Below are 239,977 nucleotides of genomic sequence, written 5' to 3' on the forward strand. Positions count from 1 at the left end.
TCCATTGTGGACGTGACCTTGCACGGCTCTGCGTCTCGAGGTGCTGCTGGATCCAGAGAAGCCCCTTCCCTTGGCAGTGGGCTTCTTTTCCTCCAGGCCTCCTCCCAGATCTCCCACTCTTTCTCTGTTCTTTTCACGCTCCGTCTCATGAACATGTGGAGCTCGTGGATTGTGTCCTGGAACAGCCCAGTGTTCAAGAAGAACCGTCTCTCTCCCACCTACTCACCTATAGATAACAGAACCTTGCGGAGGACCCCGTCAAACGACCACACTCTCGGATACTGCTGAAGTAGAGATATGTACCTTGTATATTTAATGTATGTTGTATACTGTACGACAGCATGGCACACAACTCTCTGCTTCTGATGAGTTTCTGTTTGTTTCCTTTTTTAATCCTGGTCTACAGTTTCCCTTTCATAGCAGCTTCAGTTTAATTATAACGTAATCAGGATCCCTTTTCAGGGGGATCGAAGAACTCTAAAAAGAATATTTTGCCTGCAATATGCCTCAAAACTTTGGCTGTATTATAAATGACTTGCTACTCTGCAGCTGTGGAATGCTGCATTGCGGTATGATTTTACCCGGCTGAAAATCTCAGATGTAAATAGTTAAAGAGAAAGCCGTTTATTTTCCCTCACAGAGTGACAGGAAGATAAGTCTTTACTCAAATGAAACAAGGCAGCCATGTGCAGTCTAAAGCATAAAAGCAAGCAGCATTCATTTTATGTTAATTAAGCAAGCTGATAAACGATTGCTGATTAGTTTGTCCGCTGCTTTGAGAGGTAAACAGAGGTTTTGTAAATGTTCTTTGAGCCTACCACATGAATGTTAGAGAGAGAATGTGAAAGCCCTCCCTCCCCTGTGGTATGTCTCATGGTAGCTGCACCAGGTGTTGGAAGCAGTCCATACCGTGATGACTTTGATGGGAGGGTATCATATAGGGGGGGGGGTTCCCTTTTCATAGCAAGGAACAGATACAAATAAGTAAAAAAAATAACAAGTGCTTGCATCACTGTCACCTTTCGGCCTCTGACTTCTGCTTCATATTTCTCCATGAAAGTGCGATGTGTATTCAATGCGAAGTATAACGTTTTGTGTCTGTGAAGCGAACGTAAAACAAAACAGCAGAAAAACAAAACTGTGCCACTGAACAGTTATTCGGAGCTGTGTGTTTCAGGGTGTGTTTTTTTCCCGGTGGAGGAGCGAGGTACAGTGAAGTTCATATTCTAGAGAGAGCATGACGAGTTTGCCACAGAAACAGCACTCATACTGTCTGTCTGTGATTGTCTGACTACCTTGGAAAACAAAAAAAATGTTTTACTGCTATTTTTTGTCTTTTAATGAATGTCTTTTCAATATTTTTATCAACAACCTCCTTATGAGGTGTTTTGATTTTCTCCAAAGACCAGAGGCATTACTCATGTTCTTTTTTTTTAAGTTATGATTCTCCTTATACGATGATGATGATGATGATGATTATTATTGTCGTTGTTGTATTAGTACAGCGCTTTACTGTGGAAATGTAAGTCTAAAATGGTGTTATCTTTATGGGGGGTCTGGAGCAGTGCAATGTATGAAGCAGGAGTGCGTCATGTCTTTGAGTATTTCAGTGTGTTTTGATAAAGAAAAGGCACTAAGTGTCTCTAAGTGTGGGCCAGAGATGCGACTGTTGAACAGGTGACCTGATGACCTTGAGATTTTTCTGCCTTGCGTGTCCTCCTTGGGCCAAACCTGTGTTTGTCAAATGACTGAATGAAGCACTTTATCTGGGGAGAGATACTGTCTCGAGGTGTCATTGGAGTCCAAGTGTAAATGACGGCCAGACTAAAGTCGTTTTTTTGAAGTAGTTAGCGCGGTAGACATCATTAAGATACAACTTTGCAGCCCCCTCTTAAAAGAGCAGTCTTCAATTCAGGTTGTTCTCCTCCAAACGTATGTATGTACAGTCCACTTAAGTTCCAAGCTCAACCCTTTGATTGTGTGCCTAACTAAGGCCATAATGCGCAGTGGTTTTAAGTAGTTTTGAGACTAAATGCTGTAATCAAAGCATTCAATCAAGCTGTACGTGCTTGTGTGTGAAACTCATCAAACATTGGCTCTTAAGGTAACGTTTCCCTGGCTTTCACTAAAAGTGATGTCAAAATACCAATGATCATTTGCTTGCAACTCTGGCATGTTATGTGACAGTTATTGGTGTCCACAGACATCTAAATGTTCAGTAGGCCATACACTTACAGTAGACCAGACCAGAGACAAGAAACCAATGCCGTATGAAGACCTAAAGTTTTCTCACTCTACAGTATTTTGTTGGATGGAGGAAGTCAAAATATGACCCAGATCTTGTAAGCAGCCAGTTATTTTTTGTTTCTGTTTAGTCCAATATAGTTCTGTTGTGTTCTTAGTTCATCAGAGTGCCGAAAACGACTGACTATAGCTCTAAATGAAATGCAATCAAACTGAAGCCAGTATGAATGTAGGAAGTATATAGCAAACATAAGAGGCTTCAGTCTAATACTATTCAATGTATTTACACTATTCATTCATTAACTCTTGGCTTTAAAAGCTATCAGGAGACCTTGGCTGCGGCACCGTTCGTTGTGAAATATGCACAGCATGTAGAAAATGTTCTCTGTTGACTTTGAGGAGGCAGATGTGTATTTATTAAGGAAAGAAGGTGTGATCAGTCATGGAATGCAGTATTTCGCTCCGGTGCGAGCATTTGTTGTGAACAAGACGTGAAAAAGACATGAAAAATGAGTCATCATCTTTTCCTTTGTACTCAGTGTATTTGTTTAATGTGTTTTAATAAACTCTCTCAGTAAGAAATGAGAAACCAAATGGATGGGTTGTAATTGCTAACTCTGATGGTTTAATGCCTTATGTTCATGTTCCATTAATTAACAATTAGTTAATTAGGAGTGAACTTTCAGACTTTTTCTGCTACCCTACAGATAATATTACTGAACAGTAGCCAAGTCAGATTGTATGTTGGCTTGTTTTTGTTAATTAATTGATTCATTAATGAATTCATTACTTAATGAATTATGTGAGAAACCCTTTGTGAAAGATAATTCATTCATTTACTAAACTTCAGATTGTTTTTTGGAATACCTCAGTATTCTGGTTTGTCCATGTTTTAACTAACAATACCAACTTTAATGCAAACCATTTGGTTTTGAGATCTGCTTTTAATGTTTGCAATGTGTCTTTTGAGCATTTGTGCCTTTACCTATAAAACACTTTAGTGTACCTGTGTAGTCTGGGACCTCAAACCATTGGCTCCACCTACAGGCTAAACTTGAAACTACACCACCAGCTCTAAGCACACCCATTATCAAAAACAGAACCATAATTTAAAAAGTTTCAAAGAGAAATGATTATAGATGCCATAGCCCATAATACATTAGTCTTTCACACCAAAACTGTTACCACTCAAACTCCAATGTATCTCCTGTCATTAAACAGTTTGTATGTTTTAGCACAGAGTTGAAATACAGCACATTGCAATAAAATAACAATGAAAATAGTGGATGTCCAGTGAGGAATGATGTAGTACTCATGTTTGGGGCTAAGATAAGTTATTAGATCTACTGGGAACTATAAGTGATTAGCAGAACTCTCCCTCTGCTCTCAATGACGTCTTGTCCACTAAATAGGGTTGCAAGAGTTTCTGTAGGATCTGAGGCAAATGGCTTGTTTCTCTCCCGCATAGTTCTATTTCTGCCCCTGCAGGGAGGCTTTGAGATGGCGTAATCTCTCAAGCTGGGCCAAACACTCTCCCTCTACTTTGCACTTTCTCTCTTTCTCACTCCCTTTCTCTGGGTCCCGGTCATTCTCCCTTCCCTCCATCTCTCCTTTCAGTGCCTTTAGTCCCGCCCTCTAGCCTGCAGCCCCAGCTGTGATTGAACAATGAGCCGCCACTCTTCTGATTGGCTGTAGCCCGGGAGAGCCGTTTTGGCCCTGCCCTGTGTGGGCCGTGTCCGTTTAAAAGCAGGGGGATGGGAGGGAGGGAGGGAGGGGCCGAACTAAAGAAGGGAGAGAGGGAGACAGGGGCCTCTGTCAGCAAAAGGGAGTGTGTGTGTGTGTGTGTGTGTGAGAGAGAGAGAATGCAGGAGAGAACCAGAGTGAGACGGCCAGTGCTGTGCAGAGAACGGGGAACTTGTGTGTGAGTGAGCGAGCAAGTGTGTGTGTAGGAAAGTTAACCGCTCAGGATATTCTCTGCTGTCCAATTCCAAGTGACCTGCCTGCCCGGTTACAGAGAAGGTGCCCCTGAACAGGAGGTGGAGGAGGAGGAGGAGGAGGATGAGGCAGGGCTGCAAACGCTGGTCAGTCTCGTAGCGTGAAGTTGTAAGGGGAGGTGGTTTGGGATTAAAGCCTGACCACAGAGGCACGGCACTCGAGACCAGCTGGTTAGGAAGCACTGCAGCACACAAGGAGGTGAGTCTGCTCATATACTTTATCATCCTGTGCTCTGTGTACATTTATTTTTCTCTCGTTCCCCCTCTCTCTCCCCCTTTTCTATCTAACACACACACACACAGGCTGTCTCTGCATGGCCTCCTTGCAACAAAGACGAGGGGGCAGTGTGAAAGGACATTGGATGGGGGTGGGAGAGGAGGCTGCTCTGTTTTGTGTGCTCTGCCCTGCTGTCCTCTAGCCCGTGGCTGTGGAGGGGAGAGAGGAGAGGAGAGGAGAGGAGAGGAGGGGAGGGGAGAAGGGGGATACGAGACACAAAGCCCAGGGGCTTAGTCTCAACGACAGTTTGGTCTGGACAATTAAACAGGCACTGACCTCCCAGGCTCCTCTGTCAGCACTGCTCCTCTTAATGCGACAGAAACAAGGATGGAGGAAGCCTCGTGCTCCTCCAGTGTGTGAGGAGGAGGATGGGGGGGACTGTGGACTAGGCCTACCCTCCTAAACTTTAGTGCTTCCTAACAAAACAATTAAGAAAAAGATAACAATAAGTTCATTAATTACTGTTAAGTGCTTGTAATTTAGCACGTTGAACAGTATGACCACACACACAGGGGAGGAGGAGAGCTCCTCATGATGGGATGTCCATCTCCCTGGCTGTGTCTCACAGGCCCTCAGTGCATTGGCATGCAGGAAGGCAACCTTATCATCCAGCCTCCCCCCCTAATCTGGCTCTTGGATGGAGCTCTCTTTGCTTCTCCTTTCCCTTCCCTTCCCTTTTCACCCATTTTTCCGTACCAGAATTCCAAGGGAATGACATTTCTTTTTTCTTTCTGTCTGCCAGGAGTTTCTCTCCCCTTTCTTTTTGTCCACCCCCCACCCCTCTTTCAAACACACACACTCTCTCTTGCCCTTTAAAAAGTTGCTGTCATTAACAGTCCGTGCATGTCCCAGGGGAAACTCGGGCACAAACGCACCCTGTCAGGGGTCCCCTCTCTCCCCAGCGTGGGGGCCAACGGTGCACAGCTGTGGCCCCTGGCTCTCCAGGGAGACAGCAGGGAGCTGGGAGCAGCGTGGGTGTTAGCCTCCCCGGGGGCCAGACACTGGATATCGCGTGGAGGGTGTGCCGCTCTCACGCCATGCTTGTTTTAAAAGATGTGCGGGTGCACTCCCTGCAAAGTTTGCACACTTTCTCCAAACTCATCTATTTGGCTGCCATAGAGAGCTATTCTGACTGACTACTTTTATGGACCCAGAACTGCTTTACTTAAGTGAAATATCGGTACACTTTATAGTGTCCTATTATGCTCTCAAATGGTAAGAGATATGATCAGTGTTGTGAGTGGGAACACGGCACATCTCTGTGTCATCAGCAGCAGGTCACTGTTGTTACCTCAAAGGCATTCCCAAGGGGTTCACCTGGCCTGGACCAGCTGTGATAGGCTTTATTTATGTATGACCTTGTGTGCCGTACTTTGTATTGTGAAAATAACGTCTATGATGTATGGAAAATAACGTCTTTGGTGATTTGGCGGTGACCAGCCCATGCGCTTTAGGAGAGTTAGCCCAGACTTCCAAAGAGACCGTATCATTACCAAGATCTGCTGCTTCGACCGTCTGGGAACTAATCACTGACTGTCACAGCATTGTTTGTTGTGGAGACAAACAAAATTCCAAGTCAACATATATTACATTGTTCGCCACAACTAATTATCTACACTTCAGTGGCACCAGTCTACATGGAACATGGCCAGTAAGCGCCTTGTTTGGGGCAGTGGCTGCTTGAGCGGAGGCTGAGATGTGGGCATCAGCAGACTCCTCTGACAGAGGTCATCCTTCAGCGCCTCCCTGCACCAGCTGTGGGGGAGAACAGTAGAACAGTAGGCCTGTGCTGGACCATCAGCAGCAGCAGCAGCCCACATGTGTGTGAATTATGCATCCATGCATGTCTGAGCAGGGCATCGGAGCAGCTGGCCCTGAGACACAGAGCGTCAACAGTGAGACCAAGAGGGCCAGACCCCAGGCAAAGTGCCCATGTGTTTTTGTGTTTGTTTGTTGTTTTTGTTTTATTGTTCCACCATTTAGGGAAATGTATGTGTAACCTAGTGGTAGTTAGGTCTTGGCTCTGCTATGCGACTACGCCACTTGGTGCCTTTCTCACCAAGATATGTTGTTGTGTAATTGTACCTTCTGAGAGAGACAAGCGGGCTCACGCCCAGGTACGTTCTAGTGACGACAGAGACGTGGTATTTCAAAGAGAAAAATAATATTTATTAATACATGGCTAACTGACATTAAAATGAGGCAAGAGAGGGAGTAATGACTGCCTCCATGGTAGGGGGCATAGGGAGCAGCTGCTGCAGGGGGGGGTTACCTGTCCTGGGGAAAGGAGTGAGACCGACACGCCACCCGTGCTCTTGATTCGTTTACCTACTCACACTTTCACACACACACACACACACACACACACAACACACATAGGGACAAGCACTGCAAACAAGGATAACAGAAAATGGTGAGGTACAAGTTACCACTCAGAAAAGGACATGCAGTGCGCGAAGAAGAAGGACTCGGATCCAGTGACCTGCCCCGCAGACAGCTACCACCCTCTGGGGAGGAAAGGGAAGGAGGGGTTGGAGTTAAGCCTAACTGGCTAAAACCAGGCAGAGTTCTAGCTATGGAAAAGCCTACTCAAACTAGGGAAACAATGCTAGGGCAGCCACTACAGCACAAATCACTCTAGCACCGCAGGGAGGAGAGGGGACAATAATAAAAGTGATAAAAATCAGCACGCTAAACCTAGCTCACACCTAGGTTTAGTCAACCAAACCAAGATAAAAGCAAACAAGATAAAACGATGTCAAAAGCTGAAAGCACACAAATTTTACTACAGGCAAAGCAGCAGTGGCAAATCTTCCTAGATAAAGGAACCAACAATCTGTCATGAACAATGATTCAAAATGAGCACTCACATTATGATGAATATGACAGCACGTATTGTCGCAGGTTACCTTTATGTGCATGCGTCACTGACGGAACACCCACTGAACATAAAGCTCCAGGCGTTTCCCAACCAACACTTCAACCAGTCTTCCGTCCGTTACATCGGGTGTGCTTGCTCGGTGTCTAACCCAGACCTTCGGTAGCGTACAGGCATACCCGGAAGCGTTTGGGTGAACGGTAAACACCTGTTGCCAAATAGTCACTTTATGCATGAAAGATCATTTAGCTGAATTGCTAACAAGCTGTATTCATAGTTGAAATAAAACAGGGGCACATACCTTATGCAACAATAGCACCCAGAGCAAGAATGTGGAAACCCAGACACCTGTATTTCCCTACCTGGTGAGATGGTTATATAGGCGCAGCACTTTAGCTAAGTAATGAACAGCCACGGAGTGCTACTCGGGGGCGTGGCAGAGCCGGACCGGAGCTACGGTGGCTGCTTTAGAACAGGACAGCAGTTCTGCCGGTTACATTCTACCCCCCCATTTGTTATCGGCGTCCCGCAGATAAAACAAAAAAAACACCCTATATAATAAATACAATCCTAAAATGAGCTCTTAAAACCAGGGTCGGAAACCTGCTGTAGTCCTATTAATAGAGCCAGGCACCTGGGAGTTCATAGTCCCATCCACGGTGGTCCTAGTCACCGACACTGGGAGGTGATTGGGGTTTCCATGCCTTCCTGCAGTGCCCCGGGATGTCCTCCGTGGAGGTAGTATACGTACACGACCACCAGGGCCCGGATCTGTGGGGACAGGTAGAGCAAGGCTAGGAAAAGGCAGTTCAATCTGCTCATAGGGATTTACAGACCCAGAGGCTGCTGCAGGAGAAAGAGCCGGGTTGGGTGGTGCATGTTGCATTGAAGCATCAGGAGGACTAACAATGCCCAACTGTCCCGCCTCATCCTCTTCAGTACTTTCGGGCTCCGCTACTGGGGGTTCTGGAGGTGCAGCAGGGGGGGGTGGCCAGTGACTCCATGGGACCGGCTGCAGCATGGTCTGCTGTACTTGACGGGGAACCCGCTGGTCATGCTGTTCTGGGGGTTCTGGAGGTGCAGCAGGGAGGTCTGGCCAGTGACTCCGTAGGGCTGGCTTCAGCATGGTCCGCTGTACTTGACTCTGTAACCTCTGGTCATGCCGCTCATTCCTTCGTGGCGCCACAGTCTGCTGCACAGGAACCGCTCGATCACCATCACACTCTCTAGCATAATGCCCAGGCCTCTGGCATCGCCTGCAAACAACAGAGGGAGAACGTCCAGGCCTAGCCTGGCCTACTGGTACCTGCAACATAGCCAAGCTGCTAATGAGCTGGTGAATCTGTTCTTGCTGTGCAAGCAACATTGTTCTTAATTCGGTCATCTCCAACTTTAATGGGTTTTCCTGGGGTAGGTAGCTGTTCTGCTGGACTGTAGAGGACTGCATGGTACAGAGGGATGGGACAGAACAACTTCCACCTCTAGCGAAACCACTGGGCCTACCTTCACGCTCCCACTGGACGGCTTCAGCTCGTACTTCCAACATAGAAAGCCCTGGGGTCTGGCGGACCAACCGCTTCAGCTCCCTGCGGAGATCGAGGTCAAGGAGATGCTCTACAAATGTATCCCGCAAAAGGACATCAGGGTTAGGCACTGCAACAGGGGAACTCTGGGTCACTTTATTCATGAGAGAATAAAGGGCATGCGAATATGCTAGAAAGGACTCTCCATGAAGTTGTCTTCTAGAGAAAAAGCTCTCTTGTAAGGCAATGTAAGATTTTGGACAACCATAGAGTTCTTTCAGTATAGATAAGACCTTTTCTGGATCCTCCCTCTCGGCCTTAGTCCTATACTTGATCTCATCCTTAGCCTCCCCATCCAAGTGGTCAAAAATAAAATAGGCTTGATCAAGTGCGTCCAAGTGTCTTGCCCTTATGCTAGCATACACTTCTTCCACCCATTCCACAATACCCATCCCCGCTCTGCCCCTGAACATTGGGCACTTTTTTTCGCTAGGGAGGTACAACACTCGTCCCTGCTGTAAGTGTTCTTTCTTTGCCTGAAGTTGCCGCACCTGCTCCCTCAGTTCCCGTAGCTCGTTATCCATGACTACAAACGAAGAACAGTGCAGTTAGTCAGGCAAAAAAACTAAAACACAAATAAACAAAACAGGGTATCTGCCGTCAGCCAGTCGGGGCGCTGTTGTTGTCCAGTGTAGATGTCCCACGACGTGCCAACTGCTGCTTTGCCTAAAAGTTCTATTACACAGCTTTTAACAAAAACACAAAGAAAAACAAAACAAACCAGAAATACACGTCTCTGTGTACCAGATCCTGCCGAACTACGCCAATTGTAACCTAGTGGTAGTTAGGTCTTGGCTCTGCTATGCGACTACGCCACTTGGTGCCTTTCTCACCAAGATATGTTGTTGTGTAATTGTACCTTCTGAGAGAGACAAGCGGGCTCACGCCCAGGTACGTTCTAGTGACGACAGAGACGTGGTATTTCAAAGAGAAAAATAATATTTATTAATACATGGCTAACTGACATTAAAATGAGGCAAGAGAGGGAGTAATGACTGCCTCCATGGTAGGGGGCATAGGGAGCAGCTGCTGCAGGGGGGGGTTACCTGTCCTGGGGAAAGGAGTGAGACCGACACGCCACCCGTGCTCTTGATTCGTTTACCTACTCACACTTTCACACACACACACACACACACAACACACATAGGGACAAGCACTGCAAACAAGGATAACAGAAAATGGTGAGGTACAAGTTACCACTCAGAAAAGGACATGCAGTGCGCGAAGAAGAAGGACTCGGATCCAGTGACCTGCCCCGCAGACAGCTACCACCCTCTGGGGAGGAAAGGGAAGGAGGGGTTGGAGTTAAGCCTAACTGGCTAAAACCAGGCAGAGTTCTAGCTATGGAAAAGCCTACTCAAACTAGGGAAACAATGCTAGGGCAGCCACTACAGCACAAATCACTCTAGCACCGCAGGGAGGAGAGGGGACAATAATAAAAGTGATAAAAATCAGCACGCTAAACCTAGCTCACACCTAGGTTTAGTCAACCAAACCAAGATAAAAGCAAACAAGATAAAACGATGTCAAAAGCTGAAAGCACACAAATTTTACTACAGGCAAAGCAGCAGTGGCAAATCTTCCTAGATAAAGGAACCAACAATCTGTCATGAACAATGATTCAAAATGAGCACTCACATTATGATGAATATGACAGCACGTATTGTCGCAGGTTACCTTTATGTGCATGCGTCACTGACGGAACACCCACGGAACATAAAGCTCCAGGCGTTTCCCAACCAACACTTCAACCAGTCTTCCGTCCGTTACATCGGGTGTGCTTGCTCGGTGTCTAACCCAGACCTTCGGTAGCGTACAGGCATACCCGGAAGCGTTTGGGTGAACGGTAAACACCTGTTGCCAAATAGTCACTTTATGCATGAAAGATCATTTAGCTGAATTGCTAACAAGCTGTATTCATAGTTGAAATAAAACAGGGGCACATACCTTATGCAACAATAGCACCCAGAGCAAGAATGTGGAAACCCAGACACCTGTATTTCCCTACCTGGTGAGATGGTTATATAGGCGCAGCACTTTAGCTAAGTAATGAACAGCCACGGAGTGCTACTCGGGGGCGTGGCAGAGCCGGACCGGAGCTACGGTGGCTGCTTTAGAACAGGACCGCAGTTCTGCCGGTTACATTCGGGTACAATAATATTCGTTATGCTCTCCGCGTTGTGTACAGTACAATACACAGCATCCATATTGAAGGTTTAAGGTTTTTGGGCTATTTTGAATGTGTGCGTACGTACTGTTTGTATTTGTTCAGCTATTCCCTTTGATGCGTCTAACACTGCTCTCCATCTCGTTAAAGGTTGAGACAAATTGCCAACTACATGCACTTAAAGCACCGCAGAGGTTAGGATGTCATTCTGTTCAAGGAGTGCGTATCCTAAAATACTGGGATTTATTTAGTTGCACGTTATGTAACAGTATGTGACAACATGGGGCAAAATCACTCGGAAATGTTGCAAGCATTTCTCTCTGCTCTGGTTTGCTTTGGCAGCAGGGGATGACATGATCTGTCTGTGTGTGCAGTTCACACAGGGCCGTATCTCCTTAAATGGCTTACCGAAGCTCTTACGCTGACGGTGTGAATGCCTGACCTTCCCTCTCCTCTGCACAGGAGCTTCTTTGATCAGGCACACAATGACACCCCCCCTCCCCCCCATCCCAACAATCACTTGTCCTTTACAGCAAGACTTCTTTTAAAGCCCAGACCTGATGGTGGGGGATCAAACTAAGCTTTGTCAGCCATCACCCACGCACCCTTAAAGGAATCCCTTCCAAGTAGTGTGCGTCTCCTAGCCCACCACTCCACCGCTGAGTAAATTCCATGTGTGTTTACACTGTGCCAACAGCATCTGTGGCCGTGTGGCTATTGTCCATTGATCTGGACACACACTTGCGGTCACTGTGTCTGGCCCCGTGGCTAGCCTGTGCATTATGCATACGGTTGAGGAGAGACTCCGGCGGGGGCCTGGTGCTGAGTGCATCCCTCTTGTCACCAGCCACTGTAAACGCCTGCTACTGTACAAAAGTGCTTCACTGTCACGCCTCTGTGTTTATGGACACATCACCTTAGACACTGCCACCCAGGCCTGACAACAAACACTGCTGTCATAGGCTGGCATGTTTGTGTCCAGCTTACATGCTAACGTATGTTAAATTGTAATGGGTAACGTGGTAGATGGTGGCATTTGGTTTTGACAGTCTACATTACACCCTGTTGGCCCAGCGATTTTGAGCGTATACGACACATTCCAGAAATGTGTTTTTCTCTGATCCGCTTAATGTGTATTCGAAGCCCTTGTTTATGTAATGATTCACTGTAATCACTTCATCTGCTGTGTCACCAGACTCACAGGCTCAAGCACACCACTGCACACTTGCTCCTCTCACTGACTCGATAGACTTTTTCAAACATTTCTCTGGCAGAATCCATGACTACTATGAGTCCATTGATCATTGTAACTTGAAGTTAGCAAGTCATTGTTTGCTAGGCAACACCTGAACTACACTGTGTCGTGAGAAGACTTGAGAGCTGTACAAAACTACATGTTTTCTATTTACAATTACCATTTATTTTCAATGCCATAAATGCCATATAATAAACAACTTACTAACCTCGACCGTTCGGTAATGCATGGAAATATCAGACTTCGGCTTTTCTCGCAATCGCTCGGTAGATAAAATTGATATTTCTGATATTTCCCTGCATGACCTCACGCTCGGTTAGTAAGTAGTTAATAATGCCTTAACTTTAAACACTTGAAGTATTTTTCGACTGGTATGACTAAAACATTTTATTGTTGAGGTCACTGGAAAGAGCAAGCAACTTCTAAATCTTCGGCTCTTATTCCTTTGGGAAAGCTGAATCAATAATCCATAAAAACACATCTAATAAGTGTCCTTTGATGACAGTGCCTTATGAATGACCAAGCCTGTCCATTGTAAATAGCTGGATGGCTTTGAACTCCTATCGTCTAGATGTTTTTTAGCCGTAGCAATGCAGCCTTACATCAGGATCCTCTGTTCTGTCTGCATCCAGCTAAACCTCTAACATATTTCATGGAGCTGACCCCTTGACCTGTGAGGTAATGAACTTTGTCAGTGACAAAATGCTGGAACAATGCTTTGAGAGTTTGTGCCGAGGGGTTTCCCCACAAAAGCCTCTTTGTGCATCCGAGGACTGAGTGGGCCTGTAACAGAAACTGGGTTTGTTGTGCTCTCTTATGCCAGGACTAGACTATATGAATTCAGCCCGATTTAAACACTTTTGTGTCGTTACCAACAAATTATTAACATTGGGAATGACAAGCTTGCCTTATAGTGTAACATCATCGAAGAACAGCGATATGACATCTGGGGCGCCCCACTTTCCCTCTGGCGAAAAGTCTAGCATGTCAGAACTCCTACGATGTGATCCTTCACACTGACGACAGAGTGCTCTCTTGCGTTCATATAGTGAACCTGGTAGCTAGCTCCATTTATGTAATGTTCTTGACATAACACATTTGTTACCTCAAGTTCTCTTTTAAGACATGAGTATATTACTTTTTATGCTCTTAATTGTTCTGATGTTAAAAAGGGACCTCTTAAAAATTACAATTCTTATGAATACAGAGAAACATTTGCACAAAGCCTTTTCTGATGACACTTGTTACAGAAACCGGTCCTCAACAGTCCTTTCTTTCTTTGCTTTATCTTAGCTGAACCCAAGACCACCAGCATCACACATAGCCCTTCTGTAGCCATCGCACATGTTGTTTCTGTAGCCATGATTGATCATATCTTGATTCCTCCTCTGTGACGACCTGGACGTGGACACACAAGGACGTAAACAATGAACTGTCTGGCTCAGACTTGTAGTATATGGCCAGTCTCCCAACCAAGACATGCCAAGACTTGATGGCACCACGATTGCCTGATCTGACATGGTGAATATCGTGAAAGACTAAAATATTGTGTAGTCTGATCCTGGCATTAGTGACCAGCTCAATGGGATCAGAACCACATGAACACAAGCTACGAAGATACTGTCCCAGGATAGCTATTGTTAGAACATGAACACATCAGATATTTTCATGACCCTTGGAAGGCATTACTGAATACATTTCCTCATGGACATCCCGATTCCAATTACTGCTGGACCTAGTAGAACCCTATGGAAAGCCAAAAATGACATAATTAAAAATAAATACATATGTAAAAATGTGAGTCATAAATAAATAAAATGACTAAAAATGCACCAAAGAAAAGCATTAGAAAAAATATATCATGCAGTTATGTGAATGGAAATGGAAAATGAGTCCTTTTTATTTACTGTTACATTTATTTACGCTTACATTTATTCCCAAATACATTTCTTCCTCCTTTTATTTTTCTATTTATTTACACATTTTTTACCGTACTATTTCCCGTACCGTATTTATTTCTTCTCGCGCCTTTTTACATTTCTTTCTCCTACATTTACATTTCTGGCTGCATTTATTTCTGGCTGCATTTATTTCCGTATTCATTCTTGTCTCAGTATGCAAATGAGGTGGGCTATCATTGGCCAGCGCACCGTGTCGCTCATTGGTCTCGCTAGGCCTCTGGCCTAAGTGTTGGTGAGAACTGAGAAGCTGTATGGAGAGATAGGAAGAGATTGAAAGCTATTTTGATGCAATTTGAATCACAATTTTTTTTTAATGAATCCACCGATCACTTGGAGTATGGTGGCGAGGGAGCTTCGAGGCTTCGCAGAGATGGCTGAGCGTAATAGGATGTCTATGTGGCTGAGACCTTGACTCCAGATTTCTAACCCTGCTCGCTCGCTACAATACGCCATACTCAAACGAAGATGCCCGCTACCTGTTGTGCAGTGGGATGTAGCAACAAAATAGGGGACGCAAACGTCTCATTTTATAGCTTTGGTGTATAGTACTTTCATTGTAGATGCACGACAGTTCATTTCCACGAGGGATCAATAAAGAGACTATCTATCAACTTTTTGAGAAAGTTAAAGAGCTGCACACATTGCCTTAGAGTCATTACAATCCTCACGTTATGTGTGGCCTGATTTCATGGGTTTGGGTGACAAATCCAGCGATTTTTTTCTCACTTGTCATTAGGGGGAATATTGTGTTGACAAAGCTCTGCAAAAGCTATCACGTCCTGCAGTTCACGTTACAACCGAGCTGACGAGAGCGGACAAGGATCTCAACTGCTGATGTGCACTGGTTGTGGTTAACTTGCTTAGCTTCTGTTAGCTAAACTAACGGTGCACTGTTTAACTTGGTTAGCTTCCGTTAGCTAAACTAACTGTTCACTGCTTAGCTTCCGTTAGCTAAACAAACTGAACCATGGCAAGCAAAACGATAAACCTCATACGTTAAGGTTGACAGCTTGGGTATGATCAGTGTGTGTGAAGGTGATATGTGTGTGTGAAGGTGACTAACGTGAGTTAGCTGGTTAGCTTGCATAGCTTTGGTTATAAGAATACAGAGCTAGGGGAGAGTGGGGTAAGCAGCTCGACCAATGAGAGAGACGGTGCGCTGGCCAATGATAGCCCACCTCATTTGCATACTGAGACAAGAATGAATACGGAATAAATGCAGCCAGAAATAAATGCAGCCAGAAATGTAAATGTAGGAGAAAGAAATGTAAAAAGGCGCGAGAAGAAATAAATACGGTGCGGGAAATAGTACGGTAAAAAATGTGTAAATAAATAGAAAAATAAAAGGAGGAAGAAATGTATTTGGGAATAAATGTAAGCGTAAAAAAATTTAACAGTAAATAAAAAAAGACTCATTTTCCATTTCCATTCACATAACTGCATGATATATTTTTTCTAATGCTTTTCTTTGGTGCATTTTTAGTCATTTTATTTATTTATGACTCACATTTTTACATATGTATTTATTTTTAATTATGTCATTTTTGGCTTTCCATAGAACCCAAGGAAAAGATGGAATCCCTAATCACTGAAGTGTTAAAGAGAATCTCACAATCAACTGTAAAAAGTATCAGGCCCTTTCTTGCAATGATGTAAGTCCTTTGTCACCAAGTCACTATGTTCCTGAGTTACTGAGAGCCCCATGCTGTGAAACACACTGGCTGTGTCACCATCTAGATTCATCTTTGCACACAGATGAGATTTCTCTTGGCCTGCATTGCCATGGAACAGCCCAGGAATGTCTCCATAGTGCCTTTTTGGGAGGGGGGCTGAATGAGTCTCCTTTCAGTGAAGCAGATGTGGAAACAATGATGGTGGTCACTCATGCTGTTTAATTATATCTGTGTGCTTACAACCTGCATCAGTGCCAATGTCCTTGTGGTTGAAGGTCTTTTATGGGACCCCAAGAGAGCGTCAGTCCTGTGAGTCCTTAAGGGCTCGATGAACTGAAGCACTTCTAGTACTGTGCTGTAAGTCCTTAATTAAGGGCTCGATGAACTGAAGCACATCTAGTAGTCAGTACTGTAAGTCCTTAAGGGCTCGATGAACTGAAGCACTTCTAGAACCAGAGGTGTCAAAAGTATTCACATTCATTACTTAAGTAGAAGTATAAATACAAGGGTTTAAAAATACTTTTGTAAAAGTAGAAGTATCAACTCAAGCTTTTTACTTAAGTAAAAGTATAAAAGTACTGGTTTCAAAACTACTTCAAAGTAGAAAAGTAAAAGTAATGTAAGAATTTTTTTCCCTTTAAGGACAGGGGCCTATGCACTACCCCACCTCCCTCAAAAAATATTATTTTTCTAAAGGCCAAAATGACTATAATGTTGTATTAAAATGTAATGTTGAAAAATGTCCGATGCACTAGGCTACCCGTTTCAGCTGCATATATGCCCATTGAAAATTATTACATTTTATGAATGCAAATACATTAAGGTACCATATGTGTACTAATAAGCATTAACATGCGTTTCATGGAGCGGAAGACAAGATAACTAGTTTCCTATAAGCATTGTAATAGTGCAAAAAGTCAAACTTCAGTGGAATGTTATCAATAACCTTTATTGGACGAGACCTTCCTGTATGTACATCACACTACCAATACGGTTTGTTCAGCCGCAAAAGCAGCAGGTTCACCTCAATATGCTTTTTCAAATTCGACGGCGAGTTTTTGAAAGCCATTAGCTCGTGGTACTTGGGTGCGCAGAGCTTGCATCTCAAAAAAATTCAAGGTACGGCCAGGGATGTACAAGGGTTGGCTGGTGTTGTTGGCCATCAACCTCCTCGCTGACACTTGGTTGGGAGTTTGATATTTCGCTGGTGAAGGAGTTCTCTGACACGAACATTTTTGTAATGGGCTTTTCAGCTGTCCTTGCTGGAGAGTTACGTGATTTGTAGCCTAACAGTTGATTTGTGTCATCTGCAGGTGCATCGCGTAGAAAAACAATAGGGTGTCGGAATGGTAGGCTATATCTGTTCATACTTCTCATCCAACCACAATCAAATTCACTCTATCCGGATGGCGCGATTTATCCGGCTAGGTTTTTTGTGTGTGACGTGTGTTTTTGAACGATGACAAGCCTGAATGAAAACAGACCAAAAATATATTTTTGTGACAATTTGTCACTGTATAGAAAGATCCATGCTGCAGACTTGCCAATGGGATATTACATTTCAAATGCATTACTTTGAAGATCCTCAAGGGCCATGGCTTCAAGCTAAGAGTGAGAAGGGGTGTGGTCATCCCTACATTTCCTTAAATGTTGTGTGTGTGTGCTTGCGCGTGTCAAAGGAGCCTGTGTGTGTGTGTGTGTGTGTGTGTGTGTGTGTGTGTGTGTGTGTGTGTGTGTGTGTGTGTGTGTGTGTGTGTGTGTGTGTGTGTGTGTGTGTGTGTGTGTGTGTGTGTGTGTGTGTGTGTGTGTGTGTGTGTGTGTGTGTGTGTGTGTGTGTGTGTGTGTGTGTGTGTGTGTGTGTGTGTGTGTGTGTGTGAGTGAGTGAGTGAGAGAGAGAGAGAGAGAGAGAAAAAAAAAAAAATCTGGAGCGCACACACGCGCGGAGGAGCAAAGGAGCAGAGAGAGAGACCTTCTACTGAAAATCACCCTAGAAATGAGCCGAGCATGCATGTTTCAAATATTCACCAAAAATCCACTTTTCACCTTCAACTTTTTTTCAGATTTGTGTACTTAACATTCTCAAGTGTCTTCACATGAACTTGTGATTGAATCAGAGTATCACTTTTTGACCTGTTGATGTGTAAAGCATTATTTTAGCTTTAACAATGTATCCAATTTGCTTTATATCAATCATTTTTTAAGATATGAAGTTGCCTTTGCACATGGGAACATGTTGTAGTGTCTTTCAGTGACATATCAAGTTTGGTGTTGATTTCACAAAGATTTGCCAAGATATGACTTCACTTCCTGTTTGGCGACTTTTCAGCTGAATTTGAGTGGCTGTACCGGACAAACGGTTGTAAGGATCAAAATTCTTTCCATAAATTTTGTGAGGCTAGGTCTGAAGATCATCTCTGGTGATTTTGAAGAAGATTTGCCAAAAATTGAAGGAGGAGTAGGCTTTCAAAGTTTTTTTGATAAAACCGGAAATAGCGGAAAATCTATAACTGGAAATTGACGCCATGTGGTGGGTTTAATTCGCCTTGATCCAGGGAATCCAATGGTACCTCATTTTTGAAAATCGGTCATACGGTTCAAAAGTTGCGTGTGTTACAAAAGTCCAACTTTGACCTGTTGGTGGCGCTAGAGTGGTGTAATGAGAGCCATGAAACTTGGTGTGAATGAAGAAGGGAATGTCCTTAATGAGGACACACAAAAAGTTACCATATGGTTCTAGGGGCTGCCATTGACTCCCATTACGGAAGAATAATAATAATACTAACAGATACAATAGGTTACCTCCTACCGGAGGAAACCTAATGATAAGGAGTAACGAGGTTATTTTTAAAATGTAGGGAGTAGAAAGTACAGATATTTGCGTGAAAATGTAACGAGTAAAAGTAGAAAGTCGTCTGAAAAAAAGAATTCTCCAGTAAAGTATAGATACCCAAAATCTCTACTTAAGTAAAGTAACGAAGTATTTGTACTTCGTTACTTGACACCTCTGTCTAGAACTGTACTGTAAGTCCTTAATTAAGGGCTCGATGAACTGAAGCACATCTAGTGGGCGAGCTGTACTACTCTGTCATGTCATTGCATCTTCAGCCTGACATTCGTGTTCACAATGTCCCATTGGGAAAAAAAATGAGGTCATATATTTCTGATAGCATAAAGAGACAGTCGTTTTGGCAGCGAACTGTTAAGTGATAATGGACGTTGGGGGACAGTTTGTGTATCCTGGCATTTGCTCTGCTTGAGGCCTCGAACTGTCAACATCTTGTGATGTAATTTTCGTTGGACACGGAGGAAAGACCCCTGTGGGAGCCAGGAATGTTGGGCCAGGGAGGAAGCAGTGTGGAGTTCATCGAAATGCAAAGCAGATGCTGGGGAGAAAGCCTCTCGTAAAGCTGGCAAAGGGCTGTCTGAGAGGTGAAAGTGAAGCTAATAGCTGTAGCATTTCCTTCAGTGCTGTGTGAGTGTGACAGGGCAGAGAGAGAAAGGAGGACATTGACATGTTCTGCATGTTAAAGGCTAGGAATGATTATGAGCTAGCAGTTAGCCAATAGCTATTTATTCTGTTTGTCCTCTGGGATAATATTTGTTCCATGTCTTTATGAAGTGTTTTTTATTTTTTTTTATCCCAGATCAGTGTTGTTTTATGGCTAATTCAATGTCAAATGTCTCTTGGCTTTTGGAGCACCTCAAACAAACCTCCTCTAGGCTCTTATGGGCCTCTTGAACTGTAAGTTATCATATCAGGAGTGGTGACTGCCAGACTAGAAGTAACAAATCCCACAGGTCTAAAACTCACTCATGCAATCACCCAAACACGAAAGCTCCTACAAAGATAACAAGCCTGTTTGCTTGGTCACACTAGCAAGTCTTACGCTGGCACTGAGGTGCACTTCAGCTTTTTGGTGGATTCTGAAGTGAAGCCTATTATTACTATGGTATTTAGTACCATAATGAGAGAAATACTTTAATGGGTGGAATTAATCTCTACGTAAAACCTTTTAGGCAGTTTAATTATGTTAAGAGCCCCTTCAGCAACCATATGCCCACCTTTACCATCAGCTTAATCTCCTCTCTGTTAGATACTGCCTCTCTCAGACACAAGAGTCTCATATATCCCCACGGAAAAAAACTGCTGAAACTGACTGGACCCACCATCTTGCTCTTCGGGAAAGATGTCACGAACTAAACCAGTGACATGTGAACAAAGAAACATTTGTGATGTTGAGTAGTTTGAAAAGTTAAAAGTTTCTTTCTCTACACTGCAACAGTAACATTCCAGGGTTGTGTTTGTTCTTTCTGCTGAAGTTCTGGTTAGGACTTTATGTTTATTTGTGTCCGAAGTTTGTGGGCTATTTATAAAAAAAGATAATTAAACAATACTGCAATCTCACACACTGTATTATACAACCTTCCCAGCAGAGGAATGTTCACCTCCCCATAAAAGGAAACACTGGACAGTTTTATAAATGTTATTGCTTACACCACTGAATGTAAATATAAACAGTGTTAGTTTTCTTTTGACACACGGCTGTTTTTAGTGACACACACACACACACACACACACACACACACACACACACACACACACACACACACACACAAAGACATTGTAGAAGCTGTCTGATTATGTCCAGTACCTCATGTTAACACTTAGCAACATTAGCTTCTTGAATAGGGACTCAACATTATTTAAATTAACACTATGGAGTTTCTGGAGGTAGGGGGCTACTTTCTACTGGACTATTCAGTAACACATTTGCTGTCTTGCTTTGTCTTTTGTTGCACTTGCTTTATGTTTGACTGTGTTAGGAAAGCCAACATAGCTACCCTAATACCATTACAAAGAAGCTGACGCAAGAGCACTTATTACTAGCATCAATCGCTGATGTCGAAGATGTCTTGCTAGAGGCCAAACTTAGCAAAACCTGTTGAAATTAGCTCACTTTGTTTATGACAGCGAGTCAACTTTTCTAAAACAGTCAAACATCAAGCAAGTGCAACACAAGACATAGCAAGACAGCAAATAAGTTACTGAATGATGCTGACGCAGTCAACCTTTTGGGAGTGATGTAGTGGTCATGAAATGAAGGCACACTTCCCTCAGCCCCTGTCTCATTTGCTGATCATTCATTTCATGGCTGATCGAGGCTAACCATTCACAGAAGCCACCCCCCAGCCCCTGGTCACTTGTTAGCATTTTTCTAAATTATGCAGTGGGTGGAGTTAGGCTCAGAACACTTTAACTGCAGTTTGTCTGTATATATGTATAGGCAAGGCAAGGCAAGGCAAATGTATTTATATAGCACATTTCGTACATTAAATGCAATTCAATGTGCTTTACAGAAACAAACATAGAATTTAAATTGAAACACAGTCAAAGAAACTTAAAATAAAAAAATTTAAAAAACACAATGAAAATTGAAAGAAAATAAATAAAAGTAGCACTAAGAAGACATATGCACGCTTTTAGGCTAAAGGCCCCCACATACTTATCCGACCCTGCTCTCCGATCTCACGAGGCACGCCCTAAAACGCCCTCCTTGAAGTGGGACCACACCTTTGAGCACCTCGGACAGCCATCCAAGGGTCTCGGAGGGCCTCTGGAACACCGCTTGAATTTCTCACTATCCGATCCGAGCTGTCCGACACCCCTGGCTAAAATCAAGTTTCGTTCCCTATATGACGGCACCGCCGTTTTTAAAAAATCGCTGAGAGATCGCTGGGAACCTGGGGCTGGAGGTCCAGGAGTGCATTAGGAGTTGGAGGAAGATCAGGGACAAGTTTGTAAAAATGAAAAAAACTATGAAGGGCACCAGCGGCGATGCAGGAGGAAAACCGACATCTCCCTTCTTCCTTGCTCTATCGTGGCTCTCGCCGCATATAAAGCATAGGGAGACGTCGTCTAATTACAGCAATAATAAAAACATTTCTTGGTTTTCGGACAGCCTCTTTGTGTTTGAGCTAACAGAGCATGCAGTGTAAATGATTAAATTGTAAAAGAACCTGAATTGTAGACGTAAAAAAGCAGAACTGTTTGTGTGGTATAATAATAGAAAATATTCGGCAATAACCGCCAGCTTGGTCATTGTCGTTAGTAATTCATTTCATAACAACAGCCTCTGATCATTAACGGAAAATACAAGGGATAAAAACAAACGATTTCTTATTTTATAGTTCTACTGTTGATGATGATGTAATGGCCTTGTAACATCATAATAAACCGATGGTAATCTCCACAGCCCCTCGTAGAACCATGCAGTAGGTATGATGACAAAATTTTCAAACACCCCTAAACTCAAAATGGATCACATGACTAGACAGAGCCAGACATTCCCTTTACAATGACACCTGGATTGTGAAAAGCAGTTGAGGATTGAGAGAGTTATGGTATTTGTAATATCACCGATTATATCAAAATATTATAGCCTACATTACTTACAATGGAAGTCATGTGACCGAAAACGCTTATTATTCACATGTTTTTGCTTGTAACTTCCTCATTTTATCAGATATTTGCATGACATTTGAACAGAAGGTAGACTTTTGTTAGTTCTTTCAAGTGAAACCATGAACATTTAGTTGGAATGGGCATCAGACCCATGGTACCTCACTGAAAACAACTATAATTAATAAGCGGCCATTCATATTCACGAACGACGCCTGCTGCAGTGCATCTGACAGGACGTTTGCTAATCTACTCATCACAATTGACTAACAATGACTAACAATTTTCCGCGATTTAGTTTAATACTTTCTCGACCATGGATTTCGATGGCCCTAGAATGTCTTTGTGGCCTACTACCCCCTGAGGTGATCTTGCCACACCATGACCCAATGGAGATCACAGAATCACCATCCCCTTATCATATGAATAGCTGTCATTTGCTAATGGGTGGGTCCTTAGCAGCAGAAACCCCACTCAGATGCCAAAAAGTGCAACACATCAGTACTATTCCCCTGACAAAGTGCTTATTTATTTTACATTTTTGAACTGTATATATTATAAAAGAAAAGGGTTCAATGTTTCCGTGGTTGTTCTTTTTATGTCTCTAAGACGAAAACTCCTGGAGCTTTTCATTGTTTTTGACAAAAAAATAAAAAATCCCGGGCGAGGGATATAGACTGATTAGTGTTAAAGGCTAAGGCAGCTTCTGCCTGAAGCAACGGCAGGTGGTCTTTTCAACAATGTTGTCACCACGTTTAAGCCCATATTTGAGTAAACAGTCCTTGTTTACTTCTACAGGAGATCATTTTGAAATCGGATTTCATCTTAATACCCATATGCACAACAGTTTGCACTTGATTATTTGTAATCCACATAATAATACTTGATAATGCTGAATGTCTCCTTCTGCAGCACAGATAAAGCATACAGTATGTACTCTTATTGTTTATATTTCAGAACATATGTCCTCTACAGCCTCACAGCCACAGGCCAGGTCAGCTGAGGAGGAGGAGGACGAGGAAGAGGAGGAGGAACAAGGCGAGAAGTTTGAGTTTGAGGATAGCGATGAAGAAGAACAGGGAAGTTCTGTAGTATTGGTTACAGTGAGTGACGCACCTCCTAGCACAATGAGAGGGAACGCAGGCACTCTCAAGGACAACGTATCTGCTGCAGCAGTGGTGGAAACTCAGCAGCCAGAGGCTGAGCCTGAAAAATGTTCAGCAGTGAAGTCCATCCAGGAAATAACCGCAGCAGCCTCTATGGCCCAGGAGAGCACCAGTTCTCAGGGTGAAACCAGCACCCCTCATACAGGTGAGATAAACTTCTTCACATGTTACACCTGCTATCACATCCCACAGCTGCACCATATGCCCCAGGAGTTCCTGCTGCTAAACTGGTAGAGCAAGCCACTAGCAACACTGAATCATGCAAAAAAAATGTAGCATAAACCTCGCATTTAATGTAAGTCACTTTGGATAAAAAGCCTCTGGTAAATGAATCACTTTAAATGCATATACATTCTGCTTGTAGCCATTAATAAGGAGTACTGTAGTACAGTAACTGTCATTTGACCAGTGTTTGTGTCAGATTCAGCTCGCTCATTAAACTGTTTATGCTCTGTGCTTAGTGAGCAAAGCCATTCCCGCCCCGGGCTGTGATCTCACGTCGGATAATCACTGCTCCGGTGAAAAAAACAAAACAAACCCTCTGACTGTCCCTCGACAGCCAGCCTCTTGACATGTACTACTTAGACTGCAACAAAGCGCGTTTCCTCCTCTGCGAGGAACTGCACGCTAATCAGCATTTACTGTAGCAGTTGGCGCTCTTGTTCATTCAGTCCCACCCCACCTCCAGTACAGTAGGCAGAGCAGCGCTAATCCCCAGCGCTGCTCCTGCTAGTGAGAGGTGATTAGCGGGATGATTAGGGGCTTTGTAAGCAGGGCCTGTGAGGAGTAATCGTTCAGCACCGCGTTGGGCGCAGGCTGGCGCCACTCACAGGCTCGCTGCATCATTGAAAGGCCCAGGGAGTGAATGGGGGGGTGGGGGGTGTGGGGTGCTGTTATGTAACAGCGTGCATAAACGGCTGGGGCCACGATGATCCCCTCAACTCAGGGAGCTTTTTTTGGGTCGTCTTTTTATTATTATTCAGCACTGCAGAATGTCTCAGAAGACTCCTTTTGGTTGCTGTGTGTTGTACATTTCAAAGCAATCCCGCCTGCGATTTTCACAGCTCTCCAAGTGCTGGCTACACCTAGTGTGTGGTGGCGGAATGCATTTTGATTGTGTGGTTGTCTGGGTTGTTTGTTTGTTTTCTTTGTTGCTTTGTTGTTGTTTTTTTTATATTGGGCCTCAAAGCAGATCACAAGGCTGCTGTTCCTAAGCTGCCCTGTATGTGTTTGGAATCAAGATTAGCCAAAGTGCAGGAAAAGTAAGTACTACAGCAGAAGTGATAATATATCTCACAATATGTTACAATAAGTCAATATTTTAAATACATGTACAGAGAACAGATAGGGCAAATGAGAGGTTTTATGCACAGTATAAACAGCATATGTACATTGGGTTTGTATTTATTTGTACTGTGTAGGTGGTTCGGTCTGTGAATAGTGCAGATACCATGTTCATTAAAATACTGTAAACAGTGCAATGGTATGGTATACGACTGGAGGTGTGGAGTCCAGCAGGGTCATAGCCTCAGGGAAGAAGCTCTTCCTGAGCCTGCTGTTGTTGGGATCGGAGGCTCCTGTAATGCCTGACGGATAAGAGGAATGTGAAAACTCCATGGTTAGGGTGGGAGGCATCCTAAATGCTGTTTCTCTCCCTTCCCAGGTATTGTTCTCAATGATGCGTAACTGGGTGCCGGTGATCCGCTGGGTAATTTCTGCCACCCGCTGGAATGCTTTACGGTGGTTGCCATAGCGCACTAAGATGCAGTTTGTGAGGATGCTCTCAATGACACAGCAGTAGAAGACCACCAATATCCTGGTGACGGAAGGCTCTTTAAAAAAGCAGAAGCACTGTAGCGCCTTTCTGACCAGGATGGAGGCGTTTAGGGACCAGGTGAGATCACTGGAGATCATGTGGATGCCAAGGAACTTGAATCTTGACACCCGCTTTGCTCCAACTCCATTGATGTAGATGAGGGCTCCTAGCTCACCTCGAGTCCACAATGATCTCCTTGGTCTTCTGGGTGTTAAGCACCTGGTTGTTGTCAGCACACCATGCAGGCAGGTGCAGAGCCTCATCCCTGTTGGCCGTTTCATCATCACCTCTGCTCAGACCTACCACTGTGGTGTCATCTGCAGGCTTGATTATGGGGTGTTGGGGCCACGAACAGGAATGCAATCATTGGTGAACAGGGAGTACAGAACAGGGCTCAGCACGCTGCTCTGACGCACCCCGGTGTTCAGGGTGAGAGTGGAGGAGGAGAGGCTGTCTAACCTAAAGACTGGGGTAGGTTGGTCAGAACATCCAGAGTCCAGTTTCGGAAGGATGTGCTGATACCAAGCTGGCTAAGCTTAAAGATCAGCTTGGAGAGGATCACAGGTGTTAAATGCTGACCAAGTCAAAGAACAGCATTCTGACGCATTTGGGTTTACCTGTATGTAAGGCTAATTATATTCTCTCTATAACCCTTTCCACAGATGGGATTGCTGTAGAGAGACAAACACGGTAAGTTATGCCAGATACTTCCCACAAATCTTTCTCACTACTTGGCTTTGGCTTTGAAAATGAAATGTCTTGGGTTTCAGAGGGTAATTCCTGGATTAGCATCTCAAAGAAAAGCTTTCTGTGTGCAATGCCCCCTTTCTTCATCACCACTTTCCCATCCTACAAACACCTGACATAATGGAAATGATGTATTCGTATCATGCCACCAGCACCTTGATCCTCAGTGTGTGAATCAAGAGGTCAGCGGTATTTAGTTGAGGCTGATTAACTGATGCCAAATTTCACTCAAACTGATTTACAATGCAGGAAAAATCAGAGGAATCACGACAACAACTGTGCCGAACAGATGTCCTCACTGGTAATAGTCTTTACCATGTGAGGTACTGATAATGCCAGCTGTGTTGCCACCTGCAATGTGTGAAAACATGAACCTTAGTTTAGAGCTAGACACACGCACACGCACACACACACACACACACACACACACACACACACACACACACACACACACACACACAGCTTTCAGGTGAAAGGGCCTGGTAAAGTGCAATTTGTGGTGTGAAACTGTGGCCTAGTTCTGTGGGTAGGTGTGTTGGGAAACGTGTGCCCCTAGGAGAGACTGGTGGCCCTTCGCTGTTCCTGTGGGCTTTCCCCTCGCAGACCAGAGGAGAGGAGACCCCGTGTTGCCTTTTCCACCTTTCTCTCTGATTCTCCTTACCTCTCTCTCTCCCTTTCTCTCTCTCTCTCACTCTCCCTTTCTCTCTCTCTCTCACTCTCCCCCTCCCCTTCTCAACATCTTTCTCTCACTTATACACATTTCTGCTGAGTTCACATTTTCACCCAGAGCCTGTCGATACATTGCGGTTGCTGGGCAGAGTAGAGTGCTACTACCAATTGGCTTTTCCACTGATTACATATGTTTGTGTCAGCAGACAGGGACTATTTTAGAGGCCCTTCGGAAGTGAGGTTCCTCTCTGGAGGCCACAAAGCATCCTGCCCCCTTTTTTGCTCAGGTAGGGGTTTGGTGGAAAGGACTGAGGTCATTCTGCTGTCTATTTTAGCTATTAACCCTGCAGGCAGCAGTGGCTGTTGGCACATAGACTAGGCAGAAGAATAACCTCCTATACATACTAGCCAGTGTCTAGGTAATATCATTATTAACACTCCTGGATCTGCTCTGGTGTCACAGTCAGGTGACAGTCAGGTCATTTCCGGTCACTATCCATTTGTATTTGCCACAGCTGACAGACAATTTTAGAGGAAGCCTGTAACAATCAACCTCCCTGTCCACAAGAATCAGCAGTGAGAGGGTTAACCAGAAATCATAACTGCCATTTTAGCCCCACCCAGTCCAGAAGTTGGCACATCCCCTATGTGCTGCTCTGCCCACCAATCTGGTTGGAAGCAATAGCAGAGAGGCTGGTTGTCACTGGAGACGGGAGAAGAAAAAACAAAACAGAGAAAGAGGCTGTATGGGGGGAGCTGAGAGGCAGGTGCAGCTGACAGTGACGGAGCCTTAGTGCAGCGTGTGTGTGTGTGTGTGTGTGTGTGTGTGTGTGTGTGGGTGTGGGTGGGTGTTTGTGTGTACAGTGAACAGTGGGTACAGTGAGGTGCCGAAGGATTAACACAAACGGATCTGTGAATCCCTTCCAACGGCGTGTCGGCATAATGTTGCATAGTCGCCCCACCGGTGGGAGACACAGGTAAACAAAAGCATCCCTGCTCATCCTGTTTCGTCTCGAGGGCATTAGTGTGTGTATGTGTGTGCTTGAATGGGTGGGTGTGTGGAGGGGAAGGAGTATGTTTTGATCCAAGGTGCGTGAGGGTGGGGGATCACACAAACACATACACACACATACACACACACACACACACACACACTGAGTGTAGTTGGGTGTGTTTTGTAGCAGTCAGGTGTGCAGTGCTTCTGGCAGTCTCATTTGCATTCAGGATCAACACCACCTGCTTGTCTCCCGCTGGGCTGCTGGTAACTCTTGGGATTCAGTATACCGATGGGATAAAAAATAAATAAATAAATAAAAAAGCTCCATGCAGCTCCACACTGCTATCTCTACACAGCTGTCTGTAGCCTGCAGTATGGCAGGCCTAGTTCAAGTAAATGTTCTCATCAAAATTAAGAAAAAAATGTATTGGTTGATTGATGGTTCTGTGTTTTTATTTAAAGAGATTTTAATTTAAAGTCATAGTTTTATTTAAAGACATATTCATGTGTAAGTCCCCTGACTCTTCACTAATCAGTAGGACATCTCTCTTTGGCATGGGAAATGCTCTCCAGTCCTAATTATTCAAGGAGATAACTGTTATCAGTCTTAGTGTGGAGACTCTCCAGTGATGAACTCAACTGCCTCCAGCTGGAACATAGCTGTAGTTCACCAGAGATCAAGTAGGTCCGGATATCCAAAAAAGAAGACGAGCTTAAGTTATGTTGAAGTACAGTCATTCTAAATGTGTGTAGGTATGAGTAAAATCTAAGTTAGAATATCGCATCTCAGCTCTCACAGCAAGAAAGCATGTTCCACAACTTTTTTCTCGATGCTCTCACACATCATTAGCCGAGCCACACCAGGGCCTGCATGTCCAGATGCAGTTTGACACGAACACAAACCCCAATGCAGACTGATTATCCTGACTGAGAGGCTGGAACTGGTGGTAGGGTTGGCTGACGACCGTATGCTTCACTCTTTTCCTTGCTTGTGGCTTGATGAGTGGACAGGGTGAGGGTTGGAGTCAACATGCTTCACGAAGCATCAGTGTGTACATTTAGAAGGGTGTGTGGGAGAGAAGTTGCAGTCTGTGGTTGGGGGTGAAATGGGGCACTCACCAGATGTAAGACTTCATGAAACCCACACAAAAAGGCAGAGGAGGAAATAGAAAAAACAAAACAGAGAGGCACAGTGTACAAGTGTACAAGTCATGCATATTTCTGTGCTAATTTACTCAGTCAGGGAGTAGCTGCATTCTGGAGACGGAAGGAAAAAGAACAAGGGAGGGAGGGAAGGAGAAGGGCTTGATAGTGGAAGTCAGCAGAAATGTTCGTCCTCTCCTCCTTTCCCTCTCTCCCTCTTTGTCTGTCACAAGGCTCTTTTAATGGCGTGAGAAACTCCCCCAGGAGCTGTAATAACGTGGCATCTATTTTTGGGTAATGTTCCAGAGATCCGTCTCACACGGGCCCCAGTGCTGCAGGGCTCTCGGTGGGAGAGGAGCTCCACGTTGCCACTGGTGAAGAGGCTGGATCCTCACAGACGCTGCCTGGAGTGGGGGGCCTCGGTCGGGACACCACTGTGCAGGGGAGGCACACAGAGCAAGAGGCAGCTGAAGGTATGGACTGAGGAAACTTCTATTGCATGCACTCATACGGTAAATTACTTTATCAAAGGAGCGCAAAAGTCAAGAGAGAGTGGACAGTATTGAAGACATTGTTGTGTGAAGGTTATTAGGCTAAAACAAAAGCTACAAACTAATGAATCAGTGATTCTTGAGACAAGGGACAAAACAGGTTTTGATTTTCCAAAAAAATATTTGGATAACTTCCAAAATATATGATGACATTTATGTCAAATGAAGTTTTGTCTATCCAAACATGTTTTGGTTCAACCTCCCAGTTGTAGATTTGTTTATGTTAATTGAATGTTTGCTGGGTCAGCTCTTGATTTTTGTCAACACCATCATAAACATAAATATACTTATGGAAATTATTTTAAATGATCTTATCAGAAATATTTTCACTCATTAGTTTTCCCAGTTCCCCTTATAATGTACACAGGTCTTTAAATCATTAAAAACAAAAGTTTAGAGCCAAAGAAGTCAATGTTTAATGAGTAGAATTGAAATCATATCACGAATTACATTTGTCTTTAACCTTCAGATTTAACAGAGACATTTTTAAGCATTAAAAATACACATCTACATTGGAAATGTGTTAATCTTTGAACAAATATCCTTCAAGGAATGAAACAGATACCATTTAATAAAAAAAACTATAAAAAATATATCTGAAGGAGTTGACACTCTGGGCCTGATTTACTAATATGCGAGCGCTTCTTAATCTGCGTTCACAAATTAACGCACGGTGTTTTTGCGCATTTTACTTGGTATTTATCAAACCAGATCGCGCTGGGCAATCTGTGTTTACTCCGCCCTATATAGGGCCTGATTTACTAACATTGCGACCGCTGCTTAAACTGCGTTCGCACATTAACGCACAGTGTTTTTCCGCATTTTCCGTGGTAGAGAAGAGAAAATGAAGCTTCAGCAAGTGGAGATAGATATATTGGTTCACGTTCGCTCAATCACTGAACCTGATTCAATGTGTGCGCTGCTATAATGTTGTTCTGCCCGCCATCACCTACAGCAAGATGTTTAAAAGAACACGATTATAAAGAATATGCTATTGGTGGCATTAATGCATAAACTGTCTATTATAACAATATAGATGTGTACATGGCGAGATTAATAATTTCTACAAGGGACATGGGTTCACTACAATATATATGGACGTGGGTGCAATCAATGGTTCATATTACGTTCGGAAAGTTTGCGATTTCAAAAAAAGTCCTGTTTGATGTCTATAATTTCAGCTGTGGCAGTGGGGAAATGTATTGACCAGTGCGCCATAGCAATGCTTCGAGTACCTGTGTGAATATTTGTGAAGGCTGATATCAACTGCTGATACTATAACTGTTTGAAATGATCCGGTGCCAATATTTGCAATGTTTACCAACTGATTGAATGGAATGTGATCTCCGGTTGGAGGGTTAGATGTCATCTCATCTGGTTCAGTAATTGAAGTATTGCGTGGCTGGTTAACCTGTACCGTCTAATGATTTGTGGTTCATTTAACTGAAAATGTGTTATGCGAGTTGAAAAAATTATTTCTGTGCGCTGTCTCTGTCTTCTTTCTTCGCCTTTCTCTTATCACTGCTGCCATATCAACGTTTTCAGACTCAATGAAATTGCGCTTCCTGGCTAAGACGTGCTTTTATGAGGCGGAGAATTATCCTGCAAATTGGAAACGTGCGCTCCACAGGCAGTTTAGTAAATACCACGCATGACATCATTAGGCGCACTTACCTTGTCTCCACCCATGTAAATTGCGCCTCACGCCTACGTTACCACCCACCTCCAAGTTACCTCCCCTGTTCACACCCACAGGCGTTAATATGCGCTGCGGCCCATTAGTAAATACCGTTTTATGTTTACGACCGCTATTTTACGCCAGAAATGGGCGCAATCCTGTTAGTAAATCAGGCCCTCTATATCTAAACTAGATTTAATTCGACACATGAAACTGAAATAGCAATAAAAATGCATAGGAAGTGATATTTTTGTTATAACCAGCATTAAAATGATTAGATTGGACACTAAGATGGCCTTAGTCAACACCATCAGAGAAAGTCAACTCCATCAGACACAAATTTTGATGGTGTTTTGATGGTGTTGACGTCTGATGGTGTTGACAAAAAAAGTACATTTCTCCTTATATCACACAAGATTCTCACAGGAGTCATCTTGTTTATCATCTGTTGATCATGGTCCAGCCAATCTATATAAATAAACACTAGATTGCAGAACATTTTACTCTAATGTTGACTCTTTAGCCATTTTGGAGTTGATACGCTATGGTTGTGACATGTGCATATTAGTAAATAGATATGAAAAACAAAGTATTATAAAAAACTTACCAGAGCTCAAATTTTCTCATGTCACCAGGAAGACCAAGGAGGAAGGAAAGGGGTCCTTTGAGTTAAAGCTGCCCTAAATTATTCCTGATTTTTTTCCCAATTTAAAAAAGTCTGATGGTGTTGACGAAAACTCTGGACACATGTTCAACTGACCAGAAATTACATTCAAAATGTTTCAAAATATTATTTTTTTAATGTTTGTGGAATAAATACTATGTTATTTACATATGATATAGATAAAGTTCAATTTTATATCACTTTTCAGACTTTTTAAAGCATTGGAGTGTGATGTGACCTGCTTTCGGACATGGGTTTTTGTAGGTACTGGTCACATATCATATCATTAAGAATAAAAACTAAATGTTAGACAACAACAAAACACACTTTGTTGTGCTACCCTTGTCCTGTTGATGAGTTGTGTGAGGCTTTTAAAATATATTACGTACATTTTAAGATAAAAAAAACTGTGATTTATGTCACGGACATGTTTTGTCCCAGGTCTCAACTGTTAATGTGTTGTTATGTGTTTACGACTGGATCATTCAACTTAAAACATACTATAGAATGAAACCATATAGGCCATAGGCATGGACGGATTAAGAAACCACGGGCCCCTGGGCCTGGACATGTTAAAAAAAATGCGCTCAAAAAAAACACGCACCCAAATACAAAACACCGCCGTATTCGTATAGGCTATATATATTTTACCAACAATGTGTTGGATTTAACGGTCGAATAAGATACGTTGGCTATTGTATTGGGAAAGTAAACAGGTCAACGTTTCGTCCGTAACATCCACCTTCGGTGCACTGCCCTGCTATTGTTTCTGACATTAGCCTACTGTACATGTTACAGGGCAACAGCCGAGTGATTCTTTTCCAAATTAAAACTGATTAAGACCTACCTGTAGATAACCCTCTTTATTTAGTGTGGGATTTAATATTTTTAAGTATAAGTGTGGTACTAAGAATTTTGTTTTGTTGGATTTAAGACTTTTATTTTGTATATAGGCTACGTGACCAGGATGTTTTGAGGTGAAAGGGTTGCCCGCGGAAAAGGTCACTGGAAGTTGAATTCCTTGTGGAAGGTTTAAGGATGCTGCTCTACTGATGAGATATTAAGCTCTTACGGTGTTAAAGGTAGACTAAGTTGTGTCATACAGTTAAATAAATGCAAAGTTTCTTTTAGCATCAGTCGTCAAGCCATTATTTAGTAGAGACAGCTACACTACCTGAACAGCCTGGGGCTATCCTGCCCATTGAAAAAGCTATCATGCATCACCACTTTAATGTTTGAAAGGCGTCGTTCGGCAAGTGTACTGTGCCTCTGACTGTGCTCAGTTCTTGACGTTCAGATTGTGCACCTAAACCAGCTAAATCGTATCGTCACATGATCAAATAGACACTTGACGTTGGCAAACAAGATAGGCTACATATTACCCAGAAACCATTGCATATCTGTATATGACAAAAAAAAAAAAATTAGATAAGAAATTATTAATTTATTGAATCGTCTTTTTAATAGTTTATATAGCCTAGTGTATGCACGATAAGCATATAATTGTGTTATTGATTGCTTAATTGCTACTGATGATCTCTCCCTAAAAATTTGAAAACCATGATAGAGACAGGTTTGCCATTTTGAGGGAATAAATAATACAAGGTGCCATTAGAATTGTCCTCCGCGATCGCTGTTGCCGCTCTACCCTCCACATAATCGGAAAACCATAATAATAGCGTCTTGTCTCCGTACGAACCTTCCGTGTTGACTTCATTATCAGTACTTACGCTCCTGGCGCACATTCAAAGTTTGCAAATAAGCATAGGTACATTTAATTAAGGCCATTAGCAAATTAACCAAATACACCTTTTAAAACCACAAATGAGAGATGCATATCAGCAACTTCACGCAGAGGCTCTGGCTTAGGGGCCCCCTGAGCTCATGGGCCCCTGGTGCCGGTAGGCCCGTTCGGTAATCAATCCCTGAGTAGGACTATTGGGGCCCCTGTTACTGACATGAATGACTTAAGCCTAGCATATACTGCCAACGGCGCATCGGGTCAAATCATCATATCAATACAAAGTTAATAACAGCGACGTCACGCGGAGGCTCTGGCTCAGGGACCCCCTGAGGTCATGGGCCCCTGGGCCTGGGCCCGGTAGGCCCGTTCGTTAATCAATCCCTGGCCATAGGAACATCATTTGAAATATGACATAGGATATCACACTCATAATTTACATCTGTGGAATGTGGAATGTTTTCCTTAGTGTCTCGCAATGCCACTTGTGTGCCAGTTTAAATTGGTTGTCTGGGTGTGATTGATCATGTGTTCAGATCATCATGTGTTTACTGAAAGTCAGTAGAAAAGGTGAAAAACCACCATTTTTTGATTTCATGACCATATTTACTTCTTATAACCTCATTAAACAGGTGTGTGCAGTGCTCCTCCTGGAGATTCCTATTATCGGTGTCTCTTTGCGTTTTACGAAAACGTATGTAACCGTGCAGGTTGATTGTTTGACCCTTTGATACACAACAATACCAAATATATTCGTAGAAATACGTTTTGACTTTTATTAGTCAAGTCTAAAACAGGAAGCAGTCATCCTATAAAATCTAATCAGGGGAAATCAATACAGAAAGAACAATTCATCAACGTATCACTAAAACAAGGTGATTGGGCTAGGCGCCGACAGTGAAATTTAATATCTTATGCAGATCTGCCAAGTATGCTGAAGTCGATCTAAACGAACATGTGGTAATATTAAAGTCTGGTGATGGGAATCACACTGTGCAACGACAAGCAGTGGTTTACACTGGGATCCTTTTGTGCAAAATACAGATTATCAAACACGGCAATCTTTTGTGCAAAATACAACGTTTCACTCCATTGTGCAAACATGCAAACGGGTCTACACATCAATTGTACATGCTAAAAACACACAAACAGCTAAAGACTAAGAGAGTCAATAGTTAGGACCACCACAGACATTACCACATGGAAACAAAGATCACTAAGCATAGGGTTTCTAAATCACAGATAACTAAACTGCGGGCAGCCAGTAAAAGATCAAACAGACACTTTATCACCTAAAATGATCAACACTTACTACCCTCCGGAGAGACGGGCTCAAAGACCAATCATAGTTCAGTATATAAGTCCAACCCACGGTCTAGCCAACCGGAATCCAGAAAGGGAGTTCGATTGACGGGAGGTGTAGTTCTCTAGTAGGTCAGTAGGTCCGCCCAGTCTGGAGAACGAGGAAGTACAAAAAGTATCAACAGTAGGCTGTCCCCGATCCCAGCCCATTCACTCGGTAGTAGTTTGATGCATATGGTTTGATGTGTCTACTTTCCTTTGCACAAGGAAGTAGTATGCGTTGACAAAACTCTCGAGTCACTGTTGACGGCGTCTGCTTCCTCCGGAGCTAGAGAGGTGCAGGAAGAATATAATCAAAAGCGAGAATAGGGCTGTCACAAAAAGTTTCGTTCACACACGCACAAGGCAATAGCGGGGCTACTTTCCTTTATGGCGTGCAGTCCAGTGCGTTGAACGAATCTCGTGGTTGATCGCTCGGGAGTCTGAGAAGAGTGGGTCAATCCGGGTCTCGTCTTCGCCCGCAGTCTCTCGTCGTCCGTAGCCAGGTGCGAGCCCCGAGAGGAGATCTCGGTTAGACTTTATGTGGTGACCCAGCCAATCCCGTCGGTTGTTCATCAGCCCGCATATAGGGAACACCTTAGGAGGAAACGTCGCACAAGCACACACGAACAAATGCACAGGTAGGGCTAGGTTGTTCCGCCCCCATGTGTTGAATGTGAATTTGCCCCGTTACACGTATACTTTACTAAAGTTGTTTACTTAAGTGTTACCCAAACCGTCTCCTGAGTGTTCTCCAAAGACAACCCTGCCTTCGTATAGATTAAAAGGCTGAATCCATGTTTCTGGCATCGATTATTGTAATTCACGTAGGTTTGAGCGTGCGTGACACAAGTATGATGGGCACGACTCAGGCTGGAGTGCAGGCGATATTGGCAAAAAACTGTAAGTGGGCTTCAAGACCTGCAGTGTAAACCAAAGCCAAAGAGAATCAATGTCTGGCTATCCGGGCAATGATGATGGATGCCTGTATGTGAAGCACAACACATGGCAGGGTTTTCCAGTCAGTTTTTCCCCTCCTGATCTTACTTTGGCTACAGAAACTGGAATTCTCCAGAGGAACTAAACAAACTTTGCCCTTGTGATTAGCTAAAGCAGACAAGCTCAGCCTGCAGTCCATGAAATAGATGGAATTTTCTGCAAGGTCAAACGTGAGGCTGAATTAATAGGGGAGTCTATTGATTGTGTCTCGAGAGTGCAATCGACATATTTTTTTATAAAGCCTCCCCCAGCGTCCCCGTACCCCCTTCCCCCAAAGTCTGCAATCTCTGAGAGCAAATGTTGTAGCATCATACATAATACAAAAAGCTTTTATAAGCTTGTATTGTCTTTCTCTCTCTCTCCTTCTTGCAAACACACACACACACACACACACACACACACACACACACACACACACACACACACACACACACACACACACACACACACACACACACACACACACACACACACACACACACACACACACACACACACACACACACACACACACACACACACACACACACACACACGTACACACATTTACACAACCTCTCAAAAATGTGTGATTAGATTCTCCCTTCAACATGACATACATTGAATAAATTGCTGGATGGCGATCAATAGCAGGCAGCCGCTGTCATTGCAGGAAATTGCCCCTTGGCTTTTGTCTAGTCAGCAGGTGTGGTGGTTTCGGAACAAGGCCCAGCAACAGCAACAAGGCCCAGGCCGATTAAAACCTTCACCCTGCTCTGTGCTTCACCCTGCTCTGTGCGAGATATTAAGTCAAGTTGAGTCAACTTTATTTGTAAAGCACATTTATGGAGTTGTACCAAAGTGCTTTCCAGATGAAGTAGACAGACTGATAATACATTTTGACAAGAAAGACAAATAAATAAAAGGAAATGATCAGCTAAAACAAATATAAGGAACATTAAAAGAAAAAAAGAGCATTCCAGACAAAGTGGGTAAAACATAGATTAAATAAAAAATAGATAGATAAATACAACCATGAAGTGCAGACCAATTGAAAGCACAAATAGAGTAAAACACAGTAAAAGACCAACACGTTAGAATTAGGAGTAGACTGAACCAATTACCATAGAGCACTGAACTAAGAGCACAAATAAAAACACAACCACAGACTGGACTAAAAATGCTCTAAAAACCCCAATTCTAATCCAGGGAATGCCAGTGTGTTAAAGTTCATTTTTAGTACAGTTTTCCATCATTTAGGATCAACAATTGTAAAAGCTCAATCATTAGACCAAGTCAATAAAAGTTCATTGGAGGACCCATTCACATCAAATTCAAAAAACAGTTCTTAAGTTCACCGGGAACCAATGGAGTGTTTGTAAAACAGGAGTGATAATCTAACCCTTGGTAAAAGTCTATCTGCTGCATTTTGAACGACTTGTAGTTTATGAAGTGATGATTGGCTAATACCTAAAAATAGTGTATTACAATAGTCCACCCGCTCAAGTAACACTCTGTGACGATTGTATCGAAGGCAGCAGCAGATCTAAGAGGACTACAACTGAGCAGCCTTTTGAGCCGATTTTCAGCAGCAGATTGTTTGTAACTTTCAGGAGCGCAGACTCAGTGCTGTGCATTGCACAAAACCCAGATTCTCAGTCACTCAGCAACTTTGCAATCAAATCAGGATCCAGATTAGACTTTTTATCTCTCCCTGTTGTCTTCTCAGCCTGTCTCCCATTCCTTGTTCATCGCTAGTGACACCCATTTGTAGCCCTTTGAGTCACTTGGCCCTTGACTCTGAACCTCGTACTCAGTCAATCTTCCAAATCCCCAAAGGACATGTGACTAACAGACGGCTCATGTGCTGATGACTGTGTCCATTCTCCCTGCAAGCTCATCTTGTTGTTTGTACAGCCGCGGCTCAGGTCTGCCGTGAGTGACGTCTCAGACACACACACACACACACACACACACACACACACACACACACACACACACACACACACACACACACACACACACACACACACACACACACACACACACCTCTCAAGCTGCCTCTCAGAGACCGCTGGGAATGTTATGAAGGCGGTGTGTTTGAGTGACAGCCCATTTTGTTGCTGTATGAATCTGATGATCTGTACCATCTGCTAGTCTTCAGTGTTGGTGGTGGGAAACTGATAGGCACTTTCATACACTGGCATACATGCATGAAATCTCTCAGGTTAAACTAGATCAGTACACATGCACAGGACATTCCTTTTTGCCATGTGTTCACACATCAGGAAGGCTAATATGTGTTTGGCTTAGAGAGTGGCTCAAAAGGGCGTAGCCTGCCTTTACGCTGCCGATTGTTGTGATAATGTGAATAATAAGCTCCCACAGCTCACTCGGTCAATGGCGGGCAATTTCCACTATTTCCTTTCTAAGTGGACATGAGAGTTTATGTGGTTAACCCATGCAGTCGCTGCAGATCACCCACTTGATGTCTGAAAAGACTTGGATTTGCCTTGGCTGTATAATCAATTTGTTTACCGCACACATGCGCAACACACACACACACACACACACACACACACACACACACACACACACACACACACACACACACACACACCCACACACACAGTGTGTAGCCCCTCTCTTGAAATTGTGCGAAAACAGTGATCCCCAAGGTTTGACGCCACGGAGAAATCGTTCGCCAGACAAATCACATTTTAAAGTGAAATCAATAAAGCTCACCACGCCACATTAGGCAGACACGTGTCGACTGCATTTAATGACAATCACTCCTCCACCCCCCCCGCCCCCCCCCCACCCCCACCCCCCCCCCCCACACACAGACGAACACACTCCCGTGGGCTCTTACAGACGTGCAAGGGCTTTGGATCGGAGTGGAGTGGAGTAGAAACTGACAGGGTCTTTGCTAACAAAGCAAAGGACATGGATTGGAATAAGACGCAGAGGTCAAAGGTCAACCTCAGCTTGCCAGGGGCACTTTGAGTCTGCACACTTCCTCCAAGTGAACCAATGAGAGATCCTTATCCAGCTCCAGTCCCACACTGACATTCTACCTGTCTCTGGGGTCATGAATTCTCTGAGCCTGACTGAGTCTCTGTCTCTCTCTTGGTCTCTTTCTCTTTCTCTCTCTCTTTCTCTCTCTCTGTCTATCTCTCTGTCTCTCTCTCTCTCTCTTTCTCTCTCTCTGTCTCTCTCTCTTTCTCTCTTCTGTCTCTCTCTCTCTCTCTCTCAGGTGAGGCTGGTGTGGAGGGAGATGTCCACACTGTGAGCCCTGAGGTCATCTATGACGACGTGCCCTGTGAACAGACTCTCTCCGAGGAGGAAGGTCAGTGAGAACAGACCTCTCTCATGAGTCACTATCTGTTTACACAAGTGCATGGTGTGGATGACTGAACTGTTTATGTGCCTGAGTGCTTTTAATGTGAATGGTTGCTCTTGTTCAGGGAGACTGAACTGTTAAGGATGCTGTCTGCAGATGAAGGCCAAACATGTGAATGTATGCGTGCTGTGGGTTTGTGTGTGTGTGTGTGCGTGTGCATGTGCGTGTGGTTGTGTGTGTGTGTGGATGTACACTAGCATCATGTGTTATGTGTACTCTGGTGGTGTGTGTATCTTTGGGTTGGCATGTGGTGAAATATGTGTTTTGTGTGTGTGTGTGTGTGTCCGCATGTGTGTGTGTGTCCGTGTCCATGTGTGTGTGTGTCCGTGTGTGTGTGTGTGTGTGTGTGTGTATCAGGTGATATGATTTATGAGGACGTCCAAAGAGAGGGGAGCATGCAGGGACCAAACGGCTGGAGCTCCAGTGAGTTTGAGAGCTACGACGAGCAGTCGGACCCAGAGAGCAGGGCACCCGCCCGCAGCAAGGTACAATTCTCTCTCTCCCTCCCTCTGTTTCCCCTCTCACACCCTCTTGTGTGTGTGTGTGTGTGTGTGTGAGAGAGTGTGTGAGAGTGTGTGAGAGAGTGTGTGAGTATGAGTGTAAGTGCATGTACAAGTGTGTTTGTGTGTGCTTTTGTGTTTGCTTTGCCCATTATGAGTGTGTGTGTGTGTGTGTGAGTGTGAGTGCATGTACAAGTGTGTTTGTGTGTGCTTTTGTGTTTGCTTTGCCCATTATGTCTGCAATATTTCTTTCCCAGCATCGAATAAGGATCACCACTTAGATTCCAAAAGAAGCTCCGCTTTGAAAAGATGTCATGCATACTTCTCCTGTGATATGACTTAATGATACATTCACACAATGATAGGAATGCTCTGCTTTGCCAGCTGGAGCAGAATATATAAAGTCGAGACAAACTGAGACCCGTGTGTTCTAAAACCGTGCAGAATCCTCCCAGCCTGTTCAATCCCTCTCCACCACTGGGTGGCAGTGTGTCTCTGCCGTAGCTCGATCTCCTCCCGTGAAAAGGTCCTCTGCGTTGGCTGAACCCTTGGCTCTTCTCGTATAATGGCATCATAATGAAAGCTGCAGATGCCATTTGGATGTGCTCCACACTGGCCTCTTATAACCCCCCACCCCCTACCTCCCACAAGGTCAGAGGGGGGCAGGAAAATGCCTGTTCTCATCTCACTCTTGATGTGTAATCATTTCCCCAAGTCCACCTCCACCCTACAGCAAATGCCACCCCCTTGTTTGGACTGTCCACGCACCCCCCCATTTCTAAGTTCCCGCTTTCTAAGTGGGGTATACCGGTTAAGCCATTAAAAGTATAATTCAATTAGATCCTGCAGTCTAATCCCGGCTAATGCCTACACCAGTTTGATGTGTGTCGAGTGTAAATCAGTCTCAATTACAAGTTGTGCCTGTTAGCATTGCAGCGCCCTCCCGCTGAGAACAGTTGGAGTGACACCCCAGGACGGATGGCGCACAATCACAAAGTTGTAATTAGCTGCACAGAGCCTGAAAATGATCAGATCAATGCTTCCCTCAAATGGTTTGGTATGAAAATGATCGCGCTTGTGTGCATGTGCATGTTTCTGTGTGAGTTTCTGTGTGCGTAAGATGTAGGTCCGTGTGAGGGAAGAGGTATGATTGATTTTTGCAGAATTAGCACCATAGAGGGGAATGCGGACTTTGAGAAAGAGCGTGAGTGAAAGAGAGAGAATGAGAGAGGCATAGAGAGATAGAGAGAGAAGACGGAAGACTTTCTCCCTCCCGTGTTTTCACATGCTGGTTGAGCGCCTAACCAAAGCTATGCTCTCAGCTTCACTTCCTGCACTGCATAATGCTGTGATTTTCCTCCTTAGCTTTCTCCCTGTTTTGTATTCACTGGTGCCTTACTGCTGTGTCTCTACTTCCTCATCCTCTCCCCTTTTTCCTCTCCCTCCCTCCATTCCTCCCTCTCGTCCTTCCTTCTCCTCTGCTTATCGCTCCTCTTCACCGCCTCCTCCCTCGGCCCCTGCACTTCACCTCCGTGGCTTTGCTCTGACCTTCCTCCCTTCCCTGGGCCTCCTCTTCCTCACTCTCCTCGACTACCTTCCCACCGCTGTGCACGTCTGGTTGCCGCGGCGACACCTGTAGCTTACCCCTGACGTGCGTCGGCTGCGGGAACGATGCGCCAGGACCAGGAGGGAGCTAGCCTCCAGGCTGGGGGGGAAACACAACTATGACAACAAGGTATCCCTTCATCCATCCATCCCTCCATCCCTTCATCCCTCCATCCCTTCATCCATCCATCTCTCCATCACTTCATCCCTCAATCCCTCCATCCCTTCATCCATCCACCCCTCCATCCCTTCATCCCTCATCCCTTCATCATTTCATCCTTCCATCCCTTCATCCCTCTGACCTATCCACCCCTTCATCTCTCCACCTCTCCATCCGTTCATCCCTCGGCCCTTCCATCCCTCCATCCCTCCACCTCTCCACCCCTTCATCTCTCCACTTCTCTATCCATTCATCCCTCCAACTCTCAATCCATCCACCTCTCTATATCTCCATGTCTCCATTCCTCCACCTCTCCATCCCTCCTCTCCATCTCTTCACCCCTCCACCTCTCCACCCCTTCATCTCTCCAGCCACAGTCCATCTGAGGGTCGTAGATAGAAGCTGATGCCAGGCTAGATCCATTTCCTGATCTGGAGCAGCTCCATCCTTGAGCTACGAGTTCTCTGTGGGACTTATTAGGTCAGGCTGCTTGGAACTGGGTCACCCCATTGGAAGTAAGATGTGTGTGAGAAAACTCCAGAAAGCCATGCCCCATCAACCTGCCATGTCTTTGTGTTGTCTGCTGGGGTTTATGTTGGAAGGACACACAACTTGTTCTTAGTATCATCAAGACTTTCTTATGCAATTTTGGAAAGGGTAGTGTGTGCATTTTTGTGTTGTCATGCAGATACATTATGTATCTGCTTAAAATCCAGTCCTTTTATTTCCTGCACGCAAAGTGGTGGGTCATTGAAAGAGCTTTATGAAAGGTGGCAAACTCTCTCTTCTCTTCTCCTCTCTTATTTCCTCTCCTCATCTCTCATCTCCTCTTCTCTTCTCTTTTCTTCTCTCATCTTCTCTTTTTCTCTTTTCATCTGTTCTGTTCTGTTCTCTTCCCTTCTATCCTTTTCTCTTCTTGCATATTCTCTCCTCTCCTCTCCTCTCCTCTCCTCTCCTCTCCTCTCCTCTCCTCTTCTCTTCTCTTCTCTTCCAACTCCCTCATCTTCTGAGTGCTAGTATCCCACTCACTTGGGGATGAGCTAAAGTTCCTCTCCCCTCCCTGTGAACAGCTCTTTTAGGTTGTGAGGCCTCATGAATAAATGAAGTAAACAGCCTGGTGTTTACTGCCACCAATACTTCCTGCCAAATGCACTTCAATTTATAAGATGCTTGCTTTCTAGAACCGATCTAAAATAGCCTCCCCACAGCCACTTCCTCTTAAAGGAATCAGCCTTTTTTTGAGGCTCTGATAAGGGACTGTCTGTGAAGGTCTCCCACTGCTCTGCCTCTCAGCTCCATACTGACTAAACAGAGGCAGTGGAGCGAGTAGACGGCTTGTCAGGAAGATGCGTGTCGGAGCGTTGTTTTTAGCCTTGTTTGACCTTTCCCCACTAGGGACTCTCGCAAAGGGACCTGTTCTCTCTCAGTGGGTCATCTGCCCTTTCTGAAGAAACGCAACCTGTAGGGGTGAAGCAGGGCATTTGTTCTCACGCTGTTTTTTCTCTCTCTCTCTCTCTCTCTCTCTCTCTTGACCTCTCTCTCTCCTCTCTCCAACTCTCTCTGTCTGTCTCTCTCTGTCTATCTTCTCTCCAACTCTCTCTGTCTCTGTCCACTTTCCAACACTCTCTCTCTCTCTCTCCTCTATTTGGCTCTTGCCCCCTCTCTCTCTCTCTTGTCCTGCCATCTCTCTCTCACTCTCTCTCTCTCTCCCCTCTCCAACCCTCTCTCCCTGTCTCTCTCCATCTCTCTGGGCTCCACAGGTGCAGCAGCTGATGAGAGCAGCACGGAGCGGAACCAAAGATGGGCTGGAGAAGACCAAAATAGCCGTCATGAGGAGAGTCTCCTTCCTGCACCGGAAGGACCGCTCGGGTAAGTGTGGGGTCGTTACAAGTCTCCAGTACTGGGGAGGGGAGGTGGGGTGTGGGGGGTGGATGTTCTTGTGCCTGTAAATGAGACAAAAGGCTGGGGGGGACCGACCACTGCCACCACTCACTTCTGTGATGTTCTTTTTTTTAATGGGAGACACTTCCCACAGCCCCTCTTATATCCCTCTGCTTGAAGAGCAAAGGACTTCAAGGCAAAGAAAATAAAGCCATCCCGATGATGTAAGATACAGGAAATGAAGCGGGGGGTAGGGGGATTGGTGTGGAGGAGGGGGGGGGGTGGGTGGGTGTGGGAGCTGGGATCAAGTCAAGCTGGCGTGCTCCGATTATCGGCGGCCATTGTGGCAGACGCAGGCTTTTGATGTGTTGGAGAGACGGGCGGAAAATTCCCCATGACTGTCTGCTGTTCCCACAATGCCGTTCAGCACAAAGGGGACAGGATTAGCCTCTGCTAATGGAGATGCCCGGCTTCTTGGGCTAGGACACAGATAACCAAAGGAGAATGGAAACTTTTCGAACAATCTGACAGAGGTTAAAAGGCCAAACAAAAACTTATACTTTTAGGGTGTTGTCATTTATTTATTATTCTTTGCTATCTTCCCCAGAGTTTCTATTGAAGCAACTATGGTCCGAAAATATATTTTTTTCCTGACTGGCTGCTTTGATATCTGGCGGAGAAAGTTTGAATGTTTCTCAACACGTGTCTATATTGGTGTGTGTGCCAGACTTTTTCTGCTTTGGATTTTTTAGGACCTTTTTTTTGTAGGGCAGGATATGTTCTGATTGTGTATGTTCAGTTCGGTTGTACTGTGGATAGGAGAGAACATATTGTGTTTCATTCCATTTCTTTGTGTGCGGCGTGTGTCTGCATGCGCCTGTGTATGTGTATGTGTGTTTGTGTGTGTGTGTGTGTGTGTGTGTGTGTGTGTGTGTGCGCTTCTGCAGAGGATGCTGAAGATGATGCGGGATACTTGGATGTAACTGTGTCAGAGGCAAAGCATCCTCCTCCACAACTGGGGCCCATGCCAGATGGACTTACCAGCCACCAGGTCTGTGTGTGTGTGTGTGTGTGTGTGTGTGTGTGTGTGTGTGTGTGTGTGTGTGTGTGTGTGTGTGTGTGTGTGTGTGTGTGTGTGTGTGTGTGTGTGTGTGTGTGTGTGTGTGTGTGTGTGCGCGTGCGTGCTTGCGTATGTGAGTGAAAAGAGACAGTGTTTATTCAGAGGGAAAGTAATAGGGAAAAGGCAGAGAACTGAGGAGGGGGGCAGGGGGATAGAAATAAAGAAAAAAAAGTGACAGAGAGAGATAGAGGGAGAGGAAAGTTTGACGTTTGCCTCACATTGTCAGTGCAGTGTAACAGTCAGAGGGAGCAAGATTGTTCGTTCTCTTCATGCATAATTTAATAAACATAGACACATATCTCTCTCTCTCTCTCTCTCTCTCTCTCTCTCATACACTTACACACACACACACACACACACACACAAACACACACACACACAGACACACACAATGTGAGAAACTGTAGGAGCCAACATTTGCTACTCTACACACCCACCTGCCTCCACCCCACAACCAGCACCCCCCCCCACTCACTAAACTCCCCCTGTCCGCTCTCAGCCATCCAGACAATTGGACAAAATGGATCAGTGTGTCCTTAATTACCCAGGCTACCCCTCTGCACCCCTCCCCCCCCACCCCCCCCCCCCTCTCGGCGCTACACTGTCTCTGCCAGCCCCTCTAATTGCCTGCTTTTCTTCTCGGCCCAGATCGTTCGCCGCCACATCCTCGGCTCAATCGTCCAGAGCGAGAGAAGCTACCTGGAGTCCCTAAAGAGAATCCTTCAGGTGAGTCTGATCGCCGCTTCACCCTCTCTCTCCTCCGCCTCCCTTCCTCCCCTCGTCCTCTCGACTCCCGGAGAGAGGCCGGCCAGACGCAGCGCTGTCAGCCTGGCAGAACCCTGGCCTCCTGGGAAGTCTTAGCGAGACCCGAATCAAGCGTGGCGCCACAGAGGGAATAGCATCCCAGCGGGGCTCCAGGGGAAACCAGATTAAGTCTGGACGCGTCTCACTGCGCAGGGTGAATGGAGGAGCCTCGTTCTTTAGTCCACTCGGAGAAAGAGACATCAGGCGAAATTTTTGTGATATTGTGTGGTGCTTTGGGTCTTACTGCCTCTAATTTGTCCTTGCTTTATGATTCTGGTGGTGGGCTGGCGGGGCGGGGGTGAGGGGTAAGCTCCAGGCAGTGTTAACACAAAATACACCATTAGATGTTGGTGATGGTTGTCGAAACTCCCTTCTCTCCCTTCTGAGTGCCTATATACCCAGGCGGTGTTGCACTAAGGGACTAATCTAGAGCAACTACATTTATAAACTGTTACATCTATTGGAGAAACTCAGCTATTCTTTCTGAAGGTCATAGCCGAGGGTGAAGGGCATTTCATTAAACTGGGAAGAGTTGGTGTTGCTGGAGCTGGAGCTGGAGCTTCATGTTTCTATTCTTTACATCGCACAGGTGACCTGACTCTCCCTCTCCGCTCTGAAGCAGTGCGCACCTTATATTGGCAAATGCGCTGATTTCCCGCACGGGAAGAATGTATTCTATAAATATCTTCCTTCTTTCTTGGGGCACCTGAAGATTTCATTTAATTTCTTATTCATAGCATCAGTCAGGAGACCCATCTGTGCCACAACACAGACTGGATTTCATTATGGCTATCTGGGGATAGATGTGTGATGAGCTGTAGCAGTAACTCAGAGCACCGTGTCAGAGATGAATTCCGAGGATAGCTTGCTCTTGTTGAAACATTTCTACCTGGTGATACAGTGCCCTTGTAAAAGAGCTCCTCTAAGAGCAGTCTCTCATCTCTGAATCAGTTCCGCGCTTTAAAGACGGTCTGACGTTTGATTTGTCTCTGCTCTTTTAAACGCAGTCAAATGTGTTCCATCTTCTATCTTTTTATTTATGTAAGTGAAGGAGCGCTTGAAGTGCCATAAATCAAAATCCTGAAATAAAACAAATCTGAACGCAAAAACTGTACAAACTCATTTGCCACTTAAAAGGGAGGACTGCTCTTCAAGGCAATGCCACCCTAAAGCCATTTCTGACTGAATCGCTAACTGTAAGGCAACCTCTGAAACAAACAGTGAGCATTTTCAAAGGTTAAGCTGTTAATCCCCTTGACAGCACATAGCCACAGTGCAGATAAATTATAACATAATGTTGGCTCCACTTAATATCTAATGAAAGTCCTAAGTTCTACATTATTACAGCATTATTTTTGGCTATTTGGTTTAAAGGTACAGTTTGCGATACTAATCCAAGACACATTTTTTAAAATGTAGTTAATTGCTCCTCATAGTCCTCCATAGCTGTCATTTCAGTGTGTGTGCTCAGAAAACCACGATGGTGTTCATACACATCCCTGGCGCTGTAAATGGAAAACAAACATAGGAGCTCCAGCTGAGCCATCTGGCCAATCAACGTTTTGCTTCGGGGCCACAGAAGTGGTTTCATTTAATTGGCTCCAATATCAACAACCTTTTTGCCAGAATCGCAGACTCCACCTTTAAGAGCGGTCTCATACTAGCTTCTCCCATTTCCACTGAAGTCTCTTATCCCCCTTTCCTCTAGGAGTACCAGCGCCCCCTGCTGGAGGCGGAGCCCCGCATCCTGAGCCCACGCAAGATCCGGCCCATCTTCTACCGGCTGCGAGAGATCACCCAGTGCCACTCCATGTTCCAGATCGCCCTGGCTTCCCGCGTGGCCGAGTGGGATACCTGCGAGATGATTGGTGACCTCTTCGTTGCCTCCGTGAGTGCCAGATAATCCCGTTAGAGACAATCATGTAATGGAGTGTGGATTTAATAGTGTGTGTGTGTGTGTGTGTGTGTGTGTGTGTGTGTGTGTGTGTGTGTGTGTGTGTGTGTGTGTGTGTGTGAGAGATAGAGAGCGAGAGCGAGAGATAATGTGTTTTTGTGTGTCCATGTGAGAGATATGTTTGTGTGTCTATACATGCATGCTTGTTTGTGTGCATGTGTGTATATATGAGTGTATTTGTGTATGAGCATATGTTTGTGTCTCCTGTGTCCACTGTCTCCGTGTCCATTTTGTCCAGGCGTTCCTGCGCGCTCATGTTGTGTTGTGGCAGTTTTGGGCTCACGTGAGCAAGTGGCCCTCACCGCCTGAATCCTCTGCGGTATCCAAATGAAACCCTGTACTTTTACCTCAGATGCTGAATCTATTACACCCCTGATGGATTCCCCCGCGTGCCGCAAATGGCTCTGCCGCCTGCTCTTTAATGGACTAATGAATGAGTGTGGTGTGATGACCCTGGGTGCAGTGATCATCCATAAGACCTGCTCATTATTTACCGGTTAAAGGAAAGCCCCAGTGCCCCCCACAGCCTCTCTCCTGCCCCTTCTGTGTCTCTGTGTGCGCGGTGACTCCAGTGATCTCCACCGCTGAGACCCGCCTGCAGCAGTAAAGAGACTGGAGGGAGACACAATGAACATGCCTATGTGTTCACAAGATAAACATGCTTATATGATCACAAGATGAACATGCTTATAGGATCACTCACGCACGCACGCACGCACGCACGCACGCACGCACGCACGCACGCACGCACAAAAACCTACACACACCTTATGCTCACACACATTCACACACAACTCACAGCCTTAAGAACATATTCACTATCACACACCAGCACTCTTTCTCTCACACATGCACACTTTGGCCATGCCTAAACGTTCTTTATCATTGATTCCCTATATACATCAAATGTATGGTCATCCATGATGGATGTTTCTGTTTTGTGCACAAGATGGATGTATATAGATGTAAATATGTGGATGTGATCCTGTGTTTCTGTATGTGTGTGCGTGTGTAATGTTTGGATGTATGTGAGGAGGACCACACTGTATTTGAGTGTGTGTGTGTGGGAGATCACTGGGGGTGTGTATGAGTGCATGACTTAGGGGTGGGCAGGCAGACTTCATTGCCTGCTTGTGAATGTGTGTGAGAACAAGATAGAGAGCCTCTTCACATTAGAGTCTGAGAAGTGTGTGCAAGAGCCAGAATGAGTATGCGTTCATGTGTTTGAGTTAGCGCGTGTATATGAGGGATAGCCAAACAAAACATAAGGGCCGTGTCTGTGTGTGTGTGTGTGTTTGTGTATGTGTGTTTGTATGTACATATGCTTCTCTGGGACAACTCAAAGTGTGTTTTTCTGAGTGTGTGTGTGTATGAGTGTGTGGGTAAGGAATGGGTTGATAGGACCAGAAGCCTTTGGGCTACTCGTTAATTTCCTCCCCGCCCATCCACGCTCCCTGCCCCCTTCCCTCAGCCCCACTGCTTGCGTCAGCAGCTTTGGTTGTGCTTAATCAAAGCTGAATGAATGGATGCGTGCCATGCTCCCTGCTCTCAACAGGCCTCCCCATAATGGATTGCAGAGTGTTTTGGTCTCCCCCCCCCCAATGGTAAACAGATCAGACCTCCATAAGTACCTGACTGAAATTATCATCCCTTTCCCATTATTCTCAAGCGTGTGGCTCACCTGTAGATTCCCGCAGGAGGAAAGGCAGTCAGGTTGAACCAGTAGGAATGAGCCATGGCTTTATAGTATAAAGCAGCAGCGAGCCACAGTGCATATCGGAATGCCAGCATCTCTGAAAAGGCTTTACAGGGGATTTTCTGCCAGGTTTCTGGGGCTACTGTTTATCATTCCATCTCACAGCGGGTGAGATTATTTGTAATGCAGTCTACTGCTAATGTCATAAAGTGCCATGGTGTGTCATATCTGCTGGAGAGAAGAGGTTTCTAAGCCCATTGTTGTTTAGAATTATTTTGCTGGAGTAAAGGGAGGTTGAATGCGACTTTTTACCTGAAAAGTATTTGTTGTCAAGCAGTGATTCTTGAGACCTGGGACAAAACATGTCCGTGACATAAATCACTGTTTTTCATCTTGAAAATGTACATAATATATTTTAAAAACCTCACCAAACTCATTAACAGGACAAGAGTAGCACAACAAAGTGCGTTTTGTTGTTGTCTAACATTTTGTTTTTATTCTTAATGATATGATATGTGACCAGTGCCTACAAAAACCCATGTCCGAAAGCAGGTCACATCACACTCCAGTGCTTTAAAAAGTCTGAAAAGTGATATAAAATTGAACTTTATATATATCATATGTAAAAAACATAGTAATTATTTCACAGACATTAAAAAAAAATATTTTGAAACATTTTTAATGTACTTTCTGGTCAGTTGAACATGTGTCCAGAGTTTTCGTCAACACCATCAGACTTTTTTAAATTGGGAAAAAAATCAAATTGGGACCCCTTTCCTTCCTCCTTGGTCTTCCTGGTGACATGAGAAAATGTGAGCTCTGGCAAGTTTTTAATAATACTTTGTTTTTCATATCTATTTACTAATATGCACATGTCACAACCATAGCGTATCAACTCCAAAATGGCTAAAAAGTCAACATTAGAGTAAAATGTTCTGCAATCTAGTGTTTCTTTATATAGATTGGCTGGACCATGATCAACAGATGATAAACAAGATGGCTCCTGTGAGAATCTTGTGAGATATAAGGAGAAATGTGCTTTTTTTGTCAACACCATCAGACGTCAACACCATCAAAACACCATCAAACACCATCAAAATTTGTGTCTTATGGTGTTGATGTTCTCTGATGGTGTTGACTTAGGCCATTTTGGTGTCCATTTTAATCATTTTAATGCTGTTTATGCCGAAAATATCACTTCCTATGCATTTTTATTGCTATTTCAGTTTCATGTGTCGAATTAAATCTAGTTTAGATATAGAGTGTCAACTCCTTCAGATATATTTTTTATAGTATTTTTTTTGAAAAGGGTATCTGGTTCATTCCTTGAAGGATATTTGTTCATAGACTAACACATTTCCAATGTAGTACTGTATTTTTAATGCTTAAAAATGTCTCTGTTAAATCTGAAGGTTAAAGACAAATCATGATATGATTTCAATTCTACTCATTAAACATTGACTTCTTTGGCTCTAAACTTTTGTTTTTAATGATTTAAAGACCTGTGTACATTATCAGGGGAACTGGGAAAACTAATGAGTGAAAATATTTATGATAAGATAGTTTAAAATAATTTCCATAAGTATATTTATGTTTATGATGGTGTTGACAAAAATCAAGTGCTGATCCAGCAAACATTCAATTAACATAAAAAATCTACGACTGGGAGGTTGAACCAAAACATGTTTAGATAGACAACACTTCATTGGACATAAATGTAATCATATATTTAGGAAGTTATATCCAAATATTTTTTGGGAAAATCAAAACCTGTTTTGTCCCTTATCTCAAGAATCAACTTTTTGTCTTGTCTCCACAAAAAATGACGAACGTGTCATGAAAAAAGAGAAGCTTTTCTTTGAGGACCAAGCGTCGCTTTTTCTCCTCCTGGTTTTCCGTTGAATGTCTTAAAGTGTCACAAGAAAGCGTTTGCCCTCCCTCTAAACATGACCAACCTTGTTTCCCCAGTTCTCCAAGTCCATGGTGCTGGACGTGTACAGCGACTATGTGAACAACTTCACCAATGCCATGGCTCTCATCAAGAAGGCCTGCATGTCCAAACCTGCCTTTCTGGAGTTCCTTAAGGTGAGAGCCGTCAACATAAACGATTACATAAATATAATAATATAAGAAGATATAATATTGAACCCTGGGGGCTTCTGTCTCAGCTCTTCAGTTCCATTCAATGAACATTTGTTTATTTATTTTAAAGATGCCTATTCATAAAATGCTTTTGAGGTTTTTTTCAGCTTTCTAGCAAATTTCGGTTCCAAAGTAGGATACTCCTTTCAACCATTAGACACTTTTTGCTGACAGTTACGGTCCTTCATGAAAAAAGGTTCCTGCGGCATCCTCCAAAGATGTGTTACAGTCCTTTTAGCTTAGTAGCACCAACTGCAGATAAATAAATACACAAAGAAAAAGAACATTTCTAAAACGAAAAAAATGGTGTTGTTCCTCTCCTGCAATGCCTCCGTGTCATCATGAAATTGATGTATTTTGAGGGTATCTGCTTCATGTGTTCAGATACAGGGGCGAGAACTGGTGGTTTTACCTAGAGGAGAGCATTAGCTCTGGACTGAGTGTGAGGCATTTGATCAAGCCCAACGTTTCACATTTCTATTTAGTCTTTTGAAATCCTAAAACTTTGTGGAGAACAATTAAAAACTTTAACATAATGAATGTTGCATTTGACCCAAGTTTGTGTTTAATCACTGCCGCCTACTCATAAGAACACACTCTCTCTTTGTATCTTCTCCCCATATCACTCACACACACACACACACACACACACACACACACACACACAAACCTTTCCAGTGTCGGCCAAGTTCCGAGGGCACTGCATTGGGAATCGATACAGTAATACTAACCCTCACCCACTCGCTCTCTCGTTTCCACACCGCTCAAAGATCTTCTCCTCCCTCAGGGTACAGGCTTTCGTTCTTTCTCTCTCTCTTAGTCTCTCTCTGTTTATCTAATTGGACTAACTTCCTCTCTGTGGTGATGCTGTCTTCCTTCCCCTATCAGAAGTGCGAATTTTTTGAATCTGTCTGCTCTCTCCCTCTCTCTCTCTCTCTCTCCCCCCTTCTCTCTCTTTCTCTCTCTCATCTCCTCCTTTCTCACTCTCTCTCATGTAGAGGAAACAGGCCTCCAGCACCGACCGCATCACCCTGTATGGCCTGATGGTGAAGCCCATTCAGCGCTTCCCGCAGTTCATCCTCCTGCTACAGGTCAGTCTCTTCCACCAACAAACCCCTCAGCCACCACCCCTGGAGTCCTCAAGTACTCCCTCTCCTTCCTGTCCTTCCACTGCACATACATACGCTGGACAAATAGACTGAATTGCATGCTCTTACTTGAGTGTCCTTGGGCGTAGTCTGCCTAACATAAAAAGCAATGGTTAAATTATTCCTACTTGCTGTGTTGCTACAAAACATGCTCTGAGTTAAGGATAGATAACATATGTGTACTAATATGTGGGTCACTCCTAAGTACAAGGAAGTATGGTGAAGTGTCAGCCTTGTAAAGTCCATTATTTCTAGCCTCCATTCACCTGTAATAACAGTCCTTGTTATCCACTTGCTCTCTGAGCTGTGTGCCATGGCTTAGATCTGGCTGGAACCTCAGATGAGTCAGGCTCATCTTAAGGAGCAACTAGCATTGTGAATAGTATGGCTCGATTTTCTCGAGTTCTGTGGAACAAAAGGAATTCTACTGTCTTTGTGCAGAAAAGCAGGCTGCTGAACTGCAAGTGGACTGGAACTCACAATCATGTCATGGCCATTGCACATAGCGTGATGATAGTGAAGCTAGTCAAGGCACACCAGAGAAGTGCAAGTGCATAGGACAGTCTAAAGAGGCTGAAAGAGTGGGAAACAGGTGGATTGGGGAAATGGTTGGGGGTCTGAGTAAAGCGAACATCTCTTACTTGTTTCCTGACGTCACTTAGGCTGCTTTGGGGTAGCAGTGTTTAGAAGGATCCTCCTTCCAAACGCTAGCTACAGCTGCTGCCTGGATCATTTGCAAACCAAAGAGGCATCATCAAGGCGTCCAACAAAACATCTCATTATGATCACATAGTAATACCATACAGTCTCACATCTCACTATGATCACATAGTAATGCCATACAGACACACATCTCACTATGATCGCATAGTAATGCCATACAGACACACATCTCACTATGATCACATAGTAATGCCATACAGACACACATCTCACTATGATCGCATAGTAATGACATACAGACACACAGCTTCGCCTTCATTTGAAATCGACCGGAAAGACTTTATTTGAAGGGTGAATGCATAGAACTTTCATGAAACCTTACAGAAATGCTTCATAATAAATGTATCAATGCTTCATAAAGCATGAATCAACATTCATACTCTTAGAAAGATACATAGAAAGTGCTAGGCCAACTCATTTTGACATTTTGATTATATTTATACATAGTGAAATATGATTGCAAAGGAGGACCTTCATTATGAAAAACTAACATAGTGTTCCATAGTGATAACATAGTGTATGAATGTTGATTCAAGCACTCATGCACGTATTCTGAGGCTTTTCTGTAAGGATTTATGAGTGTGCAATGCACAGATAACCCCCTCCTGTTCTACTGGACTGAAAGGTTCCTTTGCAAATAAAGATTAGAGACAAGGGAACAGTCAGTTTCTCTGAGAATGTCATCACTTCTGTTGTTGTGTTGCAGCAGGTCTTGAAGAATTCATATGATAGTTAGCCATACCTCTTGCCTCACATGCTTTTGTTTATTGTATTATTTATTGTTTTTTTCCTACTCTTGCCTGTTACTGATAACTCCCACTATATCAAAGAAAGTCTCTCTAGGTCTCTCTCTCTGTCATGACTCAGTTATAAATAATGGACAGGCCAGCTGACAGAACAGAAACAACTCACTCCCTACCCCTTCAAAAAAGTAATGCTACATGCTACTTTGAGCTGAAGCCCTATCCCACAGAGCAACTCTGCCCAGAGGAAAATGGTTGATTTGTCAGTGGCTGTGAGGGCCTGCCATAAAATAAGACTAGCCTAATCCCAACATCTAAAGAGTGGTTGTTACCTCAGACTTCTCCTGCTGCCGTTGCAAGTGTCGACTTAGGCCACTGCCACACTAAGCCGATTTTCATACTTTCCGGAACGGAACCTTGACAAACTGGCCTCCCGGCCAGACAAATCTGCCATTTGGAGCGTCTCTTACCGTCAAGGTTAGAATCCCCTCTCCAGAGTGGGAAGGTTGCAATCTACCCTGCTATCAGAGCCTGTCTGACTGCAAATCGGGTTTGAATCTGCGAATCTGATGACGTTATTATCCCACGTGAACGCTGGAAGCTGTCAAGTAGTCACGTTCATCTTCCCAATCGCAATAAAAACAATTTTTTTTAAGTCTTCTGTTCTGTTTATGGCTGGCAAACAACAATCTATGAGTTACCAAAGCAGTCTTCTTTATGGGGACTAATTAGCACTGCACTGAATTACATTAACATGTGTAATTGTTATTGTGTAGCAATAACTCAACTAATATTACTAGATACATATAATAGTGGACATTACACTAGGCAACATGGATCTCATTCATATCTCATCCAGTCGAAATCTTAGCAGGATTGAACACATCTTTATTACAGCGTTTCAACATAAGAACAGAACATAGCTAAATCTCCGCTTAGCATGCTAATCACTACTAATAGCACTAGAAGGTAGCCCAAAATGTGGTAATTAATACACGATCTATCACAGTAGCAACTTCATGAAAACCCTTACTTTCATTAGGTATGCACATAATGCATCACATACAGGTCGAACAATGATGATTTAAGCATTGGAAATGTATAAGGCACAGTATGGTCAACTACTTGGCGACAAACTGAACTGTCACTAACTTAACTAGTTGTAACCATAGACATGTCGCTACTCTAGAATAATAAGGTTCTATCTGACATTTTTGTCAAAATTGAGTTATTTACATATTCCTATTCTGGCATAATTTATGAACATTATTTAAGGTGTTTAAAAAAAATAAAAAATAAAAAATGAGTGCTTTATTCTGAAAAATGTGCCCCATTTGTCAGTTTTGGTATATGCAATGCTAAAACTTTAAACCTCAATATCTCAAAACTGACCTGAACGCAGATAGAACCTTATTATTCTGAGGTAGCGATGTATAGGATAAACGCTCACTTTTCTTGCAAAGCTCGTGCATTTTGAAAATACTGAGAAGATCTATAAACTATCGGAATGTGCTTCTTTAGTTACTACGTATTGACCATCATTAAGAGAAAGAGCATACATCAAATAGTGAGAAACTGGCAGTCAGTGTGTTTATGAGCGTTTATCATAGACCCATGCACATGTATGACTGGTGATTTAACTAGCGAGATTCAAAGTAACGTAGAGGCAAATCTTTTTCACACACTTCACGTAGAGCATAAACCCTTGAATACTCCATGAAATTGGTTGCGAAATGTAAAAGGTTATCGTGATTTTTATCCAGATAAACCGCAGCACCTGGCAACTTGCGCTTGTTTGACACGTCTGACAGACCTCTGACGGCAGAGAGCTCCTCTCCCAAAATGGCGGCGACGCGTTTCGCCGAGGCAACAGGCTGAAGCAGTGGAGGCGGCGTCTATCTATACATGTCTATGGTTGTAACTTGTCGTCGTCTTCTTCTCCGAAATCTTCTTCTCCGTTTCCGGTAGCACCCTTCACAGCGCCACCAACAGGCCTTGCATATGTACTACAGCAGATTCACCAGTTTCAATGGGTGTGTGTGGCCGCAGCACAGCACAGCGCAGCACAGCGCAGCACAGCGCAGCACAGCTTTGTCTGGCCGCGATTGACTAACCCCGAATCCGTTCCGGAAAGTATGAAAATCGGCTTAGTTTGGCAGTGGCCTTAAGCCCCGTCAATAGGCTAGCAGCGCCCCCTGGGGAGGCCCAAAGGCTCCAGGGACCATTAGAGAATGCAGGTGTTATTCTCCCTCACAAACATCCACATCACCGAACGTCACTGCTGCAGCGTATACAAAATGTCACACAGGAAAGTAACTTTTGGCCAAGGACATTCACACAGGGCCTTGACCACACAGAACTGAGATGGGAAATGAAAGGAAAATGTCAGGAGCTTGCTGGCTGCAAGGTGATGTGTTTTTGTATTTTTTTCTTCGTCTGGTCTTTCTCCACACCCCGTGATGTGTAAGAAAATAGAATTCAGCTGGCCAAGCTCCCCTCATACATCAGTAGGCATCGATTATCCATGAACTTTTAAAAATAACTCATGAGAATCAAGAATTTTTACCTGAGCCAGAAATGGAAAAGTGCCTACCTAATCATTTATCACAGGAGTCTAATTCATAATAGTAAAAGAGGCCTTAAGGTACATGCTTAGACATGCTATCATAGGACCACTTATTCTCTCTTTCTTTTTCACTAAGTGACTTTCCTCCTCCCCAGTGCTCTCCTCTTTTGTGCTCTTTCTCTCTCTCTCTCTCTCTCTCTCCCTCTCTCTCTGTCACGCACTCACTCACTCACTCACTCACTCACACACACACACACACACACACACACACACACACACACACACACACACACACACACACTGTTGTAAAGGTTTTTTACAAATTCTTTGACAAATGTCCCAGTGCCTGTGCTGTCATGGCCCTGTATCTTGTGATAAGCACTTTCCTAAGGGTGCTAAACACACAATCACACACACACACACACACACACACGCACACACACACACACGCACGCGCATTTGCATACACACGCAGTCGGTTACACACACGCACACACACAGAGTAATCACATCTTCAGTGCACTAAGCCTGTTCGCACTGGAGCCAACATATGAACAAACAAACCAATGGGAATCATTTTGCATGAGGCCTCTGATATTTGAGCTCAACTCACAGCTGATGCGTCTACGCCAGTGAAAAACTGTAGCAGCTTGTCCAGTGCATTGACCTTACACTTGTGCTATGGCTGCTCCAGTTAGAGATGCTGCATGGCAAATTCTGGTGGTGAGGCGGCAGTGAGAGCTCAAGCCTTCAAGAAAAGCAGTTGGCCTTAATTTGGGCTCAAGTTGAAATGGGAATGTGGGACTTATTTGTTATTTGCGGTTAAAAGGATTGTACATAAAATCACAACTCAGTGGTGGTTTGCATGAAGTCTTCTGTGTCTGCCTCTCTCCCTCTCAGGACATGCTGAAGAATACCCCAAAGGGGCACGTAGACCGGCTGCCTCTGCAGTTGGCGCTGACGGAGCTGGAGACGTTAGCAGAGAAGCTAAATGAGCAGAAGCGTGTGGCCGACCAGATCACTGAGACCCAGCAGCTAGCACGCAGCATCAGCGATCGCTCCCTCAGCAAGGTGCACACACACACAGACACACACACACACACACACACACACACACACACACACACACACACACACACACAGACACACACACACATACATGCACACATGCAGTGGTAAATGGCTGGCCAGATCACTGAGACCAAGCAGCTAGCACGCAGCATCAGTGATCGCTCCCTCCGCAAGGTAGACAGAGACAAGCACACGCACACACACACGCACACACACATACACACACACACACACACACACACACACACACACACACACACACACACACACAAGCAGAGGTAATTGGCTGCTCAAATCACTGAGACCCAGCAGCTAGCACACAGCATTAGCGATCGTCCCTCAGCAAGGTAGACACACACACACATGGTTGCTCACACGCATACATACAGCAGGCAGGCAGACAGGCACACACACACACACACACACACACACACACACACACACACACACACACACACACACACACACACACACACACACAGGCACACACACAGGCACACACACAGGCACACACACAGGCACACACACAGGCACACACAGGCTCCAGTTTTTGCAGTTCCTGGCCTGGGCTATCCCCTGCCTGGTCTCTATACCCATTACCACGGTGAGCAGCACAACTCCATTAGTCGGGCCTTGCAATAACCAGCCTGTCCCACAGTGGTCACCCCCTCATGGCATTTATTAAGCAGTCACTGGGCAGGAATGCTGCTCCATTATCAGCAGTGAACACGGCCCAGCCAGGAAGGCAGGGGTGTTCCAGTTCCATTACCACACTTGTATTACAATCCAGCTGCTGTAAATCTCAACCAATGCATTTTGGAATAAGAGGAATTATGGGGTAAATGAGACATTTAATTGGAAACGGCAAGAGCTCCCCTCTCCCAGACTCACCTACCTCTCTCTCTCTCTCTCTCTTTCTCTCTCTCACTCTCTCTCTCACACACACACACTCACACACTTGTACAAAACACACATACACACACACACACACACACACACACACACACACATAGATGTACGCACTTGCTCTCTAAGTCATTCAGTTTTCTCATTCTCTATCCTTTTCTCTCTCTCTCTCTCTCTCTCTCTCTCTCTCTATATATATATATATATATATAAATACATCCCTCTCTTTCTCTCTCTTTCTCTCTCTCTCTCTCTATATATACATATATATCTCTCTCTCTCTCTCTCTCTCTCTCTCTCTCTCTCTCTCTCTCTCTCTTCCACCCCCTACCCACACCCCTTCCATCCACCTCCCCCAGCCCAATCTGTCGGTGCTTGTACAATTTCCTGGTCCTGCAGACGAGCTGATTTAAGCAAACTTTGCAGCCTCCACGCAGAATTGCCTTCACTAGGGTGAGACAGCAGAATTTCGATGGGATCCTGGCGCCTTCCTCCATTGCCCCATAAATGCTCAATGAAATATTCATCCGTTGTCTCTATCTATCCGAGGTACCAGGGTGGGGAAGATAAAGTGGGCGAGAACTGGCCGAGGTTTCAGGGTTACTCTATCATTCACCATAACATGCTTGGGCACACACATTCAAATTCACATTCACATTCACGCACACACTCACACACTACCACACACACACACACACATTCACGCACACACACTCACACACAAACACACACACACACACACACACACACACACACATTCACGCACATGCACACACACATATTCACATTCACGCACAGACTCACGCACTCACACAGACGGACGGACGGACGGACGGACGCACGGACGCACGCATATTTTCAAGCTCTCTCTGTTCTTCAAATGCACAAATGTACAGCTTGCGTTCTGCTCGAAAAGAAACCGCCTCTGCACACACACACATAAACACTTGAGAGTGGAGTGGAGTGGAGTGGAGTGGAGGGCTGCTGTTCTCAGTGATTGCTGAGTAGTGGCTCATTTGTGAAACTGGACTTCTGCTGGTTTGTGTGATTAGAGACCCGTCAGCATTGCTCTCTCACATGACTCCCTCACAGAGTCCCTGCAGTTCTCAATGCATCTTAACAGAGGAACAATGCCTCATGGAAGGCTAGGCTTAGTCTCTCTCTCTCTCTCTCGCTCTCTATCTCTCTCTCTCTCTCTCTCTCTCTCTCTCTCTCTCTGTGTTAGATAATATCATTGGAGTCAAACATAAGCCGATAGAAAAGCAAAGAAAATGAAAGAAGGAGCCTCGAGAGAATCAGACTGGGAGAGAGATAGAGTGAGACAGAGAGAGAGAGACAGAGAGAGAGGTATAGAGAGAGACAGATATAGAGAGAGACAGATGGATGATTGATGGAGCCTGTGTGAGCCCGATGACTGTGAGAGAGGCAGACGTGCCGGGGGGGTGGTGGTGCTGCAGATCTACGGGACATGTGCGCACACATGCACGTACAGATACACATGTACACATACCTCTTGTCCGATCATATCTGGATGGAGACATGACGGCTTTAAAAGAAAGCAGTGTGTAGTCTAATGGCCTAATCTGTGTGTGAGTGACTGTGTGCTCACTTTAAGTTTCTGTAGTTTCAACCAGTACATATGTGTACAAACACCTTAAGCCATTTTGTGTTATTCAGTTACTGTTTGTGTGTGTGTTGGCCTGTTTCTCTATACTGACACCTGGTCTGGTATTATAGATATATGTCCTCAGGTGTGAGTGTGTGCGTATTTGTGTGTGTGTGTGTGTGTGTGTGTGTGTGTGTGTGTGTGTGTGTGTGTGTGTGTGTGTGTGTGTGTGTGTGTGTGTGTGCGTGCGCGTGCGCGTGCGCGTGTGCGTGTGCGTGTACACATTGGCTTCTATCTCTCTACTGATACCTAGTCTGGCATTGTGGGTATATGTCCTCAGGTGTGTGTGTGTGTGTGTATACATGCTTTTGTGTGCTAGTTATGTGTGTGAGCATATGTTTCTATGTATTTCTCTCTCAAGCGGCCTCTCTCTCTCTCCTGTAGGGGCTCAATGCAGAGCAGAGCTTGCTGATCCTGTGTGAGACCTTGGTGGAGACGGTGTATGGGGAAAGGGGGCAGGTCCTAAAGTCCAGAGAACGCAAGGTCTTCCTCTTCAGCGACAAGCTCATTTGTGCCAACATCAATGTCAAGTAAGAAGACTGCACACAAATACAAACACCAAAGGCTTAAGCTGTTGCACACACACACACTCAATCACATTCCATGACTCAATGGACACAAATACACGCTCAATGTAACGACCATGTGAGCCACAACATAAGTTGGAGAGATACCACAGAGTTTGCAAAACTAGAGGTTTATTTCAATAAATAAATAAATGATAAATAAACGCAGCACAATTATTTATTTTTAAACCCATAGTGAGCACCAGCCTCAAACGCATGGTGAGAATGCAAGCCCCCTTCTGAAGGCAACCAGCATGGCTTTTATCCGAGCCTTCTCAGGTGTCGACAATCAAGCAAACGATGCCCATGCACCACCCAAAGACTGTTGCACTGCCACTGCAAGGCCAGTGGAGGGTTTAGAGGGGCATAACACTCAGAAACGACCCTCTCTAGAACATACAGAAATCCATACACACTCAGAAACTTGAGTACATTCACTCCAAATTTGGCCTAAGATAAGATAAATACTCGTCAATGCCACTCTCCAAGGTCAGTCCCCCTGCATCCTCCTGATAAAATGGTGCGTGTTCTGTGGAGTTTTTTTCCGTTAGGGGTTGAACTGAAAGCAAATGGCAGGGTGATGGGGAGATAGAGGCCTACCCTCGTCAGCATCAGTGGAGCCATTACGGAGGCATTAGGCGAATGTCAGGCTGAGCTGTAATGGCTGAGTGGCACTGCAGCAAACAGCAGCGGTACAGTCAAATGGCCTTCATTATCTCCCAACAAATGACCCGCCGCCATCGTCAGCCACTGGAGCAAGAATGCTTTTCATAGATCATTGGCATAAAAGACTCAGCCATGTACATACGCACGCACACGCACACGCACACACAAACACGCACACACACACGCACAAGCACACGCACACACACACACACACACACACACACAAGCACTCACGCACGCATGCACGCACACACACACACGCACACACGAGCACAAGCACACACGCACACCCCCTCCAAATAGATTATGACAAGCCTATTGATCAAATCAGAGTCAAGCAAAGGTAAACAGGAAAGAGGGTTATTTCTCTGTTTCTCTCGGTCCCTCTGTTTTCTACTCCTTGCTGAATCCATTTCTATAGTTTGCTGATCATCTGTTGTCTTCATCCTTGAGAGTGTTTATTGCTCTCTGTGGCAGTTCTGTTTGATCCCTCTTGAGTCGACTTTGTATGCCCTTGAAATTCTCGACGAACTGGCCCGCAACTTGAATTGGAATACATGAATAGGAATGAAGCGTGCGGAACAGCTGGGGGTCTGGCGTGTGCCAGTGAAACACAGTTGATCAGATGGATTGAGATGTTGCTGCACATTCCTCTCTTGACAACCCAAAGACGATCAGTCGCACGTTGCTGGCAGCATTTGGCCTGGGTTCCCCCTTTCTTGAGGGTGCTTCTTGGGTTCATGTATGTGTGCCCGTGTGCCTCTGGGTGTATGTGTGTGTGTGTGTGTGTCTGTGTGTATGTGTGTGTGCGTGTGTGTGACAGAAACATCATACTGATTGTGTCTGTTCTCAATGCAACCACCAGGGGGCCCCCTGACATCAGCAGTCTGGTGCCCGTTGGCCCCAAGTACACCATGAAGTGGAGCGCCCCCCTGCTGCAGGTGCAGGTGGTGGAGGTGGGGCAGGAGTGCTCCCAGGACACCCTCTTCCAGCCCAGCGGGGCCAAGCGTGCGGCAAGCACCAGCACCACAGGTAAACACTTCTTCCCTCCCTCACACCCACGTCATCAACCCTCCCATGAATCCCTCCCAACTAAAAAACATAAACAAATGCACACACACACACACACACACAAATGCATGAATATGCATGCAAACACACACACACATCGTGCCATTTCACCGAGGCACATAACTGTCTTTTCACACCATCAATCAAATCCCCAACCCCCACCTCTGATTCCCCCGGAGACATTAGAGATAATGTTTTTACGGAAGCCTCCACATAGGGAGAGAACGGTAGTGCAGATGCCTAAGGAGAGGTCTGTGGGGAGGAAAATAAACCACACTCCACACTCTGCCTGACTTCTAAAGTTTTTTGAAGATATCCCTGAACGACCAAATGCAAAGAGTTTTCAGATTTGAAAAGAAGAGTGATTTGTAGGTTTGTGGTAGAGTAATCAGACACGACAATACTGTACCTCTCCAACTCCTCTTCCCCATGCTCCCAGTTCAGTATCCCCCACTCCACGTTTACTGACCTTCTGCAACTGTTGCATTTCCATAAATATGGCTTTTTTGTTAGAAAATGTACCATACATCTGTTTCATGTACAGATATGGCATATTTTTTGGATCCTCAAACTCTATGTTCGAGATTGTACGCGTGTGAATACAAAGGGGGTCTGGACAATTCTCTGAGCCAAGGTTCCGCTAGTGCATAGCGCATAGTCATCTTCCTCCACCACACTTCTGAAAAACCCTAGTCACACGCAAACACGCAACACACACACACACACACACACACACACACACACACACACACACACACACACACACACACATACACACACACAAAAACGCACACACACACACACACACACACACACACACACACACTCTCTCTCCATGTCATCTCACCCATCACCACAGAGATCTTCCCCTGAGCCACAGTCTGCCATGGTCTATGGCCCTGACACCGTCACCACCGCCTCAGGCTGATCGATCAATTCAACCAGGAAGGGGGGCGGCTCTTTTTATGGCCTTACCAGATGTGCTTTTGCTCATCCCGTATGCTTGGAGACGACAGAAGAGAGAGAGAGAGAGAGAGACAGACAGAGAGACAGGAGCTGGATGCAGTAATCTATTTCCACTCTTGGATAGACCACAAACATATTCCTATCATCAATGGGACCAGGTTAAGCTTGTGCCCCTCCATTCCCAATTAGAACAGTCAGGATGATAAGGTGAGCTATGGCTAAGCTAAACTCCACTGCAGAAGCCGGAGAGAAAGACAGCAGACAGAGAGAGTTTAATGTGGGGAGAGGAAGAGACAGAGAGGGATTGAGAGAGGCCTGATCAACATGCTGTTGAAATCTCAATTCAAAAGCGTTTTATCAGGATACAAGGGTGAAGAGCTTCTTTAAGCCAGCGGTGTGCCACTGTAATTTTAATGACAACTCAGTAGGAGCGTGGCCATCAAGCTCTCTCCTCATGTCCCTCCAACGGCACCGGCATCGGCTGCACCGGTCTGCCCCACCGCGCCAAAGCCTTCAGTCTTCAGTCTTCCAAGAGCAAGAGCAAGAGCAAGGGAAAGTCTTTTTTTCGCCTGTTACTCCATCACTTCAATTTTTCTTACTCGGCCTGTCCCCAAATAATCCCCTTTCCAAGGACTTAATTTCAGCCTTTCTGTTGTTTCTCTCTCTGCCTCTCCCTCTCTCTCTCTCTCTCTCCCTCTCTCTCTCTCTGTCACGAGTTACCTGAGCTAGACCACCAGCGGCTCTATTTCTAACCAAAGGCTGATGGTCTCCTTGAGAACCCCAAGAGGCAGAGTCAAGACAACGGTGAAAGGGGAGTCCAAAGTCTTTACTTGACAACTTCAATAAATCTTACAAAGCACAGTCACAATCTCTCAGACATAAATCCAAGTCTCAGCAAGAAGCAATGCCAACAGAGGGTTTAAATACTAGAACTGAAAAGGGTAAACGAGTTAACACAGGTGATGAACATTAACACAAAATGCAATCAATGCAATCAAAGGTCATGTGCTCCAGGTGAGTCCCTCTGGCAGGAAAGACCAAATATGGGCATCCTTAGGCTACTTCCGTCTGGTCTCCCTGGATAGCCTTGTGACACTCTCTCTCTCTCTTTCTCTCTGTCTCTGCCTCTCTCTCTCTCCATCTGTCTGTGGCTGTCTCTTGGCCTTGGTCTCGGTCTCTATCCCTCTTTCTCCTGGTTCTCCCTTGATGTGTTGATCTGCCTTACTCTCTCTCTTCCTCTCCCCATCTTTCTGTCTCTCTGCCTCCCTCTCTTCCTGAACTGTTTCAGGAGGCGTGCTCTTTGGTTATGCAACAGTAAGCCGTCACTTCAATCTCGGTTTCCCAGACTTTACCGCGTCTGCTCTGGTGCTCACCCTAGCTCGCTCATCTCCATCTCCCTGTTCTCATACTCTCTCTCTCCCTCTCCCTCTCTCTCTCTCTCCCTCTCTCCCCCTCTCTCCCTCTCTCCCTCTCTCCCTGGCCCCCTTTTTTCTTACACATTGCCTTGCGTTCTCTCCTCCTTTACATATCTTCCTCTCTCTTTTTCTCTCTTTGTCTTTCTCTGCGAATCTGTGTGTACGACAGGTTGCTATTAATAGTGCAGCATCACATTCCTCCCCATCCCCAGTGATGTCACTCCTTGGGGCTCCGTCCCTGGATCTGCATCCCCCCCACAGACGCCAACACACAACCCAACCAACCCCTCCACCCAGCTCGGCCGGACTCACCTCAAAATAGGCCCATTTTTCATCCCGGCAGGCCTCGTTGTCCTGATTTATTGATGGAATAGGCTGGCCTTCTTGGAATCCACAGGGCTCTCTGTCTTTCCTTCTCTACTTTTGTTTCACTAGTTTTTTTTATTTTTGTTTTAAAATTTAGTTTGCTCTATCCATCCCAGGTTAAGTGAGTTGTGTGTGTGTGTTATGTGTGAGTGCGTATGTGTGTGTGTGTGTGTGTGTGTGTGTGTGTGTTTGCATGTGTGTGTGTGTGTGTCGAGTGTGGGTACGTGTGTGTGTGTGTGTTTATGGCAGGATCTCTGGGACTGCCATCTCCTCTTTCCGCCCGTAGCCGTTAAGTGTGAGTGTGTGTGTGTGTGTGTGGGGGGGGGGGGAGGTTGTGTGATGACATCAGGGGCTCTCGCCTGACAGACAGTGGGCTTTCGGAGGTTCTGCTCATCTCCGGATGGAGAGGGATTTGCATGCAGATTCTCAGGGTTCCCCTTTGCCAAGGAAGCGCAGAGAATGAAGTTCCTTCTGGTCACCAGACAACAAGCCCTCTCCTCCTCTATCTACTCTCTCCATTTATCTCTCCCCTCCTTTCTCAGTTGATCTGACCATCAGGCTTTTCTTTTTTATGTCTGTTCCTCTTCCATCCCCTTATCTCTCTGACTTCCTCCCTTTACTATTCTCCTTCTCCGTTATTCTCGCTCTCACTCTCTCTCTGTCTCTCTCTCGATACCTCTCTCTCTGTGTGTCTGGCAAAAAGCTGTGGATTAGTATGTCTGAGTGTGAAATCCAATCCCAACACACCAACTGGATTACACAGGATAACAACTCAGCAGATTCACCTCCAGGGCGATAGCCAACTGGCTGCCATGGTGACGGAACCAAACCCAATGGCCATTGCATCTCATGGAGACAGGGACACTCTTAACCCCCCACGCCCCTCCCTACCTTCCCATCTCTTCTTGCACCACTTGGTATTCAGATATCTTGGTATTGATCTCCATACACCTGTGACAGATGTACACATGTGCGTGTGTGTGTGTGTGTGTGTGTGTCCGGTGTGTGTGTGTGTGTGTGTGTGTGTGTGTGTGTGTGTGTGTGTGTGAGTGTGCAGAGGATCCCATTAAGGTTAACTGCCGCTAGCACTGCCACAGCCTCAGTAAGACAGCCTGACTAAGGGGGTACCAGACGCTATCAGACAGCCTTCAGCCGCCTGCTGCCCCCACACTGTGCCATGCCGCGGCCCCCAAGGCCCAATCTGCGCACCGCATCACACCGCACCTCACCACCCCCTCAAAGCTGCCTCTGGCCTTCAGGGGGCTGTCATGGCGCTGTGCGATGGGCCACTTGATTAGGTCTAGGCAGTGATGAGGGCCAGACAACTCCAGCCAGACACAGTCAGTAGCGCAATTTAATTGTCTGGCTTATGTGCAGGATTTAGATTCAGGGTGGTGTGTGTGTGTGTGTGTGTGTGTGTGTGTGTGTGTGTGTGTGTGTGTGTGTGTGTGTGTGCGCGTGCGTGTGTGCCTGTACACTGAGGTGTGCATGTTTATGTTTCAGTGTGCAGAGAGGGATTGTGGGTAACTGTGTATATTTTAGCAAGGAGTGTGTGTGTGTATTTAGACCTAGGGGACAGGGTGAGAAGGTGTGTGTGTCTATCTATTTCTGTATATGTGAAAAGGGGGTGGCGGTATTGAAGAGAATAGCCCTGCTATTGATTCATGAGACGGGAGCATTGGGACTGCAGAGACAGAGAGGGGAGAGACGGTGATTCAAATCGATGGCACATTTTACATCTAATGAGACACCTGCGTTCACCCTGTCAGAAGCACAGGGCCTCCTATCTCCAAATGACTTTGCTTTACTTATTTATTTATTTATCTGTTGATTTATTTATTTTTTATTTCAGTCCTCCAGTGTTCGTGAATGTGGCTACTGGGCTTCATAGCCAGTACAATGATCACCTGTTGTTAGGTGTGTAGGTGGGCTACAAAGGTTTTTCAACCACTCTCCCTACCAACATCAGTGTCTTTTGCAGAAGGCCTACCTTTTTGAATTGATGTCTTTCCATTATATAAGCGTTCAGGCCTCAGTTTGCAGAGGTTCTGTTCAAACTTTACTGGTCATTTTATTTATTCATGAATGTTCATTATAGTTTTTTGTTTTGTTACACAGGGAAGGTTGTACTGGGACCTCCAAAGCTGTACCAGGAGCTTCAGGAGCTGCAGCATGACCTGGCTGTGGTGGAGGAGGTCACACTGCTGGTGGGCACGCTGCAGGGAACATATCAGGTAGTGCACCAGTGAGCAGGGATTGGATGAAATGAATATCTGGATGTGCTCTATGTATTTTAATGCTGCCTGGTCTAACTTGTTTCTTTGGTTGAATTGAAAGGGCCCCAATCCTCCTATGATGTTGAGGAAAAAGTTTTGTTGTGAAATACCCCCAGAATTATTCTGTTATCAACTCACAAGACCTACCAGGTTACCAAAGAGAACCAAAAAAAAACTAAAATGAACCCAGAAACCACACAAACAAGGTTTCTGAAAAGCGGAATTGCAAACTACATGGCACAAAGAAGGTTTCTGAAAAGCCAAATAGGAAAACACACGCACGCGCACGCGCACGCGCACGCGCACGCGCACGCACACATGCACACGCACGCACATGCACACGCACATAGTTTGATTGCAAAATGATGAGTTTGCTTAATGCCCTTTAGACTGTAATAAAAAAATGCGTTTTTGACTGATAGTATTCCATATCCTCCTGAAGAGCAGGGACTCAAAGGCATTCAAAGTTGCTTGACTCCCCATAACATCGACAGCAGACAGTACTCAAATCAGGACACCTCCCCAATGTCTGCCAAAGACCAAAAGTGCCAAAAAACACAATCAAAGAAGACCCAAACTATCACGCTAGGCTCCCCCACTTTGCCAGCCTTTTGGGTTTTGTTTTTTTGACGTGTCTCACACGAATATTTATAATTCTTCCAACTGAAGAAGTCGGAATGTCAAGCCATCCAAACCAGCCAAAAGTTTTTATTTGCTTGTTTGTTTGTTTATTTATTTATTTATGGCTGAAAGATATCGTTTTGAGTAGTTTTCTTGTTGGTAGCAGAGCACTTTTGACCAATTGTTCTGCAGAAGAGGGAAAATTACCCTTGAAAGGAATGCACTCAGTGTGCATGAGGCAGATAATAGTTTGTGTCAGAATTGTGTCACAAGAGCTTTTACGTGTGTGTGTGTGTGTGTGTGTGTGTGTGTGTGTGTGTGTGTGTGTGTGTGTGTGTGTGTGTGTGTGTGTGTGCAGTAAATAGGAGGATGGACAGGAGACAAACGTCTAGGAAAAGTAAATGTGTAAACTCTACCAGAGTGTACAAATTGTATAGCAGCTCAAGTCATGAACCTCTCTGAAACTAGAGTGGATATCTGCTTTTTTGGCCTCAGCATCTCTCTCTATCTTTCTCTCTTTCTCTCTCTGTCTCATTCCAATTCACCCTCCTCTCTGTCTCATCCTCTCAGAACTTGAACACGACCGTAGCTCAGGACTGGTGCCTGGCTCTTCAGAGGCTCATCCGCATCAAAGAGGACCAGATCCAGAGTGCCAACAAATGCCGCCTCCGTCTGCAGGTGCCTGGTCGGCCTGACAAGTGAGCCTTTATCTCGCCTGTGTTTTGTCTTTCAGCTGTGACTGATGCTTTCCACTTTCCACTCCTCTCCTCTCTTCTCTTCTCCTCGTCTCCTCTCCTCTTTTATCTTCTCTACCCTCTGTGCTTCTACTCAACCTTCAGCATCTCCTCATTCTCCAACTCATCATCTTCAATCTCCACTACCTACATCTACCTTACTCTCCTCCATCCCTGTTCAGCTTCTTTTCCTTTCCTTTCTTTGCTCTCTCTCTCTCTCTCTCTCTCTGTCTCTCTCTCTGTCTCTCTCTCTCACACTCTCTCTTTTGGAGACGCAGTGGACCATTCCTGTCTCTTTTTCACTTGCACATCCACATGGTCCCTTTCCCTGGAATCGACTGAATTATGAATCAAAGCCATCACTATTGCAGGCCCCAGTACCAGGAAGTGAGTGCCGGTGGAGCCTCTTTTTTTTCCGGAGCAGCAAGGGCTTGTTTGGGGCCCCCAAAAAACACCCCCCTTCGACGCCCATAATGCACATAATAGCTGGTGATACACAGTATGGCACACATGATGATGGAAGCCCTTGAGAAGAGTACTACCTATCTTCACACACCATCAGTGCTTAAAGCCTCATTCAGAGTGACCTCTTCTCAAAATGAGAGGCGAATCACACGTGGAATAAAAATGGATTGGGTGAGTGGTGGTGTACTCATTAAGCAGTCTCACGTGCATGTCCACTTCCTCGTAAAAGGTAATAATTGGTGGCCTTCACATGCAGAAAAGGGTTGTGGGGTGTCACTTTGACGCACATAATGTGCATTTGCTGAATCTGTGTCCTTTCCTGAAAAGCTTGCGCAAGACCTTGCCAGTCCTTGCAGCATCTTTGATGCGCTGATGTGGTATGCGCACAATCACAATACATTACTCAGTGAGGGCCACCTCCTCTGAAGGTTGTATACGGGTGCTGTAAGTGTGCCTTAGATAGGCAGGAAGTAGAGGCATTACTGTGACCTTGTGTAGTAGATGTGTAAAGGATATGATGGGATGGTATGAAAGAGGAGTGGAAAAAAGGAGTGGAGAGGAGGTGAGATGGAGTGAAGCAGGAGGAAAGGTAGGAGGGGCGATAGAAGTAATGAGATAACAGGAGAGGAGTTGAGCTGAGCTGAGGCCAAGGGCTGTATTTAAACGATAAACACACATCCCCCTGGCTTACAGTTTGAACAGAGGAGAGACTTGCAGATAAAGTGTGAAGTGACGGGGGGAGGCAGGGAGAAAGGGCTAGCAGTTTAAGGAACGGAGGCGAATGAAATGATAGAGCAGTGTTTATCTCAGCCTGTCTGCCAGGCAGCACAGAAAGTGACAGCTGGAGGTGGCAGTCAGTAGCTCCCCTCCAAACCCCTTTGCCTCCTCTCCTCCATCTCGACGCTTTTCCCCTGTTCTTCTGTCCTTTCTTTTTTTCCAGCTTTACCTTCGCTGCTGCACCTTCCTCTTTTCTTTGTTATTTTTTCCATCCTTTCATCTCCTGTTATCCTTTTTTTTCTCTTTCCCATCTTCTCACCTCCTTTTATCCCTCCATTCCTCTTCTCTACCTCCTCTCCCCTCTCTTTTTCATGCCCTGTTTCTGTCAGCCTCTCCTTCCCTGACCGTCTTCCCCCTTTCAGTTTCCCCATCAGATCATCTCCTCTCCCTACCTCCCACTCATCTCCTTCTGTATCCCTCCCCCAGGAACTCGCAGTCTGATGTTCCGGTAGGTTCTCACATTCCATGTAGAGCAGACGTCACACACATGTGAAGTGCCTGGTCAGAGCTTCAAAGCAGCCGTCATATCATGCTGTGGAATGGCTAATCCAAGTTATTAATTTATACCTTTAGTTTTTCTGGGAGAGGAGACTTAACTGGATGTTATCCACACTACATTACAATATTTGAATGCAAATGAAAGTAAAGCAGTACCAAACGAACCCCATCTTCTGCTGGTGGATTCGAAGCAATTTTTTTTAGAAAGAAAAAAATATATACATTTTATTACATGTACACACATCCATCCTCCATAATACTACTGACAAATTAAACTGATTTAATCTGGGAGAAAATATAGGGCTTGCCTCTACCCGTATCATTGCCCTCAAAACGCAGCTCTTAGTGTTAATAACAGATTCGTATTTAGAGGCAGCATGAGGCCATGCTGTCCTTGGCAAACTAAACATGAGTCTGCTGGCAGGTCTGGATTTCAGGGGACGTAAACAACACAGACCTTAGCGGAGGGTGAGTCCCTCCGTCTGGATGCCCCCGTGTTGCCTGTGATGGAGGGCTGGTCGGAGTGGAGCCTGGTTCTTTTTATAGCGTGGCAGTTCTCGGTGGAGCCTGTGATTTCAGATTAATTGAGGCCGCATCGTTCCGGCGGGCGACCGGACAGACCTGCAGTAGGGCCTTTGGGGGTCCTCAGGCTACCAGGTGGCTCGACGGGTGCCTGAGCAGATCTTGCACAGCCTGCGGTGCAACAGCGGCAGATTGCAGACACACACACAACTGTACACTCTCTCTCACACACACACACCAACACATACATACATAAAGACACTCCCTCGCAAAAGCACACACATTTCCACATAACATCCTTCTATAATACTGATGGGTAAAAGAGAGACAGCTACATTGATTGAGACAGAGAGAGAGAGAGAGAGAGAGAGAGAGAGAGAGAGAAAGAGGAAGAGAGCAGGAGTAAGAGAGAGAGGAAAGAGAGCAGGAAAGAGAGCTAAGGCTAAGCAGACACCAGGAGAAACCCGCTGCTTCCTGACTGCGGCCCTCCTGTTCGCCTCAGAGCTTTTCTGTGTGTCAGGCGACACATCACAGCCGGCTCCAAATAGGACAGTGACGTGCAGGGAATCTCAACTGGCACCGCCACGGCCGGCGCTCCCTCTCTGCGGAGACGGAATAATTAACGTTTGCCACCACTCCCCCCCCTAAACCCTGTCTGCACGCTAACTCCATCTGCCACACACACTCACACACACACACACACACACACACACACACACACACACACACACGCACACACACACACGCACACACACACACACACACAGACCGGCACAGAACCCCACGTGTGGACATGCATGCAAGCAGCCAGCCATGGAGAGAGACATAAGCGCACACAGGCAGGCAGTCAGGCAAACAGATGGGGCAAGCTGACCTGTTGTCTGATCCATAATAACGGACACATCTAGACCTAGGCTGATGCTTAGACAGGTACTGGAAAGCAGTGAGCGGTTCATGTTCTGTTTGTCTGTGCTTGCATGTTGCAATTGACTAACTCTATAACAGATGGAACGGTCTTCTAGATGTAGAGATCTGCAAACTGATTATAGTATAGAAAGGGAGATGCTGACATTACTGTATACATACAATAGTAAGTAAACGACTTACATATACACTTTACATATACTCTATATTTAGAAGAAGATGCAAACATTCACGTTTATTATGACAAAGCTAAAGAAAAGATGTAGAGAAAAGAAAACAGATGGAAAAAGAAATAATTGGTTTGCTGGGAAGTATGAACAATTAACCCTTTTCCTCAGTGTGAACGTGGGTTTGGAGGCCAAAACATCATTCTAGACTGTTCTCTCTTTTTTTCTCATTCTCTCCAATGTTATTTGCAATCATTCTTTCTTATCCTCTCTCTCTCTGTTTCTTTTTCTTTCTCAAAATTTCTTCCACCCTTCATTTCTATTATCCCTTCTTCTCAATATCTCACTCTTGCTCTCTAGCCGCCTCTAACTGTCAAATTAAATTACACCTTCAATCTCACTTTGTCCTTTGCTGTGTGTGTGTGCTTGTGCGTGTGCGTGTGCGTGTTCGTGTGCGTGTGCGTGTGCGTGCGCGTGTGCGCGCACTCTGCCCTCCATCCAGGGTCAGGACCTCCCAGGTGTGTAATCAGGCAGCAGCCCCTCTGTGGGTGGTAATCCCTCTCCAGTCCATCATTCCAAACTGACACCAAACACCGCCAGTTTGTTGGTCTCGGGCAGCCGTCCTGCCCCTCACTATTACCGTCACACACGCGCCATGCCGCTGGCCCGTGCCCATTAATCAACACCCGTCCGTTGGGTGCCCAGCCCACGCCGCCCGGGGCCTCTGTGGCACCTCGGACGTGCCCTCCTCTCTTGTCCCTTCTCTGCCTTTCTGTTATAATCACGTGTGTGTGTGTGTGTGTGTGTGTGTGTGTGTTTGGACGTGCAGGAATGAGTGGTTACCACTCCCAGTTTCACTCTTTTCCCATTTCTCTCTCTATATTTTTCTCTCTCTCTTTTTCTCTCTCTCCAAGCTCTCACCCGCTTCAGACCTCTCCCCTGCCCTCTAACGCTCCCATTCTGCTATCTGTCTCTCTCTCTTTCTTCCTCTAACTCTCCCATTCTGCTATCTGTCTCTCTCTCTTTATCCATCATCTCTGTCTTTCTCTCCACTAGCTCCATTCTGTCCCTCCCCTCATCGGTAAAATGATTGGGGGCCAAGGTGCATGCTGGAATGACAATAGCTGTGGAAGGCTGCTCTCCGCTCTCTGCTCAATTACACTCCAATGATGTCGGAATGTAAATGGCTCTTTCTTTTCCATGTGGATACATCATTAGGCCCTTTTTCTTTGGTACACGCTGGCGTGCACCGCGCTGCTCTCTCCACGGTGGGTTCACGGACAGGCGGTGACGTGACTCAGCCTTGACCAGCGCCGGGCGCTGAGCATCTCTGCATATCGCTGATTCACAAAGACACAGGCGGAGGTCACTGGGCCCTCTACGTCCTTCAATTATTCATGTTGGATTTGACCCCCCCCCCCCCCCCCCCCACATACTGCCCTTGCTGCTGATGTTATACACTGATGCAGGGAGTTGCTGGATAGTTGATTCCCACCACTGGTTCCAGGCCTGTGGTGCTAGAAAATTCCGCGCCATTAATCCATCTGCCGTGTCACTTCAGGCGGGGATTAACTGAGTGAAAGCGGCTGTGGATGGTGCCCAGCTTGTGATCATGAACCCCCCTCCCCCCCTTCGCCAAACGACCACACTGCTTGTCTCCAGTGCCCTATTAATAATATGCCTCCCTTTCCAACTGCCATTCCAGCCCTTCCTTTCCCAACATCATGTATTGACCTTGGCTTTATTACCACTCCTGTGATTATGGGTGGAAAATTGGTACATTATTTGTCACGGACGCACAAGCACAAGGCTCTCCTCCCACCTCTTTCTCTTCTTTCAGGTAGTTTGCTTTCTTCATCTCTCCGCGCCCCTCCCTTTTCCTGGTACATGCAGAGGTCACGGCTCATCCTCTAATCGGTCTTTGCATGGCAAATAAGCACCTGTGCCCACCATCGCTTCACAGGGCAAATCACCAGTTGACTAATTTATTTAGGGGTCACCTTTTTATCCAAGGGGACATATGTTCAGATGGTCAGGGACATACTTATGTTCGGTTACAGGTGGCACTTTCCCAGAGATAAAACACATGATAAGATACATTTCCTGAAGCCTTGTTCATACTATGGCACTATCCTAGTGCAGCCATTAATCTTGTATGTTTCTAAATTGCAGTTGGTTTATAACAAATTGCCTTCTTTAAAGAAACTCAAACTGTTAAAAGTTTTCCGAGACACCGCAGAGTTGCGAATTTAATATATATATATATATATATAAAAATAACCTACAGTATATAAGTTTCCTCACGTCTCTTAAATTGAACCAAGAACATTCAATTATCAAGAAATAAACATGGCAAGCATTCTTGAAAATCTAAATAACAAAGAAATTATACACAGCACGCCATACATCAAGTCCGTTGAAGTTTGTGTCCATTATGGGATGGAACAAAAGAGGGCCCAAAAAGAAAAAAGTATGCCTTTACATAATATCCAGCCCTAGTTAAACAACAAACGATTGGTCTCACCCAAAACTTCTGCCCTCTCGCAAAAAGATCCAAATATCAAAGAACCACATAATCCCCAATCTCAGAGTAAGAGAGGTCTATACTCCACAAACTGGCAACAGGCTCCACATGGAAATCCTCCAGATTTCTTTTGTTCAGCACACAGCAATGGCTTCTCCACCTGTCAGGAAAGTATTCCAGGTGTCCCACACATGCACCTCCTGTTTGCTACCTCAGGTGTGCTTTTTATTAGAAAACTTAAAAGTCCCCTTTTTCTATCACAATCTGTAAAAAGTCCTTACAGCAAATTATACACAGAAAAATAAATAAAGTGTTCCATGTCGCCATTTAGTAACTATAAACAGTTAATAGAGTACCCTTCAGGACTGTATTTAGACCCCCTCGCTACTACCTCAACAGTACAAACGTTATTACTTTACTGGGGTATATGTGCCGGTGACACAGTGTGTAAATTCACCCTTGCTACCCCTTTCCTAAAGAATTACACAGAGTAGAATGGACATGGAAGTGCTGTTCTTCTGTGTACAAAACTTCCTATTTTGCCATGGACCTTATTGATGCTAATTGCTTTGAATACTACTAGGTGCAGAGATGCATCTAATGCCTGTTATTTATTCAACAAGTTATGGAGTGATCTGAAATGAATCATCAACACAACCTTGGGTTAATTTTAATTGACTTTCACTTTTACCTTTAAAATGGAACATCGCATTACTGGGAATAGATATGTCCCTTTTAGGATTACTAATGCCCGTGCTGTTGGCATTTAGGGTCATGTAATGTCTGTATTTGTCCTAACCTACCTAGAGCCATAGAGGCTGTGGCAATGGAGGTAGAAATGTAACAACTAGATGTCTGCTGGGTATTTCTAGTAGGTGTTGTGATTATTATGTTGCTGCTTGCCAGCTACACACTCGACTTTGGGAGAAACAAGACATTCAAGGGGAACTCAAATGAGGGATTTTCAAAGATTTTAGTTTTTAATTGATGACAGTAAGCCAGGATGTGACTTATTCCTTTTTAATTCTTCATTTGTCAGATTTCTATTTCTTGAAAAGCTGTGTGAAAGATTGATGGACTATATCGCAGAGCGCTCCCAAGGTCTCAGAGCTGTCTGAAAGTGCAGACATTTCCAGAAGATTTCATGCTTCATTATACTATTAATGTTTTAACTGTGTTTCATACTAGTCCAAAGTGTTGAAGAACACTTTAGATGGCAGTTGCTTAGCTGGAAACTCAGAGTGCACACCAGACGATGACAGTCGAACATAATCAATTTGAAGACACCCATATTCAAACCCTGGCAGTCGTGTGGCTTAATTTAGATCATCAACAACAGCGATGGCCCCATGTCTTACCAGATCCCCTCTACCTGTTTGTAGAGCCAAAGTTGTTAATTATATTTTACTAGATACAAAGCAATTGCCATGAGATGCATGTGTTCTTCAGATGATCATACAATATTGATGATTGGTGATTATAGGTCATAGTATTGCAAAATATTAAAATATATTATATAACGATATAAATACACAAATATGCACAACATCAGATAATCATGTCATCTGAGTAAAATAAATACATTTAAGAGAAACTTTGAATTAGTATGTATCAATCTTACTTTCAGATTAACACAACTCATCGTCATTCTGCAGTAAAACTTGAATTCCTCAACTCTCATTTCAGCCTGAACAGTTTTTACCACTAGCATTCATAAAATACATTTTTCCAAAAATACCCAACCTTGTTGACCCATTTTGTCCTGTCTGGTTAGATGAATGTGAACTGGCCCTCAGGCCACTGAAGAAATGTGCAGTCTTTTGTCTGGGCAGTATGACCTCATCGGCTCATAAAACCAGGAAGTAATCCTTCCATTTGTACAATATTACTTCAGTGACCATTAACACTAGAAAGGATTTCTTGTGCTTTGTTGAATGAATGACTTTAAATGTAATTTGACTTGTCCAATTATCCCACAAGCTTTTCCCAGACATCACTGCTCTGTCCATGGTTGGTGTTTAACTCATACGGAGTGTGTTTTCTGTGTGTGTGTGTGTTTGCTCACAGGTCAGGTCGGCCCGTCAGCTTCATGGTGGTGCTCAACACTCCCAGCCCCCTCAGCAAGATCTCCTGGGTGAACCGGCTCCATTTGGCTAAGATAGCACAAAGTGAGTACACACTTTTACCCAAGGCCACACACTCAGCAGGGGCTGTGACCTATCTTCCCGTGAACGAATGGAGGAGGAGGAGGAGGAGGAGGAGGAGGAAAGAGAGCTTTCCTCAGAAGAAGTTTGACCTGCAGATACACCTTCACCTGATATTTGATATTTTTAGATGATAGTTTTAGATCTTGATTTAAAGGTACAGTCCATGATTCTAATCCCATAGATTTTCAATTCAGCGGTCTTCTAGCTGTCTGTTCAGTGTTTGCAATCGAACACTCCAGACCGCCAGTCTTGGTGCCTCGTCTTGGCTCTGTAAACTGAATTGCAGACTGTATTTTTCACCGGGCATTTCTCTCAAGCTTATATTGCATTAGCTATATTTGGAGCTATTTGGCATCATTGCTCTCCAATGGATATTGTAGTGAGGATATGCATTTCCATTTGCAAAGGCGGTTCAGAATCCCTGCCCTTGCAGAGTTATAAATTCTTTCATTCTTCTGACGAAGTTGCTGCCCTGAAGTAACAACTGACTGTAATTATGGACTTGATGATCCGTGGGTGAGATCAATCAGGGTGGAGAGGGCAGGGTGACAACACAGTTTGTTTCAGAGGAGAAATGTGGGAGCCTGTGATTTAGGTGACTGCTCTCATATTGTTGCATCCAGAATGTGACCTCATTAGATTTCTTTCTCTCTCTCTCTCTCTCTCTCTCTCTCTCCCTCTGCATGTACTTATCATTTTAATGATAGCTTGCCAGGCTGGGGTATTTTATTTTAGTATCTTATCATCAACTCGTCCACTACACACAGTGTAATCTTCCTGTTCTGCATGGCATTTTAAAGATACCACCTCACCCCGTAACCGATCTGGTCCTAAACCGTTGTAATTGCGCCAGACACGTGCCAAACCTGGGCCAGATCGGCCCCAGAATCCTCCCCCGTTTGGCCCTGGTTGTTCACCACTGGTGTCTGGAGGGGGAGCTGCAGCCCTAGCGCCAACCATGCCCCGCTCTGCCGCCTCTCGGCTGGGTTTGTCGGTCTGGCAGTGACCCAGTGGCGTACAGACAGTGTGGAGGCCTGGCCATTGGCTCTCAGTGTGAGCTCACAGCCAGAGCCGGGGTGTCTGGAGGTGGAGCAGAGGAGGGAGTCGGCTCCACACGAGAGATTGTAGCATCCGCTGGCCCCGCCGCACAGCACTCCTCTTTCCCTCCTGCCCTTCTTCAGCTCCATATAGCCTGACGCACATCTCGTCCACATGGGCAACTCAGGGGTTCATGAGGCCTCTCTATAGACTATAGGCTACATCGTTTCTTCCCCATTTTTCCCCGCTCACAATGAGTTTTTGCTTTAAAGCTCCGTGGAGGCCCACAACGTTCTATTCCTATTCTATTTTGTGGGCCACTTAATCCCCGGTGGACTTCTTTTCACGGCACGATACTTTACTAAGCCCTTGCCCACCCATCTGTAAAGAAATGGAAAAAGAGAGAGAAGGCAAGAGAGAGAAAAAAATTGGCCCCAGATTAAATGGGTTTGACGTGAAATGGAAATTGGATGTGTATATAAACTGTATTTGACCCTGATTGAGACACTAAAGCTTGTGCAACAGGAGATGCATGTATGGAAGAGTTTTCTGAAAAGCGAAGCCGTTAAACCTACAGAACTTCTCATGGATTGCTCTCTCAGTATTGTGTCATACGCTTCAAAGAAGAAAGATGCACCAACGTGAGCGGGAAGAGACTGAGTAAGGGAACAATGAGACAGGATTCGAAGAGACGCTGTAGATCTCTCAACTCAAGGGACCATATCCTGTTGCTGTTGGTGTTATTGTGTGCCTGCTTTTGAAGCCAATGAAGTGTTCAGCAAGCACTAAGGGGTAGAGAGAGAGAGAGAGAGAGAGAGAGAGAGAGAGTGTTCTATTCCCCTCCCCCCTTCACAATCTGCATTACTGGGCACCTCATCTGTTTTGAGAGATATAAGCTGTGTAACGTGTGATACGACAACAAAAGACCCATACCAAATCCGATTGAATGAAAGAAACAGAACAAAACACCCATGCATAAAATATATACAAAAAAAAAACGGTATCTGATTTAATCAACATGGGGATCTTTTATTCCCTCAGTATTGTTATTATGTAAGATGTGATTACATCAGAAGAATGAGGGCAGAGAAAATTAATATTTGTCGACACATCTCACTCCTTTCCCCTAACTCCCTCCCCAACCCCAACCCAACCACACAACTCTGCACACACACACACACACACACACACACACACACACACACACACACACACACACACACACACACACACACACACCTCCTGCTGCTGGATGAAATGACGGCCTCTGTAATTCTCTTTATCACCAGCAACGAGCCTGTTCCAAATATACCGTCTGCACTAACAGCAGGCCTCCAAATTGCGTCTCACAATAGCTGGCCAGCCAGACTGCACTAGTCAGAAATGTTTTGATGCTGATGAGCAAATAGCATTCTGGGATGGCTGGGATAGAAAGGAAAAGGTATTGATAAGATCAACCGCCCCACCAACCCCCCACCCAGCGATCGTTAATAGCTAGTCCTGACAAGCATGCTGACATCTCTGGTGAGATGGTAGCCTTTTTCCATTTTTACATCTCTGTCGAGTCTGAGCTTCCAATGATCCATTTTGGCTCCGCTGGCTCCAGACTGCTTGTGTACTCGTTGAGTTCTGTTTGCCCTTTTCTTGACTCACCTGTCTCACCCATGAAGGAGGTTCAGGGCCCCTCTGCTTTTCTCTTTCGGAGCAGACAAGAAGTAATCACACACCTGACTGCACAACGTCCAGAGGAATAACATGTAACATGGGATATTGTAGCTACCAAGAAAAAACACACACAGGCAACCAGACTTCTGAGATGTTCAGCCAGGTATGAAGAAACAAATCCTCAAAGGAGTCTCCTTCTCTCTCTCTCTGTTTCTCTCTCTCTATCTCTTTCTCCCTCATGCTGGCTCGCTCGCTCTCTCTTTACAAGATGAGTGTAGCAGTTCTGAACCAACCTGGCCAGGATGTCAACTATGCCTTGATTGTATTACGCCCACACTTTGCCTTCCCATTTAGATAAATGTAATTACAAGAGGGGAGATGTTTATGCAATTTCACGGGTGGCCTGCTGTTGCTAAGCCTCTCGTGTGCGCGCCCTCTGCAGATGCGTGCCGATATGGGCAACAACGCCCACTCCAGCAAGTCCCATGCCACCGCCGGCTACTTTATTCAGGTGCCGGAGAGTTCCCAAAAGGGCCCCTCGCCCCTGTGTGTGTGTGTGTGTGTGTGTGTGTGTGTGTGTGTGTGTGTGTGAGTTAGTTATAGTTGGCTGGGCTGATTGATTTGGCAGGTGATGCACTGAAAATAGATGAGAGGAAACTACATTTCCGAGCCACAGCAGCAGAAGAGCAGGGCTGCAGCCAATGGTTTGCTGGCGCGAGTGGAGCCAGAAAAAAAGACAGCCTCCTCCAGGCCCAGCCTTTCACGCATGTTGATTTCATTAACAAGCCGACTGTTTCAGTCCAGGCTCGCCTCTAGCCCTCAGGTGAGCTGCACGCACTTGCCCATTCAAGTTGGAGTGGCGCCGGACTCAAACTCATTGAGGCATTTGGATGCTTTTAGGAAAGGATTAGGCCTAGTGGCCGTGAGCACACCCTCTTGGTAGCTGTCCAGTCAACATGATTTGCATGTATTAAAAGTATGCACCATGACATGTATTCTTCCTGATTCAACAGGACAGCGTTTTGACCCAGTACAGATATGACTGTCTATGCACTGTTATCATGAAGTATGGTAATGCAGTACATCTGTTCCAGCACAGAATTAAAACCCTGTCTGTATATTTTTTCTTTAATTATGCTTTTGATATGAGAGCCAGAAACTGAAGTCACATATGTTACTTAGGGGGGAAGTACAGTTATGTTGCGCTGGCTGACAAAGAAAAAAGAAAAAAAAATTGTAAACAAACTGCTGCAAACATTATTTGTTTTGGTATGACCACCTGCCGCACAGCATGGAAGATGGCAGCAGAAAGGCAGAAACAATGGCCCCGGGCTCCATTAATTACTGCAATGTGCCGAAACGTGCAGCTGTATCTCATATGCTGTCAGAGAGAGAGAGAGAGATAGAGAGAGGGAGGAAAGAAGGAGGGAGTGGGAGAGGGGCCTTTGCTCTTCCCCGTGGTGCTCTTCCAACAGCGCCAGGAGCACTGCTTAATTACTGTGAGAAAAAAAATAAGAATGAATTGAGATTTCTAAAGTCCGTTTTTTAATGTCTGGCTTCTTGCGGCCACAAGCACATGAGATGCATCCACAAGGGTAGCACAGAAGGCAAAAACAAATCGAGAGGGAGAAGAAGGGAGAAGTTGCGGTTTTAAGTTTTGTAAAGGCTTTGGAGGGGAAGATTTTGCATGGTAAACAGCAGGAGGGGGTGAGTGGAAATTGAAAAGGGAAGAGCAGGGGAGATAAAGAAGTCATGTAACTTAGAGAGAGAGGGAGAGAGTGAGAGAGAGAGAGAATGAAAGAGAATGAGGGCCAACTGTCGGATTTGGCCAGGCCCCGGGTGGGAGCTGAGAGGAGGATGATGAAGACTAACAGGCAGTCTCACGGCAGGGAGGCTGTGCAGAGAGAAAAGGGCTAAACCCCTCTGCTTGGCTGCACTATCTCAGCCCGCCTGTCTTCCCTGGCACTCTGCTCTCCATCACTCTCTTCTCCTCTCCATTCCTCTCATCTCTTTTCCTCTCCATTCCTCTCCTCTGTTGCAGATTGATATCCTTCACCCGTCTGACTGACACTCCCTGTTACGGGGCCCCTGAGCAGTCTGCCACTTGGAGTATGTGTGTGTGTGTGTGTGTGTGTGTGTAAGAGTGGAAGGTCTCTGAGACCTGCCACATCTCTGCTCATGCTTTCACCCCCCCGCCACCCCCTCTCACGATGGGGGAAAAAATGCGTTTCTATGGAGACGGCAATTACTTTCACGGTGAATGTAATGGAGATATATTTCCACTCTGTCATCTTGGTTCCTCTTTCAGATTGTTTATTACTGCCACCGCTGATAAATACCATTGGATGGATAATCCTGGTAATGAATCCGCCTAACACAATGGCAGATATCAATTAGGGGAACCACTATTCTGAGGTATTGAGAGAAATCTTACACAGTCTCCTGTTGTAAACCTTGAGTCATTTTGTGGCATAATTATGTTAAGCTGTGGCTTAGTTTAGTTTACTCATCCTGTTATTACACTAGTGTTCGATATAAGCAGCTCTTACTTCCTGGCTTTGTCAATACTTTTCTGCAGTGCATCATATACTTCTTCGCCTCTCGTCGGAAACATATATAAATTTGAATCGTGTACTAGGCTATTCAAATAAATGCAAGGTTATGCGTATGTCAACACCTGTGTTGACACATCACTGCAGCTGCTGCAGCTGTGCAGTGCTCGAAGATTATCTGAAAATCTCCCCCATACACAAATCTCTGCCGTTTTTATGATGGGTAAACATTAGCATGAATTCAATTAACAAGCACCAGCTTTGGCATTGATCCCCAAGGCACATCAATGGCGAGGGCTCATTTAATTCGTCCCTATCTGCTCTGCCTTTGTTGCCAAGCTGATAGACTAGCCGACTCTGCAATTAATCAACCCTGAAAGATTTAGAGCCAAAATCAGTTCGATGCTAGTTAAAACAAATCCAGGATCGCTGCTTTCCCACCACACGGGGTGGTTGTTTTGAAAGATGGTGTGTGTGTGTGTGTGTGTGTGTGTAAGTGTGAGTGTGTGAGAGAGAGAGAGATAGAGAGAGAGAGAGACGGGAGAGGCATAGTGAACCTTATGAATAGCAGAGGGTAATTATTTAGCATGACAAACAAAACAGAACGCTCTTGCATCCTTCCTGTGCTCACAATTACCAAACAGAGTACAAGCACTGCAGTTACTTGGAAGAGGTGGAGAGGGAGGGGAGAGAGACGGAGAGAAAACAGACAAAAAACACCCACCTTCTCCCTAGCAGAGTAAACAGATGAAGTTATCCTGGCCTCGCAGTACGTTTCTGAACTGCTGGCGAATGGCAGAGGTAAAGTAATTTTTTTTTGTCAGACAAGAGCATCTGTTTGCCGCCACCGCCAAGGCTATGGCACTTTTGTGCTATTCAGCCACTTTCCGCCGAGCCTGTTGGTCACCTCGTCTTGATAGATTAATTCAGTTATGAATTGGGAGGGTATTAAAAGAACATTAGGTTGTGAAAGAGAGGGATGCGGGCGCACTAATAGTTTTCAGGCTGCATTTGGCAGCTAATGCCCATACGAGGACCCCAAGGACAGCAACGTAATGTATGGTTAAGCTACGGTGCTAAACCTCGTCTCTGTGGAGTCCCTCTAATGCTGTTGGGCCCAAAAACTTTTTCGATCTGAGCAGGGAGTTTAGTGGAAACTCTACCTACAACACTCTAAATGGCCAATATCCAAAGTACCTCAAGGAACTAATTGTACCCTACTGCTCACCAAGGTCCCTTCTGTTATCGAGTCCCCTTCCTGTGGAATAATATTCCTGTCTATATCCAAGAAGACCCTTTCCATTTTTAACATACTTTCCGTACACTTTCCTGGGTAACCTCTTCTTCTACCTCTTCCTCTCTCTCTATACCATCTTGTGCTGTGTCATTGATACCGATGAAGTGGCCATACTACTCGTCGTTGTCTTTGGACGCCTAAGGTGACCAGGGTTTGTATCCCAGTTTCTTCCCTTACCCTACTCAATCTCCACTGTGGAATGTTGCTGCAGTGCAGTCTATTTACAGAAACCCTCTGCTTACAGGGGCCCATACCGACCAAAATATTCCACAAATTGTACTCTGCTTATGACACATTTACATACTGTGTGCCAGCTTACTTACCCATAATATAAATGAATGGCATCACTGACATGGCTTTATGCTTCATTTCTCTCCTTATCCTTAGAATAGTAAACACATGAGGACTCTGTATTCTACAACCATGTGAAAAAGGCTCGAACCGGCCATCTCACGATGTAGGATCGTACGCTTCTGGCACGTGGTTGCAGGCAGGCAGGAACAGACACAGCGCAGGAGACAGTGGCTTACATATAAAAATAGCTATATTTATTTACAACAACAGGGACTCAAACCCCAAAACATGTATACAAAAAAACCAAGGGACTTGAACCCCAAAAATCACCAGGGTAATCCCAACCCCAAAACAAAGAAACATACACTGAACAAAACTAAAGCTTTAAAACAGACAAGGTCCAACTGTGTCACACAGGTTTGTCTAGTACCTTGTCTCAGCTTCTCTGCAGCCTGTCCAGTCTGTCTCTAGCACAACAATGAGGTGCACCTTTTAACAAGGTAGTCCAGGGGCTCATTTGGCCCAATCAGTCCTAATTGGACCCGTCCACAGGTGCAGGGGAAAAAAGACCCAACCATTACGGTGGGGGAGTCCAGCCTTTCTGGACCACAGTGAGAAGGGGCTTCACCTTTTCACAAACCAATACTTTGAATGCTGATTCTCTCCATTTGAACCGCTTGTAACAATCTTGTATGTATCACCGAAGTACATGTACATATGATGTTGGCTGCAATATTAATCAGGCGTGCTCTGTCCGTTCTGTGTGTGTTTGTGTACGAGTGTCTGTGTGTGTGTGTGTGTGTGTTGAGTAGGTGTTTAGCTTAATGTGGTATTGAGGTGTTAGGCTGAGGAGCGCTCTGGCTTGCCTCTCTGGGTCTGAGAGACTAGGGCGTGGGGAGCAGGGGATCTTGGGAAAGCGCGAGCAGAATGCATTATCCTTGACTCATTAGCGCCACCAGCCCTCTTGTGTGAGCACACACACAGACACACACAGACACACACAGACACACACAGGCAGGCAGGCCGGGAAGTGGTGAAGTGGGTGCGGGGGAGTTTGAGTAAAGATTTGGGTGGGGGGTGGTTGGGTTGGGCCATCTTATTCTGGCACAGTCTTTGTGTTTGCTGTGTGGATTCGGTAGGGCAGGCTGAATTATTTGTCATCATTAAGGCATTTCAAAGGCTGAAGGTCAGGCCTAGGGGAGTGGCTAGCTAGACACACACACACAGACACACACACACACACACACACACACACACAATAATCCTCTTAAAATTGCCTGCCTCAGATGTGTGCAGTTATTAAACAGCAACTGGTGGCACTGTACCCATGGACACATGTGAGCCTCCAGTGACCCGTGGCAAATGACGGAGGACTCAAAATGGTGACTCGCTAGTTATGCTAATTGAATCATTAGAAGACTCAAATTGTATGCTTCCAGGTGAGAAGCTTAATGCTGAGCTCCACTGACCTGCCACAGCTTCCGACCAACAGCCTGGCTTCAATTACAGTGTCTTAATTAATGCCTTGCTCCCCAATTCTCTTTTCACTCAGTTTGGCCCATCATACGGAGGCTTGATCTAATCCTATAGAGTGGCAGTGGAATCAAGGGCTCAATTTGATGAGAAAGGCATATTCCTACAAATGTGTGGCCAAACAATATAAGTAGGGAAGCTACACGTATACTTCTATACTGTGAGGTGGGCAATGTATTGGCAGGGCTATTGGAAGTCTTTAAAGCTAAGGTGTGAGGTTGCCAACTTCCCCACTGGTCAGTGTACTCAACATAGATTGTGACACAAAGACAGCTGTTCAGTCCCGTATAGTCTTGGACCAACGTAAGCTATTCAGTTACCCTTCTTCAACGTCTGTGTCCTTCCCCATGTTTTGTATAGTTCTGAGTATAGAACATGCTATATGGTGCAGGGATCCCATACTCAGGGTTTTTAGACATGGAAGCTTTTAAAAAGTCATATGTTTGACATTACAGCAATCTGCTAGCATCACCAACAATATTTGTGAATAAAAGTATGGCTGGCTTTTTCGTTGGCAGCTCGTAAGGTTCTGTGCACTCCTGTTATTAGTGGGGAGCATCACAAGAGTCGAGTTGAGACAGACATACTGAAATCAAAGAACTAGCTTCACACCAGAATGAGTTGACCATTAAGCGCTGAAACGCCCTGATGTAGCAATTCCAAATTGGCTGTGTACTCCTGTGTACATGTCCTGTTAAATGAAGCCCATTTGAGATGTAACACAGAGCGCCGCTCTAAACTCCGCTAATTGGCCCTTAAATCTCTCACTCCTCCACCTCGCTTGCCCGGGCGAGCAGCAACCAAACAACCCTCTCATGTCAGACTCAGCCCCTCACGCCGGCAGCCAAATGAGCCATCCACATTACAGGGGTTATTGTGTTTGGAGGTGCCGGCGCGAAATCACTACAAACGTTTGGGGCTTATTGCACCTTGACTTATACATGATAGACAGAGGAAGTAAATGGAAGCAAGCTGTTTAATTGCCCACCCCTTACCAAAAACATTCCCTTTGGCCATGATTGGGTAATTACTGATTTGCCTGGAAACTCAATGTCTGGCAGGTCCTGTAATGTGTTTGGCAAAAGAGGCAGCACCTCTTAACTGGGGGGTGCTGTGTGTGTAGGAGAGATTCAGGTGTCCGTAGGCGTCTCCTGAATTTCAGCTTTGATTAACTGAAATGGAGGTGTTCATTTATTATTTTTTTGGTTTGGTTTGTTTGTTTGGCTTGCTCAGTCTCCGGAAAGCTCATTAACTTTTGCTAAATGACTGCACTTTCTTTTACCTTTTCTCCATTTCTGCCTGACTAGATGAGCAATTGAGGAAGTGCCATTTACCTGGTGTCACGGGTTTCACACAATTGAAGGTGACATTTAAGGCATAATGGCGATGGCTTCTCTTACAGTCACAGGGTCTTGGCTAAAGTGCTCATGGAGACACATAGCCTACTAAACATGCTAATATAGTCTCCATGTACGTATATGTGGAAAATATCACATTATGTAAAAATATACAAGGAAAAATGCATACTGGTAATTCTCACAAGTTACCTTCACACAGAGTTAAAATTAGTTTGACATAAATTGGTAAATATAACTGTATGTCTGGTTTACAGTAACAAAGCATTTCTTTCCCCTGCCAGCCAAAGTAGCTCAGTATTGCTAGCTCTAAATATCAGAAACATAGCTAAATATTTAGATATTAGCAACAGGTTCTGTTATGACGACAGTAGATAACAATCAGTGGCATAGCAACGAGAGAACAAACAGAAACCTTAAGCCTAATTTATTTTCTTTACTTCGGTAGACACTTTTGAAAGGTCGCCGACAAAAAAAAGAAGTGCCGTCCAGGTTTGTGTGTTTATACTTCAGGCGAACAGTCGCCGAGTCAGTCATAATGGGAGAGGCGCTTTAAAAAAAAAAAAAAAAAACGTAATTTTTGTTGGAAATCAGCTGTTGGAATCAGCTGTTGACCGCTTGAGGAAAATTCAAACAGGGAAGTCAACGACGTGTGCCGTCTATCTAGCCAATCACACTTGCGCGACACTTTGTGACGACTTCAGCGGCATGTAGCCGACACTTCAAAACGACGGTTTAAAGTGTCGTCCATGACGTAATTTTTGTCGGCGACCTTTTCAAAAGTGTCGTCTACCGAAGTATAAATTAGGCTTAAGACATCTTTAACAAGAACCTCTGTCTCTCTGTCTGTCTGTTGTAGGGGAGGAAAACACTCCTGGCTGGCACTGTGAAGAGGACGACGAAAGAAGCCGGGCTCCCTTCTGGTGCCCGCTCCTGGCCTGCCGCGTCCCTGTCTTCCCCGTCAAAGCTCCGGAGCGCAGGGTGAGTGAAATATTACAGGCCATCTCAATCTCGCCTTCCTCCAACTACAGGAATCTTTCTCTCATACCCCTGCCTTACTGCCCAGCTTACTGTTCAGCACTTAATCAATACCTGCGTTCAGCGGCCCCCAAACAGCTGGTGAGTGAGAGCTTTATGGCTTTTCTTTTTAAAAGTCAAGCAGCCTCTCGCCGAAACAAAGTTGTATATTACAGACCGAGCCAGGCCTTAGCTAGCGCTGGTCATTTCTCTTCGGCTGGGAAATTGAAGCCTGTGTTGCAACTCTACTGTGCGTGAGAGAGAGAGAGAGAGAGAGAGAGAGAGACAGAGAGAAAGAGAGGGAGAGAGAGTGAGAGAGTGAGAGAAAAAGAGAGAGAAAGAGAGAGAGAGAGAGAGAGAGAAAGAGAGAGAGAGGGAGGGAGAGAGAGGGAGAGAGATAGAGATACACAGTACATAGGATGATCTTGCTCCAACATCGGCAGACTGGTGGAATTACAAGGTGACACGGAACCATCCTAGTCAAAGCCGGCTGCTGGAGGAGAGGCGATCGATGCCGCCTGCTCAGACTGAAGGAGCCCCTCATAGATCAAGCAGTGAACTTGGGTGAGAGACAGACTAAAAGGGTTTCGGAGTCCGTCAAAAAGGTATAAAATCAATTTTGCGGCGTCTGGAAGATGATATTTTCTGACTGGGTCTCTGCCTGTAATGCGGTTACCAGGCCTGGAGTTCCGTGGTGGCTGGGTGGTGCCATATTACCACAGCCACTCAAGGGAGGAGGTTATAAAGTGATCACGCAATTACCTTAATGACTGCAGGACACCCGAGCATAAATCAATGGAACCGCATTAGATTAAGCTCCCACACCCCAGTCCTGGTTGATGGGACGGAGCTACGTGGGGAAGGATTTAATGGTGGGTGGGTGAGGGTGGCAGGTGGTGGATGGGTGGGGAATCCCATCTGGAGCAGCTGCAGGCCGTGTCTGGGAGTAAAGACTTGATCCCCCACCCCCACCACCAGAGAACCGTCTCTGCTCCTGTTTCCTCACAGCCACACCCTCCTGTTTCCTCGCAGCGCCCCCCATCTCTTTACCTCCCCCTTCCCCACTTCCTGCGTGGAGGAGGTCGATGATTGCTCTCCTCTCCCAAGACTTGCAGTTGATCGCCTTGCTTGTTTGCACCACCCAACCCCCACCTCTCCTCCCTCTCCCTTTGCCCTTCCATGAGCCAGGCAGCTTCTTGCACTCAAGGTCTGCCAGCATGGAGGATTTGTGCACAATAGAAACAGGTCATGGTGAATACTGACTGTTCTCCCATGTAAACCAGGGTAGTACAGGCGTGAATGTGAGCATTGAATGTCGGCTAAATACATGTCCTTGCATATGTCTTGAGGGGCCGTCTTTTTCACGTTTGCATGGAGATCCAGCATTGGATGTGTGTGTGTGCATCCTGTATGTCTTTAATGGGCATGCTGTGTGTGAGCGAGTTGAATGCCTGCGTGTACTCACACACCCATGTGAATGGGCACTGTTTTCTTTCGAATGCACATCTTCTTGTGATCTGGAAGCACAAAAGAGCCCAAGGCTGTGGAGTTAGCAGGCGAATGGAGCACCTGATGAGCTGTGAGGCTGTAGGAGACGTGGCACTAAGGGAGCTCCTCAATGATGGTAATTCCTCCGTACTTAGGGAAGAAGAGAGAGAGACGAGCGGAGGAGTCTTTGATTGGACGCTGTGCCACTCTCCCGATGTCCTGGCAGAGGACCACCATGACATGTCTGCCTTTCTTACCGTTTCTTCTTGTATTACTTACCGTGTTTTTTTCTCCTTTTTCTCAGTCGTTATCTATCTCGAACTGTTTGTATCACATTGTATCTCTATTCTACCTTTCGGTTTTTCCTTTCTCTTTTCTTGATGATTTTCTCTCTTATCATCTCTCTCATTCTCAGGCCTTTGCTTCTGTGCACCAGTGGGAAGCAGTCGGCCACTCCTCTTGCGAAAGCCTCCTGACGTCTCTTTCTCCATATTTGGAAGCCTCGCCTGGAAAAAGCTCTGTGTGTTAGGGAGCGAATGCTGTGTAGGGACAAGATAAAGTGGCGAGAGAGAGAAAAAGAGAGAGAGGGAGGGAGGGGCGAGATTAAAAGAACCCTGGCTGGAGGGGCTGGAACCAATTCCAACAGAAAATGAAAAAAAAGGTTCCTGAGCAACACAGCAGGAGAACCATCCTCAGGTCACTGGAGGGATCCGGGGGCCATCTTGTTCACGTGTGCATAGAGATCCAGCACTGGAGGTGTGTGTGTGTGTGTGTGTGTGTGTGTGTGTGTGTGGGTGTGTGTGTGTGTTGGTGGGGACTCAACTCATTTGGTGCAAGGTCTAAACATGGTTCTCTCGACCATCCCAAACCCACCCCCCTCTCCTCTCCACCACACACCAAACCCGGGGGTAATCGGCCCCTACCTCAACAGGCTTATCAGTGGCATCTAATGCCACACCACACTTGTGACTGGTATCTTATGTTTGGATGGCACGCAGACCAAGAACCGTGACCAAATGTCCATGCAGCCTGTGACCGCAGCGGTAGAGATGCTGGAAGCACATTGGAACTTACTCTCTCAGCCTGAGATGCATTAGCTGCTACAAGGCAGCCTTGATAGTCCACCCTGACCAGGCATGGATAGCTTTGGATTTCAGTTTGGGTAATTGAGTTATGTTTGTTCTTTTCATTGGTACAAGTTTATTTATCTTTTACCCGTCTTCTTAATGGCTGAAAAAGGAAAAACTACAACCATAAAATACATCTGATTGCTGTTTTTTAATTTTGTATTTGTTGACCACAAACAAATCAAACAACAACTTAAAACAATCACTGATTGCCTGATTTGCTGTTGGTTGCCCTCATTATAAATCTTGACTATGTGCCTCTAAATCAAATCTGTTTCCTCTAGCATGTGTGGGAGTATTGTTTTTCTTGGATGCTTGAGTCTTATCGGCACTGAGCCAATTCCTATCTTTCTTCCCTAACCTCCCACTCAGGGTCAGAGGTTGGAATATCGAGAGGTCGAGTCCTGTACACACTTACCCTCCACCCCTAAACATCTCTGTCGAGTTTAATTGAGTGCAGTTGTGTTCAGGTTCATTTTGCTGGAAGTTGAGGTCGATTAGCAGAAGTAGAGGAGTAAAGCACATGCATGCTCTACTGCACTGGATACATCAGATGTCCCCACCCTGGAGTCTGAGGCCTCTCGGGCAACCGTCTGAGGACCCAGGTGCAGTAGAAGAGCTTAATGTGAAGACGGTCTTTAATCAACACTGCACCAAAGGAAAAATACTCCACCAACTTAACAAAAGACTAGGAGGAACCCAACTCCGTACTACACAGGAGCTATGAAGTATTAAAGGCTGCAACATCATCTTATGAAGGAGGGTGTGTGTTTGTGTGTGTGTGTGTGTGTGTCTGTGTGGGAGAGAGAGGGAGAGTGTGTGTGTGTGTAAGTAAGGGAGTGTTGCAACAACATTGTAAGGGAGAGGCTGCAACAACATCTTATGAAGGAGGGTGTGTGTGTGTGTGTGTGTGTGTGTGTGTGTGTGTGTGTGTGTGTGTGTGTGTGTGTGTGTCTGTGTGGGAGAGAGAGGGAGAGTGTGTGTATGTGTGTAAGTAAGGGAGTGTCAATGAGAGAAAGAGAGAGAAAGGAAGTGAGGGAAAATTTGATGTTTTCCCATTCCATTTATGAAGCATTAGGATGGAAGAGAAGAACACTCACGAGTGAGAGTGCTTTTAATACCTCGGGGATTTCATCACTGCTGCTTTGAAGTGCAGGATGACAAGCTGGGAAAAAGGGAGGTTTGGGAGGCATCAGGGCACATGTTTTTTCTCCCCTATTTCTCTCTCTTCTTCTCTTTCTTACGGATAAGCTCTCATGTCTCCGAATACAAAAAGGGGGGAAGGCGATATGCACAATCCTTTTCAAGGCATTCAGATCCAGACGCAACATGTGTTATCACCACCCTCGTCGCACGCACGCACGCACGCACGCACGCACGCACGCACGCACGCACGCACGCACGCACGCACGCACGCACGCACGCACGCACGCACGCACGCACGCACGCACACACACACACACACACACACACACACACACACACACACACACACACACACACACACACACACACACACACACACACACACACACACACACACACACACACACACACACTGGGACCTGTGTGGATGGAGATCATATTGGTGTCATGTACCATGTGTCTAAGATTCAGCTTTACTCACATGTGAAATGAGTGGAAGCGAGGCTCGTCTTGTCAGCTTATCATCTCGGTCTACTCATTGTTTGCTGTACTTCCAAAGTGTGTGTGTGTGTGTAAATGTCAGCACATGGGAGACGCTACTGTTTTGACTCGCCGGCTCAAAAAGTCTTTTGGGAATGAAAGGTGAGTCTTTTGGCTCTGTTGCATGGCTGAGATGTAGGCTTATATCTGATCAAAGCGCTGCATTTTCATTTGTTTTTCTTTCTTCTTTCTCATCTGGTGGAATCCAGGTGAGTTGTCTAGTGTCTGGCCTTAACTCACATCTTGACTTAATCCACGTGTCATAAATACTAAATGAAAGTAGATTTGGCACAGTTTGTCTCGCATGATCACTTGCCTTTGGAAGCATGTTGGCTACATCTATATTCTAGGCCTTTCTATTGGCATTTGTGTGTGTGTGTGTGCGTGTGCGAGTGCGAGTGCGTGTGTGTGTGTGTGTGTGTTTGTTGAGTGTCCCTCCTGCCCTCAGTATCTCTTCCATCTCTTACGTTGATGGAGTGATGAGAAGAAATGGAGGGAGAGAGGGAGCAATCGAGAGTGAGAGAGAGGCAGATAGAGAGAGAGAGTAAGAGCGAGGCAGATAGCGAGTGAGAGAGTGGCAGATAGCGAGAGAGAGAGGCAGATAGAGAGAGAGAGAGAGTGAAAGAGAGGCAGATAGAAGGAGAGAGGGAGGTGACAGGGACAGGGAGTCGTGCTGTGCCTTCTCTCCTCTGCTAGGACTCCTGCTTTCCCCCCTGATTGACTGTGTGCCGTTGAGGAGATAGCACAGCCCCATCTTCAGCGATAGTGAGCAAGGGGATGGAATCTATTTATAGCAGCTGTTCGGAGGGGGGACTGATTTACGGTGATGATGACTTGAAGCCGTCAACGCTCTGCCAGGCGAAAAAAATATGGAGGAAGAGGGGGAAAAAGGAGGGGTGGGGGGGAAAGATATGAGTGAGGTTCTCAACATCTTCATTCTGAAAGAGTGTGTCTGCTTTGGCAAAAACACAAGACATTGCGCACATGAAATATAGATCAGAAATGTCTTTGAGAAAGGTGCCCTTTCCTTACATGGCAGCTGTCTTTTTTTCCCCCTGAAAACTTTTGGTTTTTGGTAAAGCTGTCAAGATGACAGCTTATGCAATCTGTTTTTTTCTCTATCTCTCCCTCCATCTTACTCTTTTTCTGTTTTTCTCCTTCCCTCTCTCTTTCCTTCACTCACACTCATTGTGTTTTCCTCTCTCCCCTTTCTTCCTCTCCTGCTCTATCCATTTTTCTTCCATTTTTTTCTCTGAGACTCTCTCACTCTCCCCTTCCTCTGCATATATGAGGGTTGCTTACATTTCTTCTTTCGTTTTCTACTCTCTCTCTTTCTCCCTCTCCCTCCACATACAGCAGATTTCATCCCCCTGTCTGGAACAGATGCCACAGCATGGATTAAAAGCTCTTTGCTGGCTCCTCTCCTCTGGGGCGTAGCGGCTCCCCCTCGCTCCTGCGCTGCCATATCCCTCTGGCAAACACAAACACACAAACCATGGGGGTGAAAGAACGAGAGAAAGAAGGAAACAACAAAGAGAGAGAGAGAGATAGAGAGACTGCACTCGTTCTTCAGGAAAGAGACGGCGCAGCGGCAGACCCTCGGCCAAATTTGTCAGGCCTTAGTTTTAAATAAACGTTAATGCCCTCTAAGATGCCCTCCCCTTCCCTCATCCACGTCACCTTCTGCTCCTTCCCTCATCTCTAAGGAGGTGTAATTAATTAAGAGGGGGGCGTAGATTATTTTCCTTGCTTTTCGCTTTTTTTTTTTCTTGGCAAGAAGGCCTCGTTTCAGTCGCCGCTAATCTGTCACATGTTTGTTCAGGCGAGCCGAGCCGAGCTGAGCCGCACTGCACCGTCCCCTGGACAGATTTCTCCAAGATGCCTCCGCGTCTTTTCATCCTTCTGTGGTTCAAATCCGCAGTGAGTCAGACCTCGTGGGCGCACGCGTGCAAGACTTTATGCCGGATGTGGGCAGTGAAATGTCAATCCAATTTGAGTGTGTGGTGTCATCCTGCCAGCCCTGTCGCCGAAGCGGATGTGTCCAGGGCCACGTGGTCACCCGCATCCCTCCACCCTCAAACTGCATTCGCTGCCCTCAGCAAATAAAAAGGCCTGTTTTTCAGACATGCAGAGCTTGTCACTGTCCACCGTGCCAGGCATGGTGACAGGAAGCGGGCCAAAACTGCCAAAAAACTCCAGTTTCCCGGCTGCAACTTTTCGTCTCGGTTGTGTCAGACGTCTAACACTGGCTGCCATCTGTTGCAGCAGTCGATTGTCAACCGCCGCTGTCAGTGCCTGCTCTGTACAATGACCACTGCTCAACTCAAAACACACAAAAATGTCCGTTTTTGCACTAACAAGCTGTACAAAGATTGTTTCCCCTGACTTCAGCTGAATCTAGGAGCATCGTGTCAAGCTGTGGTGATGCATATTCTCATGTTTCAAAACTGCCTTGTTTAGAAGCACAGTCTGTTTAGTAAAGAGTAAGACTGAGTGCCATTAAACACACACATTTGCAGAGACCACACGGCTCAATTGTTCCGTGACCATGTCTTGTTGTGGGTTTGAGACCCGGATTAAGGGCATTAATCTACCGTAGCGGCCCCTGTGCTGGTAAGGCTATCGGTGAACATCACAGGGGATCTTGTCTTTTACAGAAGGCCCTTTGGTAATGAGGCCCTGAGTTTCGGAACCTTTAGTGTTGGTGCGCTTGACGGGGCTGCCTGGGACAAATTGGAGGTGCTCTTACAGTGGGTGCGAGAGACAAGGATCACAGAGCATCCACAACAACAAGGGAGCGAAAGTAATTGAGGACACATTTATTTTCCTCAGCTTGTCCAACACCAACAGCATTGATCAATCTGGTATTTGTTTTCCAATGAATGTGATGCTTGTGGTGTGGTGATTTAATGGACCATGTGCAGGATTCATGTCACAGTCACAGTTCACCACACCTTAACACACATTCACCACACCTCATGCATATCCACACGCTTGGTGTAGCTGTGATTTCCCTCCTGCCGTAGTGTGCTCTCCTCCCCCTGTCTCTGTGCCTTTGCCTGTGCTGCTCTCCATGCCAGTAGAGGGCAGTGTGTGCCTGGGCTACAGGGGCAGCTGCTTGCAGGCTTGCTCACCGCCGACTAACAGCGAGGTCATCTGCAGAGGGGCTGATCTGTCGTTCTGACAGTTACGTGCTAATTACTGGAAATCATCCATGCTCGAGCACAGCCTTTGAGCAGTGCCGGCTAATGCCATCCTCCCCCCTCCACACACACACACACACACACACACACACACACACACACACACACACACACACACACACACACACACACACACACACACACACACACACACACACACACACACACACACACACTCTCACATACACACATTCCCTCCCTCCCTTAATTATTTTCATTCGGTGTGTGGGCTCATGAAGAAAGGACACAACTTCAAGTGTATCAACTTAGAAGGCAAAGCCAGGGTGAGGGGAGGAAACGATTTTGCCATTTTAAACAGTGACGTGTTGTGCGATGCACATTCCTACAGTGTGTACCCTGAACAATGGCCGACCACTGCTTTCCGTCTCTAAAAAAAGAAACCACACACAGCCTTGAGAAGGGGAGAAAACACTCTCCACTCTGTCTAAATCCTGCGTTATTTTTCCTCCACTGCGCCTGGTTTCTTTGTCCTCTCCGCGGCTTCTCTACCTGATTGCACAACATGGACCACTGCCTGCAGTTTGCAAATTAAGTCCCTTCATGGAAGTCGAGCCTTATGGCTCCCCAGATCCAACGCTCTCGTGTTCCAAATATGTCCCCGGCTGAAAAACAGTACTTGATTTGTATTTGCAGTGTGAGCTTGTTTTTTTTTTAAAGGCTGCTCTGGTTGGAATGCACTCTGTGTAATGCTCACCGACACTAGCAATCTCGCGCCCGGGTTTGTCAGAGGAGGAGCAGGTGAGGAGGCGAGGGAATGAGAAGGTAAACGGGGCAATCATGACGGTGAGGCTGCAGTGTGCCGGAGGCAATAAGTGATTAGTGGCAAATTATTATCTTTTAAAAACAGGAAACACTAAGTTTGAGGCTGTTGGGGAGAGCCAGCACATACACAGGCACACGCATGCTCCACAGAGCACGGGTTGTCAGTATGAATGCGAGGACCACACGCTTAATCCCGGAATGTGGCCCCTGATCTTTTGGAGCAGGCTGGGCAACCTGGCCCATCCACTAGGCCTTGTTTTGGAGCATTCAGCGGTCCTGGGTAGCCTTTGTTCTGTGTTTTCTGTCATCGGATCAAGACGATTAAAAAGAAGCCCTTCCTCTGTCCACCCCCCCACACAAATTCGTATTTACAGTCACACACTCGTGCTACCGGTCTGGTGCCAGTCTCAACTCCCGTCCCAGTGCCAAATCAGGTCCTGTGAGGTTGGCAGAGATCTCCAAAGACTGCCATGCTGTTGCTTGTTTATGTCTGGCAGAGAAAGTCTTGTGTGTTTGTTTGTTTGGGGGGCTTTAGCGTGTGTGTGTGTGTGTGTGTGTGTGTGTGTGTGTGTGTGTGTGTGTGTGTGTGTGTGTGTGAGAGAGAGAAAGAGAGAGAGAGAGAGAAAAGAGAGGGGTAAAGAGAGGGATAAATAGAAACAGAGAGAGAGCAAAATTGTGACAAAGTGAGATGAGCAGAGATCTTCCACACTAACCCTGGCACACCCAGAGCTCTGTTTGCAGTCTGCTCCGAGGCCACTTTTTTCAGGACGGTCCGTCCGCGTCTCCCAGACGTGCTTTAGCCATAGTCAGTGTCTGGGCTGTGCCAGGGACATGGGGACAAACTGACGATCAGGCTTTTCAGAGCATTAGCCACACGTGTCTCATCAAACCAATGCACGGCAGGAGGACTAGGCAATCTCCATCCAACATCCATGCATATAAATAGACGTTGCATGCTGCTGCGCCCTGACACCATCCGACTCCTCTCCGAGTGTTAATGTGGTAAACAGTCCTCCCACTCTATTCTGATTATTACACATATCATCTCACGCTTAGCCGCAGGAAATGACACGCCTGCACTGTAAGCATGCACATGTGCAATCCCAGAAGATGCAACCCCAGCCAAGCGAGAGAGAACAGTACGCAGCTCACTAGTATCTTCGACAATATGTTTCGCCCACAGCTTTCTCTCCCCATTTTGAGAGCAAGAAGCCTTGGCAACAAGGTTTTCTTCTTCTTTTTTTATGAAGTTAAGAGTGGAGACAAAGTGTTGGCCTGCCATGTCTTGCTGCACAGGGCACCAAACTCACTGTAATCATTTGACTTTGAATATTCCACACGCTGTTTCTCACAGTCGGCACAGCAGGTGGTTGACACTTTGATCTCCACTGGGTGACGTGCGGCGAATTTTAAAATGATTGACTGCCATCCAGCTCGCTCAAATCACAAAAGTGGCTCACGTCGGCTTTGATCCGGCCAGCCGCCCGAGTTACTCGTCTCCCCACGTTTGGACAACAATAAACGGCGAAATTCCCTTCTCGTGGCACAGTCGCACATAACGGCCAGACTGTGCACAAAAGTTTGTTTTCGGCGCATCTCCAGTGGAGGCCTACCTCTCTGCAGGTATTAATGCAGTTGCTGGAAGAGGTAAACGCTTTCGCCTCAGATCCTCACCGGGGTTCAATCCCAGTTTACTGTCACAGACCCCCCTTTTAGTCCGCCCACATATATTGAATTCCTATAGGCTAATCCACTCCCATTTCCCTCTCTCTAATCTGAGATGGAACAGGCATACTAAACACTTCCTCCCACAGCTCAGTGTCACACACACACACACACACACACACACACACACACACACACACACACACACACACACACACACACACACACACACTCCTGGACCACCTGATGTTACTTGCATAGTTTAAAAGCTCTTCATCGGTATCCATAAACCAGCCAAACTGTGTGAGCTTGTCTTAAAAATAACCACGTTTTTGCCTCAGGCTGTGAAGTTTAGTATTAACTGCAGGTGCTGGTCTTCCGTCATTCATGAGGATTCTGTTTCTCTGCCGCTGTAGCCTAAGGCTGAGATGAGGGGGGAGGGAGGGCCAGCAGAGCCGGTCAATTATCAGTTAATAACCAACGGAAGGATTCTATTAGTGTTTGTTGGTGCGTGGGAGCTGCTTGCAGTGGTGTCGGGGGGAGGCAGACGTGATGCCACTGCCTCATGTGGACCAGGAGCTTGGGAACTGGACGGTAGCGCTTCTCCTTGCGTCTTTCCTCCATGTTTGTTATTATGTATTTGTTACCCTAGGTCTCTATTGCTCGTAGCTTGATTGTTATCTCCCTTGTATGTCGCTTTGGATAAAAGCGTCTGCTAAGTGACTAAATGCAAAATGTAAAATAAAAGCAACGTGGCTCTGACACTGGTGCCAACTTCTGGGCATTAACCACCTTAGCGATATTATTATGATTCATTTCTCAGTTTTCCAATTCCAGCACTGCCGTTAATTGTAGTTCATCAGGCGTCAAGAGCTGTACAGCCTTACTTGAATGGAAATCAAATTAATTCTTTACAATTGACTTTTACATGGATGATAGATGAAGCATGGCTTTCAAATATGTTGAGAGTTCCTTTACTTAATAAAGCTGTTGTCCTATCTACAGAATCTCCCTCGGAGCAGTAAACCACATGGTGCATGCTTGTACACGGCAACAGTCATGACTAACATGCAGCAAATCGAGGCAGTACTGAACATGGCTTTCATAGCAGTGACGGGGAAAAACTCACAGCATGAACACTTCACCTGGCTCGCGCCAAGGACTCGCAAGCCATTAATTGGTTACAAGGATGTTCTCCCTCCCAGAGGGAGCGCACCAATCAAAGCCTGTCGAGATATTCCGATTGTGTATGTGGATCTTGCGTTTATATGTTACTCTGAAAAACATGAAGCATTCCTTTACACCAAGCACACACACACACACACACACACACACACACACATACACACACCATCCTAAGTCCCCCTCCCCCACACCGCCAAGTTTTGCCAGTGGAATGAGCAAAAGTGTATTTTCTCTGCTTCTCCCACTTACATCTAGCTCTCCAGCCTAGAGATCTTCACAGCTTGAGGTAATTGCATTTATGGTTGCGTGGAGGCACGGAGATTTGTGTGTCATTAATGGCGAGCTAGAGCATGCCAGGTAGAGGGGTTGCTGGGCCTACGAGGGATGACTATCTCCCTAATGAGAGTCCCGCAGTATCTCGCTAGTGCGCCGCCAGCCTGCGGTAATTGTAATCACCACCTGGAGCTGACTTATGGGCCGGTGCCTCCTCCTGGGGGTGGGGGTAGAGGGGGGTGGGTGGGGGCAAGGCACACGTGGGGTGTAGGGCGCAGGGATTACGGAGGCGAGCAGCTGCGAGACCGCCCCCTCAGGAACATCGACAAATCTCCCTTTAATTAGCTCACGTTTCGACACGGGAGAACGTCCCGGGCTCCGCCCCACCATCCCATCCTGCCGTCCTCTATCAAATCTCCTGCTCATGCCGCTCCTCCCTCGCCAGTTCACCTGGGAGCGCTTGTCCCCTCTCTCTCTCTCACTCTCTCCGTTTTCTCTTTCTCTGTCCATCTCACTCTGTCTCACTGTCTGTCTCGCTGTCTGTCTGTCTCTCTCTTTTTCTCTCTCACTCGTGCGTTGGCAGAGTTAATGATGTGGCCTTTGAGACACGCTGCTGAACCATGAACCGTATGGCTTAAAGCATTACCTCAATCCTATTTGGTAAGCATCAGGTGTACGACGAGCCTTTCTGAATAATTCTAAACATTACACAGCTGGAACAATGTTTACTACCCCAGGTCTAGGTTAAAGTGATGTATGGTCTTTTTTTTGTGATGCTCTCTTTGCCATGCTGAGGAGAGCCTTACCTCTCTTCTGCCTTGCTTCTGAACTTTCAGACACAACCTCCAATGGCTAGGTGTGGATTCAAAGTTGCAGGCACACCAACAAGGGAAGAGGGTGGATATATTAATATATTTAAATGTGTCAGAGTTGATGGAGGCCTGGCGATGGAGTCCAAATCCCCTCAGAGTCTGGTGTTTCACTGGGGAGAGTTGGGGAGAGGTAAAGCAATCACCACCTCTGAAGATTGCCTGTAGTCTGCTGGGAGCATGGGCTTTCAGCGCCAAGCACCAATCACAGTGCAGGAGAGCGTAGCCCGGCCTGCCTGTGTGTGTGTGTGTGTGTGTGTGTGTGTGACTGTGGTTTCTCCCCCTAACCCATGGAACAGTGCGAACATTAATGGCTGCGGCTTTTACGGTGGAATTACAGCATTTGAGGGAAAACAAACCGATGAATAAATAAATAGGACAACGCCCCGCAGAGAGAGGGGTGGGAAAAGAAAGGGGAGGGAGAGGCAGGGGAGGGAAAAGAAAGGAAAGGGGAGGGAGAGGCAATGTAATTGGACAGATGAGATAGAAAAAGTATATGAATGTATGTGTATGTGTATTCACTTATGATCCCTGTAAATGGAATGAATACTAATGAACATCAGAAGATACCAGTCCTCATACATGGTTGAAGACACCCTCGTCTTTACTGAACAGCACACAATCCTACCCTTGAGGTGACAAATAGCAGCTGTTATTATTGGACATATTTCCATAGGGAAAACAGAGGTCCTGCCCATCTTTGTGTCTGTTCAGCTGATGCCATGATGGAGAGCTGTTTGCCCATTTCAATGTTTGCCATCACCACAGCCTCTGGGGAGTTGAACAGTTCTGGTGAATTTTATATTAATTGTGCAGTCAAAAGATCTTTCACATCTGTCTGGCTCTCTAGTCTAAACCCCACAAACCTGTCAGGCATTTAGAGAGTAAACAGGTCGAATAGCAGCTGTATTTTGACACAAGAAGAATTTCATTGCATTGCTTCGCATTGCAGGTCAACAGCTGCCTGATATATAATCAGTTATTCTCATGTAAAGACTCCTGTTGAGTCCTGTTGTTACTGCTTACTTCTGCTCCGGTCAATTCCATTCCTTTCAGTGAGAATGCTATTGCCTCCATTGTCTGCATATGAGCAGTGCTCTGTTGTATTAAAAATACAGTGACAGATGGAAGGTACTATAATAGATTAGGTTGAAAAATGTAGTCTCTGTCTTGTTTTCTGATTTTCTGTTTGTGTATGAAATCTTTCCTCACAGCCTGAAATCACCTAAAAAAAAAAAAACATGAACGCTTGCACCCTCCATTATGACTGCAGGTCTGCAGCACATCACGCCTCTCTGTCTGTGCTCTTGCCAGGTCATTAAAAAAACACAAATGGCATTTCTGACTGACCCCTGATGGGCCACCACAAAGGAGCTGAGTGAGCCACCGGGAAACCCTGAGGTCAAGGCCAGAGGGCCAGTCACTTCTTTTGGCTGTGGCCAGCTGAGACCCAGGGGATAAACTGGAGCAGAGTGGCAGGCACCTCCGCTGTTGAGCTGCCATTGTTTGTTTGGCCAACTTGAATGGGGCTCTTGAAGAAAGAAACACCATGACGTTCCTCCTAACAGCTACAAAAGTTATATTGAACAGGCCTGTAGTTCAGTCCTCAATGGCCTTTGTTTCCAAGTCTTTGTGAGGGAAAATGCATCCTTTGTCCTTTCCTGACCACTTGTCCTTGATCGCGAAAGAAAAGTTCATGAGGTCAAGGATTGATGATGAGGAGAATTCCTCAGGACCGCGGTGCTAAGAGAACCCAACTGGGCTAAGTCATTATGCAACAGCTGATGTTCACATGAAGGTCATGGTGATTGTTTGATGTTGCTGCCGCAACTAATTGTGGGATGGCATTATTGCTTTCCCTTTGATAAACAATGGTCCACTGTAGGAAGTGAAGTGTAAAGTAAAATATGCATTCTGTGTTAAGTATTATGGCTTGTGATTCTTTCGATGCGGTTGACATGTTTTGAGTTTTATTTAAAAAAGGAAATAATGAAACCTAAAAGCCTCAGGCACAGTAAACCACACTATGAAGACTGTGAGAATATATGTATTTTTCTAATGGATGATATCTCCTCTCTTCTCTTCCAGCTGGAAGGTGCTCTTCACAATCCAGTGCAATGCGCTCTGCTGGGTTTCTCTGCAGCCAGTACCTCCCTTCCCCAGGGCTACCTTTGGGTAAGTTCAAATCATTTCCTGTCGCTTTCAACAGCTGGATTTTCGTGTTTGTCCAACAATATCTCTGATGCCAAAATGTCTTCCGGCTGCATGACAATCCTCATCTCATTCCAAATGATACATTATCCCCCTTACAAAAGAATGCCTTTCTCCGACTGTGCTCGGTGGGAATAATGTATGCTCATGCGACTCAGGATGCTGTAGTACACAACGGACTGACTGGAGACGTGGCCACACTCGGTATGTGAGTCTAATTGATTAAAAAAGAGGTGACTAGGGCGCTTATGTAATGAGATCCCTGGAATCCCTAGGCCCTGTGGCCTCCGGCCATGGATTTCTTTTTCTTTTCTTTTAAAAAGGGAAGGTGAAATAAGAAGAACAACCCTGAATTTCACCAAGATGCAAATGCAACCCCTTACTCCTTACAGTCGTGTATTTGGTCATTTATCAAGTAATCCCCCAAGGCAGGTGGATAAATCTGATTTGAGCCGTGCTCTGAAAAAGACGCCCTTGTCCATGTCTTTGAGGTAATTGTTTTTGGAGATATTCTAAAAAGGAACCTGAGGTGGGCTCAGCAGAGGATAGAAAAGATATGGCTGGGATTTGGAGGAAACTGATATATGGCAGGATTTAACGCTGGCCTCCAATGCCTTTGTTGTATTCAAAGACACTCTGTGCTGCTGGTGCCGTCTGAAAAGGATCTGATACCTTTTCTAAATCTCGCTGTGTCTTAAGACTGTCGGTGTGACTGATACCAAGAATATGTTGGTCCAAATCAAAAGTGGCATTCAATCCATCTTAACTAGGCATTGGTGCCTGACAGTTGAAGATTTAATGTCATGTTGTGCTGACCTTGGTAACATTTACAATATTTTAAAAGGACATGGTGTTTCTCATCAGAACCTTTTTTGAGATATAAGATTGAAACCATTTATAACATAACATTTTAAGCTGATTTATCTTCTTAATTCTCCATTTTAATGGAAAGATGGATAAATTAATATTAAACATTTATATGTGTGGGTTTTGATCTATGTGTATAGTAATTATATTACAAAGGGCATATCTAAGGCTGACTTCACAGCCAACACATGAGCACATCACTCAAGTATTTCTTCCATGCGTTATTTGATCTGTGACTGAAGGGAGCGATTGTGTATTTCATCTCCCCTTTTCAACTGATGTTGAACCTTGTGAATTTTAACTACAAAGAGAATGTTTTGGGGTTTTTGTACATTCACTTGTAAATCACATGGGATTTTCAGCAATTTTTTGCGGTGTCTTTTATATCTAAATGAAGACATGGAAAACAATGAATAACCTAATGTTTCACGTGCTGTAGATTTGGGATATGATAGCCGTTAGATGTGACACAAATGTCCTGCCAAAATGGTGGTTTCCAAGGGAGGTGTAAAAGTTCGGTCTCCCAACTGATAGAAAGTGGTGTGTGAATGTGCTGTGACCGTGAGCGTAAACAGCACCTCAACGTGGCACAACAATAGCGGGGGAAAAATAACACAGAAAAAAGTGAACTGGCCCAGTTGACACCAGGTCTGTACAGCCGGCCTGCTCTCAGACTTGTAGGAAAAAATGACCCTATTTATGTTGACATGGCAGTTGCTGTGGGGAAAAGTTTGTCCAGCTCTTAAAAAGTGAAAAAGTGTGACTAGAACATGATTCCAGTCATCTAGTCTTCTAAACAAGAAGTGAGCCGTTTGTCAGGGGACCTTCATTCCATCGGGTCTCGGCAGGAATTGGATGGAAAACGATGAGGCAGATGTCTGAGTGTTTCTGTGTGCGTGTGTGTTTGTTGGTGTTTGGGTTAACTGGTGTGTTTGTGTTCGTGTGTGGTATTTCTGTTGGTCAGGAGGCTGCTCGAGGTTGTAATAAGACAGCGAGAGCCATGATTGGGGTTTATTTTTAGGGGAGACTCGCTGAGAGATAAGTCCTCCCTATCTGTCTTGCTCTCTCCCTGCCTGAGCAACAGCCTGTCATCGTTCACCAGCTCTGGCTGTGTAGGCTTATGAGAATGCTCCTGTCCAGATCCTGCATGCTGATAAGAAACAAATAAATGATTGCATGCAAATTAGTGGCAGAGTTTGTAGGGCTAAAGACTATATTTAGCATGCAGCCTTGTTCACATAGCACGATTCATGTAGAGAATAAATCTCTGCGGTCCAGCAACATCATGGCCGCCATTGTCGGCTTCTTCCTCTCTCTAATTGGGAGATTACACTTGATTTAGTCTAGTCTAGTGTATTAGCAGAGAGAGACAAAGAGAAGAGGTAGAGAAGAGAAGAGAAGGAGGGGAAAAAAGAACTCTGGTAAATATAAACCATGTGGTATACCTCTGGTCCCCCTCCAACAGGCCTCAGGATTTATCAAAGCAAACAAGTCAAGTTATTTTTTTTCAAATCCCCAGGAAATGACTGTTTATTCTGGGCTGAAATATTGTTCAGTGCCGTACTGGAACCTGTCCTTGGTTGCCAAGGCTTTTACGTCATGTGTGGAACGTTTTTTCAGCGCCGTACTGGAGCCTGTCCTTGGTTGCCAAGGCTTTTACGCCATGTGTGGTATTGCTGTTCAGCGCTGTACTGGAACCTGTCCTTGTTTGGCTTTTACGTCATGTGTGGAACTTTTTTTCAGCGCCGTACTGGAGCCTGTCCTTGGTTGCCAAGGCTTTTACGCCATGTGTGGTATTGTTGTTCAGCACTGTACTGGAACCTGTTCCTGGTTTGGCTTTAACGTCATGTGTGGAACTTTTTTTCAGCGCCGTACTGGAACCTTTCTGTGACGGACCGAGCCTCGGTTGCTGTCGAAAATGTGGGTTTGGCCCGAAAAGCTCAGAGACAGAGTGAGGGTTCAAATAGAATGTTTTAATGGGGTTCAAAATACCCAGAAGAACTGCTAAGCCTCTCAACATAAACAGAGGACAAAAAGCAACAGTCTCACCGGCTTAGCCTCTAAATGGGGTAGAGGACACAATGCAGCAGTACATAGCTCAATTAAAATACCTGCTAAGCCTCTAAATGGGGTAGAGGACAAAAATCAGCAGTAAAAGAACAGGTCCATATAAATGCACATATCTCACAACAAGACTTGACTAACAGAACAATGAGCATATACACCTGGCGGCCAGCACCGTTTTGACACACGGGGGTAGACACAAAAACTAAAAAATACAAAATGACAACACAGACCCTGAGACACAAACATAGCCTTTCCTCACCATCATAAAACCAAGAGATAGCTATGTAATAAATAATGTCTCAAGGTTTGTAAAAACCAACCACTTTATCCAGGTGGTCTGGCCCATACCATTTTTGTGTCCCCTCTGCCAGTCTAGGCAATAAGCAATCAGGTGGATCCAATTGCAATCAGTGGTATGAGTGTTTGTGTGTGTGTGTGTGTGCAAACCATGTCTGTTTGGGTGCGCTACTGGTTGCAAAGATGGGGAGAAGTGCGAGTTCATGTGCGGTCGCACCACGACCGCCACACTGTCCTTGGTTGCCAAGGCTTTTACGTCATGTGTGGAACTGTTCATGTTATGTACATGAGCCAATTTGTGTGGGACATGTGATGCAGTGCTGCTTTTCACTCCACTTAATTTGTAATTGAGGGTGCATCTCACACACTGCATTATACATGAATGAGAGGCCATGAGAGAGATAGATAGAGAGAGATAGGGAAAAAGAGAGAGAGAAACTCTGTGAGTAAAGGCAAACACTTCTTGGGGAAAAGGGCAGATGATTAATTTACTAGAAGACTAATGCAATGCATGAGGCTGACTTTCTTGAGCCGTCTTTGCCTGCCTGACATCCTTCTACTGTTTTGGCACATCAGGGGTGAGAAAGTGTATGGAGAGGAGGGGACACTGCAGTTAGGCCTGTCGACCTTGTGCAGTTTAATGAGGATTGAGTCTGACGCCTGGCCAATCCCTGACTAAAGCACTAGATCAATCATCACCTTCAAGGAATCCCTCGATTGTCAAACAAAGGAGAGCCTTTCAAAGCCTTTTTTACCTTCCCTCTCCTCCGCCCCTCTTTGCCTTGCGGATAAAACAACATCTATATATAAAAAAAAGAAAGATAATGTTTGTTGAGTTGGAGCCTCGTTATTGAGCTTTTGAGATGACTCTGTGGGTCTGTTAGAGCTGATGGTTTATGAATCTGGGCAGTATTTAAACAAAAAAGTATGGGACTCAGTTTGAGGAGGATATCTGATATAAAATGTTCTCTTTCGTGAAATGGAGAGTCGCTGACAGTTTGAAACATTGCTGCTAGGACATGTGGAAGGTAGGAAGCATCTTCTTTCTTTTATAAAAAATGATTGATTGCTTAGGAGCGCCGGTGGTGGAGAGAGAAGGAGAGCGTTGGAGAATTTAGGCCCAATCTCAATACTTCCCCTTACCCCTTATCTTCCCCCTTACCCATGAACTTGCGTGTTCATGTGAGAGCTAGTGGTGTCTCAATACCCAATTTGATCACGATTAAGGGATAAGATTGAGGGCTATGTACCAATTATTTTTAAGATGATCTGAGAGCTCACTTGCTCCTCCCAGGGCTATCCCAGAGCACACAGCGAAACCAGTTCGGGAATTTTCAAAAAAAACATGGCTGCTTGAAGCGAGGAATATTTTACATGAATAAAGCTATCTACACAACTTTGTATATGTTTATAATGACTCGGTTTGATCTGAAATGTGCTACACGAACGATGCATAGTATTGTAGGTCTTAACTGAAGCTTTCAAACGGTAGTTTTAGGTTACAATTAGCGCGTATACCACCACTCCATTGGCTTATATGGTAGCTTGCCAGCTAGATGCTACATACACTACATGTAAGTATTTTTGGCTTATAATTAATTTAGAAATGACGACAGTCTTGTTTCATGCTCTACACAGTTGTATACATATATATTTGCAACCATGAAACTTTTTTTAAATCGCTAGTTTCATAGCTCATACAGTCACGCATGACGTACCCGAAACCGAGTGGCGTCTCATTTCATAGGGGAAAGTTTTCAGCCCTTGGCCCTTACACTTGCAAGTGCTAGGGTTAAGACAAGACAAAGACAAAGCAAAAGGGGCAAGGGGAAGAATCGAGATTCGGCCTTAGTCTACTGACCATCTCTCTCATGACTTGCTGATGGTGGAGTAGTAAGGGGATAGAATTACAATTACATTCTGACTGGTTAATAAACAAAAAATACCCTGCATCATTTGTGCTTTTGTTTGTATAACCATCTGGATAATTATCAGAATACTCCAATGATTTTCCCTTTTCAGTTTTAATTTAATTTTTCTCATGGCAAGTTTGGCAAGACTTAATGAACATCTCTGCGGTGCTGCTGTTCTGTTTGATATTTGTTTGATATCTATTTTAATATTTGAAGGTCAGGAATCTGGAAGGTCTGACCTTTGCACATGCAGTTCCAATTCTGATCTGCATATTGACTTTCCACTAATGAAGAAGACATTTGTCACTGATGATTTTGCCAAATGACTGCATGGGATCAGAGAGCAAGAACTATGATGTGCAAAGGTCACCACCAAATATTTTCAATTTTCCATTATCAGTTTGGAAACAGTAGAGAAGATGTATGCATAGATTTATAATGGTGCTCAGACTCTGTGGGAGAATAAATATTCTACTGTTTTATTCATCCAATCTGGCTTTTGCACTCTGAGAGATGAAGGCTGTAGATGAAGAACCACACAACATGTGTTCAAAAGTTTCTCCCTTGTCTCCTCAGTGTGCGTCTGTTTTGGGTCTGCATAACATCTTTACCAGGGACTCACATCACCTCCTCTCCTCTCCTTCCCCATTCCTCTCCTGTTCTCTTTTCCCCTCCTCTCCTTCCCACTCCTCTCCTTTCCTCTCTTCTCCTGTTGGTTGACGTCACTGCAGGTTGCCAGCGGTGGTGACTCCAGTCAGGGCCAGGTGGACGTCTTCTCCCTGATCCGGCCCACGCCACGTGCTGTGAAGAGCTTTCAGGTGGGCGCACCTGTCCTGTGTCTGGAGTACGTGCCCGAGCCAGCCCCGTTGGAGGAGGGGGACACCGAGGACCAGAGGAGCCCAGTGGGCATGGGCAATACCATCTGTGCCGGGCTGGATGACGGCAGGTAACTGCTGGTGTACCTGTTGAGTCTTTGATAATGACTAAAATCTGTCATCATTTTTGTCTTTATTTAAGGAGAAATTACCACCACAACCACCACAATGCTTTGCCTTTTATTTTATTTTATTTATTGGTGATTTGTTGTGTTGTTGGGTCTTTCGTGATTTGTGGGGCTTTTTGGTAATTTGGTATGCCACTGCAGTTGTCACTGTCACGTTGTCACTGAATGAAAACAGCATTATGCCAAACTGACTGGAAGTTGTTTAGGCTTGTGGGGTGGAGGTGGCAAAAATAAAGAAGAAGAAAAATCAAACTCCCTCAAAACTCGCTTTAATTATTTTGGATACACAAGCTCACACTCCCCACATGTTTGTGTTGATTTTTGCTGATCCCCTAATGTATTCAGCATCATTTGTATTCAAACCTTATCCCCCCTGCTTCTGTGAGACCTAATAGCACAGACAACATGACAGTCAATATTTGAGGAAATCACAACACCCAAGACAATTGTGTTCGCTTCCAGCCTGGGGAGATGGAACTCACTTTATCTGGTTTCCCACTTCCTGTGTTGCTCACATTTACAAGTTCATTCAAGGAGGGAAAGTTGATAGTTTTATCTAAAAAAAAAGTAAAAAGTGGCTTTTCTTTACAACTCCAGGAAAAAGTAATGGGAAGATAACATTGCCGAATTATTCATGTTATTTTATTATTCATTCAGTTGTGTTTTGGTTAGGCTGAGAGATGTAAAGTGAGAAAAACAAGGAAATGATCTTGTAAAAAACTGGGGTGTGGGTAGGAATTGGGAGGTGAGTGCAACATATTGTGTGTGGATGATCATTTCTCTCTGACTAGTGAGGATAAGAGGCATAGTTGTGTCTGTTTCTGTTCTCTGAGCTACTGAAACTATGAACTCAAGAACTGACCAGCAGTCAAAGAGAGACACACTCATAGGGCCCTATCTTGCACCCAGCGCAATTGACATTGTCACCGACGCATGTATAATTCCTATCTTGCACCCGGCGCACAGCGCGATTTTCCCTCCAGAGGCGCGCTTCGAAATGAACTTGCGTCGACATGGGCGGGGGCGGAACAGAGAAGGCGTTTCTCTGGCGCAAGTGGTATTTTGCAGTTTCAAAACAACGCCGTGCGCCGTGCGCCATTGACCAAAAAAAAGCTGGTCTAATGTGAGGCGCAATGTCTAAAGTCTGTAACGCGTATTCAGAACGCTATTTTAAGGGCGCATGTGCTTGCACGCACAGTATAGGACCTATAGTCTACACTTTACTTCTGTCGTCTTCACGAGAGATTTACACCAATTGTTTGGCAAGCCATATATAGGCCTAATTACAAGGAAAATAAAGTATTTACCACATGAGGAAATCATTGTGATATCCGTATCCAAGACATTTTAAAACTAGGCATACATCTAGCTAACACAATTGACCCAAATGATTCAGGTTTATTGAAGCTGCGTGACATTTGATTTATTGTATGGCTTTGTTGCATTTATTTAATGCCAGTATTATTATAAATCTTGTAAACTCATCTTTGTGTATGTGGACTTTATTTATGTACCTTGGGTTTGGTCAGCTGGTGCACTGGCTTGGGTGCCGATTTCCATGCCCCCAAATCCCTGCAGGCTCTCAGGCTCTCAGGCGTGAGGGTAGACGTGGCGATGTCCTCTGCTGCCGTCAGATCCTGGGTCGAGGCAGATCCACCTCCCGTGAAGGCACGAGAACGTGTGTTACCTTCCAGCTTGGATGTCCCACGTCTCCGGACGTCATTATAGCGTTTTCGGCAACGTTTTCGGGTGCCCCGTTGCAGAAACAATCACGGCAATATCTTGACATGCTTGCTTGACTTTGCTTACTTTTGGAGGGTTTCTCGCATCCCCATATATATCTATCTCCCGGCTTTTTACAAAGCCATACAATAAATCAGATGTCACGCAGCTTCAATTAACCTGAATCATTTGGGTCAATGTGTAGGCTACGCTAGATATATGCCTATTTTTAAAATATCTTGGATATGGATATCAAAATGATTTCCTCAAGTGGTAAATACTTTATTTTCCTTGTAATTATATATGGCTTGCCAAAAAATTGGTGTAAATCTCACGTCGGTCTCCTCGGCTGTGAACTTTTCCGGTCTTCCACCAGGTAATTCCACCATCAAAATAACAAGCCGCTATGGACTATGCGCTCCTCGCTCTTAAAGGGAATGTGAAATGACGCTCGGATTGGTTTATTGCATATTACGCCCAAACCACACCTATGGCTGAGTAACCTCCTTTGGACCAACCCTTTTGACACTTGCGCTGGACGCAAGTGTGTTTTTTCCGCCGTTAAAATAATAACTGCGCCATAGAGCCGCCCACACAGCTACTTGCGCTTGGCGCCGTCCTACTTGCGTTTCTGATCGGCAAGATAGGGCCCATAATGTTTCTCTCTCTCACACACAGACACAGACACCTTGTGTCTGTGTAGGGCAAATACCTCCATCAATGTGTTGTGTGTGTGTTCTTTCCCAAGCATCCTGGTATATGGAAGCGTGGACACGGCTGCCCAGTGTCTCCTGACCTTCCGGAACCCTGTGGGCAGCCCTGTTCTCTGCCTCAAGCACTCTGCAAACTTCCTGTTCGCTGGACTGAGGGAAGGCACCGTGCTGGTGTACCAGCGCCACAATGGAGGTGAGCTCCGTTGGAACGCATGGCATCATTTACCAGATGCCTTTCGCTTGTGACTAACATTCATTAACATTTACCAATTTAATGGATGCCTTTTAACCTATGTGACAGTTTTTTTTAACATGTATTTATTTACCGTAATTCCCTGACTATTAACATCGGTAGAATGGACCCTCTCCCTCTTTTACATATGAATCCCATTAATGTATCAGATAACAACAAAATGGGATAGAAAACAAATTCATGCACACTCCGTAATGATATTCAAACAGGGGCGTATGAATTCCCATCCAACTGTAGCTTATTTAATGGGATGCTACGGCGCTCATACCTTAGCGAGAGATCTGCGAGGTCTCATGCCATTTAACATAGCTATGAACTATCCTTGCTATCTCTAGCTTAGGGAAACATATTAACTCACAGTTGGTAGTTGCTAGCGTGTGTAATATGAACTCATTTTAATATGTAGTGAATATGAACTCATGTTAATATGAAGCTACACAGGCACCCCTGGGTTTCTACCTATTGTACGTTTTTAACTACCCTAGCTATCTTGTGCATAGGGAACCATCTTCAAAGTTAGCAGCTGTTATTGTGTGCTAATATTAACTTGTGTAAATAATCATTTGTGTTAAAAGCTGCACAAGCACGTTGAGAGTTTCTATGTTCCTCTATTATAATTTTATGGAGATTGTTGCATCATCTAGATAACTATCATGTCATGCAACTGGAACTCTGCTATTTAAACCGTTTAACCAAGTAACACTGTTTGCTGCATAACCTTGAGGCAACATTTTATTTCTCAAAATCAGCTCACCAATAAATGGCTTGGTTTCAGAGTGATCAGAACCACTTTACAGTTCTCAAACACTTAAATGCAGTGGTGGCCAGGGGATCTATTAACGCTTCGACTTTTAGCTTACATTCCCACACAGCACCATGAAACTAAATAAATTCCTAATAAATGCATGTTTTTCACTGTGTGTGGGAATGAGGTAGCCTATGTGTGGCTGTGCGTACGTGCAAGGGGAGGAGAGGAGAGGAGAGGAAAGGGTGTAGAACTTTTGCTTGAAATGCCCATCTTCATACAACTTTTAAATGGCTAGTAGCACGCGCACCACAACTACATGGCATTTAGTTTGACTTAACATGATAACATTGAATTAACTGCGGTGAATAGGTGAGTAAACATCAAAGATGCTTTGCTACAAGCAGAAAACTGCAGGAGCTACGATATGGTGTTACATGTTCAGAGCAATCGCCTTGTTGGAAAACCCTTCTGCATCCTCAGCAGGTATCTCAGAGTCACCAGCGTTTCGCCAGCCTTAGCCTGTACGCCTCGCCTGAGTGGGGCAGTGAAGATTAACCTTCACCAGCAGAAGGGTTACAATTGCGATCTCTAGTCAGCCACAGCCATCTTGAGCTGGTTTCAGCTGCCATGGCTATCTCCCTAGTGGCTTTCTTCAGATGCTTGGGTTCCAGGCCAACCCTCTGTAAGAAATAGCGCACTGATGGTGCTGGGAAAACACGGCAGCCAACTTCAATTGGAAATAAAGTTGCGCGCCATCCTTTAAGGAGAGCCTCGTCGATCAGATCTTGGTACTTTGCTTTCTTCACTTGGTGAGAGATGGCTAGCCTGCCCTCCCAGAGCACTGTGAGTTCGGCTACTATGATGGTCTTTGTGCTCCTGGAAAGAAGAATCATGTCTGGTCAAAGTGAGGTTACCGCCACCTCCTCCGGAAAGACAAGTCTTTTCTTCAGATCCACTTGCATCTCCCAGTCGGAAGCTCGATGCAAAATGGAGGGTAGGTTCTTGGCAGTTGTTCTTGCCCTGGGGATCGTATCCCCTTCTCTTTGGAAATTGACAGACTTGGATGGTGTTAGCTGATGTTTGTTTGCTTTGAGCCTCTGTTGTTCCACCCAGTTGGCAATTTCCGTAAGAACCTTGTCGTGCCTCCACCTGTATCGAGCTTCTCCAAGTGATTTAGGACACCCAGTCAAGATGTGATTCAGTGTGGAAAGGGCTGCATCTTCTTCCTTGCCCCAGATCTTTAGGTTGGTTGGAGTAGGCAAGAGGTCGGCTACTGCGCGCAGGAGTAAGCTTAGTTTGCCCTGGTCAGTGCCCCAGAGCTCCTTCCAGGACAGTGGCCGCTCGAGTGCGTGGTCCCACTGCATCCATTGTCCCTGGCAGGCGGGCCCTACCGCTTTCAGACGGCGTTCTTCTTCAGCTGTCTCCCGGACTCTCTGCACCACAAGCTCTCTTCTACCTTTGGTGCTGGCCTTACTCCATCTCTTGGCATTGTAATTTCCAAGACCCCGCCGCCCTTGACAGACTACCCCAAAAATCTCCTGACGTTTCCAGTGCACTTCTGCTTCCTTTACTGCTTCCTGGGGCTTCCACTTCCTGCCGCACTTGATGGTGTTGTTAGCGTGCCGAACTTTCTCATCTTTGGACATGAGGAGTGTACTGACTGCTCTTGCCTTGGTGGCTTTGAATTCTTCCACCACCGATGAAATTGGAAGGCAGAGCTTGGAGGTCTTACTGTACAGATTGACTGAGCTGAAAGATGGGGGAACACCCAGCCATTTCCGCACAAATTTGCTGCACACTCTCTCCATCGCTTCCACTTGAGTCATGGGAAAGTCCTACGGCAGGAATGGCCATTGAAGTGTGGGTATGATGCCGTACTGAAAGCTCCACACTTTAAACCTTCCAAGCAGCTGGATGTTGTCAATTCCCTTGAGCCAGATGTGCAGTTGCGCCTTGGTGTCTTTGAGGTTGTCACTGTCCTTCAGGGTGCTGTCATAATACTTTCGAAGGCATCGGATCCTTTGTTCTTGGATTATTGGAATCTCAGAGCCTTGAATGTTAAAGATGTTTTTGACTGCTTTCCTTTCAGGATACTAAGCCTTCTGGAATCCTCTGGCTTGAATTGCATCCGTGACCAAGGAGCCATCTTCTCCAGTGAGCTAAGGATCCAGTGTGTTCCCTGGATTGATGGAGTCATCACTGTTATGTCATCCATAAAAGCTCTACATGCTGGGTGTCTTGTATTGTCGCTTGCTTTGGGCCCTCTACATTGCGTTGCTCCTGCCTTCAGAAGTAGGTTCATGGCAGCGATGAACAGGACCACAGATATTGTACATCCTGCCATGATGCCCTTCTCAAGCCTTTGCCATTTGGTGGTGAAATTTCCCACAGTGAACCTCATGCTCAGTGAATCCCTATGTGACATCACAAGGTTAACTACCTCTGCTGGTACTTGGTAGTGCTCCAATGCGTTTCAGATCAGCTGGTGCGGTACACTTGGGTAGGCTTTGGCGAGATCTAGCCATACGACTGAGAGTGTGTTGTTATTACTCTTTGCTTCTTTGATGAGCTGACTGATCGCTGATGTATGCTCCAGGCACCCAGAGTATCCTGGGACTCCTCCTTTTTGGACACTTGGGTCGACGTAGTCGTTGGCAAGTAGATACGCAGTTAGCCTTTTGGCAATGATGGACCAGAATATTTTCCCCTCTACATCTAAAAGGGAGATCTCTCGAAACTGATCGAGCCCTGCGGAGTTCAGCTCTTTAGGCACAAAGCAGCCCTCAGCGAGTGTCCAGCTCCTGGGTTCCTGCTTCTTCTTCCAGAGTATCCTTAACAGCTTTGACAACCTTTTCAGAAGTTGTGGACAGTTTTTGTAGATCTTATGAAGTGGTGCCTGATGGTCCCGGAGCAGATCCTGCTCGAGCTTTTTCCACTACTGCCCTCACTTCGTCGAGGGTGAAATCTGCCATGCAGAACAGGGTGTGTGGCTCAGGTGTTGGTAGCTGGAAGGGACAGTCCCCCAGTGGTACGTCTCTGATGGGGTCGCGTGCGCCGCTGCCACACTGTTTTGAATACACAAGTGCGGTTAATACATTGGGTTTTGGTTTGTAAAATTATATAAAATACTATATTTTTATATATGGTGTGGTTTATAGTCAGAAAAGCTAGATGGACATTTTATCAATACGTGTGCATTGTAACCACAGGTTTTTTTCACCATCCTAATGAGCAGGCCTTGACTAAACTGCTAAACTGCTGTGCCCAATGCAGCTGATCAGTGTCTTTGAGAAGAAACTAGCTCCGTTAGAATAGAGGTAATCTGAAAGCAGGCTTTGTCTTTGGTCCCCATGGGTAGTGCAGTGAGGAACATGGAACATAATATGAAGCAAATGGTGGGGGGGGGGGGTAGCTGTAGATGAGATGCTTTTTCAGCAATGAGATGTTTTTTTGGTGTTGTAATGTGACTAAAAGGTTTTGAATTGAATAAGAAGAAAGAAGGCAGGAGGAGAAAGGTGTCGAGCCTCATTGAAACAGTGATACGCACCAGCTGCTCTACTCCTACATGATATTTATTAGTCAGATAAAAGTCAATGAATAAAGGAATACCTTGAAAGCAAATTACCAATGTATGATTTTTCTCTCTTACACTCTTGCTGTTTTTCTCTCTTTCTTTCCGTTGTATTCCATTCTGTCATATTCTCCTGTTTTACACCTTTCTCATCTATTTCATGTTTGTGGGATGTTTTTGATGCATGTTTTCTATCTCTCCTGTCTCTCTGCCTCTTCTCTCTCACACCTTTTCCCACCATTGGTCTTTTCATGTTCCTGCGTGCTTTTATTTGTAAGTGTGTGAGGTAAGGAAGCTGCCATGTGTCTTACGGCACGGTTCCCCCTTTACACACATGATCCATAGTGGTGGGATTGAGAGATGATGCTTTGTGTGTGTGTGTGTGTCTGTGTGTGTGTGTGTGTGTGTGTGTGTGTGTGTGTGTGTGTGTGTGTGTGTGTGTGTGTGTGTGTCTGTCTGTCCCTCTGTGTCTGGGGTGGGGAGATTTTTGCATTTATTTGTCATAATCATGGAGGTATCCAACACTGCCAGGGCCCTCCGTCCTAGCTCATTACTCATTCACACACAAACACACACACTCACACAAACACACACACACACACACACACACACACACTCACACACACTCACACACACACACACACACACACACACACACACACACACACACTATCTCTCTCTCTCTCTCTCTCTCTCTCTCTCTCTCTCTGTCTCTCTCTCTCTTTCTTTCTTTCTTTCTTTCTTTCTTTCACTCTCTCTCTTTCTCTCCCTTTCTCACACACACAGGTGTTATGGGGAATGAATGAATTTACATTCACAACCCAGAGCATCTGGATATTACTACTTGTGCAATATCAACGTATTTGCAAAAAAAGACACATATGTCGAGACAGGGGGACTTGGGGTGATGTTTGTTGAGCTCAGTTGAGATATTTCAGATTAATGCCACTAAGCTTAGAATCTTCGTGTAAAACGAAGAGTATCGAGGTTCAGGGACATGTGATTTGCTCCTGAGGGTTGTTTAAGTGGATTACAAATGTGTACACAGCCCATTTAATTGCTTTTGGGAAAATTGCCATGTGTTCAATCATGAAGCTGTAAGGTTGGTGACAATAAGGGCCACTTTTATGCTGCTGAGTATGAATAGTAATGTTGGGTATTGTGCAATCTACCATGGATATTGAGTACAAAATAAAAAAATGATAAATAAATAAAACTAGCTGAAATGATAAATAAATAACACCCACATGAGTAATAAAAGCCATATGAATGGAACACTATTGGGAATCGTGTCCTGTAAGTTTGTGTGTGTAAGTGTGTTGAGAGAAAACATCTTTGCGGGTCTCTCTGTGTGTGGGCGTTTGCTTGTGCTTGTGTGTAATATTGTTTATTGCTTTGGCAACTAAGGCTATATTAAAAGTTAGTTATTAGAAACTAGACTACTCTCAATCATATGTAGAGTGGCCAGCATCCTCCTTTGCCATGGCTACCTTTACAATGTAACCGAGGTAAATATGTGTTGCCCTTCATTAGTATTTCAGGGGACACTCTGGATGTTGCAGTTTTCAAAAGGAGGAAGACTGATATTTAGATTATGCCATGCAATTAACCTGCAGAAGTTGGTAACCATTGTGCTGCTATTCTGGTTTCAAAGGCAGAAATAAATAACTCCGACTGTTAATTAAATGCCTCAATGTGCTTCCTTTTCTAATTTTGCTTCATTAATACACAGTTGAAGGAGAGGGAGAGATGGGGTGCAATGCATTTTACAGTGTCTTAAATAGTAATAATAAATTCAAAGGAAAAAGGTCTGTTTTGGTTTGAGGGGGCTAAGGGGAGGAGGAGTATGGGTTTTGACGATTACCCAACTGGCAGACAAAATTGACACAGCAGAGTAAGAAGCTCAGCATTTTGTTCTCGTGGTACAGCCAACAAACATATTTATTTCCCTCTGTTTGGTTTAGTTCATACTAATGACACAGACCGAGATTGCACAAACAGTAATTATTTAAATTTTAGGCTGACAAGGCTCAACTCATAACATCACCAATTTGGTGTTAATACTGTGTCTTGCTTAAGGGCGAAAATGAACAGAAGTCACTGGTACATATTAAAACGGCACAGCCGAGCTACAGAATGAAGAACCAGGTGTGGGCTTCCAAATGCACAAACTCCCACATTTTCCCATCTTTCTACACTTTCTGCAGTGACCCATTCAACCTTTAGAAAGCAGTCTTTGACAGACCTTAAACCCAAGATCCTTTGACTTCTTTAGACTTATCAAGGGTCATATCCCAGTCCTTGACCTTTGCCTCTGGTTTTCTTGTTGCTCCAGGCTTATTTACCCTTCACCTTAATCCTTATTATTGTCTACGTCCCGAGGTTCATCTCATAGTATTTTTCTTTGTTAAATTTCTCCACTGTGCAGTACCCCATTTGATGTAAAGGCTGGTTATGCTATATGCTTTATTAATCTGAATATATTGTTTGACACTCTCTCTCTCTCACATCATGTACATAGTATCATAGGTGAGTAGTGTATGACTATTGTCAGCCCCCTGATTATAATTCCTTGTTGGTGGTTGCAGCATCTATTACTTTCTAAAACTGTCAAAAAAAATGTATCGACCCACGAGCAGGAAAATTATGACAAAATGTCCTTTTGCAACCCTATCCTGAGGATGTTCAGTATCAGTTTCGATGTTATTTATGACACAATAATCAAGTGTAATAATTAGTTTGGGATATAAACATGCAATAACATGTTAATTACATTGTAATAAACATGTAGTACAGCATTATACTATTCTTTGTACCGAGACTTTTTGTGCCTCTTGTACCACGATTGTGCCTTATTCTCCAAACAAGGGAAGCTCTTTGTTCAGCAAGCTTTTTGACAAGTTGTCAGTAACAACCAGCCATCTATCAAAAGCTTTTATCTGAGAAATATGTCCACAACTTTGTTTTTAGCACATAATACCATATCTTCAGAGCTTGAGGAGCCAGCGGGAGCTAGCATCAAGGTTATTATCGTAAACGAAAACTAACAAAAAAACGAGAACGAGGTGTGATTTTTTTTTTTCGTTAGATGAAATAAAAATAAAAACGAAGCTTTATAAAAAAACGATAACTAACTGAAACTGTATTGTGTGTTTACAAAACTAACTAAAATAAAATAGAATTATAGAGAAAATGTCTTTAGTTTTCGTCTTTGTCAATGTATTTCATTGCTGTCAATTTATTTCATACCAAGCCTAGTCTATTTTCCGCTGTAACACTTTTAGTACACGCCCCTCGGCTGCTATCATTGCGGGAAAAGTCGGGAGAATGTGAGTTCTCTTTGAGATTTACTTGACAGTGACGTGCGGTGGGGTTGTGAATCCTTCAGTCAGATTTACAAATAAATAAACCCAATAGAGTATCTTAAATCACCATTCAATTGCCAGCTTGCACATTGACTACTGGTTGTTTTTAATATCAGCTTTCTTTACACACATATACAGTAGGTAAGGTACATACAGTTGGCAGCTGCTGGCTTGTGATGAGTTTGAGTATAAACTCTTTCATACGAAGTGGGACAGGCACCCTGAGGGTTTCTGCCTGTTCCCATAATCATTTAAAGAGTTAAATCGAGGAGACTATAACATCAGCCAAATATCTACCTAATTTCATGCAAATTAAACTCTTCCATTTAAACAGTGTAAGGTTATTATCGCTAAATGTCCTTAGCTAGCCTATTAGCTAGTGTAGCAACTACATAACCATAACAACCAGGTAATACAACTTCAATTTAAGTTTAATATCTTAAAACCAGCTCACCAATATAAAGCAGTCTTGGTTTAAAGTGATCACAACCTCTTGTGTGATGTTAAATGGCTTCACATAAACATTAAACAATCCTAAGAGAAATAATGGGAAAGCAACGGAGCAAGGGCATACTCTGATATCAATGTAATGATAATGTTAGCCAAGGTTGAGGGAATGAGGGGTGAGAAGTTTCCCTAATTTAGTCTCAGTACGTCCAAAACCAAATTTATTCTTGAGGTTTTGAATGTTAGAAAATGATCGAGTTATCTTCTGCCCTGTCGTATGAAGCATACATATTAGCTTCAGTGTTTTCGTCCCGTTATTGATCAATTCACGTTTTGATTCCAGTCGGGTTTTGAGAATTGTTTTAGCTTAGCTATAGAATCTTCCATTTTCGCAGTCAATGTCAAATATAAGTGCAGAACAAGAGCAACGGCAGAACAAGCCTAAACCCAACCGTTTGGTTCTCGGCTGGCTTCATTGAGGCATAGGTACTGCATGCTTTTTCACTGCGGTTTTATGTCAAGCTCAGCAAGACTAAATAGGTTCTACGCATGCGCTCAACCCAGTTTGTGAGGGATTGCGCAATCTGAGATGAGGCACAGCTTGTTGCTGCCTCACTGTCTCGCTGTCTCCAGTCTGTTTGAACAGGATATGCACAAATTCTAACTGGCACACATCTTTCATAGTTGTCTTTTGTGGATGGCTGTTCATCTGTCCTGTGAATTCATGAATGAATTCAAAAATGATATGTTTTGTTGGGTTTTGATGACTTATTATTTATTATAGCTTTTATCTACTATTCATTTTGAGCATTTTGTTTTGCAAGCAAAAATTGAAGCTTCCCTGACTGGCCCTCCTTTGATTTGTTGCATTCTCAAACTCAAACTAAGCGTTTTCAGAAAATAAAAACTAAACTAAACTAGCAAACCCACTTTAAAAACTAATAAAAACTAAACTGAAATGGAAAACAAAAAGTCAAAACGAAATAAAAATTAAAAACTATTGAAAAAAGCAAAACTATTATAACCTTGGCTAGCATTAATATAAATGTGAAAGTAGCAATGGATATTTTCCATTTATCTCCCTCTGGAACGAAATACTGTTTTCTGATTGGCTAATGGGGTGTACATTAAGTTTGTGGAACCGCACACCTTGGACGTAGTCCCAGTAGAAAAGTTAAATCGCCGTCCATATCAATGCTCTTGAATGGTTACCATTGACAACCAACGTAACGTTTATTTTTTGACAGCTAGGATAATTCGAACAAAGATGGCGGCGTGCTGGGAGAAGTTAGTGGGAAATGTTTTATGTGAATTAAGCTATCTACTCGACTTTTTATAGGTCTAAATTGACTCGGTTAGTTGTTTATGTGCTACACGAATGTTGCAGAGTATTGTAAGTCTTAACTGAAAGTCTCGAATATTATTTGTAGGCGGCTGCTAACGCGTAGATCAAAAACCCATTCAAACAGATAGTAGCTCACACGGCTAGCTCGCCGGCTCGATTGTGAGCCTTCGACCAAAATCACCAAACTTGACCTCCCTGTTGCTCTGTCCAACTTCACCATCAACGGAAACGTGGAGTTCAACTTTAAATAGTAAAACCTTATGAACAACACCTTTGTCCGTGTGTCAGTTTTACAGAGGAGAGCTCATGAGTGTCACTTTGCAGCAATGCCCGGGGAAACTAAAGGTCATATAAGACCAGTTCCACGCACTACTTTCTCTAACGGGAGCACTAGGCTTCATATTAAGAATTCATCAGGTTATTATGCATATTAATTTTCCTAAAGATAAAGGAAATTCTAAATAATAATAATAATAAAAAAAATTGGGGATGTTGTAAACGGGAGATAAGCGGGATAACGGCCTCCGAGCTGTGCAGTTCTACAAAGTTAATGGACTTCGCAGAGCAACACCACTCCGCTGCGCGTCGTGGGGTTCTTTGCCCCGCAGCGTCCATTAACTTTGTAGAACTGCACAGCTCGGAGGCCGTTATCCCTTACATTTTATACATATATATATATATATATATATGCTTATTAAGGCCAATTGTACAAAAAAAAAGGTTTTTGTGAGGTGTGTTAATGCATTCATTATAAGACGTGTAATGATAGGGTGATGTTTATATTATAATGGGAAATACAATTATGACATGAAAGTTATTACCCAAAGGCTGTGTCCGGGTTGGAGTGCATATGTCAAGATGAACTCAAACTCAATAATCTTAGCCAGGAGAGAGGATCAGTGATGCTGCTGATTGGTATTTAACTCCATTAGCAATTTTTTTTTAGCATACTATTTTTGCAATTTTGGTCCAATTTTAATTGTTCTGAACTTGACTGTTATTGTTTTTCGGCAGGTGATTTATGGGATCCTACATCTTGCAGGAAAGTGACCGTAGGACCAGACCCTGTGAGAACTCTGCTGGCTCTGGAAGACTGTGTATGGGCCAGCTGTGGCAACTCTGTATCTGTGATCGATTACTCTACCCTGACTACTAAGGTGAGCCAGGTAGTCACTCATCAGCTACCTCAAATCCCCAGCCACTTACATAACACACAGATGGTGTATCTTAGGGGAAGAGATAACATGATGAAATTCACATACTGACAAATTGGATTGTAGGTGAGGTGAGGATGTTTTTTCCCCTTCCACCTTCAGCTGTTTCCTCTCCATTCGAACTGCTGTCAAGGGGCTTGTCTGTTGTTTTTTTCCCCACTCCCACATGACAATGGACAATAGGGTCAGAGCAAACACTCCCATCACCACTGCTCACACTTGGCCTTCGGCCATTTCAACTCCATTCAGGAATCAAGCCCACTGATATAGACCAGCCATTTAGGATGGTGTTCTGGGAATTGGTTACTCTGTTTAGCCTTTGGGAACAGACAGTAAGCTTGCACACTTTTTCCAGATTTGTGGGCAGGGCAGGTTTTTCTGTGGGAAGTCCCTTCAGAGAGCAGCTTTGATCAGTGGCAGTGACTTGTGGGTTCGCCCAGTGCCTGCATGGTTTGATCTTCCACGGATGGCTTGCCAGCTGTCAGGCTGGCCAAGCCAGAGAAAAAGGGGGACAGTGGGAAGAGGGTGTTTTAGGTTCTGTCGATTATCCCTCTCTCTCCCTCTCCCCCTTCCTTTCTTTCCCTCCTTCCCTCCCTAACTCTCTGGCTCTCTCCGGGGTTAAAAGTGGGCCTTTGGCTACACAGGGGCAGGCTGTGTCCCTCCTGGGGCGAGTTGGTGCTTGAGCACAGGCTTCAGTGGAGCTGTGGGCTGAGACGGCAGACACGCTCATGTGGCTGAGGCCTTAGAAGGAAAGATGGTGGCAAGGGAGCCACCCCACCCCACCTTTATACTGTGACCGCTCCCTCTGTTTCTCTCTCTCTCTCTTTCTGTGTTTTTCTCTCTATTGCTCTCCCCTGCTTTCTCCAGGTGAGTGGTGTTTTGTGTTCAGTGGATTTCTGCTTGAGTTAGCAGGCTGGAATGGGCAGGTATTGACTCAGGCTTCTAAACAAAGACTGGCATGTGGTGTAAATGGGCAAACCTGCCTGTGGCTGATACTGTGCCTGCAGAGCAAACATCATAAAGACCATGTGTATGGCTGTGGATTATAACACCTCATCACCCAGTCTCATCAATCCCCATTCTGCAGAACAAAAACACACACATACACACAAACAAATACAGTACCCACACACACACACACACACACACACACACACACCAACCCACGCACACTAAAACATGCAGACACAAAGTCACACACGTACAAACAGAAACACACCAACCCACACGCACTGAAAGAATGCACATAAACACAGACGCACAGACGCACACAGACGCACACACGCACGCAAAAAAAAACACCAACTCACATGCTTAAAACACACACACACACACACACACACACACACACACACACACACAAATAAACATACAAACACCCATGCACACACACTAACTCACCTTGTCACACCTCTCGCACTAACACATATATCAGAATTTACACTTATTGTAAATTCTCTCCCTCTCTCTCTCTCTCTATCTCCTCATCCTCTATCTCTTCATGTCTGCTCCATGGCATCAGAACAAACTCAAACTCAAGGAACGTCAGAAAATCTGCACACGAACACTGCCTGATCTCAGCAGCCAGGGCTTAATGAGTCTGGACTGCTGTGGATGGAGGTGCTTTGATCACACTAGACCGCTGGGACTCACTCTCTCCCTCTCTCTCTCCGACCTCCCTCCCCCTTATCACCCAGGCAAGGCAGGCCCCAACATTGAGTGGTGCCTGGCCTGTTTGGATTTGGGGGCTTTCTTAAGCACAAATGCACCTTGTCACTCTGTTTAATGGGAGGGTAATCGGAGGGTTAGAATTCCCCTTGCGTCTCAGGCTTTTTGCTTTTTTTCCGGCGAAACAGCAAAGGATGGGGGATTTGTGCTGCAAGAGTGTTAATGTCTGGCTGGTAGGCAGAAGATTCTGAGCTTAGTGTGACAGAGTGGGAGCTGACGGCTCTGTCGTTACTCCTGTGGTTTGTCTCAAGGAGCTTGGCATTACCAAAACTAGCACAGCAGGAGCTAGCCGGTAGCTGGTCGGGAGCTGTTTGTTTGCCTGTGGAGTACTGAAGTGGGTAGGTCCCTCAAACTGTCCCAAAAGATAAAAGGCCCACATTTCTACTTTTCAACATGTAGAGGAATTCCACTCTTTGTCTAACCCTCCCCCCACTAACCACCCCATGAGCCCTGACATGAACAATTCAGTATGTAATGAAAAACTCCAGAATCAAGTAAGGAAAAGCACCCCCTGTCTGAGTCTGATATGTTCCTCTGAGTAGTTTCTGCTTAAGGTCTTAATGTACATTTATTTTTGAAGGGTGGACCTCCAGGGGTTTTGGCATCGGCAGTTTGAATTGGAGTGTAGATAAATCATGCCACCAAGCAATCAAGCAATTTCCACTTCCCTCCCCATCTTCCTGTAATGTGAGGTTTTGTAAGGTCAAGGCAGTACTTGTTATTTGATTGACAGACTGACATTCATGTGTCTAATCGTAGTCTTTAATTACACATTCATGCTTGCAAGCACCCATTAACACACACTTCCTGGGTCACTGCAGAAAGGAGGGATCTATCCTCATAATTCTACTACTGTCAGTTTTTGTTTTCTCAAATCTCCTTTGCCCCTACACAACGATATTCTTTCCTCTCCTCATTTTGCTCTTTCTTTCTCTGTCTCTCCTGGAGCCCAAGCTCAAGCTTGAAAATGGAACCCGACGTGTATGCCCTCCTTTGAGAAGTGAACCCCAACTGCCAAAGAGTCAATTAAAGAGAAAACACATCAAAGAAGTCCCCCGCTCCTCTCTCTGCTCTCAAACAAAGAAGGTCCCTCTGGCAAGGGCATGCAAACAGGTGGTAATCCATCTCCTCCAGAGTGTGTATAGGAAAAGAGGGTCCGCTTGCGCCTATCCTCCTACCAACCACCCCCACCACACCACCCTAGCACTCCTTATGGCTAATTTCCGGGGCCAACGCCTCAGTAACCGGTGGTGATAGCAGTCCCGTCAGTTGCTGTCTTCCGTGGCGGACCTCGGAGGGGAGCGCGTGCAGAACCTTGATAAGGCACGACATATTTCCTCCGGGTTGCCTCATTATGGATGCGCACGCCAAATACCCCCACCCCTTCCCCCCTACAAACGCTCCTTTGAGTAAGGTACAGGGGAGTTCTGTGGCATCCAGTTGCATTACAACAACATCTCTGTGAGTCTGGGTTATATTTTTGGTCCTGGGAAGCTTCACTGGGTTTAGATTCTGCTACAACCGTATCAACACTGCAGTGCCATTTTATCTCATTTGCCACATGGCTGCTGAGGAATTGAAAATGAGTGTCGCAAAACTCATAATGAGGTAAAATACAACTTTTTCTTTTTCAAGGATATGAGGGGTGGAACTCTTTCTGGGCCCACTTAACCGTAGCAAGAGAGAATACTAAACACAAATAGCTGCACTTGGCGCTAGTCCTGGATAAGTCATTATGGCAAACTCCACTTGCAATGTGGAAAGGGTTAACAGCTATCAATCAAGGGAAAATGATCCTTCGGCAGATCAGAAGCCAGCCCCAGAGATCTCTAGAAATACCATGGCATTGAGCCCTTTCTCCTTCAAAAGGACCATTAGTGCAACCTCTTGGCCACCCGTAGCATAACCTAATTTACCACAGACCTGCAATATCAGACCCTGGTGGAACAGGACATGTTTATCAAAACCTTGCCACAGTCTGTGATATAGTCAACCCATTCTGAAGCAGAGTGATACAAAGCCTGAATATGATTGACAGACTTTCTGTTGGTTGCCTTGAAAGGTTTGTTGTTTTGTCAGTGTAGGCTTACAGCAATAGGGTCTGTTTGGCTTTTTATCACAGCATGTCCAAATGATGTCAGCGTGTTGATTTGCACCAATCCCAAGTCCACTTGAGAACTCTTCTTAACCCATTACTGAAGGTTGTGTGTCTTCTTGCATACACAGAGATAAAGAGATTTGCTTGCTAGGATTTAAAGATAACAATGGATCGGTTGTTATTGGCAGAGACATAACCAACCTCTGTGTCTTTTTTCATACTTTTAATGGATGGTAATGACTTGACGTATCGTAGAGATAGCTAATGGCTATCATTATTACTGATAGAGTAGGGGAGGAATAGAGGGCTATTGAATATCATTTCAAAAGGGAAAATTGGTCCTGAGTCATTCCAGGGTACATTCATTTTGTTCGATTGTATTAGACTTTGGAGCTTTTGACTGGCTCGGCAAGGAGACAAAATAGTGGTCGAACTCTAACCACCTGTATTGATCAGTTCCTGATTCACATTAGTGCAGCATAGACAAGCTATCTAATTCAAGGATTTCATTACCTTGCTAAGTCAGCAAGTGAACTACGTACTAGCAGTTTAGGAAAAAAACGTTGCTAGTTCATTGTACAACCTTAACCCTTTGAGACAAGTATTGTTGACAGTGGCAGCCTCTAGCGAGTCTTGGCACTTCCATTGAACTCTGGATTATCACAGGTGAAAGTCATGAGCTTACTGGGGATTTATTTCACCTTTGTATATCGAAAGATCTACAGACCAGATGCTGCCGTGGCCCCCTGGAGCTTCATTTTTAGGTCAACCTTTGGAAATTGCTCCAATTTCTTGTGAAACCTAGACTACAAAAACATACATATTGTATAATACCTTAACAGCAAATACATCAGTATAGTGCTTCACATCTTCTCTGGCCCATCCCTATTTGAATATATACTGTATGTATACTTTTATTTTATTTTTGCCAGGAGCCCAAATTAAGTAAAGATTTGATACTAGCTTTCTTCTGTTGCATTTCAAAAGTGAGGAAGGGGTTGTCGAAAAACAGAAAAAGAAAAAATAATGAACTCCCACCAATTTTCTTTCATTTGCCATCAAATGCATCAGAACACTCTTTGTGTGCAAGCATTTTTCTTGCCTCTGCAGTGGCCAATTCAAGCCAATCTCAAACTCCACTTTGGTTCCCATGGTAATGTAACAACCTCTATTTCTCTCCCTTTCTTCTCTCACTGCTCCCTCTTCCTCTTCCCCTGTCCCTCTCCTCCTGGCTCCTGTATTTTCTCTCCTGTTTCTCCCCCTGTTTAGAGAGTGGAGGTTCACCAGGACCCGATGGTCAGCGTAGCCCACATGGTGCGAGCGGGAGGCGGTGTGTGGATGGCCTTCTCTGAGGGGTCCTCTATCCGCCTGTTCCACACAGAGACCCTGGATCACCTGCAGGAGATCAACATCTCCACTCGTTCAGGCTTCCACCACCCAAGTAATATGTTGTTGATGTTGGGTAGGGGCGGAGGGTTTGGGGGTTGAGTCTCACCTCAAAACAAATTAAATGTATCCATGTAAGCCTTAGTATTATCTTAAAGGGCCTATACCTAGCTGTATTAAAAGGAACATTCATTTTTTTTTGTTGCATATGTAAAAGTCAGAATTCACAGGGAACCACCCTTTGTCTCTGATCCAATCCATGTGGGTGACTGCCTCTCTGCATGAGTGAACTAGGAAAGAGAAACACACGGCATGCATTAGCAAGTCAGCTGGCTCCTGGCCTTGTTTTGTCTGAGCATTTTTCAAGGGCCAGCAATTTAGCAAAACCATGTCACCCCTTCATTAAAAAAACAACCACAGTTTGGTTCATGCTGGACCTGCTATTCTAGCCTCTGGCTCTAGGGACAAACCTGAACAAGTAGCTGTCCTGGAACTCCAGAGATAAAATGGCACCACAGGCTTGTTAGAGGTAGTGGTAGTGGAGTGAGGGGGGGAGGGGGTTAATAAAAATAAATAAAAGTGAGACAGGAGTGGCTCTATGCTGAAGACAAAGCTATTCATTCCAGGGGTTGCTATGGAAACACTCTTGTCTTGACTCCAACAACCCTGGCATGCTGGTGATGTGCCAACCTCATCCCTTTTGTATCAGTCCATTTTGCTCTCTCTTCTTCCTTTCCCCCACAGTTGCTTTTTCGCTGTTTCGCTCTTCCCTGGCTCTTGTTATTTTTGCTTTTGATGAAAAAAAGACAGCTCTTCCAGCTCTCCTCCATCCGCTCCCCCCTCATCTCAGGCCCAGACCCTGGCACAGTCTCTGTCTGTAGTCTGTAAATGCTGCAGACCTCCTATAGATCTCACTACGCACTGCCCTACTGCTCCAGCAGATGAAATATTAATCATTGACCCCCAGCATCCCCAGCTCCTGTAAACGGTCATTATGTTACGCCAGAGAGGCACAGTTTGCACATAGCCTGAGTTATTGTTTTGTATTTGCATCCTGTCCTGAACAAGCCCCTCCTCCCTAACAGTCAAGCATTTCTTCCCCAAACTGTTTCGTCAAGTTTAGCTGAGTGAAATATTGGAGGCCACCTAATATTTCTGTGGCTTTTTGTAATGGCCATTTGTCAGAATGTAAACATTCCGCCGACCAATTCTGGCTGTATGAAAGCCGGAATGACAACTTGTCACCGTGAATGGACGTCTTGAATGGCCTGGTCCAGTCTGGGCGGATGGAAGAGAAGCACTTAGCCTGACCCAAGGAATGAGGGCAAAGTGAGTTACTGTCAACAGGTCCACTGATTCTGAGGACAAATCTTAACAGTGAAAAAATATTTTGGTCCTGACTGAAACCCACCTCTGGTTACCTTTCTCAGCTGTGTTCAGTCTCTGAGTGCACCATAGGGGTCGAGGATACTCCTTGAGCCATGGTGTTCTGTACTTGTGGTTTATGCAAAAGTCCCGTAACCTTCAGGTTATTGCCTCTGTCCGTGGGCAGCCACTGTTTAAATATGCGGTGTGTGTGCCGACTTGCGAATAAGTCTGCCAAGCCTGGAAATGTCAAAAGGGCCCAGACCCTTTCCAAGTTTTGAAAGTGAGAATGAACTCCTATCCACTAATGCTCACTCTCATCACGCCTTGGGGTCAACAGTTACTCCCTGCCGGATCTGTTGACCCAGACACATCCTTCTACGGACTTTGAAAGACACACACACACACACACACGCACACACACACACACACACACACACACACACACACACACACACACACACACACACACACACTCACAGATCAGTGGCATGAACATCTCAACAGGTTCCTCTAAAAAGGCTCTAATGGGGGCATACTGAATTAATTACAATCTCAAAGTATACAGGGTTTAATATGGTCTTCCGCTGTTGGAGTTTTAAGACATGTTAATTAAACCAGACGTTTCAGAGGAAGTTCAAAAGATTTCTTTTCTTTCTATTAACTGGATTTAGTAGCTGTTTCTGAAGGGAGGGAAAATGATGAAGTGGAGAGAAACATCAGAGAGAAAAATTTATCTTGGGAGGCATCAACCCAAATCTCAGTTATCTGGCTCCTGTCAGATTCATATCACACATACAACAGGAATTTCCATTCATAGCAGATCTTTGTTCTGTACTGAACACCAAAGAGGAAGTCATGCTATTGGGGCCCCCATTACATTTTTTGTTTGGTATATGAGTCTATGACTCATGAGATCCATCCATAAATTGATTGCTTTGATGAATGCCTGCTGTAATCGTAGCTCCCAACTGGTCACCTGGCACCTCGGTCTGTTACACTTTATTTAGATGTCCCCTATACACTATCTACAGATGCTCACATTATAAACAAACTATGTGTCGAAACACCGTTAACTACGGGTTATGGTTAAGGTTAGGGTTATGGGGTGGGTTTGGTTAAGGTGGTGTTGAGTGAACAATTAGAAAGACTGAACTAGAATTTCAACAAACCATCTGTAAAGACTTTGTAGGCGATCCAAATACAAGTGTAACATATGTTTCTAATCTAGCTAGCCTACATAACTGGATCACTCTCACCTATGACTGCACCTTCATGTCATGCTACAGTTTGCATCTATTCGCTTCGAATGTGACCTGAAAGTGGTAGCTAGGCTTAGCTCGATTGAGCGTTTCAGCTACTCATAAAATATAGACAGAGCACATTTACCCTACTACCAATAACACAACAAGCCTGCATTGTATGTATTCTTTGCACATATAATCTGCTAACTGAACAGATAAAATGATCTGGTTGTGGTGCATATCCATGACACAATTAATAAATAAAAAACATAGTCTTCTGATTCCAGTACAAACTTAAAATCACAATACAACAATTTCTTAACCACCCTTTGAAATGCACTTCACAAAGCTCTCAAAAAGAACAGAACAACACATAATAATTGGTTTGTTAAATACTGCTGATTGCTGAGGTGATAGAGGCTTATGTAGGATCAGTGAAGAATAATTAGCTGCTGCCTCTATCCGACTTTGAAAAACAACAACAACAGAAAAAAAATCACTGTTTATTCTGCTCTACTTTAGCCTAAGGCAGAGTGAAAGAATGAGACGGGCAATAAAAAAGTTGCAAAGAGAGTACAAAGCGCAGTACAGTTGCACACCAACTGTGCAAGCTTCCGTGACAGCACTACAAGTAATCAATCGCATTTTATTTATGTAGCACACTTCATTACTTTAAAATGCTTTCTGTGAAATAGTTCAATTATAAACAAAACAGTCACAAAGAAAACAACTCAAGGCAAAAATACAGGTACATGCATAACACCAAGTGAGATAAAAAAAAAAGGTTGGCACATGCACAAATACATAAATGCCTTTTATATACATATACTGTATTTACACCTGAATAACATTCAGATGATACTATTCATCCATCATACATGACTTGTCACTAGTTTGACCTTGGGGGTTATTAAAGGTTACAAATGACACATGAATAAGACAATCCTTAAACCTCTGAAGTCCTCACCATTGCTCTGTAACTGTGTGCTGGAGGGTGGGTGGAAGTGTTCTGTGTGAGGTACTCTGGAAAGGTCTGAAATAGTAATTTTCTAACCCTGGTCATGTCGTAGACTGCCTTAAGGGTGCGATGGCGTTTAGATCGGGTGATTTCTTTTTTTCCACGACTCTCCATGTGAGAAAGGTGATCTGAGCCCCTAGCTGCAGGGAGACAGGTTGTCGACCCAGCTGATGACACAGCCCGATAGGCCTTCTACAACAGCGTGGCAGAGTAAAAGCAGGATTTTCTGATGTGTGCCAACAGCTTGGAGGCTTCACCGTGAAAAGGCAGTGGCACAGTTGCTGTCAGGCCCTGCTGCATGACTCCATACCCAGTCTAGATCAATGCAAATGCCCAGATATTTATAGGAGCTCACCAGCACAGCGCTCTGGTTAGTTATATATGTGTGTGTGTGTGTGTGTGTGTGTGTGTGTGTGTGTGTGTGTCTGAAGTTGTTTCATGGCCGCTGAGGTAATGTGGCAGTGTAGAAGGTGAGGAGAGTTGGTGTGTTCCATTGCTGGCCGTGGCAGACTCTGACTCATTCATTCACATTGACCATGTAAAGGTGGAGGTCTTGTATTCAGGAGTTCAGTTAAGAGCTTTACAGGGGCTTGGGAACCCCAGTCTAGCAGAGGCCCCGGACTGCTTAATGAATACATGAATGACGCTGCTGATTGCATCATTAGTGCTTTTTGATGTGTCGATGTGCACACTGGTATAGGTTTGGCTGTGGGCTTGTCTACTCCCATAACCCACACGCCAGGACATTTCCCAGCCATTTCATTAGATCAAAGGTCAGCAGTACAGACCTCTAATGCCCTCCTGGGGTGAAGCTTTCTAGAGGGCAAGGAGATTATCCCCACCTTTCCCAACAGTGTTTTTTTCTACAGTACTTGCAGCATGGAGTCCATTTACAGATCAGTATGAAGGCAGGCGCAGGGAATAGCAAACCAGAGGCAACTGAGAGAAAAACACTAAGGACTTAAGGATACCCTAGCATCAAATGGATAACAGAGTAACTTACAAAAATAGAGTATGGAGACCATTAAAAAAAACTGATTACAACACTATCAAGATTCCAGGGTTAACAAGAATCAAATGCAACAACAGAGTGAGTAATTCAATTGGTAATAATTATTGCAGCAGGGCACAAAAGTAAATGCTTGATATCAATAATGAAGTGCTTTCCTGTTGTGTGCAGGTCAGAGGAGTATGCGTGTCACCAGCCTTCTCGTGTGCCAGGGACTGCTGTGGGTTGGCACGGCCTCTGGCATCATCATTACACTGCCAGTGCCCAAACTGGAGGGAATCCCTAAAATAACAGGTACAGTGTGTCTTTCTTGGCATAAACAACAGAAGGGACTCTTTGCATTCTTCATTATTCATGCAGAAATGGTGTAAACACTTGGATAAATAGCACATTGATATTGAATACGTAGTTAAGTGAAAGTGAAGTTTGCAGAGCGTAAGTTTTGGATGTTCCTGTTCGCTAAGAGGGAAATTTCTTGTTTTGATGTATAGTGGGAGTCCATACTCCATACATTTGAAATGTATCCATTAGGAAGTCCACACTGTTATCTCCACTAAGGATCATGTCACTTTTTCCTTCTGCAGGTAAGGGAATGACGTCTCTGAATGCCCACTGTGGGCCAGTGGACTTCCTGGTGGCCACGTCCAGCACTTTGTCCCCAGACCTGCTGAAGAGAGACTCGGTGTGTGACGGCCCAGATTCGGCGTTTGGTGGGGAGGACCGCAGCGACTCTTCCTCCCAGGAGTCCTTGCAGCAGCCGGGCGGTCAGCCGTCGCCGTCGCCACATGCCGACCCGAGCAAGTCCAAGGGCCGTGGCGTACTGCTGCAGTACCGCGTGCGCTCCACTTCCGGCTTGCCGGGCCGACCGCTGACAGCGCATGCCGACGAGGCGTCTGACTCGTCACTGGAGTCGCTAGAGCACAGCCTGGAGGACGGCTCGATCTACGAGCTCAGCGACGACCCAGACATGTGGGTGAGGGGCCGTCCGTGCGAGAGGGATGGCGCCCGCAGGGACAGGGTGACTTCGGTGGCCGTCATCTCAGGTGGCAGGGGCCTGAGGCGGCTGCGGGAGGGAGAGACTGTGGCCCGTGGAGAGGAGTCGCCCGACAGTAGCCTAATGATCTGGCAGCTACCTCTAACTGTCTGAGTAGTGGCGACATCCTTGTACATGACTTAGCGTGCCGTATAAGTCTGCTGCTGGTCTCGGCATAGGCTTAGACATTCCTTATGCTTGACATGACTAAGAAAGGTACAGAAATGTGAGGTGGAGAATGTGTCATGAGTCATCATCAATTTTTTTGGGCTTTCTTTTGGTCCTTGCTCACGGACAGCATTGGGACCTGCTGCTGTTCTCTGAGGACCTCTACCTCTCTACCTGCCTCACTTCAGGAAGATGAGTGGCATTTTGCGTAATTTGTACCATTTTTTCCCATCCTGCGCAGATGTACCTTCAGACAGTCCGAGGTTTCTTTTTTCAGGTCCTGTCCGAGAGCACAACAACCAAGTCCATTCCTCAGTCTCGTACTTCCCTGACCTCTTCACAGGCTAAAATCCAGCTCTGTCCACTGCTCAAACACAACACTCTCCAGCGGGCTTAGCCAAATAATGCCACTGAATACTCAATAAGTACTTTTGTTTGGACATAATCTCACTGCAGTGTCGCTAAAGGATATGTTGCACAGTACATTTCTAGAAAATCAGATTGGATACGGGGGATTTTGAGAAGTTATTTTTCTGTTAAGTTAATGAATAATTGCTAACTTCACACTACCTGTAATGTGAACACAAATATTGTTATCCTCCTGTGTCTTGGTTACAGTACTGTTTATGTTAAAGAGCAGTGTCAAATTATTATTTTCTTTAAAGAAATTAAACAAACTACCCAAGACCCCTTTAATGGTTATTTAAACATACTAAGCCTGTATGCACACTCTCATCCACCTCTCTGTGTACCTGGCAACGCAGTGTTTTAGTGTGGCCAGTTTGCATCAATGAATGTTCAAACAGCTCTGAGCATTGCATTGATGTACGAGGAGGGGGGAGCCCAGCTGAATTAACTACAGACACTTCCTCATGCGCATGCCATTAGTGCCTATGTGGTGAAGAGAGAAGAGAGTCATTAGTGCAGAAGGAAGCACAGATGAGACAGCAGTTTTGATCATCCCCACGAGTCTGACAAGGACTCATTTAACATCAGAGTGGTGTTTCTCTGTCAGCGTAGCTCTCGTTACACTCCCCATCTCTCTTTCTCTCTCTTTGTTTTTCTCTTTCTCTTTTCTTTTCCCCTATCGCTCTCTCCTAATCAGTCTGGGTCATCCCTCTCTCTGGAGTCTCCATTGAGATGGGACCAATGGGTGATAGTGTCAGGGATGTTGTTTAAGTTTATGAAATATATGAAGAAATGAAGTTAAATTTGTATATATAGAGTGCATTCATGATGATGATGTTGAGGAAGGGGTATTTTGTCTGACTGAAAACACTTGAAAGAAAAACCATTCTCATTCTATCCTTTCCACCCCTCGATATTAAATTATAAGACACTTTTCATAGAAGAATTCATAGTTTGTTATGAATGCACTTTCAATGTATCTTGGATACAAAAGAGATGAGAGGTTTCAAGGAAAGAATATGAAAATTGCCAGTGGCCTGAAATGACTCATTTTGTGGTGAGGGCGGACATCTTAATACACAATTAGATAAGAGAAGTCAGAGGCTCAAATAAAGGGATCTTGCTTTTCTGTCAAGCAAAATTGCATTACTTCTGACTGGAGGTTTTACTAGACTGTAGTTGGACCGAATTGGATTCTTATCACTTGTAATTATGGGTATCATGTTATAGGGAGTGACCAATGGTGTCCTGAAAGTTTTGAATCGCTGTTGTTCTACGTCGCAGGTGCGGTCATGAGCGTGGTTAACATCTTTTTCATATTATAATCTGTTTTGTTTTAGAAGCCCTACTAAATGTACTCCCTCATAACTTCATGGAAACGATGGCTCGTCTCTCGGAGCATTTTTGACATTGTGAAAAGATAGAAGTCCTTGTAATGTAAACCATTACTGTCTTAATATGTGTCAAAACGTCTTAGCCAGTGTTTTAACCTTTTTGTATTCTGCATACAAAATTGATTGAGCGTATACAAAAAACTGCAGTGAATAACAGTAATAAATGGACTGAACTTGTGAAAATGCCTGACCTATAAATAAGATGATACTGGTGAGGCAGGGTTGTATTTAAATGTTGGACTCCTCATTTGCACTTGACAGTACTTGGTTAGGGTCTGTGATCTTACATTGTGCTGTTTTCATTTGTTTAATTTTATAGTTGCACTGTTACTAAAATAAACACTTACCGTTGACTCATAAACTCTATGAAACTCGTGAGATTTTATTGGTGTTGCAAATCCTACCATTGAATAGATGAGGCAGCATGTGGTTTTGGGGACATTAAGTCCAGGGGACAAATGTAAAAGAAAGTGTTGCAGATCTGGTCACGTTCATCTAAAAGTTGAAAAGGTGCAGATGTTGAACGTTTTTGTCGCTCTCTCTGATTGGATGAAATGAGAAGAGATTTGCGGACGGTCTGCCTTGTTGACATGGATACAGCCATCTGGCTAGTTCATGTTTTTAGCCTCCTTGGTAGCAGTGTCATTGCTGATGAAACGCTGACTTAATTAACTGTCAGGAAAATACAATTTCTATGTTAATGATAGGATCACAAAGTTTAACGAGAAATAATTTACCGTTCAGGATTGTTCTCCCTGTCTTCTCAACTGATGTTAAGTAGCTATGTAGCTGACTTGCCATAACATTTACACTTTATGCACTAAGCCACTTTGTCATCAGCGACACACAATGAAAGCCCACAAGCACCATTGACGAAACACTTGACTATAAATTCATATTAAGGTATATCTATGGTTAACTCATAACGGATAACGAAGAAATTGATTAATTAAGAATTAGGAAATGAAACTTCAGCTGCACCACTGTGTGGTCTTCCTTTTCCGGTCTTTTTGTGAGTCATTGCCAAGGGCTACATTTTAAAAAACACATCTTATAAAAATCAAAAAAGTGCTGCTGAAACAGCTTCACCTATGAGGATGTCAACATTCCCTATATTTGAAACAGAAATAGATACTGTGGTTCCCAAAAATATGCAACAGATCCATATATCAAAGACCAGTGGATGACCTGATATGAGTTATCAAGTTGGCCAAAATGCATCCATGAACCCCAGCTGGTTATCAAGTGAGATTGAAATAGCACATCACAACACAGGGGACTTTACCTGCAGATGTACAAGTGTTGCCCTCTGAGGTTTTGGCCTCATTGCTCAGGGTGTCCTGAAAAGAATCTTGTGTGTGTGTGTGTGTGTGTGTCTGTTAGTCTTTGCCTGTGTGTCTGTGTCTGTGTGTGCGTGGTGGTTAGATAAGCTGAAAGGGCAGCTGGGATCATCATGGGTGCATGTGCTGCCTGTAACATATTGTACCTAAACTCGAGAGTCTTGGTGATGGCTAGACGCTCCAATGGTAACCTTGATGAGCAAGTAAAACTGGTCAATTGCCCTGATTTACTCCCCAGAATCTGCTCCATATCTTAAACATTACTAATTATAACTATCAACTTTAGCTGTAACCATCAACAGCATCATTATTTTTTCCTCAGTTCCTTGGCTTCTCATGTTCACTTTGCCTTAAAAAATCCTAAGGGTTTTGTTAGTGTGTGTTTGTTTACCCTTTAAAGCAATGGCCACCTCTCCAAGATCAATCTTTAATCCCAAAACGTGTCGTGACTGTTTAATCTATGGATTGACCATTTTCATTTTTAACCCTGATCCCTCTCTCAGCTGCTTTGAGCAAAGGAGCCAATTTTCAGCCTTTTCTCTATTGCAGAGATCAAGCAAAATTGCATTACTTCTGACTGGAGGTTTTACTAGACTGTAGTTGGACCGAATTGGATTTTTATCACTTGTAATTATGGGTATCCATGTTATAGGGAGTGACCAATGGCGTCCTGAAAGTTTTGAATCGCTGTTGTTCTACGTCGCAGGTGCGGTCATGAGCGTGGTTAACATCTTTTTCATATTATAATCTGTTTTGTTTTAGAAGCTGTGGTATTTTTATCTTCTTTATTACTGTACTGTTGAATAATGTGTATGGCTGGTACTGGAACATGGACATCTCAACAAATAGAGATAGCTCTTTATAACTTATGAAGAGGCTGCCAGAGGCAGAAAAGGTCCCTTTTCAGAGACATCCTATGGCAGACAGGCCTTTTCTTATAAACCCAAGTGAGCAGATAGCATTTCTGAGAAATCATGAGGCAGACAGGCCTGTTATTATAACCCCAATTGCAAAGACACCTTTTATGATAAATCACGTGGCAAACATGCCTCCTCTGCATAGACTACCTAGATGCTTCAGGGACAAAGGGGGGTCAGGGCAAGGTGACAGACGCCTCTGCAAAAGCCACAAGGCAGACAATGTGAAGAACTGTGTCTGAAAGCCCCGAGATACCTGGTATCACAGGAAGCTGTACACCATGTATCTCAAGGTGGTTAATTCTGTTGACAGAGACAAAGCAAACTGGTTGATAGGCAACATTGTTAAGATAGTTGGACCGATTGTTCTCCATCTCGGTGCGGTCAGGTCCAATGACGCAAGTAAGGTACCTGTTGTTTTTCATCTCTAGGTGCGGTCGAGTCCAATGACGCAAATAAGACGCAAATGAAACCAGAGCAAAGGGTGATTTGATCAATATAAAAGTGGGCACGGGGACTTGTTGGTTAGGTTTTCTACTGGATCGCTCTTGCAATATGCTTAGAGTCTTTGAGATGCTCCATGGACCAGCTCAGCAGTAGTTATCTCCTCTGAATTAAACTGTTCAGTATACTCATACCTATTTGCCTTGAGAAGTTTCTTGAGAACTCTTAGAATAAGACACGACAAAGCCCTACTAAATGTACTCCCTCATAACTTCATGGAAACGATGGCTCGTCTCTTGGAGCATTTTTGACATTGTGAAAAGATAGAGGTCCTTGTAATGTAAACCATTACTGTCTTAATATGTGTCAATACGTCTTAGCCAGTGTTTCAACCTTTTTGTATTCTGCATACAAAATTGATTGAGCGTATACAAAAAACTGCAGTGAATAACAGTAATAAATGGACTGAACTTGTGAAAATGCCTGACCTATAAATAAGATGATACTGGTGAGGCAGGGTTGTATTTAACTGTTGGACTCCTCATTTGCACTTGACAGTACTTGGTTAGGGTCTGTGATCTTACATTGTGCTGATCTTACGTTGTGCAAGATCAATCTTTAATCCCATAACGTGTCGTGACTGTTTAATCTATGGATTGACCATTTTCATTTTTAACCCTGATCCCTCTCTCAGCTGCTTTGAGCAAAGGAGCCAATTTTCAGCCTTTTCTCTATTGCAGAGATTGTCATGATTATGTAGTACAGAGACTTGGCAGGGGCGCCCTCAGCAACAAAAGCTTGTTGGAGGCAGGCTGGATGTGGTGCCCGGTTGTGTCCTGGCATTAATTTGTGCGCTTCCCCCACCCCAAACCACCTCCACATGAAATGCCAGCCACCTCTCCAATTGCTGGTGCTCGGCAGGGCATCTGTTTTCTTTTGAATGTATGTATGGCTCTCATTCCCTGCCAGTTTAGTGTGCCCAGCATGCCCGTCTCCCCCTCTGCCCAACTTCCCCATCTCCATTGCAGCCTCAGGGATAAGCCACTCAAGGACACAGGAGTCCAAGGGGTTGTGGCACCCCATAAATGAATCTCTTGGCCCTGGTTAAAAGAATCCCACCTACAGCGTACAATCCATCCGTTTTGCATGGCCGATTGCGCCATCCCTGTAATAGCCTGCGATTGAAATTACTCAAATTTTGTTCTTTTATTGATAATGATTCTTTGTTAGAGAATGAAGAATGTTTCTTTCCACAGAAGGAAACCAAATGTATTGTTTTTGAATATTACTTTGACAGCCAAAATGTTACCAACGATGGGCCAGTAGAATGAATTAGAGTGGTATACCTAAAGCGCTGTCAAAGCAACCTGCAGAGGATCCTATTCTCAGAAGCTCCGGACGCTACTTCCTGCTTGCTAGGCTTGCTACCGAGTCGTGCTGTCTAGCCCCGGAACGCTTATCTGCTTTGTACTGCTAAGTATCCCAGTGACTGCGCTCACTACCACTACCTTTCACATTACATTGAATCTGGGAATTCTCTCTCTCCACCCCCCCTATTTCCTGTCCCCCTCAGCTAACGCTTAGCTGGCCATGGCGTCTCATTCGACCCCTGTCCACTGCCCAACGTGTAATATGTTTAGCGACTCTCCAACAACTTTCAATGGCCACAATACTTGCACCAAGTGTAGGCTACTGGCAAGCTTCGATAAGAGGATATCTCTACTTGAGTCGTGTCTCCTCAACATAGACTGTATTACTTCGTTAACCCAACCTAGCGAAATTCAGCATGCAGATCTAACATTTACCGACGCTACTCTGCCTTCTAGCTCGCCCGTGTTAACACCGCAACTCATACCCCTTGACAAATGGGTTAACGTAAAACGAGGAAGTAGTAGAAGACATTCAAAGCCCGTATCACACCCGTATCCCATCCTAACTTCAAACCGTTTTTCTCCCCTTAATACCACCGATACTGATGATAAAGTTCTCGTTATTGGTGACTCCACCCTGAGGCATATTCAACTCGCAACCCGTTACAAACAGTGAACTGTATACCGGGAGCTAGAGCAAATGACATCGAATCCCACTTAAAACGAATCTCTGAACGGAGATTCTCTAAAATAATTATTCACACAGGCGTAAACGATGTCCGCCTACGGCATTCGGTAACCACCGTGCTAAATTTTATATCGTTATTCGCTACCGCAACACAAATGGCAGACTCTGTAGTGTGTTCTGACCCTATGCCTATCAACCGCGGCGACGAAATGTACAGTAGACTATCGGCACTTAATAACTGGCTAGTAGTATGGTGCTCACACAATAACGTAGATTTTATAAATAACTGGCCAACTTTTTGGAGGAAGCCTGGGCTACTACAGAAGGATGGCATCCACCCCTCTAAAGAGGGTGCTAGCCTCCTTTCTCAAAACATAAAACACCACCTAGTCCAAACCTACTGCTGACAACCAATAACTAGAACTGGAAGGCAGACCTATTACCCCACACCAACTCCTGCTGCACCAGTACATTCTCTGCCCATATTAAACCACATACAAACGGTATCTATACCCAGAATATATAAGCCCAGCGCAACTCACACTAGAAGAAGCATTAGTCAGCATAACCTAATAAAGATACAAACCTTATCAGCACAAAATGAAACTTGCACAATACTAAAACTGGGCCTTATTAACATTCGGTCCCTAACATCAAAAGGTGCACTTATAAATTAGCTGATAACAGACAACAACATCCAAATACTTTTCCTAACTGAAACCTGGCTAAAACCAGATTAATTCATAGCCTTAAATGAATCTACCCCTCCAAGCCGTGTTAACTGCCACATCCCCCGCAGCACTGGACGTGGAGGTGGAGTTGCTACAATTTCCTTCGCTAATCTATGTATTTCCCCAAGACCTAAATTTAAATTTGTATCATTTGAAGTCCTCGTACTTCATCTTTTGCATCCAAACTCAAAAGCCACCAACCCGGTCACTCTTGTTACACTACATAGACCACCAGGTCCCTACACTGAATTTTTACCCGAATTTTCCGATTTCCTATCCGCCCTGATTGTTAATTTGGATAAAATCCTGATAGTGGGAGATTTTAATATCCATATGGATAATGAAAATAATAGCCTTACAATTGCATTCCAATCACTGATAGACTCTATCGGGTTCTCACAGCATGTAAGAACTCACTACCAACTCACCAACTCACTACCATAATCACACCATTGACCTTGTATTAACGCATGGCCTAGAAATTGACCGCCCTATAGTTCTACCCCAAAATACTACCCTCTCGGACCACCACCTAATTACATTCAACATGAAATTAGAACTCCGTCCAACATCGGAAATTACCCACTTCTACAGCCATTGTCTATCCGACAGGACAACTGCTGAATTTATATCAAAACTACCCGTCGCCCTCACCTCAGCTCCTACCGCTGGCAAAGTAAATGGCATATGCACTTCCCCACCTTATATCGACCTACTAACTGAAGGCGTCACACATGCGTTGCATTCAACCCTCGACGCTGTTGCACCACTGAAAAAGAGATTAAGAAAACTGAAAAAACTAGCCCCATGGTACACTGATCAGACTCGGACAAACGAACCACACGAAAACTAGAAAAAAAATGGTACTCCACCAAACTTGAGGTATTCCTCCTGGCGTGGAAGGATAGTCTTCTAAGATATAAACGAGCTCTCTCTGAGGCGAAATCAGCTTACTATTCTCCATTGATTGATAGTAATAAAAACAACCCAAAGTTCTTATTTAACACTATTTCTAGGCTAACAAAAAACCATAACAGAATCGAACATTCGGTTCCCATAATCTTTAGTGGTAATGATTTCATGACCTTTTTCAATAATAAAATCCTCAAAATAAGAGAACAAATTCAAAGATTCCTCCCCCTCTGTGACCCTACACACCTTCCAACATGCGCCATGGCAACACCCCTTCAACCGGGTGCTATCCTTGAATTCTTCGCACCCACCGACCTCCCTGAATTAAACTCCTTGATCCTTTCATCTAAATCATCGACGTGCCTACTAGATCCTATCCCCACAAAATTACTTAAACATGCACTTCCCTTATTAAGTGAGACATTACTCAATGTAATGAATAATTCACTTATCTCAGGCTACGTCCCACAATCTTTCAAAATAGCAGTGATAAAACCATCTCTTAAAAAACCTAACCTTGATCCCGATAATCTCGCTAACTATAGACCCATATCTAACCTCCCTTTTTTGTCAAAAATACTTGAAAAACTAGTTGCTAAGCGACTTACTTCTTTTCTACAACAAAACAAAATTGAAGAAACCCTCCGATCCGGTTTTAGGGACCACCACAGCACTGAAACGGCCTTAGTCAAAGTCTTAAATGACCTACTAATCGCATCTGATCATGGGTGCACCTCAATACTAGTTCTCCTAGACCTTAGTGCTGCTTTCGACACTATAGATCATCTGATCCTGTTACAGAGACTTGAACATCACGTTTGCATCAAAGGCTGTGCCCTATCTTGGTTTAGCTCTTACCTCTCTGATCACCATCAATTTGTTCATGTCCATGAGAAATCGTCAAATCACATCAGAGTAAACTACGGTGTCCCACAAGGCTCTGTCCTTGGACCACTGCTTTTTTCCCTTTATATGCTACCCTTAGGTGCTGTCATAAGGAAACATGGCATTAACTTCCATTGCTATGCTGACGACACCCAACTCTACCTATCAATGAAACCTGATGAAATTGTACATCTACCCAAGATAGAAGCTTGCCTCCATGATGTTAAATCTTGGATGACTAACAACTTTCTGCTCCTCAACTCTGATACAACTGAGGTTATGCTTGTAGGCCCCGATCAACTGAGAACTACACTATCTACCCATCTACCCACACTCAATGGCTTCCCAACACTATCATCAAAAACCTTGGCGTAACTATCAACCAAGACTTCCTACTTGACTCACACATAAAACAGATCTCAAAGACATAATTTTTTCATTTACGCAATATTGCCAAAATGAGAAAGGTCCTATCCCTCCAAGATGCAGAAAAACTAATCCATGCATTTATTACTTCCCGCCTCGATTACTGTAATGCTCTCCTGTCCGGATGCAGCATTAACACAATAAAGAGCCTTCAACTTATACAGAACGCTGCTGCTCGTACACTTACCAGAACTAAAAAATATGAACACATCTCACCGGTACTCGCCTCGTTGCATTGGCTCCCCGTCAAAAGTAGAATCGATTTCAAAGTACTCCTGCTAACATATAAAGCCCTAAACGTACTGGCTCCAAACTACCTCAAGGAATTAGTCGTCCCCTATTGCCCTTCAAGGCTGCTCCGTTCCCAGAGTGCAGGCCTCCTGGTAATTCCAAGAATTTCAAAAACCACAATAGGAGGCAGAGCCTTCAGCTACCGAGCACCCCTCCTCTGGAACAACCTCCCTGCCTCCATCCGAGATGCAGACACTGTCCCTATATTCAAATCAAAGCTTAAGACATTCCTCTATAGTGCATCTTATTGCCAAAAGTAATTGCGTCAACAAACCCATCACCTGCTGCGCTAGCCAAAAGTGTGTCATGTTTACTGAGTGGACGCATGTACGGCCCCGGCATAACAGCTCATACTTCAATGTAATGAATTATACAGCCAAAAGTAATTGCGTCAACAAACCCATCACCTGCTGCGCTAGCCAAAAGTGTATCCTGTTTGCTGAGTGGATGCATGTACGGCCCCGGCATAACAGCTTATACTTCAATGTAACGAACAATACAGCCAAGACATTCCTCTTTAGTGCATCCTATAGCCAAAAGTAATTGCGTCAACAAACCCATCACCTGCTCCGCTAGCCAAAAGTGTATCCTGTTGCTGAGTGGATGCATGTACGGCCCCGGCATAACAGCTTATACTTCAATGTAACGAACAATACTGCCTCTCGGTTTGTCCACACCATCATCTCACCGTCTCAAATATTGCCGAGTGGATGCATGTACGGCCCCGGCATAAATAAATAACACTTAAGGCGAGACACGGCAGGTGAAATATCGATTTTTTCATGCCCTGGTCAAATTTGAGATTTTGGGCTAGTTTGCCTCTTTAACTTGTTATCTTTCATACTTACATAAAGCAAACGTCAAAATTACACATTTATGTGTCTGTTTTACTGCATTTAGTTCAGCCGCGGCATCCATTTTCTCCTAAATTTACCAAGAATTCTCCCTTGAACCGCGTTCAGCGTTTCGTCTTTTTACACAACAACTGTCATGTCTGGTATGATTTAAAAGCTCTGAGCCTCGATCAGAAGGCATGGTGATCCCTTGTATTTAAAAATGTTACCCTATTCACCTGCCATGTCTCGCCTTAAGAAGAACAATAGAGTGTTTGCAAGCACACTAACAATATATGCCAGCATTACTACATATATCTTCTCCCTTTCTCTCTCTCTCTCCTTCCATATCATATTGCTTTTGCTTATAATAACACTGATAAAATAGCCATATTGCCTACTGTTAAATCTACTACCCAAATGCATCTCCCTATCTGTCTCTGAAATTGTTGTCTACTAACATAAATGTTCTCTCTCCCCTATAGCATGCTCCAATCGCTGATGGAAGTGGAACTATCGCTCCTCACCCCCACCACTCTGCACATAGTCTCTCTACCTGGTCTACCTGGAGAAACCCTCGGCCAATCGCACCCACCGCCACTGCATTGCCGTACACCTACTCTACCCAATACCCTATGCTAGCATTTATATACAATATACATTATTGCCTCCACAGAAATGTTTCTCTGTCCCTACATCCCTTACCCCTGTAACAGTAACCCTATTGGCACAGTAATCTGGTCTTGCCTGTATCATGTATTTACCACCAGATGTATGTATACATATGTCCAGTGACCAAATGCTGGCTGTGTATAACCCCTGTTGCTTCCTTTCCCCTTCTGCCACACAACCCTTCCCCTTCCCCTTCCCCCCGTCCCACCTTCCTGTCTCCACCCGGCCGACCTCAAGCAGATGGGTCCCCCCTTATGTGCCGTGGTTCTGCTTAAGGTTTCTTCCTGCCCAACAGGGAGTTTTTCCTTGCCCCTGTTGCCGTTGTGCATGCACTAAGGGGGTTCAGGCTCTGGGCTCTGTTAAGCGCCTAGAGGCAATTGTATTGTTATGGCGCTATACAAATACAATTGAATTGAATTGAATTATATTTTGTGGAAATAATGATCTACAATATTGCCAAGCAGTATATAAATCAATTGTTATATGTAACTTTACAGCCCACAATGAGTATTAATACAATAAACAGTAAGCGTAAATATCAAACTGATTGTAAGGTGAAAACCAAATGGATACAACTGTATATAATAACAAATCAGAGAAGTGTGGCTGTGTTACAGAGAGAACTAAAGTGAGACTCTAGAGAAATGGCCTATGGGCCCCTGTCGGCGCTCCTCCATGACGAGTCAGTAACTTTGTGACGACATAAATTCCTTAAAGGTAAGGTATTCAGCACCCATTTTGTCCCAAGTGACATTCACTGAAACGAAAACCCAGGCTGCCTGCTAGGCAACAATGCTATTCACTGTACCAACTTGGGCATGAATCGAAAGGACAATGACCTATTGAGACGAACCAGTAGCAATAGTGCCAATCTTATCGCAATGGGATTCCGTAGCAATAGTAACTTCTTACACCTAATCTTACAGAAATACACCATAACATCTACATACAGTATATGTATTGATAAAGAACCCCATTGTAACCACATTAGTCATACACACATGGACATCTGAACGGCATGGACAGTTATACACACTTTACTAATACAAACATAACACATTACTGACTCTTCTACCATTAAAACAATGTTTAATAAATGCACTTTGCTGCCTAATCCACATTGAGGAAGTGCTAACACTCTACATTAAAATACCCTTGTTAAAATGTATCTATACCATTTAGTACAGTGTAATATACTTTGTAATAAAATGTAATGTCATGTAGTTATTAGTAAGTTATGTTGTACATACATAAAGGAATTCTGTAAACAATATAAGTACAGGTGTAATAAGAAATGCTTGTACAGTACTATGCCAAAGTGCACATCCTTCTGTTTAAAAAAAAAACAGTTGTGGCAGACCATTTTCATTTTTTTCCTGCAATTTTTTTAATCTTACAAGCAGTTTTTGACGTTTCATTCATTTTATTTCTCACAGACACAGCTGTCAAAGTGTGGATGGGAGCAGCACTGGAAAATGCACTGGAAAATGGTGAACATTCTTATAGCTGAAAGACCAAGAGGCATGGGTGAGTTCTATGAGTCAATGTATTTATGATTATTCTTCAATATAAAAAAGTGCCATTTTATAGAAATAGAGTTATCAAGTTGCCAAGATGCTCCAGAAAGTGTTTACATGCATTGTTCCTTCATGACACCACCACGGCATATCAGAGAAATGTACGCATAGGGAATTATTGATCTCCTCCCCTACCTGAAGGATCCCTTCACCAAACTTGGTTTTGTGAGATTAGAGTTTGAGTAATTGTGTTTTGAAGGTATCTGTGCAGTGGTAAGAAATATTTTCTTGCTCCTCCGTCAAAATGAATTCTTACAATTCATCCAATAGTCAAAAGCACACTTCTCCATGAGAGTGCTTTTGAAAGTGATACATTCTTTCCCAAGTGACTACTCTGGTAGTTGTTGTGGTGTTGTTTCAGAAGACATTAACACACACAAAGCATATAGGAACAGAGAGCGTGAATGCATAGAACAATGCAATATATCAATGAGCACAACAGTAGTCCAACAATAATTCCATTATTTTGACTCTCAGGGCCTGATTTACTAACAGGATTGCGCCCATTTCTGGCGTAAAATAGCGGTCATAAACATAGAACGGTATTTACTAAGGGGGCGCATTTGAGTAGAGTCGCATATTAACGCTTTGGGGGTGTGTACCTGCCAAAAAGTGGGATGGCACGAAACATGGGTGGTAATGTGGGCGTAAAGCGCTATTTAATGGGAGGAGTGCGCCTAATGATGTATTACGTGTGTGACAGTGGTGAGGAAATTTGGACAAGATACTAGATGTCGACTACGCCACCTAGAGAGTTACCCTAGGAATAGACTTTATCTTACCTTACATATAACAAGGCAAACAAGTTCGTAACACTCATAGGCAGGAGACAGGAATTCCATAAATAATCATTTATTAACAGGCGTCAGGAAAATAATAAACAGGACAGGACAAATACAGAACAATTTCAACACGGGCCGTTGCCTCTCACACAACTGACCATACAGGGCTGTTTTAGACACACCTGCATATCATAGCACACACAGCAACTAATGTAGTACTTCCAGCCATAGACCTACAGATGGAAATGGCATTCAATAGGCTAGGGCCCCAATAAGGAGCCTGCGAGAAGGCCGATACCTTGCTGATGGGCCAGTAGCCTGGGATAGTGTAGGTGGAGCTTACCACGGCGAGCAGGACTTCCCGATACACCACACGTGTATGGAAACAAATATACACTGCAAAGGAGGGCAACCGTTGAGCTCACAGCAAGGGAAAAGTGAGAGGGGGGAGCTCCACCACCTGGGGGTCCGCCTGTCGCTCGGGTAGCACCCACTGCACCTGTCCAGGGAGAGGAGAGGGGGAGAAAGGCACTGGAATTAGCAATACCAACCAAGAGGCATTAAGAGTAGCCTAAGTAACTACACTGCGCTGCGCTATGAATAGCTACTTAGCTTTGGGCAGGAGGGTTAGGGACAGAGGATCTCTGGCAGTCCACTGGAGCCACAGGGGCGGCCAGCAGGAACGAACAGTCCTGATAACAGTGACCAGTAGTACATTAAATCACACGCAGACACACACCCACACACACACTTCGAGAAGCAGACTTAGGTTATATGATGGGTTATATGATGAGCAAACCAGAGTCCCTAAACCACAATTAACAAAACATGTAGTAAATCAAAGAAACAAAACAGAATAATGCACTAAAGCACCACAGATCATGCACTAAAGTAAAGACACAGACCAAACAGATGCGCTAACGCAAAAGAAACAAACCATCAAAACGGAATCATGCGCTAAAGCAAAGCACAACCAAACGAGATCATGCGCTAAAGCAAAATAAACAAATAAACGGGATCATGCGCTAACGTAAAAGAACCAAACAAAACGGAATCATGCGCTAAAGCAAAATAAACGAACGGGATCATGCATGAATGTCAAGGAACAAACTATACAAGGTCAGGCGGAAATGAACAGCAACATCACCAAATCAAGCCCCGTACATGCGTAAAACCAATGGAGACACCGACAAGAAAACATGTACTAATACAGTCATACAGAACAGCAGCCTTGAAGTGGAGCGGGGACACTTGTTGGGTCTCTGCGTCATAGACAGAGCAGCAATTACTGCAGGCTCAGGAACAGGCCACGGACGCAGCTATGGAAGCTCTGCTCCGGCTCCAGCTGATTCCCACTGAGCACCCGGTATCCACGCAATGTAACACTAGCCTTGCTAGTAACCGCAAATGAATCCCACTTAATTAGCATTTGTCTGAACGTGCCAGATATGAAAGCCACCCCACCATTCCAACTAATGGGGCACCCCGGAAGCAAACACGACAGGTAGGCAAAGAGTATCTACTGGTGCTATACCGCGGACTTATACATCAATTCATGAGCCCGCCAGCCAATCTGTGTTGCCATTACTCAACGCATTGCACCTGGGAGGTCAGGTTGCATGGGGGACTAACTGTGGAGGCGTTGCCCAACCTGCCACACGTGGAAGTCTCCGATTTGCGCGCTAATTCTCCACCTCATAAAAGCACATCTTAACCAGGAAGCGCATTTCCATTGAGTCTGAAAACGTTGATATGGCAGCAGTGATAACAGCAAGGCGAAGAAAGAAGACAGAGACAGCGCACAGAAATATTTTTTTCAACCCGTATAACACATTTTCAGTTAAATGAACCACAAATCATTAGACGTTACAGGTTAAAAGCCACGCAATACTTCAATTACTGAACCAGATCAGAGACGACATCTAATCCTCCAACCGGAGATCACATTCCATTCAATCAGTTGGTAAACTCTGGACAACATTGCAAATATTGGCATTGGATCATTTCAAACAGTTATAGCATCAGCAGTTGGTATATCTCAGCCTTCACTCAGCCAAATATTCACACAGGTACTCGACGCATTGCTACGGGCACTGGTCAATACATTTCCCCACTGCCACAGCTGAAATTAGAGACATCAAACAGGACTTTTTTTGAAATCGCAAACTTTCCGAACGTAACATGAACCATCGATTGCACCCACGTCCATATATATTGTAGTGAACCCATGTCCCTTGTAGAAATTATCAATCTTGCGATGTACACATCTATATTGTTATAATAGACAGTATGCATTAATGCCACCAATAGCATATTCTTTATAATCGTGTTCTTTTAAACATCTCACTGTAGGTGATGGCGGGCAGAACAACAATATAGCAGCGCACACATTGAATCAGGTTCAGTGATTGAGCGAACGTGAACCAATATATCTATCTCCACTTCGCGGAAGCTTCATTTTCTCTTCCTAAATAAATACCACGGAAAATGCGCAAAAACACTGTGCGTTAATGTGCGAACGCAGTTTAAGCAGCGGTCGCAATGTTAGTAAATCAGGCCCTATATAGGGCGGAGTAAACACAGTTTGCCCAGCGAGATCTGGTTTGATAAATACCACGGAAGATGCGCAAAAACACTGTGCGTTAATGTGCGAGCGCAGACTAAGCAGCGGTCGCATGTTAGTAAATCAGGCCCTCAGAGAGGAGAGGGACACCTAAGCTGGAGGATCAAAACTGTCAAGAGGAATAGCTCTGACAAAATGTCACCATGTGTCAAGTCCTTTGATGGTCACCCACCAGCACAGAGAGACCTCTATGATGACGCACAGTTCTGATGAGGAACATTTCAAGCAGTAAATGAAAAGCATCGTCCAGTATTGAAGATGGACGATTGAGGACCCTGAAAGACTCTGCAGTGTTCTTTCAAAATTCTTACAGTTTAAAGTTGTTAAGGGCCTTAGTAAGTAGTAAGTAATTGGTATTCTCGTGTGAATTCCAGCCATGCATGGTCTACTGATTAGCTTGAAGTGGCATTAGGTTGCTTGAACTGGTAAGTGTGTTTGCAATGATACACGCTTGGCTACCTACTGATCTTTTAATGCCTAACTTAAGAGACTACCTTTTGGAAATCTGACATCCACCCCACCATGCTGATTTGTGGCATCTTGATTATTTACTATTTATTTACATCTCATCATTGACAGATAGCAGTACACGTGCCAGTTATGTATTTTAACAACTAATTGTATGAGTTTGTCTTTTCTTTTCTTTTAAGATTAAGCAGGACTGCTGTTGAGATGCACAAGCATTTATATTTTAATTCTACATGATTGTATTTTAGTTTTCACATGATTGTGTACGTTATTTTGTCATGTCATCTTTGTGTTATTTAGGACTTTGAGTTTGATACATTAAGAGGAGTTCATGCCCAGGTCAGCGGTATGGGTGCGGAAGGGAATAACTCGGAAGGGAATAATTCCGCAGGTAGGATTCCTTTGACAGACAGAGATGGTCGGCAGTTTTGGCCACATGTTTTGGAGACATCCAAAGACGTACGGTGTTTCTTTTGTCATTCATACAGACCGTGAGAGCCTTTGACACACAGCGGTCTGCCATACTGATCTTCAGTTTTGCCGCACTGTAAAATTTACGTGCAAATTTTTTTGGATAGACATACAGTACATACTACCGAACCCCAATGGACATTGGTATCTTTTGTTATTTTTTCTTTCATACACCGTAGCGTGATCTGTATTATGTTATAGAGGAATGTAAAAAAAAATGCAGAAATGCTTTTGTTGTTTTCCAAAATAAAAACAGATAAAATAATTAAGTTAGACTTTGTTTTATGTTATGAAAACACGTAACAAGACTACTTGCAATACGCTTTTTAACAGATGGCCGACTGCCTTCAAGGTGAAGGTTATTGCACAAAGTATGGGCCTTCTTTGCACGTGTGACCTTCAAGACCTCATTGATGCTGCAGAATATCCTGCAGATGGTGAAAGAGCTGACCTAGAAGATATGGGTGAGAATATATTAAAATTTCATACAATTTCATTTCATATTAGATTCCTCTGTGTGAAAAAGGACACCTCTTCTTTTTAACTGTTCATACTCCCCATGCTTTAGAACTGTTCAGGGACTGCCATACTCAAGGACACTGCCCATCCAGACAAGCACGCATGAGGTCTGTTTACAACCACTCACCTTTCGCCTGCGTCAGTTATGCTGCAGGTCAGCTTCCGTGCTTTAATTTATTCTCAATGTCCATGAGTAATTCAGATCACTTACTCACAGCACAGTGCCATGCGGTTTCACCCGCCATGTTTCACTCCGGTCATACAGTCCATGAAGCACTCACGCAAAAAACTCACTGTACACTTGTTTAACCCAAACAATCCCCCAACATCTTTTAGTCCGCTAGCTAAATAGACAATGCATATTTCGCTCTGTCACAGCAAGGAAGAGCCAGGGAACGGCACGGCACACTGATTATCCTATGTCTGAACAAATTTGGGGCTCAGGTTTAGGAACAGGGCCTTTCCAGTTTAAGCCTTCATTTATCTTTCCTTATGAACGAGTGTTCAAGGGTTGCTTATTGTTAATTATTTTGCAGGATGAGACACTGGCATGTCGGTAATCCTTGTCCTGCTCTACTTGACAATGATTCAGGTTGGAAGAAGCCTGGCTAAATGTCTGCTGCTCAAGGCAGAAACAAGGTGGGCTACATTGACAAGGACCCACTCCCTATGTAGATATGATTCGTAACTACAGGTGATGCATACATAGTTATCAATACCATATTCCATTTCTGGTCAGTTTGCAAAGTTCAGAGCTAGATTACTGCACTGAAAATGGGTGTTGAGCTTTATTTCTGAACTGAATGTAGGGTAGGTGTTGACCATATATGTTGGTTCCTTTGCAATGATTCTCTTGATGGGTCAAATGTTCTTGCTAGACACCTCAAGCTGGTTCATAGTTATTTGCCGTTGAGAAAGTGCTAGTTGTCAGAATCGATAACAGAGAAAACTGGTAACTCTGACCAGATAGTTGTGTGACTGATACAAATTTTGATTGATCCTACATTTCCAATCTACAAACATAAGAGTCCATTTTCAAAAACATTGTCCCCGCCCAATACGAGATAAACCTTTTGTTGCAGTATTTGAAAGAGGACTTTATTACATCCAGAGAATTAGTGTTTGAATATAATCATTCAATTATGGCTCCACAGAGAGTCGGAACAGACCCCCTGGAGTCAAATTAGATGAGGATAATGATTTGGGCCTAAAAGCTATTTAGACAGGGTGTTTGATTCCAAATATGTTACTTATCTTTAGTGTCTTTGGCCTATTATGTCCAGAGGTGATGAGCAATGGCAGTTTCTTTTGCTTCTGCAGATAGCAAACTTATTCTAACTGAAGGCTAAAATGCATATTTGAAGCACTTCATTGCTGAGCATGCGTTTCTGAATAAAGCTTACCAACCAAAGCATAATTGTCCTATTTATTACCCGTGTTGCATCAAAGATCTGGGCCCTGTCCTTCACATGTGTTCGATGTGGTATGAGTCAGAGTGTGATTAGGCTTCTTCAAGAAACAACTTTATTAAAAGCTTTTGCAATAACACCAACAAATCAGTTGCTATTCTCCACTAAACATAACTGCCAGCATGTTTTCTTTTTTCTTCAGACCTCACTGAAGCCATATGGTGTGCTTTAAAGAAGAAACAGTAGCTTAATATTGCAAGGCTCTAAGATGCAGGCCAATAATCTTTGCATCGTAAAGCACAGATGGCCTTACAATTACTCTGCAATAGTTGGTGTGGGTCAGTTGTTTACAGATTATGTGTCTCAAAACATTCCATTGTTCCACTAGGTTGACTTTTTCACACACCCCTGCTGATGTTCTTATCTCTACCCTCTTTCTTTGGTTCTCTCCCTGTGCTCTCCCTGTGCAGAAAAATGGAATTTGGGGTACTGAGTGGGGTATTGCATTATAAGATGATTTATTTGTCATGATTGGGTTCATTTGAATGGTCTCAGTCTGAGTGGTACAGTGGTATCAGTCCTGTAACGGAGTAGATTAGTTTTAACATACAGTGCCGCTTGAAAGTATGTGAACCCCTTGAGCAGTTAAGAGTTTTCTGTAGTTTTACCATGATTTTTCAATTTTTTCATCACCAATTTTCCATAAATGAAATGTCAGGTTTATGTTTATCAATAACATGTACTTGTTTAGAGGGAATTGTGTGAATAGTCAACAAACTACATGAAACATGGTATTAGTGTATGTGCAAAAGTTAGTGAACCCCCAGCTGCATTGATAAAGATTCGGTGAAACATATTTAGTCAATTAAGCAAACCAATCAAATGAGACATCCTTAGGAAAAGGGTTGGGCAACACAGATTAAAAGAGAGAGGAAACCAACCAAACCGCTGTAGTGTGTACCCACACAGATCAACAATGTCGAGAGGAAAGGAGATATCCGAGGACATCAGGAAAAAGGTACTGACAGCCCATCAGTCTTGGGAAAGCTATAAGACCATCTCCAAAAGATTCCAGCTCCATCCATCCACTGTAAGACAAATAATGTACAAATGGAGGGCATACAACATGACCGCGACTCTGCCTCGAAGTGGACGCCCATCAAGACTATCACCAAAAGCCGCCAGAATAATAAATCAGGTAAAAGCCAACCCACACATCAGCTCTTCTGTTGTGGACCTATCTGGCAGCATCTGGGGTAAGTTTTCAAATGTCTCTGCACTCATTACTGTGTATTGGACACACAACGTTTTTCATGAGAAAAATGTGAGATATTAAAGAGTGCCTGTAAGTCCTACCCAGGAAGTCTCTAACATGCAGCAATACACTACATTAAGGGCTGGTGTTTGTGTGGGCTCTCTGAGGCATTTTTTAAAAGACAGCTTGCAAACACAAAAGAGCTTAAATAAACAGGATTGGGGATTAAGCTATAGGGAGTTGAGGATATTCACCTCTTCATACACACACACAGACACACACAGAGAGAGACACAGACACACCCCCCAAACATCTCTGAACCCCCTGTGGTCTGCCCCAGTATGAGTCGTCGTCACCCCCCCCCCACACACACACACACACACACACACACACACACACACACACACACATTTAGGCTACTTCCCAGGCCATGTGGGGAGAAGGGCTGGGCACAGACTTACCGCTCATATAGTCCAGGTCATCATCTCCCTAAACCCCAGCTGTTTGCCTCCCACACTCGACTGCGTTACTGGGTCAAGCTACACCCCATCCACAGCTCTGGGTGTGTTAATCGGTTACTTAGCCCCAAAGCCTCAGCAGAAATGGCTGAATGAAATTCAGAGATATTCAGTTCTGCGTTCTGCACGGATGAGAATAAATATGGTACATTTGCTCCGGATGCATCCTAACTGAGGGAGTACTGTGTGTGCTGTTTGAATGGAACCTCACTTTAATATGTAATTTTGTGTATTTCCTAGCGTACGGTGAGAAAAATATCCCCTGGGGGGGCTGTACCTCATGCCGTAAAGACCACAAAGCACTGGATGCTGAGTCAGGCTGTAGAGTGGCTGCGTACACACCGGGCAGACAGAGACTTTTTGATTTGTCGCGGCGTAAGCCAGCGATTGTTCAGCAATGCTGAATCGCAGTTTGTCACCGGGCCTTGCAAAGAACTCACTGCTCCCTTCTTCCCCCCCTCCCTCCCTCCCCCTGGAGCTCCCTGTCTTCTTGCTTTAAAAAACTACCAGGGGAACACTGAGGAGTCAGTGTGCTGCGCCAGCATTTTGCTCGTCAAATGTCCTCAATCAGCGGGTAGTTGCCTATGCGTGAGGTTTGTAGTTGGGGGTGGGGGTACATATGTGTGGGGTGGAGGGAGCTTTTACATACGCACATACAAATACAAAGGAAGGAAAGGGGGGGAAAAAACCTCTCCCTAAAGCTTTCTGGAGATATTTCTGCCAATTAACCCTGCCCCGGGGGAGATTTGCCTATCTCTCGCCACAGCTTTGTGCCTGTGTGGCTTTAGGCTCTGCTAGCTAGCTAGCTCCCCTCCTTTTGCATGCTTGGTCAAGTCTGAAGTGTGGTGGAAGCAGAGTGAGAGACATACTGTATGGAGAGAGCCAGAGACACACACAGGGGAAGACACACAGGGGAAGAGAGAGAGTGAGATGCAGCTGAGGGTCCTCTGGCTTTATCTCTCTCGTCCTAAAGGCCCTCGTATTTGCACTGCCTTTCATATCCACCCACCATCCGTGCCGCATGAATGATACAGAAGGCAACAAAAGAGGACAGCACTAACAATTTTCATGGGACTTGAAGGAGGATAAATATCTGATGTTTGCAGCTGCGCCCCCCCCCCCCCCCCCCCCCACACGCTCCACTTTGAGGCTGTTGTATGGCAGTTAGACTCAATTGTGCGAATAATACGAGGTGAATGGAGCGAATGCCATGTCTGGGATGAATACAAAAAAGAGCAAAAGTGCTGTCTGTGGCTACAATGTTTAAATGTCCATGTGGATTGCACCAGTCACCTCACCTCTTCCTTGAATGTCATTATCCCCCCCCCACACACAGACACACACACAGACACATAAGCCTTGTCAAGTCCCAGTCTTTGCATGCCTTCAGCCGAGTTCAAGATGGACGTTGTCGACAGTATGTGAGATTTCAAGCTCCCTCAACTGGAGAGATTAAAAAAACCTGTAAGAGGACACAACCCCAGCGCGTCAATTTAATTGACAGGTCTATCACACGTTCGTTACTCTGTAAGTCGTGCTTTAACACCACTTTGCGAGGGCTCCTGAAGAGTCGAAGGATGTTTTATTTATCGCCTATTAATCATGTAAAGGACGGATGAAAATTTGATCACCATACATTATGCTACTGTCTCCCAGGGGGAGAGAACATCCGTGCCTGGCCTTTGCTTTCCTAGTGGTATTGAATACTCATCATCTCCTGTAACATTTATTTTGCAGTCCACAGTCTAAGGAATAGATTGTAAGGGGGAGGGGTGAAATCTTCTAAAATGTCTTGTCTTGCTTGCTTTCAGAGGACATTTTTGTCTGATTTGTCTGTCTATACAATTGTCATGTCCCCAAAAACCTCAAAAGGTACATGTTCTGTCGTTCAGCAGATACCTTCAAACCAAAGCAACTTGCAGCACAATGAGTGCAGACATCCCCTCAAAGCTGACCTGCTAACTCCGGAATGTATTTGTTCTATGTCCTTTCAACAGAGCTACAAGAATAGACAACACCAGAATCGGAGAACAAGAGGTGAGAGGTGCTGCTTTCAATATCAAATCAATTTTAAGGTGGCAGGGAGGGGATCAAGATCTCTCTTCCTCCGTTCTCCACTCCTCCCTTCTCTCCTCTTTCCTTTAGCATAACCAACAAAGCATCTCCTAACCTCCAAACAGTATTATTTCAACTGAAGGTTTAGGGCTTTGATGGGTGACCTTCGTTTCATATCTTTTGCTGTAACTCACTTGCAGTATATCGCAGTGGGACCTCCATGTAGAAGATAAAACTTCCTTTTATGTCTCACCATGAATCAGGGCACTTTTATGCCACCGTTTTTGTCGGTTATTCAAACTAAATAAAAACGTTAGCATGCCGGTCCAGTCGATTCAGTCCCCCCCCCCCCCCCCCACACTACCCCACCAACCCCTTCCCATCTCTACTGAATTTGGCTGGCAGCCAGAGAGCAATTCAGAGGTAAATCACAACAGTTGCATCCGACAACACACTATCCGTGCCGTACAAAGAGGACAAAACATGATTTAGCACATTCCCTAAATAGCGAAGTAATGAGAGGGAGTCTATATTTATTCCCCTTACTGCATTCCTTGGTGTTTTATTTTATTTGTGTGCTATTCTGAATCAGCAACTGCATCCTTCAAACCCCTTCAGGTGATACAAAGCGCAGCTAAGCCTCAAGCCAAGGCACCACATATGGAATGTTACCATGCCAGTAAAATCTCTGCCAGCCGCACTTGCTCTCTTTTTACCTCTGTGCTGCCCCCTCACATACACACATTCACCTTAAAGCTCCTCAGCCTCCACTCTGAAATTCTCTCACTCAGACAGAAGGGGGGTGTTCTAGAGCCATTTTACTAACAAGAAAGGGCTAAGTGAATTTGAAGTTCAAAAGTGCATACACCACCTGATAAGATGGAGTTTGGATTCACTGATGGGTGCCTTGCATGAAATGTTGGTGGTTGGTGGAGCCCCATAATAGATCATTGTCTTCTTATTGGTTCTCTTTGGTAGTACTATGGCAAGGAATGGACTGCACCTCAACATTATAAGTCTTTATATGTCTGTGAAAAAGATATGACCAAAGGTGGGGTTGCACCCTCAGATAGAGTGAAAAACTTAACCTTTAAATCTTTAAGCACACATGAATAAAAAGCAGAAGATACAATTATAGTGAGTGTTATCTGTATGTCAGAGGGATGTAGACTAACATCTAACACACTACTGTTAGGTGAAAATTCACCCTAGTTACCTCAGTACTCCGAAGCTACATAACGCCGAAAGTGAATCAATATTAAACACATCGCACAAGGTTTATATAGACAGAAGTTAAGCATTCAGTAGGGATAACTACGTGGTGGATTTCTGCGTCCGAGACAACGATGGAAGGTCGGAATAAGCACAGTTCGACCCTTCTTATCACCTCTGGTATAAACATGCTCTTGTACATATGCAGACTAAGTGGCACCTTATAATCTAAGTAACACACACACACACACACACACACAGAAAAGCCATGTTCCTGCTTTCATTAGCACATGATTCATACAAGGAGTATATTTGTGACAACCCAATCCTAGTCCTCTACCCGATCCAAGTGCACCCTATTGCGCATGCTCAGACACAAACGGTTTACAGCATAAGGCTCAAATTAAATGGTGCATGGTCAGACATAAACGCTTGACAGCAGTATAAGGCTCAACAGCAACATATCTGTCTTGTCTTAACGCATAATGTTATTTAAGATAATATTTAATAATTTTGTAAATGTCACCCTAATTATTGTGTTTGGATTGCCCCGTTTAATGGTGCAACCCATCCCAGAATATAAACAAACTCTCCCATTACCATGATATGCCACAATCTCTGAGAACAGACTGATTTGTAAATGTGGTTGAAATGAAAGATAGAGCATAATAATATTTAACTTAAGGTTCGTGGAAAATCTCTGATAACCAGCAAGATTTGTAGGTGTAATGGTGACTATGGGATCTGGATGAAGGTATCAGGGTGGATGCTGTGCTCATGATGATTAAGATTAAACTTAAGACCAATAGTGTGATTGCTGATGCAATTATACAGCATTGCAAATGCTAATTACATATTCCTTAAAGGTGCAGCCCACAATTCTAATCTAGCACACTTCTTGCGAAATTCAGCAAATTGGTTGTCACAGTCCTCTAGCTGTCTTTTCGCTGTGTGCGCTCATTACAACTCCGGTGTTTGTACACAGTCCTGTCTCTGTAATCAACCAATCAACTCAATCAACTCATTGCTTCAGGAACACGGAAGGAAGGGGTGCAATTTGATTGACTGTTAAAGTCAAATATCAACAACCATTCATCAAACTCGCTGATTTTACCCTTAATTAATGTTTTATGAATTACTATAGCCATGAATAATTATGTTTTTCACATTAATCTTGTGCTTTGTACAATGAATCGGTTCATATTATAAGCTACTATTATATGCCTTCTCCTCTTTCTAATGCAATATTAAAATTAATAATTCGTATCACTATTTGTGAGTACATTTGGTATAAAACGTTTTGTTTTGTATACAATCACGAGTGTCAGTTTAAGACGTTGCCAATATTTCAACAATAGCTTTGGGTCTTAAGACAACTTCCTCACTGGGGGACAAGAGAGACAACTTCCTCACTGAGGCAGAAGAGAAACAACTTCCTCACTGAGGAAGAAGAAAAACAACTTCCTCACTGAGGCACAAGAGAAACAACTTCCTCACTGAGGCACAAGAGAGACATCCTCAGTTTGCGCCTGGATAACAGCAATATTTGCGACACACCTTGGGATACACGTCCTTGAAGTCCATTTGAGTCATTACCCTTAAAATTAGGGAGGACAGCACTGATAAAATCTTGAGAGCGTTTATTAGGCCATGAGTTATGAAATGTATCTCCTTGTAGCATCTTTGGTGTGGATCATTTCACATAGAGAATTGCAAAACCAAATATAATAGTCTGTTGTCTACCTTATAAACCTTGATAAATAACATCATTAACTTAAATCCTACTAGGGACACTTACAATGTTTAATTAGGTAACACATGACCACAGTGTTTAGAGGTTTTTAGAATAAATTGGGTTTTGTTAAATGATGATAAATAAGCATCTTTATTGGAAGTCAAGTGGATGTACAAACTTGAGAGGCTTTCATGGGGGTCCTAAAAATAATTGAGGTGTAAAATAAGTACAACACACAATACAACACAAATGAGCTAGTCAGTCATCTCAAACATGCACTACACAAAAGGGTCAGACATGTTTATCGACAAGAATTCCTGAACTGAAGTGAAACTTAGCTATACTTGTGAATAGAGTACACTTGAGTCTAATGACAGTGGGAGTGTGCTGAGTAATCAGGAGAGGCACAGTGACCTTAAGTAGTCTCAGGTGTATCTGCGGGGGGTATCAAAGTGTGGTAATATGTTGTTGCATAAAACTTGCATGTTGTTAATTTAATAAGTGCTTAAGCATTATTTAAAGGCTTGTTTAAGTAGCCCTTAATTATCAGTTTGAAGTAAACTAGGCTCCTTTTAAATATTAATCAAAGAGCTATGCTGTTAAGTGCAGCACAACACATAAAAATGGAATGGAATAACTAGCTTACTGATTTTATCTTTTGCTATTCTTTGGCTCTCCAGAAGTCCCAGTAGACAGTCCTGCATGATCCCTAGAATGTCCCATGATGGGAGCTAGCTGACCGCCTCTTTCCTCTGCACCTCCTATTGAGCAATGCAGAACAACTTCATCCAGGTTATTTGTTGCTGCTCAAAAAACTACATTGTCATTACACAGGGGGTGGGAGAGAGAAGAGAGGCAGAGAGAGATGGACAGGCAAAGAGAGAGAGAGAGAGAGAGAGAGAGAGAGAGACATAGAGACCACCTGTCTGAGGCTCTCTGTAGTTACAGACTCTCCGCCTATTTTGTTTTTCTTGCAAGAACTGACTTAAGACTGACAGGAGATTCACTCTCCAAGGTACATGCTAGCAACACGGTTTGTGGAGCTGCACATGTCTAGTCTTAACTTCAAAGGATGAGAGCATTGGAAATCTCACAATGTATTTGGAGAACTTATTTGCATTTGCACTTGTTTTCTGTAATGCTCACATAATGTTTCTCCTGTTCTCTGTGCACATAAGCACTAGCATCAGTCAGTACAATAAGCAACAGCAGTTCCTTGAAAATAATCATTCTAAAAACTGCTAATAATGTGTTACATGTGTTTTTCCACTTTCATTTACAAAGAGATACTTATTCTTTTATTCTAAACCGCACTCCTCTAGGACCAAAACAAATGTATTTCTCTTTATGAGTTTACTAATTTCAAGTGATTGTTACTTTTATCAAGCCTGTGTTTGTGGGTGGGTCTCAGGGAGCTGTGTCTCACAAATCAACTAAGTTCATCTAAACAAAGCAGTTATTTTCAACTGATTTTAGTGGTCATCTTATTATAACTATTATTCTTTATCGCTGAAACTGAAAGTTAACATGGTCTATTGACTGAAAGCTAAAGCTCCACAAGTTTTTGTCCTAGAGACATAAAAAGAACACCCACAGAAACCTTGAACCATTTACTTGTAAAATGTATACAGTTTATAAATAATAACTTTGTAAGGAAAATATAACTAATCCCTTGCACATTTCATTCTCTAAGGGAGGTTTCAGATCCTTAAGACCCGCCCATTAGCAAATGACAGCTATTCATATAATAAGGGGATGGTAATTCAGTTACGTAATGGCCATTGTCTTTGACCGAGGTGTCCCAGATTGTTTAGACCTCGAGTAGGGACACTAGTTTTGGAGAGGAACAGGTCACTCTGAAATTATAAATACGTAGTAGTGAAACCAGACACACTTTCTGAATGCTAAACTCACAAATGTATAGCTAACACCTTTGTTTACAAGGTTCAGAGTTAAAATGTCTCGATCCGAAATCTTTACAATGTTTTTTTTTGTACAAATTCTGAGCACCTCTGAACGAAGGTTTTTGTAAGGGTATGTTTACACTCGATTTAACTAAAATTGTATTTAACTACATTTCTTTTATTTTCATGTAATTATTGCTGAGGTCTTCTAGAATATAATCATATATGCCACTTGTGCATCAATACTTTTAGTTAGGGGAAATATACAAAAACATCAAGGAATGTTAGACTTGTAATTGTCTGCCCCGCCTTCATTATTTGCACCTATCCCTCGTTATCTATAGTGTGTATAGTCCGTGTATTCTTGTTTGTCGTCCTTGTCATTTCATGTTACGTGGTACGTGTTTTTTTTTGTTGGTTAAAAATTCTACCAATTGTTAAGGTGTCTTCAAATCTTACTTTCACAACCCAAATCTAAATCTAGCCTTGACCCAAAACTAACCCTTATCTAGGACAGAAGGACAAGTATCAACTTCATGTTATCCACTGTTATTGAATATGTCCAACTGTACCTACTGTAGACTGTTTAGGTAGGACGTATATGGGCTGTGATTACAAAGAGTGACGAAGTGGAGCATTGACTTTTATTTGTCGTGACTTCAGGAGATGATGCATTGTTTCAGGATATGAGCCTCCATTGTACCAAAGCTACCATAGGGCTTCAGTATGGACTGTCATTTCTGCACCATTGGAATTTCCTCGCTCAAGTACATTTTCACCACATGACAACTGCACTAAGCACTGCAACTCACTCTCCATCATCTTGGTAACACAGCAACCACACACACACAGCAACCACACACACACACACCCTCACACACACACACACACACACACACACACACACACACACACACACACACACACACACACACACACACACACAACTGCTGGACATGATATTCACTCAAGAAATGCCTCTGCTCTTGATACAATGAGCAGCTCCCTGGGTAGGATGCACAAGTCATGCTGGGCTGAACATTAACAATAACACAGACTGACAGAGATCTATTTTAATCCTTCTCTTCCTTCTTCCTCTTCGTTTTTGTTCAACATAATCACATCACATCCCTCTTTCCTTGGCCACACTGGAAAACAAAATTGTAAACATGTATATAAAAAAAAAAAAAAAAAGGAACTCTCAGCGCAGTAACAACTCTTACAACAGCACAGTTTCTGGCTATACAAATGATTCCTAGCATTACGCACAGGCGAACAGTGCTTGAATTACTCACAGTGCTCTGTTTCACATCCTTTGTTGCGACCTCTCTCTCCCTGCATGCTACAGGACTTTGCCTCCTGGAAAATGAAAGTATGCTGTGCCATCATCTTGCATGTGTGTGTGTGTGTGTGTGTGTGTGTGTGTGTGTGTGTGTGTGTGTGGACGGGTGGGGAGATGTATCAGAATGGCTGGCAAAAGAAGCAGCCCTCCGTCACTGTGTGATCAATCAATCTATTGTTCCCAATGGGCCATTTGGTTTGTAATACAGTGCTGCAAATGTGCCAAAGCAGATGGGATGTTAAATCCAAAAAGCTGAAGGAAGCTTGAAAAAAGAGAGTTGTGAATCAAATTTTAGCATCAGAAGGGAGGCACAGCAGAAAGAAAACTACAGGAAAATTGACCAATGTTCATCCTGCCAGGCAGTTGAATAAATGTTACATGGATATGGGGTGCTTTACAAAACTGCTCATTCATTTAGCTGCCAAGCCCTGAAGCTTTAGATAGTTATTCTGTAATTGTTAGATGTTTCTGACTAGCAGAAGTAATATTTATAGAATTCACAAGATTCTTGTAACCTTAGAGGTAGAACTTGGTGGACAGTCCCACCTCATTCCCAATACCTAAAATCATTAAACTCACCTACACTTCCACTGAATGCATAGTGGAATTGAGACCACTCATCACATTTTGGAAATTAAAGCATTTACTGTATCTACGATGCTGGAAGCTTACATTTTTTTTCTCTTTTTAGTTGTCTGCTGTTCTCTTGTGTAGCTAAATGACTTGCTAAAGAGTTTAGGAGGCCCTTTCCCACCGGTGGGGAAATGTTTTCTTGTTATCAATATGCCTTTAAAGCTCCACAAGTTTTTGTCCTAGAGACATAAAAAGAACACCCACAGAAACCTTGAACCATTCACTTGTAAAATGTATACAGTTTATAAATAATAACTTTGTAAGGAAAATATAACTAATCCCTCGCACATTTCATTCTCTAAGGGAGGTTTAAGATCCTTAAGACCCGCCCATTAGCAAATGACAGCTATTCATATAATAAGGGGATGGTAATTCAGTGATCACTATTGGGTCATGATTTGGCAAGAAAACCTATAGGGGGTAGAGGGCCACAAAGACATTCCAGGGCCATTACGTAATGGCCATTATAAAACAATTGGGTTCTAGCGCGTAATTTAGCTGTTTCTGATTGGACGAGAGACGTTCCATGCTATAGGTTATTCGTCAACATACAGTTACGGGACTTTTCACAGCTAAAAATAAATCACTCCGCGATGAAACATTCGCATTAATGATAACCGTTAATTCAAAGTTTTTAAAATTCCAAACGAAGACGTTGACAATGGAACTATTTTTTGTTGCGGAGAAACAATGGCGAAAAAAAACATTTTTAATCAATAACTTCGTGTTGAAATGTTCATTTGTTGACTGTAGAATTGTTTTATAAAAGCAATATAGCACTCGTGGGAGTGGGGTAGGTAAGGGATAATCCCACGGGTGTTGTTGCCTACGCCACTCGGCCTGGCGGCCTCGGTGGCTACGGCCGAACACCACCCGTGGGATTATCCCTTACCTACCCCACTCCCACTCGTGCTATATTGCTTAATTGTCTTTGACCGAGGTGTCCCAGGTTGTTTACACCTCAAGTAGGGACACTAGTTTTGGAGACGAACAGGTCACTCTGAAATTATAAATACGTAGTAGTGAAACCAGACACACTTTCTGAATGCTAAACTCACAAATGTATAGCTAACACCTTTGTTTACAAGGTTCAGAGTTAAAATGTCTCGATCCGAAATCTTTACAATGTTTTTTTTTGTACAAATTCTGAGCACCTCTGAATGAAGGTTTTTGTAAGGGTGTGTTTACACTCCATTTAACTAAAATTGTATTTTACTACATTTCTTTTATTTTCATGTAATTATTGCTGAGGTCTTCTAGAATATAATCATATATGCCACTTGTGCATCAATACTTTTAGTTAGGGGAAATATACAAAAACATCAAGGAATGTTAGACTTTCTAAAAAAGACAAACAGGCCTGGGCCTCCTAAGGCTTAACTTTACATTTTCACTCTCGGAAATTCATAGCTACCTGCCCATTAATGCCTGAATGTATAGCATATTCGCCTTTTTTGTCAGGTCTCTGTCCTGTTTCTTAGTTTGTTTCCCTTATGTTGTCACATGTTCTTCGTTTTTGTGTTTGTTAACCTTGGTCTCCTCGTGTCTGCCTCCTCACGCCCCTGCCCTTAATTGTCTGCCCCGCCTTCATTATTTTCACCTATCCCTCGTTTTCTTAGTGTGTATAGTCCGTGTATTCTTGTTTGTCGTTGCGTCTAGGGCTGCCACTAACGACTATTTTTCTATCGATTAATCTATAGACTATTTTATCGATTAGTCGATTAATCTAATCTTTTTATCCTCCCAAATAAAAAATAAATAAAAAATTCACCATTTTAGCTCAGTTCATTCATTTTATTTTTACATAATGCAGCCCAAAACAAAATGTAAACGAAGATCCTCCCAAATAAAAAATAAATAAAAAATTCACCATTTTAGCTCAGTTCATTCATTTTATTTTTACATAATGCAGCCCAAAACAAAATGTAAACAAAGGCTGACATATTAAAGTGCAAAACTGCAAGTTTAAACTAGCAACTCCCAACATGATAAAAAAAGAGGACTTGTTATAAGTCAGCAGCGCAACTCCAAAAGAAATGTTATTAAACCCCTAAAAAAAAGTAAAAGTGTTTAAAGTGTAAGTGTGTCCAGCTCAAAATGTAACTCAAATATTAATAACATGTCAGTTAGAGATGTGTATGCAGCACAAAATAAAATGTAAACAAAGGCTGACATATTAAAGTGCAAAACTATGGAGAAGAACAAGAGCAATCCGAGATTTCTGACCTCCAGCAAGGGTTTACGTTGATAGTAAAGCAAGATCTATCTCTCGGGGCGAATGATACACATTGTAGTATGGGTGAGGATTTTGGTTCGTGAAAAATCCCAATGAGGTTATTTGTCAAAACAAGGAATGATGTTTAGACTAATACACGATCTTTCTCTCAATGTCCCAATACGATATTGATCCTAACATGGCCGAGACATGTGCTTCGCGTGACTAACTAAACGTATGTGATACGTTGTCACTGTACGTGATTCCTGAAATGGGATAATGGGGATGTCCAAGGGCGTAGGTTTGCATAGGGTTGGTAGGGACTAGTCACGACCAAAGTTTGGGAAAGACAAAAAAGTCCCCACCAATATTTTGTTAATTTGAGAAAAAAAAAATGTGCACAATATATTTGCAAACTCATTCGTATTATTACCAATACTATGTTCGTCGCCCAAAAGATTGAAAAATAATTTCCAAGTTTTCCAATTCCCTCGAGCCTGCGAGACAAAATGCTGTCATTTAATTGGCTGAAGTGGCAGAGTCAGAAACACGTCGTGAAACCTGACTTGCAGAAAGGAGCTGCCACTGTCAGTAGTCTGTCAAGGTAAGCTACTAAATACGCCAGGAAATAATAAAGCCTCATATCAGTATTTCGTTTGGTCTCAGCATTGATATTTTTACCCTGTTGTGCTTTGTAGATAGGAAAAAGCCACCTAAAAAGAAGAGATGCCAGAAGTTTTTTTCTACCCAGAAAGACAGGCGCTATCAAGATGCCCATGTCGTTGTTAGCTAGCTAGTAGGAACACTACCCACACAGTGCGACCCTGCTAGCGTTACTTCGCCACCCATTCTACAATGGAAACATGTTTTAAAAGTTGTTAGTGTGTAGAGCATGTACCTTTTGCTTGTATTAAATCTATCCCTATCGTCTGCAATCTTTCGACCAGTGTGTTAGCAGTAGCTGGTCTTGTTGAAGGCAAAGTAATCAGCAGTCAACTTAGCATGGTTAGTGATTGTATTGAATTGATGAATTGCTGTGCAGGATCAAATTCAGCCTGAAGCTACAGATGAAGATCAGGGTGATGATTAATCAGCATAAGGGGTTCAGATGAAACGTTGAATTGTCCATTTTTGGTAAAGATTTCATTCAAATACTGTTTTTTAAGGGCTGTTTAGACAATGTGACCCATGAATGTTATCATTCACACTGGCTATTTTGAGGTAGTAAAAATGTGCAATAAATTGGGATGCCCAAATGTATACGCATATAATTAATCAATACAATATTACATTGCACTGCAATCCAGTAGGGGAGAGTGGGGTGAGTTGTGCCAGTTTTTTTTTTTTTTTAAAGTGACTTTTAAGCGAGGCCATGACAGTAATACTTCCAACTTAAATATGTACATATATTTCAGGATGTGGTGCATCCTTGGGAACAATCACTTTGGATCTGAAATATAGTATTTAAGAAATATAGCTTTCTGAAAAAAAGTGTTCGGGGGCAAGTTGTGCCATTAAAGAGAATACATTGGGGTAAATTGTGCCATTGATTATTGTAGTAAAACAGTATATTTGCATCTCAGAAACTGTGATGCTATATAAAAGCTAGACAAATTCAATGCAAATTTACTAATTTAAGGTTTATTTAAAGTTATTTTACAACATCAAAGGCTGATTTTCTACAAGCCTATTATAGTGTAGCTTACCAAAGCACTGAAACAAGTGTGAAATGTTTTCAAACTTGTCTATAACTGTAAAGACACAACAATCAAAACACTGTGATCATAGAAATTTTACTTTGAAAGGCAAAAAACTGTTTTTTGAACTTAAACGTGCTTATCTCTCATGCAAAGAGGCTCTCTTCTTTGCAGGATGAGTTAAATGGCTGACTCTTCAAAAATGTGTGGTCACTTGACCAATTTTTTCTATGGTTCCCTAGAAATAAGGGGTGGCACAACTTCCCTGCTGGCACAAATGACCCCACTCTCGCTTACAGATGATGTAGGCTTAGTACAGCTCCATAAAACCTGAACCAATTACCTACATATTACAAAATTTATTTCAGAACAAACAAATGCACTTCATGTACTTCTCAGTTATGTAATTTGTTCATTAAGGCAATATTTTGACATGCATTCAGGAAACTTAGAAATCCAGTGCAGGTGTAGTGCAGGTTGAGGAAGCAGCAGCTGGACCATAAGGGCTTCAGATGAGGTGGAGAACGTTTTGTTTTTTATTTAAACTAAGGTTTTATTATTCTTATTATGTTTAAATCAGTTCCAAGTTCCACAAGTTAGTACACAAATGTTAATACATTTGAATAAAGTTTGCCTGTTCAATATAACATCAACTATGTTTTTTTTTATATGGAGGGGGGGGGGGGGGTGATGTGTCCCTACCAATGCTGAGACCAAACCTACGCCCTTGGGGATGTCCCAGGACCAAGATCCACCTCTTGTGAACATTTCAGAAAGATCCGCCCAGTAGTTTCTGAGAAATCTTGTCCACAGACAGACAAACAGACGGACAATTAAATAAATTAATAAACGGACCCGATCCCATAACCTCCTTGCTGGAGGTAATAATTAGGTGTGATGTACGAGTATCAAAACCAGGCCCGGGGTGGGTAATTAGGAGAATCGGGAGCTTTCCTGGTGGGCCACTTCACTTCTGGGCCGGTCGAGAATTTAATTTTTTGACATTTTTTGACATTTGTCACGTTCGTTCATCTTCGTTCATCTTCTCTTAGTAGGCTAAACACGTTTCACATTCTGACACCGCAGCCTCTGCATTGGTTGTACCATGCGAGGAAGTTCTCCCCTCCCAAATAGAGTTGGTTGGGTCCACAGCCCGTCTTTTCCAAAAAGTTTTCTCATTAGACTGCTGCGATACGAGGCAGGGAGGATGGATGGGAGGAAAAGGCCAGGAGGGGCTGAAAAAAACAGTTTGAAATAAAGAAAGGCATTGGAGGAGGATGCTGCCAAATGTGCCAAGTTTACCGATTTATTTTCAAGAGGTAAAATCACAAGTGGAAACTGGTAAAGAGAGACATAGGCCTAATGATTAGCAACGTAAATATTCGGCTAGCATTGTAGCGTTGGTTAATATCGTTGTAGCGTTGTAAACCTATTCGCAAGCAAAATATTACATTTAATTGAAATATTAGTCTTTTTATATCACCCAATATATGGTAAAATGATTCCTGCTGAAAATGATGAGCACGAAATGTGCAATGAGGAGGCCATGACTACAGGGACAGGTAGAGAGGTTAACCAAATCAAATAAACAATATGAATTAAAGTTATTTAATGTAAGAAAGAGCAGTATATGACCGTGCTTGATGAAAGAAAAGAATGCCAGGGGAGATTGTAGATGATGAACCAGTTGTCTCATCTGATGTTGCTTTTGAAGTGAATGTCCATAATGTTATTCTGGACACTGTGGCAGGTAGCATGGATAGGAGGTTTTCAGCAAATGCAAAACTTCAGCCTCAGATTAAGCTTGTCTTGACCCTAAACACATTCCTGAAATAAAGATAGATGGGCTCCCTAACTCAGCACTCCAGGAAATCAGCAAATGTCTGCTTACGTTTGATTACAGAGCTACTATTAGCACATTACAAACTGGGCTGTCTAGCCTGGCATACCAGTGGGAGAGACTGAAAAAGTCCTCTCTTGAAGGTTGTACTGTCAGGGCATGTAGGCTAGTGAGATGGCACAGGAAGGTCAGGAGGATTGTGGCGGACTATATGGAAGAACCAGAGATGGAGCTTGAAAGCAGGACCTGTTCCTCCTCCAAAAACTGTGCCATTTGTGCCCATTTAATACTCTCCCTGTACAACCTCCTCACAGATGCTTATCATGTCATTAGGTAAGCATATAAGTTTGGGTTGACTTTGTCCATCACACAGGTTGCATGTGAGAGAAGCTTTCCAAACCCTAACATTTGTGAAGAATAGGTTTCGAAGCTCATTGAGTCAGGAGAACTTGGAGGATTTCATGTTAATGTGCACAGAAAAGTAAATCTTCATGTCTAGAAGCAGTGACACAGTTATAGATAAAGTGGCTGAAACCAGTGCAATGCTTAGGCAGTTACTGATGCTGTAGATGCTGTTGGTGCTATTCCCAATGTAACTGTTTACTGTACTGTGAGTTGAACTGTAAACATTAGATCAATATCCTAGTTGTTGAAGAGTGGGATAGGTTTCAAATGCTTTATTTATTTCTGCTTTTGTTAATTATCAACCTATCCTTGTGGAATAGCGGAATATTTTTTGTTGACTTCTCAGTTTAAGTGGATTATTATTTAACCTTTACATTATTTGTTGAACCATGGTATTGATAAAAAAAAAATCAGAATAGTAAGAGCTGAACTGTTGCTTCATTTATCCAATTTCCGTTACCATGGAAAAAGTGGGCCGGTCATGGGCCTGAAATTCCCGGGCTGAAAAGTGGCCCCACTCCGGCCCTGATCAAAACAGAGGTAACCAACAGGGAACAGCGCTCAAGACATCCAGGAACATGAACGTGTATGGTAAACCATTCTGTATGCGATGATGCGGTGCTCATGTTTTCAGCAAAAGAGGCTTTATAGCAAGGTTTAGTAATAACGGAGAATGCGTTCACAAGTTTCGGTTCCACGTTCAGCCGTAAGAAAACAGAAACTATGGTCTGCAATAGAAACGCTGATTACACACCATCAGGTCAAGCTTGAAGAGTCATATATTGTGAACAGTACAGAGCTTAACTATCTTGGCACCATGCTATCATCTATTGAACTCAAGAAGCTCATCGAACATTGCATTGCCTCCGCTGTTGCAAAGTTTGGAGCACTGAGAAAGGTGCTTAGAGACCACCGCTGCCGCTATGATTTTTCAGAAACTGAAGCGTTGACTGAACGCGACCAATGATTGGTGCCAAACTGACGTCAGGCACGCAGCAATTACGTAATGATACGGAAGACGCACATTCGTTACACTGAACTGAAGCGTTTTAGAAATTGAAAAGGTCAATTCATAAAAAAAAAAGATGCATCGACTTAAATTATTCATGCCGACGCATTTTTACCGTCGACTTCGTCGACCACATCGACTAATCGCGGCAGCCCTAGTTGCGTCCTTGTCATTACTTGTTACGTGGTATGTTCGTTGTTTTTCTCTGTGTTTCTCCGTTTCCGTAGTGTTCCATGTATGCTGATTGATTTACTTGTGTTTCCGACCTCGGACTGTACAATGACTACTCTCCTGCCTATGCTCTGTTTGGATTTGTTTGCTTGCTGTTGGACTGCCTACCTGTGTACCGAATCCTGCTAGTAAATGTTTATTCTTCACTCTCTTCACTACTGTTGAGTCATGCGTTTGAGTTCTGCATATTATGAGTTCTGCATATGATTATATTATGCCAAGAGAACTCCAGTCGAAGCTAAGCACAAGCTCAGTTGCAGCCAAACCAATGCTGTAACTTTTCCCTTTCAGCGAAACCACAGGAACAAACACAACCAGTGGCGGTTCTACACCATTTTTACTAGGGGGGCCAAGGAGGGGCCAGGGTTTAACCAGGGGGGCACATAAAAACCCCGCAACAAATGATATTTAAAGATTATGAACTTATATTACTTTAAAAACATATAAACATGTATAAATTAACTTAACATTATAAGAATGAGTGCAAGAGAGGTAGGGCCATACAAAATGAACAACAAGTCTTTTACAGTCATTTAACCCACCATGGGCAATGCTGAAATCACTGTTACAGATAGTACAGTGTGCAAGACTGTAATTGTGGTTTACTTTTATAAGACAGGGGTACGTACACCTTTGTATAGTCTGTTGTAAAATGTCTTACATTTTCTTTTTGGTTGGCACTCTCCCTGTGCCCTGTTCCTAGATACACTGAACTGATTAATTGCATTATTGATTAATTCGGTCGGGAGAAGAGATAAAAGCCCGCCCACACTGAAAATTCATTTGTTGACTTACCGAAACAGGTAAATCAGGATGCTCCTGAAGGCATTTTTATACTTCTACGATTCTCTCCGTTTTGGTCGTAGAGGGACACTTTGGCACGCCTTGGCACGCCTTGGTAACACCTTCACCCAGGTGTTGCCGCCCATCCGACCCGTCGGAGAGCCGTCGGAGAGCTGGTCGGAGACAAACGCTTTTTTCTAACTTTTCTTAAAGAGACGGAGAGAGTCGGAGACCCACTTGGCTGTGATTGGCCAGCTTACGACATCATTTCCAAAACAACATCATTTCCGGAATCACACATGTCAGGACCTACATTTCCTGTTTTCTGTCAAAATGTTTTAGTACGACTTTGGTAAACTACAAAGCTGCACAGCATGCAGCATTAGGCTACCGTATTTTATATAAACCCTCGAAAAGTACATTTCTCCCGACCACTGTTGGTCTCTTGGCTGGTGGCTCGGTGTTGAAAGTGCCTTCTCCAACCAGCTTCAACTGACATACGTAATTTGCTACGGAGTAATGCTGGCAGCATAATTACTTTGCATCTATTAAATAGGAAATGTATTTCATGTGTAGAACCTATTTAGAATGACTGACTTTACATAAAACGGCAGTGAAAGACATTTGAGTCAAACATTACTTTTGCCTCAATGAGGGTGGCGTGTGAGAGCATAATCGGCACGACAACGTTGTACTTATTAGCAGCACACTTTTGAGAGTTATTGTGAATACGCTAACGCTTGATTTAGCGGAAAATCTAGTAAACGTACGTACCACCTGTCTCCTGTTCTGTTGTTGTTGTAGTTGTCGCTCAAATCGCTACAAGCACGTCCTCTGCTTATAACTCAAACTAGTCCAGCAGCTCCACCATCAACCATTGTCTGTTAGTTGTTAGTTCTCTTGTTGTGTTTCTGATATAACTATAACACTGCATGTGGATTGGTATGAAGACTGCAGTGGGTTTAATTTTCTGCCCCTTACTTCAAAGTTCTACGGGTATTTCTGTTCGAAGTGTGCATGCTTTGTTTTATAGTGACGTTTCACGCTAACACTTTTGACAAGGGCAACCGTCTCGTTGCAGATTAAACACATCGGTTTTGTCCTGCCCACAAGCAGCACAAATGCATAGCCTACTTGTCAGTCCACTCTGTCTTAAATTCGAGAGTTTTGGAATCAACTTTTCGTGTGTGAGAGCCTGGCAGATGATCATTAGTAAGTGTGCTAATGTATGTGTTTTTCCAACATATTCATGGTTGAAATCGCAGTCCCACAACTGTATGTTGAGGTATGCATGTTCTTGCTGTGTGTCTGATATAACTATAACACTGCATGATGTATGATGTAAGATGTATGATGAATACCGTGGGTTTATTTTTCTGGCCCTGTCCTCAGAGTTTGGGGGGTAATTTTGTTCGAAGTGTGCATGCTTTGTTTCATAGTGACACATTCACGTTACCACTTTTTGACAAGGGCAACCGTCTCGTGGCCAATGAGTGCATTGTCATAGCGTTGTAGTTATTCAAAGGTTACCCAGCGATCATTGCAGTATGAATGTGACAAAAATACCAAAGAAAATAAGAACGTATTCATTTTATTGGATCGTTTTATAATAGTTTCTGTATTGTATGTACGATAAGCATATCGTTTTGTTATAAATCGCTACTATGTTTTTCACAAAAAAATGACCACCACGATGGAGATACATTTGCCTACTCAAGTGAATATATAGCATTAGACATGCTATTGATAGTTTTCAGTGACGTCACTACAATTGTTAGCTGACGGGCAAAAAGAACAGCGAAACAGCGAGAAACAGTGGAAAACTTCGAGCAGTGCCTACTCAAATACGATTGCCATCAACCACAGACCATACCACTATAGCCAGACAGAAATATTCAGAAGGGAAAACAAATTAGGAATTGGGATTACATTTACTGCAGGTGTCCTGACATTTTTATTTCGTTAACCTCCCTAAAGTCGCTGTCTGAGCTCCAGTGTGGAGATATTTACATCTATCTAATAGAAAATCCGTCCCCATACACATCTCAAACACTGAAAGCCTACAAAAGCACATATAGTTAATTCATTTTCAGAAGTGGTTGGGTTGACAACGATGTCGTCTGGAAGGTGAAAACTAAAAACCATCTTCATAATCAGAGCAAAGATGAGTACCATTTAATAGCTAGGTACCAGCTAGCGAGGTACGAGGTACCTGCTGTAAGCTAGCAGCCGTTAGCCTACCCAACGATGTTGTTTATTATTTGACCCAATTCTCTGGGTTAAACAAGCACGAAAACCTTCTCTAGCGAATGACAACTTAAATGATCTTCCCATATATTTTCTACTGACATTGTAGTATTACTAGTTGAATGACAAAATACACTACCTAGCCTACTTGCTTGGTTACTTAGGTAGATCAGCAGCTGGGTAATCCAATTTGAATCGTGTTCATGCTTTGTTTCTTGTCTTTATTACTTGATTTATTCCCATTTTAGGCAGTTATTCTGATAAATTAGGCGACCAGAACAGGGTGACTGCTTTTATTTCCAGCTCCAAAAGTAAGGCTACTTTACTGTGCTTCCAAGAAAAGTTTACCAAGAAGGACGTGTCTACTACCTCGTTTCCACCCCGGCCCCGGTGGAAACGAGATATACGTACAATCAGCTGGCAGCCACGGCGAAATAAACGTTTTTTTTAATCAGCTGGCAGGAGCGGTAGCGGGTTTTAAATGCGATAAAAAATAAATCCGGGCTTGTCTGCTCGCCGATTTAAACAGCCAACCAAGCAACAACTGCCTGGCATTTTACTAACTTATATTAAAAGAGCTTGAAAGGTGGGTGGTTCCTGTATTAACTCCCGTGTTAAACTGCTGTGGAACGTCTTTTTTGCCCGCCAGCTGGTCATTCTGACGTCAGCTGAAAACTATCAATTGTTGACTGAGCTACATGTCTCCAAGGCCTATGTGACGACACCTGCCCGTCAGATCCTGAAGCAGCATCCGTGTCATGTCAGTGACAGTTGGGAGGAAAAACAATCAATGACTTTCAATAAAGAGGTTATGTGGTAGCTACGGGCTCGACAAACAGTCGTTACCCCACCCAGCGGACCGGCGTTGAATAGGTTGAATAGGCTTTAGGACGCATAGCCGTCGGAGTAGTATAAAAGCCCGACCAGTACGTTCAATTTTTTCTGAATCAACCGCCTGCCCCCGCCCGCCCATTTTTTTTTTCGAGGACGGAGAGGGATGCAGAAGTATAAATTAGGCTTGAGGCACACACGCACACTGCCTCACACACGCACAGTCTCTAGGTCCCTCTCCCTCTCTGTCGTGAGCGCGCTACACAGATGCTAACGCGGTTTGGATCACGTCTGTCTCGTGTGCGCGGTCTGGCTCGTTCGCTCTAGATTCCGGGAGATTTTAAGTAATTTGCGGGCATCAAGGAGTCGTTATCAATATGCGGGAGACTCCCGGAACTTCAGGGAGACTTGGGATGTCTGTGTATTCACATAACATCTGGGAAAGTCAACAGGCATAGGATATTTCCATATTTTGGTTCTTGAAAAAAATCTTCTCTGCCTTCATGTCGCAGAAAAATCACCAGCTCAGCCGGTAGACAGTTGTATATGATCACTATGGTTACCACTACAGGCACAGGCAGACTACCCTTAAGCTTACGACCCAGCGATCCATTAATGATAGGGAGCGAGCTAAACATTTAAATCGTAGCTCCTCTCTCCAACAAGCACCACACATGGCAAACTACAGTGCGCTGTTTTAATTTACCCGTGTGGAACGTTGCATCGCATTAGTACCGCTTTTGGCGCTTGGTGTAAAATCATAATAAATTCATATTTTGTTTTATTTGGTCAGCACGGGGTGGCCAAGGACATGTCTACGGGGGCACATGCCACCCCAGGCCTCCCTGTAGAACAGCCACAACATGGCTGTTTAGTGAAGTGTAAAGGTACCTTAGGAATATTCTACACATTCAGTAGCCATAGCTGAGATGTACATAGGAACAGCTATGTTCAAAGAATGATGAGAGGTTATAGAAAGGTGACTGTAAGTGTGTAGAGATATCAGAGTAGGTCAGACCCGGGGGGTATGCCACAAAGCAAGATTAGCGAGTTTGCCAAATAGCTGTTCTAAGTGAAAACCCCAAATGGCACTTTTTTTATCCTAGCCCATGCTCCAGATTTGGAGGGTTTCCAGGTACTATTCAGCAAAAGAATCTGGCCAACTCAGATATCTTTGCCTTGTGGAATACCCCAAGTTGAAAAAGATTTAAGATTTGTATCCAGCTCCGGCTGAGCTTTGTGCACTGAGTCTTAGCTACATTTGACCAACCTGCCAGTTTCCAGTTCAAAGACATACATTGTGTATCTATCTTCTTAAATTGATGTTTATTGGAGTTCCCTTAACTCAATCACAATGACATACAGTAATGACTCCATCATAATTACAAATAAGAGGACTGTACTTTGTATGACAATATTGATGGCACACTGTTTATATACAGTAATATACGCACAGTATGTGTGTGTGAGAGAGAGAGAGAGATAGAGAGATATAGGCTAGATATACAGTATATAATATTATATTTGTGTGTATCTGCAGCTCCCCTTCAGCCTTTGAACCCATGGGCGGGCATGCTTTTCCAAACTGAGCAGAGATTATTAATCAATGTCTTGGGCCATGTGCCAGAAATGCTGAAATGTGGAGGCCATCATCACTTAATCAGCACAAGGCCATTCCTTCAGTGTTTGCAGTGAGATTTTTTCAATTACTATTTTATTGTTGCAGTGTGTATGTGTCTATGGCACATCAGTCCAAGTTAAAGTACCAGTACAGCAATGTAAAAATGCTCCATTACAAGTTTAAATCAAGCATGAAAAATCATTAAGTATAAGTTCATGTATTAGCAGCAAAATGTACTTAAATTATTAAAGTAAAAGTACTGGTTAGGACCATCTGACTGATTATTATATCCTATATCAGTGTGTTAGCAGCATGTTACTGTTATAGGTGCAGGAGATGGAGCTGCTTTATGTACAGTTTTAAATGCATGAACACCACATAAATGTGAGGGGTTGTGGAAGGGAAGGGAATGAAAGGAAAGAAGGGAAAAGAAAGTTCTAATACATAACTATTATGTTATTACTATCAGTTAGATAACTTGTTCCCTTATCTTTGAGATACATTTTGTAAGATGTATCTTTTAGTAACCTCCATTAATAATGAATTGTTTGCTTTTCGACGCCGAGAGCCTTTTCGACAGCTCTCACAATTAACTAAGATGGCACTTTGTCACTAACATCTAAACAGACTCGTTCGGAAATCTTGACACTCCTTATAGCTCCATCTTAGGTGTCTCTGTCACCATACAACAAGGGAACCCTCTTAGCCCCCACTATTGTATTCTTTTCCCTTTAAGGAAAAGGCGGACACTTACCCCGTCACACGGCCGTCCGAACACTACGGCTCATCAATAGTCCCACCTCTTTAATAGGCAACCTTATCAAAGTCACAGCACGGTTCCTGGACACACTATGGGTAAGGTGATTCAGCGAATTCAGTGGCACTCAAACAAGGAACGGACGCAGACGCAGGTGAACGGAGATTAACAAATACCTCTGATGTTTATTATAAAAGAGGCAAGAGTGCTTAAAAGCACAAAATCAAAATAAAAACACTAGACTATAGGCTTTGGACCTTTACAAAAGAGTATAAACTAAGAAATAAGTAAAAAGTGAACAGAGGAACAAATTGAGTCAATTCAGCGCGCAAATAGAATAGACTGACCAAAATCCACAGCTGACTTGGCTTTTAAACTTTTACCACTCTCCCCTCCCCACTCCTTCAACAGCTGATTTCCTCTTTGGGTCGCCTAGCAACCTAGGTTCTTAGCCTGCACAGTGACACCCCCCCTTTGCTTCCTGTGTTATCAGGGGCCTCTTCCTGTGTGCCCCGTGTAAGCTCATAAGCACACCCAGAGATCTTACATGCATATTCCTCCATATACAGAATGCAAGTCTTCACTAACATTTATCTCAGCAGCAACTTCTCACATTTCTGGTTTGTCTCACACGCTAGTTTCAGAGAGCCCACACACAATTTATATGGCTAATATTGCAGAAAACATAGTTATTTAAACTTCACTCAAGCAATTTCACACAGAGTATATGGTTGAACGGCATTGCATTGTGGATGAGGGGCGCTCGGATTACTGGATCATATTCTCATCGGCAGCATCCTTCAATTTATAAAAAATAAAACCACGAGAGAAGTTCAGAGGTAGAAATCACTCTTTGGTGGAATGGTTAACAGAAATGTGACCTCGACTGCTCACTGCTTTTTTGCTAGACATTAGAAGCCCAAAAGGATGGGAACCACTGATTTAATCTTTAACGATGTGTAAATAATAAAAGCTGTCAAATAAATGCAAAGAATTGTAGTTTAGTAAAAGTGGAAGTATAAAGCAGCAGCAAATGGAAGTGCCTCATAACTGCACTTTAGTGCAGTACTTAGTGATATACATTGTTACTTTCCACCACAGGTCAGCAGTGAGTGAGTGCTGGCACAGTGAGGTGCATGATTCCCAGCTCTCAGGACCAGCATCTAGCAGTGACCCCCCCCCCCCCCTCCCCTGCTGTGAGTTCCCCCTCGCCCCCTCCAATACTGCTCCTGAGTCAGGGATGCCCTTCAATTCAACTCTCTGAGTAAAATCCATAGGTCATTGATCGTGCCCTCCAGGACACAGAGGTCTAAGTCCAGGGGAAAGGGCCTGACACGACAGAAACAACAGAGCAACAGAAACAGGTAAACGCTCAGTCAAAATGGTGCTTGAGCATGCAATCAATGAAACCCTGACAGCCTCCTTAACCACACAGATGGATCTGTAAGGGGTGAACTCAGGTTTGTTTTTGGCCATGGCTGATGAAGTGCATTTTCACTACATGCCTTCACGTTCGCAATGCCACGACTAAGTGTATGTTTACAATGTTTTATTCATTTCTTCTTTCTATGAAGAAATGTACAGTTAGTGTACTTCTTGGGGACACGTGGATAGGGCCTTCTGTGGTGGTCTATCTGCACTTAATGTATGCAAATAATTTACGTGTGCTTCGACTTTAAAACTCATTACAGAGGGTGCTGCCTTTTTTGCACGGGAGGCTATTCATACTCTCCATTGATTTGCTTTTATTTTTTTTTAAATACTAAAATTATGCACTGACCCTATTTCCAGATGAATTTGTTTATCCGACGATTTTCATTTCAAATAATTATGACTTGACATGCATGTGTAATTTTCAGTGTGAACATGCCAAGGCAATACATAAAAGGTGTCAGCCACCGCTGGGGATTGTTCACTTAGGCTCTGCACAGCATTGCATCATTGGCACTCCATTGAATGGGGTAAAGCCCCTCCTTCCAACTACTGAAGCAAAGCGTGTTTTTCAACATCATAGCCATACCACCCTCTGTGAAAAAAGGTACTGACCCAATATCGGTTAATTATTCCCTCTTTAATCATCAGGTTATCTATTGCAGTTCAAAAACGTGTTTTAATGACATGAGAGATATGTGTGCAGCAAGAGGGCTGTGCTTTTGAAAAAGAGAAACAATATAACCTGATTTGAGAAGATGAGAAATGCTTGTTATTAGGTAACAGTCCCATTTGTAAAACAATAAAGGGAATATAAGATTGCTTTCTAAAAGTACTGGAGCTTAATTATATGTAATTAGGCAGGTTGTTTCAGGGAGCTCTGATGGCAGACCAACCCCTGTTCCAAGTGAATGTTACAAAAACAAGAGGAACACACAAAGGGATAGATCCTCTATATACCTATATTGGCTGCCCAGATAAAACAGTGTGAACATGTTTTAAAGCTTTTGTCCTCTTTCGCTGACAACTGCCTAATGAACTAGATAGACGTGGGGGTTACAGTCTCAAAAATCATTCAAGCTTTTAAAAAGAGCGTTTTACTACTGATGCATAGGACTCCTAACATCACCAACAGCAACATTATGCTGTTGAAATGTCTCCTCATCTTTAGCAAAGCACTGTGCACACGGATGCAAAATTAAAAAAGGAAGCCGTATTATCACTCATCGAATAATTTAGCCAACTATATTTTAAGCCTTCCTTTTTAGTTTCAGTTTTCTTTCTTTTGAAAATGCAGGAACAAGTGAAGAGGTGTGTGTGTGTGTGTGTGTGTGTGTGTGTGTGTGTGTGTGTGTGTGTGTGTGTGTGTGTGTGTGTGTTGATGTGTGTGTGTGTGTGTTTGTGTGTGTGTGTGTGTGTGTGTGTGTTTGTGTGTGTGTGTTTTTTGGTAAAGTTCACTCCTTACCGGTGTGAGAGATATGAACATAGATAAAAGCACAGGGGCTTGAGTGTTTAGTATATAAACATGCACACAGTTGGATGAATTGTAGAAATGTGAACACGCCAGCCACCAGATTGTACATACTGATAATCATTTAACAAATGCATGCTTACTGAAATTGCGTCATGTTTAACAAACCTATATAATCTATGCTTGCTGAAAAACTGCTTTAATAGTGAACTATGCTTACATACTGTGTGAAAAGAGGTTTTCAAGTGAACACCTTATGTAGAACAATGTATGTGTTTAAGTGCTGTTATAATTTTGATGGCTTTAGAAATGTGCAAGGCAGACAAAAAAGGGAAGTGTCATTTGGGGCCCGGAGTGGCAGTCAGGAAATGTCAGGCGGAGGCGAACACATGCAGTTGGTGAAGATAATGAACACGTGTTTGTTAAAGTATGACTTAGAGAAAAAGTACTGACTGTCTATTCTATTTGCGCGCTGAATTGACTCAATTTGTTCCTCTGTTCACTTTTTACTTATTTCTTAGTTTATACTCTTTTGTAAAGGTCCAAAGCCTATAGTCTAGTGTTTTTTATTTTTGATTTTGTGCTTTTAAGCACTCTTGCCTCTGTTATAATAAACATCAGAGGTATTTGTTAATCTCCGTTCACCTGCGTCTGCGTCCGTTCCTTGTTTGAGTGCCACTGAATTCGCTGAATCACCTTACTCATTAGTGTGTCCAGGAACCGTGCTATGACTTTGATAAGGTTGCCTATTAAAGAGGTGGGACTATTGATGAGCTGTAGTGTTCGGACGGCCGCGTGACGGGGTAAGTGTCCGCCTTTTCCTTAAAGGGAAAAGAATACAATAGTGGGGGCTAAGAGGGTTCCCTTGTTGTATGGTGGCAGAGACACCTAAGGTGGAGCTATAAGGAGTGTCAAGATTTCCGAACTAGTCTGTTTAGATGTTAGTGACAAAGTGCCATCTTAGTTAATTGTGAGAGCTGTCGAAAAGGCTCTCGGCGTCGAAAAGCAAACAATTAATTATTAATGGAGGTTACTAAAAGATGCATCTTTCAACACACACAAACTACTACTACTAGATAAAAGAAATTAACTGTTCAGATTTATTGTAGAATGTGCATCGTCCGTGGCCACTCAGAGGACAAGCCTCTTCTCCTAGCACAGAGGGGAGTCGTTCTATATTGCTTTTGCGGTTGGCAGGGATGACTTCCTGTAGTGGTCCTCATTACAGCGGAGTTGAAGGAGCCTCCAACTGAACACACTCTACTGTCTGGCCACCTGCAAGCGTGTAACAGTGCCAGCGGTACTTGAGGTGGTTTTGTATGCTCTTTAGGTAGGTAGCTCACTAGTTTATAAACTCCATAATGCTTCTATAAGATTAATCTTGCAATATGAGACATGCAAGGAATGTATATGGTTATAGTTGTCTGCATGAGCTTAAATGAGGTTTTACTGAAGGCAGAAACTATAGTTTCAGATGTACACAGAACGAAATAAAGAAAGAAAGAAAATTGACTTGGGAACTGAACTAACCAATAAACATCATCACACTTTACCCTTTTTTTAACAGATTCCTAGAACATGGCTTAAATTGGCAAAAATGGCTTAAATTAACTGTCAACTTGCCCAAGAAGCGGAGGATTTTACAGCAGAATTGTGTGGCAGCTTTTTGATCAGTCATAAAACACCATGCATTATTTATTTGCCGTATTACAATGAAGAAAATTACAGCGTACAAGAGACTGAATATCACTTTAAGGTGAAAACATCTCTATTTCTTTTAATGTGACACTCTCATGTGTTTTTGTCCTTGTCTCCTTTCTGTTATGCCTCAGTAATGTAGCACTCGGGCAGAGAATTTTATTAAAGTGTCACATAAAGTTTTTGTAAATGTATCTAATTTCATTTGATTAACCACACCAATGTTTTGCATGCATACCTGAAGAAATTCCAAAATGTGAAGTAAAACACAATACACATTGTCAGCATACCTTGTTACAATGTCACAATAAGCTGATGTATGGTAGATTTATGACTTGTTAATGGAACTGTGTATTGTAATATTAATGCACAGCATCACATCTTTACTTTTCATGGGAAATATAAGGCAAAACGTCTTTCATACCAAGCTATTAACCACATCCACATGGCTAAATGTCCATCAGCATGTTGATGGTATTACATCTTAACAATGTTGGAGACCTAACTTACATACATTTACAACTGACACAACATAACATCTTGTAAAAAAGTTAGTGTGTTTAGCAGACACAGTGGAACAAATGCAATTCTGATACCCTTTAGGCTATTGCTAAGGTTGTTGGTTCTTGGTCTGTATGTCTTACAGCTACGTTCTAGGGCAGCTTTATGTAATGACTGGGGCAATCGACAGCATTTGGTGTGGGGCAATTAATATATTTTTTATGATGAACATCCTCACTGAACTGAAGAGTTAATCATCCCCACTGCCAGACATGCTAGCAGGGAGCTTGCTTGTCGATGTTGCATAGTCTATGATCCACTGTGTGTTAATTGCCCCTCTGATGCTATCTATGCTCTTCTGAATGCTCTTGTCGTCAAACAGAAACTAGACTGAGTTTGAGACTGAAACCGAGGGTATGACCATGAATAACGCAACTCCTTAAGCAGCACTATTATGATGACGGTGAGTTTTTTGGAAGGTCTCAAAGGCAAGAGAAATTCCAAAGTTATGGGTATCAGTGACCCCTGTGATAGTTACTGACCCACTTGCACAACCGCCGAGTCACTTACATTTTCTTAAGCGAATTAGATTAAATCAACAACATGTCTATAAGCGGTGGTTGTAGGCTGTTGGCGATAAAAGTTAATTATAGACTCTTGATTACTGATTATACTGAAACACACCTACAGAACTTGTTGCACAGACACACACTTCCTTACAGGTGTCATGTAGCCTTTTTCCCACTCTATTTATATAACTTTAATTACAAAACACAAATCAGTGGGATTGTGTAGGCAATCTTCTTAATGACATGGTGAAAGGTTTCTGAAGGCTCTTAATCTTAAGGAGAGCTTGTACTTTTTGAACATAGGTGAAGGCTAAACACACATTTCATTACACAAGTCATTTGTTGTCATCTGCGTTGTGATACTTGCCACAGGAAGATCAGATTACAAGAGAAATGGTCGGACTTTACATCTTGACCCAAGATGACCCACTGCAGAGAGACTTGAGCATTAGTGTGACTTCACACTTTACCAGTACTGCCATGGGGCCTCATTTATAAAAAGTTGCGTAGAAACCATCCTACATTTTGTCTAAGACATTTTCTGAAATGAGCGTAAGTGAGATCCACAGAAAACGAACGTACACACAAAAACAAACGTGTACGCCAATCCTTCGGTTATAAATCACAAATGATCGTGGAATTGTGCGCAACTAACTCTCCACCCTCAAAACGCCCCTATTTAATCTAATTAGCATATTATCAATGCACAAATAGAGCACATCCTCAATGCACAAACTCTCTGCCACAATGGCAAGCACGAAAGAAACATGTAAACAAAAAAAATATAGTGAGGTTGACATTGACGTTCATCTGATGGAAGGGCAGATGCGGGCCAAAACATTGCTAGAAAGCCTATCTGGTGGCGTAATGGCAAAAGCAAAGTATGTGACACCACCGGCACAAGCAGCACCAGAAGGCGCATCTGCGGCAGCAGCACCTGCTGCTCCAGCATCAATTCCTGCGGTAATCCAGTATTGCCACAAGGAAATGTACTTACACGAACTAAAACCAGACGTCGAGATACGTCCTTTTCTACGTCTAAGACGGTTTTTATAAATCTGTACTTAGACGTGGATTTGATCGCACGCACAGTCTAAGATCAATTCTGTGCGTAAGTACGTTTTATAAATGAGGCCCCATGGACTGATGCTCTGTGCAGATCACACCCGTTGAAGTGTTCTCACATATATCTCACAAAATGCTGACCGTTTGCATAATGTTGACTCAGTCTCACTATTTGAATGGTGAAAGTAGTGGACACCATTTACACCTACAGTATGTGTGCCTCATGCCCTGGTGGTATTCATGCTGTTCGCCATTCTACCTTGATCTAAATTATCATCTATGGCAGGGGTGGCCAACCAGTCCAGCTCAAAGAGCCACAACAAAATCCAACACCATTTCAAAGAGCCTCACGAATCTAGGATCCCACTTTTTTTGGGGGGGATAAGCCCCTACATAAAACCATTTTTTCCCCCTGTGACCAAGCAAAACTAGGGGGGTCTGGGGGCATGCTCCCCCATAAGATTTTTTTTGAAAATAACCTTTTAAATAGTGTCCTTTAGTGGGTTTTAGGAAGAGAAATTAACACATTTAGATTTAAAATATGGCACAAATATAAACATATTGAAGACATTTGCTGAGATGTTGTGTTGGATGTGTGTGTGAAGCAGGAGCACTCTGACCTGGGAGAGAAATTTTAGGAGCAGCTACTACCCTTTGCCTCCACATATTTAAGTGAGGCCTCCTTTTCTGCAATAACTGTGATCAAAACAAAGCATTGGAACAGACTGCCTCGAGAAGAGCTTAATCGCAGCAGTTGCCTACCTTTTATTGGAAATAACCTTTTAAATAGTGTCCTCTAGTGGGTTTCAGGAAGAGAAATTAACGAATGTAGATTTAAAATATGGCACAAAAATAAACATATTGAAGACACCTGTTGAGATAGGTGCTAATTATAGTTAATGTCAGATATCCTCTGTTCAATTTTCAAACTCTCCCTCACTATATTACTTTTTTGCTCGAGCAATATTCAATGACACCTGATACAATGCCAACGTGACCGTTTCAGAGTAGCCTACTTCAGAGTAAATTTCCAAAAAACCGAGTCTGTTTCTCTGACTGACGTTTCAAAGTATGTACCTTGTGCTTGCCCATCTCTGTGCCTTTAGGAACTCCTGAGCTATGTTAGTTAGCATTGTGTGTGGAGAGACGGCGCTCCAAGTTTGAGGCTTTAGAATGCGACAGTGACGTCTGGCATATTAAGCAGAGGGGTTTTCCATTTCGCTGCGCAAATAATTCCTCCCATTCAGGCAAGAACGTATCTTCATATTTTCGTTTAGCTTTACGCTTTGCTGGATCCATGGCATTCTATCAGTAGCTACTGCTAGTCTGGCTAGTAACTCTCTGAAACTGGGTGCACACATTAGAAAGAATGTTTCATGTTTGGAACATTAACGTTACTTGAAGACATCTCTCAAGATCGCGTGATGACAAAATATACATGAATAAATACCCCATTCAAATCGGGCAGACTTTTTGTCTGTATTTCCAAATATATTGCGTGCAAAATATGCATTTTAGATATTTGTTTTACAATATGAAAATTCTGTACACCAAGAGAAAAGTGAGTGAGCACTCCAGCTGGAGCCGAGCCGCACGTCAGCCGGCAAAGAGCCGCATGCGGCTCGCGAGCCGCGGGTTGGCCACCCCTGATCTATGGAGTATTTGCCATTTACTGTATGGTCTGGCTGGACTCTCAGCTCTCCTTTAAGCCTCATATTAATGCCATTTCCAAGAAAATAACTGGTTGTTTAAAATCTCTTTATCGTTTAGTGGATTGCTTTTCACAGGAAGTCCGCAAAAGAATTGTAACGCAGTTAATTCTTCCAATATTTGACTATGCAGATGTTGTCTATGGCAACATTCCTGAAACACATCTTCGTCCTCTCAATGTAGGCTACTATACAACAGTCTCTGTAGATTTGTACTTAGGTGTCCTTATAGGACACATCACTGTGCAATGTATGAAACTTTTGAACTGGCCGGCACCCAAGACCAGAAGACAGTTCCACTGGTCAATTCTTATTTTTAAATGTATTCATTTTCAGTCCCCTCCTTACCTGAACGAGATATTAACCCCTTTAAGCTCACACTACAGCCTACGGAACATTGATTATTTGTTTTTAGTTACACCCAGAATTTGTAAAGAAATTGGTCGCCGTGCATTTAAATTTAAAGCACCATCAGTCTGGAACAGTCTTCCCTCATCACTTAGGTCCATCACCTCCCTTCATATTTTTAGATCATCATTAATCACTTACTTTGAAACATCCTGCTCTTGCTTCTGAACGGCCTTAGTTGTTGGGTTTTGTTTTTGTTTGTTTGTTTTTGTTGTTTCCAGTTTTTTAAGACTTTTTTCTTTCTTTTCTTTTGGGTTTTTTGTTGTCTTGTTGTAAATGCTGGGTGGTGGGTGGTGGGGTAGTTTGGAGAGCAATGTCGGCGAGTGAGTGAGTGAGTGTGTACGTGTGTGTATCTACGGTTTGAACTCAATTTCTGTTTTTATTTTCTGTCACTGTACTATACTGCATTAGGACCCCCTCGAAAACGAGATGGCGCATCTCAAGGGGCTATCCTTTTAATAAATACAAAAATTAAATAAAAATATCAGACTCACTCGCCAACATTGCAAACTACCAAACTACCCCACCACAGAAAACGAACGTACACACAAAAACAAACTTGTACGCCAATCCTTCGGTTATAAATCACAAATGATCGTGGAATTGTGCGCAACTAACTCTCCACCCTCAAAACACCCCTATTTAATCTAATTAGCATATTATCAATGCAAAAATAGAGCACATCCTCAATGCACAAACTCTCTGCCACAATGGCAAGCACGAAAGAAACAACACTGACGCACGCACGCACGCACGCACGCACACACACACACACACACACACACACGCCCCCCATCATCCTCATGACACTTCAATACAACAGGTATAGGTACAAAAATAAAAAGGTCAGGTATTTAGCAGACACTTTTATCCAAAGCAACTCAGACAACCTGTGGCAACTGGGAATCAAACCCCGGTCATCCACTCACAGAGCGGTGATGCTAACCACTGCACCTCCACACCATTGATGATGAAAGCTTAAAGTAGTGGGAGAAAATACAGATACTGTACATACAATACGCCACATATAATAAACATACGTTTCCACACTTGTTAAACATCTTGTTAATGAATTCAAGCCAAATACATGTTGAACTGGTAGACCCTTTTTTTCAAAATTGGGTTCGGAAAATATTCAAATTAGCTAATTCTAACAAATGTTTACAGTATGGCAAAAAACGGTCACGGAATCTTACCAGTTGCTATAACAAACCTATCAGGCAATTTCACAGCCAATACATATCAGAACCTGAAGTGGTCACTCAAAGGTGGTGGCTACTGATACTGAGAACTGAGAATTGGGAAGAAATCCCCCTTCAGAACAATGGGCTTCATTCTCTAAGGCTAAGAAGAATTTAAGAAGGAATTTTATTCTGAACTCCACTTATCATATTTTTTGGCATTCATGAAAGTTTTCTCATCTGGGTTTTGTTCTGAACTTCAAAGAATATAAGAATCGCCCAAAATTTTCTTTAATGCAATTAATCAAAAAAACACTAGATGCCCCACGTGGCCACTCAGTGTTAAAAGGGTTAAGGCCTGAATTTGTGAGAAATCGTTGGTGACTGAGTTAACATCAACTCATATTTAAATACTTATAACAAAAATAAATACAAGAATATTTGTATCATTAACAATTACGTTTCACATTTATAGTCATGATTCTACGAGGCATTATTCTTCTGCTGCTTAAGAACGCATTTTCAGGCGGTAATGAATCTGACGGAGATCTTTTTCTTATGTTGGTTTTCCGAAAGTCCATAAGAAACATTTCAGAACAAACTTCAGAAAGAAAACAAGCCATTTACAATCTATATTTCACCCAATGTCAGTATTATGTGTACTTATTATACGTCTCTTCAGAATGGTCCAAAAAGTACCGTTGATTTGAATGGGCCATCCCAACGTTCTACTCTACATTAATTCCTGATAACAGACCGCTGCGAAAAGATAATGACCGCTGTCCTTGGCAACGGGTTTTGTGCTTCTAATTCACATCTTTCATATCATTCCGCAAGATGTCCGGTCATTTTAATCTAACAGACTCATGGTAATTTGAAGTCAGCAAGTAATGGGTTGCTATGCAACACCTGAAACTTCAAAGTTCTATTTGCTTGAAGAATTATTTATTTCTAAACGGGACTCATGAAATGCTTCATGGTATGTTGGAGGAATGTCTTCTATCGTTTTTGGCAAGTAACCGTATAATAAGCGGGATAATGTATTGTCCGTCGGCAGTGGCGGTTCTAGGATTTTTCTGAAGCAGGGGCCACAATGGGGCCAAATGTAACCTTCAGGGGCCAACAGTGTCATCACCATCTGATATCCAGTGATGACGCTGCTTAAATAAACATCAATTTGTGACAAGGCAATACACACATACTGACAGTAAAGAACATCTACTTCTAGTCAACTATCCAAAAGCAACAATGAGTAACTCAGTATCCCTTTTGAAACTGAAATAAAAAATCATGAATCAGTAATTGTAATATATATATATATATATACATGTTTTAATTCAGTGTGCATAAAGGGCACATAAAACACACAAAACATAAAAGATAGCAACAGCTTTTAACTGTAGGCCTATATACAACAACATATTCTCTCTCTCACACACACACCTGGCTTTGTTAAACGGGGGCATCGACAGCTAAATGCTCTCTCACACAAACAAGTGTTGTTAAACGCACAAGCGTGCACAATAAGGCAAATAAGCATATTAAAATTAAATGATTCACATTGCAAGAACGTTTAGTAAAATAATGCGGCTCCTTTAAGAAGAGCACGTACGGGAAGTGACAACGGTGACGCATAGTTTGGACAGTAGCGACAAACATTTAAGTGCTGTAACAGTGTTAACCAGTACGTGAGTTTTATTAAAGCATAGCGTGTGTAATGTGTAGCTATTTCATTCCGTTTGTTAACCTTTCCTGCTGTCTGTATTTACTAACCAGCAGCAGACGTAAAGGACAGGGAATTAACCTCAAAGTCAAAAACATGTAGGCTAATCTACTTCGGCCGTGGAGCATTTTACTCCCCTGCAATCTCCAACTACGTTCTGAGACAGACAGCAGGAAAGGTTAACAAACGGAATGAAATAGCTACACATTACACACGCTATGCTTTAATAAAACTCACTTTTTATGATACCCCAGCAGAGGCACAACAGATAGGTCTTACCATTGAAGATCTTTTTGCAAGGCGACAGTCGTTCTGAAACTATCTAGGCTACATCCAACCATCGAGGTTTAATCCATGTTTTTGTGGAGAACGAGAGTAGCATGAATCATATTTCTTTAAAACATCACACTTCTTACATTGGACATATCCAACAGCCTAATTAGAATCTGCATAGTCTACTAATCAGAAATATCTCCATACAGTAGATTTCCCGCTCTGTGTATACAAGTGCACCATTTGAGATTCAGAACAGAAGGCTTCTTCTTCTATTCACTTGTATTGACGCAACCGGCGCACTGCCACCAACAGTTTAGGGGTGGAACTGCAGCAGTGATCATTTAATTCTCCGCTTGGTTTTCTCGCCAGGTGATTGGCAGAACAGGGGCCAATCAAATTAGAGGAGGGGCCTCGGCCCCCCTGGCCCCGCCTCTAAATCCGCCCCTGTCCGTCGGTCATTATCCAAAAATGAATCCCTTCAGGACGAAACAACACCCTCCGCTGCGCATCGGGGTGTTGTTCGCCCCGTCGAGATTTATTTTTGGATAATGACCTTCCGGACAATACATTATCCCTTACATATCTGGCTGGTTTTGAAACATTTTCCCAAACTATTTAAACCATGGTTTTCCTGAACTGTTTAAACCATGCCATTAATATATTATATTTTTTACACTGCTACTGTTGAGCAATTACACTTCTTGTGGAAATGTATCTCTAGTACTTTATCACACATGTCTTTTGGTGTTACTGCTCGTAGCACTTTTGAGGTGCAATAATGGCTGCAATGCTCCGTGCCATTCTTTAGTAATTGTCTTTTTCATCCCTATTTATCACTAAACTACAACTTAATTAGGACCGCTGCTAGAAATAGCCTACGTCAGTGTACAAACACATTCTCCTTGGTAGCCTATAGACTATCAGGGTCAGGAAGTGTATTTAAAAAGAACATCTACTATTCTGTTGTTTCTTGTCATTGCACCCATTGCACTCCCTCTCCTATCACCTTTCTGCAAATGCAGAAACAATTGTGTTCTTGTATATATCACACTTCTGTCACAATATCCTGTGCACTGGTTTTTTCCCATTTCTCATCCTTGTGTTCACGGTTAGTGAACCTCTACTGCTGATTATTACAAGGCTCTTCAGAATGTTTCAAAAAGTTCTATTGATTTTAATGGGTCACCCAAACGCAACGCTACACCTGAAACTTAAAAGATCTATTTGCATGAAGAACAATTTTTTTCTTAGTGGAAATCACAAAATGGCAACAAAATCCTTAAAAAAAGAGGTATTTTGGAAGAATGTCTTCTATCGTTTTGGCAAGTAACTGTAGAATAAGCGGAATAATGTATAGTCCGGCATTAACAATGCATCAAGTTATGTGAGACTGTGAAATGTGAAGTCTGTTATATCAGTTCCTGGTTCACAAAGTTTAATACAGTATATTTGAAAAAAATCAGGTTAATTACTTTGGGCAACAAGGTAATAATAACAATCCCATTTAATGCTGGTGCTTTAACTGTTATAAAAAGTAACCCAACCCAATATGTGTAGTTTGGTAGCCAGTATTTTGAATCTCATGTTGTGCATAGAACTGTGCATGATGTCTTGTCAGCAGTATTGGAATGGGAAATGGGTATGAGGAGAAGGTGTTAGAATATTAATAAGCACGCTAAAGTTGAAGAATGGACCGGAGGACGAAGTCAGGTTTCTGTAGGTTTAATTCAGCGTGGAGTCCCCCTCTCAGCTGCTGCTTCGAGAAAGGCCTACCTGATAGCAGAAATGTGTTGGCATTTATACAGTTCAGTTTACAGTACAATGGGAGAGGGGTGGGCCACACCCTTTAGGTGACAGAAAGGGGGGGGGAGAACAGTGAGGGGTTCACCTATGGGGGAGGGGGAGGGGGTTGATGCCAGGACACAAAGGACTCTAGCAGGAAGAGGGGGAGGGGGGGGGGTCACATGGGGTCACATGTCAATTACTCAGGTAGTGAGACAGACAGAGTACACATCCAGAGTAAGTTGCAGATACAGAACAAGCAGTTAATGTCTTACTACAAGAGATAGCAATATTTCAAGTTCCATCAGTCCCCTATATGAGCATATACAGTCATGGACTGTTTATGGCACCCCTGCACTCCTGTCAGATAATGCAACTATTCTCCCCAAAACTTGTTGTAAATACAAATGATTTGGTATTCACATGTTCAATTCTATTGTTTGCATTGACACAACACAAAAAATAAGACAAAAAAAGCCACATCTAACATAATACAACACAAAACTCAAAAAAAATGGGGCGGACAAATTTATTGGCACCCTTTAAAAATTGTAAGAAATTATTGTATTTCAAGCAAGTAATGGTCCTTTAATTTGTATTTAAATGCACCTGTGGCAAGTCACAGGTGCCGGCAATATAGAAATCACACTTGCAACCAGTTTAAATGAAGCAAAGTTGATTCAACCTTTGTGTTGTGTGTCACAATGAGCACGGAGAAGAGAAAGAAGAGAAAAGAATTGTCTGAGGATTTGAGAAGCAAAATTGTGGAAAAGTATGGACAATCCCAAGGCTACAAATCCATCTCGAGAGATCTCAATGTTCCTGTGTCCACTGTGCGCAATGTGGTTAAGAAGTTTAAAGCCCATGGTATTGTCGCCAACCTCCCTGGACGTGGAAGGAAGACAAAAGGAAGGAAGACAAGATTGCAAAGAAAGATTGTTCGAATGGTGGATAAAGATCCTAGAACCACTTCTAAACAAATTCAAGCTGACTTGCAGACACAAGGTACAACAGTTTCAACTCGCACTATCCGTCGAAGTTTGAATAAAATGGAACGCTATGGTAGGAGACCCAGGAAGACCCCACTGCTGACACAGAGACATAGAAAAGCCAGACTGGAGTTTGCTAAAATGTACGTGAGGAAGCCAAAATCATTCTGGGAGAATGTCCTATGGACTGATGAGACCAAAGTAGAGGTTTTTGGTAAAGCACTTCATTCTACTATTTACAGAAAATGGAATGAGGCTTACAAAGAAAAGAACACGGCCCCTACAGTCAAATATGGTGGAGGTTCACAGATGTTTTGGGGTTGCTTTGCTGCCTCTGGCACTGGTTGCCTTGACTGTGTGCATGGCATCATGAAATCTGAAGACTATCAAAGAATTTTGGGGCGTAATGTAGGGCCCAGTGTCCGAAAGTTGGGTCTCCGTCAGAGGTCATGGGTCTTCCAGCAGGACAATGACCCAAAGCACACTTCTAAAAGCACCCAGAAATGGTTCAACACAAAGCGCTGGAGAGTTCTGAAATGGCCAGCAATGAGTCCAGATCTCAATCCCATTGAACACCTGTGGCGTGATCTATAAACAGCAGTTGGGAGAAGACACCCTTCAAACGTGAGAGACCTGGAGCAGTTGGCAAAAGAGGAGTGGTCCAAAATTCCTGTAGAGAGGTGTAAGAGACTCATCCATGGATACAGGAAGCGATTGATTTCAGTAATTTTTTCCAAAGGGTACGTATGCTACCAAGTATTAAGTTGAGGGTGCCAATAATTTTGTCCGGCCTATTTTTGGAGTTTTGTGTGAAATCATGTTAGATGTGGCTTTTTTTGTCTGCTTTTTTGTGTTGTTCCAATGCAAACATAAGAAATAAACATGTTAATGCCAAAGCCTTTGTAATTGCAACAATTTTCAGGGAAAAGGGGTACATTATCTGACAGAATGGCAAGGGTGCCAACATTTTCGTCCATGACTGTATATGCTCACACAATAACAACCAGGCAACAGCCAATCAGAGCAGGAAACATCAAAATATGTTACAGATAGGAATGATACAGATTAACAGTGGAATAGCTATTTTGCAGCTCCATCAGTCCCCTATATGAATCAGGAACACCAAGCATGTGGATGGCCGGTTGAAGAGTTCAGTTGTCCATTGTGGTCATAGGGTTGTCAATAGTACTTTATTTTAGGCTGAGTGTGTGTATCTCTGAGGAGAGCTGGACAGTCCATGACCCAGCCGGAGCCCAAAAAGCCCGGGAAACAGGGAGGTGTTAGATGCGGTGTGTTGATGGCTGCAGATGGGCAGGGAAGGGGTAATCTTCTCCTAAAGTGTTGGGGTGATCTCAGGGTCCTAATTCTTGGCTGCGGGTTCTCATCAAGTCACACATGAGAAACCAACAACAGTATGAGGGGTTTAGAGACATTCAAGCATTTGCATTTGACTGTGATATGGGGGAGGGGTGTTTGGTAAAGGGAATCTGCAAGATTACTTAAGGGGTCAAGGCACATGGCTTGGAGTAAATAAAAATAAAGGTTGGAACAAACAAAGACAAATAGCACAAGACTTTGACAAAATAAAATAAAAAGGATTACAGGTGGAACAAACAAAGACAACATAAAATAGTGCAGATAATTCACAACAAGCCTTCAAATCCCCTATATGATAGCTTGGATGCTATCACCTTTGAAAAGTAAATACAGGTTAAAGCAAGGCATTGTCAGACCTAAATCATACCAGACAATAAACAAAACAGTCAAAAGTCATATACCAGACAATAAACAAAACGTCTCGGTTACTTACGTAACCTCGGTTCCTTTAGTGGAACCGCAGACATTACCAGATGGGACGTGACATTGTCACGGCTCCAATTCGAATACACTATTCATTCACGCCGGAAGGCTGAGATGTGTCAATCATCTCCTGAGCCCGCCCCCTCAGGAGCGCATAAATAGAAGCGCTTGACACATCAAGTTCCTCTTGGACAATTTTGAGCGTAACATAAGAACACACCCACTCCAAGAAGAATGGACGCTGTACACGCAACCTTGGTAATGTCTGCGGTTCCACTAAAGGAACCGAGGGTACGTAAGTAACCGAGACGTTCCTTGTCGTAGAAACCTACGACATTACCAGATGGGACCGTATCCCTTCACGCGTGAAAAATACAGTGTCAATCAACCTTAACCAGCTCCTAGTACTTCTGACCTCCCAAGAGGCTCACACGGTAGCTGGTGGTTAACATCACAGGGCAATCCTTTTTACATAGGCTACAATGATCTCTGATCACCAGCCTACATGATTCCCCTTTACATCGGTTCATTTGCATTTATCATATAAAAGCTGATGAACACACACATTACTATACCTTCTTCTCACGTAGCCCAGAGTTCTCTAAACACCTGCCTACGTGATTTCTAATATAATGGTTCATCTGCATTTAAATATAAAAGCTAATGAACACATAGTACATTATCAATAACCTTGCCACGTAGACTACAGCGATTTCCAATCGTATGTCTACACGATATCCCCATATACCGGAATGTCAGCATTTAACCCTGAAAAAGACTGACAACCGTTCATATTAAAAAAACATTCACAGGCTCTGGGGAGCTATTGAATTTTCAGCGTGCAAGACTCCTTGCAAGAACATATAGAATCTAATGAAAGTGTGGCGAGAATTCCAATTTGCAGCCTTACAAATGTCTTCTACTGAGACGCCTTTCAATAAGGCCCAGGAGGAAGAAACTCCCACGAGAGGAGTGCGCACGTAACTTCACTGGGGGCTCTAAAGATAAACTCTTATAAGAAAAAACGATAGCCTCCACTATCCAACGGGAAAGGCTTGGTTTTAAAAGAGGTCTGCCCCTTGCATGTGCGCCAAAGCAGACAAACAGCTTGTCAGCTTTCCTGAAAGCACTCGTGCGTTCCGTATAACATCGGAGAGCGCGCACCGGGCATAGTTTATTCAGGCGCTCCTCATCCGCCGAAGCGAAAGGAGGAGGCGAAAATACTGCCAACTCAATTACTTGGTTGCGAAATGGAGTCGAAACCACCTTCGGTGTGTAGGCAGCATTCGGTCGCATAACCACTTTGTCACCAGCGATCGCGAACTGAAGGCATGATGCGCTGACTGACAGAGCTCGCAAATTGCCCACGCGTTTTGCTGACACCAGAGCCAGCAAAAGCGCAGTTTTAAATTAGACAAATTTCATGTCTACTTTCTCAAGGGGCTCGAACGGAGGCCCTGTAAGAGTGCGTAAAACCACCAGCAGATCCCATGAGGGTACTAAGTTCCTTTCAGGCTCTCTGAGACGCCTAACGCCAGCCATAAAGCGTGACGTTAAAGGGTGATTACCTGGGGTTTTACCATTGATGCCTGCATGGCAGGCCGAAATAGCCGCCAGGTAAACTTTGAGAGTGGAAGCAGCCTTCCCCTCGTCAAATAAAATGGAAAAAAAGGAATTCTAAAATGACGCTCAGAGCGCAGTTGATGGGGTCGCACTGATGGCGACACACCATTGATCAAACCTGCGCCACTTCAGCGTATAGAGGGATTGTGTCGAGCCCGAGCACTCTGTATTGTGGACACCACCGCATCAGACAGACCCGAAGCTATGAGCCTGCTCCTTTCAGGTGCCAGGCACTGAGCTGCCACAGCTCCGGTCGGGGATGCCATATCGTGCCGTGCGCCTGCATCAGGAGATCCCTCCATAGAGGTAGCTCTGAGAGAACTGATGTGAGTTGCCGCCCACACGAGCAGGCGGGTTGCCAGGTGATGCAGCATCGGAGACCGAACACCCCCTTTGGCGATTGATATACTGTATGCCAGGGCTGATATGTTGTCTGTTCTGACTAGTACGTGCTGACCATTTATCATGGGCAGAAAATGCTGCAGCGCCAGGAAAATCGTCTTAAGTTCTAAGCCATTTATGTTTGACTCGGCCTCCGTCGCAGACCAGAGGCCATTCACTGATTTCCCCTCGCAGATCGCTCCCCACCCTGTCGTGGGTTATCCCTAAGCGACGTGTCACTATGCCCATCGGCGCTGCCGCCGTGAGGAAGTGTGGCGTTTCCCAGATCGCCAGGGCTTTCAGGCACCTGGCATCCACTGTCACCCTCTTGTAACTGTTCCTTGTGGAACTGAGTTTCAAAGAGAGGTACCACGATTGGAAGGGCCGTGCGTGTAGCATTCCGAGCGGTAACGCTATAGCGGCCGAAGCCATCATCCCCATAAGCCTTTGGCAAAGAAGGGATGAGACTTTCTTTTTCAGCTTGCACTGACTTACACACGACCTGATTGCCTCTATTCTTCCTTGAGATAAACCAACCTTCATAGAGGTGGAGTTTAAAGTCAGGCCTAGGAAGAGAGCGGACTGACTGGGAATTAAGACGCTTTTTCTCCCTGTTCACCACGAAGCCTGTACGATGTAGGTGCAACACCACTAGATGGCACTCTTGTAACGCCGCTTCTTTTGACTTTCAGCAAATAAGCCAGTCGTCTAAATAGTTGTAAATTCGCAAGCCTTGTCTCCGCAATGGGGCGATGGCTGCTTCTACGCGTTTCGTGAATACTTTTGGTGCCAGAGCTAGACCGAAAGGCAGCGCGCAGAACTGATATGCCTTCCCTCCGAACGCAAACCTCAGAAACTTTCGGTGTCTGGGGTGAATCGGGATATGGAAGTATGCGTATTTTAGATTGATGGAGGTGAACCAATCTCCTGATCTTATGTATTGAATTAACAGACGAGGGGTCAGCATCTTGAATTTCATTGTCATGAGAGCTTTGTTCAGAATACGGAGGTCTAAGATCGGTCGATATTTTCCGTCCTTTTTTGGAACCAGAAAATAGTGACTGAAGAACCCCCTGTTCTCGTCTCCGAGAGGTACAGACTGTATTGCTCCCTTTCCTAGAAGGGAGTCTATTTCCTCCCGTAGGAAACTCGAACGATGACGTGGCACTAACGTTTGAACCACGCCCCTGAACTTCGGGGGGGGACAGGCAAACTGGAGCGTATAACCCACTGATTTTTAGAACCCAGGGTGACACTGCGCATGCGCGCCAGCTCTCCACACAACCGTGTAGGTTGGGCCGAGAGAGAAACAATAGGTCGAGCACTAGCTCGCTCATATTCAATCTGACTATGTCTAGATCTGTGCCCGCTCCGACTAAGGAGGGAGACGAGATCTGGGGTTGCCCCCTCAGTTTGAATAAAAAATGCGGGATGTGTGTGTGCAGTGGGGACACTGCGGGGGGAGTTACACAAGCATGTCGAAACGCTGCACCTAAAGGGACAGTTGGGACAGAGATATTTTGTATTGGTGTAACTTGACAAACCGTTGCTGGCATGATTTTTACATGCAAGTAGCAGGCCAATTTCCCTGGTGGTGAGGATTCCACCTCTCCCCCTCTCCTCTTCCTCAGCCTTGGATCAGGAGGCTGGAGAGAATCCGCGACCTCTCCCACGCCTGGCAGCCTGCTGATGTGGGGCGCGGGGTGCGCTCTGCGTCTGCCGTTGAACGGGCTGACGCGAGTCGGGTTGCTCCGGGAGGCGGAAGGGGTGCCTGTGCCATCCACGGCGCGCCGGTACCTTAGCTGGCGGAGGTGCTGGTGAGCGGAAACTGCTGCGTTTGGCTCCTGTGGCTGGCGTCGCTTGATTAGAAGAGCGCTGGTCAGAGGTGGAGCGGGGGATCCAGGCTCGGAACGCCTCGCTGCTCTTCTTCTCCGCCTCAAACTGGGCGGCCATCGTGTCCACGGACTCACCGAAGATCCCGTCGGTGGTGAGTGGCGAGTCTAGGAGCGGCGCCTTCTCCTTGTCGCTGAGTCGCGACAGAGGCGCCCATGACCCTTCCCTGGGCCTGCACGGTGCAGCGAGTGAGACAGAGAGGGAGATCTGTCGCCCGGCGCAGCTCGGATACCACCTGGTGTTCGCCTCCCAGCGACGCCGCTAGCTCCGTTAGCAGCTTCGCTTGTGTAGCACCTGTGTTGTCTGGACTAGTGAAAAGAAGCTACACTCACAAAGATTCTAGAAAACTAGAGTTGTAAATAGTTAACACTTTATTTTGTACAGTTTCCTTGATGTAAAAATGTTGCAGTCAGTGTATGAATGAGTGTGTGTAAATGTATATTATATGTATATCAAAGACAAGAAAATAACAAAACCATGTAAATATGCACCAAAATGTACATTCAATTGGATATAAAGAATCAAAAGTAAATGCACTCTATAATGAAAATCTTCAGAAATTCAGTATACACATTTAAAAACAGTGTACCAATTCAGTATGGAAAAACAGTATGGAAAGTCAGTGCATCAACAGTCCGGTAACACTTTATAATAACCCTCCATAATAAATCCTTTATGAAGCATTTGTTCATAGTTTGTTCATCATTAACAAACCGTTATCCCAACATTTACAATCGTTAGTAATGTATTTTGAATGAGTAGTTATGTATTTATGAACCTGTTTTCTAATGATCTATAAGGGTTTTTTATAAGGACATGAGTAAGCGATTTGTAAATAAGTATTAATGTATTTACAAACATGTTTGAAATGATTTTCCAATGATCTATAATATTATATATAAGGACATTAGTAAGCTATTTTCAAATGACTATAAATGTATTTATGAACATTTTTTATATGATTTTCTAATGATCTAAAAGATAATTTATAAGGACAATAGTAAGCTATTTGTAAACGAGTAGTCATGTTTGTATGAACATTTTTCAAACAATTTTCTAATTATTTATAAGATAATTAATAAGGTATATGATAATGGTCTGCTCACATTTTGTAAATAATTTACAAATGATTAATTAAGCAGCTTTCAATGAGTTAGTAATGATTCGTAAGATCCTTTATAAGGTATGTGATAATGGTCTGCTCACCATTTATGGGTCATCATGCATAAGCTATCGTCCAATTCATAAGTGAAATAATATATGTGAGCACATGTAACACCTTAGTTTATGCTTAATATAGTTTTTTAGAAACCATTTTCTAATCATTAGAAGTGTTTTGCATGGGTTAATATAAAGTGGGCACTGTCTATACTTTATAAGCATTAACAAATGGCCCGTAGCTGAGGAACATACTATAGAAACCATTTACTTATCATTAGTAAAGTGTTTTGCATGGGTTGATATAAAGTGTGCACTGTCTATACTTTATAAGCATTTACAAATGGCCTGTAACTAAGGGACATACCATTAGTAGACACTTCTGCAGCAACTAAAGATTGACTACACACATGCTCCTTCAAAGCCTCCAAAAATGACCTAAGATGTTAAGTTGTTAAACATATCAATGGCAAAAACACACAACACAGCATCAAGGAAATAAAGTGAAATTGGAAAACATTTATTTGAAAAAACTACACTGACAATAAATGCACATTTAACCATGCGTTAGTCTGTTAAATACAACAAGAACAACAAAAATTCAACAATGCAACTGCAACTAAGGTGATCAGCAAATTAGAGAAGATAAAATGGGTACAGCGCACATCATATGAAGAGTTTGGTTCCAAAACGCTATAAATCCATTTTGATCAATTTGAGTAAAAATTAGTTTTCTTTACCAAGAAAGTACAAAGATGAAAACCACTATTTTCTGTTTCAAACAGTCACATAGCATCTTGAGGTTATAATAACATAAACAATTCAAATCCAGATTTTAATTTTCAAAGATTTATTTTAAAAAATTATAATTTTTTTCCCAAAATGCTATAGATCCACCACAGTGTCTTTTTCAAAACATTTACAATTCAATATTTCTGTGTAAAAACATTCAACAATATTTTATATTTAATTTTAAACAATACAACAAGTATATATTATACAAAATATTATTAAACAATATAAATATACTATTAAACAGTATTATAACCAATATTTAATTTAATATTTCATTTTTTTTCCCCAAAAACATTTACAATACAATATGTTTGTGTTAAACCATTGAACAATAGTTTATATTTACTTTTAAACACTACAACACTTATTTATTCTAAACAATATAATTAAACAATAGTAATATATTATTAAACAGTTTTATAAACAATATTTGTTTTTTTTCATACGTAAATGAATCAAATGAACGGTCACGCTCAAAAGGCTGGCACAATGGGCAGCTACTCCTCATGCATGTCACAGTCAACATCACTCATCTGTGACTGAGAGAGTTCAAGTTCAGGACATCCTTCTTTTTTGCTTCCTTCACTGTGCTTTCATTGGGAAGCTGACTTGGCTTGAAGTTTGCCCACTTCTTTCCTCTCTTCAGCACTGAGTGGTAGCAGTATTCACTGTTATAGACAGCCTTGAAGCCCACTTGGTCATTTTTCAGTTCCAGCATTCTCGCTTCACTAAGCTTAAATGACCTCTGTGCCTTTACAAAAACCTGTGTTTCTGACTTGAAATCAAAAGCGTTCCAGTGTTGCCCATAGATGTGTACATTTCCATGATTACGTAAAATCTCATAATACTCCTCAGGCAAAAGAATGGTATCCTTCTTTCGAATCTGTTGCTCAATCCTCCCAAACACACGATCCACGGGCAGAAAACTGTGCCCCCTTATAGGAAACACATACTCGGCACTGATTCTTGGTAAGGCCTCCTTCATAAAGGAAAACAGCATGGACAGCAGGTTGATGTTCTTGTTCTGACCAAAGCAAGAATCGCTGAACAAGCGCAGCCTCTGAGCGCGGCCAAGAGCACCACTCAACTGTTGATGTAAACAGTGGTCCAGAGCTGAAGCAGTCATGTTGCTACCTTTCCTGTTCTCATGCTCCATCCATGTGTACAGATTGACATCCTCCACTACTTGCCTACTTCCCTCCCCATGGTGAGTAACAACACCAAAGACATACATGTGAAGCTGTCTTGAGTAGTATGCCTGACCTATGGGGGTTCTAGGGAGTAGCAAATTCTGCATCATGTCGAAGCACACAGTCACTGCATCATGATCTACCTTCCCCAGTAAATCGTAGAACACCCGTGCTCGTCTCCTGTGTAGAATGAAGGATGCAGACTCACTGCGCTTCTCTTCTTCAGTCAAGCTGGGGTCCTTAACTCTCGTCTGAAACCTGGCACATAACGAACAGGCATCGGTTGCAGGATGCCCAAACCCAAGGTTAAAGGGCTGTCTGAAAAGAGTGTAGTACAGGGAGTAGCTGATGACATCGTGATCTTGTTGTTCGAATAGCTTGTGCATTCTTTGCACGCTGAGGTCACTCGGAAGGTATTTACGGCCTGGTGCTCCCCGTCTTCCATAATGGCTGGCCCTACACGTAAATGTTTTGATGTGTTCCATCACGAGCTGCTTCTTGGCATCACTTTCTGCCACCTTGCGAGCACCACCCCTGAGTTCTGGTCTGGCTGTGGCATTGAGTGCATAATACCTTGCCACTCGAGACACACGATCCTTGCCAATACCAGAAAAATTCCATTTATTTGTTTGTATGTAGGTGTGTTTGTAGTATGTAGCCTACTGTATGTCTGTATTGTATTTATTTATTTATGTATCTATCTATCGACATATTTCTTCATTAATTCATCCATTGCTTAATTTATTAATTCACAGAATCTGTTCACAATGACATTAGACATGGCCAACAAGGACATTTGTGATTAAGCAGTGCATCAGACAACTAAATGGCAGTCATTCATACATTTAAAAAGGAAAACCTATAGGCCTACCTACTTAGGCTACAACCTACTTATGTACATTCACTCAACTTACAGTAAACTTGTTATTTATCAAATAGCAATGGCTTATGACCAGCCAACTAGGCTAGGGCATTTGTGCCCAAGCAATACATCAGAGCAGTGGCGTTTCTACATTCTCCGCTGTCCCTCTCTGCTCTGAGGGGCAGCGGTAAGCTTTTAAGACTGTTGCCATGGAAACACCAATGCGCGTGAAACAAAAGTCGTGTATGAATAATATAATTCATAAAAATCAAAATGAAACTCACCCAATACGCTGCAAAAGGTGGCCTTGCAGACAGGAATCTTTGTCGGGTGATCTTCGGTCAGCAAATGATATTCATTAGTGATCTCCCTATCCTTCTGAATGTCGCTGTTGCCAACCTTTGGACGTTGCCGCTGAACTTTTTTGACAGAGATCAGCTGTAAAATAACTTGATCCTGCTCGACTTTGCTAGATGCTGAATAAAAAGATTGAAAGTTTTTCAATAGATCCCCTGGGGTCAATGTGTCTGCGTGACAGAAGTTAGTGGCCTTCTTGTGAGAACAGGTAACTGCCGGCATTTTTCCTCCTCCCGAGTGCCTCATTTTCTTATTTTTTTTGCGTTGATGATTTGCTTTTGATGGCTTACGTTTTTTCCCCACCGCAGAAACCATTACAGGTTCATCCATTCCGTCAAATTGATTCATGTTGTATTGTTTGATAAGTAATAATTGTCGGTTTATCAAGAAGATGACTAGCACTAGGATGACAGCTGCATTCAGTGAGCCGCGTCTACTGTTTACATGGAATGGTGCGCCTGGAATGGAGCGCTGTGATTGGTTTAGCGGATGTATAGCATTCTGCAGAGAAGGGAGACTGGCGTTTGTCACGGTTTGGAAAGAAAGGGAGAAAACAAGGTAGAATAACTCGGCGGATATCGCGTTTTGCCTAAAATCGAATATGGACTTTTCAATACCGACACAATACAATATTGATTTAGGTGAGAACTCAATTTTTTCAAAAATGGCGTTTATCGCGTTTTGGAACCAAACTCTTCATATATATTCTACTAATTAAATTATCAAACTTCTTAAACTTGAAAGCGGGTGTAGACTTTCCTCCGTGTCCCATTTTCTTGCTGCTAAAAACAGACATGGTTGATCAGTGAAAAAAATAGGCATGTGGGTGGCACACTGGTAAGTGTGATGGTCTTTGGAACATAGTTTTCTCAGTTCAAAATCAACTTTTTACTGTTTTTTTGTTTCTTCAGCTGCTTGTCTGTCAGTCTCTGAGGTTTCAGTATGGTTTTCAGTATTGTTTTCAGTATGGTTATCATCATTTTCTGCCAACTCTTCAGAAACTTCATGGCTTTCACCACTGGGATCTGTTGTGCTCGGCTCTTCTGCATTACCTTCTACCAATGGATCGACTTCAAGCACATCTTCCACCGGCATCAGAGCACTGTTCTGTCCTTCAGATGAATTCTCCAAGGGCACGTCAGTCGTCTCTACTGCCGGAGGTTCAGTCATTGGGCAGGGCTCTTGCAGCTTCACAGGGGATGACTGACTGTCAACAGGTTGAGCAGCAGGTGCAACTCTGGTGATGTCATAGGTACTTGTGAACCTCTTCTCAGTGAACGATGAGGGGCCGAAGGATTCGTCATCATCGTCGTCAGAATCTTCATCACGTCCCCCGTCAGGGTCTCGAGAAGGATTTGCTCTGGTTCGAGGACGACGAATAGGCTTCGGTTCTGCTGGTTCATCATTCTCCTCAAACAAGTACCTGCAAGGCAGCAAGAGGTCGCGATGGAAGGTTCGAGTTGGACCATCTCCATCTACTGACTGAACCTTGTAGACAGGTAAGTTTCCCATCTTCTCCAGGACACGATAGGCAACAGACTCCCACTTATCAGCTAATTTATGCTTATTTCGCAGGCGGAGGTTTCTAACCAAAACTTTATCTCCCACCTCAAGCTTGGATTCTCGCACACGCCTGTCGAATCGTTGCTTATTCCGATCAGCCAACTTCTGAGCATTTGCAGTAGCAGTTTTGAAGCTCTCCTGTAAACGAGACTTGAGGCTCTGGGCATACTGGGAATGCGACTGAGATTTGGCCTCTCTGACTGATGGGAACGCACTAAGTCAAGCGTCCTATCAATCCCCATGTGGCCCATATCGTCATGGAGACACTTGAGCACGGAGGCTCTCAATGCTTCAGGAAGGACAAGCTGATAAACAAGGTGGTCGTCACACTGGCGTTTCCTGTACAAGATGCCGTCTCTCATAACATAACGTGATCATCAACTTGAGGTCGTGTGAGTGAGTATCCGGATCGCCATACACTAAACACCCAGCTTCCAGAGCCTGGATAACACGTCCAATTATGGGGTCGTCTCTTTGGTGCTTGATCAAGTCCTCATCAGTGAAAGTAAGAATTAACACACATTTTTCAAACACTTGCTCATCGCCATAAACATAAACAACTGGAACTGCATCAGCGCTCATGGCAAGAGATTCAACTAAGGTCACATCAGGCAGGTCATCACTACCTCCATCTGACAGATGACGGAGACAGGCGGCAGCAACAACACTGCAAGGTAAGTTTGTACAATCCTGCGAAGCCAGATGCTGCAATGCAAAATCCATGATCCTCGCACTCTCTTCGACAGAAGCACGATCATCGTCTAGTGCATCATGGGGCATTCTGGAAAGAGCATCCGCATCCTGATTTTTGCTTCCGGGCCTGAACTTGATATTGAAACTGAAGGTGGATAATGCCGCCAGCCAGGGGTAACCAGCTGCATCAAGCTTGGCGGAAGTGAGTACATATGTTAACGGATTGTTGTCAGTTACTACGGTAAAAGTGTTCCCATACAAATAATCCTGAAACTTTTCAACTATGGCCCACTTCATTGCCAAAAATTCTAATTTATGGGCTGGATATCGGGCCTCACTCTTAGACAGACTGCGACTCGCATAAGCTACAGCTCTCTGCTGACCGTCTTGTTCTTGATAAAGCACAGCTCCGAGACCAGTGGTGCTGGCATCAGTGTGGAGTTCGTAGGGGAGATTAGGGTCAGCAAACCCTAGTACAGGAGCTGATGTTAGTCTGTCTATTATGCATTCGAAAGCTTGCTGGCATGCTGCCGTCCACCGGTCAGAAAAGGGTTCTTTGGGGTTCAAGTAGGTTACATTCTGCGAAGGCTTTTTGCGACTTTTACTGGATGGTGGATACCCAGCGGTCAGATTGGTTAATGGCTTCACTATCTTTGAGTAGTCTTGCACAAAACGGCGATAGTATCCAGAGAAACCTAAAAACGAGAGTAGTTCTTTCAAAGTCTGAGGCTTGGGCCAAGTCTTCAATGCACGGACCTTTTCTGGGTCCGTCTCAATCCCATTATGAGACACAATATGACCAAGATAACGAACACGTGACTGAAATAATTAGCATTTCTCTGGAGACAGTTTAAGACCATTTTCTCTCAGACGCTGAAGTACAGTCAGCAGCCTTGCTTCATGTTCCTCTAAAGTAGCAGAAAAGACAATTAAGTCGTCCAGAAATACGAGCACCTCCTTTAAATTGATGTCCTTCATGCACTTTTCCATTAAACGTTGGAAAGTGCTTGGTGCATTTGTGGTCCCCTGTGGCATCCTGTTGAATTCCCAGAAACCCAAAGGACACACAAAAGCCGTCTTCTGTTTGTCTTCTTCCTCCATTTCGATTTGGTAGTACCCTGACTTGAAGTCCATAACGGAGAACCATTTGGATCCAGCGAGTGCAGAGAACGCCTCCTCCAAGTTGGGCAACGCATAAGCGTCCTTGATGGTTTGAGAATTTAGCTTCCTATAATCTACGCAAAGTCGAACATCGCCATTCTTCTTCCTCACTACTACAATAGGAGATGAGAAGGGGGATTCCGACTCACAGATTACACCAGCATCGATAAGCGTCTTAAGATGTTTTTTTACTGCTTCAAAGTCACGAGGATGGATAGGCCTAGGTCTTTGCTTGAAGGGGGTGTCATCTTTCATCTTAATGCGATGCTTAACTTTGGTGGCATGGCCGAGGTCCAGGTCATGACGCGCAAAAACATCAGCAAACGTATTCAGCTTCTGAGCAACTCTTTTTCTCCACTCCTCTGGAAGAGGGGAATCTCCAAAGTCAAACCTCAAGCTGGAACTAGTTGTCTGAGCACAGTTTTGGTAAGAACCAGAGCACATCATACCAGACTTGTCTGCCATTTGAGGGTTTTCCAGGACTTGATGAGCAACACTAAGCTGAGCAACGACACAATTTAGATAGAAGTGTTATGTCATGATCAGTTTGGTTTCTAACCCATACAGCAAACTTTTTGGGTGACTTCTTAGGTAAGGTGATAAGACATTGATCAACAAAAATTCCACCAGGTAAGGAAGACAGTGTGGGTTGTTCTACTAAAGCATATGGTTCAGAGGGAATGGCATTAATTCTCATGGAACAATCCAACGCAACTCTCTGACCAGCCGGTATGGTTTGTCTTGTTCTCCCTTTAAGTGTCATCAGTCCCACTCGTCCACTGATACTCTGACTTTTCCTTAGCTCAAGAATTTTAAGGATCTGTGCATAGCCATGCACTGAAGAATGCCTACCCTTAGCGCTGTGTCCAGGATATTCACTGTAGACAGTGTCAAGCAGATTTGTCCCAATAAGGATGGTTACTTCACTATTAGAGCATGCATCAGGAACAACCAGGGCTAAAGTGGAAACTGGGACTTCCTTGTTGATGAATTATTTTGGGAGTTTCACGCTTATCTCTACATAGCCAAGATATGGCACCGACTGGCCATTGGCACCCTTTACCTTTATGAGGTGATCTAAAGGCTTGATTGGCTGTGCTGACAGAAAAAGTTGTTATAAAAAGAAAAAGACACTGTGGTCACTTGGGATCCGGTGTCTAATAAGCAGCTACAGTCAACACGGGAAATGTTAACCATGGCAGTGCACCGTTCACCTACTAATCTAGACTGTGGTTTAGATCTGGTTTTCACACAATGAGACAATGAGAATGTACGATAGGCTGACAAACAGTGTTTTGCTTGGGGCTACTAACACCTATTTCCGCTCCCATTTCCCCCCCAACAGAAGCAGACTTTAGTTAAAGGTGGAGTGCTGAAAGAAACATTAAACTCCTCCCAAGCTCTTTGCTTCTCCCTCAGTTCTTTTTTCTTGTCGTCCACCAGTGCTGGATTAGGCTCATCGCTACAGGAGGGTGAGATATGACCATTGTGGCGGCCTTTCTATGGTTTCTAGTTTTCCATATTCCAATATCCAGTCAAGGCCGTGGGTCGTCAGCAGGTAGTGGATTACGCACTCTCGGTAGTTTCCAGTTAAAAGAATAATCCATTTATTGTGGCTTCAAAATGGGTGAACATAAACGAGTAGTATAAATCAATCAACTTTGAATACAGTAAACTAAAAAGGCTAAACTATTATCGAAAAGTGTACCGAGAAGTGTACCGAGAAGTGTTCAAAAAAACGTATGTTTAACCCACCTAGACCCAACATTTGCTACCAGTCTTCTACTCAATTATCCATTCCGGTGACGCTACTCATAAGCCGTCCAGGTGGCATCTAATCAGCGGTCCAGGTGACAATTAAACAATTAACCTAAATTTCCACAATGGTAGTCTAATATGCAGGTTAAGAAACTATAGGCAAACGTAGAATAGGCAAACTTAGAAACAGTATAATTACATAACATAACCAAACTAACTCAGGGGAAATGTAAACTTTAAGGTCAGACAAAAATGTCCAAAACGGCTACAACATTCCGGCCCCTAATTCTTGTTTTAACAAGCAATTACAAATATACAAGTAGCCATTTTCATATAAAACTTTGGATAAGTGCAAGATCAAAGTCTATTCACACATTGCATTACAATTACATCTCCATAGGTGTCTTCAGGAAAAAGTTCAAAAAAGGTCAAGGGTCAAAAGTTCAAAAGAGAGTTCCAAAAAAGTTCAAAAGAGAGTTCCAAGTGATGTGATTATGTAAATAGTCTGTATGCGTGTGTTCAAAAAAGGTGTATGTTTCATAATGAGATGTCAAGCCACGTGACAGCTGGTCAGTAAGTGAGTATCAGTGTACGTGCAGTCAGAGGTTCCAGAACATGACACTGTTGCCTTTACACAGCCTCCAACAGGAAGCAGATCTTGCTGATGGGTTTTTCCAATTCATTTGTCTGTGTCTTGACACGGACACGACGGACCAACCCTTTGGAGTCTGCCATGACCTCGGTGATGCGTCCGGTGGGCCAGGAATTTCTTGGTGCAGACTCATCCATTATTAGGACAACATCTCCAACAGCAAAGTTTCGGCGGGTACTATTCCACTTGTGTCGCTGTTGTAGCATGGGCAGGTACTCTTTCACCCACCTTCTCCAGAATAAGTCAGCTATGTATTGAACTTGCCTCCACCGCCTGCGGGCATAGAGGTCCTCTTTCTTGAATAATCCAGGTGGCAGGAGGGGTTTGGCCTTTAGCTGGAGCAAGTGGTTTGGGGTTAAAGCTTCAATATCGTTGGGATCATCTGAAGATGGGGTGATTGGGCGGTCATTCAATATTGCCTCTACCTCACAGAAGACAGTCTGCAAGGCCTCATCATCCAATACTTGTTGTTTTACAACAGAGCACAAGATTTTCTTTACTTCCTGCACCAAGCGTTCCCACACGCCTCCATGGTGGGCTCCATGTGGGGGGTTGAATGTCCATTTTATTCCATTTTGTATCAGACCATTTTGGATTTTGCTTTGATTTAGATCCAAGATGGATTGCTTTAACTCACGGTTTGAGCTGACGAAGTTGGTTCCGTTGTCTGACCGGATTTCCTGTACTTGTCCTCTGCGGCAGATGAATCTCCTGATTGCACTAATACAGGAATCTGTATCGAGAGAATGTGCCACCTCAAGGTGGACTGCACGACAGGTTAAACAGCAGAACAGGACACCATATCTCTTGATCATACTTCTGGCTCTTTTTACTTCAATTGGTCCAAAGTAATCTATGCCAACATATGTAAATGGTGGAAAGTCAGCTGAGATTCTGTCAATAGGGAGATCAGACATTTTTTGCTCACCTGGCTTTTGTCGCTGTCTTCGGCACACCATACAGTCTTTGATGACTGTTCTTGCAGCTGTGTTGGCATGAGGGATCCAATATCGACGACGAAGAGTGGGCAGCATTTGGTTTTTTCCTCTATGGCCAACTCTTTCATTGACATGCTGCAGAATGAGTTTTGAAAAGTGTCTTTCCTTTGGCAAGATTGCAGGATGTTTTGTTTCCTCAGGTAAGGCTGATTTGCTTAATCTGCCGCCAACTCTAAACACTCCATCAGCGACCACTGGATCAAGCTTGTATAGATGACTTGACTTCTTCATGGCACAAGAGTTCAAAGCAGCTATTTTCATTCCATAATGTGTTCTTTGCACAAAGTCCACTATGGTCTCCTCTGTCAAAGACAGGTCAGCAGCTGAGAGTTGAGAGTTCCACTGCAGTTGAGCTGAGAGCATCTTGTCTAAGCGCACATCCAGAACAGCAGCTGCGAGCTCCAGACGTGGCATGGTGACTGGTTTTAGTGGTGCCACTCTTGCTTTTCCAATAACAAGGGCAACACACACTTCTTGTTTGCTGTTTGGTAGCCGAAGGTTCGACACAGCCCCAAATCCAGTTTCGCTGGCACCATAAGAGTGATGCAGCTGTGCCAAAGCGATTTCATCCAAATCTTTGGGCGTGAAACATCTGCGGATGCTGAATGAGTTAGGCAGAACCAAATCATACACCCATCGTTGCCATTCTTGAGCCAATTCTAATGTAGCCGTCTCATCCCAACTGAATTTCTCCTTACAGAGATGCTGCAGAATCTGTTTGTTGTTGGGCATTCTAACATCAGAGTTACGAAAAGGTAATCTCAAGTGGTAGTGTCCATCTTTAAGCACGGCAGAGTTTGACATGGTTTCCATAAACTGTTTATCTTCCACAGGCATTTCTGTTTGTTCATCACAGTGTTGTTCCACAAAATCCTGATCATACTGTCTGATTTCTTCCAAACTGCTAACAGATATGCGGTTAACTTGCACAAAAGCAGAATCATGCCCATCACCATCTTCATAACAACCTAGAGGACCATTGATGACCCACCCAAGAGGAGTTAGCATAGCACAGGGCCCACTACCCTCACTGCTCACTACCCTCCAAGGTTCCAGTGCTTTAGGAGCATTCACACCAATAAGCAGCCCAATGCTTGCGTCTATCAGTGGTAACTCGATGTCCTTCAAATAAGGCCATTTCCTTACATGTTCCTCTGTAGGAATGTTTTCTTTAGTGATCGGGATTGACTTTTGTGTGTAGACATCTGGCAGCTTTAGGTAAGTATCTTCATTTAAAGCAGACACTGCCAGTCCAGAAATCTTGAATGTACTAACAGGCTTTTCCTGTCCCATCGTTTTAAACAGTATCTCCACTATATTTCCGGATCCATTCAAATGAGTCATCAATTCCTCTGTACAAAATGTGGCAGAGCTGCCCGGATGGAGGAAGGCATACGACCCCACAATTTTGGTTCCTTTGCCCAACTTGACTTTAACCGGGACGACAGACAGTGCACACTCTTTTGCTCCGGCCCCAGTATGGTTTTCAGCTTCGAAGGACACCAGAGCTGTTGACATTGATGTTTCTTTGGATTCAGGCTCATTCCTTTGCTGTGTAACAAGCATTTCAGTAATCTGGTTGTGCTTTCTCATCACCTCAGCAAGAGCAACACTTCCAGCCCCAACAGGGTCTTTTGGAGTTATTTGCACTGGACTGCGTTCTGTTTTAAGTCTAGCTGATGGTTGGGGTAAGCTGACTGGGGGAAATGATACAGGAGTTATTTTCAAATTAACAGGGGATTGCTTTGGTCTTTCCACTGTTCTCGTTGGCGTTTGTATCGTTGCAGGTGGCAAGAACTCCGTGGTGGCTGTGACTAAGCTACCTGATGATGCGCTTTGTGATCCATTATCACTTTCTTCCTGAACTTGCATGGAAGACAAAACCTGCAATTTTGCATTAGCTACGGCCGAGTCAGTTTTTAAAGCTAACGCCTCTTTGCGAGCCTTTAACTGAAGCTCCTCTGTCTCTTTACGTGCTTTTAACTCAAGCTCCTCCGATTCCAGTGCACGCTTTTCTTGTAGCGATTGCGCTTTTACACGTAAAGCAGCGCACTCTACCTCGGCCTCAATTTGTGCCAATAAGGCTCTAAAACCCCTACTTCCTCTGCTGGAGGATTTGCTGAATGCAGTCGATATTTTACTAGAAGCTCTGCTTGATTTTTTAGCTGAGCTTTTCGCAGCGCCGTCTGCACCCCTGCTATGCGCCTTCGGAGACGGGCCTACTTGGGAAACGCTGTCCTCAGGCAGAATATCATCTTCTTTGTCACCATCAATCAACCATGCTTGCGTTTGCTCAATAAATGCCCTAAAACCAATTAACTTAGGCTCATACCAGCCCGTATGGTCAGATTCTCGCTCATCTTCGCTTACTAACAAACTCTGAACTGAAACTTGCAAATTCATAAATTCTTCGAAATGATGATGAAACGTTTCCATGTGCTTATTAACTGATTCTTTTGATTCTCCTGCTTGTATACAAGTCTCAATTTCATTACGTTTTCTTGTTAGAAAGCTGAGTTTGCCTCTGCGTGTTCCAAGTAACTTCAAAAGTTCACGTTCGTTTTCAATGTCTTGTTCATGGTCCGCCATGTTAAACTTAATTCAATATCCAGCAATTCAAAAAGTAAAAATTCACTTCACTTCAATGTCCAATTCAAAAACTTATTTTCCAATTTAAATATCCACTTTGCTTCCTTAAATCAGTGATTCAAAGTCCAGCCCGACGCGTTCGGGAGATTCACAAACAATTCACCGCGTTACTCACAAGCTTTCGCGATGTCCAAGTTCCGAGTTAATTCCATGTCCAAATCCATTGGTCCATCTTCGTCCTAAATTCCAAGTTGTTTTCTAGTAATCCATGAAGTTTTTTGACTTAAATGTGGCGGCCTTTCTATGGTTTCTAGTTTTCCATATTCCAATATCCAGTCAAGGCCGTGGGTCGTCAGCAGGTAGTGGATTACGCACTCTCGGTAGTTTCCAGTTAAAAGAATAATCCATTTATTGTGGCTTCAAAATGGGTGAACATAAACGAGTAGTATAAATCAATCAACTTTGAATACAGTAAACTAAAAAGGCTAAACTATTATCGAAAAGTGTACCGAGAAGTGTACCGAGAAGTGTACCGAGAAGTGTTCAAAAAACCGTATGTTTAACCCACCTAGACCCAACATTTGCTACCAGTCTTCTACTCAATTATCCATTCCGGTGACGCTACTCATAAGCCGTCCAGGTGGCATCTAATCAGCGGTCCAGGTGACAATTAAACAATTAACCTAAATTTCCACAATGGTAGTCTAATATGCAGGTTAAGAAACTATAGGCAAACGTAGAATAGGCAAACTTAGAAACAGTATAATTACATAACATAACCAAACTAACTCAGGGGAAATGTAAACTTTAAGGTCAGACAAAAATGTCCAAAACGGCTACAACAACCATCTTGCCTGCAATTGAAGCAATACCAGGGTCTGGGCTTGTTATTCGCTTTCCCTGCAAACTGCTGTGTGGACTGCTGTGGTGTCTCTTGTTTAAAGTCTTTAGGTTAGTTTTTTCTATATTTTTCTGTTTTGCTGCTAGCCCCTGCATTTTGTTCTTTTGAAACTTTTAGAGTAGCTAACTGAGCTTGAAGATCAGCTATTTGCATTCTCATTTTCTTTGTTTCTGAGGGGAGGTCAGAGGTAACAGAAAACATGTCGACCTCAGTAGCAAAAGGGTCACATACAGAATGCATGTTGGACTGAGCTTTTGCTTTTGGAAAGCAAAGATGCTGTTTCATGCGGCTTGACTTTGCGGCTTGTTTGTCCTCTTTTGTCCGTAACAGAAGCATGAACTCAGATAGAGATGGTGGGTTATCTAATTTTCGCTCAAGCTGGAGATTTGTGATCAAGCTGTTGTTCCAGCAGCCTCTGCAGAATTGTTTCAGCAACTGGCGGTCCATTTGACTGGCAGGTAGTCCACCTCTCTTCACTACTGCACTGAGAGAGATCTGTATCCTATGTAAATAAGCAGAAGGTTTCTCGCCAGCATTCTGATTTGTGTTCAAGAACTTTGCGAGAGTTCGTCTCCATCGCCCACAGCAGCATAAGCAGAATCCAACAAACTCAAGTAACAAGCAGAACTCGCCTGAGGACCTAAATGCTTCACCATGGTAGCTGCAGGAGACAAGAGACTTTCAAAAATGTTCCTGACCACCTGCAGATCAGGAAAAGAAGAATCCTTGAGATAGAAATCAATGTGGCTTCGCCATGTTTCATAATCGACTTCCATTGCTGGAACAGAATTTTCCCAGAGAAGGATCTTAATTTCAGAGAGCGATGCCTGGAAGAAACATCATCACCCTTCACTACGTGCTCGACAACTAATCTTTGGACCTCAGGGGTACTTAGCTGATCAACGGGTAAGCGTATGGCTGTTGCAGAAGTGGGAACTGATCAAGTCAAGATTCTGGGCGAAGGGCTTTGGGTGTTTCCTTTTGGAAAAGAGCAAGTTCCTTGAATTACATCCTCATCCTCATATATCCGTATGGATACATCAGCCCTGTTTAAGTGACAGCTTGGGGATTTCCCTAAGCTTATACATCTTGTGTGGAAGATTCACCTTTAGTGGACACTCGGATTCTGGCTAACTCTTCATGAAGCAATGCTTCAAAGTCCATGCCACCTAATTTTGCAACAGTTTTAAGTTCTGTTATATAGCTACTGGTAAGGCTAGATCCTAGAGATGTGGTAAATAGAGTTGACAGCAGCTTAATGTGATGAATCACACTTGGATCAGAAGGGGATATTTTGGAAAAAGGTAGATCATCCTAAAGTTTCTCAATAGCTGCGCCACTGTCATACTCTACAACAGCAGTGTTCAGAAAAGCTGGATCTGGGCTATCGATCTGCAAGACTCTGCTTACAGTGCCATATCTACGTAGTAACTCAAAAATATAATCATCAGCCTCAGAATGAGACAATCCACTGACTAACACGGCATTAGGCACTTTGATGTTTTCAGATCTTATGACATCCATTTTTAAATGTTTAAATGTTAGGGCAACAAGTTCAAAACTAGAATGCGTTTCGTGAACGAACTGCGAGAGTGTGCTTGCTCTGTGACAGAGAGAACAAGTGCCTATGAATTAACATGTATTTACATCTACTCAATCAGTGTAGTGGGGCCTTCTTCCAATATATTTTAGCAAGCAACCAAGCTCAACCATTATATTTTGGCTCCACTGACGTTTAGACATATGAGGGTATCTCAGAGTTTCGTTATACTGACTTACTGAGCTAAGTGAATTGTTGAAATTGCTATCTTGGTAAAAGGAAACATCTCTGCAACAATATTAGAATGAATGCGGTTACATAGCCAGCTTTACTTAAAGTTTATTGTAAGATAGGCCTATATGTTAGACTTAATGCAGTTAGAGTTAGTCTGTAGGTGTAGTATCAAACGTAAGCAACACTTTTACTGTATAGATAGAGAGCACGTGTATCACATTGGTTTATAGTCTGTCAAATTAGTTCTAGTTATTGGTGTTCGTTGCCATACAAAGTTAGTCTTCTCTTATAAGCCTAGGTAGTACATCTGATTAGAGCTAGCAACCATGAATTGCAGATTAAGGGGTCCCCTATGTCAGTGTTCATTTTGGCAGCTATTTTTAGATTCAGTCTTAAGACAAAAATGCATATTAGTTTTAGTCACATTTAGTCATAGTTATCCTTCTTAGTTTCAGTCTAGTTTTCGAAAACTCATTACAATTTAGTCTAGTTTTAGGCACATTTAAAATTCCATATTATAGCCACATTAAACTCATTCCCTTCCCTTCTCAGGCCCAGGGACCTCCTGTGTTGTGTCAACTGCATAGTAGTCTAGCTTGCAGTACTTACATTGTGGATGCAATTAGTCTCCAAGATACAGATCTCATGCCTACAGCTGAATTCGAATTTGTTTGTAATAAATAATCGAATGTGATGATGAAGTACGGTACGCAGCGTCTTAACTGAAGCTCAACTCAACTATAACAGCAGCTAGCTTTCCGCTAACTGAAAACACATCGGAACACAGTGGCTAGCTAGGTAGCTAGCTGCTAATAAGTAACATATATAAGTAACACATCAGCAGTAATGAATCAAGTGTACTGATATTAAATGTACTACTAAATGTACTACTAACATGCCATTCTTAAATTAAAGCCAGTGACATGATGGTTAACGATTAACGAGTTAACGATGGATACCGACAATTAGCATACCTAGCTAGGTAGCATTACCATTGGATTTCAATGGCAGTTATGCTAGCTCTGGCTATCCAGTCAAAGGAGCCTTGTTTCTGGACACGTATCACTTGACGAGCGGGGGCAATACAGTCATCTGGAAAGTTTAAAATGATACTAAACGAAGGGAAATCTACTGTATGGAGAATTTTCTGCTCAGTAGACAATGCAGATTCTAATTAGGCTGGTGGATATGTCCAATGTAAGAAGTGTGAAGTTTTAATGAAATATGATTGATGCAACTGTCGTTCTCCATAACAACTTGGATTAACCTGGATGGCTGGATGAAGTTTCAGACCGAACGTCAAAGATCTTCAATGGTAAGACTTGTCGGTTGTGCCTCTGTTGGTGTCTCGTAAAACGTGAATTTTATTAAAGCATAGCGTGTGTATTGTGTAGCTATTTCATTCCGAGATTGCAGGGGAGTGAAATGCTCCGCTCTGCTGCTGGTATACAGACAGCCGGAAAGGTTAACAAACGGAATGAAATAGCTACACATTACACACGCTATGCCTTAATAAAACCCACGTTACTCACATACTGGTTAACACTGTTAGAGCGGGTGTATAAACTGTACCTGAAACTGTTGCCACTACATTCGTTTTAATATTTTGCACTCTCTATCTAACCACTTCTGGCATTTAAGAGAGCTTCTCCTATGTCAACTGATCTAATGTCAGTTGGCTAGAGTGCGTGACGTCACAATGGCTCAACCTTCCCCATGTTAGTCAATGAGAGAAAAAGGGGATGAAAAAGAGGGATAAAAAAGGAGTGGCAAAGAGTATCGCCACGAAAAGTCATAGCAACCTGCACCGGATCGGGACGGACATTTTGGTGTTTGAATGGCGTCTCTAGCTCAAACGGGCGAGGAGGAGTTAGCTGCAAGAAAAACGGGGAGAATAAATAAATAAATAAAGAAAACTTGACGATAACAATACTGTGCTTCCCTTCGGGCAAGCACACTAATAATTTCTCGTAATTACAGATGAGGAAACTGTACAAAACTAAAGCCACAACTCTCCTGGCTAGCTCGCCACTAATTATGTAGCACCTGTGTTGTCTGGACTAGTGAAAAGAAGCTACACTCACGAAGATTCTAGAAAACTTGAGTTGTAAATAGTTAACACTTTATTTTGTACAGTTTCCTTGATGTAAAATTGAAAAGATGTGAATATGTTGCAGTCAGTGAATGAATGAGTGTGTGTAAATGTATATTATATGTATATCAAAGAAAATAACAAAACCATGCAAATATGCACCAAAATGTACATTCAATTGGATATAAATAATCAAAAGTAAATGCACTCTATAATGAAACTCTTCAGAAACTCAGTATACACTTTAAAAACAGTGTACCAATTCAGTATGGAAAAACAGTACGGAAAGTCAGTGCATCAACAGTCCTTGTGTGTGTGTGTGTGTGTGTGTATGCAAAAGGATTCACCTTTTCAGTGTGAAAAGTTGAACTTATCTGTCCACGCAATGTTGCAAAGTTCGTGTTCAACTGACGTTGAAGAAACCATATGGTAGCTGGCCAGGCTACCACAGGTTACATGCTGCAGGCGCGTGATATGAAGCTCTTGGGTAGCCAGCCATCTTTTCCGAGTCTTCTTCAATCCAAACTTAAAAACCAATCTACACAACAGTGTAATAAATCCAAAGTTAGTATTCTATGTATCAATCTACGTCAAGCTTTACTCTAAATTCTAAATCTACAGGTAGAAAACGGAACTGCCCTAAAAGGTGGTTATCTTTTCTGCTGCCGCGCAGCAGTTAAATGAAACCAAAAACGTGCAATTAGTCTACATGGCCAACCTTACCCCTATGGACAGTATATACATATAATTCGGTAATAAACCCATTTTCAATCATTTAAACTGCATAACCACACATACAATACACAATACTTTTGAATATCTGTCGAAGTGACATGTTTTATGTTACCTAACGAAATATCATGAATAGCTAACATTTAACCATACCCACGTTAGCTATACAAATTCAATCCACGGTTTCAACAAGTAATACTACCAGTGGCGGCTGGTGACATTTTTTTGAGGGGGGGGGGGGGGGGGGGGGGGGGGGGGCGCAGTTCGGCGGCGCGGTTTCAAATAGCACTCCACAATGAGAAGAAAACAGGTTTTGAGTAAAACAGTTACTGAGGTTAAAGGACTGCATATTTCTGCTTTCACTGCATGGCACTGCATGAGATGGTACATGTGAGTGTGGTCTGCAATGGGAATAGGGACCAATCCGCACTGCACTGGATTACATCAATATGAATGATTGTTACTCTATAACAATTACACATAACCAATATTATTAAGACTCATATCATCATATCATAGTGGACATTACACTAAGCAACATAGGTCTCATTCGTATTATATTTACAGTATGAGCTGTATGAACTCATCCTTATTACATAAGTCAATATAAGATCACCTATAAGAGAACATGCTAATGGATACTATTATGCTATTTATTATGCTAATCGCAAATCGCTTCTAATTTAATAGCAATGTAAATCCGACTACTAACTTCATGAAACACACTTACTTTTATCAGGTACGCACACAATGCCTCACATACGAATTGAAACAATGATGATTGGAAAACTAGGCACTCAGTATGTTTAACAACTTAACTATTACTGCCACTGAATTGGCTAGGAATGAAATGTATCGATATATAACTGTTAATCTTAACTGAGGGAGCTACACACGTCACGCCATTACTAATGGAGTCTTTCGTACAATAATCAAAAAAACAAAGCTTTATTTCAAGAACACACAGTGCTCAACACTATCCAATAACAACTATCAAAAAACTGTAACTTGAAAACGCATTACTCACTGAACAGCTCGCTATCATCTCCGGTTAGCATTCAGGCTGGAGAAGTAAAGGTCCTCCCATGATAAGTGGTTGTCTGTTACATTTTTAAATCCGGACGTTCCCTGTGTTTTAGTTTCTTCTTATCGACATCTGATCGTCGATTGAAAGGTGTTCCACGAATAGATACAACTGAGTTTTCAGTCGCCATACTCTAAGAAAAAAAGTTTCTGCTGGCTATGATTCTTCAGTAGATACGTGATATTTAAATCGGATGTGAGGGAATAACAAAAGGTCTCTGATTGGACAGTCCTGTCAGCATGATGTATAAGAAACTCTTTCATTGGCTGGGGGCGCAAGTGAATTGCGCCCATGGCTCGAACTGTCATCCGCCAATGAGAAGCTGTCCTTGCTCAAATCTTCCTGCCCCTTTTTTTGGCTTCCATAGACTTCCACTTGGCCGGCGCCCACAGGGAGGAGTGGCTTCTCTCTCAGTGATAACGAATGGCAATATATTCTATTTGGTCACATTTAAGTGGTTTTTGACAGGGGCTTACGGTCTCCGGCACACATTTAACGCTTTAAAACAGTACATTTCTTATTCAATTATTTGATATATAATATTTTTTTACATGTAATTTTTGTTTTTTTTCAAAATTGTAGGGTGGGCGGCGCCCCAGCGCCCTGTATTGACGCACCGCCACTGAATACTACTATACAAATACCAAACATGAAAGTACTATATACATTTGAGAAATAAAAGGTTGTAGTGTAAAATAAATGCTTCGACTGTTTTTTTATATGCTCAATGAGTTTGAACTTGTCTGTACAGTATGAAATAGCTACAGTATGAAATATTAAAACTCACCGAAGCTCTTTCTTCATCAAAAACGGATTTAACTTCACTGACTGCTCATAAAATGGCAGGTTGAAACTAAATACTTATCAAATAAAAAGGAAAATATATCGGTGTCTTATTAAATTAAATTCTAGTTCAACTTTGTTCTGTAAAGTTCGTGCCTGCTTGCTTTCGCGGCTGGTGTTCAACAGATCTGCTTATGATAAGGATTCCCTGCGCATGCGCAGTGCACATGACTAATAATTAGCTGGGCTACACTTGGTAGCGATGCAGGAGAGCAGAGGTGTTGGTGGAGCAGGCGGCTTGCCCAGCCGCCAGGTACGCCTTCTCCGGCAACGAAGCCTGGTGACGGGAAATTCGTGAGGGAAAGGCAGGCTTCTGGCCGATACGCGCCGTGGGAGCAGAGGGTGAGAGGTAAGCCGCCACCGCGTCTTCTACCGGAGGGACGGAGAGGGAGCCGCTCTCCTTCGCCTGGTCGAGGTGGAGGTAGGCGGCGAAGCCTGGGACCGGGGCACGTCCTGAGTAGGGTGTGGACCAGGTCGCTGTGTGCTCCCTGTACACCTCCGCAAAGAAAGGGAGGGGGCTGGGAACTGAGGCTGGAGGGCCGCCGTAGAACTCGCCGTCCAGCAGGGAAGACTGCACGACGGAAGGTGGCGGGAGAGGGAGACCGAGGTCGGTCGCAGCCCTCAGCGCCACCTCATGCAGTTATTGGCCCAGGGTCCTGGAAGTGACGGGCAGCTGCTCGGCCACATCCATCTCCTCGCTCTCCGACGAGAGCTCATCGAATTCGGGCAGGCTCACGGCATCCAGCCCGAAGTCCAGCTCGAGGGCAGGCATCTCCTCAAAGCAAGAGGGTAGCTCCACCGCCTCGCGTTCAGTGGTCACCAACGGGGCGGGGGGAGGGATGGGAGAGGGGGAAGGGCTAGCGGGTGAGGCTACAGCTTGAGGGCGGTTGCCAGACACCATGCTGCTTGAAGCCGAGGGAGCACGAAGCCCGACTGGGGGAGCCCCCCCAGCCGGCGCTGGCGTACGTGTCCCCGAGCCACTGCGTTGCCAGAACGCCAGGCGCTTCCTGACTCTGGCCAACTCCATTTTGGCACAGAGTTCACATGAGGGGTCGTCGTCGCCGAGGGCGGCAGCCGCATGGTCTCTGCCTAAGCAGAGGAGGCACAGGCAGTGACGGTCCCCTTTTTCTCTGCCGTGCCCGCAGTCCAGGTACGCCTGTCTGGAGGACATATCTGCAAAATACAGGAATTAGTGCGAGTGAAAGTAATTGTAACAAAGTACGTTAACAGGTGGTTAGCAAGCTAGTCAGCGACTGGCTAGTAACAAGTTACAATGCAGTGACTCGACAGAATAACAGAATAAAACAAGCCAATAAACTCGAGGCACTCAGAGCTAGTGAAGGGATAAACCCGACTCACCGGCTACAAAGAGTTATAAGCACACGAGAGAAAATTAGCAAGTAGCAAATATTTCTTTGAGCGTAACGAGAGTGTGAGGTTAGGTACGTGTACCTAACGTTGAAATTGGAAAAGAGTAACTCGATGTGTCAAGCGCTTCTATTTATGCGCTCCTGAGGGGGCGGGCTCAGGAGATGATTGACACATCTCAGCCTTCCGGCGTGAATGAATAGTGTATTCGAATTGGAGCCGTGACAATGTCACGTCCCATCTGGTAATGTCGACAAGGAACAGTCAAAAGTCATATAAACAAAACAGTCAAAAGTCAGTGGTCAAAAGTATGTCATGGTATATGTGACCCGGCATCGGAAAAGGGGGAACAAGTCGGCCGAGACGAATTCCCGTAAAACATTTTTTTCCCAAATGAGTGATTTTCGTTTTTTTGCAGAATGCGCAAGTTGAAGTCATGAAGAAGCCACTCCATGTTTCAGATAACAGTATTGGTTACCTTAAAAGTATACATTTTGTCGTTGAAGTTGGTACAGTTTGGTTAAATTCAGCTTCACTCTCGTGGCACTTGGGGGGTGTAACCTAATTTCCATATGAACTGCTGAATCGCGTTTGTTTTTTTTCCGACCAATCAGCTGCACGTTACAAGCGATACACATGGCTACTTATACAGCATCATACTCCACTGCTCTTATCCAGATGGCAATCTGACTTCTGAATCTGAAGATGAGTGCACAGATGATGAACGCGATTTTATCAAACTGGAGAACATCCCTAGTCTACAGCTGACCTTAGCCGACGAGGAAGAATCTTTCGGCCTCGCAGCAGAGGAGCTGGAGCGTGACATATCAGACGCTATCTCTAAGCTCTGGAGAAAGTTTGTTGCTACACGAATGTCTCCCGAGGAGAGAGTTCTCCTTTTTTCTTGCGTTGCATTTGCAGTCAAAGTTACCAAACTTTGGCATATATGCTTAATAAGAATATATGAAATACAAAATTTAAACTAATAAAAAAAATATTGGATTCATATTGACTTCCATTTTGCAGTCCTGGTTTATACCTTGGATTATGGGATTGTAACATTTTATCCTGTGTATTAATCAGAATCAGAATTCTTCAAATCAGTATATTCACACATACAGGAAATTGACTTGGTGTGGTTGGTGCATAAGACATAAGACATAACATAACAACAAAAAAGCATAAACAAGAACAAAGGACAAATGTTTTTTAAGATAATAATAAATAATAATAAATAATTGGGCATAGAAGGGCAAGTTAGTTTGAGTACGTAAACCCAGAGTCATTGTGATGCAGGGGGCTTGTTTGTGAGCCCAACTGCTGTGGGGAAAAAACTGTTCAAGTGGCGAGAGGTTTTGGTCTTAAAAGCCCGGAACCTTCTGCCGGATGGGAGACACAGAAAACGGTGGTGACCGGGATGAGAAGGATCAGCGATGATCTTCCCTGCTCTCTTGCTGGTCCTTAAGTGAAACAGGTCTAGAAGAGTAGGCAGGTCGCAGCCGATTACCTTCTCGGCTGACCGAATGATCCGCTGCAGTCAGCTTTTATCCTTTGCAGCAGAGGCAGCGAACCAGATGGTTATTGAAGAGGTGAGGATGGATTTAATGATGGCTGTGTAGAATTCCACCATCACTTTCTTCGGCATGTTGAATCTCTTTAGCTGTCGAAGGAAGAATTATTCAATGCCTTTTGTAATAAAAGCATTTCCATTTTAGTACCTTCTAATTCTGATTCAAGTCCAGTTCAAGTCCTAATGAAAATAACACTACATAATAACAAGAGCAATCCGAGATTTCTGACCTCCAGCAAGGAGGTACACAAATCTGGATCCAGATCCGGATCATCCTGAAATTTTAATGGGGATGTCCCAGGACCAAGATCCACCTCGTGTGAAAATTTCAGAAAGATCCGCCCATTAGTTTCTGAGAAATCTTGTCCACAGACAGACAAACAGACAAACAGACGGACAAATAAATTAAGGGACCCGATCGCATAACCTCCTTGCTGGAGGTAACAACACTAAAATTCTTGAGTCTTCAGTGACACCTGTAGGGGGGAAGGGCTACAGATACCAGATGTCAGTGTGACATCTGTAGAGGAGGGCTAATCTCACTGAAATGCAAATGAGCACAACTGTCTTCCCTTTGTCCCAGGTGAGGTGGCAATTTGGAAAAATTAGAGGTCCTTTTCTCAGCAAAAGCTTTTCTGAGGGGTATACATTCAACTTATACAAATATTATCAGATCTACATGAGTGAGACATCATTGGATAGCTTTAAACCTACACTGTCAGAAGCTGTGAATAACTCAAAATGTCTCTGGGGAGACTTGTGGCTGGTTTAGCCACGGCTGGTCACATATTCTCACTCAGTCGGTGAGTGGAATTGAGTCGTGTAAGTCCATTCATACATCGGCTGGCCAGGCCACACACACACACACACACACACACACACACACACACAAGCGCACTCAGGACACGCGTTGACTTACTCGCGGGGAAACAAAGACAAGAGAAGTTAATCTGGTTACAACATGTATGCAACACACAGCCCACTTTAAGAACAAAAGACAACACAGATAGACGCACACAGGCTTACACAATGAACATAAAACATGGGACAGACGAACAAATAGCACGCTGAAACAAACCAACCGAAACTGACTCGTCCTGGTCCTTATAATGAATAGTATAAGTCAATTGTAGCGAACAGGACTTCTTGTTTGTGCACAGGTTTTTGTTTGATGTGAGAGGTCCCTATTTCATCCGAACAGGTTCAAGGTTAGCTATCCCGGTTGTAGAGCGTTGGCGATGGTAGACTTCTAAGTCTGTACAGCGATACAAATAAAGGCCGCCGCTGCTCTTGGACGCACTAGTGTTGTCTAATCACATACGCCACTTTAACAAGTCCAACACGGTGTTGTTTTAAAAACCTGCGTCTGAAAGCTTGTTCTGAGTATATATTGGGACTAAGCTTGAAACCGAGGCCTTTATGCTGTTCGCTGCAGCGCAGGGTATATATACAAACTACAAATGTTGTCTCTGACTCTCTCTCTCTCTCTCTCTCTTTCTCTCACACAGTCTCTCTCTTCACACACACAATTTCTCTATCTCTCACTCTCAAAAACTCTGCACATAGAATCAGCGTAAATCGCTTACCGTTCCCGTTCAAAGTGTTTGAAGCGTCGGCTCGTATTCTATTGCTGTGTCAGATAGATGTATATCTACCGGCATCGAAGGACCATCTGTTAGAATATTAATAAGCAAGCCAAAGTTGAAGAATGGACCGGAGGACGAAGTCATGTTTCTGGAGGTTTAATTCAGCGTGGAGACCCCTCTCAGCTGCTGCTTTGAGAAAGGCCTACCTGATAGCAGAAATGTGTTGGCATTTATACAGTTCAGGTTACAGTACAAAGGGAGAGGGGAGGGCCACACCCTTTAGGTGACAGACAGGGGGGGAAACCGTGAGGGGTTCACCTATGGGGGGAGGGGGAGGGGGTTGATGCCAGGACACAAAGGACTCTAGTAGGAAGAGGGGGGGGGGGGGGGGGGGTCACATGTCAATAACTCAGGTAGTGAGACAGACAGAGTACACATCCAGAGTAAGTTGCAGATACAGAACAAGCAGTTAATGTCTTACTACAAGAGATAGCAATATTTCAAATTCCATCAAAGGTAACCCATAAATTGCATGGCGCAGTTATCCTCAATAACCTGGATCAATCAGTCAGTTGAACATCTGCATTTAATGTGAATTAAAAAAAACACGTCCAGTTGCGAGAGCAAACGTCCAGGAGCAAGATCAAACGTCCAGTAGCAAGAGCAAACGTCCAGGAGCTAGAGCAACCATTCAGTAGCGAGACCAAACGTCCAGGAGCGAGAGCAACCATTCAGTAGCGAGAGCAAACGTCCAGTAGCAAGAGCAAACGTCCAGTAGCAAGATCAAACGTCCAGTAGTGAGAGCAACTATTCAGTAGCGAGAGCAAACGTCCAGGAGCCAGAGCAAACGTCCAGTAGCAAGAGCAAACGTCCAGTAGTGAGAGCAAAAGTCCAGTAGCAAGAGCAAACGTCCAGTAGTGAGAGCAACCATTCAGTAGTGAGAGCAAACGTCCAAGAGCGAGAGTAAACGTCCAGTAGTGAGAGCAAACGTCCAGTAGCGAGAGCAACCATTCAGTAGCAAGAGCAAACGTCCAGTAGCGAGAGCAAACATTGGCGAATGGACAACTGAGATATAATAGAAACGTTTTCTCTTTACATGGCATAATAAACACTCATATGCATGCACAATCCACACACACACACACACACACACACACACACACACACACACAAAAGAATAACTGCGAAGGCCTCAAATAACAAGCATGCCCCTGAAGAGTATCAGAGCAGCCCTGTAATTATCAGATTAATGTGTGGTAGTGGAGTCAGTCAGAGACAGTGCAAAATGCAAAGAACCGTTTAGGGGAAGAAAAAAGTGAATTAATAATAAGTCACCTTCAAGGTCGTAATTGATTTCTTTAATTAATTTGGACACGAGAATTGAACGTGTGTGCAACAGTCACATTCTCTTTGGGACCATTAAATGGTAAATGGTTTGTTTGCGTTCAATGATTTCGAAGCCCCCTATGCAAATGCGTGAGGCTGATCATGTTGCTTGTCGCTAATGAAGAAGAAGAGCTCATCAAAAGGGGCCAAAAGAGTCTTTTTAATTTTCTCTGTAACATTCTTCACTCATCATGAATGATGAGAACGCATCGCTTCATGCAAGTAAATTATCTCTTAATCCGGGCTCACGTCCTCCAGGTCATGACACGGCTGCCTGGGAAGGATACAAAACTGATTAGATGCTCAGGTTATTTGTTTGTTTAAAAAAAAGATGATATTAGATACACCAGCACCAACACCTTGTTCCATGTCATTATTGTTTTCTGTTGTGGATTGGACTAGTCACTAATCAAACACCTCGAGCAGCTTTAGGGTATTTCTCCTTAGCAGCCAGACTGGAATTTAAAATGACATTAAAATATCTGAATTAGTGCTGTCAGTTTAACGCGTTATTAACAGCGTTAACACAAACCCATTTTAATGGCGTCATTTTTGTTATTAACGCGTTGTTTTTTTTTTTACATTAACGTTTTTTTTGGCCTCGCAAACTGTCTAGTAGGCTAACGTTACGTTTGAGTGAATGGTGAGCGCGATACGCGAAATGGATGATAAAAAAGCTTCTGAATAGAAAGTTTGCCTTTAAAAGTTGTGCTGTGCAAAAGAAGCGAGCTTCACTGTTGTCTGAAAATGTCAACAGGCAGCTGGCTGAAAGCACAGAAGAAGTAGGCTTACCTTTTATTGGTAACTTAATTGTTTTTGAAATAAGAGGCCTGACTTCTATGCTCACAGCAAACTTGAAAAAAAGAGAATATTAAGCCATGGTTTAACTGCACTATAGGCTGAGTCCTTGTTTATCTATTTATTTATTTTGTACCGCCCTGTTTGGCAATGTTGATTTTCACTGAAATAAAGCATTGCATAAAGCGAGCCAATCCACTTTTCCATGTTGATAATAAAATAAAAATGATGGAAAAAAATTATTGAAGGGACATTTAGAAAAGATAAAAATGTGCGATTAATCCCGATTAATTTTGAGTTAACTATGACAAAAATGCGATTAATCGCGATTAAATATTTTAACGGCACTAATTGACGGCACTAATCTGAATGAATCTCTCATCTACAGCGCCTATTTTTTTTCTCCTACATTTCTTCTTCTTTATCACCCTGTCACACACACAACACGTCATCTCCATCTTTTGAGGGTTTTTTTAATCTTCGGCATGATTACAATGCTGGAGCTGAGAAAACAGAGGCATCTTAAAACTATTTTTTTTGTGGTGATTTTCTTCTGAAAGGAATTGAACTTTGCCTCTTTCTGAAGAACTTTGCACACAAAAGATGTGAGTACCGTATGTTGCTACAGAGTAGTACTTACCACATTTTATGATAGATTGTCAAAAGAGTTGTTTGTCCTGCGCTGTATGCACTCCCTCTGGTTCTTTTTTACCTGAGCGGGTATCTCTGCATAATTCATATTCTGCCTCGACAACGCATTCAAGCCTTAAAATCGCACCAAAGCAAATGTGACAGCTTTGTCTCTTTAAGGCCCTTGTTAAAATTGGGCTTCAGGTAATGGAAGATGCAAGACTTCTTCAACTCATTAAATAGCGCAGAGCATTTGTGTGGTACACTTGAAGGCGAAGGGAGAACATTTTGAGCCGTGCCATGTGCCCATTATGTTCTGGCCCTTGGCACGCCTTCTGTGGCTTTGCCTGTCATTAGCGGTGTGGCCTTTTGCTGTTCAATAGGGTATTTAATAGGGGGTGATGCAAGTTGTCACACACACAAACACACACACACACACACACACACAACTTATATACACTGTGATTATGCAGAAGACAACAAAGCCTTGTAAAATGCCAAAATGACTTTACAAATGTTGCATAAACACACACAGTTTTAACATCATGATCCAAACTGATTCCCTGCAGGGAGGTTTTTTCTGGACAAGTTCCCCACAGAATATCTGACACAGTAACCTCTGTGTGATTCTCCGTAAATGGCACAAGATCACTTAAAAGGGGAATCAAAGGGAGGCCATTAATATATTACTATTGCTTGACCGGATCTTAATTTCCTGGGAGTCAAGCCTGACCCCTGTCAACAAATTGTAAGAACTAATACAACATAACGCAGCATGAAATCCTCATCCTTTATGATGTTGATTCTATCAAGGTTCTGTTCTCTTTACTTTACAGAGGCAGGTTCTGTACTGGTAAACAATCTGCTGGCATCCTTGACACACAGACAATTACAAAGAAAACATCAATAGAATAAACACGATTCGTTGTCACAGTCCACAGTCCACAGTCCTTGCCCCAGTTGAAAAGTGCAGATGAAATAGTAATATGAGTCATGCTCAACTGCCTTCAAAGGAACAAAAACAAGGACACCTATGGGATGCAAAGCAGCAGGTCACAAAGACGGGAGAAATTAGTAAGCAACTTTGAACGTTAAGGAACAGTAGTGAAGCATAGTGAATGCAGGAGCATACATTTTTCACTGAATTTTTCATTATCTTATGAGAAGTCCACACATGTGTATTGTCCAAAATATTAGACCATCCAAATATGCCAAAAGCATGTATTTTAGTGTTACATGAGACGTTTAACAATATTTTAACATTCACCTTAAAGCAGCACAACGGATCAATAGCTATTCGCTAAAGGTATGCTAGCAGCTAAAACTAACGAAATCTCTTGAAATGTGCTGACTTTGACATTATGACAAACTAGTTACTCAACGACTGTCCTTACACAGTCAAACATCAAGCAAGTGCAACACAAGAAAAAGCAAGACGGCAAATAAGCTACTTACTAGATCGGCAGAAAGTAAACAAGTCAGGCCGGCGGGCTGCGGCAGGCAAAACTACAGAACGCAGTTATATGCCTATGGACCCTGCTATGGCAATGGCACGGAGAAGATTTTCCATATTAAAAATCATTTAAGCTGTTATTTTAAGGTTAAACTGCTTATCCTAACCCTAATCCTGAAGTATAATTGTTGCATAATAGGGCTTTAAAATGTCCCTGAAATCCAAGCCCCGAATCTAAGTTGAAAAACAGCAAACAGAATCCTCACTCGGGCCTTGAGTGGGTCACAGAGATGAATTGGCAGAAGGAAGATTCTTTTCAGTATGTTTCATCCGCAATAAAAAATACTTTTCTACAAAAGGACTTTAGCCACTGAGGCACATCTTGCCCACAGCTAAAGAGCTTTGGCTGAACTGAGAACACTGGACTCAGGTGTGGGATTGAACACGGCTCATGAGGAAAGGTGCATGGGTGGAGGATATCTAGAGAATGTTGGAATGATTGTTGTCACCTAAGTCGTTTAAAAATAATAGATGTTAATAGTTGCCATTGATAGTAATTGCTTTGGATAAATACATCTACCAAACACATCAACCTCAACCTAAACATTACTAAATTAATATTCTCATGTGGCAAGGAGTTCTGTTGTATGAAATTAACCTGGGTAAAGGTTCTGACTAAGCCTCCCTGGGAATTATACCCCAGGAAATATTTACCTCACAGGCCACCAGGACAGGGGATACAACCACCTGAAGAAACCAGACCCTCCAATTTAGGCTCACAGTTTTGGAAAAAGACAGGGAAGGAATACAATTAGTGGGGCTGCACACTCAAACAAATAAACAAATAAACAACCAAAGCACCTTGACCGCAGTGGAACGAATGCTGAAACACTAAACACTGGTTATCAGCAGCTATAGAAAAAGGGCCTCCTGCCAGTGGCATAGTGCAAGATAACTTCAAAACACTCAAAACCCAAGAAATAAAATTGCAGAGGACCAAATGCTGAACTAATAACACTGGCTATCAGTAGCTGTAGGAAATGGCCTCCTGTCACTGATAAAACAAAAGCAAACGAAAATGAATGACAGAAATAAAACAATATACATTTTGTTACATGGTCAAAAATGACATTTGTAAATTAGGAGCTAAATATATAAAATAAAACACGCTCACAACATTCATTCACCTATACGGGCCATTCTACCGAATTGGTGCAAAGTCAGGTCGGAAATATTTGGATTTTTTTATGTTTTATTCCCAAAACTTTGTCCGTATGTATATTGTACCATATCTAAAGTACACTTATCTAGTAAAAGAACAGTCAATTTTTATATTGTATTTTCAGAATGTGTTGGAATGTTTTTCCTCTTCCAAAAATTGTCACTACCGAAACATCACATTTACCTTAGTAAAAAAGTATTATTATTGACCTGTTCAGATTGTGTTTCCTCCCCTTCTCTGAAGAGTATTTTTACAAATATTTCTTGAAGGTTTTCACAATGAAATCCATAAAAATGATTTTTTTTACCAAATTTTCAAGTTCAATTTATACAATTCATCAAAATCGAAGTGCAGTATTTCTTTGTAAAATGCTAAATACTGATCATATTGATTCCAGAGTTGTTCATTGATGAAATTGAACATACATTAATCCAATCAGTATCATAACATTTTAGTTGATTACTCAATATACTTAATTTTTTACAAAACATCCTGTGTTTCGGTAGTGCTGCACTGTTTCGGTAGTGACATCCAGTGTTTCGGTAGTGACTGCACTGTTGGATGGATGTTCATTTCTCTCCCAAAATCTTCCAAAAGGTGCTCTGGGCCGCCCTTTAGTCCACACAACACATTTATTTAAAAATTATGGGATTGAACTACTTACCAATTCATTTTGTCACTACTGAAATCATCAGGTCACTACCATATGTTTCGGTAGTGACTGTTTCGGTAGTGACAATTCTAGCTAACTTTAAGCATAAATAAAGAATTCTAACAAGCACACGGCATGCAAACACATCTTTGAAGAGGTGAACACACATACAAACATAAGATTTTCCATGAAACCCCAAAAGGTTTACTTAATTGAAGAAAACATGCGTTTCGGTAGTGACAATTCTTAAGGTTACACGTCGATTTTCAGACTTTGGAACACATTTATATAAAAACTATGGGATTTAGCTACTTACCATTCAACCATGAGGGTCAGAGATGCAGTGTCACTGCATGGTCAAAAATGCAGAGTCGTGGCTAAAACACAGGCTCAGCCAATGGACTAAAACTCTTGTGTTTCGGTAGTGACATGAAAACTAGGGACATGATTTTTTGAGTATAGAAAATTGATTTAAAAATTAAACCCACAATAAATCTAAATATTCCAAGTTCTGTTTCAACCCAATCATAAAGATCTTTGAAATTAAATCATTGAAAAAAATCTAAAAAAATTGAAAAGTGTTATTTAAAGGCATTGAAATTTAGATGTCAGGGTTGGGGACAGCTACTTCCCAATAGAAAGTACCCTATAAATGATGATTTTGTATATATTTAGCTTATCACTATCTCATGTAATGCATTGGGTTTATATAGACCATAACATTTTCTAATTAAATATCTATGCCTAAATACCTAATTGTTTTGTAAATAGTTTTTATTGTTGAGGGACTGCATATTACACGAATTCGGTAGAATGGCCCATACACAACTAAGACGGCCCAAACTAAAAAAGGAAGTCATAATGATTGTCAGGACTGTAGCTAGCAGTAGGCAACTAACATGAGGGAAGAACCAATTATAACAAGTCCGAGACAAAAGCAGCTATAAGCAAAGCCAGATATAGGCAAAGCAGCAGCGTTCTTGCAGTGTGAGCCAGAGTAGCAGCTGTAGTTCCCCAAACATCAACCCAGGCCTACGGTCCTGATCAGGCAGGCGTCTATTGGCTCAGGAAAGGGGACAGCCTGTGGTGCTTATTCTGCTACTAACAGCAATTACCAGCAGCGATTTGTGAGATTGTAACTTTCAAAGTCTTTACCATAAGAGGATCTACAAAATCGTAAGTAGCTAATGTAAACAATAAATGGATAAACAGAGGAGCAGAGAAACGCGGAGAAAGCTCCCATACCAGCAACACTGGCGTGCACCTGGCATCATAAGTAACTAGAATGCGTTTCGTGAACGAACTGCGAGAGTGTGCTTACTCTGTTGCGGACATGACAGAGAGAACAAGTGCCTTGGAATTGGGGCAGGTGTCAGCTGTGCGCGCCTACCACACACAATCTCCCTGCTGGATGAGCATGCACAAATGAGTATGCATGAGTGAGTATGCACGAGTAAGTAAACATGAGTGAGTATGCATGAGTGAGTATGCATGAGTGAGTGTGCATGAGTGGGTATGCATGAGTGAGTATGCATGAGTGAGTATGCATGAGTGAGTAAACATGAGTGAGTATGCATGAGTGAGTAAACATGAGTGAGTATGCATGAGTGATTAGAGCCCTGGTATGGAAGGTTGCTCTCAATATTCCTAGTTATACAGTTGAATGGAGAGGGACAGAGAGAAGAGAAGCCTTTGGACCTTGGCGCAGGTGTCAGTGAAGCACAGGTGCAAGCCAGTTTAATGACCCCATTATGATGTCATAATGCCACTGAGTTCTGCCATGCACTGCAAAAATGCTTTTCTAACCTAGTGTTATTACTCTTATATTGAGATGAAAAAATCTAGTTGGTCTTGTTTCTAGCTAAATTGTACTTACCTAGTGCTTTCATCGTAAGGTTATTTTTGCCTATTTCAAGCAAATATTACTTATTTTAAGAAATCTTAACAAGCCAAATTTGCTTAACGCACTGGCAGCCAAATTTGCTTGTTTTAAGCAGGATTTTTTAGACACTCCTTTTTTATTCCTCTTTTTCATCACTTTTTTCCCCATAGACTTGCATGGGGTCATTAAAACTAGCTTGCACCTGTGCTTCACTGACACCTGCGCCAAGGTTCCAAGGCTCCTCTTGTCTCTGTCCCTCTCCATTCAACTGTATAACTAGGAACATTAAGGGCTCTACAGTGGGCTCTACAGTGGGCTCTACAGTGCGAGTATTTCACTCGCATATACGCCTAAAAATAGGTACTTGCGAACTTGAAAAATAATTTACGAGCACAGTGTGCGATTGACAGCCAGTTGTCAATACAGTGCCAAAAAGTGAAGCATTCCATTGATTTCACATGGAAACAAGTGACAGGTGTGACTGATGTGAACATATCATGATAACGTGCTGAACTTCCTGCAAATGAGAGCGACGATTCGCAAACAATGGGCCAGAGCCATATAAAAAGACAGTTACTACACTCTGTGATCTCGCCAACATGCGATCTCTTGGTATAAGTAGCTTTCAAAAACCCCACTGCTCGTAACCTGTTTGAATGGTTTTCGACGGGACCAACAGCAGAATCATCTCGATTTACTGACATTTTCGGTATATAAACACATAATATGAATTGGAAACTGGTGTGTTGTATCCTGTTTATGTCTGATACTTTATAAACATTTATGTTTTACGTTAACTTATTACACTAGGCAGCAATATTGTGAAGTAGAGCTAGAAATGGCTTTGCTAGCTCCCATACTGTAGCTCACACCAGCAACTGCTCAATTTAAGACAAGAAAGGAGTTTGGTAAATTAGCTAGTAACTGTCAATGATAACTAGTTATTATAATATATTAGCCAACGTTAAGTTGACTTCAAAGGGGCAGTCGAGTGTTTAGGTTGTGTCAGCTAGCTTGGATAGCTAGCTAATCATTTTCGATTGAAGCTTCACGTTAGCCTCGGTAAACGTTTAGCTAGCTAACGTTAGCTAACTATGAGGTAGCATATCCTAGCTAAGTTATGCTAGCTATCGATAGCTAGCTAGTAAACTCAATGCAGTATGGACTATAGGACAGGCTACGCACAACATTAATCAAGCAAAAAATAAATGAATATGTGACTGGTTTGAATAGCCTTGTCTATTTGGGCAATTCGTTAGCCTCGGTAAACGTTTAGCTAGCTAACGTTAGCTAACTGTGAGGTAGCATATCCTAGCTAAGTTATACAAGCTATTGATAGCTAGCTAGTAAACTCATTGCAATATGGACTATAGGACAGGCTACGCACAACATTATAAAAATAAATGAATATGTGACTGGTTTGAATAGCCTTGTCTATTTGGGCAATTGTTATTATCATTGACACCACTTTCAACTGTCAAAACTATCCGTCTATAAATCTGTTGGTTATGAGATTTCACAGCATTTCATAAGGAGGATATGTGTTTGATTTAACTCTAAGGCCAGCTAGGCATAGTAGTTGTATTGTGCCATCACATCATTTGAATGTTCAAAATCTAGACGTGATATTCTCATATATTTGAATGACAATTCTGTTAATCAAGTATTGCCTTAAATTATTATTTACATTGATTTAATTGGAATTCAGCTGTAGGCATGAGATCTGTATCTTGGAGACTAATTGCATCCACAATTGCAAGCTAGACTACTATGCAGTAGACACAACACAGGAGGTCCCTGGGCCTGAGAAGGGAAGGGAAGGAGTTTAATGTGGCTATAATATGGAATTTTAAATGTGCCTATAACTAGACTAAATTGTAATGAGTTTTCGAAAACTAGACTGAAACTAAGAAGGATAACTATGACTAAATGTGACTAAAACTAATTTTTGTCTTAAGACTGAATCTAAAATAGCTGCCAAAATGAACACTGAGATAGGGGGCCCCTTAATCTGCAATTCATGGTTGCTAGCTCTAATCAGATGTACTAACTAGGCTTATAAGAGAAGACTAACTTTTTATGCCAACGAACACCAATAACTAGAACTAATTTGACAGACTATAAACCAAAGTGATACACGTGCTCTCTAGCTATACAGTAAAAGTGTTGCTTACGTTAGATACTAGACCTACAGTCTAACTCTAACTGCATTAAGTCTAACAAGCTATATCTTACAATAAACTTTAAGTAAAGCTGGCTATGTAACCGCATTCATTCCAATATTGTTGCAGAGATGTTTCCTTTTACCAAGATAACAATTTCAACAATTCAGTTAGCTCAGTAAGTCAGTATAACGAAACTCTGGAACTATTATGACCATGACACCTGAAATGTTTGTGCTTAGTAAATATGCAAGTTTCATAATACATCTGATTTCCACCATAGAGAGACAATAAATATATTTACATTTGAAGCACAGACAAGATTTATTGCATCCGCAACCAATACAAAATCAAAACAAGCCCTTTTTTGTTCTCAGATATCAGTCTGTGAGGCCCCTCAACAACATATGCGCACTCTGCCACTGCAGTTGCTTGTGCTTGATGGCCGCAACAGAGCAAGGACACTCTCGCAGTTCGTTCACGAAACGCATTCTAGTTGCAATTGTGGGTTTCAATTCTCTCTTATTACCTCAATATTTTCTCAACAAAACGTGAATGTTTGCATTATTTGCAATTGATTTGATTTAACTCCAATCACCACAATTGTACCCAACATTTCTGAGAATTGCAAGATCCTAGATACCTCAAAATGACTGCAAATTTGTAGAGTTCCTGCAGCAAATTCAGTCACTTTTTGTTGCAACAATCTCACCAAACCCCCACATGGCCCTGTAGGGGGTATAATGATTGGAAGTTAGTTGTTAGGTGAATAAGAAAGCAGAGCAACACACACCTGAGGAACCCAGACAGGAATGCAACACGTATCCATTCTGCCACCCTAAGCAGTACAGAAATCATGTGTTTGCATTGGAGACAGCCATAAGGACACATCCCCCACAGCCCCAGTATTCAACAGGCAAATGCTTTCTGCTGTGTCACCGTGACAGGTTCGCTCGAGCCCTTGCCAGTGCGATTGATGAAGGAAGGGTGGGTGGAAGTGACAGCACAGAGACAGGACCAGTGATGGAGAACTCGGGGGCGCATCACCTGGGCAATCAGAGAACATGCAGCCAGTGAGAGCGAGAGGTTGAGCTGGGGCCAGCGCCGAAGCATTGCTTCCCAACCTGCTCAATCTCACCAAGAACACACCCCTGTGACTATGTGACTATGGACGCGAGAGGAGAGAGAGATCGCTCATGCTTACCTGAAGCAGAGGACAGCTCGGAGTGTAAGTGTAGATTTGTGGAATCGGTACCACTTTACAATAAGACTCCATTATAAATGGTTTATAAATGGTTTATAAATATGTTATTAATTAGGTTGTAAACCCCTTTGTAAGTCATGAACAAGCCCTTATAAATGAGTTATTAACACAGTTTTTATACATTGATGCAGGCTCACTATTTAATAAGATCCCCATCTTGGCAACCCACTGTCTATCCCTTAACTTGCTCTACTAGCCTAATTTCACACTCCCTTCCATTCTTGTATCTGTTAATAAAGATTAAGCCCCCCCCCCCCCCAAAAAAAAATACAATAAGGCTCTATTTTGCCAGTTATAAATGTTTGTTACTGATTACTAGATGATGATGTGTTTCACACTTTACAATAAGGCTCCGTTTTGCCAGTTATAAATGTTAGTAACTGATTAATAAAGGGTGATTCGTTGTGTAATGAGTAGTAAGCAGTAACTTGATCTTGGATGAATGGATACTTTAATAATCCAGAGGGAAATTTTAGGACATCCAGTAGCATCCAGACACAACATCCACATAGGGAGAACACGTTCAAAAGGAGTGGGAACGGAACGGAAACACAAAAAGCCCCCTTCCCCCCCCCCCCTTTAGGCAAGATATAAAACTCAATCTCCCTATTTGCCGTGGGCGCGCTGGTCTGTGACCTTCTGACCTATGTCGTCACATCACTAGCTAACAAAGAAAGCACAATTAAATATATTTTCTTTTGTTCTATATCAGCTCTGGAAAACCAGATAAGACATAGTGCGCATCTCATGTAATTTAAACTCAAATTGAAAAAAAAAAATGGATGTTGTGTCTGGATGCTACTGGATGTCCTAAACTTTCCCTCTGGATTAAAGAGCAAGTTAAGGGATAGACAGTGGGTTGCCAAGATGGGGATCTTCCCAAATAGTGAGCCCACATCGATGTATAAGACTGTGTTTATAACTCATTTATAAGGGCTTATGAATGACTTACAAAGGGTTTACAACCTAATTAATAACCTATTTATAAACCATTTATAATGGAGTCTTATTGTAAAGTGGTACCGTGGAATCCAAATGTGACATATGCGAAGATGACAGAAGTCTACCTTTTTTACTAGAAAATGTATAAGAAATAGTTAAATGTGTTCTAAGGTCAAACATTAAAAGATGTGGAGCATTTTCAAAACAGAATTTCAACAGAATATTTCAAATTCTTCTCAGATGAAGTCCCTCTTTGATCGCTTCCATACCTTTCAGAGTGAACATATTATGGCTCAGACTGTGTAACGTTACCTGTTGCATCCTGTGAGAAGCTGAACATTTCCCTTCTCACCGTTACAAACATTCCGTACGGGTTTATGTGCTTTACCGCGACAGGCGGGAGTAAGAGACGGTGACTTCATTCATTGACACACACGCACGCACGCAGCCACCATTACATAGCATCATCACATAATATGTGAACCCTGAACATTGTTGAGAGTGTTGGGGGGTGTTTGGTGGGTTTGTTGTGCTTGTTTGTTCCACTGTGTAAGTTTGTAATGATGTCGGGTGTTTACCGTAAGTTTGGTGATTTGTTTGGTCTGTCGCGATATACAACATTCATACATGATATTTGCATACACCTGCTGTTGCTCAATTACACTGATATACATACTGTTTACCCACCATCTCATTAATTTATCATGTGCATTGCAATAGAATTCATAAACTGGTTAACATGTACTCACACTTCCTTGTTCTCACGCTCACGCACATACTGGTCCCATCGCGAAAGCGCGCTCGCGGTGGAATGTCACTTTTACATTGTGTCACCAGTGGAGGGAGCGGGGCATTAGGTCACAGGGGTGTTTGTCATGTTAACATTTCACGTTCGTAATTACTGTGCATTGTAGGGTTATTTACTGTTGGGTTAAGTGGTGATTCAAAGCATAACCATACATGTGTTATTTAATAGACATTTCATGTGTTAAATAAGGATTGTTAAGAGTGAGCCAGATGTGCTTGGTTTCCCCATATTCATGGGTCAGCCCTATGAGGCCAATTAGTGGCAATAGATAGGCCTTCTTAAGAGGCTAGCTGAGTGCCATTCGGGGGTGAAGGTAGAAGGACAGCTTTCCTGCTGAGAGGAGCTGTGTACAGAGGTAATACTGTGGAGCTACATTTTGGATATTGAATCTTTGTTTTGTTTGAAGTATTTTGTTTTGTGCTGTTATTACTTTTGCTAAAATCCTAATTGGGAAAGAAAATAAATCTTTTTGCATTTAAAACGTAAACCACTGCTCCTGCAAGTCTTTTTTCCACCATCTCCAAAGTCCACATCCCTAATCGTGGGCTGGCCGCGACGGTCACTCACACATCCTGAATGTGTGAAAATCACCAGAAGCCAGAGCCAGAAGCTAATACAACCACCCACGCTCAACAAATGTCCTTCAACATCCAAAAATGGAAGATATTTTTTAAGTGATAAGTCAAGCTTAAGTTAAGCTAATTTCTAGAGGACAATTTAAGTGATGTACAAATGTAAAAAGTGAAAAAAGGGACAAATACAGAATTAAAGAACAAATTGATACGTTATTGGACCAAAAAGGCCAGTGAATAAAAATGTGTCTTTAGCCTTGATTTAAAACTTTTAAGCATCCCTATGCAGTTTGCCTGAAATCAACTTGTGACTTGGTCTGACCGAGACGTGCTCCCCAGTCAGTGATGATGAGATAGGGCCTGACTGGAGGATCATTGCAGGGAGATGGCACATATCACACCTGCCTTTACCTGGTACAAACAGGGTGAGCCTTGACTCTACCCTGGCCTTCACCGCCTCATGGTAATTTGTATTGACAAAGTTTAGTGCCTCCGGGGGAAGGCCTCAAAAACCCACGTTGGTGGATGGTACTCAGTCTGTCAGAAACGATTATGACAGCGATCCTTGATGAAGGATAAATTTGACCATTATCGTGGTGAGAAAAAAAAAATCCCCTCAGGAGATGTTAAGAGTGGTGATGTATCCCAGTTAGATAGGAAGGGAAATACAAAGCTATTTACAAGCCTCAGGGGACATTAAATCAGATGAGCATTATCAGCAATGACAAATCCCACTGGAGAAAATATATTCTTTTGCTTTATCTCTCTCTCTCTCTCTCTCTCTCTCCACTCTCTCTCTTTCTTTCGCTCTCTCAGCTATCATGAGCTCTTTAATAATTAAACTAAAGCAGGTCTCTGATCTAGAGCTGCTGTAGAGTTGTGGAGAGTAAATCAATTTGGAGCTCCCATACCCACAGGTCTCTCTCTGCCTCTTTTGACAGTGGCACTGCACCTGAAGATTCAGTCCATTTACTTCGCTGCCCATTAGACCGGAGCAGTGAGTGCAGCAAAACAAAAAGCTTTATGGAGGAAAGGTGCATTTGAAAAGTACTTGAAACCTGTGCTGTGGAAAGAGGAAAGGAGAGACAGTAAGACAGTGAGTGAATGAAAGAGAGAGGGAGAGAGGAAATTGTGAAAAAGATACACAGACTGAAGAGAGAAACTGGGCAGAGTATGCAACTGCAGTGTGTCTGCAGTTACTGTGTGTGTGTGTGTGTGTGTGTGTGTGTGTGTGTGTGTGTGTGTGTGTGTGTGTGTGTGTGTGTGTGTGTGTGTGTGTGTGTGTGTGTGTGAGAAAGAGAGAAAGAGAGAAAGAGAGAGACAAGGCACATAGACAGATGGGAAAAATGGAGGTTAATAACTCAAGAGGTCTAACACATAATAATATATTGGTATTTTCCTCATGGTTTTCAATGCCAGTAACGGTGATGCCAGGTCAGTCCACGGATGAATTCATGTGCCGCTTTCTCTTCAGTTTGTAGGTTTGTGAATGGAGCCGAGCGGCGCTGGCTGCCTAACCTCCATTTATAACAGAGATGGGGTCCGTCTTCTGATTTATGAACAGTCAGTGCCCCACGAGAATCCATTAACTATGGAGGACATGTGGGAAGGGGAGATATTTTTTAAAGGAATGCAGGAGAGGAAAGTGTTCTCCCACCCATTTTCCTTTTTGGGGGACACAGGAGTTAAAGCTTTCTGCTGAAAGCTGCCAGGCCATGTGAAGACTTGGCCTTGCACATGGGTTGCGCATGATTCAGTGCAAAGACAGTCATTTAAAATATACCGTGTCTATCAAGTACACCCTAAGTCTGCAGAGTTGTTATTTTTCCTCTTTTCCTTCAATATACTGTACACTTCGGCGGTTACAGACAGATACATTTGAGCTTAATGTCATGCACAGCTAGCACGTGTGGGTTGGCAGATCACTGTTTTACATTTGCATCACAGTCTGTGCTAAGCACACAAACGGACGGATAGATAGAAAGATACGGAAGCGCCGATGCACATCACTCAAATTTCTGACACGGAAGTGCGGTGGAAGCTGGGCCTGCGGGTCTTTAGACTTCCTGAGTGTTGCTTTGCCGATCCCTGCGCTGCTCTGCTCTGGGAGAGACGTGTAGTAATTTAAAGCCTTTGACAGGTACAACCACTGTGTGACAGACTCAGGCTATTACAATGAGCCACGTGATTCATCTGATGGCTCCGGGAGGAGACAGCTTTGCAGGTTACTCCAGCAGACAATCCCTTTCAGTCAAGCTCATTTCCCAGCCCTGCCAAAATGTGTGTGTGTGTGTGTGTGTGTGTGCTGGTAGTTGGAGGCGGTGGGAGAAGATTGTTGAGGGGTGTTTACAACTCCATGTTGATTTTGCTTAGATGCAAGACTCCACAGTTGGGTGAAAGTCTTAGTACGCTCTCACCAGGGGCGGAGAGGCCATCGGGTCGACCGGGAGATTTCCCGGTCGGCCGGCAGGCCAATGAGCTCATGAGAAGCAGCCTGCAGACTGCACGCAGATGTGGGAAGTTCATGAGCGGCCCATTGAGTTAAAATAAATGTCAATCAATTCTTGTTCCGGTGAAAATCGCCAAGTTCTCCGACAGCTGAATCCAGTTGTAGTCCAATGAATATATTTAACACTAGTTGTCTCTCTACATCTCACTCATGGTGTGTGTCAAACTCACTTTCATTAATCCAGCCTACTGATTTTTGTTTAACCTCCTATGTTGATCTAATTATTTTATCCAGACGTTATATAACTTTCATGACCACAAACATAAATTGGCCAGTGATTGAATTTTTTTAGTTTTTTTTTGGTCGGAGCAAAGCCTCATGGGAAATGGCACCTGCGTATCGCTCTGCCTTTGTACAGTGAACGTAACTTGGGCCAGATGGGCTCGTTGTGAGTCACGTGAGCCGGTGCAGTCAAAATTGTCCCGGTGGATTTTTTTGTCCCATTCCGCACTTGGCTCTCACGGGTGGTATTTCAAAACACTGCCTGCTTCAGAAACAAGGAAAACTCATCTGTTATGAAAGGAGCTCATTCTGTTCGATTTGTCGTTATAAATTAAAATCAGACGTGATGTACTTTGACGAAGACGATGCTCGAACCAGCCTTATCAGACTGGTGTGAGATCAGAGAGAAAGCTGTTAGCTTGTGTTGAGGACTACCAAAACCTGTGCGATCCAGACCATCTCCCTCTCTCTCTTCATGCATATAATTCATCCATTGCACAAAACAGAGATAGGACTTTCTTCACCTTGACAAAATGAAACACAGATACCCACTTATGGAGGCTCAAAGTAAATGATCGGGATAATATGATTTAGCCTAGTCTGCATCGAGTTTTTGAACTTTTGCAGAAAGAAAACATCCTCACCAGAGATGTTATCCAGGACTCGAGGAACATAATACAACACACAAAGACATGACAAATGATTTCCTTTATCCTTTGTGAAAATGACCTTGCCAGAACAATTCTGCTTTTTTCTGTGTAAACCAACCGGGTAAAGTGAAGGCAAATGTCCAAAGCATTATGTCCAGCTCTACTGTGTGTTTGTGCACAGATGGACGTATAGATTCACATTCCGTTCAAGACCATTTTTACCATCCAAATAGAGACAGCACAACAGCACAACACAACAATCACTATCAGTGGTAACAACATGGCACGGGCTGTTTTGTTGAACAAAAGCCTATCTTTTTGGTTGGAGGCTGTTATTTTCTAAGCCTTGCATTACAATTCAGACAGAACAGTGGTCTGAGGCAGACGCTTTTCTACTAGAATATCCCTTTTCGCATCCAAACATAATATTACTGTCTATGTATGTGTGTGTGTGTGTGTGTGTGTGTGTGTGTGTGTGTGTGAGAGAGAGTGTTTAGC

General features: G+C 43.5%; 1 protein-coding gene across 1 annotated transcript; it reads left to right on the forward strand.

Moving 5' to 3' along the window:
- Positions 1-4,308: 4,308 nt before the first annotated feature.
- Positions 4,309-132,660, forward strand: arhgef10la (Rho guanine nucleotide exchange factor (GEF) 10-like a). The gene is made up of 27 exons (XM_080845657.1): positions 4,309-4,437; positions 23,450-23,803; positions 26,137-26,164; positions 29,337-29,503; positions 39,240-39,332; positions 39,744-39,871; positions 41,526-41,621; positions 43,412-43,520; positions 44,480-44,583; positions 45,301-45,378; positions 47,165-47,344; positions 51,075-51,191; positions 52,247-52,339; positions 57,329-57,499; positions 60,456-60,601; positions 62,169-62,335; positions 67,240-67,355; positions 68,589-68,716; positions 76,697-76,797; positions 87,430-87,551; positions 101,955-102,041; positions 107,953-108,167; positions 110,695-110,852; positions 121,403-121,545; positions 126,698-126,869; positions 131,622-131,744; positions 132,035-132,660. The coding sequence occupies exons 2-27, from the start codon at positions 23,455-23,457 to the stop codon at positions 132,595-132,597; spliced, it is 3,954 nt and encodes a 1,317-aa protein (XP_080701783.1). The 5' UTR covers positions 4,309-4,437; positions 23,450-23,454; the 3' UTR covers positions 132,598-132,660.
- Positions 132,661-239,977: the final 107,317 nt, after the last annotated feature.

The sequence above is a fragment of the Sprattus sprattus genome, assembly GCF_963457725.1.
Source record: "Sprattus sprattus genome assembly, chromosome: 10".
Lineage (NCBI taxonomy): Eukaryota > Metazoa > Chordata > Actinopteri > Clupeiformes > Clupeidae > Sprattus > Sprattus sprattus.

What these genes read in the sequence shown, in the direction of transcription:
- arhgef10la (XM_080845657.1), top strand. Translation starts at nt 23,455, where the DNA reads ATGTCCTCTACAGCCTCACAGCCACAGGCCAGGTCAGCTGAGGAGGAG. An exon ending in GCCGGGCTGGATGACGGCAG is followed by an intron (nt 108,168 to 110,694) that starts GTAACTGCTGGT and finishes TTCTTTCCCAAG; the next exon opens with CATCCTGGTATATGGAAGCG. An exon ending in ACTCTACCCTGACTACTAAG is followed by an intron (nt 121,546 to 126,697) that starts GTGAGCCAGGTA and finishes CCCCCTGTTTAG; the next exon opens with AGAGTGGAGGTTCACCAGGA.